We start from the raw sequence: 288,358 nt of genomic DNA on the forward strand, positions 1-288,358 counted from the left end.
TAACAAATGTTTGCATTCAGCCTGGCAGAAGCCCACAATGAAATACAAGGGCCGGATTTTTACTCCTGAGGGAATTTCCCAGCTCGCCAGATCCATCTCAGTAAAAAGTGCCCTGCTATGCACCATTTTCCCTCCACCAGTGGGCGGGGTGGGTGGGGGGAGGTGGTGGTGGGAGAGGGGGCGGGGAGAGTTGGTGGTGTGGGTTATGGAATAATCAAGCCCACCGACCCTGGATACCCAGGGTGTAGGTAGCCCACGGGGAGGGCGAGTGCCGGGGAGGGCGAGTGCCGGGGAGGGCGAGTGCCGGGGAGGGCTGGTTAGAAGGCCTGTCTCAGTTCTCTGAGGCTTTATGCCATTTTGCTGAGATGCTATTAGGCCATCCAACCCCCACCACTAACGCCCCCCTCACCACCCATCCACCTTGTGGATCCTCATAGCTCCCATACCAACTCAGTACCAGCTCATGCTCCACACCCACCCACATTCCAAGCTTGTTCCCACCTCCATTGCCACTCACACAATGGGCAGGCCTTAGGGGACATTTGGAAATGAAAAAAAATAAACTTCTAATAATCCACTTGATATTGAAAAAACCCTAATCATGAAATCCATTCAAAGCTTTTGAATCTCATGTGGCTAATCTCTTATAAAAACAAACTTCTATACAGACCCCATATCAAAGGCAGCTAACCCTTTCATAGCTTCCTGAGACTGTTAATCAAACTGTTAACTCAGAAACCCCTCCTGAGCTAATCCTAGCTTTTGAAACTCAGCCAAACAATGACATAATAATAGTTTATGGGGAAATGTCAACAAAGAACTCAATTGAAACTGCACAACCAGATGCTGATGCTTTTTACTAACCTACACCAGATGGTTTGTCAATCAAAACAGTGCTGCAGAGAGTTTTTTTTAAACTCTCAGTGACAGCATCAGCCTGTTTTTACTAATGCTTAAACAGGCAGGCATTTAAAAAAACTTCAGGTTATGACACTTAAACAGACCTCACCCACCCTTCAAGAGCATTTACATCTACTCCATCGATTCCCAAACTGCAGGTTAAGGCCCCTGCAACAGCCAAAATAGGGTCTGTTTGAACTCAGCAGTAAGTTCAAATGGCCCAGCTGAATTCAGGTTTCCCTCATGTATTCCCGCCTCCTTTCCCCTATCAGCAAAAATTAGATCTGTCAGAAATGACGACGGGGCTTCCACCATTTTAAAAGTTCTGGGGAATCTTCCTCAATCCCTGAAGATCCGGCCCCAAGCCTCAAGTTCTGATGAAGATGTTACAACTGAATTTTAAAATTCCCTTTCAGATTCTGTTTCATGCGTTGTTGATTTCCAGCACTGGTTTTAATTTAGGATTTCCAGCGTTCGTGGTTTTTCTTTATCGAGGTAGCAATAAAATTCTTGTTTGGATGCTTCTGATCTCCGTTCCCTGGAAACGTAACACAGCAACCAGTTCACTGGGGCATCAGGAATTTAATTACAAAGCCTTCACTTCATAGATTAGCCAATGTCAAAAATGGCCAGTTGAAGATCATCAAACTTTATTGCTACAAACAAGTCTACAGTATGGAAATTATCAGTCAAGATATTGCAGGAGCGTTTAACATGCCTGTGCCAAATTCCTCTCTTCACTATTTTAACAAATACATTAACCTTTTTCCTTTAAAATTGGTCACTGCTTCTTTTACAGCAATAGAGAAATTAATTCAATGTGTGTGTTAAAGGTTCAATGATAATATCATTGGTCTCACTTCAACTATTTGCTGACATTCGAAAAACTATTCCAAATAGTTACTCAGATTAACCAAATGTTTTCTTTTTGTCTAAAATCTTTTTGCTACGAAATAGAAAAGTGCTAAAGGGATGATACAGTTGCCGTGTTACAGATCACTCAGGGAGTCAGAGTTGCTGTGGAAACATGCACTTTTCCATGCATCTTGTAGTCAGGGGCTATGGATAGTGATGGTAGAGGTTCCAATGCTCGTTCCCTCACATAGCTGACCAGGAATCTCTCCAGCTCTTACCGCCTGTCATTGGCGTGAAATGGCAGGGCAAGATATGCTTATCGCTACAGGATTCTTACACAGCCAACATGAACCATTATTTAGGATGTGTCTGTTGAGGGGTATTGCATTCTGTGCAACAATTCTAGTACTATGACAACCAGCTAAAAGATATGGTTCAAGGCATTATAACTTCACAACATCATAATGCCAAAGCTATCTTCATTTTCTTTAAAGAAAAAGGGAGATTGGACATCTTAGTTGTGATGATTATAAGAATATAAGAGAGATGGAACAATTCAACCAATGACGTAGTCAACCTTTGGAGGCATACACCACAGGTGATGCAATAAACATCTTTTTAGCAGGCTTGTTCACACAGAAATTAATGACTTTACTACACCTCCCTGCCACCTTCAGTTCTTTTATTAAAGGGAAGCAATGATAATATCGTAATAATCCATTTTCCTTGTGACAGAATGGGACAAAATCTTATCATATAAGTGCACTTAATAAGGTACGCTTTTAAATAATAAGCTTACTGTTAAAATGTTGAAGAATAGTCAAAAAACGGAAACCCTGGGGACAATGTATATAACGTTAAAAGGTGAAACAAATTCCATATAGAAGTTTAAAATATTACAAGTTTTAAGCGTTTGACAAGTATTCTCCATAACTTGTTACGAGCTAACTGAAAAATGAAATATTGGAGCAATTGCACTCAGCCTGGTTTAAGGAGACCAGATGAGCCTATTGAACCTGCTGCGCCATTTTCGTGAATCATGGTGGTTCATGCTTTTAAATCCTAATTCCCTGCCTTTTCTCCAAATCACTAATGCCCATAGTTTCCAAATAAGTATTTATCTCAGTTTGAGGCATTGCTATTTGATGTTGTCTATGACCCTCTGGGAGAGTGCGTTGGACATTCTCACAGCTCTCTCTGTGAAGATCCTTCTTTCTGGATTCGATTTTAACCAGTTCAGTGTGAATTCTGAGATTATGGGCAAGACCGTGACAGGGGGAAGTTTGGGTTAAATCCCCTGCAGATGAGGAGTTTAGGAGTGATCTAGTTACAAGTGTTTAAACAATGAAAGAAGTTGTGAGGGTAAATAGAAATGGCTTTGCTCCAGTAGAAGTATCCCCAACAAGGAGCCAGCTTGATTTTTGAGTGAGTTAAAATCAAGCTGGCTTCTTACTGGGGATGCTTCTACCGGAAGAAAGTCATTTCTATTTACCCTCATAATTTCTTTCATTATTTAAACATTTGAGATGTGATCAATCCTAAATGCCTCATCTACAATCCAAACTTCCCCAGCCAGTTGCCGTAACTCAGCCTCTTCAGGTCAGGCACAATTCCAGTGAATCATGGTCGAGTTTTCTCCAAGGACTATACACGCTTCTTAAGGCATCTCTTGTCTCTCCAAGCCCAACCTACAAAATCCCTTCTAACTCAACTCTCTGGCCAGAATCTTCGGGTCGGTACGCGGGAATGGGCCCTGCTCGCAGACGCATAGAATGATGCACGGTGATATCGGGCGTGTGTCCCAACGTCACCACATGTTATTCAGATCTTCAGTTCGGCGGGCACGCAGCTGACTCCGGTGCACGGCTTGTTAAGGCCATTTAAAAGCTAATTAAAGTAATTAACTGAGCGGCCTGTCCAACCTTAGGGTTGGCGGGGCAGGCGAAGAGCCCAGGCGGCCTTTACATTTATCATGAAACCTCATCCACAGGCGGGATGAGGTTTCATGATGTGTTTATACATTGAATAAAACTTTTAATTACAGTTCATTGACATGTCCCAGCTCGTGTGACATTGTCACATGAGGGGACACGTGTTAAAAAAAATTTTTCCTCTTTATTAAAATTTTTGACAGTCAAACTAATCTCCCTGAGGCAGCTCTGTGCCGCAGGGAGATTTCTGCATTCGTTCAAGTGCACGCATGGAAGAGAGCAGGCCCCAACTCAGCCTATTAACCCCCACCCGCACAGGGAGCGCACAGCGCTTCCGGGTGCACGTCACGCTGGGCAGACTTTAATTGGCCCACCCACGTAAAATGACGGCGCACATCCGATCACGGGCGGCGATCAGCTATCCACCCTTCCACACCCGCTCCCGCTCAGCTTCCCCGATGGGAAGAAAATTCTCCCCTCTGTCTCTAATGTCCCAAACAGTTCCAAAGCTATGCCGCAAAACCATCTCCAATTCCAACTACAATTAGTTTAGGGAACAGAACTCAGGAATAATGGGATTAGGAATCATAGGCTGTTGAATCTAAAAGTGAGTTAACCACCTAACTCGAAATCCATTACAATCTCATACAATTTTGGTAAATTGTCATTCAGAATTTCACAAGAGAAAAGAGAATGAGAAAGAACCTATCTGCTCGAAAACTGGAGCTGAGAATATGGAACATAGGAACAGGAGGAGGTGACTCAGCCCCTCAAGCCCGTTCTACCATTTGATTGGATCAGACATCTGCAAAGTTGCATATTTGCTCTTAGAAGCTCAGTGTAAACTGTAGCTCTTTGATGAAAGGATGCAACTTACAACAAGTGGAGTGCCACTTGCTTAGAACAATTTATGCCATTCAGCACCTTGAGTGACAGAGTGTTCAAGATAGAGAATGCTCCATTTCCCTTGCAGTAACATCCTTCATCCTGAGTAGCCAAAATTTCACAAGAAATAAAACACTGCATTATTACTGAGAACGTACAGCACAAAATAGGCCATTGGGCCCAACCAGTTCACGCTTCGCATGAACCTCCTCCCGCCCTACATCACCTAACCCTGTCAGCATATGCTTTGATTCCTTTCTCCCTCATGTGTTTACCCAGCTGACTCTTAAATGCATCTATGCTGTTCACCACAACTACTAGTTTCGCTAGTAAGTTTTGCAGTCTAATTACTACCTGGATAAAGAGGGTTCTCACAAATTCCCTATTAGATTTAACAGTGACTAACTTACTTTTATGGTTAGCAGCAGCACCCTGATAGTTGGCTGAAGGGACATAATGGCTTATCTACTGGAAAATGAATTTCATACTGTACAGCAGGCAGATGTTTATATTGAATCTAAAGCATACTTGCTTCTCCAACTCTTGCAAACATACTGACTGAATTTCTATGCCATTGAATCATTTAGCAAGAAACCCATCGGTAGCAGGGAAATATTATGGTAATTGATGCACATTTTGTAACTGTTTCCATTATACGGTGATTTAAAAAATAATCTTCAAAAATGTAGAAGTTTGGATGGTAATGCAGCACATACAATAGTATTTTTGCGCAGCACCCTTTCATACAATGCAACTGATGCTGAAAATACAGTGACAAGCAAGTTAGAACAACACTCCTCTTGGGCCAAAATAAGAGAATCTGGACAGGAAAGCTTCTCAGGTTTTCCAAACTCTCGCCCACGGTACATGGAATATAGCGAACAAAGGAATGAGAACACCTGCTGACCAGATTTAATCATCTAACTGGATGTAACTGAATATTGAACAAATGTTGCACAAGTTTTAAAAGGTCCTGCACAAATCTTGCTTCACTATGACTAGGCTTCATTATTGAAATGAGAATGATGCCATGGATGCGTTTAGCACAAAAATAGTCACCTTCTCATTTACCCACCATTCTTGGCATTGCAAACGATGTTTGTGCCAAAAACAAAAACACCAACTATATGGTAAAGGGTTTTGAAGCATCAGAATTTCAGTTGCGAAAAGTTAAATGGGGAGAATGTGAGCTGCATAATGAAATAATGTTTGAAAGCAAAACTGGTTCAAGAAGTCAGATAATTTATATGTTAAAAATAAAATCTGTACTATTTTAATGTTGCAAATAACTACTAAACAATACTAACATTTAGAGGTGGAATTAGCTTCTAGACACCCACATATTTCTCTTTTGTTAAACTGGCTGGTTGGTATTCTAAGGATACTTTATGTATGGTTAGCATTGGTATGGACTGATTTCTGGTTCACACAGAATTTAATCTGCCTATACATATATATTATATATAAGACTTGCATTGGTTTAGCACCTTCCACAATCACAGGACATCCCAAAGTGCTTTACAGGCAATGAAATACTTTTGAAGTGTAGTCACTGTTGCAACATAGGAAGAATGACAGCCAATTTGCACTCAGCAAACTCCCACAAATGACAACCTGTCAATGACCAGATAATCTATTTCTGTGATGTTGATCGAGGGATAAATATTGACCAGGACACTGGGGGTAATTTCCCTACTCTTCTTCGAATTAGTGCCATGGGACCTTTTATGTTGCCCGGGTCTCAGTTTTAACATTTCATATGAAAGACAGCACCTGCAACAGTGCAGGATTCCCTCTGTACTGCACTGGAGCGTCATCCTAGATTTTTGCACTCAAGTCTTGGTTACAAAACCAGGCTGAACCTAACCACTGCAGGAAGGAGTCTAAACCTATTTTGGTTCGACATGGAGTACAAATTGAGTGCAGTGCAAAGTCAGGTTTGCAAACATGAACACAGTATAAACTACCTGATCTTTTTCAAATGTTTAGGGGATGAAGAATCTCCCATTCCCACATATAAAGCACTTCATTTTCTAACTTTTGGGATATAGCTCTGCACACTAGCTCTCTCCTAAGCAGGGCAGTTAAGTCAGACAAGGTTCTGTCTGACTGCTACCTGAACTGCAGCTCCAGCAGTGACAGTGAAAATGTACCCAAAAACACCTAAGGCAAAAGTAAAAGCTTGGTGGTGAGTTTATCAAAAAGTCATGGTTGTTGGTTAATGCTGCATTGTTCCGAAAAGCTAACACAGGCAAAATCTGTTATGGTTGACTGTCAGAATTCAGTGGACTTATCAGCCAAGAAGCTAGTTACGTAAAGATATGGCTCAACCCTGACATACAGATTGACTGGTTCACACTAATTTACTTCACACAGATTCCATTTATCTCCTGGAGGGTCCCCTGGCAGTAGCTTATAATGGTGTCTCCTAGGTTGCCTGCCTGTACGAGGGTTTTTTTTTCAAAAGCCGCAAGGCTTGATGAATCCAAGTCCAGAAAACAGTTCACAGATTGAACACTGGTGCAATCAGAAAACATCAGGCAGCACAGCTGGGACTTGCTTGACTGGCTGAACCAGCTGAGCATTAACTATGCTGGCTATCCTGCTGGCAGCTCCGTGTCATTGGGATAAACAGGGGCCCCCACACAGAAGGAACAAAAATACCCAAATGCGCAGAATTTGTTGAACCTTGGATCTAACCAACAACAGTACTATTAATAGAAGGAATGACAAACCATTTTAATACCATGTTCCATTTCACCAAAGTTTGCTAACATGAATAATTTAGATACACTATCAAAATACCATCCTTATTGTAAATATTGTCGACTAAATGTTATACCTGGAGAAAGGACTTCCATTGGTTCTCCACAATTCATTGCTCACAGACAATTCTATTGCAATGCAGGCTGTCAGCAATTAACTAACTCTATACCTTCTACACAAACAAAATATTCGCATACGCATTGAAATGTGTAATAAAACATATAATCCACAACAGAACTTCTGTCAGCTTGTAATTTTCTCTATATTATGATGGATTTATTAACTGATACATACATATGGTGTTCCAAAGGTTGGCTTAAGGATATCCTCTTTTAAAATATCAGCATTTTTAGTATCCATTACTAAGTACAATATTTTAAATTGGTATCGTATATATTACATTATTAATCATGGTGGTTTTAGTAACTATAAATGTATGTAGTTCTAATCGATGCATTATAATATAAATGTGGTCAATAATTCATTATTTCCATGTGTAACCCTGCATCTAACTTAAATCTCCTGTAATCTTTTCACCATATTAAAAAAAGACAACTTATCTCCAATACATTCATAAGAATATTCTGTGCTCTCTTCATGTTAGTTAGCTTCTGTTAAGAAGACAAATGTCCAAATCTAAAAGATGCACAAAACTGCACACAGTCCATAAAAAAAAGTAAAACGTGCTTCTGCTTGATTAAAATTGGGATTAAACTCAACATGATCATTTTGTCTGTCTGTCATTTTAAGCTTTGAGACAGCAGAGAATCATCTGCTTACGAGCACTAACAGAAGATATTTAAGCAGTTCCAAATCTAATTAAACAGGTAAATGCTATAGCAATGGCTGTGTTGATCCTCATCAAGTCATCCTTCATGAAAAAAAAAACTGCACAACCACAGGTTGTGCAACCTCTTAATCCTATATCTTTAAATTGAACAGGCTGTTGCCCGTCAATTGTGTTGGACCGGACGAAGATATATAATCCACCTTCAACATAGGCCCCATTTTCACACTTTCCTAGGTTACGTAACCTGAATCCTACAATGCTGTCATTGCATCTAAATAGCGACACAGACGATGGGCGGGATTTTCCTCACCCATCTGCCACTGGGATCTTCCGGTCCCGCTGCAAGTCAACGGACTTCTGGCTGGGGCGCCGCCTCGCCCACGGCGGGTCCCACCTGCAACGGGGATGCAGGCCTATGGCTGGGATTTTCCGGCCCCACTGTGGCGGGACCCTCTCCGGGGGATGCGGCGCCCCAGCCAAAAGTCCATTGACTTGCAGCGGGACTGGACATCCCAGCAGCGGGTGGGGCTGGAAAATCCCGGCCTATGTCTAGACACTTAAGAATTCAGATTTAATACCGTAACGCGAAAACTACTCAATCTGTACACTTTCCTTTTAAATCCAGTTTCTAGAACTTAATGAAGAGGCAAAAAAATAATCAGATGGTCAAAACTTTCCAATAATGGTTATTGATGGTTTACCTTTATAGCAAAAAATGAAATTACTTTTGCACTAAACGGGCAAAACAGTGAATGAATGTTATTGGTGCAAACATCTTAGAATGTATCTGTAAAGTGTACTTTGGTGAGCAGAATGGAGGAGGAATGGTGGCATTGTGGTAAACTTACTGAACTAGAATTAATCCAGAGGCCCAAGTTAATGCTCTGGAGACAAGTTCAAATCCTATCTCATGCTGGTGGAATTTAAATTCAATTAATTAATAAGTAAAGAACTGGCCTCAGTAATGGTGACCATGAAACCACTGGAGTTCATTTTTAAAAAAATCATCTGGTTCACTAATGACCTTTCCCAGTCTGGCCTACGTGAGACCATGACTCACAGCAATATGCTTGAATCTTTAATAAAAACAGGAAATACTGGAAGTACTCAGCATCTTTGGCAGCACCTTCCAAACCCACAACTGCTACCATCTAGAAGGAGAAGGTTAGCAGACACATGGTACCACCACCACCTGCAAGTTTCCCTCCAAGCCACTCACCATCCTGACTTGGAAATATATCGTCGTTCCTTCACTGTCGCTGGCTCAAAATCCTGGAACTCCCTCCCTAACAGCAGCACGGGTGTACCTACACCATATGGACTGCAGTGGTTCAAGGAGGTGGCACACCACCTTCTCAAGGGCAATTAAGGGTGGGCAATACATGCTGGCCTAGCCAGCGATGCCCACATCCCAATAATGAATTTTTAAAAAGAGTTAACACTTCGAGTCGAATATGACTCTTCTTCAGAACTCTTTACTCTTAACTGTCCTCGGAAATGGTCTAGCAAACCATTCAGTTATCAAACTGCAACAGAAAAGTCAAAATAGAACAAAGCTAGATGGACCACCACCCGCATAGACTTAGGTAGCAGAAATGACAAAGCACAGCCTGTCCAGTCGACCAGTCCTCCTCACTAACACCCGGGGGCTTGTGGCAAACTTGGGATAGCTGTGCCACAGGGCAGTAAAGGAACAGCCTTCGTCAGTTATAATCACTGAATCATATTCTACTGTCAATAATCCAGACTCTTCCATCACCATCCCTGGGTATGTCCTGTCCCACCAGCAGGATGGACCCACTAAAGGTGATGGCAGTGATAAACAGTTTGGGGGGAGTTGCCCTGGAAGTTCTTAATATTGACTCTGGATCCCATGAAGTCTCATGGCATTAGGTCAAACATGGACAAGGAAACTTCCTGCTTATTATGACCTACTGCTCTCCTTCTGCTGATAAATCAGTGCTCCTCCATTTTGAACATTTTTTGGAAGAAGCACTGAGGGTGGCAAGGGTAGACAATGTACTCTGGATAAGGGACTTCAATATCGATCAGCAAGAGTGGCTCAGTGCAACCATTACTGACCGAACTGGCCGAGTCTTGAATAACATACCTGCTAGACTGCGCCTGCGGCAGGTAGTGAGAGAACCAACAAGAGGGAATAACCTACTTGACCTTGACCTCACCAATCTACCTGCCACAAATGCATCTGTCCATGAGATTATTGGTATAGATATCCATTGTACATGCCTTGCGGAGTCCCGTTTTTACACTGAGGATGCCCTCCACATGTCGTATGGTACGACCACCAATATAAATGGGATGAGTTGCTGTGGACCATCAGGAGCAGCAGAAGTGTATTCAACTACAATCTGGATCCTTTTGGGCTATACATCCTCACTCTATCATTACCATCAAGCCAGGGGATTAACCCTGGTTCAATTAGGAGTGTAGGAGAGCATGCCAGGAGCAGCACCAAGCGTACCAAAAAATGAGTTGCCAACCTGGTGAAGCTACAACTCAGAACCACGTGTGTGCCAAACAGCAGAAGCAGCATGCAATATGCAGCAACGTAATCCCACAATCAATGGATCAGAGCTAAGCTCTGCAGTGCTGCCACATGGAGTCATTAATGGTGAAGGACAATTAAATAACTAACTGTCGGAAGTGGTTCCATAAACATCCCTATCTTCAATCTTGGGTGCCCAGCAAATCAGTGCAAAAGATAAGGCTGAAGCATTTGCAACCATCTCCTGCCAGAAGTGCCATGTGGATGATCCATCTCGACCTTCTTCTGAGGTCCCCAGCATCACAGATGCCAGTCTTCAGCCAATTTGATTCACTCCACATGATATCAAGAAACGGCTGAAGGCACTGGATACTGCAAAGGCTATGGGCTCTGACAATATTCCAGTAATAGTACTGAAGACTTGTGCTCCAGATCTAGCCACATCCCTAGCAAAACTGTTCCAGCACAACACTGGCAGCTACCTGGGAAATGTGGAAAATTGCCCAGGTATGTCCTCTCCACAAAAAATAGGACAAGTCAAACCCAGCCAATTATTGCCCCATCAGTTTACTCTCAATCATCAAAGTTATGAAAGGTGTCTTTGATAGTGCTATCAAATGACACCTAACCAGTGATAATCTGCTTACTGATGTTCAGTTTGGGTTCCACCAGGGCCAAGAGGTTTCAGACCTCTTTGCAGCCTTGGTCTAAACATGGACAAATGAGCTGAATTGCAGAGGGGATGTGTGAGTCCTTGCAATTAAGGTGGCATTTATCTAAGTGTGGCATCAAGGATCCCTTGCAAACTAAGGTTTAAGAGAATCAAGGGAAAAACTCTCCATTGGTTAGAGTTATAGCTAGTACAAAGGAAATGGACGTGGCTTTTGGAGGCCAATCATCTCAGCCCCAGGACATCGCTGCAAGATTTCCTCAGGGTAGCCCAGAGGCCAAACTATCTTCAGCTGCTTCATCAATGACCATCCATCCAGCCTAAGGTCAGAAATGGGGATATTCACTGATGATTGCACAATGTTCTAAATTCCTCAGATACAGAAGCAATCTGTGCCCATGTGCAACTTGACCTGGATAACATTCAGGCTTGGACTGATAAGTAGCAAGTAACATTCCTGCAAAACAAGTGCCAGGCAATGTTCATCTCCAACGAGAGGGAATCTAACCATCTACCCTTGACACTCCATTGTTTTGCCAATGCTGAATCCCACATAATTAACATCCCACATAATTAACATACTGTCTCATCGTTGAACAGAAACTGAACTGAACTGGACCAGCCATATTAATACTGTGGCTACAAGGGCCCATCAGAGGCTGGGAATTCTGCAGTAAGTAACTCACCTCTTGACACCCCAAAGCCTGTCCACCATCTACAAGGCACAAGTCAGGAGTGTGATGGAATACCCACCACTTGCCTGGAGGAGTGCAGTTCCAACAACACCCAAGAAGCTCAACGCCATCCAGGACAAAGCATTCCTTCCAACCCCTTAAACATTCACACCCTCCACCGCACAGAATGGCAGCAGTGCACACTATCTACAAGGTGCACTGCAGAAATTCACCTAGCCTCCTTAGACAAACCTGTGACCTCTACCACCTAGGAGGACAAGTACAGTAGACCCATGGGGAACACCATCACCTGCAAGTTTGCCTCCAAACCACATGCCATCTTGACTTAAAAGCATAAAGGTCATTCTTTCATTGTCATTGGGTCAAAATCCTGGAACTGTTTTCCTAAGAGCATTGTGGGTGTACTACAATACATGGACAGCAGTAGTTCAAGGCGATGCTTTGCCAACACCTTCTCAAGGAAAATTAGGGATGGACAACAAATGCTTGTCTGGCCAGTGACGCAGGTATCTCATATGAACAAATAAAAACATTTTAGCTGCTTCATTAGATTTTAGTATTGAAAAATTAGTTAATAATTGTTTACTGTATCACAGTATCACTATCTTTACAGTGCAGGAGACAGCCATTCAGCCCATTGGACCTCCACTGGCTCTCTGAAAGAGCATTCCACCTAGTCCCACTCCCTTGCCTTATTCCCCATAACTTTACACATTTTATCTTTTCAGGCAGTAATCCAATTCCCGTTTGAATACTTCGATCGAACCTGCCTCCATCACACTTTCAGAAAGTTTGTTCCAGACTCCAACCACCCTCTGGTGTAAAAATTTTTCCTCACATCACATTTACTCCTTTTGCCAATTATTTTGAATCTGTGCCCTCTAATTCTTGATGTTCACTTGAGTGGGAACAGTTTCTCACTATTTACCCTGTCCGTACCCCTCAGGATCTTGAATATCTCTATTAAGTCTCCTCTCAGCCTCCTTTTCTCCAGGAAAAAGAGTCCCAGCCTCTCCAATCTATCCTCATAGCTACTGTTCTTTATCCCTGGAATCATTCTTGTGAATCTTCTCTGTACTCTCTCAAATACCTTCACATCCTTCCTCAAGTATGGCAACCAGAACTGGATGCAGTACTCCAGATGAGCCCTTACTTGTGTCTTATACAAGTTCAACATGACCTCCTTACTCTTGTACTCAATGCCCTATTAATGAAGCCTAAGATACTATATGCTTTGTCAACTGCTCTCTCAACGTGCCCTGCCATCTTCAATGACCTATGTACATATACAATGAGGTCCCTCTGTTCCTGCACCTCCTTGAAAGGCTCTCCCTTTATTTTGTACTTTCTCACCATATTTTTCCTGCCAAAATGAATCACCTCACACTTCTCTGCATTGAGCTTCATCCGTGACTTGTCTGCCCAATCCACCAATATGTCTATGTCCTTTTGCAGTTCAAGGCTATCCCCATCTCAGCTGACAACATTTCCGATCTTTGTACCATCTGCAAATTTTGAAATCATGCCCTGCACACCACCGTCCAGGTCATTAATAATTTAAAATTAATAAAGAGCAAGGGTCCCAACACTGACCCCTGGAGAACTCTACTACAAACCTTCCACCAACCTGAAAAACAACCATTTATCACTCCTCTCTGTTTCCTGTCACTTGGACAATTTCCTATCCAAGTGCCTACTTTTCCTTTTATTCCATGACCTAGAATTTTGCTCACGAGTCTGTTGTGTGGCACTGTATCAAATGCCTTTTGAAGATCCATATACACCACATCAACAGCATTTCCCTTATCAACCTTCTCTGTTACCTCCTCAAAAAACTCCAGCAAGTTAGTTAAACATGATTTTCTCTTGATGAATCCATGCTGGCTTTCCTTAATTATCCTGCACTTGTTTAAGTGCTTATTGATTTTACCCCGTACTATAGTTTCCAGACATTTCCCTACCACTGAGGTCAAACTGACTGGCCTGTAGTTGTCAGCTTTATCCTTGCATCCCTTTTTGAACAAGGGTGTAACATTCGCAATTCTCCAGTCCTCTGGCACCTCCTCCGTATCTAAGGAAGACTGGAAGATTATCACTATGCCTCTGCAATTTCCACTCTCACTTTCCTCAGTACCCTTGGATGCATCTAATCTGTTTTTGGTATCTTATCCATTTTAAGTAGATAGCCTTTCCAACACCTCCTTCCTCTTAATTGTAAGTTCTTCTAGTGTACCAGTTACCTCCTCTCTCCCCTCTGCCTGGGTAACGTCTTCTTCCTTTGTAAAGACAAATGCAAAGTACTCGCACAATACCTGCAATATTTCTCCAGCCTCCACGTGCAAGTCCCCTTTTTTGTCCCTAATCGGCCCTACTCTTTCTTTTACCACTCTTTTATTATTTACATGCTTATAGAAGACCTTGGGATTCCCTTTTATGTTTGCTGCCAGCCTCTTTTCTTGCTCTCTCCTTGCTTTTCTTATTAGTCTCTTCACTTCCCCTATCGTCCTTCTATATTCAGCCTGATTCTCAATTGTATTTTCAACCTTACGTCTGTCGTATGCGCACATCTTCCTTTTCATCTTTACCTCTTTTGTCATCCAAGGTGCTCTGGATTTATTTGTCTTACCTTTCCCCTACAAGGGAATATATCTTGACATTGCCTGCAATACTTTTCCTTTGAAGCTGGTCCATTGTTCAGCCACTGTCTTTTCTGTTAACATTTGATTCCAACTCACTTGACTCAGATGCATTCTCATCCCATCAAAGTTAGCTTTCCCCCAGTTAGTCATCCATGCTCTGGATTGTTCCTTGTCCTTTTCCATGATTAACCTGAACCTTATGATACAATGGTCACTGTCCCTGAGAGGCCCTTCCACTGATATTTGATTCACTTGGGCTAAATCATTCCCCAGAACCAGGTCCAAAAGTGCATGTCCTCTCGTTGGACTAGAAACATACAGCTGAGGAAAATTATCCTGAACATATTCCAGGAACTCTCGCCCCTCTTGTCCCTTTGTACTATTCCTATCCCAGTCTATATTTGGATAATTGATGTCCCCCATTATGATTACTCTATACTTCTTGCACCTCTCCGTATAAAGATATGAAGCTGATTATTTTAAAAATCTTAATATTGTAATTTGGGTTTAAATGCTAAAAGTAACAAAACGTGAGAGTAAAACAAAACAGAGCAGTTCCTTAAGAAAGGAAAGAGTCCAACACCACACTGTATAGGCCAAGTACCTCCAGTGAAATAAGAAGACATATTAACAATCTGAGGAAAGATTAAGCCAAATGCAGCAATGTCTCAAAATTGGTATAAACCAAGATGAAAAAATGTGTTGAAAGGCTCAGGAACATCTTAGAAAGCTTCACATACAAATCATTACTTTAGTAGAGTAGCTGTTGGCACCTAGACAAACCCTTCACCTATTTTGCATGCAGCAACATCACATAACCAATACCAGTTGTTGTCCTGATAATGGTCTCAGCAAGGACTGAACAAAATCGTGCAATATTGGCCGGATGTTAGTTTGGGACCAAGGCACCATTTTCACTGATCTTCATCCGATTGAGAGAACTTGGGATTTACACGAGGAAAGATTCTCAGCATACTTTTAAAGGGTTTTCAAATATCAGTCAATGGAAGGGAATACAAGTGGAAATCATCTATATGAGAAGACATAAAACAAATTAAAACAGTAATATGAGGAGGGGAAGGCATATCACAGCTGAGGCACTTTTGGAGGCAGATCATTCTCTCTATTTTACTATGAGACAGAAGAAATAGGGAATACCCAAGAACCTCCACACCACCAAATGGTACAAAGTGTTAGAACTTTATTACCCAGCTTTCTGTCTCCCATGATCCCATGTCCTTGCTGCCCTCTGAAGTCAGGATACTCCGGACTCCATTCCTCTGACATATCTATGGATTCTGTCAGCATCCATAGTTGCTCAAGCTACTTAGCTGCAGAGCAAACACTTGCCTTGGCTCATCTTTAGCCTTCCCTCATCTTTGTCCTTCCCTCTCCTAGAATTCCAACTGAGCCAAGCAAACTCACATTTTGGGAAGACACTAGCAGCGATGACTAGGATTCAAACACAAATCTCCTAAGGGAGAGTCACAAGACATATCCAGCTGAGGTAAATGTTTTGGCTCATCCTTCCTTAAAGAATGTACAGTTCCCTCCACTCCCACCTCCCATATTACAGCAACTGATTTATTTCTTAAATGATTCTGGAGATTTTCCCTCCTAAGCACACCAGGGAATCTATTCCACCTGCTAATCACTCTTTGTGTGAAGAAAATCATTTTGACCAGGTAGCTAAGCCTGGCCACCACTTTCTATTTAAAATATGGTGCTGGAAATAGTTTTTTTTTCATTTATTTTCTATTATCCTTTCCCTGTGACAAGTTAAAAAATATTTTTTGTGAATGGTTATATTGTTATATTTATTGTTAATAAACTCATTAATTAATATAGGATTAGCTAAATATCCAAAAATAATGATTCCTCAAAATTGCTGAGAAAATACTTACAATATGTCCCTCTACTTGGTTTCCATCACTATCTTATCCGAAACATTATTAAAGGACCTTTATTAAATTATAATGCCTTACCTATTCATCATCTGGAGTGTCATGAAACACATGGTCACATCTCTTACAGATTGCTTGAAGGTTGAGACCTGAACTGACCTTTGGCTTTTTGCTTCTTCTCCAAGCTTGACTCACAGTGCATCAATACTAACCAACTGCGAGGATAATCAAAGCCATTCAGAATCTTCTGATAGTTATCTATGACTCTGCATTCCCCTCCAAATTCTATTTACAGGCTGCTAAAAAAAACTGTAATATTTAAAATCTAGCTCAATCCCGTTATCTGTTATAATGGCCATAGTTGCGAAAAAAAAAAAATCGGGTATTTTAAGCATCGCAGTGAAGGATGATTTGGGCTCCATTTTGGCTGTGTTAGTTTGATAACATTCATGTTACCAAGGAAAACAGATTTTTAAAAAATTAACTTGATGTATAGATGATTTCAGTAATTTATTTATAAATCAACTTAATAATAAAATAATTAAATGTAATTGCATCCAGAGTAATATTCATATAATTTAAGTTTGTCAAATCAAATGAAGTTTCCAATTAAACTAATCAGTTGTAATTCATTAAGAATTAACTTCCTAACCTATTCATAACATAAAACAGGCTCTACAGGAAAGAGAACTAAAAATTCACTTAATTATAAAAGCTAAACGTGTCCATATTAAATTACCCTGCAGCTCTGCAAATCATAACTGTAAACACAACTCTTTTTTTATCACGTTACAGAAAAAAAGAACGTACCTTTGACAATTATGTATCTATGGCCAAATATTGCCTTCAACTTTAAATCAAGCTCTCTGTCCCCAACTGATAAGTAATCTATATTGGACAGCTCTCCATCATGTTTGGAGAAAAATGGACTAGCTATGTCCATCTTTTCCCATTTGCTCCATTAATCCGGTCTATAGGGAATACTAGTGAGCTAGCCATTGCTGGAAGAACGATGCAACGCACAGATAAGATTTGAAAAAAAATGTTACTTTTAGCCATAGGCTGCTACTTCTCACAATATCACCAAAAAATCTGTTTTTATATTCTGTCAATAGGAAGTTTCCATAAGCCCAACATTAAAGTGAAACACATCCGAGCTATGAAAACGTGTAAATGTTATCGAAGAGCCTCGTTTGCCACTGTTCCTTAAAAGAGCGAATGTCAAAATAGATTGACCTATCTCACATAACAAACATTTGCAGTGAAGGGCAATAAGAGACAAAGCCTATTGGAGTCAGTTCAAAAATTCAACCAACAAGAATGCTGAATCTTCTGACCCAGCTGGAGAAAGGTCAGAGAGCAATTTTGAATAATAAATGAGAACTTCTGACCTTGCAACCTAAATCTGGCAGGGTCAGCAGCCGGCCTTTCACCAGATGCTGAAGGCAGATATTGAGGCAATAACATCCAAGCTAATGAGCTTCCCAATAAGTTACAGTTACAGTGATAATTTTATGCTGTTTCAAGAAATGCATCTCATGTAGAACAGAAAACATGATGTGTTCCAGGGCTTGCTTAATTGTGGGCATTTAAATCAACACTAAATATCCACCCTCCATTTAATACATTTTGAGTTGTGAATAGTTATACTGTTATTTAATTAATCGTATTTTATTTGGATCAGGCCACCATTCAATATTGTGCATTTATCGAAAATAAAGCTGAAGCTTCTTTCTTGTTTCGTGTTAGAATTCTTTGGTATCAAGGTGCAAAATGTCAGCACTAGAGCCAAAGTAATTCCATTTTTGATAGCGGTCATGTAGTCGCATGTCAGTTAAAACTGATTAATGCAGGGTTAAGCCTCCTGTACCCTAATCTAACAATGGGCAGGACTTTCCTGTGTGCTCTGGGTGTAACAAAATATAATGCCACAGAAGGCATTAAAACTCTATGCAAATGCAAAGGTGACAAACCCAACAGAACAATAGCAGAATCATTACAGGAGTAAATGAAGCAAAGGCAGGAATTAAATTCGACAATTAAATATTTGCATTTTAAGCTCACTGCAATAACAAAAATACACTTGGCTGGCAGGCGGAACCACGGGCCTTTCAACATAGAAGATCGCTTGTGCCTGTGTTATTTTTATGTTAAAGCTTTCTCATTCCGCCTACATGCTTTCTCCCTGTATCGTTTAATACTTCCTTTATGTTGTCTGTTATCTCGTAAAAATCACTGGGCCATAATTGGGCAGGATATCTAATGGCATATTTGTTTAGCTGGACTTGCACGTTCAGGTTTTTAAATTGTTTCACATGGCAGGTTTCTGAAAGTATGAACTGCTATCTGCACAGTGTGGTAAACCAGCAGCAGGGTTTTTAGCCCCTGTAGGGTCAAGAACTGAGGTTGATAAGTGCTAAAAAAAAAATAGCACCGCTGGCTGGCGTGCCAGTTTCCTGGCTCCATCTAGCCCATGGCCCATTTTCCCAGAGGCAGGATGTGGGTGGAGTAGGGGTGGGAGTAGCGGGGGCACTGTGGCTACACAGTGGCTTCAACAAGCCAACTGAAGGAATTAAAAGTCTATTGAGGTCTTTTAAAAATTTCTTTATGGGATGTGGGCATCGCTGGCTGGGCCAGCATTTATTGCTAATTGCCCTTGAGAAGATGGTGATGAGCTGCCTTCTTGAACTGCTGCAGTCCCTGTGGTGTAGGTACACCCACAGTGCTGTTAGGAAGGGAGATCCAGGATTTTGACCCAGTGACAGTGAAGGAACGGCGATATATTCCCAAGTCAGGATGGCAAGTGGCTTGGAGGGGAATGTCCATGTGGTGGTGTTCCCATGTCCCTCTAGATGGTAATGGTTGTGGGTATGGAAGTTGCTGTCTAAGGAGCCTTGGTGAGTTTCTGCAGTGCATCTTGTAGGTGGTACACACTGCTGCTACTGTGCGTCGGTGGTGCAGGAAGTGAATGTTTGTGGATGGGTTGTCAATCAAGCTTTGTCCTGGATGGTGTTAAGCTTCTTGAGTGTTGTTGGTGCTGTGCTCATCCAGGCAAGTGGGCAGTATTCCATCACACTCCTGACTTGCACCTTGTGGATGGTGGACAGGCTTTGGGGATTCAGGAAGTGAGTTACTCACTGCAGGATTCCTAGCCTCTGACCTCATGAAGGGGGTTGACTGGGATTTTCCAGTCTGCATCCAGGGGCTGGATTTTTGCCTTCGGTTCAGGAACTGTGCGGGACTGTTTCCTGACATCGCATTTCCGGCTCCTAAAAGGCAGGGCATTTCCATGAGATTTTGATCTCTGAGAGTTGGTTGTGGGCTGGAGTTGAGGCCACAGCTCCCGTGGTAAGCCCAGCACAGCAACAGAGGCAGGCAAATGGGTGAGGCTGGCAGGTTAGAAGGTCTGCCTCTGCTTAATGGGACATCAGCCCAGTTATATTCATGGCTGTTGGGCCCTCTAGCACTCACCCTTCCTTGCTCCCCATACACCTCCACGACCTCTCATTTCTCACATGCCCCCCCCACCCCCCATGCATCGTCAATTCCCGATCATCCAGTATCCAGTAGATAGAGAACTCATGGATCAAATAATAACACTGGAAAGTCTTTGAAATACTCATGAAATTTTTAAAAAACATCACCCGTTAATCAAACACAGCCAGTGAAAAAAAACCTTTAATCAACTTAACATCTCCTAACCTTGCCCAAATAAGCAAAAAGTCCTTGAAAAACCATTTCAAAGAAAGTTAAACTAACTACAAGCTCATAAAATTGTCAATCAAACAAAGCTAAGAATCCCCTTCCAGCTTTGTAAACAATCCCCTGAAGGGCTGAATCCATTAGTGAGTCTTGAAGCTCAGCCAAACATTCAAGACCATCTAGCAAATGTATCAACAAAACTAGGCTGAGCATCCATCTGTTTTGCCAGAAGGCCTCATTATGAATGCCTAGCTAAGCACTCACCTCAACAAAAATAGCTAGCTAAGCGAGAATTATATTAGGAGCAGGCATTTAAACAGCAAGCCCAACATGATTTTAAGTGCATATCAGGTTGCAGCCTGCCACATTTCCCAACCCGAAGAAAATAGCAGGTAGCGGAATGGCTTGGTAATTTTAAATTTGTGGCCCCACACACCTCCTATTTGGTCCTCCTGATGTGGGTTTGGTCAGCATCGGGTGGGGAAAATCTGGCCCCAGGTCTCCAAAGTTGGCTGGGGGAAGTGGGTGGGGGCGGGGGGGGCGCAACAGTTTAGCTGCCTAGAGGTAGCCTCCTGGTGACAGAATGGGAGGGGGCAGGCAGTGCTCCAGGCAGGCATAGAGACCCTCCCCATCTGCTTGGGCTCAGCAGTGGCCACAAAGACCTTTTTTTAAACTTCAAACTGAAAAACGTTGGTGAGAAGGCACCTTCATTTTGGGCTGCCCTCTCTCACACTTACCTACCACTGCAGCCTCCCATTAGCCCTCCAGTTTCAAGAGCCCACCTGACACTCTTGATTGGACAGCAAGACCACCCTCTAGATAAAAGCAAAAAACTGCGGATGCTGGAAATCCAAAACAAAAACAAAAATACCTGGAAAAACTCAGCAGGTCTGGCAGCATCTGCGGAGAGGGACACAGTTAATGTTTCGAGTCCAAATGACCCTTCAACAGAACTAAGTAAAAATAGAAGAGAGGTGAAATATAAGCTGGTTTAAGGGGAGGTGGGACAAGTAGAGCTGGATAGAGGGCCAGTGATAGGTGGAGATAACCAAAAGATGTCACAGACAAAAGGTCAAAAGATGTAGACCACCCTCTAATTATCCGCCTGGGCTGTTTTCCACACAGTGTGGGCTTCTGACCCCCATTTGAGCCTGAGGCCAAGATTTTCTGTGCCCGCTGGTTTCGGGCGTTCTTGGTGGCGTGAGTGGGCAACATGGCGAGAAGGCCAAAATCGGTTTCACAACGTCATGAAACCAGTTTGCTATTGTCTGCTCAGCCTGTCGATGGCGGGCCGCATTTCTCGTCTTCAGACGTTGGGAACCTCATTGTAATACATCTGTATATCATATAAGACCAGCCCGCCGGACTCGTTCCCCACTGCACCCCCCCACCCACCCACCCCGGATCGTCTGCCCATGTCGGCGGGAAAATACGCCGATGTGTTTCACAACAGCATATATAAGGCATGCACTTGGTGGGCTGCATTTCACTCAGGACTTCAGGGTTGTTTGTCTACCTTGCTCCAGGCAGCACTCACAGTCATCAGTGCCAGGCATCACAGGCAGCACCACATCACTTTAAGGGCAACTCACGGGCAGGTCTCTACCTACCAGATCAGCCATATGTGGGTGGCTTTTCAATGGCTGCAGGGCAAGGTCTTGCTTGGGGAAGGGGGAGAAGTGGCCTCAGGCAAGGGAAAAGGCTGCAGGACAAGGGCTGTACTGGAGAAGAAGGGTATCCCAGGCCCTTGTTGACCTGTGCAAGTGGCCTCAAGATGGGGAGGCTGAGGAGGCAATCTCCAGAAGAGATGAGGCCAGATGGACACGGGAGGGTATGTATGTGAGAATGGGTGGTGATGTCCCTTGAGCTGGCAGTGAGTGAGATGCCAGTGAATGTGTGATGGCCGTGTGAGTGTGTGAGTTTAGAGTGATGAGATGGTTACCTTACCCTGGCTGCACGGATTAAATCATTCATCCTCTATCTGCATTGGATGGCCAACCTCTTCTGTGCAGCATTGGCACTGGTCACCATTGCCATCCCCTACCAAACCAGAGTGGTAATGTAGCTGCCCCTCCTGCGGCCAGAGCGGGGGTAGAGGACATCACAGCAGGCCTCCACGGTGTCCAAAAGGCGTTCAAAAGATGGAGTTTTCTTGCCTTTTGGGGCCATGTCTTCTTTGCTGCCGTCCTGGGCTAGAAGCACTGAACGCGGCTGTGCTTTAAATATGGTGCCTGGCGTGATGAAGCAGCGAGGTGACGGCGTAGCAGGTGAATCGGAGCCTATCCACCATCAAAACGGTGTACATCCTGAGAAGGCATAATTAACGCGGCAGGCTTGGGACAATATGGTGTGAAATCCCGCCATTGTGGCCGGCAGGTAAAACGTCATTTTTCCCACCTACTACCACACTTAGTGCACATCTGGGACGACTCTGCCCCGAGAGTGGAGTTCAGAAGCCTGTAGGAATATCCTGCCCAAGGCATCCTGGATCTGACTGAACAGGATTGTGAACATAACAGCACAAGGGCCGAGAAAGATGTGTAAATTAGATTGGTTGACTTCAATGCCAAACCAAGTAGAGAAAGACAAACAGAGGGGGAAAGGAAGATTGGATTGAGAGAGAGAAATTAAAAAGAGACAGAAAGGAAAAGTAAATTAAACAAATTTTACATTATTAAAATCTCCAGCAACAATTAAAACCTGAAGGAATGAAAATCTACATTTGCTATAGTTATTTTTCAGTGCCAGAGGGGTGTTTGGCAGTGATTAACACATCACATCGTTGACAGGGTACTTAGTTTGAAATGCCCAAGATGTAACTTTCTGTGCCAAGTTTAGTTTGTATCTACTGCACAAACACAGCAACTTCAATCCATTCAATGCCTTTCAATGATGAGTCAGTCAGTGAGTTGCTTTTTTTACCACTTCAGGATTTGTGAGTTTAACTATACATCTTTTCCTCATCTAAGCCCCCTGTACCATTTGCGCACAAATAACTGCGAGCAATATTAGCTAATTATGGCCTATTATTTATTGAACTTCAAAATAACTTATGGTAAAATTGTACATTCTAATAATCACTTGTGTGAAAAAATACTTCTGGCATAAATTTGCTGATTCACTGTTCAGTGCATAAATAATCTTTCACTATTTGTCCTCCCAAAGTCTTTTAAAACTTTTACCATTTCTAATAGATTTTCCCTTAATCTCCTTTGCTCCGGTGAATACAAACTGGGTTTTACAAATCTCTCATTATCACACTAGCGAATCTACTTCACACCTTTGCCATAGCTCCAAAGTCCTTTTCAATATTTTCCAATCTGAGAAAAATCCATTTACACTTATTATCTACTTCCTAACATTCTGCCATTCCTCCGGCCAGGCTAGGCTGGTTACTCTTTTTGATGTGGCATTTCATTAAATGCTTTCTGAAAATGCAAACATACTGCATCCATTGCATTCCCCTCATGTACCTTCAGTGGGTTTCTCAAACAATTGTGTTAAATTAGTCAGGTATGACCAGCCCTTTACAAACCTGTTGATTACTCCCAATTAGCATACACTTCTCCAAGTGGTCATTAATGTTATGGTTTATGGTCTATACCAATTTTCCTACAACTAGGGCTAACTGGAGTATAAGGGAGGTAGGCTCACACCCCCACAAACCACCACCCCCACCCACCCACCCCAAACCCCCACCCCCCCCATCCCCCCAATCACCACCCCCACCCCAACCACCCCCCCCTCCCAAACCCCCCCACCCCACCCAAACCACGGCCCCAACCCCTCCCAAACCACCATGCCCCCCCCAACCCACCACCCCACCCACCCCAATGCCATTGACACAATGTGCCTTGTGTATCTAGGCAAGTTATGTAGGTGGGTAAGTGCTCGAATCAATATCACTTGTCTACAATGAGTTAGATGATCGAGGCCAGGGTTGTGTTCCTATTATCATTCTATTCTGGTGAAAAGGCAGAGGTGGCCAGGGCTTCCTGCTCCTGATAGCTATTGAATCACTCCTGCTGGAAAGTATGCTTATTATGAGAGCATTAATTGCATGTCCCTGATTGTACATTGGCCCAAAAGCACATGAATACTGGTCATTTATTTAAGATACTGCAAGGTGGTTGACACTTGTGGAGCTATCTATCAATGCTAGTTGATATCATCACCATGGAGGAATATTGGAAGAGAAAGACAAACAAAATTGGTTCCCACGATAGTTCAGTCAGTTAACATCGTAAATAGCTAAGCCATACAGAATAGGAAGGTCCCAGGCTGAAGCTGTAATGGTGAGTTAGTTCTCAGTATAGGTGGATGTTAAGAACACTGCAAATCACTTATGTGCCCTGGACTAGTTTAGTGATTCTTTTTCATTTTTAGTAAAAGAGCCCACTCCTGGAAGCCTATACGAATGAACTTCACTTCAGGACAGGAATGAGCTCAGGTGTAATGTTGCCCATGAAAGAATAGCCTTCCAATATTCAAAGGCCAAGAATGTGCCTGAGTGCCAAGCCACCAGTGCTGTATATGTATTACAGGCACCAGCACAGAAGTTAACTCACCTGGCCAGTGAAGAAATCAAGTGATAGGGGGGCATTCAGCAGGGGATGCAGAGTGCCAGGCTGACAGAGGCAAAGGACAGGGGTACTGGGATTTTTTATATAGCTGTAATGATAGCCTCCTCATCAGTGTCTATTTGAAGTGGGCTCTGTGCAGATGGAGTGCTGCCCATATATTCCAGCTACGTTATGTGATAACTGCCTTTTTTATATTGAAGTTGGAGGCCTAGTGAGGTACTGCATAGTTTGTGCGTAGTCTCCCAACTCCCCTTTGTGGTCACTGTCTGCACTGAGACTTGAAGAGCACCTTGGGCAGGCTGAAGGACCGTAGGCCTCAGGCCTACTTTTCTGGGGAAGGCCTGCCTTCATTTTACTTGTCCCTTACTGTCCGTATTCACAGATGAAGAATGGCCAGTGGGCAGAGGTATCAGGGCCAATAGAAGGAATGTAGGGTGCTGTATCTGATAGACAGTGGTTCCAATACTGCCTCTTTTACGCCCTGTTGAAGTTGAGAAAGCTACCCAGTGACTTCAGGAGGAGAGGCAGACCGGAAACTGGTGGAAAAAAGAAGGGAATGTAAACAAAATGGAAAAAGAATGTAATTGCAGAAGAAGTTAATTTGAATAGCAACTTTCGAACTGGAATAGTAAGACATAAAGCAAAGCTGTTTGGAATTTAACTGCTTGGAAAATTCAATCATATAGATTCCATGAGTTAACTGGCTACATCTCCAATCCACAAGGTTCTTATCCATTATGTATAATTGCATATGATCAAATGCATCTCCTGTTGTCAGGAACATGTTTTAATAAATACTCTTGTCATGCCTGCATACCACAACTGGAAGCCACAGACTCTTTGCAAAGTACCAGTCAATGCTCCATGGAACTATCTCTTTGTGGTCTCTGTTATTAGTTGTGTCCACATCCTATCACTTCATGGTCATTCAACACTAGCCAAACAGTAATAGGTCCAATGCCAGGCTTTAAAAAAATCTGTGGTTACATACACTGTGTGAATACTTATCAACTTGAATAAGATGAAATTCTTCTCAGTGTTAACTTGGTCAAATGCTCAGTTGTGTTTCTTTTAGGCATATTAGAATATTTCAGCCAATGAGTTTAATCAACATTTCAGAACAATTTCACCACATTTGTTCTAGGGTACACAGATATACATGATTTAATATACATATAGATTGGGCGAATCAGATTGGCAAAGGTAGACAGGAAGATGAGTTCATAGCTCTTGGGACAATTTCTTACAGCAGCACATGCTCGAGCCAAACAGAGGGCAGGCTATTCTAGATCTGGCAATGTGAAATGAGACAGGATTAATTGATGACCTCATAGTAAAGGCACCCCAAGGTAGCAGTGATCATAACATGATTGAGTTTTGCATTCAGTTCAAGGGAGAGGAGGGTGGGTCTAAGACTAATGTTTTGAACTTAAATGAGGGCAATTATGAGGGTATGAAGATAGAGCTGGCTAAAGTGAACTGGGAAATTGGTATCAAATTGAAAGTAAAAATGTAGAATTCTGCAAAGATGTGTGGAAGGTTAGAAGATTAGACAGAATATTAAAAAAACAGCAAGAATGGCTAAACAAAATAAGGGAGAAATTAAGAGTATGAGAGAAAGCCAGCTGGAAATATTAAAACAAATAGTAAGAGCTTCTGTAGGTATTTAAAAAGGAAAAGGGTAAGTAAAGTGAACATTGGTCCTCTTCAGAGTGAGTCTGGGGAATTAATAATGGAAAATAAGGAAATGGCAGGTGAACTGAACAGATATTTTACATCTATCTTCACTGCAGAGGATATAAATAACATCCCAGAAATAAGTGTGCACAAGAGGTGAAAGGGAGGGAGGAACTTAAAACAATCACAATCACAATCACTGGGGAAAGGGTAGTGAGAATTTTTTTTAGAGCTAAAAGCTGACAAGTCCCCAAGTCCTTTTGGACTTCATTCTAGGGTCTTCAAGGAAATAGCTGCTGAGATAGTTTGGTTTTAATCTTCTCAAAATTCACTAGATTCTGGAAAGGTTCCATCAGATTGGAAAATAGTAAATATAACTCCTCATCCCTTTAAGATAGGAGGGAGACAGAAAGCAGGAAATTACAGGCCAGTTAGCTTAACATATGTCACAGCGAAATTGCTGAAATATTATTATGGAGGTTAAAGCGATGCACTTAGAAAATCTCAATGCAATCAGGCAGAGTCAACATGGTTTTGTAAAAGGGGAATAGTGTTTAACTAATTTATCAGAGTTCTTTGAGGAAGTAACAAAAAAATGTGGATAAAGGGGAACCTGTGGATGTGATGTACTTAGATTTCCAGAAGACATTTGACAAGGTGACACATCAAAGGTTACTGCACAAAATAAAAGCTCATGGTGTAGAGGTTAACACATTGGCATGGATAGAGGTTTGGTTAGCTAACAGAAAATAGAGAATAGGGATAAATGGGTCTTTTTTCAGATTGGCAAGCTGTAACTAGTGGGATGCTACAGGGATCGGTGCTGGGGCCTCAACTATTTACAACCTATATTAATGACTTGATTGATGGGTTCGAATGTATGGTTGCTAAATTTGCTGATGACACAAAGATAGGTCGGAAAGTAAGTTGTGAAGAGAACATAAGGGGCAGGATCTTCCCGTCGGCAAGCGGGGGCGGGGCCCGCTAGTCGACACGTAAAATGACACGGGATGATATCAGGTGGAACTCCCGACGTCACCCCACGTCATTTCCATTTTCAGGCCAGCAGGGTCGCAGCTGGATCAGCTGTGCGCCCGCCGACCTGTTAACGGCCTATTGAGGCCATTGAAAAACTAAGTAAGGTAATTAATGGACCTGCCTGTCAAACCTTAAGGTTGGCGGGCAGGCCAGGAGCCCTGGCGGGCTTCGGAAAAAGCATGAAACCTCATCCATGGGCGAGATGAGGTATCATGAAGGTATTTAAATTTTTATCAAATCTTTCAATAAAAGGTATGGACATGTCCCAACTCATGTGACAGTGTCACACGAGGGGACATGTCAGGGAAATTTTTTTATCATTTCTATTAAAAATTTTAACTCTGAGCCGATCTCCCTGAGGCAGCACTTAGCCTCAGGGAGATCTGTGCACTCTTTAGTGTGCATGAGCGAAAGAGCGCACTCCCGGCTGAAGGAATCCCCAACCCCCACCGCCCGCTTCCTGGCTGACTTACTTGGCCCGCCTGCGTGAAATGGCGGAGCGCCCCCAATCGGGAGTGCTGATCGGAGGCATGCCTGCTCGCGCCTGCTCCCGCATGTCCCCCGGCAACAGGGGGAAAATTTTTCCCAAGGAGTCTCCAAAGGGATAGAGATAGGTTAAGTGAGCAGGCAAAAAGAATTGGCAGATGGAGTATAATATGGGAAAATGTGAAATTGTCCACTTTGTTAGGAAAATTAGAGAAACAGCATATTATATAAATGGGGAGAGATTGCAGAACTCTGAAGTACAGAGGGATCTGGGTGACCTGGTATATGCATCAGGAGAAGTTAGTATGCAGGTGCAGCAAGTGATTAGGAAGGCAAATGGAATATTGTCATTTATTGCAAGGGGAATGGAATATAAAATAAGGGATATTTTGCTACAGTTGTATAAGGTATTGGTGCGAACACACCTAGGGTACTGTGCACAGTTTTAGTCTCCTTATTTAAAAGGACATAATTGCATTAGAAGCAGTTCAGAGATGAGTCACTTGACAGATTACTGGAATGCGGGGGTTATCCTATGAGGAAAGGAATGGCAGAGCAAGCGCGAGGGGCTGAATGGCCTACTCCTGCTCTTAATTCAGGGGAACTATCTGTGCTCAGTGTATTTGTTAACACTCAACCCAAAACGTTTGATCAACATGGCCTTTAAATTCACATAAATTCAGACCTGTTGCCCAAAGACAGTCAGAAATTGATTCAATATAGCTTTCGAAGGCAACAAACAACAATCACCAAACATTTGACTTTTATTACAATTAGATCATTTGTTCTCAGCTTGCTGTAGTGGATTAAGAGTGCAATACTCTGTGGAAACATAGAATGCACTCATTTAGCCCACCTTGCCTGTGCTGACCCTTTGAAAGAGTTACCTATTAGGCCCACTTCTCTGCCCTTTCCCTATAGCCCTTCAAAATTTTCCCCTTCAAGTATTTAACCCATTCCCTTTTGAAAGTTATTATTGAATCTGCTTCTGCAAATCTATCAGGCAGTATATTCCAGAAATGCTTCAGTTTAACATTAGAGGATATAAAACAGCAGTAAAACTCTTCCAGAAATCGGCGCAAGGAAGTTCATAACCAGTATTGCATAAAAGTTTTAAGAATTTATGAACACATGACCAATGTTGTTGAAGGCTAATAGCATACATTAGTAAATCTATTACTGACAACTTTGAGATAAACATGGCAATATGACAGCAAGCAATTATCAACAGCAGGGAGCATTACAGATCCCAATTAGTGAATGGTTTCTGTGGCATACATTCAGATTTCTAGATCATGCCATTTTGATGATCAAAGTTAATTTGTTTTATGACACTAATGAACAAACAATAAATCTCTGCTGCCAGCTGACTAATTATTCTGGAAGTACATTCAGTTTTTGAAGGCTGGTTGTAATGACTGTCTGTACAAGTTAGTTGGATATAAAATATATAAAATCTATATGCTTGGTGCATATTTGGACCATTATGCTTTCAGCCTCATGTTTGTCCAGTCATTTTAATGGAAAATTGCCAAAAATGAAAAATTTCAGGGAGATCATTTTCAGGATAGTGAAACTAACTGGAGTTTTTAATATTAAACATCACAGACCAAGTGAGCTATGAGGTAATATTCCTGAAAAAGTAGGTTACTATCACCAAGTAGTTGTTTTATGAGCTTAGATGATACCTTAAACAATGCTAAATTTCAAAACATAATTAATGCATTTTGTAATGTATTCTAAAAGGTTGCTATAGCTATCCTTCTTTTATTTGTTTATTCCAAGAATTTGACAACAGCGATTATGAACAGAAGTAGCAACATCTGCAGGACTGGCTCATTATTCAACAACAATGAATATTTATATCGCATCTTTAATGTAATGAAGTTGCAAGGCACTTCACAGGAGCATTATAAAACAAAGTATAACACTGAGCCACATAAGGAGATATTGGATCAGATGCCTGAAAGCTTAATCAAAGAGGTAGGTTTTGAGGAGTGACTTAAAGGAGGAAAGTGAGGTAGAGAGACAGAGAGGTGTAGGGTGGGAATTCCAGGACTAGGGGCCTAGACAATGGAAGGCACAGCTACCAATGGTGGAGCAATTATAATTGGGAATGCACAAAAGGCCAGAATTAGAGAGACACAGATATCTCAGAGGGATGTGCGGCTGGAGACGATTACAGAGATATGGGGGTTGGGGAGGGGCTAGGCCCCTTTATGCCCGAAGGCAAGTCTATGATATGGCACTTTATCAAATGTCTTTTGGAAGTCCATGTTCACCATAACAATTGCATTACTCTCATGAAATGTCTCTATTGGCTCATCAAAAAAAAAACTCAATCAAGTTCGTTATACATAATTTGCCTTTAACAAATTCGTGCTGGCTTTCCTCAGTTAATCCAGATTTGACGAAGTGGCTGCTAATTTTGTCCCAGGCTATCATGTCTCAAAGCTTTCCCCACAGCCCAAGGTTAAACTGACTGGCTGGGCTCATCCTTATGCTCAGCCCAAAGAATGAAAAGGACAGTAACAGTGTGGACGCGAAGCTGTCTGAGCAGCAAAACAAAGAGAGGTGGTGAATGGTTGTTTATCGGATTGGAGGAAGGGTATGCAGTGGGACTCCCAAAGGGTCAGTACTAGGACCACAGCTTCTCCTGATGAATATTAATGACCTTGGGCATACAGGGCACAATTTCAAAAGTTGAAGGTGGCACAAAACTTGAAATTATTGTGAACTATGAGGATAAACTTCAAGAAGATATTGGCAAGTGGAATGGGGAGACACCTAGAAGATGAAATTTAATGTAGAAATGTGTTAAGTGATTCGTTTTGGTAGGAAGAATGAGTAGAGGCAATATAAAATAGAGGAGACAATTCTAAAAGGGTTGCAGGAACAGAGAGACCTGGGAGTATATGTGCACAAATCATTGAAACTGGCAGGCAGGTTGTGAAAGTGATGGTTAAAAAGGCATAGGGAGCCCTGGCATTTTAAGTAGAGGCGCAGGGTACAAAAGCAGGGAAATCATGATGAACCTTTAAAAAGCACTGGTTTGGCCCCAACTGGAACATTGTGTCAAATTCTGAACACTGCAACTTAGGAAGGATGTGACATCTTCAGACAGGCTGCAGTAAAGACTTATGAGAATGAGGGACTTCAGTTAGGTGGATAGATTGGAGAAGCAGAGCTTGTCCTTACAGAAGAGAAGGTTGAGAGCAGATGTGAAGGAAGTGTTCAAAATAATGAGGGGTCTAGATAGAATGGATAGAGAGAGGCTGTTCCTATTGGCAGAAGGGTCGAGAACCCAAGGACACAAATTTAATGTGATTGGCAAAAGAACCGTAGGCCACATGAGGCAGAACTTTTTTATGCAGTGATTGGTTGCAATCTAGAAAGCACTGAATGAGAGGGTGGGGATGGCGAGATTCAATTGTAGCTTTTAAAAGAGAATTGGATAAACACCTGAAGGGGAAAATTGTAGGGTTACAGGGAAAGGACAGGGAAGTGGGATTCTCTAAACTGCTCTTGCAGAGAGCTGGCCTGCACACGATGGGCCAAAAGGCCTCCTTCTGTTCTATAACTATTCCATGATCCTAACGTTGATTGCATGTGCGACAAAAGAAAGTCTTTACTTGGAAATTTTGATAGCTTAAATTACAAAGTATGTCAAAGGCATTCTAAATAGGTAGAACAGCAGCTCATATCTATTTGATTGCTTTCGAGAGAACAAAAGACTAACAGTAATAGAATGAAAAACTTGGGAAAGATTATTCAAATTTTTAGGCAGGTTCCAAATAAAAGGACTGATTTTTGAAAGCAAATGTTTACTCCAAGTAGGACATCTAGCAACAAACAGGTGCAATGCCTGATATATTTTCTGAAACAGGAAAGTGCAGCATAATTTTATCAGTTGCCATTTTGAAGGTGCCATCTTTTGAATAAGGCATTAAACCAAGGCCTCAATTTCTCTTTCAAATGGACCTAAAAGCACGCCTGCCGCTATTTAAAAGTGGAATAGAGAAGTTATCCTTGATGTCCTGGTCAATATTTATTCCTCACTCAACATCTCAAACGAACAGGTCATCTGGTCATCAAATCGGTGTTTGTGGGAGCTTGCTGTGTGCAAATTGGCTTCTGTGTTTCCTACAACGGTGACCACAAAGTATTTAATTGGCTGTAAAGCCCTTGGGGCATCCAGTGCTCATGAAAGACACTACATAATACTTTCTTCAGCAGTTTCACATGCCATGGGACATGAATTTTCCACTCCCTCACTCTGGCTGGATCTTCCGGTCCTGCCGATGTGATCGGAAATTCCAATGGCTCTCTGGCCCCAACGCAGGGGAACCCGCCATGGGGCTGTAAAATTCCAGCCATGGTTTTTGCTCCCTAAACATGCATTCTAAACACATAGGGCAATCTGCCTATTCATTATTGTCGATAAGGAATTTGAAAAAAATTCCATTATTTATTACTTTTCCTCAAAACTTTGTATTTTTGCCTTTAACCATGAAGGAAGCATAACATTAATTAAGGCAACATAAGGCTATGTTTGAAAATGCTGTTGGCTGAAATGGAATTGAAATTGTTGGATGAGCCATCCTGTTGGTTGGTTCCTCTTTCAGCTTTTCCCCAATGGGGCTATCACAATGCTGCTTCATCTCCTTCATATCAACTCTTATTTTATTTTGAATTTCGAGGGGGGTGGGGTGTGGGGGGGGGGGCGGGGGTGGGGGGGTTGTTTCCTTACAGTCAGGTGCCCTTTCTGCCACTAATCCTCCTCATTTATCCATGCTGGGGACCGGTACTGATGCACGTTGGCTTGCTCACTCAACATCTGGGTTCTTTCATAGCCAACAAGTCCTGGAGCAGGGCTTGAACCCAGGGCCTTCGGGTTCAGAGGTAGGAGAGCTATCCACTGAGCCACTTCAGCAGATGAACTGTTGTATACATAACACAATTCAGATAAATGTCCACTTTTGTACTGTACTTTTTGCCAATCCGATAATATAGCGGGGCAGATGTGGACTCTTCCTGATGAAATCACATTTGTAACTGAATAAAAGTAATTGTTTTAATCACGTCTGGCTGACTGCTGTGGCTCATTGTAAAGGAAGGATATAGGAATGTACCCGCAAAAGTGTGATCTCTGAGTCTATAATCTCTTTCTCTCCACATCTTACCCCGTGTTAAAAAGTCTTGGGTCTTGTCAACAACTGCCACATTCCAGATGCATTTTGTTACAGATGCAAAGCAATTAAACCAAAAGAAACAAAGACCTGGCCTACTGCCTGAAATCCAAAAACGTGTTCAATTTGCAATCAAACTCTTGTTGACCTTACCCTTCATTACTTAACAACAGTTAGGGATTTTGTGAACATCCCAAGACAGGACCTGCAGAAAATAGCAGACTTGTTAATCCTAAATCATGCTTACTCATTTGTGTTTAACTCATTATTATTCAACCTGCTGGTGGGCAAAAATCACTATCTGAGCTGATTGTAATGAAGTAAATTCTAATGACTTAAATAACAACTATTTTCATGGGTTATGAAAGGAAATTTATGCCTGTGTAGTAAGTCAATATTTGCAGCATGGTTTAACACAAGCCCCAGGATTATGTGTGCCTTGAAATAGGGTCAAATTAAATGACAGGGCTGTATTGCAATAGGACTTGGTCATAGAAGAGGCAAGGATGAAGTGGAGGAGAGAAGGGGATTGATGACACTCTATCTTGACCTTTGAAAAGTGATAACACTTCCAAATAAATGAACGGGATGTGTCAGAACAGTGACTCGGGAGACTTGGGCTCTGCAGCGGCCAAGACAAAGCTGTGTAGGTCTGCATGAAGGATGTCCAGCAACTCCACCAGCCTCAGTCTGGGACCTTTCAATTGACAACAACCATACATTCTGGAATGCTGGGGTCATTCCAGTCACCAAAGTGTGCTCTTGCTGGCATTTAACAGATCATCATATCTACCTGCATTCAGAAAGTGACCGGTCAGTCTGTTTTCCAGAAGATTGGCAAGTTAATCCATTCTTCCAGGAATCCTAAAAGATAGCTGTTCAGATAACAATAGTTTTAATTACCCATTGCTGGCTTTTCTAGAAATGTATACCTGGTGAACTATGACCGCTTTAGGGGACAAAAACTGTCGCTCCAATAATGTACGTCGGGTATAAGGGGTTCCTTTCTCTCAATGTTCAGAGCGTTTGCAATTCTGAGCAACTTTGAAGTTGCAAATTCTCAAAGTCAACCCAATAACCCCATTCATTCTGAACCAGCTGTAGCACAACAATCCATTGCAAGAATAGGCTCATCAAGGACAAAAATATCCCTTAAAACTTTGACTGATAATAAAATTACCCAATCCTCAATTTCAGCCAAGCACCGCCTAACAAGGTATAACATGCAGACATCTATCAACAGCACTGTGAAGCAAATGACTGCTTCACCAAAGAAAGTGCTCACGTCTATCACGGTGTGCTGCCTGCTGCACTGCAGAGCCAACATAGAAAGAAAGAAACAGGAGTAGGTCATTCAACCCCTCGAGCCCACCACCATTCAATTAGATTGTGGCTGATCTGTACCAACCCCACTTACCCGCAGGAAAATGGGAAAACTGTCCTTCTGGATATCATTGAAAGAACACACATCATGGCAGAACACGTCTATGTCCTGACAAGGGATGACAAGGAGTTCTAAGAGTCTGCTTTAGGGCAACGTCACTGAATAACCCTTCAGTTGACAGGATCTCTCCAGTCAATACAGTGTCTATCCACTGCTTTGGTGCATTCAGTAGCTCAACTAAAAACCGCAGGGGAGGGCCAATAATAGGAGATTTACATATTAGTTTAATTTCTTGCGAGGACACTGATAGATAACAAATAAAACAAATGTTATTTGCAGTCGGGTATTGTTTTAACTTGTACTACTTCCTTTGCATGTCATTCTTATCTTTCTGTGCAAGTGCAGTGCTCTTTGCATGCATATTTTTACCACATTTCCCACATTTAACTTAAGGCCCCACGCATTACCTTAATTTCTATTATTACAAGTTGATTTGGAAATGGAAACTGATTCTTTCTGTTGCATTTTCCCATTGATACATTTAACAACTGAGACTTAAATGTGTCAGGTACATATATCATTCTTTGAGGCAGGGTCATACCACTCCCTTACAATGGTGCTCTTGTTTAAAACTGTGTTACTTTTCCAAACCTCCTCCAAGGTATTCTTGGTGCTCAGGTCCGTAGTGACCTGGGGCCCCTTCCCAGTGAAAATGCTGGCAGCGAACCCGCTCTTGCGGGTTGCCCTGTAGCCATTCAGCACTCGAATGGGAGTTAACTAGGTCAGGAAGACTTTTGTCCCCATCTGGGAGTGAAGTCCCACCTTTGATCAAATGGCCAGCAGCTCTCTGGTCCCAGCAACACCATCGGCAGCAGTGGCCATTGCTGCAACTGCAGTCCGTTCCCAGTGTTGACCTTTGCTGGAGTCGGATGGGGAGGTAAGTTGCGGGGGGAGGGGAGGGTGGGTCTGTTTCGGTGGGGGCCAGGCTAGGAGGCCCTGGCCCTGACAGCGGGTGGGGGAGATGTGGTGAGCGGTGTGGGGACCAGTGTACACAGCCCAGGGAGGGGGTGGGGGGGGAGCCCCAGGGGTGAGGGGAAGACCTTGGAGGGGGCGTCCAATTGGGCTAGGGGGCCATAAAGGAGGTTCCCACCCTCCTTCTCATCAACAGCCCAAGGACTGAGGCCTGTCAAGCTTCAAACTTGGTGCTGGCCTCTATCTGCTGTGGGAAAAATTGCGGGTGGGGTAGGAAGAAGCCTTTAAGACTCGATTAATTGGCCACTTAATGGCCTCAATTGGCCAAGGGTGGGTGGGCTGCATGATGCCTCCCCACCGCATATAAAATTTGTGGTGGAGTGGGGGTGGCAGGTAGGCATTCAAACGGTGCTAATGGCATTATGCCCCCATCACCAGTCAGGCCGCTCCTGGTGTGTAACATATACCATGTTTTTATGTCTCTGTGGCAAACATGTATACTGTCTCTTTCCTTTGCTCCCAAAGGCTCATCAGGCATTTTGTACAGTACAAACTAACAGGGTCTTCATGTCTCAGTCAATGAGCCAGGCTTTGGTTATACTCTTTTGACTATTTCTGTATGGCTTGGTGCACTTTGTAGCAAGATGAATGAATTATTAAATATTTATACCTGTTAAGAGGCTTGTTGGAGGTCATTAGGATCAATGACAAGAATGCCGCAACCCTTTTTATAAGAGTGTAAGAGGAAAATCTGGCCCTAATGCCTGTTTGTTGTGATCACCAGCATTATTTTCACAGCATTTCCAGAGTCGGAGAGGCAGGTAACTGATGACTAATATCTCAGCATTTACACTAATACACTTAGCACCCCTTCTCCCACCACCTCTTAGTCACTCAGCTCCTTAGCCCCTAATGGCCTTTCAAAGCTGGTTTTATATACTTAAAAATCCATTAGAAGCATACTTTTTAAACAATACCAAAAATCAGTATTCCCTTTGTAACAATTCATACTTTACAACGTTGCTGTCTACATTCGAGCTTTTTAAGACAATATTAGAGTTGAAAGCATCTGACTGGATCAGATTGTACATTACAGTTTGGAAAGTGTGTAAAAATATTTTTAAATGCTCCGAAACATGTAAATATTTTTAAATTATAGAAAGAATTTCTCCCATAAGAGGAATGCTGTGAGTCGGTTCTGTTAAAGGTGCAACAGAGGGCCCGATTTTTAGCTCCGTGAAGTGGGTGGGTTTTTGAATGGGTTAAAATTGGGCCCATAGTGTCAGCTGCTGACTGCCTCAATCACTGACAGACGCTCCACAGTTCAATGGCCAAAAGAAGGGCAAGGATTTCATCAGATTCTGATGCATCACGTCTCAACGTTGCCTCGGCACACCCCAGCCTAACCCCAGCTGCCACCCCCACCTCCCAGTAGAACTTGAAAAGCAGACAGAAATGACAGTGCCAACCTGCACACAGACTATCAGAGAGTGCAATCTTAAATCAGATAAAATTGACTGCTTTTATTGTGGTAGCGACAATTCAAGGACATTTTGAGTGTGTGCTCACTTTTTGAGGCCTTCTATTAAAACCATACGCCTTCAGGGAAGTGCATTTGAACAACACATACCTGCACATTTCGTGAAGAATCACAGCAGCTCTCTCCCTAAAACCCTCCGACTTCCTATTTCTCTCCACAACTTTAACAAAACCTAAAATAAAAACAGAAAATGCTGGAAAAACTCAGCAGGTCTGGCAGCATCTGTGCAGAGAGGAACAGAGTTGACATTTCAAGTCCGCATGACCCTTCTTCAGAGCTAAAGAGAAGTAGAAAATGTGATGAAATTTATACTGTTTAAGGGGAGTGGAGTAGGTGAAGCTGGATAGGAGGCCAGCGATAGGTGGGGGCTGAGGAGAGATTGACAAAGATGTCATGAACAAAAAGACAAAGGGGGTGATAATGGTTGTGGTAAGAGCTAAAGAAGGTGCTGATAGTCTCATAAAAGTAAGAAAGCAGAATGTGCTAATAGCAGAACAAGGGTCAGCACTCTGGGAGAGCACAACATGGAACATGTAACAGATGGCCCTTTTGGGGGTGGGGCAGTGGGAGGGATGGTGGCTGGGAAAAAAGGATAGAAAAGGGATAAAAAGGGGGATAGAAAAGAGGGCTAAAACAATGAATAAATGAATTAAATTTTTTTTTAAAATAAATAAAAATAAGTAGATAAAAAATCAAAATACATTTTTTAAAAGTGCTTAATAAAGGGGTGAAGATAGAAGAGACAGTTGATGGTCTGAAGTTGTTGAATTCAATGTTAAGTCTGGAAGACTGTAAAATGCCTGATCGGAAGATGAGGTGCTGTTCCTCCATTTTGCGATGAGCTTCACTGGACATTGCTGCAGGCCAAGGACGGACATGTGGGCATGAGAGCAGGGTGGAGTGTTGAAATGGCAAGTGACAGGGAGGTCTCGGTCATGCTTGCGGACAGACCGAAGGTGTTCTGCAAAGCGGTCACCCAGTCTGCGTTTGGTCTCCCCAATGTAGAGGAGATCACATTAGGAGTAGTGAATGCAATAGACTAAATTGAAGGAGGTGCAAATGAAATGCTGCTTCACCTGAAGGGAGTGTTTTGGCCCTTGGACGGTGAGGAGAGGGGAAGTAAAGGAGCAGGTGTTGCACCTTCTGCGATTGCATGAGAAGGTGTCGTGGGAAGGGGATGAGGTGTTCGGGGTGATGGAGGAGTGGACCAGGGTGTCCCAGAGGGAATGGTCCCTACGAAATGCTGACAGGGTGGTTGAGGGGAAGATGTGTTTGGTGGTGGCAACGTGCTGAAGTTGGCGGAAATGGTGGAGGATGATCCCTTGATTGCGGAGGCTGGTGGGTGAAATGTAAGGACAAGGGGAACCCTATAATGGTTTGGAGAGGGAGGGGAAGGTGTGAGGGCAGAGGTGCGGGAGATGGGTCAGATGTGGTTGAGGGCCCTGTCAACCACAGTGGAGAGGAAACCTCTATTAAGGAGGAAGGAAGGCATGTCAGAAGTGCCATTTTTGAAAGTGGCATCATTGGAACAGATGCGACGGAGGCAAAGGAACTGAGAGAATGGGATGGAGTCCTTACAGGAAGCAGGGTGTGAGGAGCTGTAATCGAGGTAGCTGTGGGAGTTGGTGGGCTTGTAGTGAATATTACTGGACAGTCTATCACCGGAAATGGAGACAGAGAGGTTAAGGAGGGGAAGGAAAGTGTCAGAGATGGACCATGTGAAGGTGATAGAGGGTGGAATTTGGAAGCAAAATTGGTAAATTTTTCCAGGTCCAGATGAGAGCATGAAGCAGCACTGATACAGTCATCAATGTACTGGGGAAAGAATTGCGGGAGGGGTCATGAGTAGGACTGGAATAAGGAATGTTCCACATACCTCATAAAGAGACAGGCATAACTGGGGCCCATGCGGGTACCCATAGCCACACCTTTCATTTGGAGGAAATGAGACGAGTTTAAGGAGAAATTGTTCAGTGAGAGAACAAGTTCAGGCAGACGGAGGAGAGTAGTGGTGGATGGGGATTGTTTGGGCCCCTGTTCAAGGAAGAAGTAGAGAGCCCTCAGACCATCCTGGTGGGGGATGGAGGTGCAGAGGGATTGGACACCCTTGGTGAAAAGAAGGTGTTTAGGGCCAGGGAACTGGAAATTGTTGATATCACGTAGAGCATCAGAGGAATTGTGGATGTAGGTGGGGAGAGACTGGACAAGGGGAGAGAGAATGGAGTCAAGATAGGAAGAAATGGGGCAGGAACAGGCTGACATGATCGGTCTACTGGGACAGTCCTGTTTGTGGATTTTGGGAAGGAGCTAGAAGTGGGCTGTCCGGGGTTTGGAGACTATGAGGTTGGAAGCTGTGGAGGGAAGATCTCCAGAGGAAAGAAGGTCAGTGACAGTCCTGGAAACAATGGCTAGATGTTCAGTGGTGGGGTCATGGTCCAGCGGGAGGTAGGAAGAAGTGTCTGAGAGTTGGCACTCAGCCTCTGTGAGGGTGAGCACGGCTTATAATGAAATGTTAATGTATTGAAATTAGGTCCCAAAGTGCGGCAGTGGGAATCGCAGCCCTCCATTGATGGGTGGAGCAGATGATTGCTTTCACAATGGCATGAAACCAATTTTTGGCCTTCTCACAATATTGTCTCCCCCCCCCACCCGCCCGCCAAGATGCCCAACGCCAAAGGGGCTTGAAAAATCCAGCCTAAAAGTTTGTTGTTTGCACTATTCATGTGCAAACTATTGACATCCTTGTCTAACATTCCTCCGTCTAGACGCGATTTCATTGATCGTGGATGTTAATTGCATATTAATTATGTTTAAATGTATGCAGATTGTGGGCATTAACTGGTGATTCACTTGAATCCCTATAAAATAGACTCAGTCTGAAACCATGACTGTCAGGTTAGGAGGTGTATGCTTGTAATGTGTAACTCTGTAAATAAATATAAAAATGTGTAAAGATTGGCTCCAGTTCCAACCTTTACTAATTGGCTTTCTGGAGCATAAAAGCGTGAACCAATTAACAGAGGAATGCCAAAAGCATTCATATGCCATTGTGAGCAGTTAATTGCAGTGGGCAATTTTAGCTCTGTTCAAAGATAAAATGGTAGCTCAGTAATGTGGCTGCATTGCAGTTCCACAGACAAGTTATTGAGCTGTCCAAAAGAAAGAAAACAAACAACCAAACAGATTTCAGCAGGTAGAACGGTGGATGAAGGTTTTGATTGATGGGATTAGATGATGCAAAACTGTCTGATAGCCTTCCACAGAATATACTGAAGGAACTCAAGGTCTTTCATGATGATCTCTGACGACAGATGAACAGCTATTTTATTACAGTATAAATGGAGGTTGCGCCAAGTCTATATCCTATTTTCTTAGATGCAGCCTACCAGCTTTTTCCAGCCAGGGATCATTGTGACCTTCTGACATCTTTAACATCTCAAGGTTATTTTACGAACATCTAAAATATAGCAACTTAACAATATGTCACTCGACAAAATGTTTTTCAAGAACAAGTCAAAAAAGTAAATAATCTTTATACTCTTCGTATGGATAGATTGACACCTTTAATAACAATAATAACTTGCATTTCTATGGCACCTTTAACATAACAAAATGTCCCAAGGCAATTCAAAGGAACGTTATGAAACAAAAAACTGACACCAGGGTACATAAGGATATCTTAGGACAGATAATCTAAAGCTTGGTCAAAGATGTAGGTTTTAAGCAGCATCTTAAAGGAGGAGAGAGATGCGGAGAAGTAGAAAGGTTTAGGGGGGGATTTCCAGAGATTAGGGCCTATGCAAATGAAGGCGCAGATGCCAATGGTGAAATGATTAAAATCGTGGATATACGAAGATACGCATTAGGATTAGGATAGCCTGCTCCGCCATTCATTAAGACCATGGTTGATCTGATTGTGGCCTCAGCTTCACACTCCACCTGCCTCCACAAACCTTTAACTCCATTGTTAGTCAAGAATCCATCTACCTCTGCCATAAAAATATTAAATGAGTCTGCCTCCACCATGCTCTTGAGGAAAAGAGTTCCAAAGATTCACAACCCTCTGAGAGAATACATTTTGTCTCATCTCCGTCTTAAATGGGAGTCCTCTTATTTTTAAATTCTTTCCCCTGGTTCTAGTCTCTTCCACAAGGGGAAACAACCTTTCAGCATCCACCCTCAGGATCATATATGTTTTAATCAGATCACCTCTCAATCTTGTAAACTCCAATGGATACAGGCCCAGCCTGTCCAACCTTTCCTCGTAAGATAATCCCCTATCCCTGGTATCAGTCCAGTGAACCTTCTCTGAACTCCTTCTAATGCATTTATATCCTTTCTTAAATAAAGAGACCAAAACTGTACAGAGTGCTCTAAATGTGGTCTCACCAATACCCTATACAACTATAGAAAAACATCCCTACTTTTATTTTCCATCTCCCTTGCAATAAACAACAAGATTCCATTTGCCTTTCTAATCACTTGCTGTGCCTGCATACTAACTTTTCCTGAGGCATGTACCAGGGCACCCAGATCCCTCTGTACCTTAGAGTTCTGCAATCTTTCTCCATTTAAATAATAAGTTGCTTTTCTATTCTTCCTGCCAAAGCGGACAAGTTCACATTTCCCACATCATACACCATCTCCCAAATTTTTTGCCCACTCACTTAACCTATCTATCTATCTATCTCTCTATGCAGACTCCCTATGTCCTCTTCACAACTTATTTTTCTGCCTCACTTTGTGTCATCAGCAAATTTAGCAACCATACATTTGGTCCCTTCATCCAAGTCATTGATGTAGATTGTAAATAGCTGAGGCCCCAGCACTGATCCCTTTGGTACTCCACTCATCCCATCTTGCCAGCCCGAAAATGACCCATTTATGCCTACTCTCTGTTTCCTGTTAGCTAATCAATCCCCTATCCATGCTACTATGTGATCCCCTACACCATGGCTCTTATTTTGAATAATAACCTTTGATGTGGCACCTTGTCAAAAGCCTTCTGGGAATCTAAGTACAGTGCATCCATAGATTCCCCTTTATCTACGTTGCTTGTTACTTCCTCAAAGAACTCTAATAAATTAGTCAAACATGATTCCTCTCACACAAAACTATGTTGACTATGCTTAATTGCATTGAGGTTTTCCAAGTGCCCCACTATAACCTTCTTACTAATAGATTCTAGTAATATCCCTATGACAGATGTTAAGCTAACTGGCCTACAGTTTCTTATTATCTTTAACATCACCAATTAGTCACGATAGCTTATCTTTCCCTTACAGTCTTTCTTTCTCACTGAAATGCATCTTTTCTGAGTATCCTGAAATATTTTCTTAAATTTCTGCCACTGCATCTCTGCTGACCTTTCCCTTAGCCTAATTTCCCAGTTCAATTTAGGCAGCTCTGTCTTCATGACCTCATAATTTCCCTTATATAAGTTTAAAACACTAGTCTTAGATCCATTCCTCTCTCCCTCCAACTGAATGTGAAATTCAATCATATTCGGATCACTGATACCTAGGGGTGCCTTCACTATGAGGTCATTAATTAATCTTGTCTCATTGCACATTACCAGATCTAGTATAGCCTGCTCTCTGGTTGGTTCTAAAATGTGCTGCTCTATGAAACTGTCCCGAAAACAAAATATGATCTCATCATCCAGGCTACCTTTGCCAATCTGATCTGTCCAATCTATAGAGATTAAAATCACCCATGATTATCGCCGTACCTTTCTCACAAGCCCCCATTATTTCTTCCTGTATTACCCCTCTTGGTTACTGTTTGGGGGCCTAAACCACTCCAACACTTATTATTTCTCATTTCTACCCAAACTGATTATCCATCTTGATCTCCAGAACTAACTCTATTGTACCAATCTCATCCAGAATTAACAGAGCTACCCCTCCACCTTTTCCTAGCTTCCTGTTCTTCCTAAATGCCACGTACCCTTGAATATTCAGGTCCAAGTGTTTGTCATCCTGCAGCCATATCTCTGTAATGGCTATCAGATCGTACATATTTATTTCTATTTGTGCTGTCAATTCGTCTGTTTTGGTACAAATGCTACATGCATTCAGATACAGAGCCTTTAGTTCCATCTTTTTACTATTTTTGTAACCTTTAGCCTCATCTGGTGGTGCAATCTTAGGTTTGTGCACTCTGTCCTTGGTGCCATGCTCTGATCACAATTTCCCTTACTTCTGTTTAGCTCTCTTGCCTTGTCTTCTCTATTTAATTTATCACATCTTCCCAAACTTGATTCCTTGCCCCCACTATTTAGGTTAAAGCCCTCTACACCACCCGTTATATGACTCACCAGGACAACTCGTTCCACCATGGTTCAAGTGAAGATATGCAAGATGTCAGAATCTGAGGAGCATGGAGAGGTTGTAGGGCTGGAGGAGATTAAAGATTAAAGGGACTGGAAGAGAAAAAGACATGGAAAGATTTGAAAACAAGAATGAGAATTTTAAAATTGTGCTGTTGCTGGACTGGGATGCCAAAGCAGGTCAACGAGCACAGGGGTAGCAGGCCTTGATAAGAGATAGGAAGGATACAGGCAGCAGAATTTTGGACACACTCCAGTTTATGTAAGGTGGACTGCTAACAAGGAGAGCACTGGAATAGTCGAGTTTAGAGGTAACAAAGCCATAGATAGATATTTCAGCAGCAGGTGAGCATGGGGCAAAGTTGGGTCATGTTATGGAGGTAACATCACCTTGCAAGGCTCAAGACAGGAGTGTGATGGACCTGCCTGGATTTACAGCTCCAACAAAACTCAAGAGGCTCTACACCACCAAGGGCAAAGCAGCCCGTTTGATTGGCACCCCATTAACTACATGCACCCCCACCACCACTGCACCATGGCAGGAGTGTGTACCATCTATAAGATGCATGGCAATATCTCATCAAGGCTTCTTTGACAGAACCTTCCAAACCTGAGAAGGTGCATGGGAGCACCACCATCCAAAAGGTCCCCTCTAAGCAATATGCCATTCTGTCTTGAAAATATATTGCAGTTACTTCACCATCGCTTAGTCAAGATCCAGGAGTTCCAACCTAACTGCACTTTGCACATACCTTTACCACATGGACTGCAACAGTTCAAGAAGGCAGCTTTCCAGCACCCTCTGAAGGGCAAAAAATACCAGCTTTGTGTCTCCATGCCCCATTTTGTGAATGAATAAGTAAAACTAAATTTTTTAAAAATCTGGCAGTCTTGGTGATGGAGCAAATGTGTGGTCAAAAGTTCATTTCTGGGTCAAATGTGACACCAAGGTTGCGAACAGCCTGGTTCAGCCTCAGGTAGTTACCGGAGAGAGGGATGAAATATCAGATAGGGAGTGGGGTTTGTGGTGAGGACCAAAGACAATAGTTTCGATCTTACCAATATTTATTTGGAGGAAATTTCTACTCACCCAGTGCTGGATTCAAAGATATTCAGTTGCAAATAATTTCAAAAACTGTGCTGAAAGCAAACCAAACTATGTCTATACATATTAAATTGGCAACAACAAACTCAGAGAAGGAAGAGATCGATCTGTGTCCCATAATCATGGCTAGGTTCCCTGTATCAACATGATATCCATCTTTAGAGGTCGATCACTTCTACAAGCAAAGTTACTGCTAATTTTAGTTTTGAAGTAGATCCCATAATTTCTTTTCTATAAATGATACAACTTAGGACAATATTTACATGTTGGCCTTAAAAATCTAAACCATGTTGAATGGTTCACAACGATCCTGTTACATATACATATATAATATATAAACAAATTTCGACTGGCAGTTTAGGGATGAATTAAAGGTTATCCAAAAGTATATTCAGTGAGTACTTTTCTGATTCTACTGGATCTAATGGCTGAGAGTCAGTCCACTGAAGGGATGTTCATGAGTGATTCCGCGGATAAACTTATGATTTGATGTGATGCCGACAAATCAGAAAGTTTGCCATTCGATCCCTGGCCTGTGTTCAGATTTGTGTTAGACAGAGAGAGAGAAAAAACAAGAGAGAGAGAGAGAGAGATAGAGAAAGAGAAAGACAAAGACAAAGAGAGAGAGAGAGAGAAAGAACTAGCAACAGCGCATCTGGGCTAGAAAGAGGTTCATTCAGTACAAGTTCCACTTCTTAGGTTGGAGAACATGGAACTTGGTGAAGACAGGACTGAGCTCAGATCAACAGTCAACTCATCATCAAAAGTTATTGCCCCAGTTCATATGGAAAGAATGGATACTGGACTGTGATATAAGAGGACTGCCAGTACCAATGGAACCAAACTCTAGCAGAATAAAGAAAATAAGGTGGAAAAAAATAGGCAGACTAAATATTCTAAACAAATTTTGTATAATTAAGTAGTTAACTAATGCAGTTGATTTTATTTACATCGAAACGTAAGAGAGAATACATATTTGAAGGGAAAGGACCAAATGAGAAACAAAAAATTGAAAGAAAATTGCCGCATCTGTACAGCACTGCCTTATCACCAACCTGCATGGTGATGCTGCATAACTACTTGTTTTACTTTATGCCCACATGAGATGGTGTGACAGTGAGCATATAGGTTGGCCCATCGCACTGATTGCTTGATGCAGTAGTAAGCTACCTTAAGTGAATTGCGTCCTTTCCATTTTTCCAATCACTTAGGGCTGGGTATCAGTGGATGTCATCAATCATCCCGCATGCCTCAAACAAATGATGCATCAGCAATCTTATGCTTGGACTAAATGGTACTAAAAGCTGCTACACCGTGTGCTGCAAGAAATACATATGTTGAAATATAGATTTATTGTTGGGCAGCAAGCGTGGTGAATTAAAAGACAGATGGGATTAGATAGGATATACCAAGACATCCTTAAAGGATTCCAAAATACATTACCCACCAGACAGACCAGCCAGAAGAAACAATTTGATTGGCTAGTAGTCCCTGTTAAAATTCTGGAATTTTAGACCAAACATGGAAGTTCTTCAATCATCTGCACAGCAATCTATTTATGATTTTATTTAAAATACTTCTACAATCTATAACTGAATTGTTTTGCTTTCCTTTTAAAGCTGGATCAGGGACACCTAGCAATTGCAGTATCTGTTTCTTTAGTAAGCTCTCTATCCCCTAGAGGAGCATAACATTCATTAAAACACAACTAAAGAATTTCAGCTCAAATCTACATTTTGTGGAGCCCAACTCCCTGGAAGACACTGTGATAAAAGCCACGTTTATGGGAACTGTGCACTGAAAGAACTGGCCATGCACAACAGATAAATCTTAAACAGAACATTACCCATCACCAAATAAATAATGCTCACCATATACCAATGCATCCAAATCGCAATAAAATTAGTTCCAGTCACTGAAACAAGTTAGTGGGCATTTTATTTTAGTTATAAGGCCCTTATACAAAACTTAAACAACATTTATGTTCTGCTCATTGGTGATTTATTATGACCTCTGATATTTTAAGCTACATGACATCTCAATGGAACAGTTCATGTAAAATCTTATCAACTGAATTCTGTGAGTCGAAGCTCTACCATTATGAAATTGTATTCACCCATCAGGAGCATACATCAAGACAGCATTCAGTGAACCCTTTGACATATAGCACACAGAAGAAATGAATGGTACTTTCATTCAGAACATGATAAAATATACTGAGATTTTGAATATAGCAGTTCATGGATTGTTACTTTTAATACACTTTATGGCTGTTTTTGCTTGAACATAAAAGGTTATATGGGGATTCGATGGAGGTATTTCAAATTATAAAGGGATGAAAGAGTAACAGACCGATAAGTAGCAAGTAACATTCGCGCCACCAAGTGTCAGACAAATGACCATCTCCAACAAAATAGAATCTACCCATCTCCCCTTGATGTTCAATGGCATTACCATCACTGAATCCCCTACTATCAGCATCCTTGGGGTTACAATTGACCATGAACTGAACTCGACCAGCCATATAAATACTGAGGCTACAAGAGCAAGTCAGAGGCCGGCCAGTAACTCACCTCCTGACTTTCCAAAACCTGTCCACAAGGCACAAATGGAAAACTCTCCATTTGCCTGGATGTGTACAGTTCCAACAACACTCGAGAAGCTCAACACCATTCAGGACAAAACAGTTTTGAAGTTGGATGGCATTTTGGACCTCTGAAGTCACTCACAGCACCCAAAAAAGGGTGCTATACATGCAAATTCTGTGCCATCTACCTGTCTCTCCCTCTCTCTTTCTTTCTCTCTCTGTCTCTCTCTTTCTCCTCAGAGCCACTGGACAAAAATGACCAGACTTATTATAGATCTAAGGGGCTTAAGCTTATGAGGAAAGACTGAACTTATTTTTTCTGGAAAAAGATCGAAAGGAGGTAGCATACATAGCTTTAAAATAATGAATGGTGTTCTCCGCAGCAGAACTCATACATGACCTCCACAGAGAGCTGGTACCTGTGCTACACATGTCCCCTGTCCTGGCTCTAGGCCACTCATGCCCAATGTCTCAACTCATGCTAATTCTGCCTCTAAGCTACCATTTCATTTATGCACAGTGTCAGTATCTGAGCTGGTGGCTGCGAGAATGGGATCAAGTGACATTATTCTACATCATCAGTGTCTTGTTGCCCTTCCAGTTGCTGTTCTTCCACCACTGCTTGGCCAGATGGCAATTCTTGGGTATCTGAGAGGAAAAAGGCATGAGGGCAAGGCTGTCGTGAGGGGAAAGTAAGAGTTGTGTGTTTACACTATCTGCAGCTTGTAAATCAGCAGAGAAATGGGATGAGTGGGGTAGTGGAATCTGAGAAGGAGAATTAAATATGGTGGCAAGGTCATCTTATATCATTTCATCCCCACTGCTGGCCATGACTTCAGCAATGTTCACTCCGACGATAGCGAGTACAATCTCCTCCATGGGAGTAAGAACATGCAACCGTGCCTATGCCCTGTTGGTTAGCACTGGTTGCATGGAGTTGTGTACCACCTAGCAAAAGAGTGGAAAGTGTGTCAGTGAGTGCTGTTTTGTTGATGTAGCTGGCATAGTTAAGTAGCTGCACTGTTTGCGATGTGGGTGTGAGGTATACACCAATGCTGTGTGTGAGGGGGAAGTGACGAATGTTAGGAGTGAGTCCTGATTGATAGCGATTGTGGAGGTGAGTGATGAGGATATGGTGCATTGAACAGCATCTGATGCTAGTGCTGCAGCTGGTGGCACATGGCATTTGAAGAAGCATTCACTGATCTTGGCCACTCATGTGAGATCATTAAACATTTTGTAGCACTGCATCGAGGTCCTCGGGGATTGATTCTTGGCGTTGACCTCCACTGCCCTGCCTCTGAAACCTTGGAGGTCCACTGGGGCCCCTGTGGAGAGTGCACATCTCCTCCTCTTCACCTCCTTGACCAGTGCACCATCAGAAAATGTTGGAGACAGCTCTCTCCCATGTTTTGTCATTATTATGCCTTTCTCCACATCAGAATGATTTCCACAGTCTCTTCCAACACCTGTTCCAGTCACAATGCACCTCCCTTTAAAGCTGTACAGGCTGCCTCGGAGCAGTGCAGGCTGGATTTAAGTGCTGCCAGCCCCTCACAGTTTTGGGTCTCCTGCTGAGCTGTGCCACCAGCCAACAGCATGTTTGGTGTTAGCTGCATGCTGCAAGTATGTAAAAGTGAGAATGCTGCCTGTATCGGAAGCAACGGGTCTGGGTGAATCCTGCATTGCAACCCCCTTGCCCATTTTCAGGGGCTATCAAATTTAGCCTCAAGAGGGAGAGAAACAGAAAGAGAGAGATAGAAGGAGACAAAGAGAGAGAGAGAGAGAGAGAGAGAGAGAGGCAAAGGACAATATAAAACATGGAAGAGAAGTGCATGGAGGTTGATTTTCATGTTGCTCTCTCAAGACTCGGATTAAAGATAAAAGCAGCTATAAAGAGATAACAGCAAGGGAGATACCAGGCAGCACAACCTCTGGATGACTCCTTCAGATCAGGGGTCCAGGTATATCCCAGTAGCATCTGGTTGCTTGAGTGCCTGAAGCAAATGATTAGGCAGACTAAGCCCTCAGGCCACTGAATCCACAAAGCTTTGTTGTTTTTGCATTTGCTGAAGCAGGAATTTTCAAGTAATCTTGTGAACGTGTTGCGTAGAGTAATGATGTTGAAATTAGAAAATAATTCCTAGAAATCCAGCCCACATTAGAATTTAATTTCTTCTGTGAGGTATTTGCCTAATCAACCCCTGTCATTGATGTAGATGTGGATTGATGCAGAATGCAGCATTAACTAGGTAAGCAGAGGCTAAGCATCTATTGGAGTGCAATGTTTTGTGGTTGGCAACCCCACTTGCTAAACAGTGCTATTTATTTTGACTCACCATTATGAACAGATAACCTGCGCTACAATTCATAGCCTCTGTATCGTACTTGTCTTAATTCTACAGATAAAGGGTTTTTTTTAAACTAAAGGTAAGCATTGCATTTAAACAATCAAAGTTTACAAGTGCTCAATCTTCAAATAATGACAGGCTGCCTGGCTGTTTACACCTACAGGCACGGCCAAAATACTTTACACAACTGAACAAGTTGTCAGATTCAACAATAACTTCAATACGCTTAAGTCCAGTTTCTTTTCCCCTTGTCAAACTATTAACCATCCAGAGATAAAGTGAAATTCACCACCAAAGACCTTCAACAGATTTTACACTCCATTACACAGGATCCAGGGTCCTCACAGACAGTAAGCACCTTCTTCATACCTAAGATATCACCTCTTTTATTTTTAGCAGCTACACTGAATTTAAACTCTTATCCAAGCATTGAACATATACAAGTGATGGTCAACTCCATTCATACTTGGGTTGTAAATTTAAATCATAACCGTATCAACCGATTAAGCCTAAACGTTTGGAAATTGTAGGCCTGGTTAATTTTCTGTATGAGAAGTGGAGAGGTTCCTGCAGGTTGACATAATGGAGATCCGCTCAACATTGGAAATTCAGTGTAGGATTGCTCTGATAATGCAGCCTAATGTTTCTACACGCAATCTAATTCACTCGACCAATTCTAATGGGCTAAGCAGTTATTTCTCATTAATCTTAAACCGTTGGCCATTTTATAGTTGAAAGCAACTCAAATTATGCTGAACAGTCAGAAGTCGACTCAGTCACGAGCAGCGCACATGCCCCACATCCAACTGCAGAAGAACACCAGCAACTCTCCAGCATCAACTGAGAAGTAAGTGTTCATAACCCATCACTTAAAAAGCCAAAAGACCTAATACCATTTGAAAGGGAAATGCCTAATTTAATGCAATCATGGCAACAGTACAAAGACATGTTGCAGGTAATATTAGCAGATGAGCATTTGGATGCTTGACATTCCTCTGTTATATCTGAAATAAGCAAATTAATGTCTCCATTAAAATGTCAGAAGCATATCATATGAATAAGTTAAGTCTTTATCTGTCAACTTCACCTAGTGTAATTTCCAGCTATACATTTTTATTGCATACATACTATGCATGAGAGAAGGGGGCAACTATATTGTATCTAATTTTCCAATGTGAAACAGACTACCAGAGCCACTTGTGATGGATATCTAGTTCATGGTTCATGCTCATATTTTAAAGGTAATGTTTAATTCTGGGAAGATTGTTATTGTAAAGGTAAGATAACTAAAATACTGGACTTTAGAGATTGCCAGAACACCTAAACGAAAACGGCAGCTCAGAAGGTTACCCATGTTTGTTTAATAGAGTCAGACTAGAAGAGAGGGAGCCATAAAACTGCAGGTGGGCTTATTGAGCTGAGGATTGGTGACATGATGTCTACACTGCTTGCAATGATATTCAGTCCAGAGAGATGTTTTGTTTTGGGAGTTAGAGCTAAATTAGTTTAAAAATTAGTTTCAGTGAACCCTGAAAAGCTACACTGTCATGGAGATGGGTGGAGCTTAAAGAAGATTCTCTGGTTTCAATTTATCTGTGACCTTTTTGGGAGAGGAGGTTAATTGCAGTTTGGACCTTGTGTGGTGTGCAGCTCATAGATAAGATCGGGGAGCTGTTAGCAGATTCCAGGCAGTTGGCCTGGAATCTGGCTCAGGGCAACCAGAAGACTGGAGCTCGGAGAAACTCAGAGACAGTGCCAGCTTAGTGAAGTTAGCAGTCTGCAAAAGAGTTGGAAGTGTGCTGGTAGCTAGACCAAGGAGTGCAGTTTTGTGAATCCTGTACTACGCAGTCTCAGGAGAAGAGATTTAACCATCTGGAGGTGATCAGTCATTGAGGCAATGCGAGTCAGAGCAGATTTTTGGAGAAATCAGAAACTGGATCTTTGAATGTGAAGAGCTGAAATCCATCAAGAGGGAGACATAGTTTTAATGAGATTGTGTGACTCACAGTGGTCACTGATGTTTGAGTGGGTCGCTGAGAAATCCATGGGATCTGTCTAGGTTGCGTCTGCCATTTAATGCCTGTTCAACCACAGTTTGCCTGTTAATTCATAGTTACCTCATGTTAACTCTGAATGTTAGGGTATAAAATAGATATTGTAGATTGTACAGTAAAGTTTATGTTGTTTGTTTAAAATTGTGAAATCTTGAGGCTTTATTCTCCCAGTGAGTAACTGGGATTTCAAACGTTGTTTACTTGAAACAAATAGACCAGATCGTAACACGTTGCATATCTGACTTTTGTCTGAAATCAAATAGCTGCCTGTCTTGTGATATTAAAAGAATAGGGTCACAACCATATATCCCACCTTGATGTGTTTCAGAGTTATGCCAGAAAATATTTTCATGCACGTTTTCTCTGTGTTATGTATTTTACCAATGGTTTTTGTCTTTTCTCACCAGGGCCAGGCTGGTAGTCTCTATCGAGGGGGCTGGGAGGCCAGGATCATCAGGGTGGGGAGAGGGGAGAAAATTAACCTGAGGGGGCCTCATTAATTGACCACTAAAAGGGCCTTAATTGTAACAGGAGCAAACAGGCTGCCCAATCCCTCCCCCAGTGCTCATAAAATCGCAGCAGTGCAGATGAGGACGGGATTCTAACTCCCTCAAAACCCGCTCATTTGCACAGAGTTAAAATCAGGCCCAAAATGTTAACAGCATCTGAATTAACTTTTATACGAAGTCATCCAATGTTTCCTGAGCAGCATTTATGTTTTGTGTCTTTAACTGGGTACAGATTTACCTCACAAGCAGGGTAGTACATTTTGCATTGCATGGTACAACACATCTGTGCATATAAAAAATGATTTACAATAAGTAATGTCATGAGAGATCTGCAGGTAATATGTTGAACATTGTATTTTACTATGTTCAAAATGCATGCTGCGTTCTAGACCTTGCCCTTTGTTACAACAGGGTAACAAGGGATGGATAACAAATGCCAGCATTGCCAGTGATGTCCACTTCCCGAAAAAATTTTAAAAAGAGATTTAAAATGCCGGAGGCTTCTCAGCTATAACCTGAAAATGATAAACATATTTCCAACTACACTGTTTCTTGATCAAATTGTTAAGCTCCAAGTGATTATTGCAGTTTGTTCATTTAATTACAGTTAAGACTTTATTGAACATATAAGAAACAGCTGATTCAATCAACACAAAACGTTTGTTTTAAAAATACAAAACAATTACACGATTGTAGGCAGGCACCCCAGCAGCAGATTCATACATTATATATCGTATAACTGTCCTGTCTTTATAAAATGGTAAATTCTCTAACTCAATATGAGGCAGAAGCATATGAAATCTGAAAAGCCCATATGTATGCACTGTAGTAAGTTCTTTGTTCATACCTCACTGTTTGAACATTAGCCTTTGAAATGCCAATGATCAAAGAGACTTGCTCACTTCATCACATTTTGACTGGTATCTATAATTAATAAAGGTAGATTCTTCAATATGCAACAGCTACATGTCAAGGTGAACAAGCTTCAGCTGGACCTGCCCACTGGGGCAAGCAAGATCGAAGTAACAACAAACATGTCAGATCTCAATGAGCGCTGTTAAAAAGGATTCGCTTAAAACATCCATACATTTGTCTGTTGCCACTCCAATCTAATGGGTGCTAAAAACTAAATGCTTTTTAATCAAATAGTTAATAAGCATGGGGTTTGAAATCAATTGAAAGCAACATAATAATACTTCTGGAATGTTGCCACGTTTATTATGAACACAACAAACCACTGGCAGCAACATTTGTATAAAATACTATTCTGGTTATCAATTCTATCGTTTCAGAAATTGCACACTAAATGTCTATGTAATTAGACAGAAAAAGCCATTTTGTGTAAATCAAAATTAAAACACTAATGGTGCAAAAGGCAACTGATGCTCAACCAATAGTTAATTTTAAATCTGAGATTGCTAAAGATTAGTGAATCAAAACTATGAAGGGATGGGACAAAGGTAGAGATACAAAGGTAGGTTGTAGATCAGTCAGGATCTCATTGAATATTGGGGCAGGCTCCAGGGGCTAACGGCCTAATTCCTGTTCCTATGCAGCAAAGAAGACAGATTTCCAAAACAAGCATGTGCCAAAAAATACCAAAGTGCAACCCATATTTTCCAGGTACGGTACCTATATTTTAATTATGCTGACACCTCAGCAGTTTATTTTACATAACCCTCTCCCACATGTGAGAAACATAAGGAACAGGACTGACCATTCATCCCCTTAGGGCTGACTCTGCCATTCAATTAGATCATGGCTTGTCTTTATCGGAACACACTTGTTTATCCCTTGATACCCTCGCCTAACAAAAATCTACCATCCCATTGGTGAAAGCTCCACAGCATCCACAGCCTTTTGGGGAGAGAGTTCCAGATTTCTACCACCCTTTGTGTGGAAAAAAGTGCTTCCTAATTTCATGAATGAATGGCCTAGCTATAATTTCTAATAAAACATTCCCAGGTTTTGATTGCCCCCACCAGAGGGAATAGATTCTCTGTATCTATCCTATCAAATCCTGTTAACATTTTAAACTTCAATTAAATCAGCCCTCAGTCTTCTAAACTCAAGGAAACGCAAGCCAAATTTATCCAACCTGTCCTCATCATTTTACCCCATAAGCCCCAGTATCACTTTGGAACCAGTGCCAATGCAGATGGGACCTGGCCAATGCTCTTATACATTTGTAGCATAACATCCTCCCCTTTGTAACCCAACCCCTTTAGAGAAAGGCCAACATTTCATTAAACTACTTGATTGTTCTCATCATCATCTATAAGCTTTTCCCAAACCTCTTTGCTCCTGCACACTTCCTGATTTTACACCATTTAGAAAATACTCAAATATATTTTTCTTGGGTCCAAAGTGGATGATCTCACACTGGCCCACATTAAATTGCATCTGCCATAGTTGTGCCTATTCACTTAATCTGTCTATGTTCCTGTTACAAGGCCAGGCCCCTTTATTTTTGAAAATATGATTTTTCAACTTTCAACTGACTGGACATTTTGCAATTTGAACTGAGACAGAGCAAACTGCTTAAAAATGCAAGCCCACATTCCAAAATGGAGGTGAGAAACCAACAAATCACCCTCAGGAGAGAGTGAAGAGAGAGACTTCCTATAATCCAGACACCCATCGAAACTCGTAACTGTCTAAAGACGAGACATTACAAATGCAAAGTACGGGATATTGAAACAATGGCTGCCACACACACACACACACACACACACACAAAACCTCTAGGAAATACAAAATGGGTGAAGTATTTCAAGGCAAGGCTGCCAGCCACTAGACCGAGATTGCAAGTGAGACAAACGGTGCCAACAAATCTTCTGCAGAGGGAACAAGCTGACGGCTGCTCTCTCTCCCACTCTCTTCTTTTAGAATAAGAGTGTCGCCCGGTTCAAGAAGCCAACACAACCAGGGAACCGAAATCTCATTGAAATTGCAACATCTTCTCTATCAGACCACATTCACGAAACCAACTACCCTAAATCGGCCATAGCGTTTAAAATCTACGCCTCAAAGGACACTGAATTGTACATTCTTCTGTCTTATTTTAATTAGACTCCAACCCCCCTTATTTCTGATACTTGTGTGTGCACACTCGCAGTGCAGCAACTCACCAAGGCTCCTTTGACAGCACCTTCCAAACCCGTGGCCTCTACCACCTAGAAGGACAAGGGCAGCAGATGCATGGGAACACCACCACCTGCAAGTTCCCCTCCAAGCCACACAACATCCTGGCGTGGAATTATATCGCCGTTCCTTCACTGTCGCTGGGTCAAAATCCTGGATTTCCTTCCCTAACTGCACTGTGAGTGTACCTACACCACATGGACTGCAGTGTTGCAAGGAGGCAGCTCACCACCACTTTCTCAAGGGCAATTAGGGACGGGCAATAAAAATGCCCACGTCCCGTGAAAAGAATATTTTTAAAATTTCTAAAGTAAGATATTAGATGATCGGTTTTCTTCTCACACATTTTCATTGATACAGTTTTAATGACCAACCTCAACAGAAATTGCTGCCCAGGCAATTTTAAATGCACTGTTCAGCTTTGGGCACCACATCTTGCCCTGGGGGTGGTATAGCACTGGTTGACCAGAATGATATCAGGGTTTAAAGAGTTAAATTATGAGAACTGGTTACACAAACTTAGGTTGTACCCTCTTCAGTTTAGATGTTTGAGGGCTGTTCTAACTGAGGTTTAAGAATCAGATTATCATATTTGACAAATAAAGGTAAAATCTTACAAGCATGCTTAAAACAAAACACTGCAATGCCAAATTGGCAGAGTTCCACATCAATCAAGCCAACTACGCGTTAATGCCCTGATTAATCCTTGACATAAGGGTCCATTGCGTATACCTCCATTGCTCCCAACTGGATTTTTAAAAATGTTTTCGTGGGATGTGGGTGACACTGGCGAGGCCAGCATTTACTGCCCATCCCTAATTGCCCTTGAGAAGGTGGTGGTGAGCTGCCCTCTTGAACCACTGCAGTCCATGTGGCATAGGCACACCCACAGTGCTGTTAGGAAGGGAGTTTCAGGATTTTGACCGATTGTCATTGATGAATCAGCTGAAGATGGTTGGGCCTAGGACTCTACCCTGAGGAACTCCTGCTGTGATATCCTGGAACTGAGATGATTAACCTCTAACAACCACAGCCATCTTCCTTTGTGCTAGGTATGACTCTAACCAGCGGGGAGTTTTCCCCCTGATTCCCATTGGCTCCAGTTTTGCTAGGGCTCCTTGATGCTGCATTTGGTCAAATGCTGCCTTGATGTCAAGTGCAGTCACTCTCACCTCACCTCTGGGTGCAGAATTTTGTGGATACTATCAGCAAATGTGTACAGAGCTACTTTGTCTCTATATTCACTCAGCAGTATAACTCAGGTCTGCTGTTGACTGCAGTATAATTCCAGCTTGAACCTATCCCATTCTGGTTTTAGACACATCCCATGCACCTTAAGGATTGTTTCAAGCACAATGGTTGGCTGAAAACTTCCAGTCAAAAGCCATTATCAATATATATAGCCCCGACTAAAGGCAGGACGAGGCAACCATGGCTGACAAGGGAAGTCAGGGACAGCATAAAAGCTAAAGAGAAAGCATACAATGCGGCGAAGAGCAGTGGGAAACCAGGGGATTGGGAAGCCTACAAAGACCAACAGAGGACAACTAAAAAAGAAATAAGGAGGGAGAAGATTAAATATGAGGGTAAACTAGCCAGTAACATAAAAGAAGATTGCAAGAGTTTTTTAGATATATAAAGGGTAAGAGAGAGGCAAAAGTGGATATTAGGCCGCTGGAAAATGACGCTGGAGAAGTAGTAGTGGGGAACAAAGAAATGGCGGAGGAACTGAATAGGTACTTTGCGTCAGTCTTCACAGTGGAAGACACGAGTGACATCCCCAAAGTTCAAGAGAGTCAGGGGGCAGAGGTGAGTATGGTAGCCATTACCAAGGAGAAGGTGCTAGGAAAACTGAAAGGTCTGAAGGTGGATAAATCACCTGGGCCAGATGGATTACACCCCAGAGTTCTGAAGGAGATAGCTGAAGAGATAGTGGAGGTGTCAGTGGTGATCTTTCAGGAATCACTGGAGTCAGGGAGGGTCCCAGAGGACTGGAAAATCGCTAATGTAACCCCCCTGTTTAAGAAGGGAGTGAGGCAAAAGACGGGAAATTACAGGCCGATTAGCCTGACCTCGGCCGTTGGTAAGATTTTAGAGTCCATTACTAAGGATGAGATTTCAGAATACTTGGAAGTGCATGGTAAAATAGGGCAAAGTCAGCATGGTTTCATCAAGGGGAGGTCATGCCTGACAAATCTGTTAGAATTCTTTGAGGAGTTAACGAGTAGGTTAGACAAAGGAGAGCCAATGAATGTTATCTACTTGGACTTCCAGAAGGCCTTTGACAAGGTGCCGCACAGGAGGCTGCTCAGTAAGATAAGAGCCCATCGTGTTAGAGGCAAGGTACTAGCATGGATAGAAGATTGGCTGTCTGGCAGGAGGCAGAGAGTGGGGATAAGGGGGTCCTTCTCAGGATGGCGGCCAGTGACTAGTGGAGTTCCGCAGGGGTCAGTGTTGGGACCACAACTTTTCACTTTATACATTCATGATCTAGATGAAGGAACTGAGGGAATCCTGGCTAAGTTTGCAGATGATACAAAGATAGGTGGAGGGACAGGTAATATTGAGGAGGCGGGGAGGCTGCAGAAGGATTTGGACAGGTTAGGAGAATGGGCAAAGAAGTGGCAGATGGAATACAACGTGGGGAAGTGTGAGGTCATGCACTTTGGTAGGAAGAATAGAGGCATAGACTATTTTCTAAATGGGGAGAGAATTCAGAAATCTAGAGTGCAAAGGGACTTGGGAGTCCTAATCCAGGATTCTCTTAAGGTTAACTTGCAGGTTGAGTCGGTAGTTAGGAAGGCAAATGCAATGTTGGCATTTATTTTGAGAGGACTAGAATATAAAAGCAGAGATGTGCTGCAGAGGCTTTATAAGGCTCTGGTCAGACCACATTTAGAATATTGTGAGCAATTTTGGGCCCCATATCTCAGGAAGGATCTGCTGGCCCTGGAGAGGGTCCAGAGGAGGTTCACGAGAATGATCCCAGGAATGAAAGGCTTAACATATGAGGAACGTTTGAGGACTCTGGGTCTATACTCGATGGAGTTTAGAAGGATGAGGGGGGATCTGATTGAAACTTACAGAATACTGAAAGGCCTGGATAGAGTGGACGTGGGGAAGATGTTTCCATTAGTAGGAGAGACTAGGACCTGAGGGCACAGCCTCAGAGTAAAGGGAAGACCTTTTAGAACAGAGATGAGGAGAAACTTCTTTAGCCAGAGAGTGGTGAATCTATGGAATTCATTGCCACAGAAGGCTGTGGAGGCCAGGTCATTGAGTGTATTTAAGACCGAGATAGATAGGTTCTTGATTGGTAAGGGGATCAAAGGTTACAGGGAGAAGGCGGGAGAATGGGATTGATAAACTTATCAGCCATGATTGAATGGTGGAGCAGACTTGATGGGCCGATTGGCCTAATTTCTGCTTCTATGCCTTATGGTCTTATGGAATGATGTAGGTTTCAAGAAGAAACATAACTGAATTCACAGGCTGCCTGAACTTAATACTGAAGTGCTTTCCTGCACTCTTTGATGTTAGCTTGGGTGCAGCCTGTTGGAATTTTATCCTTTGCAAAGCAATGAAGAAAGGCTAAAGTGGCGCCTGCAAAATTTGATTTTCTTTTTAAAATACAGACAAAATCTGATTTCTGTTGCATTAGGGTTTCACTACCAAACATGTACACCAAAGATTTGAAATAACAAAGACTTTTGAAAAGTGTATTAGAAATGCTCTTCCCTTGCTTCAGAATAGTCGCTATTAAAGCACTCGACTGTAAAGAACATCTTTAATTGAAATATTAAATCTAAAAGCTGCATTCTATTACTGCACAATCCCTGAATAGACATTCTCCATGTCAAGCTTATACATACAACTTCTGCTTGTGGCATTATAATCTTTTTAGAGTAAATGTTAAATTAAAGCACAGGTATGCATAGCATTGAACCAACAGGTTTATTTTTTCTTTCACAGGATGTGGGCATCATTGGCAAGGCCAGCAATTGTTGCCCATCCCTAATTGCCCTTGAGAAGATAGTGATGCGCCACCTTCTTGAACCGCTGCAGTCCATCTGGTACAAGTACACTGAGGAACTGAGTACCTGAGAGTTTTGGTGAGTGGGGGAATTTAAAGTGTTAATCTTGTTCTTGTAAATCTAGTCTAGCCTGTAATTAGCGGTAACTGGGAGGTGCTACGTAAGTAGACTAAGGCCAGGATTTTCCTGCCACATTGGTGTTGAGTGTCAGACCGGGCCGGGAGGGGGTGTCGAGGGGATCAATATAGCAAGAAGGCCAAAATTCGGTTTTACACCATCATGAAACCAGTTTGCGATCGTCCACTCCTCCCATCAATGACGAGCTGTGTTTCCTGCCACTGCACATCAGGAATGTCATTTTAATACATTTGTATCTAATTATAAGCCCCGCTCACCAGAATCATCCCCCACACGTCAAATTTACCACCCACATCGGCATAATTTCAGAACACCGTGCTTCATGACCGCCTTTAAAAGGTGTGCACCTGGCAACCTGAACTTGGAGGGAAACTCGGAGGTGAGTGCACACAACCTTGTGCAACACTCGTGAGCATCACCCGTAGGACATCACGGAAGAGGCGCCGCGCATTCGCGGGGGGCACAGGCAAGTCGCTTTTTCCCGACTGGCTTTCAGTGCGGTGCCAGGGCAAGGGCTCTAGTGTAGGTCAGGATGGTGGGGGGCATGGGGGTTGTGGGGGGGGTGTGGGCAAGGAAGCACGGATGAAGGAAATGCTCGAGCACATGCCAAAGTTGGGGGGGGGATGGTGAGGGAAGCGGCTACGCACTTGGAAACACTTGTCAAAAGTGAGCATTCTTCCGTGGCTGAGACTGTTCAGCAGCAGCTCCATTGACAGGCTTGGAGTTGGGCCTCTGAAGCTTTTCTGCCCACTCGAGCAACGCAAAAGCATGAAAGCGCCACCAAATGCTTGAACTTTTCACCCCTTGGGTGCAGACTGCAAATTAATGTGTGTTTTGGGGGCAGCAAAGCGATTGGCCGACTGAGAAAGTTGTACAATCCCTTTGCGAAAGGTGGCCATGGCGCAGTCACTGGTGGAGATGCTCACAGCCCCCTTGCAATCTCTTTATTATGGTTTGGGCCAGTGTACATTATGGTTCAGGCTAACAGCGCAGCCTTGCAGTGCGGGTTAGGAGGATGCCTGCGCCTGAGCTGAGAGCACAGCATGCAGCCCAGTGGGCAAAGCTGCCGCCAATCGGTCAAGCAGTGTGGGGTGGAGGTGGGTGGAACTTCGCACAGCCAATGAGCGCACGACACACCAGCCATCGAAGCGGTGGCCAGCACTCTCCAGCATGCGTGAAGGGGCCTTCAGGCTTAACCAAGAGAAGTTCCTCGTACACCTATTGCTAACCCATGCACCTCTCTCTTTGATCCTGCAGGAGGATAACATCTGGATCATGGAGCCTAGTGATTTAATGGTATGCCTCACGGCTTTCAGGGAGCAGAGAAGAAGAAGAAAGCGACAAATGTGCCTGGCTCAATAAAGGGAAGAGCACCTCCCTCAAGTTGAAGGGGCGGCAGGGCCGGCTGCACATGCAGCTGAAGATCCACAGTGAGCCGTCACTCATCAGCTCCTCACTACAGACACTGCCTGTTATTCCTGCAGAAGACTGAGAACCAGTGCTGCTGAAAACTGCGCCTGTTTACGGAACTGGTCGGTCACTTATGCGGGATTTGGCACCACAGGGACATGGACAGCTCGTGGCTACTGCCAGTGGCTGTGAAAGTGACCGCGGCGCTCAATTTCATCACCAGTGGCTCCTTCAGGGCTCTACAGGTGACCCATGCGGGATCTCGAAGCCTCCACCCACAAGTGTATCCAGGAGCTCACGGTCGCCATCTTCGCGAAGACACAGAACTTTATGCATTTCGCCCAGGATCAGGAAAGCCTGGAAGCAAGAGCGCTGGGATTTGCGCAGATCTCAGGTTTTCCACGGGTGCAGGGTGCCATCGACTGTACTCACATGGCGCTTAGATCTCCATGGCAACAAGCAGTCAAGTGCATCAAACACAAGGGCTTCCACTCGCTGAATATTCAACTGGTCTGCGACCACCACAAATAAATCCTACAGGACTACACGTGATTCCCAGGAAGCGTCCACGACTCCTACATCCTAAGCAGGACTCAGATCCCTGACATCTTCCAGGGTCCACAGAGGCTGCAGGGGCAAAGGCTACCCACAGAGGACGTGGCTGATGATGCCCGTGCAGCGGCCTCAGACTGCAGCACAGCTACGGTTTAATGAGGCTCATGCCGCCTCCCGGACTTTCACGGATAAAACAATACACATTTAGAAAATGAGGTTCTGATGTCTCAACAGGTCCGGTGAAGCACTGCAATACTGTCCCCAGAGGGTGTCAGGCATCACTGTCGCTTGCTGTGCGCTCCATAACCTGGCGCTGCAGCAGGGGGAGGACTTGGCTCAGAAGGAGATCGAGGAGCTTCACGTATCCTCCGATGATGAGGTCCTCAAAGGCGAGGATGCCGGTGATGAGGCCATCACAATGGTCAGACGAGGCAGGCACGCTCAGGAGGCCCTCATCGTTGCAAGATTCTCGAAGGATGATGATGAGGTGCAGTGAGAACAGTCCTGAAATCCTCACCTTGCAACTGTGAATGTTTGACTCCTGTGTGGCTGATGGCAGCGCACATACCCTCAGTGCTCAGGCTCATGTCATGGAGACACAGTGGAGGCCCTAATAGTCAGTAGATTCCAGGAGGATGATGACGACATGCAGTGAGGACACTCCATAGATCTTCACATAGCCTTTGTGAATGTCTGACTCCTGTCTGGCTGAGGGCAGCTCGCTTGCGCTCTGTGATCAGGGTCATAACATGGAGACGCAGCCAGGAAACTTTAAATGCACTGATCCTTTGTCAGCCTTCAGCACCTGACCCCTTCAGGAGCATCACTGGTCACAGATGCTGATGAGATGGAGGGGGCCAGCCCCACCTCAAAGATGCTGAGAGCACAGAGAGAGAATGACGGAACTCTGTGACACCTGCCCACGACATTCTGGCAACAATGACCAGCACCATCGAGGTACAGGTATCACTAATGTGTCCAATGAGTGTGAAGCCAGACCAACACTTCAGTCTTAAGGTTACACACTGCACAGGGAAGAGGCCTTGGACTGAAACACCTGCCTTTATCTTGTGCCGGAATCAAGGTTTCACATCTGAGTGACAAACACTGCTCATCAGAACAAGGAGCCATAGGCAAGGAGACATTCTTGGGAGTTTATTTACAATAGTGAACATTATGTACAAGTGATTAACACCCATGCCCAGTCTGTGCAACTGCATCTTCTTAACCTTCCTAACCCTGCCACTACGTCTTGTTGCTCCCTGGACATCCACAGTGAAGGTGGAAGCAGTCTGCTGACTGCTACGCCCTGTCTGTGATGACTTGGCAGGCTTCCTCTGGAGGGCTGAGACCTGGCCTGCTTTCAGGGCCCTTCTGTGCGGCAGTGACTCCCTCGTTGGCCTTTGGAGCTGGAGCTGCTGGGGTCACAGGAAGAGGAGATTCGGATGGGCAGTGACTTATCCTGGCGGAATGGAGATCACTCATCCTCTTTCGGCACTGGGTGGCTGTCCTCTTTTGCAGGGCATTGGCGCTGACCACCGCTGCCACCGCTGCCATGTCGGACTGGTGACCTTGCTTGCTGGTCTTCACCCAGAGCAGGGGTACAGGACTTCATGGCAGGATTCCACTGTGTCCAGTAGGCACCCGAGGGAGGCATCACTAAATTTGGGGGCAGAATGTTTCCTCCCTTTGGTAGCCATGACTTTGCAACAGCTTCCGATCCCTTAGAGAAAGCTAACTCTGTGCAGGGGCACACTATAAATATGGCTACCGGATCACTGAAGGCCTGAGGTGATGGCAGGGCAGGCGAATCAGAGGCTGTCCCACTAGCGATCCAGCGTGTTTCCTGGGAATGCATTATCAATGAGGCGTGACATGCCGGGAATGGAATGATACAGCGTGAAAACCCACCACTGCTGCCAGCGAGTAAAATGTCCTTTTTCCTGCCTGTTACCGCACTTTGTGCAAATCTTGGATGATTTCGCCCAAAGTTTCTTTCTTTCTTCCAGCTCTTAGACAGGTAAACACACTCTGCTGAGAGAGCTGAGTAGTTAATTAGCTAACTAGTTGAATCTGGTTACTCTAGCCCCAGTTCAGTTTCCTATCAATTCAGGGTTGTTCAGTGCAGCTAAGGCAAAGGAGTGCAGCTGAGGAACTGAGTGCGTACCTGAGAGTTTGGTGAGTGGGGGAGTTCAGTGAGTGGGGGGTGGGTGGCGGGGGAAGATGGTGTTTGTTTCCTCTTGCTTTTTGTACCTTTCTCACCCTGTAGGAATTGATTCTTACTCTACTACAGGGAAAGGGGCTAGCTGTTTGGTGAGTGTCTGGTAAGTGGTTAAGGTCTGCTCCAATCCTAAGGTTTAGAATAGTATACACTCTGGTGGAAAGTTTCATAAGACATATAGAAAAAGGAACATAAATAAGTGAATAACATAATTAAGTAATTAATTAAAATACATTAAGTGCGACAGGACAGGTCAAGACTGCAGCCTGTGGGTGCTCCTGAATAACATTGTGATTCAGGGCAAACACGTCTGGAGCAAGTGTTAGCGGCTTGAGGAGCTTCCGCTCAGAGTCATTGAGCTGGAGACTGAGCTGCAGACACGGCGGCACATCAGGAAGGGGGAAAGTTACCTGGATACTTTGTACCAGGAGACAGTCACATCACTTAGGATAGGATCCTCTGATTTGGTCAGTCACAGGAGGATGTGACTGCGAGTGAGGCAGGTAAAGGGAGGCAGAGGGCAGGAGTGCAGCAATGTCAGCCTCTGCAATTATCCAATAGGTTTGAAGCTCTCTCGGCTTGTTTGGATGAGAGTGGTGGATGAGCAAACTGACCATGGCACCATGGTACAGGAAGCCATTCAAGTGTGGGGAGCAAAAAGGAATTGAATGGTAGTAAGGGACAGTATAGTGAGGGGGATTGACACTGTTCTCTGCAGCAAAGAGCAAGAGTCCAGGCAGTTGTGTTGCCTGCCCAGTGCCAGGGTTCAGAACATCTGCTCAGGGCTGGAGAGGAACGTGCAGTTGGAGGGGGAGGATCCAATTGTCTTTGTCCATGTAGGTGCCAACTTTGATGCCCCGTCCTACCATGTGATTGCTGTTAAGGGCCTGTACACCACTCCGACAAGCCACTTCTTGCCTTTATCATTCATCATCTCTACCCAAAACTGCTTCTATATCCTGGTTTTCTAAATTTAGGTCATCTCTCTCTATTATGCTATTGTCATCTTTAATTAATAGTACCACCCCTCCACCTTTTCCTAACCTCCTATCCTTCCTAAAAGTCGGATACTCTTCAATATCCAGGCCCCAATCTATGCCATCCTTTAGCCTGGCAATTGTAATGGCTATTAGGTCGTATTTGTTAATCCCTATTTGCACTATCAGTTCATTTGTTTTGTTTCAAATGCTATGTCTATTCAGATACAGAGCCTTAAGTTTTGTCCTTTTATTATTTTCGTAACCTCTAGCCATATCTGGTGATTTACTCTTAGACTTGTACTGTCTGTCCCTTCCTGTTTATCATTTTCCATATGCACACCTTCTTCTCTCCCTTTGTTCTACTCTTTGATATACCACGTCTGCCCACATTTGATCCCTTTCCCGCACTATTTAGTTTAAAGGCCCCTCTAATTCCCTGGTTATGCGGTTCACAAGAACACTGGTGCCAGTACAGTTCAGGTGTAGACCATCCTGCCCGTGTCCTGACCTGTCTTTCCTGTCTACCTTATCTAGGCTCCTCATAATTTTGTACACCTCAATTAGGTCACCTCTCAGCCTCCTCTGTTCTAAGGAAAACAACCCTAGCCTATTCAATCTTTCTTCATAGCTGCAATTTTCAAGCCCTGGCAACATTCTTGCAAATCTTCTCTGAATTCACCAAGACTCCTTAGACAGCACCTTCCAAACCTATGACCACTACCAGCTAGAAGGACAAGGGCAGCAGATAGATGGGAACATCTCCACCTGGAGGTTCCCCTCAAAGTCACTCACCATCCTGGCTTGGAAATATATCGCCGTTCCTTCACTGTCGCTGGGTCAAAATCCTGAAACTCCCTCCCTAATAGCACTGTGGGTATGCATACACCACATGGACTGCAGCAGTTCAAGAAGGCAGTTCACCACCACCTTCTCAAGGGCAACTAGGGATGGGCAATAAATGCTGGCCCAGCCAGCAAAGCCTACATCCTGTAAATGAATTGAAGAAAACTCTCTCCACGGCAATTATGTACTCCCTGCAATGTGGTGACCAGAACTGTACACAAAATTCCAGCTGTGGCCTGACCAGCCCTTTATACAATTCCATCATTACCCCCCTGCTTTTGTATTCAATACCTCAGCCAATAAGGGAAAGTATTCCACATGCTTTCTTTACCACCTTATCCACCTCTCCTGCCACCTTCAGGGACATGCACTCCAGGTCTCTCACTTCCTCTACCTCTCTCAATATACTCCCATTTATTGAGTATTCCCTTGCTTTGTTTGCCCTGTCAAAGGAGGTTTGCTGAGTTGCTGCAGTGCAGCTTGTGTATATAGTACACACTCCTGACTGTGCATCGGTACTGGAGGTGACATAGCAAAGCTTAAAGGAAGCTTGATTTCACAACTTCTGGAACACTTTAAAGTACATTGTCTTTTTACTAGCAATCACCAATTTCTGGTTCGAGTTCTGCAGGTTGAGAAGTCAACAATACAGATACAAGCAGAATGTAGAGTCATTAAGGCATAGGAGAAGGCCATTCAGCCAAGGGAGTCCATGCCAGCTCTTTGTAGAGCAATTAAATCAGTTTCATTCCTCCGCTCTATCACCGTGGTGTGGCCCTGCAAGTTTATTTCCCCCAAGTGCCCATCCGAATTTCCTTTTGAAATCATTGATTATCCCCAATGTCACCATCCCCATTGGCAGCTAGTTCCAAGTCATTACAACTCATTGCAAAAAAAAGTTCCTTCCCACATCCCCTCATGCCTCTTATATTTTGAGAAACAAAAGTCCTGTTAAAATAATTAAAAACCTGCAAGTGTCACCTGCTAGGAGTAGCTACAATTCATTTTATTTCAAAAATGATAGTTCAACTCAATAGCCTCCCTGGCCAAGTTATAATAGGTCCTTGGTACCAGCAGTCTCCCCTCAGTAACAGCTAACATATCACTCTGATAAATTAAGTGGTACTACTCTGTGCGTGTACAGTTACTCCAACAGAGTCACAGGAATAAAGCCTCTCCTTGCAATTCCTAGTAAAATTGACAGCTGCAATACAATTAAATTCATATAACATTTTTTTTAAAAATGTGAACGTAATTTGATGCATCGTTCTTAAAAATAACCAAAACTTCACATGTATTTGGGATTTGTACCACTCTTATGAATCATTAAACAAAAACTCTTCACGTTTCCCAATTTCAGGAAGTTTTTTTGTGATTTGACCACCCCTTCACTAGCTGCACAGTTAGCCACAGCATGTTTCAGCAGCAAGTACATTGATTTTTAAACTTATATGTACCTGGTGGTGAGAAAATATTATGGTCTGAAATGAAACAAGAATCCCGAAAGAGTTGGAAAGAAGCATTTCTTAATAAACAATTATCCTGGGGAAGGACCCTACTGTGACTAAAATATACACAACAAAACTTAATTCAACAACGCTACAGAGGAGAGGCTACAGATTAAAAACAATTCAGCGCAATAAATCATTAAACTTGCCCGCTACATAAAATATGTTGGACTTGTTCAGCTGGCAGGACCAGGAGCTTATGAGTTTGAACTCATAATCTAGGCCAACATTGCAATGCAATACTGAGAGAACGTTTCATTGCTGGGGGTGTGGTACTTTGAGGCATGGAAGTCAAACCTTGTGCAGTAGTTCAGATAGATGTCGATGATCTCATGGTTCAATTTGAAGAGGAGTAGAGAGTACAATGCACTAGCCATCTCTCCTCATACAATCAATAAAGTTAGCCTGTAGGTACAGCAAGTAATTAAGAAGGCACATGGAATATTTATTGCAAGGTGGACAGAGTATAAAGGCAGCAAAGTCTTTTTGCAACTGTATAGGGCATTGGTGAGACCACACCTAGAGTACTGTGTGCAGTTTTCATCCTCCTTGTTTAAGGAGGGAACTACTAGTATTGAAGTCAGTTCAAAGTAGGTTCACTAGGTTGATTCCTGGGATGAAAGGGTTATCTTATGAGGAAAGGCTGAGTAGGTTGGGACCTATACCCATTGGAATTTAGATGGATAAGTTATTGAAACATATTAGATTCTGAGTGAGCTTGACAGGGTGGATGCTGAGAGGATGTTTCCCCTTGTGGGGAAATTGGAACTAAGGGGCACAGTTTTCAAATAAGGGCTCTCCCACTTAAAACTGAGATGACGAGGAATTTCTTCTCTCAGTCGCTAATCTTTGGAATCTACTATCCCTGAGAGCAGTGGAGGCTGGGTCATTGAATATATTCAAGGCTGAGTTAGACAGATTTTTGATCCATAAGGGAGTCAAGGGTTATGGGGGCAGACAGGAAAGTGGAGTGATGGCCAAAATCAGATCTGCCATGATCTTATTGAATAGCAGGGCAGGCTCAAGGAGGCAAATGGCCTACTCCTGCTCCTATTTCTTATAGTCTTAGGTCACGCCACAAAAAAATCAATTGACTGGTTTCACCTATTTCCCTGGTTCTTATGGCTACCCATAAGGTAGGCTGCACACTTGCTGGCAAAACCTTCTTTAGTGGCAACTTGACTGGTAGAAGCCCCATACCAGCCCCTTTATTGTATGTTATTTGGCATGCTGCTGTTTTCCCAATATAAACAGCCAGATCACCAGTCCAACTGTCCAATTTATGCCTGTGCTCTTGTAGGAGAAGAAAGGAGGGCGAGGTCAGCCTTGAAGCAGGATCAGCCTTGGCGTTACCTGTCTCGGCTTTGGAAAAGTAAGCTTTCCAAATAAAGGGAAAGGGCCTTAAAGAGGAAATAACGGGGAAAATAAAAGGCTCAGAGTCGGTACGACACCCACATTTCCTTCTGTCTTCATTCTATTTAGCCACACAACTGCTGACATGCAGTAAGTATTTAACAGCAGGCGCATGCAATGTAATGGCTTGTTGCCATAAACACATCAACACTTAGCTGGAATTTAGCTAATGCTGCTGATCTTGTTGGCTTCTTCTCCTCAACCCACCACCTCACTTCCTCCCACTCCCCAGTCCCCACAATACCAAGAGGTAGAGGGAAAACCGTTGTAGTGGTCTTCACAACCACTGGCAATGTCACAGCTGGCCTGGAGTGAAGCTGGAAATCCTGAAACACATGAGGCACCTCCATCATCATGTGCCTCAGTTTTCAGATGCCTTGGCTAAGAGCTGATGATTACACTGTATCTGATCGAGACAGTTGCTAGGAAGAGAGGAAGGGTCGTCCTGAGGCATTGTGGTTCTGCATCTTTAGCCTCATTACATTTCTTCTCATCCTCTTCTTCCAAGTAACACGTTCATATTATGTGAAGCAGTAGAATGAAAGCTGAGTCACCACAAAGTGGTCCTGTGAGGCTGATTGACTGATAAAGTTCAGTAGAACTTGAAGAAATGCAGACAATCTCTTTTCGACACTTGATGAAACATGATACAATTACTACCTGCAGGTTACTGGCTGCCCCTTGAACCAACTGTTCAGGTAAAGGTGCAACTTCAGATCCTGAACAGCAACCATGTGTCAGTAAAAACCAATATGGCTGGAAAGCGATGGGGAAGGTACAATTAGGTTACGAAAGCTGCTGAACTGGACGCTTAGAATGGGCCTTTCCCAATGCTGGTTAAATCCTAGTGGCAGTGGGACAAGACCCTTAAGTGGCCATTAATTGGCCACCTAAGGGCCTCAGTTGGCCCACGGGTGAGCAGGTTGCCCAACACCACCCGTGCCACTGGTAAACCTGTGGTGGGGGTGGTGGGTCAACGGTGGCATGGCGCCCATGACATTTGACAAGCCCCTCCCCCCAAACCTGTTAACTCACTGCCAGGGGGTTAGGAAATTCCGCCATTGAGGTCCACAAGGGTAGGGTTTCCAGGAAACATCCTCGGTGTATTGCTCGAGCCCTAGAAATCATTGTAATTTAGTTGTGCCTCTTTATTTTTTTATCAAATTTTAAGCACGGTTCTTCTTATGGCATTAAGTTATGATATTAATTCTTTATTAAAAAACTAAGCGATTTTGTTTACTGATCATTTGTGTTCTCATTTTCACCAGTAAAAGCAATGCTGCCAGGTTACAGTCAATTGAGGGAAATGTGACGAGCCCAGTGTTACTGGGAATAAGTTTCATCTTCTTCACTGCTTGGTGAACTAATAGCGTGGATTGCTTGTTTATTGTAGAAACTACCTGATTTTCATTTCCAAATATCTCAAATGCCACTCAAAATGAGGCCAGTTACCTCAGCCTAGACTGAGATCAAACCCTACTGCTCTGTACAGCTTAGTTCTACTCTGGGAAATGCATTTGTGAGCTGAGAAAATTAAATAGCTTAACACATAATTTTTCCCCAAAATACATTTAACTTGATCTCATACTACATTTACTTTAATTTTTGAAGAAAGTTGAATAAAATTGAATGTTATTTTCTCTAGGAATGTTGACCTGGCAATTGACTTAGTCAGAAGGATGGTTACGAACAGCCAGTGAACCTGTGCAATTAGGGTTTGTAATCTGGTCTACTCACGAAACCCCATGTTGCTCAATTCAAAGTCAGGCCTGAATTTATTGTGCCAGTCAAGGGAACAAAAAGGGAGGATTAGTTGGCACAGTGGTTTAGCACACTGTTGCCTTACCTCCGGGAATTGGGCTCAAGTCCATCCCAGACTAATGGGATGAAAGCCTCATTTCTTTGTAGCCTGTAAGGGTCTCAGGAGAAGGGAGTTTGGACAGTTTCAGCCCAGTTGCTCACAGATGCAAGCCCACAGCACAAAACTGCCCATAATCCATCTCTAATTGGCAATCTCACTCTGAAAGGTCGTAAGGATGGCTGGTGTATGAAGTGAAAATGTCACAAGTAGTGCAGTAGGGGGGTGTTTTAATGAGGTTGAGGTTAAGGTATATTGTTGGGGCAGAGCATGGGGAGCTCTACTCTACAGCTGGTTCTGCTGTACCTGATCTGTGACTGCTGAATGCTGACATTGGATGCCAAAAGAAGCAAAGTATTCCATTCCCCTGAACTGACAGCCTTCACTTTGAAGAGCAAAGAAAAATCACCAAAAATCTCATTTTAAAAAAAATGAAAACGTACTTGGTTTCATTGTTTCTCCCACTTCAGGTCTAGGTTTGTTCAATAATAGATTTGTTTGTCATTTTACAAGAAATCAGAACTATGGTTAACACATGCTAACAGCCCAGTCCAATCTAAGTAGCCAAATTCCTTTGAGGTTGATGCTGTACTAGAGCTAACTGCTTCTGATAAAGTTTGAGTTCATTTCGGGTTTTGATCATTTTTACACACACACCTCTATGTGTACATATATCTGTATAGACAGGTGGATAAATTAATAAGAGACAGGGTGTGTACATCCTGTGGCTGTATATTTTGCTAATTGGCAAAGGAGAAAACTTTGCAGAAAATGAATCTGATCTCTGAAAATGAACACTGCATCATCCCGGCCAAAACTGTCACTCTCGTCAGTTCCACACATTCAAACTCAGCCGACCAGAGAGCTCTGTTCTTAGACTGATCTTTTTTAACAGGTCCATCAGAAAATACCTTGCTTGGTTGATTTTAAATGTTGTGGATTTGATGAGCAGGTCTGTTTGGAGAGGGATACAGCAGCATTAACACAGTCCCCAAACACCCAATCTGTGCTGAAGTGTTATGAACCTGAAATAGAAGCCTCTAAATATTTTATTTCTTTTAGTAGGATTAATCTTTAGATTCTCAGACATGCAAAGGATTATGAACAAAGAGTTCAAATTACTCCCAATGCTATTATTTTGATATAGATGCTATTGATGCACATATAACACTGTGTAATTACAGGCTCTTTTTGTGTGCATTTTGTTAACTCAATTACTAGATTTATTAGCTACAACTATGGCTTCTCTTGTAAACTTCACAATATAAATGTTCCCTCACTGGAATGTAAAACATTTATATTTAGTGCCAACGGAACTTGTCCAAACTGCTTATCCAATTGAGTTTCTTTAATATCCTAATATTGTAAAAGTTTAATCGAGCCCAGAACACCAATCCACACAAGCCATAAATCATTGTATTCATTTTTAAGGTGACATCTTTATGGTGCAGAACTTTAATTGCAGTCAGCTAGATAACACCAACCAGTGAGCAACTGAACTGATCAGTGAAAAGACACCTTCTACCTTTATCTATGGAGGATTCAGATTCCCAGAGCACAATCAGCACCAATGATATTAGCTGCTCCAAACCATCAGCAAAATTTCAACATGTTTCTTCGTTTTCGGTTTTAAACACACTAGGACAACATTCTAATTTTAAGAGGACAAAATTCTGAAATACAACATATTTCTGGCATTACTAATGATAATCTTCCAATTTCTACAATTTTTTTCCTCCAAATATTTAAGAACAGATTTACTTTACATCAAGCACAGGATAATCACAAGGGTACTCTTTCCTTTAAGACATTTGCTTTCAGAAGCCCCCAAAGTACTGCATGATCCTCCCTTGGGCCCACCCTGCACAAATGAGCCAATCACACGCCAGTCTCAATTCTATTTAATGGAGACTGTCAATAGTCTGAACTACGTTCACCCATTGAGGACTTATTTTCTAAAATTGTGGTAACCGGATGTGTAATATACCTTTAAGAAGAATGTTATAATGGAAGATCACATGATCTTAGTATCCAAAAGCAGAGTAGCGTGGGCTACCTGAGTAGAAAGTAAGAGTAGTCTGGAGTTAGAGTCTAATGTAGAGAAAGGGTTTGAGTTGTAAGCACACAAGTGTAGCTACTGAGTTCCTTTGTAAATAAATACAATGTGTTCTAGGTAAGAACTGTCTGCTGATCTACTCTGTCTATGGTACTAACTCAGTCATCCTAAAACAAGCGTGCAACCCGGATCCATTAGCCCGACTAAACTAGTGACCAGGATCCAACAAAAATGTTAAAGGTAGATCTAACTAAAGCTAGCCTCAGGAATGCTAATCATGAAACTATCATTGTTGTTGTAAAAACCCATCTGCTTCATTAATGTCCTTTAGGGAAGGAAATCTGCCATCCTTACCAGGTCTGGCCTACATGTCATTCCAGACCCACAGCAATGTCGTTGGCTCCTAATTGCCCTCTGCAATGGCTAGGCACTCAGCTCAAGGACAATTAGGGATGGGCAACAAATGCTGGCCTTGCCAGCGACGCCCACATCCCATGAAAGAATAAACATTTTCCCACATTATACTCCATTTGCCAAATCTTTGCCCACTCATTTAACCTATCTATGTCACTTTCTGGCCTCCTTACATCCTCTTCACAATTTACTTTCCTATCTTTGTCTCAATTATGGGCCTCAATTGGCTCATGGGTGGGTGAACTTTCAGATGCGTCTCCTGCCACTGCAGCAGGCAGGGGTGAGGGCAGGTGGGTAGGTGTCAGGAATGATACCCATGTCATGGCACCAAATTTTAACCACCCCACCCGACCTGATCTACCCAGCCTGCCCTGGGGAGGGGGGGTGGTGCACAAAATTCAGCCCTTTAACCTGAAATGAACTTTTGTAATCTTTTACTATCAATAATTTTTTTCAATTGTCTGGAGCTATTCAAGTACTTAGTATTAGGAGCAGAACATGCACAGATATAGACTTAGTAGAAAACTCAAGTTGCTTTCTGGACTGAGTTTTCTTAAGAATTCTGTCTTTTCCTTTAGATTTTTCAACTACTCACCCAAATTGTAATTATACTTAGTTCATACAATCCAATGGTTTTACTAAACTGATGATAACTATGAATAAATCGGGAAATCTTAACATCCCAATGTAGTAAAAAGACTATAAAGAGACCTGCTACTAAATTAGAATTTGAGTTTGGATATATTTTGAGAGTGTGGTCAAGTACACAGAATTATTTCCCTCCTTTTCTGTTTTATAACGTTAGGTGATGTTCTGTGTTGTATATTCATACAGGTCTTAAAGGTAGAACGAAAGGTTATTGAAAAGGTCACAATCACCCAGCCATTTATCTGCTACATGCAAATTAGATTTCTGTCATTCCAACCTTTTCCCCTTCATGAACCGTGGTAATCGTAGCGAGGCATATTTAAAACAGATGACCCACATAGTCACAGCTAATGAATCACTCTAACCCCATCTCGATAGAAAGCCACCCAAGAATCATAAGCTGGTCGAAGAATAAACTGTGCAAACGTCGTGTGATGTGGAGTGAATTCAATGTCTAAATGTTGAAATAAAGACATCTATAAATGTTATCTAAAAATTAAAATGTGAAAATATCAGATTTACAAGAGAGAATTACAAATATTGCTGAGAAAATTCAAACATTATGTGTTTCCACTTACTCAGCATGACTGTGCTTGTATTTTGTTGTACGTCTTGTAACTCTATTGGTTCCGTCTGTAGAACTGTCTGTGGTTCGCTGTTGCCATTCTGTGCCCTGATCACTGCTTGACGACTATTCGGTTTCTTTCTCAAAGCTCTGAAAACCCTCTGAACTTCTGATAGTAGCAGGGCTTGTATTGCTTCTAACAGCTGTCAAAAACATTTGGCCAGAAATGTGCATCAATACAAGCCTAAAAATAATCAGCAAATTTACATCCATCACTGACTGCAGCAGCTTACCTCCACTGATTGGACTTGCCAACTAGCGATCAAGTTTGTAAGGGTATCAAAGTTCTTTTCTTTGCTTAAACCCCAGGATAGAGAAGAGGTTCTGTCTGTAGGAGGGGAAAATTAAGTTTCAATATTTGGAAGTCATTTGAATTATTATACAGCAATAATATATATATATATACACACTTTCAACTATTTTGTATGGAACATTTTGTTAATTGTATATCAATTGTGTTTAATAATATGCAGGTGGAGGGCATTAATTGGGGTTTCGATTGAGCATATATAAAAAGATATTTATTGAGACTGCGGTGTGGTTGAGTTAGGAGGTATATGCTTGTAATGTTTCAGTCTGTAACTAAATGTACACTGAGTTATCCCTCAGCAACTGGCTTTCCAAAATATTATACCATTTTGGCAATATTCCTTACATAATACAGAAAGCAGCTTCTCAATGTCTCAGTTGAGTTTTGAGCAATACAGAGCAGGAGGACCAAGGTTCAACCCGGTTCAATGGTCTGTGCTTAATTTAGCCACCCTCATCCATGGTGGCAGTATGGGTACAACAACTGGCCTTCATGGTGCTCAATTAGAAAGATAAAATCAGCCATTTCTAACCATTATCCAGATACATTCTGTGCCTCTCTCACTCGATATCAAGTGCACTAAGAACCAAGCTTAGCATAATTGAATACTTCGCCAACACTCATAATCTAGGGTTCACTCACAAAGAATGGCCATTTGGCTAAAGTACCAGAGGCTATCCATCCCCTGTGAAGTCTCTCACCCTTCCTCCCCCAACCACCCCCACCCGATCAGGGATCATCACCTTCAGGAGAGGAGAAACAAATGTAACATTTTACTCCAAAGCGTTAGCTTCAGGATCATTCTCCTGGAAAGTTGGTTCCTGGACAGAATTTTCTGCCTTTACCAGGCGGGCGGGCCCGACCCAATCTCCGGCGGGCAGGGAGCCGATCCCCGCCGGAGAAGTGGGCCCCGCCGCCATTTTAAGTGGGCGGGCCAATTAAGGCCCGCCCAGCGTGACGCCCGACGGGAAGCGCTATGCGCTCCCTGTGCGGGCAGGGTGATTCCCCAAAAGCGAGAGTGCACTATTTCGCGCATGCTCACAAAAGAGAGCACATCTCCCTGAGGCTAAGTGCTGCCTCAGGGAGATCGCTGACAGCTGTTTAAACATTAAAAATAGAGAGAAAAAAATCCTTAACATGTCCCCCTCTTGTGACAATGTCACACAAGATGGGACATGTTCATAAATTTCATTAAAACTTTATTCAACTTTTAAAATCCCTACATGAAACCTCATCCCGCCGGTGGATGAGGTTTCATGTTTTCTCTAATTGTCGCCGGGGCTCCTGGCCGACCCGCTAACCTTAAGGTTGGACCTTTAATTGGTTAATTGATCCTGTCAATAGCCTCAATTGGCCATTGACAGGTCGGCGGGCACACAGCTGAATTTGCTGAGCCCCCGCCTTCCTGAAGATTTAAATGGGGCGGGATAACGTCGGGGGTTCTGCCCTACGTCATCCCGCGTCGTTTTGCGCGTCGGCGAGCGGGCCCCACCCCCTGCTCGCCGACGGTAAAATTCAGTCCCCTATATCTTTTCTGTCGATTAGCACTTACTTTGCATCATTTCTCCAGAAAATGCAGGGATTGACGGCTGGGATGCATCCCCTTTGCCTCGCAGGCAATCCGCTTTCTGCTGCCTGTGAAACAGGAACACATTGCTCGTTATCAAAGGAAGGGTGAGATCTACTTAAAACCATTTCACAGTTTGAGGGCCACGAACATCAAAAAGACAGTTTCTGAATTTAACCTAAATGAAACATTCACTTTTGCGTTTTGCGAACGTTTTAATCATCAGCACAAAACGCAAAGAAAACCCATCACCCGACGACTGCAAGTCCTTGAGCTTTTTTTTTTAAATACATAGCAGAAAATTGCAGAGGCCTGTTACAAAATGACCAACTTCACAGAACTCAGTTCAAACAGAAATTCTATGATTGTACTGGCTGTGTAGAATATTTTCAATCTTTCACAAGTGTTTTATATTCCGAGGTCTCCCCCCTGCCACTAAATAAAAATGATATGTATTCCACATTTCGGCATGAAATTGAACAAGTAGCTTTCTCTTTGACGTAAGTGTCAGGGTCTGACCTGTGGAAGTGCAGTTTATGTGGCTACTTTTTATTCAAAGGCCCACCACATTGAGAGTGGGCGGGGGAAATGCAGTGGAGATGTATTGGTATTAGGAGGCAGCACAGTCTATTTTCTGAATATGTCAGGTTAGGATTGAAACCCTTGCCCTTAAATAGAACTCTCCTCCCCCAACACACACGGTGCTATCAACAGGCAGTATGCAGGACCACATCTAACTTCAACTGCACAAATCATTCGGAATTGCTGCTCACATGCTCACTGTTTGCCAGCAGCAAGAACCTTAGGTACAAATATCACAGAGCAAAACGTTACAAGGAGATACTTGTTTCTCATGGCAGTACTGCATCTTAGTCTGCATCGGCACAGATTGTGGAATCAGTTTTTAAAGCACTCTTCACGCTAGATCAGCTTGAGAGTGAGAATATTTTAAAGCGGGTAAACACTGAATCATTATCACAATTAGAGAATCAGTTAATTGGACAGATTAATTGGGCAACTTGTTCAGGATGGTCAAGTTAAATAGGAGACAAATGGAACCTTTGTCAGCCAGCTCTGAACTGCTGAATGTGAAGCTGTTTCTAACGATAGCAAATTTAGATGGCAAATCTCCTCTGTGCAGTAGGTGTAGCGGAACAGTAAATAAATGATAGAGTTTATGATTTCACTGCAATTAGTGTATTTGGTGTTCTGTCATTATTTAATGTTGAGTCATTAATAAATCTCAAATCAACTGAATATATGCAAAACAAAATGATCATACAGCTTAAGACCTACTATAGATTTATATTATGTTAGTTAATGTTAGAACATACAAATACAATATTCATCAACAACTAATTTCATGCACTTAGGTGTTTTGAAACTCAGCAAAATTTATGCAGTTAAGAGACCTGAGAGTAATGAATGAGTTTTGAGAAAGGGCCACATCCAAAGAATTAACTTAAATGACCTGTTATACATTTCCAGAATTTGAAATTGCTGCTACAAACAGTAAATGCAACCAATTGTATTTATTTGCAATTTGGCATAATGGCAACACAGTTGTTGGAAATATACAGCAGATTCATCAACATCTGGGTGTACTGCATACCATTTATTCCCTAGGAAGTCTGAAATATTTACTCCACCCCTGCAAAACAATGTTAATTTTTGACATGAATGACAGGTAGAGGGCTTAAGGCTTTAACTTTCATGGTTAAAGAAATAACATCTGATATGAATGGATATTCATTTTTTAAAAACACCTAGCCGGTACAGAAATGGGTGTTTCCAATAATCCTGTAGATCCTTTGTAGCTTCAGGTACCAAATACAAAAAGGGTAAAGCAGAGGAACAAAAACACAGAAACTGATATTGTTTAATTGAATATTTGCCGACATGAATCACTGAATTTTTCCATGCCACTCAAAAATAGATTTGCCCCACCAACAGCTTTACACATTGCTATCAAATACAGAGGCACTGTTGATTTTCAGATTATCCTACACAGCCTTAGAGCTTTGCGTCCATCAGATAGTAAACACTGCAGAATCCTTAAGGTGGCCTTCAATAAGACAGCAGCCTGGTTTGTTAGTTTAGGCTCAGCCCTTTAAAAGCAGCTTTCCACTAAATATTAAATTCCTCTCTAATATTACGATTTAGGGTAATTTTGTTGGGAAGAAACCATTTATCTAAAAGTTAGAAATGTTTATTAAATTATCAGTCATTCTTAAAAGCTTCTGGCTTGCAGTTGCACATATAGATTTACTGCCATGGTTTGAATAAAGGTGATTATTTACTGTCCGGGGATCTGATTTAATGCAGAAGTTACTATTTTGCATAATTTGAGTGTAACCCATATCTGTAGCATGCACCAGTCTATTTAACATTATAAATTATTAGCCTTAAAATCACACTTTTGTTTTCAGATTAACCAATTACATGGTTAAATCTATGAGCATGTTGAGTTAGCTGTTCTCAACAGGACCTTGCTGTAAGAAAGCTAAAATTACCCTCAACAGCCCAACTGAGGGAGCTAACAATCAACCCAGGTTCTCTCTCCAGGTCATTACCCACTGACCCTGGTTGAAACGCACACCAGTGGACATCAAATAAGGTTGACACTGGCTATAATTGCCACCCCCATGTCTGTCTCCATGGGATAGGTCATCAGCCTGTCACCAAAGGCTAGAGCTTGAGGGACGCCACTCCACATCAAGCGTGGCTGACCAGGAGTCCCTCCCATGTGTACCACCTGACACAGGCATATCAGAATGATTTGCACATTGATAATCAACCTGTTTTGGGTGCATCATGACACACCTTCATTGGCCGTCCAGTCTTGGGGTGGGACTCGAACCCGGAGCTTCTGGCTCAGAGGCAGAGACGCTACCAGCTGCACCACAGGACCTCCCACTCCCCACCCCCATGACCTGATCACTTGCTGACATTTACTAACAAGCATCACATCTGAAAAAATGGCCACCTGAACGAGACCCGGTAGGGTGACTGGAGACTCCAGGAAAGAGTCATCACATTCAGAAGGGAAGAGTAGAGACCTGTGTCATGTACAATTATTCTGTGATTGATTATGGGAGTCTGTTTACTATTGACGCTCACTGTGCTTGATTGGTTAAAACTGGGTTGGTCTCAGGAAAGTAAATAAACTGCAGAAAGAGCAAGAAGCCTGAGTTAGAAGGATGGAGTGGACATTTTCAAGCACTGTAAATAAAACCTGTTACACACATAGGGCAGAATATTACGGTTGGCGTGCAGGAGCGCACCTGACACACCCCAGCGTGATATGACGCACGATGATGTCGAGCGTGCGTACCAACGTCACCGCGCACTCGTGCGATATTTTGTTCAGCAGACGCATGCCTGAGTCGGCTGCGTGCCCGCCGATTATTGAAAGGCCATGAACGAGCTCATTAAAATCAAATTTACGCTGCCCCATCCAACCTTACGGTTGGCGGGCAGGGAAAAGGCCAAGCGGCCTTTGCGTTTTTTAGGAAACCTCATCCACGAGCGGGATGAGGTTTCCTAAAGCTAATAAACATTAACCGAAAACTTTATTTTTCGATTAAGAACATGTCCCAGCTCGTGTGACAGGGTCACATGAGGGGAAACGATTTTTAAAGTTTTTACTGTCTTCATTAATTTTTTTTATAAAGCGCTTCAACTGCGCGCCAGGCCTGGCTCTCCCTCCTCCCCCTGCCCGCACAGGTAGCGCTGAGCACTCCCGCTCACGACCCATGCACAGCGGACCTTAATTGGGCCGCCCACGTGAAATTGCGGAGCGCAGCCAATCGCGGGCGGCCATAGGCTTCCCGAATGTCTCCATCCACTTGCGCTGAGCCCACCCAACAAGGGAAAAATTCTGGCCATAGTGTCATTGCTGCATGTAAATCGCCTGGAAGAGTAAGGGTGAAAATTAAGTGACAAATGATGACTGGATGCAATGTTTGTCCTGCATTTGATTATTTGTTAAACAAGATATATTAGTACACAAACTAAATAAAGTAATTCTGGATCTTGGTCATTATAGCGCTATAGATAGTTGCATGGCCAATATGTGGATTTAATGCTCAGGAATATATTTCACCAACAGAATGAGGGAAAGTGTACACAACAGATGATCGGAGATGTATACCATCTCAAATAAAGGCTTCCAATACATGGCGAGCAACAAAAAAAAAGCATTATCCTCTACCCCCCCAAACACCATCCCCATCAAAAACACAGGCTGCATAAAACTGAAACCAAAACCAAACAAGCAACACAAGCTCTGGAAAGATTTTTAAAGTGAATTTCACAGAATCACAGAATCTTAACAGCACAGAAAGAGGCCATTCAGCCTATCGAGGCTGCACGGCTCTGCAAATGAGCATTATGACCTAGTGCCATTGCCCTGCCTTTTCCCCGTACCCCTGCACATTGTTTCTATTCAAATAATCATCCAATGCCCTCTTGAATGCCTCGATTGAACCTGCCTCCGCCACACTTCCAGACAGTGCATTCCAGACCCGAACCACTCGTTGTGAGAAAAAGTTTGCTCTCACATCACATTTGCTTCTTTTGCAAATCACTTTAAATCTGTGCCCTCTGGTTCTTGATCCTTTTATAAGCGGGAACAGCTTCTCCCGATCTACTCTGACCAGCCCCCTCATTATTTTGAACATCTCTATCAAATATCCTCTTAGCCTTCTTCTCTCCATGGAGAACAGTCCCAACCTCTCCAATCTATCTTCATAACTGAAGTTTCTCATCCCTGAAACCATTTTTGTAAACCTCTTCTGCACCCGCTCCAATGTGTTCACATCCTTCCTATAATCTGGCGCCCAAACTGTACACAATACTCCAGCTGCAGTCTAACGAGTATCTTATTTAAGTTCAGCATAACCTCCTTGTTCTTGTACTTTAGACCCCCATTAATAAAACCCAGGATACTGTATGCTTTATTAACTGCTTTCTCCACCTGTCCTATCACCTTCAATGATCTATGCATCTATGCACATATACACCCAAGTCTTTCTGCTCCTGCACCCCCTGCAAAATTTCATTCCTTATTTTATATTGTCTGTCCATGTTCTTCCTATCAAAATGCATCACCTCACACTTCTCCACATTGAACTTCATCTTCCACCGATCTGCCCACTCCACCAACTTGTCTATGTCCTTTCAAAGTTCTACAATGTCCCCCTCACAGCTTACAACACTCCCAAACTTCATATCATCCACACACCAAGATCTAGATAATTAATATACAGCAGGAAAAGCAAGTGTCCCAATACCGACCCCTGGGGAACTCCGCTACAAACCTTCCTCCAGCCCAAAAAATATTCATTGACCATTACTCTCTGGTTCCTATTTTTCAGCCAATTTTGTATCCACATTGCTAGAAAGTAATAAACTCCTTCTTTACTGCAAATAATTGCTTTGGAGGAATGGTAGGGGTTTGTTTTATACACAGGAACATAGGAATATAGGACTTACGAGCCTCAATGACCCAGCCTTCACTGCTTTCTGGAGAAGAGAATTCCACAGACTAATGACTCTCTGAGAGAAAAAAAATACTCCCCATCTCCATCTTAAATGGCAGAACTTATTTTTAAACTGTCTGGTCTCTCCTACAAGTGGAAACATCCTCCTGGTATCTACCCTGTCAAGTCCCCTCAGCATCTTACATGTTTCAATAAGATCACCTCTCATTCTCCAATGGGTATAGGCCCAACCTGCTCAGGCTTTCTTCATACAATAAGCCCCTCACCCCAGGAACCTTCTCTGAACTGCTTCTTACACAATTAAATCTTTTATTCAAATAAGGAGACAAAAACTGTGCACAATATTCCAGATGTGGTCTCACCATGGCCCTGTACAGCTGCAGTAAAACTTCCCTATTTTTATATTTCATTTTCCTTTGCAATAAATGCCAACATGCCATTTGCCTTCCTAGTCTCTTGCTGTGTCCGCATATTAACTTTGTGTGATTCAGGACACCCAGATCCCTCTGTACCATTGAGTTCTGTAATCTCTCTCCATTTGAATAGTATACTGCTTTTCTATTCTTCCTGCCAAAGTGGACAAGTTCACATTATACTCCATCTGCCAAATTTTTACCCACTCACTTAACCTGCCTATATCCCTGTGTAGACTCTTTACCTCCTCTTGATGACTTACTTTCCTACCTATCTTGGTGTCATTGGTAAATTTAGCTACCATACATTTGGACCTTTCATCCAAATCATTAATGTAGATTCTCAAAGTTTGAGGCCCCAGCATTGATTCCTGTGGAACTTCACTTGATACAGTTTGCCAACCTGAAAAAGACCCATTTATCCCTACTCTCTGCTTCCTGTTAGCCAACCAATCCTTTATCCATGCTAATATGTTACCACCTACACAATGTAACCTTATCTTGTGTAGTAACCTTTGATGTGGCACCTTATCAAATGCCTTCTGGAAACCCAAGTACACCACACCTACAGCTTCCCCTTTACCTTGTTACTTCCACAAAAAACTCTAATAAATTAATTAAACATGATTTTCCTTTCACAAGCTCATATTGACTCTGTTTTAACCAAATTATGGTTTTCTAAGTATCCTGCTATAACCTCCTTAATAATGGATACTAACAATTTCCCTATGACAGATGTTAGGCTAACTGGCCTATAGTTTCCTGCTTCCTGTCTCCCTCCGTTCTTAAATAAAGGTGTTATATTAGCTATTTTGCATCTACTGGGACTCTTCCAGAATCTACAGAATTTTGGATGATTATCACCAATGCATCTATCTCTGCAGCCACTTCTTTTAAGACCTAGGATTTAGACCATCTGGTCCTTGTGACTTGTCAGCCTTTAGGTCTAATAGTTTTCCCAGCACCTTTTCCCTGGTGATGGTGATTGCTTTAAGTTTCTCTCTCCCATTCACCTCTTGGTTTTCAAGTACATTTGGGAGTCTTCCACACTGTAGACAGACACCGTACCTGTTCAACATTGTTGTCATTTCTTTGTTTCCATTAGTAATTTCCCGGACTCACATTCTAGAGAACCAAAGCCAGCTTTAGTTACTCATTTCCTATTTGAATACTTGTAGAAGCTTGCTGTCTGTTTTTATATTACCAGTTAGCCTTCTCTCATACTCTTCTTTCTCCCTCTTTTATAGTCATTCTTTGCTGGTTTTTAAAATTTGACCAATCTTCTGACCTAATCTTTACAGGTTTGTACAGTGTTTCTTTCAATTTGATACTATCCTTAACTTCCTTATTTAGCCATGGATGATGCATCCTTCTCAAAGAGCCTTTCTTTCTCACTGGGATAAATCTTTGCTGCAAGTTATTAACTATCTCCTTAAAAGTCTGCCATTGCATCTCTTCTGTCATACCGTTTAACCTAGTTGCCCAGTTCACTTTAGCTAGATCTGCTTTCATACCCTTACTTTAAACCTTTATTCAGGTTTAAAACACCAGCCTTAGACCCACACTTCTCCTCTCTAAACTGAACATGAAAATCTATCATGTTATGATCACTGTCGCCTAGAGGCTCCTTTACTACGAGGTTGATTGATTGATCCTATCTCATTACTCATTACAGGTCCAGAATAGCCTGCTTCCTGATTGGCTCTAGAACATACTACTATAAGAAACTGCTGCAGATATACCCTCTGAACTCATTTTCCAGGCTACCTTTGCCAATCTGTTCTGCTCAATCTACATGTAGATTAAAGTCACTCATGATTATTGTGGTACCTTTCTTACTCACCCAATTTCTGTCTTCCTGTACACTCTATGCTACCATGTAACTACTGTTAGGGGGCCTATAAACTACTCCCATATGTGACTTATTACCTTTACCATTTCTTATTTCTACCCAAACTGATTTTATATCTTGCTCTTTTGAGCCAAGGTCATCTCTCACTACTGTACTAATGACATCCTTCATTAACAAAGCTACCCCACCACCTTTTCCAAGTTTCCTATCATTTCAAAATGTCAAATACCCTTCAATATTCAGGTCCAAGCCTTGGTCACCTTACAACTATGTCTTTGTAATGGCTATCAAGTCATATATATTTATTTCTACCTGGACTAACAATTCATCCACTTTGTTACAAATGCTGCACACATTCAGACACAGAGCCTTTAGCTTTGCCTTTTTATCATTTTTGCAATCTGCAATCCATCGCTGTGGAGAGGTATATGCCTACTTCTGAATGAGAACCAACAAACCAACAACGTGAGGAGAAGGATGCCAAGTAACTAGCAGAAACAGGGCAGGCACTGCAGAAAGTAACAGATCCTGTGAGCTCTGAGTAGTTATTCCTGAGGTCTGCCACTGTGTATTCATTTTTTGTAACCAACCTGCCTGTTGTTTATCTTGTCACGAGGCCAAGCCCCTTTATTTTTGAAAATATGATTTTTCAACTTTCCACTGACTATAAATTTTGCAATTTGATCTGAGACAGAGCAAATTGCTTAAAAATGCAAGGCATATTCCAAAGTGAAGATGAAAAATAAACAAATCACTCTCGGGGGAGTGCGAAGAGAGATACATTTCCTATAATCCAGGCACCCATTGAAACTCGTAACTGTCTAAGGAAGAGACATTAGAAATACAAAGTACTGGATATTGAACCAACGGTTATCACAGGCAGGCACACACAAAACCTTTTGGAAATACACAATGTGTGAAGTATTTAAAGGCACGGTTGCCCAGCCACTTGAGAGAGATTGCAAATGACCCAGGGGGTGTCAAGAAAGTCTTCTGCAGAGGAAACAGGCTTAAGGCTGCTCTCTCTCCATCTCTCTCTTTTGGAATAAATGTGTCACCTCATTCAAGAAGCCAATTCTTCCAGAAACCTACCAAATAACTGAGATCTCATAATAATTGTGACATCTTCTACATCGGACTGCACCCAGGAAATCGGCTAACTCAAATCAGCCGCAGCATTTTAAAATCTATGCCGCAAGGAAAATCAAAGGACACTTAACTGCATATTCTTTTACCTTTTTTTAATTGGACTCTAGCTCATCTTATTTCTGGTGTGTGTGTGTGTGTGTGTGTGTGTGTGTGTGTGTGTGTGTGAACGCCTGCATGCAATGCTTGATGTCACCTTTTGATTACTTTTCTTGGGATTAGTGGGTAATAGATTTGCTCATTCTTTCAAGAAAACCTTGTTTGATTGGCTCCTTATTGCTCACAGTTTAAATAGTTAAATACATTCTGATTTGGAAAAGGCATATCCTCATATAAAAGAAACGTAAACCTTTGTTGTGACCAAGGTGGTTGAGTAGAGGGGAACCAGTTCACCCCTTCTCACCTGCTTGTAACAATCTGCTAAACAAATTACATCAAAGCTTAAAAAAGGTGTGTTCCATGTTTATGGAAAATAATGGCAAAGGTGTGGCATTGTGCCTGCTCCTTGTCATATTGCACTCATGATTTTACGATGTTCTATTCCTACCTGATATACTCCAAAAAGAAATGGTATGAAAGGTTTCAAGAAGTTACAGGACGTGCTTGTGATTGAGCCGGGCGCTTGCCTCTATGAGCTGGGCATCCTGGTAGTTCTACATTTACATCAATAGCCTGTCCTACTTTATCCGGGGTGAGATGGTTTGGAAAGGATGTGGAGAGCGGCGGGGACTTCAGTTTTAAAAGGACGCAGAGAGCGGCAGAGGCTTCAGTTTAAAAAAGGCACGGAGAGCAGGAGAGACTTCAGGTTGGAAAGGGTGCAGAGAGCGGCGGGGACTTCAGTTTGGGTACCTTGGTGGGAGTCGAAGCAGAGCAGAGCAGAAAGTCGGGAGCTGTGGAGCACCTATAAATACAGATCAAGGATTCGAGGAGCGGAGATGAAGAGCGCCTATAAATGCAGACTGGGGATTTGAATGAGGAGCGGAGCTGAAATGTGCCTATAAATACAGACCAGTGATTCGAGTGAGGAGCGGAGCTGAAGAGTATCTATAAATACAAACCGGGGATTCGAGTGAGAAGCAGAGCTGAAGAGTGCCTATAAATACAGGCTGGGGATTGGAATGAGGAGCAGAACTGAAGAGCGCACTGTTTCACTGTTGCAGCTGCTGTGAAGCTGCAGTCCAGGAAAAAGCACCTGACATCACAGGAAGCTAGTAAGCTGCCTGGCTGGTAAGTGCTCAGTCTAAGGGACAGTGTGTGAGAAACCAGTTTAGAACAGGCGAGTTAAGGTAGACCTATAAATAAAAAGAACTAAAATTTTTAAATAATAAACCAAAATTTGATAACTTTAAAATTAAAATCAAACAATAAAGATTAAAAAAGCAATAAAAATAAAGTAATTTAAACAAACATTTAAAACGCATACCTTGTAGTTAAGCATATAACCTTTAGTTGTCAGTGGTAATAGCATTCAATAAACACAATAAGTTGTAGCATACGTAGAAAGAAAGTAATTAAAGTAAATGAACTAAATAACATAAGTTGGAATGGCGGGACAGGTGTTATGTTGCAGCTGTGAGATGTGGGAGTTTTTGGATGCCAAGGTGATCCATGACAAACACGTCTGTAGGAAGTGTAAGCAGCCTGAGGAATTCCGGATCAGGATTATTGATCTGGAAGCTGAAATGCAGACACTGCACAACATAAGGGAGGAGGAGAAATACATGGATACTTTTTTCCAAAAGACAGCCACACCTCTTAGAAGAGGGTCATCTGTTTTAGTCAGCAGTGAGGGACAGGAGGATGTGGCTGTCAGTGAGGCAGGTAATGGGACCGAGCAGACAGTAGGGGAGGAGCCTCAGACTTTGCAAATGTCAAACAGTGTGGATAAAAGCAAAGTCTGCAAGGTGGATGAGCTGGCTGGCCATGGCACAGTGGTACAGGAAGCTATTCAAGTTGGGGAAGCAAAAAGGAATGTAGTGGTAGCAGGGGATAGTATAGTGAGGGGGATTGACACTGTTCTCTGCAGCAAAGAGCGAGAATCCAGATGGCTATGTTGCCTGCCCAGTGTCAGGGTTTGGGGCATCTGCTCAGGGCTGGAGAGGAACTTGCAGTGGGAGGGAGAGGAACTTGCAGTGGGAGGGAGAGGAACTTGCAGTGGGAGGGAGAGGATCCAGTTGTCATGGTTCATGTAGATACCAATGACATAGGTAGAACTGGGAAAGAGGTTCTGCAAAGTCAGTATGAGGTGCTAGGTACCAAATTAAGAAGCAGAACCTCAAAGGTAATAATCTCTGGATTATTACCTGAACCGTGTGCAAATCGGCATAGGGAAAATAAGATTGGAGAGGCGAATGCGTGGCTTAAAGACTGGTGTGGGAGAAGCAGGTTCTGGTTTGTGGGCACTGGCATCAGTGCTGGGGAAAGTGGGGGCTGTACTGTTGGGACGGTTTACACCTGAACCGTGCTGGGACGAGTGTCCTCGCAAATCGCATAACTAGGGAAGTGGAGAGGGCTTTAAACTAAACAAGAGGGGTGAGGGATCAAGTTTGGGTAGAGTTAGCAATTCAAGGTGTAGAGTCAAGACAGGAGAGCAAAATAATAATATGAGAAATGAGGGTCAGAGGATGGCAGGAAGCGACAGAGAGAACAAACCTAAGAATACATCAACAGTCAAGACTAAATGTTACAAAGGTAACAAAAAGACAAAACTGAAGGCTCTCTATCAGAATGCACGTAGCATCCATAACAAAGTAAATGAATTGATGGCGCACATTGAATTAAATAAATATGATCTGATAGCAATCACGGAAATGTGGCTGCAGGATGACAAAGATTGGGTCCTTAATACTGAAGGGCACGTAACATTCAAGAAGAATAGGAAGCTAGGTAAATGTGGAGGGGTAGCACTGTTAATCAAACAGGGCATTGGTGCTTCAGTTAGAGATGAACTTGGTTTAGGAGATCAGGACGTAGAATCGGTTTGGGTGGAGATGAGGAATAGTAGGGGAAAAAAGTCATTAGTGATAGTGGTCTACAGGCCCCCTAACAGTAGCCACAGTGTAGGACAAAGTATTCAAGAGAAAATATTGTGTACTTGTGATAAAGGGATGGCAATAATCATGGGTGATTTTAATCTACACGTAAACTGGAAAAATCAGATTGGCAGTAGTAGCCTGGATGAGGAGTTCTTAGAATGCTTTCGAAATAGTTTCTTAGAGCAGCATATTCTGGAACCAACCAGAGAGCAAGTTATGTTAGATTTGTTATTGTGTAACGTGACAAGATTAATTAATGACCTCAGAGTAAAGGCACCCCTAGGTAGCAGCGACCACAATATGATTGAATTTTACATCCAGTTTGAAAGGGAGAAGAGTGGGTCTAGGACTAGTATCTTAAACTTGAATACAGGCAACTGGGTGGGGATGAAAGCTGAGCTAGCTGAAGTGAACTGGGAAACTAGGCTAGAGGACAAATCAATACAGAAGCAGTGGCAGATATTTAAGGGGACATTTCAGAGTATTCAGAATAAGTACATTCCTACTATAAAGAAAAAGTATCAGGGGAGGACCCACCATCTGTGGTTAACTAAAGATGTTAAAGAAAACATCGAACTTATGGAAAAAGCATACACCTCCACAAAGATGAGTGGCAGGACAGATGATTGGGCAGAATATAAAGAATGGCAGAGAATGAATAAAAGGTTAATTAGGAGAAATAAATTAGAGTACGAGAGGAAGCTAGCTAGAAATGTAAAAATGGATAGCAAGAGTTTCTACAGGCATTTAAAAAGGAAAAGTGTAAGTAAAGTGAGTATTGGTCCTCTAGAGAGTGACAGTGGGGAGTTAATAGTAGATAATAAGGAAAAGGCGGAAGAAATGAACAAATATTTTGCTTCTGTGTTCACTACAGAGGATACAAAAACATTCCAGTAATAACTGCAAAGCAGGAGGTGAACGGGAGAAAGGAACTTGGTGAAATTGAGATCACTAGGGAAAAGGTACTGGGCAAATTGATGGAGCTGCAGGCTGGCAAATCTCCGGGTCCTGATGGACTACATCCTAGGGTCTTAAAAGAGGTGGCTATTGAGGTAGTCGATGTGCTGGTGTTAATTTTCCAAAACTCCCTAGATTCTGGAAGGGTTCCATCAGATTGGAAAGTAGCATATATAACCCTTCTATTCAAGAAGGGAGGGAGGCAGAAAACAGGAAACTATAGGCCAGTTAGCTTGACATCTGTCATGGGGAAGTTATTAGAATCAATAATTAAGGAGGTTATAGCTGGACACTTAGAAGAGCTCAAGGCAACAGGTAAGAGTCAGCATGGTTTTGTGAAAGGAAAATCATGTTTAAGCAATTTATTGGCGTTTTTTGAAGGAGTAACATACACAGTGGATAAAGGGGAGCCTGTAGACATACTGTACTTGGATTTCCAGAAGGCATTTGATAAGGTGCCACATCAAAGATTATTACGGAAAATAAAAGCGCATGGTGTAGTGGGTAATATATTAGCATGGATAGAAGATTGGCTGGCTGGCAGAAAGCAGAGAGTATGCATAAATGGGTCTTTTTCTGATTGGCAGGATGTGACGAGTGGAGTCCCACAGGGGTCTGTGCTGGGGCCTCAACTTTTTTTACATCAATGACTTAGATGAGGGGAGTAAAGACATGGTAGGTAAAATTTGCAAATGACACAAAGATAGGTAGGAAAGTATGTTGTGAAGAGGACATGAGGAGGTTGCAGATGGATTTTGATAGGTTGAGTAAGTGGACAAAGATCTGGCAAATGGAGTTTAATGTGGGAAAATGTGAAGTTGTTCCCTTTGGCAGGAAGAACAAAAAAGCAGAATATTACTTAAATGGAGAACAGCTGCATAATGCTGAGTTGCAGAGGGATCTAGGTGTTCCAGTACATGACTCACATAAAATTAGTATGCAGGTGCAGCAAATAATTAAGAAGGCTAATGGAATGCTATGCTTCAGCTATACAGGGCATTAGTGAGACCAAACCTCAAATACTGTGTGCAGTTTTAGCCTCTTTATTTCAGGAAGGATGTGAATACATTGGAGGCAGTTCAAAAGAGGTTTACTAGATTGATACCTGGAATGAGTGGGTTGTCTTATGAGGAAAGGTTGGACAGACTGGGATTGGAGTTTAGAAGATTGAAGGATGATTTGATTGAGGTATTCAAGATCCTGAACGGCCTTGCCAAGGTGAACGGTCGAAAGGATGTTTCCTCTTGTGGGTGAGTCCACAACTAGGGGGCACTGTTTTAAAATTAGGGGTCGCCCTTTTAGGACAGAGATGAGGAGAAATTTTTTCTCTCAGAGGGTTGTGCGACTTTGGAACTCTCTGCCTCAGAAGGTGGTGGAGGTGGGGTCATTGAATATTTTTAAGGCAGAAGTAGATAGATTTTTGTTAGGCAAGGGAGTCAAAGGTTATCGGGGTTAGATGGGAATGTGGAAATCGAAACACAAGAAGATCAGCCATGATCTTATTGAATGGCGGAGCAGGCTCGAGGGGCCGAATGGTCTACTCCTGTCCCTATTACTCATGTTCTTATATTTTTATCTGTGGGGACTTCCTTGCAATTACCAGCTCCAACTGTGCAGACAAGGGACAGCCAGCAAGCTGACAGCCATCCACTTATTCCTGTGCATGCGCCTACATGCTGCAGCTGGAGGCTGAGACCTCATGTCTCTGCTCAATCACGGACTGAAGCACTGCTGTGAGGTCTCTGAACCCCTTACTCCCGGTTCCCTGAATTCTGAGCTCCACCATGTTGAATCCAGCAATGGTCACATTATGGAGTGTGGGCCATCAGCCGGATAATTGCTGCCTGTAAGGTTTCCCCGGAAGATGCCAGTGATCCTAGTCAGGGGCAGTCTGCAGTCAGAAAACCCTTTTTGCAAGGCATCACCAACTGTTTGCATCATGCTCTGCATGAAGCTAATTTACTGGTGCACTTGGTTGTGATTTTGAAGGAGCCTCCATTACTTTGACAGCCTGGGAAATCTGAAGATGGAGGAACTTGGACAGGAAAGCAATGATTCTAAACTTCCAATGGGAAGCAGCTAGCAATTCTGCAGTAGCTTGTGTGCAGTGATGCATCCTCTGATTCTTCCTCTGTATTATATCTGATTTAAGGTGCTTGGTCGAAGGATTAGCGGGGACATGAGGAAAAACTTCTTCACCCAGAGGGCAGTGGGTGTTTGGAATTTGCTGCCTGGTTTTGTGGTGGAGGCATTAACCCTCAACTCATTTAAATCTGGATGCGCACCTAAAGTGCTGTGAACTGCAAGGCTACGGACCAAGTGCTGGAAGTTGGGATTAAAACTGTCAGCTAGTTTTTTTTATTTTTTCTTTATCGGCTGGTGCAGACACGATGGGCTGAATGGCCTCTTTCTGTGCTCTAACTTTTCTAGGGTTCCATGGTTCTATATGCTGGCTTCTGAAGTAGGTTCCTGGGCTGGTGTCTGCTTTAGGTGGATGCACTGTTGTAAAGCAGCTCCTTCTCAAGTGGTTTGTCCTATAGTTCTGCTGTCTCTGTACCAAGGAAAAGAGTGAGTGGTTGCACAGAAAGTAACCTTCCTTCCTTCACACAAGCTGGAAAACAATTGATTGCATAGGTAAGGCAGGGGATTTTGATTGCATACTCCAATGTATGTTCTTCTCATACAGTTTGTGTCTCTTCCCCAGCTGCAAGTCACGCTTGCACATACTGTTTTGCATCCACATGATTTTAAAGAGGTAAGGAATTTGGTCTGTCAGCATCTTCTACAGGGCTGTACTCAAGATCATACTGCTGCAAACGTTCAAAATCGACCCAGACATGTCCCTAACAATAGCCGACATTACATATAAAAGGCAAATCTTGCATTCATATTGCGCTTTTCTTAATTATCAGATATGTTAAAGTGCTTTACAGCCAATTGCGTACTCTTTTTTTAGTGTTGTAATGTTGTCACTGCAGCTAATTGTACACAGCAAGCTCCCCATTAACAGCAATGTGATAACAGCCAGATAACCTGTTTTTGTGATGTTGACAGAGGGGTAAATATTGGCCAGGGCACCAGGGATAACTCCCCTGCTCTTCTTCAAATTGGTGTCATGGGATCTTTAACTTCCACTTGAGCAGACAGACGGGGCCTCAGTTTAGTGTACCACCAACAGTGCAGCACTCCCTCAGTACTGCACTGGATTACCAGAGCAACATTTATGCTCAAGCCCCATGGGACTTGAACTCAGGGCCTTGTGATTCAGAAGCAAGAGTGCTCCCAACATGAGTCTGGGCTGATAGACAAATCAGATGTAGAGGAGGTGTCTCCTACTCACCATGGTCTCTCGGAACATTTTTGATTGTTTTCAGTGGTTGGAGTGAATTTTTCCAGAGCTGCATCCCTATCCTTTGTTAAATGGAGGCTGGGCTTTTCCTCTCTTTCATTGCTTTTCCCAGAAGATTGAAAATTGCATGGCTGGCTGGTGGGAGGGGGGTTAGAGGCAATACTGTATACAATCAGCCTGTGCCTAACTTGCACCATGACAATATGATTCAGGCTTGATTAACCACGGGACTTTTCGTATCTGTTATTTCTGTGTGTTCTTTTCACAGTATCACAGTATCTTTACAGTGCAGAAGGAAGCCATTCGGCCCATCAAGTCTGCACTGGCTCTCTAGAAGAGTATTCCACCTAGTCCTACTCCCCTGCCTTATTCCCGTAACCTTGCACATTCTCTCTTTTCAGGTAATAATCCACTTCCCTTTTGAATACCTTGATCGAACCTGCCTTCATCACCCTTTCAGGGAGTTTGTCCAAGACTCCAACCACCCTCTGGTGAAAAAATATTTCCTCACATCACATTTACCCCTTTTGCCAATTATTTTGAATCTGTGCCCTCTAGTTCTTGATATTCTCTTGAGTGAGAACACTTTCTCACTATTTACCCTGTCCCTATCCCTCTGAATCTTGAATACCCCTACCAAGGCTCCTCTCAGCTTTCTTTCCTCCAAGGAAAACAGCCCAAGCTCGCCAATCTCTCCTTATAGGTACAGTTCTTCATCCCTGGAATCTTTCTTGTGAATCTCCTCTGTACTCCCGCCAATGCCTTCATATCCTTCCTCAAGTATGGCGCCCAGAACTGGATGCAGTACTCCAGATGAGGCCTAACTAGTGTCTTACCCTTTAGAAGCTCTCCCTTTATTTTGTACTTTCTCGCCATATCTTTCCTGTCAAAATGAATCACCTCACACTTCTCTGCATTGAACTTCATCTGCCACTTGTCTGCCAAATCCACTAACCTGTTTATGTCTTTTTGAAGTTCAAGACTATCTCCATCACAGTTAACAACATTTCCAATCATCTGCAAATTTTGAAATCATGCCCTGCACACCACAGTCCAGGTCATTAATAAATATCAGGACGAGCAAGGGTCCCAACACTGATGCCCGAGAAACTCCACTACAAACCTTCCTCCAATCTGAAAAACAACCATTTATCACTAGTCTCTGTTTCCTGTCACTCAGCCAATTCCTTATCCAAGTGCCTACATTCCCTTTTATTCCATGACCTAGAATTTTGCTCACAAGTCTGTTGTGTGGCACTGTATCAAATGCCTTTTGAAAATCCATATACACCACATCAACAGCGTTTCCTTTATCAACCTTCTCTGTTTTCTCTGTTACCTCCTCAAAAAACTCCAGCAAGTTAGTTAAACATGATTTTCCCTTGATGAATACATGCTGGCTTTCCTTAATTATCCTACACATGTCTAAGTGACTATTGATTTCATTCCGTACTGTAGTTTCCAAAAGTTTCCCTACCACTGAGGTTAAACTGACTGGCCTGTAGTTGCTAGTTTTACCCTTGCATCCCTTTTTGAACAAGGGTGTAACATTCACAATTCTCCAGTCTTCCAGCACCTCCCCTGTGTCTAAAGAAGACTGGAAGATTGTCACTAATGCTCTGGAATTTTCACTCCCACTTCCCTCAGTACCCTTGGATGCATCTCATCCAGTCCTGGTACCTTGTCTATTCTAAGTAATGATAGCCTTTCCAACACCTCTTTCCTTTCAATTATAAGTTCTTCTAGTGTACCGGTCTCTCACCTTGGTCTGGGTAGCAAGTTCCTATGTTTTCCATGTTAGAAGTAAATGTAATAATTTTGTGTAATGCATTTTAGGATCCAGCACAGTTTCATGGATCTACATATTATCTAGTCATACCATAACATGAGGTGAGGTTGTAACAATGAAAATGCCTTGATATATGAACTGGACACTGTAATCTTGTATGTGCTCCCACATGTGCTTCACCTTTCTTCCAGAAAATTCCTTATCAGTTCATCTTGTTGCCACCTCATGACTATGATCTGCAGGTCATCTTTGGTAAATCATGGTTTCCGTTTTCTGCCTTTTCTTCAATTTCTTCCTAGCGTTGTCCACCCCACATGCAGCACAACTTATAGCAGTTAAGTAGCCATTTAGCCAGCTAAATAACATCACTGCTGGTGCTTTTCAGATTCGATAACTAGTTGTGCACCTTAATGCTTCTGAACTTCCAAAAGTTCACCGGGTACACTTGTGTGTTCTTGTGTGGGAAAAAAATGGACAAAAAATGTTTTCTCCAAAAGTTTCTTCCCCATGGTAATTCATGAACCTTTGATGATAGCCACCATATGCAACACCAGCAGCCCCAGGATGCAGATGTGCGGAGAATTGCGGCCTGCTGTGCTGGGGAGAGGATGGGGTTGGTGGGGGGGTGGAGGATGTGGGGGGTGGGGGGGAAGATGAAAACCTTCTGATTGGCTGCCAAAAGTTTGGCCAATGCACTGTGGCATCATTCAAAATGCCCAGCTAGTACTCCCACCTGAAACAGGCAGGAAGCTTGTTAAAATATTTAAATCAAGGTCTTTTTGGAGCCAGTGAGCAGGTAATCCCCACCCATTGTGCACTTGTGTTCCAGTAAAAAACAAATCACCAAGTTGCTTCCTAGCATGTTGTAAACGTACCACTACCTTCCCCAATTATCTTGGCAAATAGCTACCTTATGAAGTATAGTGCTATCATGACATATATCCATATCTGTCAAAACAGAAGGCAAATTTCATAACTATTAAACTATCAACAAGATTCTTATTTACTGTCAGGTCGCCAACTCATTATCCTGATCATAAACATTTTCTATGATAATAAGTACTTCTCAAGATTTTGTCCTTAGAAGGGGAGGCAGTGGTGTAGTGTTAATGGGTGGAATTCTCCCATCCCGCCCGTGGCAAGTTTCGTGGCGGGCAGGAGCGGAGAATCCTGTGTGAGGCAAAACGTCGGAAACCCACCATCGTAAAAACAGGCCGCAGTCCTCACGACAGTGTTTTCATGGCAGGTCGGTTATCCCGCCAACTAGTGGCGCAAACGCAATTTGCATTCATTAGCACGTCACGAACGCTCATTAAAACAGCTGCCTGCCAGAATCTTGCCACACCTTCCAACCTTCCGACACACCAGCGGGAAACTACCTCAACGTTAAACCTGTCTGAAAAGGGGTGGCATGCACAAGTTGGACCTCAGTTCGTGGGTAACTTCGAGGTGAGTGGAACATACCTGCCATAGCACTGCGTCAGTCTTGTTGCTGGGACTGTAGGGTTGCTCTGCTCCTTCTCTTTGCCTTCATTGTTCCAAGGGCCTGTGGTACTCATGCAGTCCTCCACTTTCAGAAACTAGCACTCCAACCATGGGTGAGCTGTGAGGCAAGGGTCAGGCTGATGAGTACAAGGGGGGGCAATGTGGAGGGAAGGTTGTGGAATGCCAGTCAGGGGGGAGGGTGAACATAAGGGGGGCCTTTCTGCTCTCGCCCTCTAACCTCTTGTTGCTGCCGGAGTCAGCAGGAGTCTGCTTAGAAAGAAAGGAGGAAGACCTCTTTGCAATGAAAGCCACTTAAAACCAATGACTTCATTAGCACTGTTAAAGGGCTACTCAGAACTCAGTGGCTTCACATCACACTCACTGCATCTCAAGTGTAACACATAGGAATGGAGAATTTGGGAATGCAAGCAATAGTGAGGGAGACATAGTTGCATCATATGTGGCATTCCATCAATGAAGGCCTGTCACATGTTTACTAGATGTAACACTCCTAATGGGCCATAGGGCATCCACTCGTTGACCAAGAGCATCTGATTGGTCAGTAATATGCCACATCAGAGATTGGAGCACAGAGCTAGGTTGAGTCACATATGATGTTACATATCTGCGATGGTCACCTCGATGTGTGCGTGAGTGTCTCAGGGACAAGGCGGCATCAGCCATCATGTAAGTAGGGCAGGAAAAACTATGGATCCTTACAGTCTCCAAATGTGTCAACCTCTGAGCTTCATGTTCTTGCCCCTTGAATCATTAATGTCTTCAATGTTTCCTTTCAGAGAGAAGGCAAAAGCAGAAATGGATCCAGGGCTCATTCTGCCTTTGTCAGAGACCTAATGTAATGGAGGAGGCGAAGGAGGGAGAGGCATCTCCATGTGCAGCTCCAGAAGGAGGGACATGGTCAAGCGGAGTCAGAGCATGAACAGGAGGGTCAGGAGGAGAGACCCAGACAATGGGGGCGACTCGCCAGACCTAAGGTTTATCATCCAAGAGTCTCTTATTTACAAATGAGTGAGAGGCAATGCCATGCACATCTGCGCTTGTCCCGAGCTCTGGTACATCACATGTGCCACATTCTTCATGAAGACCTGACACCTTGTGGAGTTGGAGAGTGTCCCATGTCAGTGGCTTTGTAGTGACCGCAGCACTCCATTTCTTGGCCTCTGGTTCTTTCCAAGGATCAACAGGGGATCTGTGTGGCATCTCTCAGTCCTCAACACATTGATGCATAAAGGAGGTCACAGATGCCCTTTACAGAAAGGCCACTCAATATGTCAGGTTTATTCTGGATGAAGATAGCCAGGCTGCGAGATTCACCGGCTTCGCCGCCATCTCAGGCTTCCCAAGAGTGCAGGGTGCAATAGACGGCACCCATGTGGCTATACGGGCTCCATGGCAGCAGGCCCTAATGTTTATAAACCGCAAGGGCTATCATTCCATCAATGTACAACTGGTGTGTGATCACCGGAAGCACATACTGCACGTTTGTGCACGGTACCTAGGAGTTGCCAATGACTCCTACATCCTGAGTCACTCCCAGGTGCCTGAGATTTTCGAGGGGCCATTACATCTGCAGGGATGGCTGCTTGGGGACAAGGGGTACCCACTGAAACGTTCGCTGATGACATCGGTGAGCCGCCCGCAGAGTCGTTCCAAGGAAAGGTACAACGCTGCTCACAGCTCCACATGCGCCCTTATAGAGCAGACCATAGGGCTTCTGAAGATGTGTTTCAGATGTTTGGACCGCTCGGGTGGCTCACTCCAATACACTCTCAACAGGGTTTCCCGCATCATCGCAGTGTGCTGTGCCCTCCGCTACCTGGAAATGCAAAGAGGTGACCCCATGCCAGAGGATAAGCTGGATGAGGATGAGAGCTCATTAGGGGATGAAGATCGGGAAGCCCAGGAACCTCAGGAGGCTGAAGGTCAGTTTAAGCGTGATCACGCCATGGAGGAAGGAAGACGTCACAGATCTGCCTGTGATACGTTAATCGCTGACAGGTTCCAGGAAGAGTCAAGTCAAGTGAGGGAGTGTGGCCACATCTCTTCAAGCCTGGACCTTCGAACCCGCCAGCTGGCGGTGGGCGGATGAATCAGCTCCCGACCCGCCTGGTGATTCAGAGTGAAACGCGCCTCCACATCATTAATGAGGCTCCAAGTGCAGAATTGGGCGCGAGTTGCCGCCATTACAGACAGCGGGCTGGGCACGGCCAAAACCGCCCCCCACCACACTTAGTTCCATTGTGGGAGAATTCCGGCCAGTGTCACTGGGCTAGTAAACCAGAGGCCCAGGCTAATGTTCTGGGGACACCGGTTCGAATCTCACCAGGGCAGCTGGCGGAATTTAAATTCAAACAATAAATCTGGAATATAAAGACGCTAGTCTCAGAAATGGTGACCATGAAACCATCGTCCAGAGTAAAAACCTATACGTTCCACTAACATCCTTCAGGGAAGGAAATCTGCTGTCCTTACCTGGTCTGTGACTCCAGACCCCTACAGCAATGTGGTTGATTCTTAACTGCCCCCTGCAATGGCCTAGCAAGGCACTCAGTTCCAGGCAATTAGGGACGGGCAACAATTGCTACCAGCGACACCCATTTCCCATTAAAGAAAAATGTTGTCCTTTTATGCCAAATATGAATAAAATATAATTAGACAGGGTGTATTTGGGCTACCAGTTCTTTCATATGCTGCCCCCACTCACTACAGGTTTTGCATGATTAGGGGAGAAAGCTCATCGGCAGATCGCCAAACAGAAAATTCCCTCGGCTGTTGCTATTGCTTTTATAAATCCTGCATAATCTGAATAACCAGCTCGCTGTTAAGACCACAGAGAAGATACTTGTATTTGATAAAACAACGTTGTGTATTCAAATTTTAGTGTCACATTAATAAACTGTAGATCAGAGCTCCTCAAATGTGCGGAAGTGAGATATTATTCAACAATCCTTCAGGGGGAATGTTCGAAACGACTGTGTGGAATATCCTGTTGTGCCAACCGTGACTTACTGCAGAAAACAAAGGCCAGGCTGGGCGATCACCGCCCACGATTGGCTCCACGCCGTCATTTTGCGTGGCCGAGCCAATTGAGGCTCGCCCAACGTAGTACGCGGCCAGCAGCGCTCAGCGCGACCTGTGGGGGTAGGGGGGAGGAAGGAGAGTCAGGGCCAGCGCTCTTTCGTACATGTGCATGAAAGAGCGCAGCAATTTCCCTGAGGCACGGAGCTGCCTTAGGGAGATTGAATGGATATTAAAAGGATTGAATAAATGATTTAAAAATGTATTTAAACATGTCCCCTCATGTGTCTGTGCCACATGAATTGGGACATGTTTTTATATTTATGAACATCTATTTATTTATTTAATAAAAGCTTCAGGAAACCTCATCCCGCTTGTGGATGAGGTTTCCTGAAAAACGCGAAGGCCGCTCGGGCTTTTCACCTGCCCCCCGCCAACCTTAAGGTTGGACGGGCAGCGTTCAAAAGTGCTTCAATTCATTTCTTAATGGCCTTAATAGGTCGTTTACATTTCGGCGGGTGCGCAGCTGACTCTGGCGCACCCTCTGCCAAACGAAATATCGCGATGGCGCGCAATGACGTCAGGAGGCACGCCCGACATCATTGCGCGTCATTTTACGCGTCATTGTGTTAGGCCCGCCCCTGCACGCTGACCAGGAAATTTTGCCCGAAATGTCTGACTGATGAAAGTTGATCTGAGCTGTCAGTTAGATTTTGTGACGGACATGATATCCAGATAGAATATTAAAAATAACTTAAGCCTGCCTGTACTTTTCCATTATAAATTCCTATCCCCACATTTATAATGGAATCTGCCTAAATAAACTCACCACACAGGCTCCCACAAAGGTGATGCTTCACTGCAGCGTGACACCTTTACATGGGCCATTCTTGTTATCAGTATGGGCACAGGGGTTTATAATGGAAATATAAATATTGTACATCAGCATGCTCTGATGCCCTGCCCTTCACCTTTAGGTTACACTTGTTCTTGACTCCCCATAAGCATCACCCTGGGAGACTGAGTAGTACTCGAAAAATATATACACGCAACAATGATTTCCAGCCATTATCATCTCAAGATTTAAATGGTGTCCTCTGAAATTACAAAGCTGTATATTCATTCCCAATCTATAGGACTTGTTCCACGATCCCATGACCCCCTTTGGGGATATACACTTGAAGGGAGCATAGGATGGAGTTAGGGCTATAACACAGTCATGCACCTTCACCAATCTGTGCTCTCATTGAGTGTGGTTCCCTGCTGGAAATACGGGATAGGGGAAACCACAAGGCATATTTTATGGCATTTATTAAGTACTTATAAAATTGTGTTTTAGAAAAGCCAATTGGGTTTCCAAAGTAATTTAAATTTTAGTGAACCTGTAGGAACATTCCAATTTTAACTGGTTATCACATTTACTAAGAGCAAATTTCATGCATTAAGCTATGCAGCCCATTGTCAGAAATGCTATTCACGTCTTGTTAACATTTGAAAGAAAAATGGATGAAGGCTCTCTGGTCCTTTGTGCTTTTCGAATATTAGGAAGATTTGCAGTCATTTTCCTGATGAAGAACTGCAGATTAACCCTAAAGACATGAGAATTAAATAGAAAACGACATTCTTTTATTCTAAGGAAGTAGTAAAAAAAAATATGAACGCTCAGTGCATTCTATTCACTGGGGAAAATACCTTCTAGGGGAATCTCCCAATCACTTAATTAAAGCACTATCGATATTCATAACAAGAATGATCAAATACCGAAATGAATAAGCTTGGGGTAATTCATGGCATTTTCCAATCAAGGTCTCTTCTATTAGCAGCACTACAGTTGCAAATATTCCACATCAAAAATGCTTTACTATAGGCAAGGGCTAAGATTTAATCACATTTCTGTTGTATTAGAGTAGTGAACTCTACTGTTCTTACCTTATTGTATAATGCGTTTCATTCCCCTTGGACAGAAAAGGCATTCTCATCTGTATGTTGACTAACAAGATGACAGATAGCAAATAGGATGTCATTTCTGACTGAAAGTTTCCATCTGCTTCATCATTCAGGGTCTCCTCCACAGAGACAGTGTAAGCTTGGGTAATATTTGAGACTTGTTTTGCAAGTTCCACAACTTTATTTGATATCTTGCTGCAGAATACATAGTCCTTTGTCATCTCCCGATTGACTTGATACCATCCCGGCAAAAGGAGAGACAAGTAATCATCCTGTGACAAAAGGCCAAAGGATACTGGACAGCAAGGCTCAAACATACCCAGATGCTTCATGCAGAGCTCATCCAGATCTCTATCCACACCCCAGGGAAAGAGGCAGGAAATTAGTAACTTAGCTGTGTCTCTGGCCATATTAACATCCATTTTTTTCACTGCTGATGTTGTAACCCTTTTAGTACGCTTGGGTTTAGTTTTTTGCTTGCTAATTCCAGCACCTTCCCTCGCAAGTCCACTTGTACTATTCTCACTATAAAATAAATGTTCACGGACTAAATCTTTTACTGAACCATTTGCCTGGCACGGAGATGCTGTTGTCTTGTTTCTTTTTAAAGACATTGGTTGTTTTTTGCCATCAATATTAGTTAGTCTCTTTAACGTCTCATGGCTTTGAACAGTATTCTGTAATTTGGGTTCTTTCTCTTGATATGAGAGCAGCTGTTCACAAATGGTACTGATGTCAAACAGTAAAACGTGGATGATGCTATCACTCCATTTCGTCTTCACAGGCAGCACGGTGAATGGCTGCAGAGTAGGTTCTGGAAATGCAAACTGCAATGTAAAAGGAAAAATAAGGTTTATTGAGATGAATTACGAGTAAATACAAAGGCTCAAAGAGGGAAAAATGGAGGAAAATAATGGCAGTCACAAAACATGCAGTGTCTGTGAAAGGAATTAAAAACAAATGAACTGGGCTCTCTTGATGACCAGGAGTGTTCTGTGAACAAAAACAAAAATACCTGGAAAAACTCAGCAGGTCTGACAGCATCTGCAGAGAGGGGTTACAGTTGACGTTTCAAGTCCGTATGACCCTTCATCAGAACTAAGACGTATAGAAATGAGATGAAATATAAGCTGGTAGAAGGGGGTGGGACAGGAGAGCTCGATAGGGGGCCAGTGATAGGTGATCTGCGCTGAATTAACTCATTTCAGCCACAGGTGTTGCAGCTGACTGTAACCCTCCTCGGTGAGCGAGGGTTAAAAATATTAAACAATCAGCCAATGCTCCTGCTCCCAATCGCTACCCAGCCACCACTGCTGATAATGTACGCTTGTGGATGTGGTGTGAGGACAAGATCAGTTTAAGCTCAGATGTTCCTCGCAGTTGAGTGACGTGCAAACACTCAGTGTCAAGGGTTAATAATGGCCACTTGGGCGAGATACCCCATAGAATTGCACTCTGGCAAGAAGTCAGGGCCTGCAAGGGGTGTACAAAAGTAGGGAAGAGAATAAAGCCTGCAAAGGAAGGTGGGTGGAAATGACTGCTAGCGAATGTTACAAAGGAACACTTAGCAAATTCATCAGCTATTATCTGTCTGCTATATAGTTAAAATAATGGGTTAATGCGGCAGACATAGGAATGTCATATAAACACATTAAGAATTGTGTGTTTTTTATGCCCAAAGTTATTTGCACTCTACAGCATGTGTTCTAATTTTTTTTTTCATTAAATTGATTTGAACTTTTTAAGTCAGGCTTATCCTCTTTGTGATCACACACTGGAAGCTAACAATCAGCACAGATGCTGTCCTGCAGTAAGTTCTGCCATCAGCTTTTCAACATATGCACTCACCTTCCCTCCAGCTATGCTGAAACAATGGCTAACAGCTTCCTCCACTACTGAGCTTGTATGAGCCATCACTTGTAAAAACATTACCATTGAGCTCAGATTTTAATTAACTGCAGCCTTTTTTGACCAAAGACGTCACTAATGAACCTGAGCGGTGAAAAACTTGTTGGAAAGCCCAAATCAACAGGGCATACATAATAATTGCATAAACATTTACAGTTCAAAGCTTAATTTGCGCAGTGCTCATTAGAAAGAAAAGCGCACCTTGATTATATGCAATTTGGCAGCTCATTATCACTGCTAAATATTGATGCTCATGGCTTGCCTCTGGCAAAATGCCAGATTCCTTAAACTCAGTTTCAGAAATTTACATTAAACTTCATTGTTCAAAACATTTTGCAACAAATCTCATAGCTTGAATGGTTAATAATGACAACAGATTTTATCTATTTTCTCCTGGATCTAATATTTAAATAAATGTTGTGCCGTTCACTGATGCAGTAGTCAGGTCCATGAATAACAGAACAATACTGGCTTTTCATTAATCAAAAAGGCGGCATTGTACACCTTTGTAAAGCGCAATAATAGAACATTGAAACTATATGCTTGGTGTTTGAAATGATCAGGAGAATGTTCAATTATATTTGAATATAATGCAAGTAAGGAAAAATATATCTATTGACCTCTGGTGGCTCATCAGCTCAATTTCCAATTTAAAGGTCATGAGGTCAAGCTCCAAGGCTATTTGTCACTCTAAAGTTGCTCACTTCGTCCGATGGGGTTTGTCAGATCACAGCCAGCCAATGCTGGTATAGAAGTGCCCTACAGTAGCAAAACATACCATGTGAGAAGTGAGGGGGCGGGAGGGGTGGAAGGGGAAAGGGAAAGGAATTGGTAGAGCACCATTTGATTTATGCGTCCTACCCACCAGCGCAGAGCGATATTGGTAATAACTGTGGAGGAGCTGCTGGAACCTGTCACTTCACTTCCCCCTCTCCAATATTTCCAGACTAAGGGAATGGCTAGATGAGCAAAATCAAAATGGTGGGAAGAAATGGGATAGCTTTTTTTTTCCCCTCGGAAATAAAAAGGAATTTTGCAGCGTAAATGTGGAATTTCCTTGTTCAGAAGATTGAACACTTACTATAATTCGGAAAGAAGCTTCCAAAGCCTAAATTAGCAAGCTTTTGTTCATTTTTGGTGTTGAAACCAATGAAAGTATTGGTGATATTTTAGGAACACCTTCATTCCTTTCCTTCCCCAAAATGATTTCTGTTGCTTAGAGCTGGACAGAACAGAAGTAAACCACACTTCTCCTTCACCCGAGCTCCTAAATTTCCTGAGATTAATGTGGTGTGTTTGATATAAAACGTGGAAAAGGGTTAAATTACTAATGCACCTTGAACCTCATGAGCTTAACTGTTTTCTCTCTTCACATCCATCTAAATCTTTTCCACCACTACAATGGTAAGCAGTGTAAAAATACATTGAATAGCAGATTATTGAATTAAGCAATTTTGAATCATGATGTGGATTATGAACCTACATATTACAGTTTGTGTTCTGTCACACCTAGAACAGCAATATAAAGTTCACTGATGCTACGTGAGAAAGGCAGCAATAAACCATTTCACCCCATTTGTCCATAACCAATGGTTCTCCGTTTCCTCAGCTTTGGAGAAAAAAAACTGGAGTGCCCCTTTGGGTGCCTTGCACTCAAATCACAAAGAAACCAAAACACCATGGGACAGCAGCATTATCAATATTGAAATCAATTTATTCAGTAAACTGTGTACACTTGATTTGTCCATTTTGGAGAGGAAAGATGAGGACTGATAATGATGGAGAAACATGTTACTGATGCAAGTATGGTGCAGGGTGCTAACAAGATTCTTTAAAAGGGCAGCTCAGGTGCTTAGCTAAATGCATCTTGCATGAGGATCGACTATATTAGTGTTATAGCCTTAACTGGAACCTTTACATTGTCAATTTCAGCATCCTTACTCTGGCCTTGATTCGCAGTTGTCCTTTTGTTCCACTCAGTCAATGCTTAGGCCCCTTTGTAGAGTAACTCTGCAAGATGCGGTCCACAATAATGATAATCTTGGTAGCAGTGGGTGTGTAGTGTAAGGTGCCTCCAACTTATTCGAGCACCTGTAGCGCTGCTTCAAGATCCCAACAGCACGCTCGATAATGTTCAATGGGCCTTATTGGACCTGTGTTCTACCTCAGTCTGTGGCTGTTGAATAAGTGTTAAGGGCTGAAAATAGAATTCCTTGCTGTTCATGGAGAATCCATCATTATGAACAGAAGTACGAATACTACATGAGTACAATCATCCACTGCACATGTGCAAAGCCAGCAATGGAACGGAACACCCACTCTTGCTTTGGCCAGTGACAAAGTGAAGGAATCATTAGCTCTCCTGAATAAAGCAGCAGTCTCCTCCTTAATACATCTGCAGGCAGCACATAACACTGCAGACATCTCCATTTGTAGCCTGGAATGAATCCAAATAAAAAGCAAGTACCATATATGCTGTAAGTGACCTTAACTGTAACTGAGTGTAACTGTAACTGTCCTTCCTCCCCCCTGAGACACTGCTGCTCAATCAATCCCAGGTAGCTGGGCACAATGTATAGGATTGTGGAAGATCCAGATAATATGCTGCTGATGCCATCAGCCTTCTCTGCTAGCACACCCTTGCTTTTATTCTAGTTTGCCCACCACGTCAAGTTTTAGGGCCATTGAGTACAATGCTAACCGTCTACAATTTTCTGTCACCAAGAAATGAGTGTACAGGTCTCTCTGTGAGATCAGTAACAGGAGATTTCAGAGACTCCCAGCTACTGTCATTGATTTGTCACCTTTGAAACTCATTTCATGTGAGTGTAAAGAATGCATCATGTGTGCAATGCACAAAGCTGGGAATAGGTTTCGCTCTACTACAGTGATGCCACTATTAATTAGACCACTTGCGCTGAAGCATTCATAGAGTTTTCCACATGCTGAATTGGGCTCCCGCTAACTTTGGTGCAGTCCTCCTCAAATTGCCAAATATGCTGAAAGCTGTTCTGACATCATTTTGGGGCACTGAAATACCCACATCGGAGTAATCCAAGATCATTGTGCTTTATAGTATCAGCAGTGGCTCGCACTCTTGCATCTAAGTCAGAAGGTTGTGGCTTCAACTCCCACTCTGAGGACTTGAGCATAAAAATCGAGGCTAACACACCAGAGCAGTACTGAGGAAGTGTTGCATTGTCTGAGGTTCATTAAACTATGACCCTGGTTGTCCTCTCAGGTGGATGTCACCAGCCCTTAACCATGATGTCCTGACCAGTATTTATCCCTCAATTAACATCACAAAAACAGATTATCTGATCATTATCAAAGTGTGCATGTTGGAATTTGCAGTGCACATATTGGCTCCTGTATTTCCTACATTACAACAGGGACTACAGTTCAAAAGTTGTTCATTGCTTTGTGAGGTCCAATGGTCACGGAAGGCACTATATAAATACAAATCTTTCTTTCTGGTTGGTAGAATACTTTCCAATAAAAGCTGGAAGGTTACTGACGTAACAAATCAGTTCATAACACCTATCCATGTCAAACCCAAAAGAAGTCTACCTCCGGATACAGGACCTGAATTTCTTCTTCTCCCACTTCATCAGGGCAGGGCACTTGGAACTTCTACCCACCCTTGACTTACTGGGAGTAGAATGGAATCCTGATTGTATCTGGAGCATTTTGCTCACTGTTTCATGGTGTAACTGTGGAAAGTAGTACAAATTGGCTTCCAAAAAGTATTTGACAAAATTCTGCATGAGCAGATATAATTTAATCTTAAAGTGGAGTGGGTTCCCTCTAATCCCTGGGGGTGGATAAGTAGATCACTGAAGGATAAGAAGCAAAGGGCAATTGTTCGAGTTATGTCAGTGTGTGGAAAGCATTGAATGGGATGCTGCAGCGATCGCTGGGACTCCTACTATTTCCAATTTACGAAACAACTTGATTCAGCAGCTTGAAGCAAACTGGTCCACTGAGATACAAGGAAGATTTTCAAGCTGGGGGCTGTTTCTGAGACAAGAATAATTCCTAGAATCAGAGAACTTGATGGAAACTGTGGAGAAACTTCAGCCTTAAAGAAGGCAACTGAAAAGTGATACAAGAAATACAATGGTCTAGGAAGGGTAGCTGCATAACATTAGGAACAAAACCATGATAGCAGGACAAGGACCCAGATTCAAGTTAGTCAAAAGGCAACTTTAGCATCAATGTTAGGAGGTTCTTCAAGCGAACAGTGATCAACATATGGAATGAGTTCCTGGGCAGAGTAGTAAAGACAAAGACCTCGATCACTGGGTGCAGTGATGGGGAAACTGTATGTTTCTTCTGGATGGATAACCTCAGATGAGTCAAATGGCCTTGCTCATCTGTACCAATTTTGGAGATCAAATAAGGGATAGCTGAAGAAGTACAAGTTTAAATATTTTACATCTTATGAAGCATTAGGAATAACGTTTCAGAGTTAATCCATAATCTATGCTTCTCACAAAAAATAAATGAGGAAACAGAAAGGGCTTTGGTTAATATTTTAGGAGCACTGCAAATGCAGAGCTATACCTGAGGTCTAGAGGATAATGAATGCTAACTCAATATTCATTAAGGAATGAAGCGTGGACCAAAAATAAAAAGATCAGTCACTCTAATTCCAGGACTACACAGTAGCTTAAGCGCATCAACGTTTATTTGAAGAACTCAGTAATTGTTTATCTCTCACAAATCTGAAGCTCTTTGGGGAGATAATTCAGTTAAAAATTTAGTGCTATCCAGAGGACATAATTCATTTAAATACTTAAGCAACAGGTATAAAATTTGTCACGAGGCCCCTTTATTTTTTGAAAATATGAATTTTCAACTTTCAACTGACTGTAAATTTTGCAATTTGAACTGAGATAGAGCAAACTGCTTCAAAATGTAAGGCCACTTTCCAAGGTGAAGGTGAAAAACATACAAATCACCCTCAGGGTAGTGTGAAGAGAGAGATATAAGAGATAGTTCCTATAATCCAGACACCCATCGAAACTCATAACTGTCTAAGGAAGAGACATTAAAAATACAAAATACTGGATATTGAAACAATGGCTGCCACAGACAGACACACCCAAAACCTCTTAGAAATACACATGGGTGAAGTATTCAAGCCAAGGCTGCCCAGCCACTAGAGAGAAAGATTGCAAGTGACACAGGCGGTGTCAAGAAAGTCTTCAGCAGGGGAAACAGGCTGAAGGCTGCTCTCTCTCCATCTCTCTCTTTTGGACTAACCACATCACCCAGTTTGAGAATCAAACTCTACTAGTAACCTACCAGTGAAGCAAGTCTCATAATAATTGCAACATCTTCTATATCTGACCACATCCACGAAACCAGCCAACCTAAATCAGCTGCAGCGTTTGAAATCTACACCTCAAGGATAGTAAAAGGACACCTAACCTATCTCCTTTTACATTTTTTTATTGGACTCCAACTCCCCTTATTTCATGTCTGTCTGTGTCTCTCTCTGCCTGTGTCTCTCTCTGTCTGTGTCTGTATGATTGCCTGTGCGTGTATGTCTGTGTCTGTGTGCTTGTGCGTACATGAGTCCAAACGATTGCATAAGGACCGTAAGCCTGACGTTGCGTTTTTATTATTTTTCCTGTGTTCAATAGTTAATAAGTTTGCTTTTTCTTTGACTCAAGAAGACCTTGTTTGATTGTCTCCTTATTGGTCACAGCTTAAATAGTTAAATACATTCTGATTTGGAAAAGGTATATCCTCATGTGAAAGAAACGTAAACCTTTTTTGTGACCAATATAGGAGGTTGAATAGAGGGGAGCCCATTCACCCATCCTCACCTGGTCGTACCAAGTTCCATAAGTGAGGCTCATGGAATTAATGGCAATTTAGCTAGTAGGCTTAGCTTGCCAATATAATGCATTAGGTGACAATAAATGGAAAAGGCTACTTTGTGGGCCTTTGACCAGCAGAGTCGTGGATGGGTCTGATTATTATCACATTAGTTGTGAGCAATATGAGGAAGAGCACTTTTGGGAATGAAGTAACATCTCTGTTGACACACAGAAGAGTGGTATTTGTTGGGCTCTGCATAATTTCAGTGAGTGTGGATTGATGATTTTAATGTGGGCAAAAATGAAAGTAATACACACCAGAGTAGTAAGTATAAGCATGAGTGTATTTACTGACCATCCACTTGGTATCCAGTTATCAGCCACTTTCGAATTGACAAGAAGCAGACCAATACACAAATGGCAGTACAATATCATCCCTGGGTATCAACATAACCACAGACCCCAGAGATGTGATACAGAATTGAATAAAACTACAGTCTAGTTTTAAGACAGAAATAAAAACAGCTCAGGTGATTAGTTGGACATTCCAGGCACTTAATAAACTGAATGCATAGCCTTTTTTAATGATTTAAGATTATGGACATTCTTGACTGCACGCTCAGATTTATAATTTACTCGCCAGAAGCAGAGAGCTCTCTCCTCCTGAGCAGAGTATGTTTCTAATCCAGGCAATGTAACAAGGCTCTTGTGAGATATGCTTTACATTCTACACCCCTGTTCACTTATGGTAATGTAGTACAGGCACAGCCTTAAAAAAGTATGCAGTCAATGCAAAACTATTGTCAAAAGGCTAATTATGCATTCAGCTGCTTCTCAAGGGCATATGATTATGAATAAAAATAGGTTATTTTAACCCTAAATATGCAATTGGTATGAAATATAACGTGTGTTTTCTGCCAGTGTTGTGCTGTACAGGGTTCAAAACAAATCGACAAAGACAACTTTAGACCTGGGGCTCAGAGTTAACAGAAACTCTCAGAACAAGCAGTTGTTTCCACTGCAGAAAAAAAGGATTCAGAGAGAATCCCAATTTCTGCCCCACAGAAGCTGCAGTTATTTATCTTTGCAAACTCAAAAGACACCTGCAGAACTGCTTTGCAGAATGTCATTATCAACATTACACCAAACCTGTGCTGTAAAGATGCAGAATGTCAACCACATACATGGACCAGCAGGCTTTGCTGAGTAGCAGAATGACTGGTTCAAATGGACATGCAAGTTGAGTAAGCTGTTGCACTTCAACATCCAAAGACTAAGCATGGTGCCAAACATCACCCAGCAATATTGCACCGATCACTCAAGTTTGAAAATGTTACAACAGGCACTTGGGAGGGAAACATTTTTAGGAGCTTCTGCTGCTTGTTAGCGATTCCCAAATTCACACCGCAGATAAAATCAGGCTAATTTATTCACAAGTGGCATTGACTTCTGTTTGTCTCAGCGAATGCATGCTGGGCTAATTGTGCAAGTAATAAATGTACATCCCAGAAAAGTAGCCAACATTTCAAAAGAGCCTAAGCTGTGATGGTGATGGAGGAGCCAATGTTCACTTGTCTAGTACCGCAGGTAGATGCAGTGGCGCTATGAATTGATTGCATTTTCTGGATAAATGATGCAAGTCTCCAAATAGCATATGGCTCCTGTACACAAGAAGCTGCACAATTTACATCGCATAGAACAGTGAACTGGCCTGTAGTTAGCAGATGAGTCTAGCTTTTTGTTAATGAAAACAGTATGAATCAGTAAATGGTAAATTCACTGAGTTGTATTCGTACTTTGAGTTGCATGCAAGTTGTTTGTTGTTTATTAAGTTGCATTTATTAAAGATAAATATCACCCACCAGAATATCACCCCCACCTGAAGCTTCTTCTCCGTATAAAAGCTGGCAATTATTCTCCACCTACTGATAAATGTCAAAGGTGGGGGAGGGGTTGATATTTGAGTGTCAACCCTCAGATGGGTTGTCAAACCTTAAAGTCTCAAAGGGTAGGTGCGATGAGCCACACAAATGTGTTGTCTTTGACTAGATTCCTTACAACCTGACTTTTCATCCCCCCCGCTTGATGTCCACAACAAGTATGCAGGCATTAGAGAGGTCATCCTCAATCTCAGGAAAGGGCAAGCTTCCCTTGGGGTTTTTTCCCCCAAGCCATATGGACACCCAAAGTATTGGTTTAATCAATACATAAGGATGGACCTCTATTGAGCTCAAGGGGATCTGGAGTCCAGCACTGCCAGATGTCATGCTTGGCCTGCCCTTCCACTCCTTTCTTAGCAGATGGTTCTCTCGTGGCCTGTTGCCTCAAGCTGCCAAGTATAAAGAAACTAAAATATGGATGCAGAAAAAAAAAGCTCATCCACATTGTAAAGGTTGAGAGTTCTTTGTCAAACTCACTAAGAAACAATAATACTCAAAAGTTCAGAAAAGCAAGTGCATTATGTAGAAATCCCAGCAGATCAGGCATCTTACATTATTGCACTCCCCACAATATCATGTTTCAGCTTGCTTGTCAAGCTGCATCTTTTCTGTTACAAACTTTAGTCATTTAGAAGCTTTGCAGCATTTAGAAGTTCTTATAAAGCAATTTGTGTTGCTGGGGACTTTTGCAGCAAATAAGATTGACTGGCAGCCCTAAAACTGATACACCAAGCCAGGTTATATCCTCACGTGTTTATAAGCTGCACTGAATACAGAATAATTCAAGTATGTAGTAAATGCACTTTGTTAAAGTTTCACTTGTAGGTAGATTTCTATGATATCATTTCTGGTATGCTAAATTGTTAAAAATAACTTTTCTTCCTCAAACGTAAATAAGCAAACTTTGTAACTCACAGTTATAAAAGAAATGAAGTAGCCAGTTGATGTTGTAAATTTATTACAGGTTATTGCGTTGGTGATGAGCAGCTTTTGAACCCTTTCACGTTATATTATAACAATTATGTTTTTCAATCGAATTAACAAAATCTGTTTGTTACAGCCTGTTTGACCCTCTGTCAGTGCCATCTTCCGACTCTCAACTGGTAACCCTGGGATCAAGATGAAACCAAAAGTGAGAATAAGGGAAACTGAAAAGCTCTTTCTGGTTTACACCACGAACTGGACTCGCAAAGGAGCCTCGGGACCTTTTATCTGCCAACAAGCATCTGGAACAGATTCACTGCTCCGCTGCAGCTCTCCTGTTAATTAGATGCAAGTTGGGTTACAAAAGGCTCCGTCCATGTTTCAGTGACAAAAAACAAAACCTCCTCCTTCATGACAAGTGCGGCGTTAGGAATGAAAACACTGGCCTCCTTTGCAAATGCCCTTTCTTCCTAGGTGTGGGCAGTGCTGAGAATGTTTTGAACGGCAAGGACTGAATCCACCCGATGGACAGCAGCTCAATGATTGGCAGCACAAATAGAAGAGAAACGTGAAAGCCCTCAATTTGCAGCTGATGCACAGGAAGAACATGGGAGTTCAGTTTACAATAGAGAAAACATTACCAAGCTAATGGCACAGGCAATCATCTGAACACCATGCATCTCTGATAGCAGCAGGGCTTCCATTTTCAGTTAAGTGTTAGAGTGCCTTTTTGCTTTCTTTGACCACGGCAGGGGTAAACAACCTATTGCGCAAAACCCACTGACTGGTAATAAATTACTATATTTGATACCTTTGTTGTCTCTCACCAATGATTTCACTTCGTATTCCTACTATCGTTACTAATTAAAGCAGTGTCAGCTTTAGCAATTTTTATCCTGCTGAAGATCACGCCTTCATGTTCCAACTGCTTCAGTAGGACCCAAAGGGTCAAGAGGCCCTTTTGACCCCTGTCAGTTAATATCCATTGACCACTTGCTATTTAGTGCAATCTCAAATGAACAGATGGACATCTTACTGCCAGCTACTATAAAGCCCAGAAAATAAAGATAAATGATATTGCACTTGGGTTTCCAACTGGTTTATGAGGGTAAAATTGGGTGGGAGCTACTTAATATAATCCCATTCCCTTCAAAATGTGTGATCAGTCAAACTTATATCAATACTCTTAGTTAGGGTATAGAAGGATTTTATCATATGAGCCACATATGCGGCTTTTACCCATTTTACATTTTATATGAATAGGAGAACGAAAGAAATAGCTTATCTGAAATACTGTACAAATCTGAACAGTGTTAGGAACATGGTTCACATTTGGCATTTGTTTCGTACTGCCGCCCACTCAGCCAAATCTGCATCATTTCATACTGACATGTGCTGCAGGAGAGAGAGAGAGAGAGAGAGAGAGGAAGACATAATTCACCCAGCAAAATTAAATTTCAATTCAGCTTCTCGAGCACTCAGGCACCAACGCTGCTCCTTTCCGTCAAGCATTGAAAAAGAACAGCCTCTAACAACATCAGAGAGTTTATTTGGCAGTCTCCACCCATTTGCAGAAAATAAATAAAGTTGAAAAGGACATTGCAGGGTAAGAATTTGGTCTCTTTGGGGACAAAGGGCACTTCGCATTGTCCATTTAAGTACTGAAAGCAAAACAAGTTGCTTGTGTTAATACTGGATTTGGACAATGGAAAGCAGGCTGTAAGTAAATTAGCACAACAGCACTTAGCACTCGTTTTAAATAGTATCTTCTATTTCACTCAAATGCCAACAGGCCCAGGCAGAAGGCAATTGTGCTGTAATAGCTGAAAAATAGATTGCATTGAAATATTTCAGCTATAAATTGTCTCTCATGACAAGAAGCATGAGTTTATATTTTGAAAACCATGCATGGGTTACTGTGAATAACAAATGGTTGGGTGTCTGGAGAAGATGGTTAGACGTACATTTTGGGGCCACATTTTGTCCAATTGAGAGGCCGCCATTCAATTAAGGCCTGCCCCCTAAAAGCTGCCAGCTGACCCAGAGGACCGGAGCTCAGCAGCGCCACCACTAGTGATGGCCATTACTCAGGCTGCAGTTCCAGTGAGAAGGCACCTCATGGCTGGGGGCTCTTAAAGGCAGGGAAGTGGTGTTGGGGGGCACCAGGGCCAAGCAGTCAGGAGGAAGTCACTGAGTACCAGCCGTGCTGCAAAGGTGGCCATTGCCACCAGGAAGCCCCTATGTGGGCCAAGGAGTGTCCATAAAGAAGCCCTCTTTCCCCATCCCCCAGAACTGCTGGCAGGCTGCTAGATTTCACCTGGTGGTCTCCCAATGTAGCAGTGGGCCCTCCTGATGTGGGTAAAATGCCCACAGAGGTGGGAAAGGGCCCTTAATTGGCCACTCGAGTGGCTCAATTGACCTTCCGCCAGGCACCTGAGCCTCCAACTCCCCCCCCCCAGCTAGCAAAATAGCACAGCAGCGGGAAGGCTGGGGCACCCTCCCCTCCCGAAGCCTCCCCGCTCCATTTTGCCGGCCTTCTCGACTCCCAGCCTGTCCAAAAGGGGCCTGGAAAATTCTGTCCAAATTATATTTTACAGCGGCTGGAAACCTACATCTGGAAGCTTTTTGGGTTTCTCATGACCAGGAGCGTGAGTTTATCACTGAGGGTCCTGTGCAGATAGAAAATATGTGCGTGAACACTGTAATGATGACATGGGATGGTACAATATGAACCCTTAAACCATTGGTCTGACATTCCTCTCTCAGGTGCATCAGCCACTTTCAGTCGCTTGCTCAGAGAAATAAACCATTAGCTTATCCCACATGTCATTTCAAGCCGAGGTGCACAGCAATAATAATTCACATTCCTATGCCGCCTTCAACCGAGTAATTGTCCCAAAGCATTTGTAAAAGCAGAAACGGATAGGGGAGAATTTTCACCTTGGCGCGTGGGGGCGGGCCCTGCACGTGTGAAATGACGCGCGGTGATGTCTGGCACGTGTCCCGACGTCTCCGCGTTTCATTCCGATCTTCCGTTAGGCGGGCGCACACCGGAGTCGACTGCGCACCCGCCGACCTGTCAAAGGCCCGTTAAGGCCATTAGGAGAGTAATTTAAATAATTGACAGGGCTGCCCGTCCAACCTTAAGAGATAAACATGACACAATCAGGTGTAAAAAAGGATGCTAAAAAAAATGTCAGTGTATTTTTAGTAAGCGTTAGATCAGATTTCGTTAAGGCCGCCTGGACTATTCGCTCGCTCGCTCGCCCGCCCGCCAACCGAACGGTTGAGCGGGCAGCGAAAAACGCAACTTAATTAATTACTTAAGGGCCTTAATAGGCTTCTTCATTGTCAGTGGGCCCGCTTGCTGCCTCTTGCACATGTCCGCCAACCAAAAGAGCATGAGTGCGCGCGATGACGTCGGTACATTTGCCCAATGTCATCGCGCGCTATTTCACTCCCGTTTCGGGACAGGCACACGCCCGCCCATCGGATGAAAAATACTCACTGGGTGAAAATCATTTTTAAAATATTGGGCAGCTATGAGATAGTGTCAGGTTGCTCACCATAGATATGGTCACTGCCCCACTGTACAGATATAGAACCGTGCAGCACAGGAGGAGGACATTCAGTGCATTGTGTCTGTGCCAACTCTTTTAAAGAGCTTTTTTCCCTTCATTCATGGGATGTGGACATCGCTGGCGAGGCCAGCATTTGTTGCCCATCCCTAATTGCCCTTGAGCTGAGTGGTTTGCTAGGCCATTTCAGAGGGCAGTTAAGAGTCAACCACATCGCTGTGGATGTGGAGTCACATCTAGGCCAGACTGGGTAAGGGTGTTAGATTTCCCTCCATAAAGGGAAGGCAATGGACTAGTAATCCAAAGGCCCAGGGTAACGCTCCGGGGATCTGGAAGATGGTGAAATTTGAATTCAGTGAAAAAAAAAATCTGGAATTAAAAGCCTAGTGATGACAACGAAGCAAATGTTGTAAAAACCCATCCGTCGTTTAGAGAAGGAAATCTGCCGTCCTTACCCAGTCTGGCCTACATGGGATTCCAGGCCCACAGCAACCTGGTTGACTCTTAAACGCCCTCTGAAATGGCCTAGTAAGCCACCCAGTTTCTCAAGGGCAATTAGAGTTGGGCAATAAATGCTGGCCTAGCCAGTGATGCCCCATCCCAAGATCAAATTAAAAAAAAGACAGAAGGTGAGCCAGATAGTTTCACGACAATCGACGATAGTTTCATGGTCACCATTAGTCAGACTGGGGCCTGAATTTTCGCTCGTCAGGAGCACACAATCGGTGGGCCCAGGAATGGACGGGAAGCGGACCCCTGACCACGATTGGCCCCTGACCGCGATTGGCCCCTGACTGCGATTGAAACGCACACTGAGAAAGGCTCAGCACTGCCGACGGGGGCAGGAAGTGGGTGGGGCACTGACGTCACTGTGGGTGCTGGCGAGCGCTTCCAGTGAGCTCCCTGAAGGCAGACAGCCGCCTCTGGGAGCTGCAGACCCCCCACAGAACAAACAAAACACAAATGCAGCAAAATATGTCCATGCAGCACAATGAAGCATCTGAAAGCAAACCTCACGATAAAAACCAGTCCCCAGATATCTTTTTTTAGTTTATTTCCCCACGGAGATTTCACCCCGTCCTGGGTCGAGGTTTGAGCGAAGATGTCCAGGCTGCCTGGCCGGCTGACCCGTCCGCCAACCGTAAAAGTGGGCAGGCCGTGAAAAATCACCTTCAATCGCCTCCAGCGTCATCTCGCACAATGTCATCTCTGTTTGGGTCGGACACAGACTCGCCCGCGGGGTGTAAAACTCTGCCCTAGCTTTCAATTCCAAGTTTTATTAACTGAACTTAAATTCTACCAGCTCCCATGGGCCAAGGCTTTTCGCACTCCACCTCCGTCCCCCCCACCCCCTACCCCCCACCCCACCACCGACAGATTTTTATCCAAGGTGGTGGGGAGCGTGAAATTGAAGGAATGGATTCCCTCCGGGTTTTCCCGCCCGCCCTGGCCACACAGCGACTTTACGCTGGGGCGGGCAAGGCCTTAGACGGGAAGCCCGCCCTGGCCCCATTTGAGGCCTTTAAGTGGTCAATTATTGGCTACTTAAGGGCCATTTCCTGCCCAGCCTTAATCTTTAGGAGGGGTTTGGTGGGCACCCTGGGGGTGGGGGGATGGGGAGTTTGGTGGGCACCCTGGGGGTGGGGGGCTGGTGGGAACCCCGGGGCTGGGGGGATGGGGGTTTTGCTGGGCACCCCGGTGGGGGGTTGTGGGGGGGTTTGGTGGGCACCCTGAGGATGGGGGGATGGTGGGCACCCCGGGGGTGGGGGGATGGGGGAGTGGTGGGCACCCCCATCAGAAATCCCCTTCTGAAGTCAGACACCACCCCTCCTTTAAGGTCCGGTGGCCTCCGGACTCCCACCCGCCCTCCCCCACACTGGCTTCTCCCCCGAGACCCTGATCGCTACCCTCCCACCCTGGGATCCCTTCAACTTACCTGGGCCTCCACCCCTGAACTTAGGCTCCGATGTCCTCCTGCACCTCCTCTTCTGTCCACTGCAGCACTGTCACTGCAGGGGCTGGAGCGCTGCCGGCCAATCAGCTCTCTCCAGGGAGGACTTCATTCCACGTGAGCAGCAGAAGTCCTGCCTGCTGCCATTTCATGAACTGACTGTGGGGGACTTGGGGCAGCATTTTCCCACCATCGGTGGGGGGATGTACGGGAGCGGGCGCGGGTGGGTTCCCAATCGGAGCCCCCGATTGGGGGTGCACCGCCACTTTATGTGAGCGGGCCAATTAAGGCCTGCCCAGCGTGACGTCTGCCAGGAAGCGCTATGCGCTCCCTGTGTGGGTGGCAGGGGGTTCACTGAGCCGGGAGTGCGCTCTTCCGCTCATGCGTGTGAGAGAGCGTACTCATCACCCTGAGGCTAAGTGCTGCCTCAGGTAGATTGGCTCAGGTTTGAAACTTCAAATAAACATGAGAAAAAAACTTCGCTGCCATGTCCCCTCATGGGACACGTCCATAACTTTGATTTTGAAATATTCCGAGATTTTTAAATCACTCAGGAAACCTCATCCCGCCCGTGGGTGAGGTTTCGTGCTATTTCAGAAGCCCACCAGGGCTCCAGGCCTGCCCATCAACCTTAATGTTGGATGGGCAGGTCCACTAATGATTTCAATTAGTTTTTTTAATGGCCTTCGTTGGCCGTTGACAGGTCGGCGGGCACGCAGTTGAGTTGGCTGCGCGCCCGCCGACCTGAAAATCTAAATGACGCGGGGTGATGTCAGGACACACGCCCCCGCTCGCCAAACATAAGGTTCTGCCCTTGAAGTTGGCCGGGGTGTGTTCCCTGCCGACTCTTCGGATGGTGGGAAGCGAGACCCCGTCATTTGAAACATTTAGGATATGGTGGTATTTGAACCCATGTCCCCAGAGCATTAGCCTGGGCCTGCTGGGCTACTCGTCCAATGACTTTACCATGACGCCACCATCTCCCTATAACCTTGTCACATTTTCCCCTTCATGTATCCATCCAGTTCTCTTTTGAAAGTTACTATTGAATCTGCTTCCACCATCCTTTGAGGCAGTGCCTTGCAGATCATAACAACCGCTACATCACTCTAATTCTTTCAAAAGGAACTCAATTTCCATTTTCCAGTTGACAGGCGGGCCCCCTGCAGTGGCCATAACATGGCCTATGCGAGGAGGTGGCCTCCCAGCAGCACACTGAGGAGGGGAGGCAGCCAGCACTCCAGCTTTATTAATCCCGGCCCCACCCCACAACAGCCATACCTCGATGATCACAGCTGCGACCACAGGTTTCCCCTCCACAAGCACAGGCCAGCAGCTGTGAGCTCTTTCTATTTTTATATTTTCAAAAAGTATTCAACAGGCGCCTCAAGATGGAGGTGCCCTCTCTCTCTCCCCTACATACACTGGCAGCCCCCACCTTGGAAAGTGGGGCTGCCAATGTGTCATTGCTGGAGAACCTCCGATTGGCCCTCCAGCCTCAGAAACCAGCCCGCTTGACTTGAATTGGACAGCGAGCTCTGGCCATTCAATAGCCTGGCACTGAAAAATCGCATTGAGGGGTCTAATTCCAATGCAGCGTGAGGTCGGGAGTTGGAAGTTCTCATGACATCCAGTTCCTGACCCCAAGAAGGAAAATCCAGCCCAAGGAGCAGGACGAGAGGGTCTTTCCTATGTGGAGGTGACTTCAGCCAAAGAACAACAACATGTCTACCATAAATGATCTAAGTGTGCGTTTACACTAGAACTACAGTGTTGGGGTTCAGCTGTTGTGCTTTTTTGCCAGTGCTGCAGTTATAAGGGTGAATATTCGTATAAAGTCGCTGAGTATTGGCAATGGTGGCTGCTGTCTCCAATTTTCAGTTGACTTCAGCATGGGCTCAATAGTCCAAAAAGCCTCCTTTTTGTGCCGTTAATGACTCTATGGACGGAATCTTGTTGAGGTGTTGGGGGTCTCACCTGTCGGCCAAAGAGCCAGCGAAAGACCTGCGCTGTCTGTTTTCGGGCAGGTCCTCTGAGCCACATGCCAATCAGGCAGTGGCAAGGCTTTCCCCTGGAATCAAGACCCCAGGGGCAGAAGTTCCAGCTAGTGAAAACTGTCAGCCAATCAGAGACCAGCAGCTCTTGTGCTCAGCAGCGCCACTGGGAAGGCAGTGGCTGCTGTATGAAAAACACCTACTGGATTCCCAGAATGCAGAGCGCCCCAGGCCACAGGTAAGTAATGTTGGGGGAAGGGGGGGTGTGGGGTTATTACCAGCGGCAGTGGGATGAAGCCTTAAGTGGTCATTAATTGGCCATGTAAGGGCCTCAGTTGGCGACAGGGCAGGAATGCTAACCATGGGCCTTCCTGCCCAGCATTTAATTTGGATGGTGGTAGGTACACTACTATCCAGACTAAGTAAATGCCTTTCCTACCTCCAAGCTCACCAGCAGCGAGAGTACAAGATTCTGGCCCCTGACTAACTTCATTTGATGGAATTGCAGCATACAAGACCTTGCCAGTAGCGCAGGGCGTTGGGTAATTTACCTCATACTGTAGATGCAGCCATAATCCTGAACACTGAGGAGGGTGACACCCTGTAGGAGTATGTGAAGGAACAAATTGTACTACTCCCATAGCAGCAACATGGAATTGGAAATCAACTTGGAGAGATCCCTGATCAAACAGCATTTGACAAGCATTGTAAGCACTCAAGCTCAAAGCTCTCCCATAAATCAGCTAAGTTGACATGGCACACTGTTAAAAAAAACTCTAGTTCCTCTGACAGTCTCTCAAGAGTGGTTGGAAGTGCTGAGAGAGCATTGTGCCTGTTCTGACCATTCCAAGTCACCTCAAGTAATGTCGGCTTCCTTAAGCTAAGGAAGGATATACTTCTCATAGAGGGGTTGCAACGAAGGTTCACTAAATTGAATCCTGGGCTGAGAGAGCTGATCTCTGAGCAGAGATTGAGTGGTATGGGTCTTTATTCTCTGGAGTTTAGAAGAATAAGAGGTGATCTCATTGAAAGGTATAAAACTCTTTGAGGGCTTGACAGGGTATATGCTGAGAGGCTGTCTTTCCCTGGTTACAGAGTTTGGAACCATGGGTCTAAGTCTCAGGATATGGGGGTCAGCTACTTAGGACTGAGGTGAGAAATTTCTTCACTCAGAGAGCTGTGAATCCTTGGAATTCTCTAACCCAGAGGGCTGTGGATGCTTGATTACTGAGTGTATTTATACTGCGAGCAATAGATATTGGGCACTAAATGACTCACTGGAGGGTGGCACGGTGGTGCAGTGGTTAGCGCTGCCGCTCCTGGAGCCTGAGTTCGATTCTGACCTCGGATGTCTGTACGTGCGGAGTTTGCACCTTCTCCCCGTGTCCGCCAGCTGCTCTGGTTTCCTCCCACCAGCCAAAGACGTGCTGGTTAGGTGGATTGGCTATGGTTAAATTGCCCCTTAGTGTGTGTGTGCCCTGTGATTGACTGGCGTCCTGTCCTGGGTGTACTCTGCCTAGCTCCCACTGCCTGTCAGGAGAGGGTCCAACTCCCCGTGGACCTGAATTAGATAAAACGGTTCTGGAAAAGTGAGTGGGAGACTCACTGGACATGGGGGTATGTGGGATGGTGATATAGAAGATCACTCATGATCTTATTGAATGGAGGAGGCGGCCAGGGGTTTTTTAATGTTATCTTTCAGCCTCTCAATAAATTATTAAATGAAAAGGGCTAGTGAGTGATATCCTCCTCAACCATTGAAGGCCACAGAAGTGTCCATAATTCTCTATTGAAATGTTTGAAGGAATCCGTGTTACAGAAAGATATTGGGAAAAGACTTCAGAAATCTCCCCCACATGGGTACAATGGGCCACTGCAGGCTAGTGGATACAGCAGCACAAAAAACGGCCTTTGCCGCTATACAGATGCAGGTAATCTTAGAGACTACCTTAATTACACAGCAAGAAGGGGCTAATCTCATTGTCTGAAATGAGCTCCTGACTCTATGTTCACTGCCGTTAGAATTTCTCTTGACTGATAACAAATTCCAGTCGCTTCTGCAGCAGTAAGAACTCCTGAATAGGTTCTTGTGCCTCTCACCAGCTGGTGACCCAGATATGGATTTAAATGTAGCCTCAGACAGGCTGCTGAAACCAATGGCCACCTTGTAAAGACCTTGGGAGCCGACACCAAGCGAAACAGCGGCAGCTTGTGCTGCCCGTGCATTTAGTGATTGCAAAACCTGAAGTATTTTCTCTGATCTTCCTTGATCCAAATGGGGAGGTATATACCTTACAATGTGACTGCTGTTAGCTCGTGTCTCAACTCTCCCTGTTGTATGAGTTCAAACTTCTGGTTCCAGCCAAAATCATTCATAGCCATGATCAGCTGAAATCCACCAGTACTTGTGCCTAACCAGAACCTGATTTTTCTTATATATATATTGACTCATCATCTTCATCTCGTCATCATCATTTGAGCAAGTTTCTATGCTTTGCAGTTTAAAAGTTTCCTTCCCCGACACTGAGTATCACTCTCCCCTGAATCTTCAGGGAGCACCTCAAAAGGAGAGAGAGTGTAGATATTCAAGTTCTATTTACAGGCAGGCAGGAGGGGACAGAGAGGCTGGAATGGCCGAAGAGCCTGACAAGGCCAGGCTGGGGGTGGTGAGGGCCTGTTCCTGTCAAACTGAACGGCAGACCCTCTATGGCTGGGCTGGTGGACAAACTGATCACCTGGCCTGACTGCTAGATGGGAAAGCCTGTGGCAGGAGGAACCCTTTGGGATGGTCTTCGCCAATCCAGCAAGGGTGGGGGCTGGGTGGGTTGATGGGTGGGGTGATTCATAGGTTTGTTTGAGACTTGGGATGGGATGAGAGGCTGGCATTGGGAGGTTGTTAATTGGGGTTTTGGAGGTGGCGGGGGTTGGGGTTTGGGGTCATCAGTGATTGGCAGAGGAGAGGCCAGAAGCTTTCTCAAGGGACTGGGAAGTGGGAGGTGGGCTCAAGAGTTGCCTTGAACTAAAAAATGGACACAAAATGATGATAAGCAAGCTTACATTTGTCATTGGATGAAGGAATGAGGAAAATATATTACACAGGGTTTTAACCCACTCAAAACCCAGAGTTAAAATCGGGCCCATTTATTTCTGCAAGTGCTCAATGCGACAGGATCTTGAATATTTACTTCAAGGTTATGTTACAAGGATTAGAGAAACACACGTGAACCAAATTCAATAATTATAGAACATAAATGCAGAAAGATCATTTTCCCAAAACTTATGAATCCTAAACTTACCTCACTGGAGAAGGCGAAGTTTGGGAGCTTCAACTCCCGATGGGCCTCGGAGTTTTGGCACACCTGCAGGCAGCGAGCGGGCTGCACGTGTACAAATCGGCAGGTTGACATTTTTTGGGCCCAGGAAGAAGGGTGCGAAAACGCAGATTAGTTGACCGGGAGCAGAGCGCTATAGCCAGCAAATGTCTCAGGCAGGGGACAGGGTCCCAAAAGAACAGTCGCAGAGAGGGGACAGAGACAGGAAAAGGTCAACGTTAAAAAGGGAGGAGCAGAGAAAAAAGGCTCCAAAAAAAAGGGCAGCAAGAATGCAATTTTAAATGAAGAGAGCCCGAGGAAAGCCCTGGTAATCGAAGAGGGCTCAGAAGAAGCCCTGAAGATCCAGGAAGGCAGCCAAAGGTTGGTGACTCCTCCGTGCTGAGGGCCACTAGGGCAAGGGCAGCCCTTTGGGGCAGTAGCATTCTGCTTGGCACGGCCAAGAAGCTGAAACTGTCTTTGTGGGTTGGTGCTTGAGTGGATACTTGGGGATCCAGGGGAACGGAATCTCGGGAGGCAAAATCGTTGAAGCCGTCCCAGTTGGAGCAACGTTTGGAGAGAATTCCAAAGCAAGATCTTTGAAGGTAAATACTGGAAATCCTCATGAGAGAGACGGAGATTTAGTGAGATTGGTTTCTCACAGTGTTACGGACGTCTGGGTGGGATTTTGAGTGATCTGTGGAATCTGTTTGATCGCATTTGGCATTACATGTTTGACCGAAGATTGCTTGTTAATTCACATGTGCCTCATATTTACCCTGCATGTTAGAGTATAAGATAAATACTGTAAACTGTTTTATCTTTCTAATCTTGTATAGTAAAGTTTATTTTTGTCTGTTCAAAACCCATAGAATCTTGGTGCTTTATTCACTTAGTAAGTGTCTTAAATCTCAAACTTTGTCTACTTCAAACAAAAGTTATTGGTTCCTAACCGGATAGCACCAATAACCTGGGGGTCTTGCCAAGCATCATAACGCAGGTCATTACAAAAGGAATCTTATATTATTCTCCCTTTCAGTCATATTGCATGATAAGCCTTGAGTTTGTTGTAAAATCTGCTGTATCATGCTTTCACCTGCCATCACTCTCATAGTGAGTGTCAATGTTAAATGCAGAGTTTGGATTCAGAGTATTGGTGAGACAATGCACCCAAATGTATCACAGAGTGGCCAGTCTCAGAACTGCCCCACTCAAGTCCCACCCACCTCCCAGTCACCAGAGGATCAAGTCTGCGCGTGAACAATTTTGGGAATCTCAAATACTTCCAGTGATCAGCAAGGGCACAGACCAGGAAACCCAGCATTTGTCTACTTTCTTGCCTGACTAAGGAATGAAGCAGACCCTGAGGAGATTTAAATTGAAGAACAGACTGGATAAAAACAAATGCGGTGGAGATAAAAGAATTACATTGAGGTTAAATAATAATAATCTGTACATTTTAAACGTTGTAAAATATTCACTTCATCAGTTTCCTTCTGTAGACAATGACTGACTCACATGCACTTCATCATAGTCTCCAGTACAAAAATGTTCGAGCTGATCCATATTATGTTAAATGACACATAAAAGGCTGTGAGTCATGGACTGCAGTATAAACTGAGGGTTCCGCAGACCACAAGAACTGTCCAGTCTTCATTCCCCTGGTTTATGGCATCGGTGTAGACTCTCAGTTGTTACAATCTAGCAAGACATTCCACCCCAACTGTTCAGCTGTGTGTGGTATGATGCCCACAGGGAACAAACTTGCAACTTCAGGAACTTCTCCGATACATGAAAAACTGAACTAAATTGAGTCAACATAACACAGTGGTAGCAGTGCCTGTAGGCAAAATGTATTTTTTCACGGTCCGGCAGATTTTCACATTTTAGGCACGGTTTTATATTAGCCCAGTCTAGTTCTTAGAATGGAAAGCAACAATTTGAGATAGCACATTTATTCCCAATTGTCTTCTGACAGTATTCACTCACTAAATTAACAATATTAACCATCTCTCATTGAACAGCCAGTGCAGATCAGACTTAAAATCCACATTCTTATTTTAACTTCACAAAGTCCTAAAACAACTACTAATGATAATATGTTCGAGGGTTTGAAAAATTATTGCTAGAATGAAAGGTGTTATTTTTGTTCAAACAGGAATTAAGGGGTGGAAATTCCACTGCTTCATTCCTTACAGGAATACATATTATAAAACTGGGACTTCCCACCCATTAGAGATAGATGGAAAATGACAGGCTACAAGTGTATAATTTTACAATGTGTTCTCAGCAGGCACTGTAGAGTGACTCAGTAGAGTCCTTATCCTTGAAAAAAATTCCTAATGGGAAGAATTGACATCCAAATATGTTCTATCAAATTATGAGCTATTAAGAGTAATCCAGTTCACATCAATGCCTAAGACTGACTGCAACATTAACATACAAACACTCAACATCTTCAAATGACATTGCTGTGTATGTAATTTTAATGGGGGCACTAATCTCATTCATTAAGTGTCCCCACACTATTGTTGCAAACTGTAAATTCTATATTAAGAGGGATGTAGTGAGCTTGTCTGAAGATGCCTGAATCAAAGCCAAGGCCCGAATTTACACTCTGATTGTTAAAAGTCAGCTTCCTTCACTGTGTGAGTTTTAATATTCTAAGCGAGGGCACTACATAAAATGATGGAAGGTGGGGGAGGGGAGCAGGAAAAATTACCCTGAGACCAGGAGCCTTGCATTCTACAAAGTGCCTGTTCTATTGCCTAATTATGGAGCATCACTAGCTCAGGTCATCTTGACCCGGGAACATGACGTGTTGGGAGCAGGAATGGGACCGTTAATAAATAAAAACAAAATTTAACACTGAACCCCTTTTGATAGATTTTTTTTTGTGCCAATGCCTTAAATTTAAGTATTTTGTGGAAGAATAATTTGAAACCTGAGTTTTTGTCCGACATTTCTTTTGCTCTCAGAGAACAAGTTTTGTCATTCCCATTGCAGCCAATGATGTTAAACAATTGTGACAACTATTTACACTGTAAATTGAACAGAAGCCTGCCTTAATACATGTCCAGTGCAAAAAAGTTTCGTGTTGCTAATCCAAATACTAACATTTCGATGGCATGTCCATCATGTCCACTATATTAAAGAGTGCATCATTTACCACTGTACAAAATGAAAAGCTGAAAAAGTACCATAACTGGAAAAAGATCGGTCGTCCTTACGCTTTACTACAGCTCTTTCCCATGGATGAGATCTACACTTCATACTTGCCTTTATAATAATTTACAATAAAGTCAGTAATATGGGAGTGATGGCTAACTAAATGGAAATACTTAATGCATTCTGACCAATGTTGGCTGAACACTGTCCGAATTACAGGTGGAATAAAACAGGATAAAAGTGGGAGATGGGGTATAGCATCGATCCCAGTGCTTTTTAAAAAAATTCAACATGCTTGAGCAAGTCAGCGTTGATGTGTCGTTATACTGAGTTAATGATGTTGCTTTTTAAAGCCTACAATGATCACCTATTTATCTGTTAAAAGTCCTGCTGTCCTGTCACGTTTTGTGTCATAGTCGTATGTGTCACCTGGAGGGAGGGTGTGGAGGTGAATGATCAAGGGCTGGGTTTTACAGTTCCACTGCTTCTCTCCCCCCCACCCCGCAACGCCAGCCGTGTTTTCAGCAGGAGATGGCATGTAAAGTCTGTCGGCTGACTCACCTGCCACCTCCCTGCCCAGCCCCGGGCTGACCATAATATGCTGGGTGGGTGAGTGCCAACTCGGCAGCCCACATGCCATATTTCAATGGCTAAGTAAAGGTCAATTAGACTTGTTAGCAAGCCTGCTGACTGGGATAATACACTCCCCCATGCTATAATATAGTTGGTGCGGTCAGGCAGTTTTTTGTGGCCAAGATGAAAAACGGCGGGAACGACGTGGGGCAACTCATTCAGGGAGTGCCCTGTGTGCATCGGGGTACCACCCCTTCCTTCCCCGCCAACTGTCCACTGCCGCCCTCCGACTCTTGGATGCCTCCTGTCCTAAAAGCCCAGGACCTACCTTTCCGCTGCAGCCATTCCCTCTCCTTCATGTTCCTTCCTGCTGGTGAGCAGCACTCACTACTTATCTCTGGCATTGCCGGGTTGGCCAGAGCTGCTGGCCTATCTGAAATTCTCAGCTAGTTTAGCACCACTCGCCAACAACGACACCCCTTTTACCACTCTTATAACTCGTTCTTAAAGAGCTTTTAATAACTCATAACTAAGTATGTTACCGCTACAGCTCTTATCCGCAAATATTTCCATCCACCAGCTACTTGCTACTTCCCCCAAACCATTAACTTACCCAGCAAGTTACTCACATGGTCACTGTTCTGTCCTGATAACCACTTCCCAAACACATCTACTTTCCAAACACTACATTCTATAACTTACCTACACCACAGTATCTCTGTTTCTTTATAAAGCACAATATCCTTTGACTTTCACTCAATAATATGTTAAACATAGTTACAAAATTTATATCACAAATTATGAAAGAAGGCTTAGATTTATATTGCACTTCATCATTTTCAGAAATGTCTCAAACTACTTCACATATAATTAATTCCTTAGGCATCGCTGACAGTCACCGTGTAGACAAACATACCTTCCAATTTGCACACAGTAAGATCACACACAAAGAGAAAGGCTGTGTTAATCTGTTTTTAATGGCATTGATTGAAGGAGGACTATTGGCTAGGATTCCCTCCTTTTATTCAAATAGCGATATGGGGTCTTCAACACTTGTCTGTCTATTCCAGTGCTCAGGCAAGTCCTCAGTACAACATCTTACCTGAAAGCCAGCACTTTTGATAAAATAACACTCCCTCAGTTCCAAACTGGAGTGTCAGCCCACACTACACATTCGAGTCATGCGGTGGGCCATGTACACCTTCCACACTAGTAAAATGTTCATTTGTCGTACAAATATTCTGATTGTATCACTTCGTAATTACTTCAAGCAGAAATAAACAGTGGGTCACAGCAGAGCTTTAAACAATCACAATGTAGGTCGTCACTCTGTAATTCAATGTAAGCTATTTCTACAATTTGAAATTCAGCTACAGTTAGTGTTTGCTTTTCATCCATCTGTTAGGCTACAATTTTTGAGCATTTTGCATTTCCAGTCAAGTCACAGTGATGCTAACGATCATTGCAACAGGGTCTACTTTGGATTGAGGCAGACCTGTAAATCTAAATCTCTGCTTCACCATGTGAGATTTTGAAGGTCATGGCCGAGGCTGGAAGTAATGCCAATTGCTGGCCTAACGTTATGGGAGACCTGCTGCTGTGATGGTGGGCGCGGTTCCCCAGGAAATTTAGGCTGAAGGTTGTTTCAAAATCATGAAATCAAAAAAAAAATCAATACATAAACTGTACAATATAAAAGGCATTGCGCTTACATTCCCCAAATTTTTTTATTTTATTTAGTTACTGCAAAAGAAATCTTATGCTCTTGGTGCAAGAAAAACGCAATGAATCCCCAAAAGTCCAACCCTTCTGCAATGGAATGGTACCCCTATGCTGCCTGCAGGAGAACCAGTCCAAACCTCCCAGTGCCTCGGTGAAGCAGCCTCTGCTATTTCGCCACCTGTCTTCCAGTTGCCTTCACAACACGTTTTATTTAGAGTCTCATCTTTAATTTGTAGCTTTAACATGTTGTGAGGCGATCCAAACCAGCGGTTACTGCACACTGGAGATTTTCATGTAACAAATGAAGCTCTTTAGTGCTTGAAACTAAAATGTAATCCTCCATCTTCATTTACATTACATGACTGTCTTATAAGGGCTGTGGGCTATCTTCATGGGCAGATCAATACAATAAGAGCTGCACACAAAACCAGAGCCTGGAATGTGAAAATTGAACAGCATTCACGGCGTGAATGGTTAGCAGCAGCTTCATTCAACAGCTAATTGCACATTTGGGGAAATTAAACCAGCCCCTGCAGTTTGTGCTGTGCAGCTTGTAAAACTGTTTAAATGGTCTCCGTTTTAATTATGATACCACGTACCTGATCACAACTAATACAGCAGGACTCAGCACATGTTCGATAAAGAACCATCAATCACCTGTGGCAACCCAGTGCCCTATACTGTACAGACCTGCAAATGCTTCTCATCAGTGAACAAGTAATTAGAACATGGCAATTAGCCAATCCGATCACTGTTCCTGAGCAAGAGTCAACCATTAATGTAAAGACTGTAAGGCACATATTACTGTAATGCCAAATGCCATCTTGTGGTAACACAACCACATAACAAACACGAGTTAGACAAAAGTCTGGCCGTGTATTAACATGCAGAGGAGGGGGAGGCTCACAGCAGCAAAGTTTTGATTATTAGATCAAGGCTGTCGATCCTTTACCTCCAGGTCTGTGTCTATGGCTGTATCTCCATTACCATGACTTAACCCTTTTAAGGCCAGAAAGTCTAATGGCTGCAAATAGGCACATTTGAAGGCCAATTAAATGTAGCAAGGGAAGTTTGCAGCTTGGCAAGGGGGAGTCAACAGAAACCATCAGTTTGAAGCATTAATTCCTACCTTGCTCTCTCTGCAGATGTAGCCAGGCCTGCTGAGTGTTTCCTGCATTTTCTGTTTTTATTTTGGATTTCCAGCACCTGCAGTATTTTGCTATGTTTTTAATGAAATAATTTTTAAAGTATATTTTTGGCAATTGAATCAAACTGTGATGTGTTTTGCCATGGTTATACACAGTTTATTTCAGCGGGTTCTAAAACTTACAGTAACTTGTTGGTGATGGGGACGCTGAAGAAATCAAATTTCAAAAGAGATGTGGGGGAGGTAAATAAACCCGCGTGGAGTTGCAGCTTGTTAGCAATCCAATTTGTCACGCCACAAAACGTGGGGCACTGTGTTGTGCCCAAGGCTCCTTAAAAACAAAAGCCGATTGCTCATCTCAGCCACAGGGCCGAGAAACCAAGTGGAAGCCTGAGCTGCCTCAGAGGGGAAGAGACAAGGGAAAGGGAGGGGGAAAATCCGCAGGGAAACCGGTCCCCGACGTCTGAGCGATGATAATGTGGGCACGTTGGAGCAGCAGCAGGAATTGAGGATGATCGAGGAAAGAGAGGACAGGCATTGGTTGGGGCGAGGGGGGGGGAGGTGTGAGGGGGGTGGAGGGACGGTAGATGTGGAAAGGTGAAGAAATGGGGAACAATGACAAATAAACAAAGAAGGGTGTGGAAAAGGGAAGCTGATAACCATCTTGCTGCTGGGTGCTGCTGCTGAAGAACTTCAGTTTAACGAGTGGAACTCCGAAGCAATTGTGCAGCAAGTTGAAGAATCAACGTCATAAGCAATGATGTAGGATTTCTACGCAGCATCACCATGGAACCCCAGGGAATGAAAAGTTGCGGTAACACACAGATTGAAATACTGTTGACTAAGTATGCCATTGTCTTCAGCTGACACGCAATCCTCAAACCAAAATCATCATTGTTCTCTTTAGATGCACTCTGCTGCCAATTTTATATTAGCACAATTTGCTTTCCCATTGCCTTGCTGTGAACGGACAAATACCCTTTAAATTTTGCCAGTGTCTAAGGCTGCTTCCTCTGAACCCCAGTTAGACTTCCAGTGTTGCCGGTGAAAGCACTTCAAACATGAGGCACACGAGAAAAAAAACGTCCATCTACTTTGTAGCGCTAACCTGGAGTAATCGCATTTCTTTTTAGCGCAATTTAATAGGACTTTCAGTGGCAATAAGAGCACACGCAGCTGAACCGAAATTCTTTCTGGATGAGGGGAGGCTTGCTCATTGTTTATAATTTCAGTACAAATAGCAAAAGAGAACTTACATCAGAATTTCTGTAGATTGCCCTGATGATTAGAGTATTGATATGAGCAGTTATATAATACGAACAGAATGCAGCTCCCAGATCACCACTTCAGTCAGCTTGATAAAGGATATATGTAAAAAAGAAAGGACATAAAATACTGACTAGAATTTTGCTACTCCGGGTCTGTTAAATAGCTCTCTGTGATGTACCGTTTCCGATGTCAAGATTAATTTCTCATATCATCATAAAGTATAACTGCCTTCTGTGATTCCACATAATTAAATGTAGATTATGAATGAGAATGAAGTGATAACAAAGCACCCTTTAACATGCAAGACTATAGTCAATCTTTGTCTGCTTTCTTGCAGAGTTCCAACTGCATGCTTTGAATACTGAAAGAGTAATTTAAATACTTCATCAATTTGCTTACTCCTCCCTTTAAGATGATTACAGCTGCAGCGCTCAGAGTTTCAGCGCAGGAAAATAACTGCTCAGCCTGAGGCCTTCTTGCTTCACCACGATACTTAGCTGGGAGAGGGAGGGAAGGATGGATCTTCTGATCATATGGCAGCTATTTGACAGAGAGAGAGTCTGAGGGCTGTAAGAGCTGTAAACCAACCAAGATTCGTAATAATAACAAACGACCAACCCTGAATATCTGAGTTCATGACCAAGTGTTGCACATTGGTATGTTCCATAGGACTATGTGCTAAGGAAAGCACTAAAGCTTGGGGCAACCACAGCAAAGGCGCAATGGGGAAAGGCCACTGTCTAAGACCTTTTAGCCATTGTGCACTGAGGGACTGGAAGCCCATCAGGCTAATTGGACGTGTAATGAATCGTGTAAACATTAACTGTAATTGTAAATGCAGTAGGTTACATACAGTATTGGAAGAAACAGATTTGGTTGACACCTTATGTAATATAACTATGAACAGTCACGTAATGTACTTTTATAAATTTTATAAAAGTACAAGTTTATTTTTGGAAAAAAAAATTGAATATCTGAAACCAATGTTATTTCTGCTTTTGAGCATTGTCTTGCTGCAATACTATAAGAGCCTTTTGGCAGGTATATGACACTTCCTTTTGACATTAATATTACAATCTAATCATTTTCCGAAAACAACAAGAAGTCTGCCAAACACTTTTCATCAAACTCTATTCATGGACCTACATTGTTATATGTGGTATGCACTGAATATTAAATGAGTAAAATTATAGATTGAATTTTTGTGATGAGTGACGATGACTCTTATATCCTACTCTTGATGACATTAACTAGAGAAGATCTAACCTCTAGGCAAAGCACCAATTACTGCACACAAGACTGCTGCCAAGTGCACATCCTTATAGCTACTGCTAAAACACATTTCTATGTTTCAGCTCAAGTAACTTAATAAAGGATCTAAGAGAAATCAAATTTCAGAACTGATATCCTTCAACTTGCGAATCTCCACGAATCAGTGTATTTCATTGCTAGCAAGGACTGCCCAGTGGTTTCTGTTTCAATAAGACCTTGTGTTTTTCATTACATTCAGTCCGGGACAATGCTGTACAATGCATTGCTGGTGTCCACAGCTTAAAAGGGAAATTCCAATTCAAACAGGATATTGCATTTTGTAACTGAAGGAGGAATGAACTGATTCAGTTGTGCAAGGCGCTGTTCTGGAGATCACAGAATTAATCAAAGAGTGGTTATAGCACAGGAGGTGGCCATTCGGCCCATTGTGTCTGTGCTGGCTCTCCAAATGATCAATTCACCCAGTGTCATTCCCTGCCTTCTCCCTGTAACCCTGTACATTCTTCCTTTTCAGATAATAACCCAAATTCCTTCTTGAATGCTTCGATTCAACCTGCCACCTCTAAGGCATTGCACTCCAGATCCTAACCACTCGCTGCATGAAGAAGTTTCTCCTCATGTCTCCAATGCTTCTTTTGCCAGTTCCCTTAAATTGGTGCTCTCGCATCCCATCTAAATCCCCATCCTAACATTTTTTCTGAAAGATTTGTTCATGGGATCTGGGTATCACCAGGTATTTATTGGCCATTTCTAATTGCCCTTGAGAAGGTGCTGGTGAGCTGCTTAATGAACCGCAGTAATCATGTGGTGTAGGTCCAACCACAGGGCTTGTTAGGTAGGGAGCTCCAGGGTTTTGACCCAAGTGATGTTGACGTCACTATCTTCGCACTTCTTGATGTTGATCATGAAAGTAAAATTTAGCCCATGGTAAGATTTTGGCCAGGATTTTCCGGCCCTGTTGTGGGTGGGACCCGCCGCGGGAAATTCGGCAGCCCAGCCAAAAGTCCATTGACTTTCAGCGGGACCGGACAATCCTGGCAGCGGGTGGGATTGGAAAATCCCACCCTTAGACTTTCAATCACTAAAACATCCAAGTACGTGTTACATGACTTTTAACTTCACTGCACAAGCAGATCAACTTCAGCAAAAAGCTAAAGCAATTCAAATGCACGCTCTTTAGAGTTTAAATTATATAATTAATTAAATATATGCTGCTGGTTTGCTAAAGAGACCCTGTCAGTTGTGCTTCATAACATTCTGGGGAACAGCCAGGATGCAGACTGCTAAATTCATGTGCTCGGTTTACAATGGTCATTTATATTCTTATAAAAAGATGCTTGCCTGAAATACAGATGTCATTTATTTTTTGAAGCCCTTTGAGAAATGATAAGGTGCTATGTAAATGCAATTCAGTCTGTTTTTTTTTATTTGGGTTCTCCTCTGAAGCAAGACCTACTCCAATTCCCATGCATGGGATTCTTGAGCCATTTACTATAGAAGAGAAGCTGAACTGCTTTCCTATTGCCTTCCTCATGGTTCTATTCTTCCCAGTGCCTTCACCTGTGTGAGCTGCAACTGGGGCTAAAGAACTCCACATTTGCCTTTTAATACGACCACTGAGCTATTAGTCATGAGTACCCATTGGATGTTCACTGACTGGGCCTGTCTGAAAAGGAGTTCAAACCCTTCTCGTCTGACAGGGGCCTAGAATTCCAACCACTTAGTTGAAGGCTCACACCATGAGCACAAGTATTACTATCCAATATCAGAATTAATGAATATTAATTTAATTATCATGTGGAGCATTGTGCTCAGGTCTGGGAACCACACTTTAGGAAAGATGTGAAGGCAATAAACAGAGTGCAGAAAAGATTTACAATAATGGTTCCAAAGATGACGACTTCAGTTGTGTGGGCAGATTGGAGAAGCTGGGGCTGTTCTCCTTAGAGAAGGGTTGACAGGAGATTTGATAGAGGGGTCTGGACAGGGTAGATAGAGAGAAATTGCATTGGGGGGAGGGTCGAGAACCAGAGGGCACCGATTCAAGGTGAATAGCAAAAGAACCAAAGGCGACATGAGGAAACACTTTTTTATGTAATGAGTGGTTAGGATCTGGAATGCACTACCTGAGAGTGTGGTGGAGGCAAGTTCCATTGTGGCTTTCAAAAGGAAATTGGATAATCAGCTGAAGAGTAAAAATTTGCAGCACTATGGGAAAGAGGCAGGGGAGTGGGACTAGCTGATTTGCACTTGCAGAGAGCCAGCACAGCCACGATGGGCCAAATGGCCTCCTTCTGTGCTGTAACTATTCTATGATTTGACGTAGTTTTAATAAATTAAAACGTGCACACTCTTTTTGAGTGCCAAAAGGCAAAGAAAGTTTAACACTTAGCAGATTCAATTCTACCTTTTTAAACTAATCTCATCAATTGGAGGTGAAATCTGACAAGTAATTGTCATCTACTTCCTGCCATGAATCTATCTGAAAAGGATCCAGATGATTAAACCATGACACAAAAGGTTAACATTTAAAACAGGAATGTTAAAAATCCTATTTATGTGCAGATCGGTGCAGAAATGACAATTTGCAGGGTATTCTTTTACAAACACTTTCCAGAGGCAAGCAAAGGAAGTGCTCAGCTCCCCGACTGAAATCACTACGGTTTTTCAAAAGGTCTAGTTTCTGTTAGGTCTGTGGGCAGCTTTGTAGGATTAATGCTGCAGGTTAAGCAGGAAATGCCCCTTCAGCTTCATCTCCCCAACATATGATAAACTTTACTCCTAAACATAGTTGCAAGGCACTGCATCATCCACAGGTCCACAGGGGGAAATGGCTGAGGCAACCACCATACTAGCGCTCAGACTCCGAACATCTGGTGAGAGCAGCAAAAAGGACCCAGCAAGGAGTTTAATTTGATGATAAAATTAGAGCGCGAGTACAAAACGATACAATTACAACTCATTTCAAGGGAACCTAAAGATTTTCTTATATAAATCATCACAACAAAAAGCATGTTGCCAAGTACAAGAACCAAATATTGATTTTTTTTTTGTGGTGCAGTAAAGCATTTTCTTGCTATTTGGTTGCTGTCAAAGACACTGTTTAACAGCTGGAGTCAAATTGCACTATTTACAACAAGAGCTCCTGTCAAGTGGACCATAAGTGTTCTCTCAACATGCTATTCAAATGGTGCTTCACCACAAAAAACATTGACTTCACCGAAGTTGAAGCACAGCCTATGTAAGACACTTTTCATAGCCTACCAAAGTAGTAAAATGAACATACATTTAATGAATGAACAGAATAACTGTCCTAAATGTTTTCTTTCAGATCTGGCAAAAAAAAAAATCATTCAAACTAAGTCACAAAAGTCCTACAGAAGTACCGTACGCCTTCATTTAACTGAATTTGTCACACTGCATTAAAAAGAGAGCTTCTGTCAACCCCGCTGTCTTTCGAGAGGTCTGTGGCACGTGCACAGACAAAGGCAGAGTTGAAAAAGTCAAAGCAGCGTGAAATCAAAGTTTTCTTCCATTGTACCTCCAGCCAATTGTGAGGAAAACAGTTTCAGACAAAGGCAGAAACAAGCGCTGAATGAGGATTTATAGTGCTGGCCGTTCAGCTTTTGTCGGGTGAAAGCAGCTCTTTGATATTCCGTTACTATGGTGTGTATAAATAATCAGGCGTTTGTCTGTCATTGGCAACATCCTTAGTATTTCAGAGCATGGTGCCTTCTAAGGTTAATCCTTTCACTGATTATCACATTTTTTGACACTTTTATTATGTCTCCCAGTTTGTTGCTCCTGCGCTGTTTAAAATTCATTGAAATTTTTAAATTTAGAGGTTTTAAAATAATCGGAATGAAAAAATCCTTTGGAATCTGTATAAGCAGGGCAGCTGCAGCACAAGTGTACACAGGTGTATTGTGTGAAGGGAGCAATAGTTAATTGCTGGTGTATTAGCTGTAAAATTGCTATGAAACGGTCGAAACATTCATACTTAAGACACAGAAACCAAGCTTTCACACAAGAATTCGGCCATTTGAACCTTTTGTCCCTAGAACTTTGGCAGAATGAGACACCTAGTCTTCCTCATCACCGAGCACACTGATAATAAACACCTTTCCAATCAACATCAAAAGGTAACGTCATATTAGACACAAGCAGCCATTTTGAAGTCTCAGGTATCCAAAATTTCATGGAATACATAATATAACAAGGTCTCTTTAAAACATTGTTTTAATGCTAGTTTCAAATTGGGCAAACTGAGATCTCTCTCAGCCGTAGAGATGTTCTTGATTGTAAAACCTATTTATGCTTTCATGTTTAGATTTATGCGTTTGAAATTTTGCATTGATGGGAGGAAATTTAGCATGCTGAAGTGTTCCAATGTTTCATGCAGGATAATACACAGCCACATTTCTCACACAATTATTTGATTAACATTTCTGTGGCACTGCACAAAAAAAGGCATGTCAGGGTGATCAGCAGGCAGCATGAGCCACCATACCCACCAGGATACTCTCAACGATACCTGCAGGCATTGTCATATCTACCTTGCAATGTCCACGAGGAACCAATGCAGAGGTTGTGGGGGCAGCAGAGGCAGAATGTGTTACGAGCACACCAACAGCAAACAGAAAAAATATACAGTGTCAGTAAAAGAGCAACTGTAACCTCCAACTCCTTCCAAGCATGGTGCAATGCTGAGGCATGAGTAGGTGCTCTGTCAAGTCAACCAGGTCTACCCTCCTTATGGATGCTGCATCATGTGCCACTACCACTTCAGCAGCCACCAGACAGGGGTTTAAGTGCAGTGTATTGATATGTGTGTGTGGACCCATCCAGACGTGTGCATCCACATGTGTGGAAGTTGGGGTGTATTTTATTATTTAACCCGGATCAGTGTAAGTACAATAAAACTAACCTCTTTCTTTCTCAAACTCAAGAAAACCTGTCCGATTGGTTCTTTTATGATCACAGCACATGAACAGTTAAACACTTATAGGGCAGGATTTTACCGTCGGTGAGCAGGGGGCGGGGCCCGCTCGCCGACACGTAAAATGACGCGCGATGACATCGAGCGGAACTCCCAACGTCACCCCGCCCCATTTAAATTTTCAGGAAGGCGGGGGCGCAGCAAAATCAGCTGTGGGCCCGCCGACCTGTCAATGGCCAATTGAGGCCATTGACAGAGCAATTAAAGTAATTAGTGGACCTGCCCGTCCAACTTAAGGTTAGCGGGCAGGCCGGGAGCCCCAGCGGGAAGTAGAAAAAACATGAAACCTCATCCACAGGCGGGATGAGATTTCATGTAGGGTTTTAAAAATTTCAACAAAGTTTTTTTTAGAAATTATGAACATGTGCCAATTCATGTGACATTGTCACATGAGGGGACATGAAAGGGAATTGTTTTTTTCTATTTTTAATATTTTTAAAAGTAGAGGCGATCTCCCTGAGGCTGCACTTAGCCTCAGGGAGATGAGTGTACTCTTTCGTGTGCATGCGTGAAAGAGCGCACTCTCGATTTTAGGCATTCCCCCCTGCCCGCACAGGGAGCGCATAGAGCTTCCCTGTGGATGTCACGCTGGGCGGGCCTTAATTGGTCCGCCCACGTAAAATGGCGCCACGCCTCCAATCGGGGGAGCCAATCGGAAGCGCATCTGTACACGCCTGCCCTTCAACTTCCCCCCCAACGGGGGGAAAATTCAGCCCGTAGCGTTGGTAAGTACATCTTTTAAATTAAAATAAACCCAGTTATGATCAAACGAGGAGTGGGAAAAGAAGGGAAACGTTTAACCCCCGCCTCACCTGGTCATAGCAGAAATTTGGGGGTTGCATCCATGATCGAACCCACATACTAATGAAAGAATTGGAATTGGGAAAATCAAATTGATCCCTAGGCATATTTTTTAAAACTTCAACACAGGTTTTGTTTGGTTTTCAGCACTTAAAACGTCCACGTTCAAAATCAATATCTTCTTAGAAGAGGATGAAGTGACTTGGGACAGTTTAAAAAGCCTATCCCTTAAAGAATTAAAGAGTATAGTGAAGGATTTAGAGTTAGAGGTCTGTCCAAAGGCTAGGAAAACTGACATCCTAAAATGTGTGGCCAACCATTTGGACATTGAACTTGAAGAAACTGAAACAGGCAGACTGGCCTTAGCAAAGGTACAATTAAAGCAGCAGAGACTAGAGTTAGAATTCAAGGAAAGAGAATTCCAGGACAGGCAGTTAGAAAGAATGTTTCAGAGAGAGGCATAAGAATGGTAGTTGAGGCTACTCAAAATGACGAAATAGGAACTGAGAAAGGTGCCCTATGCCCACTGAAAGCACCTGTAGTGAGAGAACCACCTCGAGCTCAGGACTGAATGCTGAGCTCTTCAAGTTTGCCCACTTAATACCAAAGTTCAAACAGTTAAACACCTACAGAATTGGCAAGTGTATCCTTTTAAATTTAAAACAAAAACTGTTACAATCAAATGGGGAGTGAGAAAAGAGGGAAGCTATTTGATCTCTCCTCACCTGGTTGTAGCACAGCTTATCTGGTCATTATCACATTGTTGTTTGTGGGAGTTTGCTGCACGCTAATTGGCTGCTGTGTTTCCTATGTCACAACAGAGATTACACTTCAAAGATACTTAATTGACTGTAAAGAGTGTCATGAAATGTAATAATTTTCATAATATTATTGTGGTTTATTGTAAAGGTGGGTTAATAGTGGGGTTTGGATTAGTTTCTCTGTGTGAGGTTGTGTGTATGGGGGGCGTGGTTTAATTGTTTAATTCAATTGCAGACAGCTAGTCTGGAGCTTTTGAGGTATCAAAAGAGGAGCTAGGTTTGAAATGCTAAATACATAAACATGGCTGAAGTTTTAGAATGTGAGGTGTGAACATTTGCATGTTTAGATAAACCAGAGTTATGAATTTCAAAGAGATGGTAAGGTGTTACACCTAGACAACAGAGGCTAAGCCAAACAGTGAGTTTATTTTTCCTAAAGATTACTGATAATATGAGTACTATGGAAGACTTATATTATGGAAAATAATATAAGAGACATACTGGGACAATGGGATTTACACTAAAAAGGGAGAATATGTATAAAGGAGATGAGGTTATGTGTAAGGAAAGAGGGCATTCTAAGATCTAACAAGTGTGAAAAACCTCCAGCCTCAGGGTATCAAGTTGCTGTCTACAGGAACTGAAGCTAAGAGAATTCACTGTGAATATCACTGCCCAGGTTATTGTGTACTTTGCCTGGGTCTGTTGAAATTTGTTTGTTTGTTACTGTTGCCTTAACGGGGGTGTAACTGGCAGTCAGATTAATTAGGGGAGCTAGGAATTATTATAGGAGTAATTTGTAGACCTATGTATGTGCTTAAAATCTTGTCTTCTAATAATAAATGTGTAAATTTAATTTTGTAAAAAAACCTCTAAGTCTTAGTGGGCTCATTACTACTGAATTCAAGGCACGCATCTCAAAATAAAGTACAAATTGCAAACAGTTGTGGCAGCTGTTTCAGGATTCCCTCTGGGATTTGAGCAGCTCACGATTTACCATCCGCTGTGCCATAACAAGAGCTTTAGGCAGTCTTCTAGTTGTGAGAGGTACGATATAAAGGCAAGTCCTTAACTTTTCTTTTAATTCCGGGGAATACAACCCTAGTTTGCTTTAACTCTCTGCAATTTAATCCTCAGGGCTCAATTTTTAACTAAGTGAACGGATAATGACTAAGTTAAAATCAGGCCCTTAGGCTCCAAGGCCTTAAGTTTTGCTTCCGGGTCAGGGGTGCAGAGTCGGGACTTATCCAGGCTCTGCAAACCCGACCCAGGAGAAAGTGCCCCAGAAGTTGGAGTTTTCATTTTGGGGTGGCGGGGCTCTCTGGGGGGCAGGCCAGGCCACCCCGAAATGCATGCAAGGGCTGGCGGGTGCAGAGGCAGGTTGGACAGAGGCTGCCTTGGTGCATCAGCACTTTGTCAAAGATTTTTCAAAAAGCATTAAAACAAACACAAAAAAGCCTACCAGGCCTCACCACTCAGCCCCCACACACCCCCATTCCCTATCCATGCCAACCCATGCAACCTCATGCCCTCTACCCATCCCCCTTGGCCCCTCATACTGTCCATGCCAACCTATACCCCTCCACCCAACACTCCATAACCCCTTAAATCCAATCAAGCCAACTTATGCCCCTCCAACCACCCCCCCATGGCCCTTTATAACCCCTATGCCAACTTAGTGACAACCCATGCTCCCCACCTCCCACCCTTTGCCCTTACACCTTCCATGCAGAGCCACTCAGTATCCACCATGGGCAGACCTCAGGTGCCACCCTGGGTTTAAATTTAATAAAATTCTAAATGTCTATTGCAGACTTTATTTTTCAAAAACACAATAATTCATAAAAATGCACCATACACTACATTTACATTCCTTCAACTACATAATCCCTTAGAAGAAAAACATTTTGTTCAAGTGCTTAATCCCTTATAAAACCAAGCATTGGAATTCATAGTCCCACTTCAAAGAGTCTATAACTACTTGGAGATGTCAATCAAACTGTGAAATTGCAGTCACACTACTATGATAATGTAAGGTTGTGAAACAATCATGCAGCACAAATCCAGTAATAATAACCTTCAGGCTTACGTCAACAGACAGAGTGAAATAGCAAGCAATTACTTTTTCAAAAGATACCAGACATTTTTTTTCCAAGGAGCTAAAGGGCAGGAGTTTTAACTGCCTCGGCAAAAGCTTTTGACAGTTCATTTTGACCGTTCTGAAAAGTCAAATGAGCTTGACAGTTAATGAGCTTATACACTTTTAATGCACATTCATGCCTACTTTTAACAATACCAAGGGGCATCTTACCTCTCCCAAGAGGCACCTTACCTCTTCCAAGGGGCACCTGACCTCCCCCAAAGGTGTTCCAGGACCATACCCAAAGGAGTACACTGCCTTCCCAAAAGGGTATCTTGCCTTTCTAAAGGGTACCCCACCTCTCCAAAGGACTCCACAAAGTTTAGACCTGCTCCTACCAGGTCTAATCTGCATACATTGTGTTTCACTCACCTCGGTCACCAACATTGGACATAGGTGGAGGCAGCTGCTGATTTATAAGGGCAGCCTTCTCCACATGCGCAAAATGCAACCTGCCCCCATTACCGCCCCCGTAAAAATAGTAGGTGCCATGTTTGGGTGTGGGACTTCTGATTTTTGGCCTCTTCCACCATTTTTTCAAAATCCAGGCCCAAGTGTCTAGAGTAGTCAATCTGTCCTGCATTCCCTCCAAGGACAATATATCCTTCCCATGGTGCGGAGGCCAAAAGGGAACATGATACCCCGGGTGTGACCTAACCACGGCATTAGAATGGCTTCTGACCCCTTGAATTCTACTCCCTTAGATATAAATTCCAACATTCCATTAAGCTTTAATTATTTTTTGTACCTGGACATTTTAATGATTTATGTGACTGGGCCCTTATGTCTCTTTGTTCCTCCACTGCTGCGAGCTTTTCACCATTTAGAATTTACTCTGATTGATCCTTTTTGGTCCAAAGTGGATGACTCCACACATGCCTATATTGAAATCCATTTGCCATTGTTTTGTCCATTCACTTAATCTATTAATACCTCTTTGCAATTTTCTGCTCCCGTCTATATTGCTTACAACGCCACCTATCTTGGTATCATCAGCAAACGTGAATACGTGGCTCTCTATCCCATCATCCAAGTTGTTAATTAATTCAGCAAACAGATGACGCCCCAACACAGATCCCCGTGCAATGCCATTAGTTACATCCTGTCAATTAAAGTACCTACCATAAGTACCCTCTGTCTCCTGCTGCTCCGCCAATCTCATCCAGGTCAATAGTTTGCCTTTTATTCCACAAGCTTCAATCATAGCCATTGGTCTTTTATGGGATACTTTACTGGATGCCTTCATGCAAATAACATCCTAAAATATTCCCCTGTCCACCACTTTAGAAACCTCTTCAAAAAAGTCAGGCATAACCTACCCTTCAAGAATCCTTGCTGGCTGTCTCTGATTAGGTGAAAAGTTTCCAGGTGTTCAGTCACTCATCCTTAATTACGGACTGTAGTAATCCCCCGACAACAAATGTTAGGATAACTGGTCCATAATTCCCTGGTCTCCCTCTCTTGCCTTTCCTAAACAGTGGAGTAACATGTGCATTTTTCAATCTCCTAGAATTCTTCAGCTTGAAAGATTTTTGGTCTGCAAGTTGCTGGAAGTCCGAGCTGATAATGGTGCAGCGAGGGGAACAGGGCATCTGGGACCTTCGTGAACAAGGGAACTAACAGTCTATTTCCATAGAATGAGAGTTAAGCATTGAGAAACAAGCAAATGAATCAGTGGGAAGGAATTCAGGCATATTAGAGTAAAAAGTGGTATAGAAAGAGAAATAAAAGGAGACAAAGAAAAATTGGATTAACGGCAAGAAAAAAAATGTTGAATATCTCTAGCAACAATTTACAACCTGTAGGAATGAGATGCCACAATTTAAATTATTCCCTTTCTGGGCCAGAGGGGTTAAATGGCTTTGCATGATCATAAATCTCCCCATTGAAAACTTATGTATGCTGTTAAGTCTCAGTTCTAACTTTCTATGGCATGTTTAATGAGCAATTAATGTGCAAATTCAGCAATTTCACAAAACTTACAAGACAGTTGAGGGTGAGCTGCCACTTCCACAAGGCTAAGGGCGGAGCAGCGCAGACCATTCAGCAACCTAGGGTGATTCATAATTCTCAGGATATCTCCATCCTGCCACAAGTTGTTGGCTGATTTATACATTAATAATGACAAGCGCCATTAAAGCTCTGTATATTGGCAGCAAAATCTGGACCCATGTGGATGTCAGGTCATACGATAGTTCATACAAAGCAAAGGTCTGATTACAGGAATGGTCTATCTTGTGGAACACAAGCATTATCTAGTGAGTATCTGAACATTATGATAACTGTAAATGTTGTTTTTCCCCTCTTTACTATCCTATTTTGAATCAAAGCCTCACCTATACTTCAACACTGCACAATGGTTTCCAATAATAGAATTTCGGCTAATTTTAAGTAATCTACTTTTTATAAAGCTGCGACATTTCAGCTTTGTTAAATATAGCACAACATTCTAGTATACAACTATAAACATATAAAAGTCATGTCATTTGTAATATGCACAAAAATATAATTTGAATCTGAAAAGATCAGGAATAATCCCATAATACTTTATAATTAATTTTTTTTTCAATCAATGTGACCCTGATGATATGAAACACTAAGAAACATAAAACAGCACATCCTTCAACTCTTAATATAAAATAAAAACAGAAAATGTTGGAAAAACTCAGCTGGTCTGGCAGCATCTGTGGAGAAAAAAAAGTGTGTTCAACACGACTCTTCTTCGAAACTCACTGCCTTCAGCTCACTGCCAGGGAGATATTGGAGAAACCTTTCATTCTATTATGTAAACTTCTCAGCCATCGCGATGTCTGTCGCAAACTTCTGCTCCATTCAACAAGACATTAGCAGGGACACAAATAGCGTGAAAGTGGGAGTTCATACCAATTCAAGTGATCTCGAAATATTTCCATCTGGAGGGACTTCAATATCGCACCCCGAGGAGGGGCAGGGAGTCGCTGACACCAGCTTTTGGATTTCTGTGCTTCATTGCCCACGTGCGGCTGCCAGAAGATGCTGTCAGTGGCTGGGGTTTTCCAGCTCCCCACGGCAAACTAGCCAAAAGTCCATTGACTTTGGCCGCGCCGGTAAATCCCACCAGCCGGTGGCACCAATAGATCCTGGCGAATTTCACAGTTGTAATGTTGGCAAATATTGACACTTTTGCCATCCTTCCAACCACAAAACTCAAACCAACAGGAACGGCACGTCCCACATCCTTTCAGCCTGTGTCTGTTGTGCTGTTTTGCAGCTGTGATGCCGACCTAATTATCCAATTACAGCGGGTAACAAAAGGGTTCATTCTAATCTAGGGACCAAAAAATATTTGCTTCGTTGTTGACAAATCTCTTTCCAAACTGTTTCAGCGGAGATGTGTACCCCTTCCCCCAAACTCCAGAGGTGCTGCACCTCTTCTCAGAACACCATGGACAGAATCGTCCCAGATTTTGCACAAAATGCGGTAGCGGGCAGGAAAATGGATGTTTAACCCACCGCCAGGATGGCCACTTTCTGCGCAGGATCGTCCCATTCCTGGCGCGTTAATAACGAATTCCCGGGAAACATGCCAGATCGCTGGCAGGGCAGCCTCTGATTCGTCCACCTCGCTGTCACCTCAGGCCTTTAGTAATCTGGGCACCATATTTAAAGGCTGCTCCTGCACAGATTTAGCTCTCTCTAAGGCATAGGAAGCTGCTGCAAAGTCATGCCTACCAAAGGGAGCAAACATGCTGCCCCAGAATTTAGAGAGGCCTCCCTCAAGCGCCTGCTGGACACAGTGGAGGCCCACCATGAAGTCCTCTACCCAGCTCTGGGTTAAGACCAGCAAGCAAGGTCACCAATCCAGCATGGCAAGTGGTGGCAGCGGTGGTCAGTGTCAACGCCCTGCAAAAGAGGACAGCCACCCAGTGCTGAAAGTGGATGAATGATCTCTTCCACTCAGCCAGGGTAAGTCACTCTTCTCATCACTCTCACCTCTCACACTCACACGCCCATTACACATCCACAGGCATCTCACTCACTGCCAGTTCAAGCGACTTCACCATTCACTCTCTCACACACACCTTCATCTGCCCTGCGGATCGGGTCCTCATCCCATCCTTGACACCACTCACCACCCACACATGCCAGGCATCTTGAACATCTGGCCTGGCAGGCATCCTGCTTACATTCTCTTTATCTGTATTCATGTAGGACAAGCTGACTCACAACAAATGGGAGAGGTTGCAGGCTGGTGGAGGAATGCCTGACATCAAGGTCCTCACGGACTTGGAAAATAGAGTGATCAGCTGGCCGGCAGTGATCTGGAGTGTTCCTGTGCTGACCGTGAGGTCGGTAGTTGTAGTAATTGCAAATTAAACCATTTCTTACTATTATGGGGATCACGTGATGAATCAGCCCTAAGCGCAGGGAATCTTAGGGGCGGAGCTTTTAGCCTTGTCTTGGAACAAGCACATAGCCTCACCAGGAGTCTGTAAAGTTTACTGTTTCTTACAAGAAACCACCTCTGCACTTCAAGTTTATTATAATTGGCGACGAGGATAAATAGCACCAACGCAGAATCTCGCCTTGCGACTGTGAGTATTCTGATTTTGAGGGAAGAAAAGAAGTATACTCACCAGAAATACCACTCTTTAGTAGAATTGACCCATACAACTCATCCGTCAAGGGCTGGAGTCAATATATAGAACAATTAGGTTTCTACTTTGTAGCTAACGAAATAACGGTGGAGGAGAAACAGAAGGCAATTCTCCTAAGTGTCTGTGGGAGCCAAACGTATAACCTGATCCATAGATTGGCAGCTCCGAACATGCCAAATTCCAGATCCTTCACCAAGCTAGTTGACATCGTCAAGGCACATTTTCAGCCTAACCCCTCGGTGGTCAAGCAAAGATTCAAGTTTATCTCTCGAGTAACGGCCCCTGGTGAGTCGATTACAACGTACATCGCGAAGTTAAAACAGGTAATGGAGCGCTGTGACTGCGGTGATACTTTAAATGACATGTTGTGGGATCGTTTAGTTTGCAGCATAAACGATGATGCCATTCAGCGCCGTTTGCTTGCAGAAGTTGAGATAGACCTGAAGCGCGCCACGGAGATAGCGCTAGCAATGGAGAGCGCTGAGAGGGACTCACAGGCTCTGCAGAGTGTGCAACATGGTGCCATTTTGCAGCTAGGGTGGGAACCCCATGGAGGTGGACACAGGAGCATCAGCCACAGTGGTGGGAGTACGCATCTTTAAATACCACAGAGAAGGTACCCACCCAATGAGCTTGGAGAAAACTGCTGCTCAGTTAAAAACCTATACAGGAGAAGCAATACCGGTGAAAGGTATCACCTCTGTACCTGTTTCATACAGACAATGGACAACTCAGCTGCCAATAATGGTTGTAACTGGAGAAGGGCCTAGCCTTCTGGGCCGTGATTGGTTGAAAGAAATCAAACTAAACTGGTCAGAAATTTTTCAGGTCAGGAATTCCAGAGTTGCCGCAAAAATATGACAGAGTATTCCGAGATGAGTTGGGGAAAATCAAAGGTCTGCAAGATAAAAACGTGGACCCTGAAGCAACACCCCGGTTTTTTTAAGGCAAGACTTGTGCCTTACGCTCTGAGAGAAAAGGTAGATCCGGAATTATGTTGTTTGGAGAAGTTAGGAAAAGTACAGCCGGTCCAATTTTCAGAATGGGCAACACCCTTTGTCTCTGTGCTAAAACCAGACCAAACCATTCGCATCCGCAGGGATTATAAATTAAGAGTGAACAAGGCTGCGAAACTGGACAAATGCCCAATCCCAAAGATTGAAGATCTGTACGCTAAACTTGCAGGAGGAAGGTCCTACACTAAACTGGATGTGAGTCATGCGTATCAGCAGCTTGAGCTGGACAACACATCAAGAAGTTATGTCACTATAAACACGCACAAGGGCCTGTACCAATATACACACACACCCTTTGGTGTGTCATCTGCCGGTGTGATTTTCCAAAGAAACATGGAAAGTTTACTACAAGAACTCCTGCCAGTTATAGTGTACCTGGATGACATCCTAACCACAGCATCCACAGAAACAGAATATGTGGCAAACCTGGGAGAGGTTCTGATGAGACTAATAGAGGCTGGCATTCGTTTAAAAGAAAAGTGCACCTTCCAAGCAGAGGAAGTTGTGTATCTGGGTCATCGAGTGGAAGCCCAAGGGTTGCATCCATCAGAGGAGAAAGTCAGGGCAATCAAGGAAGCGCCCTCTCCTACCAACGTCACGGAGTTCAAGTCTTTTTTGACAGTTAACTATTCTTGCCTAATCTTTCTACAGTGTTAGCCCCTTTACACATATTATTGAAGAACAACCACAGATAGTCCTGGAAGGCACAGCAAGAGGAAGTTTTCACTTGGGTCAAGAAGCTTTTACACTTGTCGCGTCTGCTAGTGCACTATGACCAGTCTAAGGAATTGATACTCACTTGTGATGCATCTCCCTATGGAGTGGGAGTGGTATTGTCACACAAGATGGAGGATGGATCTGAAAGACCGATAGGATATGTATCCAGAACCCTTCTTGCAGCCGAGAAAGGTTATCACAGATTGAAAAAGAGGGCTTATCTATCGTATTTGGAGTAAAGAAGTTCCATCAATATTTGCACGGTCGACACTTCCCAATAATGTCAGATCACTAACCACTGTTTGGATTGTTCAGTGAAGATAAAGCAATCCCACCGATGGCTTCTGCTAGAATTCAAAGATGGGCTTTAATTTTGTCAGCATACGAGTATGCTTTTATGCACCGTCCAGGTGTGCATAGCAAATGCAGATGCCCTCAGTCATCTCCCTTTGCCAGATGGTGTTCCACATATTCTAGTACCTCAAGTGGTAGCACGTGCATTGAATTTCCTGGACTCCTCACCATTCTGCGTGAGACAGATAAAGAATTGGACAAATCGGGATCCAATTTTAGCAAGAGCCTGTGAACAGGTATTGCAAGTATGGTCAAATGCACAAGCCTCTGATGAATTGAAACCTTTCTTTGCCCTTAGATCTGAACTGAGTTATCAAGACGGTATCTTGTTATGGGGAGCAAGAGTTGTTATCCCTGTGTGAGGGAGAGAACCATTATTGGAAGATTTCATAGTGCGCATCCTGGTATTTTGAAAATGAAGATGCTCGCATGAAGTTATACCTGGTGGTCAGGTATAGACAGTGATATAGAAAAACTGGTGAAGCACTGTTTCCAGCGCCAGCAACAGCAGAGATTGCCCATTTCAGCTCCGCTGCATCTGTGGGTGCGGCCTTGTTGACCCTGTGTTAGATGACATACAGAGTATGTAGGTCCATTTCTAGGTACTATTTTTCTGGTGATTATCGATGCACATTCCAAATGGATGGACATGTTTGAAATGAGATCATCTACTTTATCTGCAACCATTGAAAAACTGTGCCAGAGTTTCAGTGTTCATGGTTTACCTGAAGTTATTGTGTCAGATAATGTTACTGCTTTCACTAGCATTGAATTCCAAAGACTCGTGAACCTAAATGGGATTAAACATATCAGAACAGCACCGTATCATCCCTCGTCCAATAGCAGAAAGAGCAGTAAAAGTCTTTAAAACAGGCATGGAGAAACTATTAGGGGGAACACTGCAAACATAAATTTCAAGATTTTGGTTCAGCTATCGCACAACTCCTCATTCCACCACTGGTTTAACACCTTTAAAATTGTTAATAAAGCGCCAGCTTCATATAAGATTGAGCTGAGTGTTCACTAATTTAGAGGGGAAAGTGGAGAGAAACCAGGGGAGTCAGAAAGTGAATCATGATGTTCATAGTAATGGTCAAAGGTTTACTGCGGGAGAGAGGTTTTGTATGAAATTTTGCAACCGGACAGAGATGGGTCCCTGGTACAAGCGTCTCTTATACAAGGACCTTTATCTTATCAAGCACAAGTGGACAACAGGATTGCTAGGAAACACGTGGACCATCTCAGAAGTCGAGAAACCCTCCAACAACCAGTTAATCCACCTGAAATCGAAGTCGAGACTTCGACCCCTGAGGTGCCAGATCGACGTAGAACAGACATACCTGATGTCTCTGCTGACGTAAATAATTCTGAACTGCCATTGCCTAGGGATGTCCCTGCTGCTAGAGTTCCTGCTCAAGTCAATTTAATGGAAGAACCTCCAAATTTATAAAGGCATGAACTGTATATAATTGTATATAATATGGGTTAAGACGGTTTTGTAAATAAGAGGGTAAAACAAAATTAAAGGCGGAGGAATGTAGTAATTGTAAGTTAAGCCATTTCTTACTGTTATGGGGATCATAGGGCTGTTTCATCTGTACAGTCACAAGTGTCGGGAATCTTAGGGGTGAAGCTTTTTAGCCTTGGTCTTGGAACAAGCATATAGCCTCACCAGGAGTCTGTAAATAAAGTTTACTGTTTCTTATAAGAAAGCAGCTCTGCATTCCAAGTTTATTACAGGATTCTCAACCAAGTGAGGATCCAGCAGTGCAACATCTCAGACAACCATGCTGTGAGTGAGTTCCCCTGTTCCACAGTCCCCTGCCATGCACTAATTATCTCTCCTTGCATTCGCAGGCACATCTGGGCAGTAGCCGAGGTGGGTCCTTGACCCAGGTCCTCGACTCAAGCCCCGAAGGTGCCTCGGAAGAAGAATCTGATGACACCCTAATTGAAGACTCATCACAGCGCTCACCCACACCCTCCACCAGCGCGGAGACACACACCTCTGTGGGACCTAGTTCCAGAGTAGCCTCGAGGTCACAATCTGGTGAGCACATCACATTGTCTGATCCACAGCAGGCAGAGGCAGGGACTGCCCAGGTTTCTGGCGCTTGGAGGACTGCTGGAGGCCAGAAATCTGCTGAATCTGAGTCAGTTGACGAGCCTCTGGACTCGGTCATACCTCAGTTGCTGGAGCGGCAAAGGCAAGCTCAGGAACATCAGGAAGGGATGTCCGCTGCACTCCTCAGATTGCAAGGCATGATTGGAGAGTCCTTCTGCCTTCAGTCTGAGGTGATAGTGCCAGCATGCCAACACACCGAGCTCAACACTAGTAGGATAGCAGCCGCCATGGAGACATTGGTCCTGCACGGCTGTGTGGGCTCAACTCCATCGCTGATGCTACAGTTGACCTCCAACAGTGTGTGAGAGGGGTGCGGGGCAGCTTGGTCTCACCCCAGCTTCCCCTTTTTCTCAAGGAGTCAGTCAGAGGTCCTCGGGCACCCATAGGGAGGAGGATCAGCAGGTGCACACCCCAGGGCGATCCACCCAGGTGACTCCAGGAGAGTCCAGTCCATCCGAACCCCCCCACCCCTCCTGTGACCCCAGCAGCTCCAGCTCCACAGGCTGAGGAGGGTGACACTGCCACACAGCAGGACCCCGAAAGCAGGCCGGGGCCCTCCAGGTCTCAGCCCTCCAGAGGATGCCTATCAATATCATGACAGCAGCTACCTACCTCCACCACCACTGTGTATGTCCGGGGAGCACCAAGACATAGTGGCAGGGTTAGGAAGGTTAAGAAGATGTAGTTGCACAGCCTGGGCATGGTTATTAATCACTTGTACATATTGTTCACTATTATCAATAAACTCCCAAGAATGTCTCCCTGCCTATGGCTCCTTGTTCTGATGAGCAATGTTTGTCACTCAGATGTGAAACCTTGATTCCTGCACAAGATAAAGGCAGGTGTCTCAGTCCAGGGCCTCTTCCCTGTGCAGTGTGTAACCTTCAGACCAAAGTGATGGTCCAGCTTCACACTCACTGGACACATTACTGATACCTGTACCTCGATGGTGCTGGTCATTGTTGCCAGAATGTTGTGGGCAGGTGTCAGAGTTCCGTCATTTTGTATGCACTCAGCACCTTTAAGGTGGGGCTGGCCCCCCATCGCTTCAGCAACTGTGACTGGTGACGCTGTGCTCCTGAAGGGAACGGGGTGTTGAAGACTAACAAAGGATCAGGTACATTTAGTTTCCTGGCTGCGTCTCCATGACATGACCCTGATCACAGAGCGCAAGCGAGCTGCCCTCAGTCAGACAGGAGTCAGACATTCATAGAGGCAAGTGAGGATCTATGGAGTGTCCTCACTGCATGTCATCATCATCCTCCTGGAATCTAGTGACTGTTAGGGCCTCCGCTGCGTCTCTGTGACATGAGCCTGAGCACTGAGGGTATGTGCGCTGCCAATAGCTACACAGGAGTCAAACATTCACAGATGTAAGGTGAGGATATCAGGACTGTCCTCACTGCATCTTGTCATCATCCTCCATGAAGTTTGTGGCTATGAGGGCCTCCCAAGCACGTCTGCCTCGTCTGGTCAGTGCGATGGCCTCATCAACGGTATCCCCTTTGACGTCCTCCTCATTGGAGGATATGTGAGGCTCCTTCATCTCCTCCTGAGCCATGACCTCCCCCCGGTGCAGTGCCAGGCCGTGGAGTACACAGCAATCGACGATGGTGCACGACACCCTCTGGGGGCTGGATTGCAGTGCTCCAACAGACTTGTTGAGGCACCGGAACCTTATTTTCAAAATGCCTAATGTTTGCTCCACCAAAGTATGGGACGTGGCATGAGCCTCGTTATACCATCACTCTGCTGCAGTCTGAGGCCAGCACATGGGTGTCATCAGCCACGTCCTCTGTAGGTAGCCCTTGTCCCCGAGGAGCCAACCCCGCAGCCTCCCTGGAACCTGGAAGATGTCAGGGATCTGAGACCTGCTAAGGATGTTGGAGTCATGGACATTCCCTGGGAATCATGTGCAGACCTGCAGGATGTGTTTGTGGCGGGCACACACCAGCTGGACATTCAGTGAGTGGAAGCCCTCACAGCTGGCGTAGTTGACTGCTTGTTGCCACAGAGATCTAAGCGCCACGCGAGGGCAGTCGATGGCACCCTGCACCTATGGAAAGCCTGAGATCTGGGCAAATCCCAGTGCTCTTGCATCCTGGCTTTCCTGAGCCCAGTGAAATGCGCAAAGTTCTGTGCCTTCACGAAGATGGCATCCGTGACACCCTGGTTACATTTGTGCGTGGAGGCTTGTGAGATCCTGCACAGATCACCTGTGGAGCCCTGGAAGGAGCCACTGGCATAAAAATTGACAGCCCTGGTCGCTTTCAAGGCCACTGGCAGTGGATGCCCTCAATGTCCCTGTGGCGCCAAATCCTGCAGCAGGTGGCACATGTGACTGACCGGTTCCTGAGACGTGTGCAGTCTTCGATGACACTGGTGCCCAGTCATCAGCAGGAATGACGAGCGCCGTCTATAGACCCTGGGTCTAGCGAGGCACCTACGAGCAATGGCTCTCTGTGGATCTTCAACTGCGTGCACAGCAGGCCCTGCTGCCCCTTCATCTTGAGGGAGGTGCTCTTCCCTTTGCCAAACCAGGTGCCTCTGCCACTCTCTCTTTCTCTTGGTTAAGCCTGAAGGCACCTTCATGCATGCAGGAGAGTCCTGGCCACCACTTGCACGGCTAGTGTATAGTGCACTCATTGGCTGTCTGAAACCCCTCCCACCTCTGCCCCACTCCTCTTGACCGATAGCTTTGCCCACTGGACTACATGCTGTGTTCTCAGCTCAGGCGCAGACATTCTCCTGACCCGCACTGCAAGGCTGCGCTGTTAGCTTGAACTCTAATGGACACTGGCCCAAACCATAATAAAGACGTTGCAAGGGGGCTGTGAGCATCTCCACCAGTGACTGCGTCATGACCACCTTTCGCAAGGGGATTCTACAACTTGCCCAGTTGGCCAATTGCTCTGCTGCCCCCAAAACACACATTAATTTGCAGTCTGTACCCGAGGGGTGAAAGGTTCTGGAGCATTTGGTGGCGCTTTCATGCTTTTACATTGCTCGAGTGGGCAGAAAAGCTTCAGAGGCCCAACTCCAAGTCTGTCAATGGAGCTGCTGCTGAACAGTCTCAGCCACGGAAGAATGTTCACTTTTGACAAGTGTTTCCAAGTGCGTGGCCGCTTCCCTCACCCCCCGCCCACCCCCCCAACCACCCCCACACCCCCAGCATATGCTCGAGTATTTCCTTCAGTCTGTCTGTGCTGCCCTGAATCCCACCAGCCCCATCCCCACCCCGGGTCTGACCTGCACCGGAGCCCTTGCCCTGACACCGCACTGAAAGCCAGCCGGGAAAAAGCCACTTGCCTGTGCCCCCCGCGAACCCGCGGCGCCTCTTCCATGATGTCCTACGGGTGATGCTCACAGGCGCTGTACAAGGTTGTGTGCCCTCACCTCCGAGTTTCCCTCCAAGTTCAGGTTGCCAGTTGCACATCCTATAAAGGCAGTCGTGAAGCACGGTGTTCTGAAGACACGCCAACATGGGTGGTGAATCTGACAGGGAGGGGGGGGGGATGATTCCGGTGAACAGGGCTTTTAATTAGATGCAAATGTATTAAAATGACGTTCCTGATATGCAGTGGCAGGAAACACGGCTTGCCAAGGATGGGTGGAGTGGACCATCGCAAACTGGTTTCACGACAGCGTGAAACCGAATTTTGGACCTCGCCATATTGTCACCCCTCCCACCAACCCCACCCAACACCCACGATGATGCCCGACGTCAATGGGGTGGAAAAATTCTGGCCTATGACTTCACACTTAATCGTGAGCTATGAGGAAATCTACTGGCAATATATGAAAAATATATCCAGTTAATTTAGTCACCATTCTTTTGATCTCACACTATGTTTTCCTTTATTCATCTACAGGATGTGGGCGTTGTTGGCCAGGCCAGCATTTATTGCCCATCCCTAGTTGCCCTCGAGAAGGTGGTGGGGAGCTGCCGTCTTGAACCGCTGTAGTCCCTGTGGTGTAGGGACATCCACAGTGCTGTTAGGGTGGGAGTTCTGGGATTTTGACCCAGCGACAGTGAAGGAACGGCGAAATATTTCCAAGTCAGGATGGCGAGAAGCTTGGAGGGGAGCTTCTACGTGGTGTTGTTCCCATGTACACTGCAACCTCACCTGACAAGCACGGTCCAATGTGCAAAATTCTCTAATCAAATGACAATGAAGCTCTGATTGATCTGACGCTCTCATTTACTTAAGTATTACTCTTTGTAGTCTTGAGCTGGCATGGCTAACAAAATAATTTGTGTTTTTCAATGACATAAAGCTCCTATTTTCCTCAAAGTGCATCATCTGACATACCACGAGCAATACCCTAGGTGATCCGTTTGTAACATGATAAAAAACCATTTGCAATAGATGTCCTAAAATCTCTGGTGCTTCTGAGCTGAAAGTGGAAATTGATTAATTTATAACTCCAATCGGGAATTCTGTAGAAGCTTCTTTACCTCGACGGTGGTTATAAAGTGCAACTTGCTGGCACAAGGAATAGTTGAGGCAAGCAGCAGTAGTCACACAGAGGAAAAAAGAAGAATAGAAGAATTTGCTGACGGGTTTAGACGATGGAGGCCGGGGTTTTGTTGGGCCAACAGGTCGGAGAACCAGCAGGGAGCCCTGGTCAGTTCTGTGGGGAGGCCAGCAGAAGCAAGTGCCCTTCAGGCACTTTATCAGCCACCATCGGGCCGTCCCCAAGATTGATGGCCCTGGTGGTGGAAGTCCCGCCTGCCAAGAGCTGCTGGCCAATCAGAGGCTGGCAACTCCTCACACCGCCAGCGGGAGTGGTGGCTGCTGGCAGCACTGCATCCACCAGAGGTCAAGGGTTATGGAGAGACAAGGGCGCCAGGTGTGTGAAGACAGAGTGGGGTTTGTTGGGTGGGGGGAGGGGGGGGTCTCAGAAGAGCCAGGCATTGGGGTCAGAGGAAAGGGCAGGAGAGTGACTTTCAGTGGCCATACTCCTGCCCGATGTCGTGTCCCTTGATTGGGCACTGAGCGTTCGATAGCAAGGGACCCTCACCCAGGAGACTAGTGGCAAACCAGACTGTGCAGCCTTCCGAGGGTGCCGGAAACCCGTGTGGCCTCTGTTTAATCCTGGACCACCGCTAAATTGTGGTGGGCTCAGGGATAATGGGTGTCAATTCGCTCAATAATGAGCCTAATTTACATTGTGCCGGCAGTGGCCAAGAATCCCATGTCAGTCCCTTCCACCCCCTGACTTAATCAGAGGAGTTTTCCTCACCGCTGGGAGACTGATGCAGGGCTTCCTAGCATGATGGGCTATATAAAATACAGTCCGAAGTGTGGGAGGATGCACATGTGGAGCATAAACACAGGCATGGATCTGTTGGGCCAAATGGCCTATTTCTGTTCTACAAATGTTTTTTAACAATGAGATTTTCAATTTACAAAATTTCCTAACCACATGCCAATTAAACTCTGATTGACCTCAGCGATCATGCTTAAAGATGATCAGGATTGTCTAAACTGTAACTGCTGCAAAGATTATTTCAACTATTCAGAACAATTAACCTCTGCAGCTCTACATGTGCACACACTTATACTTCTGCAGTGTTTAATGGTATAATGCTCCTGTCCACATGTCCACTGACCTACAACGTGCAGTACCGTGGAATATAAACTCATTTAAGATATAAAAATGAAACTGCCATGAGTCACGTTTTGCTATCTATAAATTTTGAGGCAAATTTTAAAGAAAAGTATTTAAAAAGAAAGAGAAGGGAAATTAACGGTTATGTATAATGGTACAGATTTTGCGGTCAGTGGCAAACTTATGGTGTTCAGCATTCATTACATTTACATTCCCCCCGCACCACCCACACCCCCCCCCCAGACCTTCTGTAGGCTCTTCCATTGTGGCTTGTGGTTATTGGAGAGCGAAACCAGTGCCGCACGCTCCACAGGGGAACAGAGGCCTGTGTGAAAAGGTAAGCAACAGTGTTCCCCCGAAGCCAATCAGATTGAAGAACCCTTACTGAGGTATGCAGAACCTAAACAGCAAGTGAGAGTTGAAATATTTGATTCAATGTCAAGTCAGTTACAGAAAGAAAAATAAAGAATCCAAAAAATGGGATTGAGAGAGAGAGAGACAGACAGAGAGAGAGAGAGAGAGAGAGAGAGCGGAAAAAGAGACAGAAAGTTAAAATAAATTATTCTCCTTATTTTTGAAAATCTCCAACAATAACTAAAATACTAAGGAATGAGAATCCACACTTGTAAAGGTTAATTTTCAGTGCTACAGTCCATAATTAAGGCTGGAATTTGGCTGGCGTTGGCACACCGTTGATGTCGGACATCATGGCAAGCCAGTGGGGGTGGGGGGTGGGGGAGGAACAATATGACGAGAAGGCCAAAAATCAATTCCATGCCACCGTGAAACCCATTTGCGATCGTCCGCTCCACCCATCAATGGCGGATTGCGTTTCCCACCGCCAGACATCAGGAACCTAATTTCAATACTTTAGCATTTCATTATAAGCCCTGCTCACCAGAATCATCCCCCCCTCCCCCTCCACGTTGGATCATCCGGGCAGCGCGCTGACATGTTTCACAACTGTACATACGCGATGTGCGCCTGGCGAGCTGCACTTGGCTCAGGACTTTGAAGTTTGTTTGCTCACCCTAGTTCAGGCAGCACTCATGGCCATCAGCATCAGGCTTCGCAGGCAGCATCACATCACTTTTAGAGGGGCTAACAGATAGGTCTCTATCTACCAGACCAGCCATAAGGCAGGAGAGGCTTTTCAACCGCCGCAGGGCTAGGGCTTGCTTGGGGAAGGAGGGGAATGGCCTCAGGCAAGGGAAGAGGCTGCAGAGTGAGGGGAAGGGGGGCTATCCCGGGGTGTGGGTGGGGGCACATGTTGATCTGTGCAAGTGGCCTAAAGATCATGAGGGCTGAGGAAGCAAATCTCCAGAGGAGATGAGGCCAGATGGTGATGTGAGGATGTGCGTGAGAGAGTGAGTGGTGATGTCCCTTGAGCTGGCAGTGAGTGAGATGCCAGTGAATGTGTGATGGGCTTGTGAGTGTGTGAGTTTAGAGTGATCAGTGATCAGATGGTTGCCTTACCCTGGTGGTACGGATGAGATTCATCTATTTTCTGCACTGGATGGCCGAACTCTTGTGTGCAGCATTGGCACTGACCACCATTGCAACTGCTTCCCAAGCCGGAGTGGTGAGACTGATGGGCCTCCTGTGGCTAGAACAGGGGTAGAGGACATTGCCGCGGGCTCCTTGGCGTCCAGGAGGTGTTTCAGCGCTGTGTCATTGAGGGGGGGTGGGTGTGGTGGAGGCTGCGCTCTCTTTGGGGGCCATGTCTTCACCGGAGCAGTACTGGGCCGCAAGCACGGAGAAGTGTGCACGCCGCAATAGTTTAAATATGGTGCCCTGTGTGAGGAAGTGGTGAGGTAATGGTGTGGTGGGCAAATTGGAGGCCGTGTGTCAGCAAGACAGCTCGTCCCCCGTGGCTGCATAATTAATGAGGAATGGGATGATACGGCGTGAAAACCCGTCATTGAGGCCAGTGGGTAAAACGGCTTTTTGCCTGTCCGCTACCACACTTCTGTGCAAATCTGGAATGATCCCACCCTAAGACTTATCACATGTTTTAAAAAGAATCATTTACACTTATATAGGCAAGCCCTAACGATTTGGGCACATCTAGTGGGTACCTAGTGGGTAAGCGCTGCAATTTCACACCCTTCACATATTTGAATGTCCAGTCTCCCAGAGAGAAACTGTTAGGGTGAAGCTTCTGGAGAAACCAGGCGATACAGACAGCAACTTTCTGAATTCTGTGTTTAACGGCACATGTACAGATTCCAGAAGTTGCTGTCTGATTTACTCCTTAATAACAGTGAGTGCTGTTAGCCTCATCATTATTCTTACTGCAGGTTTCAGGTCAATGAAACATTCCCAGCAACAGAATTCAGAACATTTGTAGTCTCAAACTGAGCTTATTACCCTTATTATAAACAAAGCAGGACCTCTAATAGGTCTGAACATCTACCAACGAGAACCATAGGAATTCAATAACTCAGGCACATTGCTCCTTATAACCTTAAAAGGGGTCGTACTTATAAACTAGCATATTCTCTAATTCACAACGAGCGGTGCCTTGGGACATGTAAACTTGATAATGTTGCATCTCAGGCATGTCTGTCACACACCAAGTGATGCATTTTACCTTTAATAGTTTTGTATCTGTAAAGAAGTCCCATTGTTGCATACAGTCTGAAATTTCCAAGCAGTTACAACCGGCCTCTGATTAATCTCCACGCTTTATATGTATCTACAATTGCCTATTAGCAAGAAGGTACAGTAACAAGAAGGAACATGCCAGGTTAGCAGGTGAGCACCATACGCTGCTGAGCCCAATCTACCTCTATGAGCTACAGGTGAGATAAGCTAGTTATATTCAATTAACTTAGCATGTCTTTACCTCTAAGTAATACGCCAGTCAAATGAAGCACATATTATTGGTGGGGGTGGGGGAGGGGCAAGTAAAATATTAATATTTTGCTTTGCTTGAAGGTGATATAAACCTGACGTCAGGTCTTTATCGGCAAAGGAACATTCAACTTCCCGGCATCAGCACTAGGCATTAGCCTTTTAATGCAAACTCAATAAAAACCTTTGTTATAGAAACATAAAAGAATAAGTTACCTCGATTAAAATGATTTCAGTTACCTTCTCTGAAGACTTGGTGTTTTCTGTAGTTTGGAAAGTGGGCGGAGAGGTGCTGAATTTGAAAGAGCCAGATTGTTTGTAGATAGTGTTCTTCTTCTTGATTAGATCAAAAGGTCTAACTCCCAGAGATACAGAATCCATTACATTCATGAATGTAGATGATGCATCGTCACATGAACCAATGATTGCCTTTGCTACATCACCAGTCTCATGTCGATCAAGAGTACCTGCCAGAGTGAAGAACATAATATAAAAACGAGGCATTTTCACACAGACAGCTCTTGCTCACTTTCTTTCTACTGTAAATTGATGTAGGAGCATTTTTTGGGGGCTAACAGGCAGACAACGTCTATAAGCTATGAACACTCAATAACAAAAATGCCTATAATATTTTAAAAATCACCAATAAGCGAACAATCCTCTTCTCACATTATGCCAGAAGCTTATGCCATTGTGCATGTTAAGTGGGAGATTTTGAGACATTTCCTAGCAGCCAGTACAGTTCAGGAATATGGGCTATAATGTCGCAGCTCTATCTCTGCTACAGTGTGCACTACTGTGAGGATCTGCACTGGGAAATTTCCCATTAATCGAAACCTAATTTCAAGTAGAATGTAATAGCTGTTACATTGTTGTCTGGCTAAATAAGATTCTAATTCCTTTTCTTTTCTCATCTATCCACAGAAGACGCACCAGACCCCATTTCTGACTAACAGAATAGATTTATAAGCTGCCCCTATTCTTCAGGCTACAGCACACTTTCTGGACAGCAACTTCTGGATGTCATGTTATTCCATGCATGTGTGGGCTCCTGAAGCTACAGTCAGCATTCAGTGGAGTAATGACACTGAAGACTGACAGTTTCGCTGCCATTACCACTGCAAAATCCAGGTCATAATCTTCTCTTTTGTTAAGTCCAGTAACCATTGATTTGTCCTGGAGCAAAGTAGAAATGCATTAATTTGATTGCAATGGTACATGATTTCCTCATTAAAGTCCTTCACAAGGTTTGTGGAAACCCAAAAAATAGGACCACTACTTCCTTGCTGGAATTGATCATGGCAGGAATTTTGAGTTCCTTGTTGAGGCAAATTATAAGGAGCTCTGTCCCCGCAAGCTTCAATGTTGTCTGTGTCCTGGTAAATATCACCATTTCCCAACATCAACATCCTTCACCTTGATGAGTACAAACATAAAAAGGGAATTATTGGTGCACCAAAGGGATGTTATCACCAACTTCTTAATGGTCAGCCTAAGAATGCTAGTACTGGAACCCTGGGAACAATCAGATGATGAGACAATAATGGACATCATTGTTGGACACAATGTGTAGCTTTGTTGGATGTGCATCATTGGTGGATTTAAGGAGATAACTTACATGAGGTAGAGTTGGAAAGAAAATGCTGGCAGCGTTATTGCTCAATAAACATCTCCTAAGACACACTCCTAAATCTAATAAAATTTTAATGCTCCAATTTATAGTGATGCTCCACTTCAGCGTTATATTCTTCTGCCACCCCACCAGAAAGGAAAAACTCGTGTTATTTATGGTACAGTGGCCCCATAAACACTGCACCATCCAGGCTCAAATAATTGGGTTGTAATGTCATATACACTGTCTCTGATCTCCAGTGAAAGATTGTCAAGAGATAAAATGTTAGCATTATTGTTCAATAATTTATGACCTTAAATGCACTTAGCAGCTACTCCCACTTTGCAATTTACATATTTCTCTTCTGTTGGCTAATTTTATCTTTGCATTCCTCACAACTTAGAAGTATGTATGCAGTTCATCTTACATTGACGGCATGTGGCGGTGGCAAAAAGCAATCTAATTGGAGAACAGCATAAACTAGAAACAAGAGCGATTCTGCCCGCTGGTAGATTACAAATAGTGAATGTCATACTAATATTGTACAGTAAGCTGGTCAGGCCACAGCTCAAGCACAGTGTCCAGTTCTGGTCGCTGAGCCACAAGGGAAACATTCAAGATTTTAAAGGTGGCATGGAGAAGAATCCCTAGATTAAGAGGACTGAATTATGAGCCAATATTGCAGCCTTAACAGCCATCAATATGTTTATCAAGTTCACTAGACTGATTTCTGGAATGAGCGGATTGACACATGAGGAGAGATGGAGTAAACTAGGCCTCTACTGTCAATGTGTCAGTAATTACATTACGTAGCAATAACCTTGTCAAAGACAGTTGCCAATTAAAACAGGTGATGGGCATTGGCTCTCCCATTAAAACAGTATAAATAGATCCAGCAGGGACACTCATGTGGGGGAATGGACTAGAGTAAGCCTGTAGCACTGTCTTAAGAATAAACCATCTTGAAGTCAAAGATTAGCTTTGGACTCATTCTTCCATGACCAGCACTTATTGTGAGTAACAGATATTCCCTAGAATTTAGAAGGGTGAGAGGTGATCTCAATGAAACATCTGGAATTCTTAAAGGGCTTGGTGGGTAGATGCTGGGAGGATGTTTCCCCTGGCTGCAGGATTTAGAACAAGTGGTCACCGTCTCAGAATAAGGAGGTGGACCCTTGGGACTAAAATGAGGAGAAATGTCTTCACTCAAAGGTTACGGATCTTTGGAAATTCTGTACTCCAGAGGATAGTCATTGAATGGAGTCAAGACAGAGGTTGGTAGGTTTTTGAATATTAAGGAAATTAAGGGATATGGAAAAGTGTGGGGTAGCAGAGTTGAGGTAGAAAATCAGCCATGATTGGACCGAATGGCAGAGCAAGGCCTAATGGCCTACTCCTACTTCTATTTCTTGCATTCTTAGATTAAGATAAAAATAACTCCAATGCAAGCTGGAAGCAATAGAATAGAATCTACTGTACCACACTGAAAACAATTTGATGTCCAATCAACACCCATTAAAAAGCCCTTATTTGTCATTCTTAGTCAGAGTTAAGATAACAGCAGGAAGTTGATGCTAATAGCTACCTTTTCACAAGCTGGAAAGCTCAAAGCAATATTAAAAGCACCTGCTGAAAAGACTAGTTCCTTTCCCCCACCCCCATTCTAATACTTCTTCATTTCAACCTCCCTTGGCACTAACAGCAGAAGTAAATTCCTATAAGATATTCTTGGCCCAACTTCCAAAATGATTTATTTAATGAAAACCTGCAGTGCTAAATGTGACATAGAAACATCAAAATTTAACTAACTTTGTAAACAAGGCATATTAGGATAAAAAAAAACTTAGGCATTTCAGCTCTTTCTCACCATCACCTTAAAACATTTAATCACGGAAACCAATAAGGATAATCAAATTCTGGCAAATATTTCAAATCATTAGCCTGTCTGTTCATTTATCAGATGCTATTGCCAAAATAAAAAAGCCTTGGATTCATTGGTGCTAAAAGAATTGGCAGGAAAACCTTAGCAAGTGTAAACCATGATCTTATTGAAAGGTGGAGCAGGCTTAAAGGGCCAAATGACCTACCCCTTCTATATTCCCATGTTCCTATGCAAACAACTGAAAGTTGTAACTCCTGTGATTCAGTTGTAGTGCTTTGTAAAATATGCAATTTTCAAATCATTTGTTTATAAATATACATTTTAATCCTAGCAATGAATACAAAGGTACAAAGCAATTAATCACAATCCCCATACTGCAAAAACAGTCCTTATAATTTTCTCCTTACAATAAGGAAATTTAACTTTTCCAGTTTCTTAAAGTGTTCGACAGATTCAGTTAAGCTGTCAACGCTATTAAATAGAAGAGTTGATGAATGATCGAATGTGATCAAGCTCACTTAAGGAGGGTCCATACCACAAAGATGAAACAGTGATTCAGTTACAAACTGAGATCAGTACTTAACAAACAATGGCTTGGATTTTACGATCATCAGCAAATGAGCAGTGATGCCTGTCATTGCAGATTTCCCAGCTTCTGAAATCTCTGTGGGCCTTTTACATTGTGATTTGCAGTTAGCAATCAAAGCAGCACAGCACCCTCTACAGGGGCACTGTACCTGTGTGAATAAGGCAGATAATGGTGTACCTCTTCAACCATGTTAAAAAATCCTTACAGCGCCAGGAAGGCTCCATTCTTCTCTGGGGTGGGATTTCCAACCTGGAGGTTGGAATTCTTCTCTGGGTTTCCTGAAACGCTGTGATCATTGGGAGCAGGGGTGGTGGGGGGTGGTGGTGCAGTTATATCTTTGCTGAGATCCAATCAGAGGGAGGGAAGCATTCCTGCTCTTGGCCCACGAGCATTGCTGGAAAAGTACTTACTACTTACATGCTGCATCCCTTGTTTGCCTTTAGCTGCCGGAGTTCCCACAGTCCAGGACAAAGTTAAACCTTGGCTTGGGCAGGTTTAACGCAAGTCGAGTTCAGGTTTGAGATTTTTAAAGTTTTTACATTCTGCCAGACCCAGACCCACCAGTTTTTGGGGTCACCTTCAGTCAAAACCAGGAAATGCAAGTTAAAATATGGGCTTCCTGAGGCCCAGGAAACCGGACTAGGTAGGGTTAAGCTTGAATCATGTACGGAGAGGGAAATAAAATGTGGGAAAGAAAGGTGGGATTAAATGAGAGATAAAAGAGACAAAGAAAAAGTTGAAAAGTTAAATTTTTTTTAAAACTCCAATAATTAAAAGCTGAATGAGACTTCACTCTTGTAGAAGCAAATTCTCAATGCCAGACAGCTGTCTGGCAGGAATTTAAACTTATCATGCTGTTAAAAACTCACTTACAATTGAATGGACAAACTCTAATTTTCCCCAGTGTTTTTAGTGGGTATCGAGTGGGTAAGTACCATAACTTCACATTTTTGCATGTGATTGCTGAGGCTGTGTGTGTGTGTGTGTGTGTGAGAAGCTTGTGGAGGGGCAAGGCAACTTGGACAGCAACTTCCTGATCTCTGTATTTAACAGCACATGTGCAGACGCTGGAAGTTACTGTCTGATTTATTCCTTAACAACAATGAGCGCTGATAGCCTTCCTGTTAATCCTAACACAAAATCTTGCCGATTCCTTTCGAACGTCTCTGGTGACAACGTATCTTCTTGAGCATCAGCGTTGTGAAAACATCAACCCAATTGCAATACACAGGAAAGCTTTGAACCCTTTATTATGCAATTAGTGGTGTGCTGATTGGGGTGGTGTGAGTGTGTATAGTGTGTGTGCATATGTTTGGGGTCTGAGAGTGTGGGAGGGGTGTATATGTATGTCTGGGGGAGTTTGTGCAGCGTGGGTATATATTGGACATGGTGTGTGTGTGAGTGTGAGAGAGAGAGAGAGAGAGAGTGTGTGAGAGAGAGAGAGAGAGAGAAAGTGAGAGAGAGAGAGATAATATGGTAAGCTTTCTGCAGGAATTGGTGCTTTCAAACTTTCAACCTGGATGAAAGACTTTGACTCCTTTTCCATTCAGAAACTCCAATGCTGTTCATTACTCTACAACACTAAGTAGTTATTGAATGATGCCAGAGTCAAATTTACACAGCCAGGAAACCATAGACATCATTCAATGAAAGCAAGGGTCTGGGCCTGCCTAAGCTTTGTGTGTAAAACCTTAGAAAAGTGTACAAATTGGCAAGCTTTGGCTGAAGTGGAGGAGGTTGGTTTTGATGCTTTCTGTTCATATTCAGCCTTAGGCATCAAATCAGCGAGCATCTGTTGGACCCCTTCGAAGATTTTACTACTTACAAGTCAGCGATTGAAAGGACCCATGTGAAAGGCATTCATTGCTGACATTTTCTATGTTAACCCATCAAAACAAACAGGATGATATTGCGACAACAGTTTAATGCAATCAGTTCTTATTTAACAATGGGTCACACTAGCTCATTCAGGGGGTGCTGGATGAGACATTAAACCGAGGGTCCATCTGCCCTCTCAGTTTGTCGGTGCTGGAGCCGATATCCACCCCTCAAGCGACACCGCTAACACAGATCATCCGGTCAGTATCTCATGCTATTGGTGGGATCTTGCTGTGTACAAATTGGCTGCTGCTTTTCCAACCTTGGTCGCACTTCAAAAAGATTGAATTGGCTCTTAAGCTCTGAAACATCCTGAGGGTGCTGCATAAGTCAAAGTCTTCAAGTCTTTTCTTTCTCTTAATGTAATTTTAAATGTACATATTTTCTAACTTCTCTGTTTTGTTCCTTATGTTCAATATTTACAGTACCAATCCCGGCCAAGTCAACGCAGCAAGCCTTAAACAGGACTTGTGACAAAGCAGCAACATTTCGACTGTAATTAATTTTTACCCTGTAACTAATGTTAATGTATTCCTGTGCTGTGTCAGGGAGAGACACGTCCATAAGTCTCCAGAAGATGACATCCACAATGCAGCCAAGTCATTGGGGATGCACTGCAGCAACTCACCAAGGTCCTTCGACAGCACCCTCCAAACCTCTACCACTTTGAAGAACAAAGGCAGCAGATATATGGGAACACCATCACCTTCAAGTTCCCCTCCAAGCCACCTACCATCCTAACTTGGAACTATATTGCCGTTCCTTCATTGTCGTTGGGTTAAAATCCTGGAACTCCCTTCCTAATAGCATTGTGGGTGAACCATACCACATGGACTGCAGTGGTTCAAGAAGATGGCTCACCACCACCTTCAAGGGCAATTGGGGATGGACAATAAATGCTGGACTAGACAGTGGCACCCACACCCTGTGAAACAATAAAAAGTAAAATAACATTGTGTGCACATCATAAATTGGATATGGGCTCTTTAAATTAACCCTTCATCGAGCAAAGAAAAATCTAGCCACATTGTGTCTCCCTCCCATTATGTGGAAATGTACCAAAATAAATGAACACAATAGTTACTATACCTTTGACCCTTTACAATACACATGGTCTCGGGCATTTGGAAAATTATTTCTTATAAATTTTAAAAGCTGGAGTGCTACAAAAAAGGGGAGAAATCCATGCACATTTAACCTTTTTTTAAAAAAACAAGATTATGTTCATCCTGATTAGATTAGTCACTGCAATAATTTTGACAATTTCTCTCTCACAATCATACAATATTCAGAGGCTTGAGTATCCCATGTTTTATAGTCCATATATTTTGTTCTCTTGGTGAGAACTCAGAAAACTTGTGTTTGATGATGAGAAAAAATAAGAGACAATAATAAAGTTTGTATAATAATAATAATACTTCCCTTGTCCAGCTTGATAAATCCATGTTGTTCTACTGAAGTCACTAGCATCACACCCTTGTATCATAATCATCAAACCTAAGAGAAAATGTATGTTTCTAGCACTTGTTTAAAATGCCGGACACAATTTTTCATGTGCTGCTTTCAACAAAGGCAATAATCCCAAGGTCTCGCAATCAATCCTATCGCCTAAGAATCTTTCAGAAAAATTAAAAAATGCAAGAAAAAGACGACAGTTTGCAATAGCCAGCAGTCAATCATGATACCTGGTCACTCAGTGCAATTGAACAGATATCATTTATCATCAGTTACAGATGAAGTTCATTGTCTGGGCAGCAAAAACTCAACACACATCGACCTATGGTGCCCCTTCCTAACAAAACCATTTCACAGTTACTGCACCTTCCTTCTGCAAATATATAGGAAGGCTGGAAATCTGACCAGGCCACCAGGCCCCTAAGGTAATAGAGAGTTAGTTAACTCAGACTTCTGAACACAAAACATGAAAACAATCAAGCTCATAAAAGCAAAAGGAAGCATTCCAAGAAAATTATTATTTTTTTTTTTACACACAATTATACTGCCTTTCTCCCAGAGTCTCAAAATTTTGCAACGACTCCTAGCATTCCAGTTTACACGCTTCTGGCACTGGGTTAAACATAGTTTCAGGAGGTGAGTTATTAAATATGTACCCAATCTTCACATTCAGAAAACCCGAGGCTACAGAGAATGCATTTAGAGAGATCAGTGACCACTACGACCTTGACCTGAGCTACACCATAGCCTCCAGCACATGAAAGGCAACTGCAGGATTTATCAGCAGGGCCACATTTGCCCACTCAGATCTAATTCTGACCAATGACCTGGAGAAAAATAGAGGGAGAGACAATGATAGCAACTGTAAATCACTAATATTTGCAAGGACAAAAGGGTCAAAATGAAGGAATTATGATGGTGTACAACAAATACGTCATGGACGACACTGGCTTTTCTTTTTAAACAAAAAAGAAAATCTTTAAACCCTTTGCTTGTTTGGTCTCTTAAACGTTCGGCATTTGAACTTCATTAGCACTTTTTAAGATAGCAGGCCTCGAGATTTCAACCTGCTTAATTTGCTTTAGGATCCGCTACTTTCAATCATTCCCAACTCGAATTTAGGATATGGTTAAGAGTCACTTGTTTGTTGAGGGCTTCATGAGCATATCAACCTTGGTGGGGCAGTATAACTCTGAGCCGTCCTCTCATTACACTAAAATCAATTACCGCAGGAACCCCTACCCCCCACCCCCCCACCCCCAACCCCCCAACTCTCCAGAGCACCACCTCACACTGTATTACACTTGTGCTAGGCGCATTACAACTCAAACCTGTTACAACATCACACATTTGGAGTGATCGGGCAGCTCTTTAGGTACCTGATCTGATCTTTCGATGATTTCAGTGCTAGTTGAAGGCAGACATGTCTGCACGCATCACCCTAACATTAAAAGCAGCCACTGGGAGCACTATGCATGCATGCAAGTACCTATGCACAGAACTCCATGCAATCTTCAGTTGGCAGGTACAACTCCAACCTGTTGACAACATGTTGCACTCCATGGCGACCAGCTCGCATATTGGAGCTGCAGTCTAACTGCAGTCTTTGTTAATTCTATTTAAATTAGTTTGCTACATGATTGAGGATCCGTGAATTAAACTGGGGAGTCTGATAAATGAAGCACCCCAGTCTTAAGTATTTAGGGTAGCTTTTTTCAAAGTTTATTTCACGTGTTAGTGCTGGGGAATGGAGTACTTCAGGCAGCCGGAGCCAGAATCTAACATTCCTATCTCTGGTTCAGTGCAGCTCGATTCAAATAATGCTTCCATTGCTCTGGCCCCCAACAAAGTACCACAGAAAATCACCCCCTACTGCACCAGTGTGATGTTATTTTCCCCATGTCCCATCCTTCAGAGTCCTCTGCAAAAGCTGTTGTATTAGATTATTTATTTGTGCCAAATTAAGGAAAGTTTTGCCATGCTTTTTTTCCATTTATTCATGGGATGTGGGCGTCGCTGGCTAGGCCAGCATTTATTGCCCATCCCTAATTGCCCTTGAAAGTGGTGGTGAGCTGTCTTCTTGAACCGCTGCAGTCCACGTGGTGTAGGTACACCCACAGCGCTGATAGGGAGGGAGTTCCAGGATTTTGACCCAGTGGCTATCAGGACTGCCCAAACTCATTTCAAGTGGGATTCTTACAACCAGTGCCCATTGCTCCACAAAGTTCATTCCTATCCTACACTGTTCAGCAGTTGCTCTTCTCTTAGTGGCAGAAAATCAGTAATACTAACAGAAGGTGTAACTCAAATTCTCTACCTCAGAGGGCCGTGGATGCTCCTTCACTGAGTAAATTCAAGACTGAGACTGATAGACTTTTTCTCACTAAGAGAATGCAGGATTTGGGTACTGGACAGGATAAGTGGAGTTGAGCTGGAGGATCAGCCATGATCTTATTGACTGTTGGAGCTCGAGGGGCTGGAGCAGGAGTGGCCCTATTTCTTTTGTTCCTATGCCCTTACACCATCTGCTGCCTCTTTGACTCGTCACAGGTTGTAGAAGGAAGTATGAGATATTTTGCTCATCTAGTCTACTAAATCGCAAACTAGCTGCGGACAGGGAAGGTGGGCTAGCTGATTTTAGCTTCTGCAAATGGAGGAAACCTATGGTTCTGTGCCCACCCCTCCCCCAGCCCATATCTCATTCTGCATCCAACTGATTCAGAGATAAATCCCTGGATTTTTACTTTCGATTCCTCACACAAAATGCTGATCTGTCTGAGTGGAAAAAGAGCATCCTGGCGTCTGCCCCTGCATTTAATCAGTTGGAACTTTGTGCTCCTTACCTTACTGTCATAGTTTGATTTGAACTGATATCCAGAATCTCTATTGTCTACTGTCAGAGATTCTACTGAGAGCTATATGTTATGTCTCACTCTGAGGCTGAACAGCCCAGGTTTCTCCAATCTTTCCTCATAATTCAGTCCTCTGACAGAGATTGATTTTAGCCTACCAGCCTGACAAAAACTGGACACTTGGACAGTTAAAAACAGGCAGCTACTTACTCATTGAGATCTTGACCCTTTGCCTCCATCTCTAATATTATCTTGCAGTTGGATGAGGTGTACACCTAAACCATGCAGGAGCCTCATGAATTTATGCCAGCCGGCTTTGTGCGAGGTCAAGAGGATCCCGGTAGTATTTTGACCAGGGCTTGAGCTGGCTGCGTCTCTCTGGTCAGGCTGAAGCAGGCCGGAAGCTTGTGGGAAGGACAAAAAGATCTTTAGCTAACTGAAAGAATGAGCTGTGTGGGGCCAGGAGGTACAGGAATGCTCCTCTGAGCACCACGAGGGAGGTCACAGCCTCCCATGCCCGATGCAGATACCTCCTTTCATGCAGCAAGACCCTCCCTCAACCCTCTCCTCATCGCTTACATCGAATCTCCCCTTGGACAGGCAGCATTTTTAATGAGGCCTGGTGGTTAAAATTGCCATGGCCTCCTGCTGCCTCTGGCATGCAGGGAAATCAACTCGCTGGAATAGTTTTCGGGCAGAAATCCACTAAAATCCACCCCTCAGAATCATCTTTGAGGGTCTTCCCAGCCTATCTTCAAGGTTAGCTTATCTCTTGTATCTTGAGCACACAAAATTGGACTCAGGACACCAACTACAGTCTGATCGGATCTCAATGATGATATTGAGGCACCTAATCATGGTGGGGGGGGCATCACTAACAGGCCAGGCTGGGGTGGGAGGGAAAAATGTGCATTCTACGTTCTACAACCCCATCTCCAGTCAGCTGACCTCAAACCAGCAAAAATTTTTACAAGTGTAAATTCTCAGCCACACGTCAAGTTGTAATCATATTTGATTGGGAACTTCGGGGCTACTGAAGCTCCACAGTAGCTTTGGATTATCACAAGCACTAAGTTTTTCTTTTCTATTTAATAGAAAGCGTATTAAACAAAGCTAAGACGTGTGAATGAGTTAAAAGGTCTGGGTGAAGAGTTATGACAATCATGCAAAAGGCAGTGCTGCTCTGCCAATTCTGCTCAGTGATTGAAATAAAAATAAATGAAGAAAATATTTTACAAAGTTACTACACAATAAATATTATTAACAAGGTGTCAGGCTTGGCACAGTGGTCACTCTCTTACCTCAAAGTCAGAAGGTTGTGGGTACAAGTCCCACTCCAAAGCCTTGAGCACATATTCTAGTCCCAGTACAGAGGGAGTGCAGCACTGTCAGGTTGCTGTTTTCAGATGAGACATTAAACAATCTGCTCTCTCGAGTGGATGTAAAGAATTCAATGGTAATATTCAAACAGCAGGGGAATTCTCCCTGTGTCCTGGCCAATATTTATCCCTCAACCAACATCAGTAAAAATAAATTATCTGGTTATCATCTCAATGCTGTTTGTGGGACCTTGCTGTGTACAAGTCAAAAATTGGATTCAAATCTGTGCCCTTTTAGCTGTTAAAGCTACTTGTTGTCCCAGATGGAATCCTATTCAATAAAGAACCTTTCTATACTTCATTATTCTTGTACCACAATATGGTATACGAGAAGTTATGGAAAGTGTAAATTGCTTATATTGGTGCATCACATGATTAGCCATTAATATTTTGAGGTGTTGATTATTGACGCAATGGATAAGGTATGACTGACAGGCATAACCGGCTTCTCTCAGCATTTCCACCACTTAAATATGGCCAAACAGCTGGAGCAAAATGCTGCAAGTCGAATTTGTCAATCTTAAATCAAGAAGCTAAAAAGTAAACCATCTCCGAAATGGTTCTCTCTGTATACCTGGCATTTAGCAGGTTAGCGTTAAACAGGCACTTGTGGGATGGTTTATTTTTATTCATTCATGGGATGTGGGCATCGCTGGCCAGGCCAGCATTTATTGCCCATCCCTAATTGCCCTTGTTCAGAGGGCATTTTAAGAGTACATCTCATTGCTGTGGGTCTGAAGTCATACGTAAGCCAGACCAGGTGAGGACAGCAGATTTCGTTCTCTACAGGACATTTCCTTCCCTAAGGGACATTAGTGAACCAGTTGGGTTTTTACAACAATTGGCAATGGCTTCATGGGCCAGGATTTTCCCGTTGGCGAACGGGGGGTGGGGCCCACTCGCCGACGCATAAAATGACACGTGGTGATGTCGGGCGGAACTCCCGATGTCACTGCGCCCCATTTAAATTTTTAGTAAGGCGGGGGCTCAGCAAATCAGCTGCGGGCCCGCCGACCTGTCAATGGCCAATTGAGGCCGTTGACAGATTCATTAAAGTAATTAATGGACCTGACTGTCCAACCTTAAGGTTGGCGGGCAGGCCAGGAGCCCTGGCGGGCATTAGAAAAAGCATGAAACCCTCATCCACGGGCAGGATGAGGTTTCATGTAGGTTTTAAAAAATTTAATTGAAGTGTTTTTAAAAGTCAGGGAATTTTTTTTTCTATTTTTAAAATTTTTTTAATGTACAGCTGATCTCCCTGAGGCAGCACTTAGCCTCAGGGAGATGAGTGCGCTCTTTTGCGCGGAGCGCACTCCCAGCTCAGGGAATACCCCTCCCCCGCCCGCATAGGGAGCGCATAGCGTTTCGTGCAGACGTCACGCAAAATGGCAGCGTGCCCCCGGATAGGGGGCGCCAATCGGAGGCACATGCCCACTCTTCAACTTCCTCCCCGACAGGCGGGGGGGGAATTCTGCCCATGGTCATCATCAGATTTTTAACTCCAGGTTTTTATTGAATTCAAATTCCGTGGTGGGATTCGAACCTGGGTCCACAGAGCATTGCCCTGGGTCTCTGGAATACTAGCCCACTGACAATACCACTATACCACCACATTTAAAGTAACATTGAGAGTAACCTCAGTATACATGGTAAAACTGGTTCACATCAACACAGCATCAGGAGCATCAGTCAGCAAATCAAGATAGCAACCTGACTGGGAATTGTAATGAAGGGAAGGGTTGTGAAACATTTCAATGGGTGACTCCCATTCCACGTGTATTTACATCCACTGCAGGTTCATTGAGATATGGGGCAATTTAAGACCAAGTTCTAATTAAAAATATTTTAAATTATGTTTTAAAATAATGTCAGCAGGTTCAACAATTCCTTTGGCATTCTCCTAAAATCAAAAAATATGACTAGCATTCGGACACGTGTGTGAAGAGCACAGTTACTGGGCAAAAGCAATGCAGTTTGTAAAATACAGGCCTTTTGGCCCACACCCTTAACCCTGCTCGAGTTTAATAGTGTTTATACATAATCAAAGCTCAGCTATTGAAAATAGAATTTATCACACAACATAAGGGACAACAAGTTGTATACGCACTTTAATTTTATGGAAATTTCTATTTTAATACAATTTTACTTTTCATGATCACAATATGAATTCCCCATTTTGTTTCTGAGGATTCTAATGGCACAGTGCTATTTCAAGGTTTTTTACTTTATGTTAGCTTTATACACAGAGGACAATATACTCCTTTTATATTTATCAAAACAAAAGGTTATATAGAATTCACAGCACAGAACCAGGCCATTCAGCCCAAGCAGTCTATGTCAGTGTTTATGCTCCACAAGAGGCCCCTCCCCACTCTCTTTACTGTATCTCAACAATCAATATATCCTTCTATTCCTTTTTGTGCCGTGTACTTATCTAAACCCCCTTTAAGTGCATCTACGTTATTCAACTCAATCACTCTGTGTGGCAGCAAGTTCCACATTCCTCACCAGTGGTTCAAAAAAGTTGGGGAAAACAAACTCCACGGGCAACTTCAGCTAATTTTCTTGAAGTTAAACGCATGTTTTTTTCACCGAAAGCCGAGTGTTCTAAACATAAGATGTCACAGTTGCTGTGACATCTGATAAATGTCTCTACTCTTGAGGAGACCATTACTCACTTGTGACTGTCACTCATGAGTTATCTGGGTTGGCATCACTCGTGGAACATTTGTCATGTGCATTATGACAAACCCTGACATATCCTTAGATTTTTAATTTAAAAAAAACCTCTTGGAAGGCACATAAAATGCAACACTGCCACAAAAGTAATTAAATGTTAAACAACTAATATGACGTGCACCGGTTTCAGGAACATAAATGCACCACAAATAACGTCAATGTTAAAATCATTCCGTAATTTCCGCTGCTCAGTGCATATGGGAGTAGCCAATAAATCAAGCACCAGTATTGACTAATGTAACTAGTTACATTACAAGATGTCACACTTCCTAATTGGATGGGGATAGAAAATCATCAAGCAGAATTTGCACAAATGACTTTCCATACTCAATCCTGATAAACACTTCAAAATGCTTTCAGGACAGAAACCGGATACGCTGTGTGGAAAGGTAAATCTTTCTGTACTAAGGACCTTGGGTTGAATCATCATCCATTTTGAGGATATGTACAATGTCTGGAGTGAGACAGGCTGTCTCCTGCATTGTGTTGGCCTCAACTGAACAGCAAGCCTGTGCTTTATGTAAACTAATGTGATTATAATGGCATTCAAATTAACACCACCACAGGTATGTTTACATTACTGCAGGCCATAAATATTAGAAAACAAAGAAATAAAAGCTTGAAGTCTTGTAGCATCTCGTCACATCATTCAGAGGTGTCACGAGGTGCTTCATATACCATTAATTACTTTGAAGTGCAATTATCGCTTTGTCGTCAAATACAGCACCATTTTATGGACAGCAAAGTCCCACAAACAGCGATGAGAGGAATGAACCGTTCATCTGTTTTTGGTGGTGTTGGAGGAGGGACAGGATACCCGACATGTCCGTCCTTGGCCTGCTGCATTGTTCCAGTGAAGCCCAACACAAACTGGAGGAACAGCAACCTCATCTTCTGACTAGGCACTTTGCAGCCTTCCGGACTTAACATTGAGTTCAACAACTTTAGGCTATGAACTCTCTCCTCCATCTTCAACCTTTCTTTAATCCCTTTTTCAAAATTCATTTTTTTATCCACTTATTTTCAGTTTTATTTTTATTCATTTATTGTTTTATCCCCCTTTTTACCCTATTTTTTATCCTTTTTTTTCCCCACCCCACCCCCATAAGGGCCATCTGTCACTCGTTCATGTTGTTCTTTTCAGAGTGCTTACCCTGTTCTGCTATTATCACATTCTGCTTTTTACCTTTATGCCACTATCAGCACCTTTTTTAACCCTTACCACTACCATTAGCACTCTCTTTGTCCTTTTGTTCATGACATCATTGTCAATCTCTCTTTTGCCCCCATCTATCGCTGGCCTTCTATCCAGCTTCACCTGCTCCACCCCCCCCCCGCCCCCCTTAAATAGCATTTCATCGCATTTTGACTTCTCTGTAGCTCTGAAGAAGAGTCATACAGACTTGAAACATCAACTCTGTTTTTCTCTCCACAGATGCTGTCAGATCTGAGTTTTTCCAGCATTTTCTGTTCTTCCTTCAGAATACCCGACCTGCTTGGAAACATCTACTGAGCCAAGCAAGATAGGTTTAACGACTTAACATTTCACTTGAAGCATAGCACCCCTAACAGTTCAGCATCCCGTCAACTTACGTGATCAAGATCTAGAGTACACTCGAATGCACCAACCTCCTGACCCAGAGGCAACAACATTCCCAACTGAGCCAAGGTGACATCTTATATATGATTGATGAGGTGATGCTGGTCACTGCTGTCCTCACAGAAAGCTGCACTCAAGGGAATGAGTGCTCACTCTAGCGAGGACGTTACCTTTCTCAACATGCAGCTGATGTTGTAGCGTTGTTTAATGGGTATTGCCAGCAGGGCACTGCAGTGATGTCATCAAGATGTCTAAGCAGCCAATCACATTAAAATATTCTCACAGATAGCCAAGCAGGTAATACAAAGTACTGATAATCAATACCCATTTTATCCTTGAGCAAAATAAGGCAAAATAACACATGGAGCGAATGTAGAAGCTGAAATATCATGAACTAACTTTAGAATATTTTAGAAATAGAATTTAAAAATATCTAGTCGTTAATTATAATAGAGATTTAACAACATTCTATTCTTTTTTCAGGGCCAGATCCATTGTTCAGCAATAGTTATCACTCAGCTCACTGTTAAAAACCCAGTTCCAACTCATTGAACAAGCCTCAATTTTTATGGGGTTTGTGAGGGTGGAAAAGGGACTCTTCTTGCCACATCAATTGATTTTGCTGATTGCTGGCTCGGGGATGAGGGGGGTGGGGGGCTGGGAGTTGAGGGTACACACAAGTGCAGCCTGTGACAGAGCAGTGACTGCAACAGCAGGATGTGCGCGTTAACCAGTGCTCGTGCTAACTCCTGAAGTCGCGGCCAGATTTAGGGAGGGAATGAAAGTGAACGCCAAAATGTGAGAGTACATCCCCAGCGGGGAGCGTGGGGTTAGCGAGCTGCCCCTTGTCAGCTCTCCTGATGGCTTGCTGGGGGGGAAAAGGGCAAAACCGCCACCCAGTGAGAGCGTACACACCAGAAGTTGAGTTTTCATCACAGAAGTGAGTCCTGCCTCTGGTGAGAAACTTAAAGTGATGATTTTCATGTGGATGAGCCCTTAAATAGCACAGAAACAGGTTCCCTCTCCAATTAAGAGCAGCAGATAGGCTCTCAAATCAGAGGCCTTCCAGTTGCAGAGAAGCACCTCCACAAGTATCTTCTCGAAAAGAAGCCACTTTTTTTTTTTAAAAAACAAATTTAATTTAAAAAAAACACAGAAAAAGTAGCCAGGCTCCCGCCAAGGTGGGGAGGTGGGGAAGGAGGAGTGGAAGCCCCTTTGGCAGTAGGCCTAACCAGGCAGGCTGGGAAGGCCTGTCAGGAACACTGCCCCCCACCTCCCCGCTCCGGCCTGCCACTGAGTGCCTGCTTCTCGGCAGTTGATCTGCCCGTTGCCATGTCAAGAAACTGGAGACTTATGGGAAAATCCCATTAGGCCTCCTAAACTCACCTTTAACAAGGCTTTAAACTTGCCGAATTGCCTGCCCGCCTCATTGGGGTGGGGGGGCTTTTCCGAATTCAGCCCTCTCCAACACCCGCCAGAATATGACCGCACTGGGAATGGTGCCCCAAAACTGCCATGCCAGCTGGGTCAGTATTTTTGGTCCCCTCTGCCTCTGTTCCTGACCCAGGAATTTGACCCCTGGTCGGTAGATCTTATTCAAAGGGCAACGATTGGCCTCAGTACCCCCAGGGTAGAGGGAGGCAAAAGAGGATTTTCATTCTGGGCCACTATTTACTGAGCTGACTGTAAAATGGGTGTGCTTCTGGATGTTAGGTGAGCCAGCCTCAGGCATGGCATTTAGCACTGTTGAATAATCAGCGACTAATCGCTAAGACATAGGGAAGAATTTTTCGGGTTGACGAGCGGGGGCAATGACGCGCGGTGACGTTGGGCGGGTGTCCCGAAGTCACCGCACGTCATTTAGATTTTCAGTTCGGCGGGCGCACAGCTGACTGTCAAAGGCCTAGTAAGGCCATTAAAATAGTCACTGAAACAATTAACAGGGCTGCCCGTCAAGCTTAAGGTTGGCGGTGGGCAGTTGAAGAGCCCAGGCGGTCTTTGCATTTTTCATGGACCCTCATCCACGGGCGGGGTGAGGTTTCATGAAGCTTCCATTAATTGAATAAAATTTTTAATCAAAATTCATGAACGTGTCCCAGCTCATGTGACACTGCCACATGAGGGGACGCGTCTTAAAATATTTCCATTTCTTTATTTAAATTTTTAAACCTTAAACTAACCTCCCTGGGGCACCTCTGTCCCTCAGGGAGATTTCTGCACTCTACCGCACACCTGCGTGAAAGAGCACAGGCCCTGGCTCAGGGAATCCCGGCCCCCGCCCGCACAGGGAGCCCTCAGCGCGTCCAGGCGCGCGTCACGCAGGGTGGGCCTTAATTGGCCTGTCCACGTAAAATGGCAGCGTGGCCCCGATCGGGGGTATCGATCCGCTTCGCGCTCGCCCCCACACAACACCCCCCCCCGCACGACGGTGGGAAATTTCTGCCCATAGAGAAGGCTCACTTTGAATTATAGAATCATACTTCATAGCAGGAAGCCTATTGGGCCCAACAGGCCGGAGCCTGTGCTGGGTCTTCGAAAGAGCCATTGAATTGATCCCACTACCCTGCCCTTTCTTTGTAACCCAGTAAACGTTCCCTTCTTAAGTAGGTACCTACTTCAGATTTGAAAATTATTATTGAATCTGCTTTCACCATATTCTTTCAGGCAATGCATTCCAGATTATAACAATTTGCTGCATAAGAAAAAATTATCCTCATCTCCGCCCCAAGTACTTGCATAGTGTACTGCCGGAGTCCCAAAACCCACAATGAACAATGCATGAAGCATGAATTCAGGAGCAGAGGGAAAAAAGTAGGGAAAAACAGGATATGTTCTGAGGAATGTTTGTAATAGGGTGGATAGATTGAGTGCAGCAGTTTGTGGAATAATGCAGGGAACTTATCCATAGTTTCTTGCCTTCTTTAATCAGGTAGCTTTTACTTAAAAACAAAACCTTGAAAGAGTAAAGCTATCAACTAAATAAGCTGGAGTTCTCAGACACTGCCAGTCTACTGAACATATTTAGGTCCCTGATTTTTAACAATGCTGCAAATTTGCGATCATGCTCTGGAAGCAAAATTGAGCAATCAGCAAAAAAGGTCACTGAAAATCAATTAGTAGCTCTGCTTTTAAATTTTGATAGAATTTGTGTGATTGCTTGTCCTTTCTTTTCCAGAAATAAAAGTTTTGGGGTTACAGTCTCAGAAATCTGCCACCATGAATCGTTCAACCGCATCGCAATTGGATAGTTCTTCACAGAGCCAGAACATGCACGATGGGCCAAATGGCCTCCTTCCTATTATACAGGAAAGCTGGTGTGGGAGGTACATGGGAGCAGTTTTGCTCCTGTGCTAAGGTTGGGGCTATGGCACATTGGTGAGATGGATAGAATAGATAATGCACCTAATGCAGGTAACTGCAAAACCTGATCTGAGAATGTTTAATGCTGACTGCCTGGGTTGCAAGCTGTACCTTTCTTTGCAGCACTAATATCCGCTACTTTGGTAGATGCAAAACTATCACATACATGCAAAAAGTAATAAAAGAGCCATTAAGTGGAGGTAGAGGCGTGATATGGAATGCAAAGATATATATCCTATTACAGCTTGTGCTGCACTGGCTGGTCCTCTTTGCCCTAAAACAGCACTTTGTGATTGGGATGAGGTATTGGTATGATCGCCCAAACCCTGTTTCAAATCCCAAAGAAATGAAAGTTAGAGAAGTCCAAAATGCATTGACATATGCACTAAATTATAACAGCGTTTTGCAGTGTGCTGACCTCGAATGCTTGTCATATGGCTAAACTAATGATCAGAAGAGAGGGCAAATTCATTCTTTCATAGACCTCACTTAGGCTTAGTGTGACCTTGTGTAACATTTAGGCTTGACATTTTTATTGATTAGATCTAGCAGCTAATGTACTGTGTGCTGTGGCTGTACCTGGCCCCTTCCTAAGGCATTTTTTCTCAACACCTTAATTTAAACTGCTTTCTAAAGCAGCAACTGAGGACAGGAAAAATGGGCCTATCAAATATGGCTAGTGTGACTAACAAAGAGTATATAATCATTCACTATGATAATTTCCACTCTTTTAATGCCTTTCATATATCATAAGGACTGATAAACATTATTTCACACATGCACACAAGACACATGACAATTGCACACACACGCGCACAGACGCACAAAACACACGCACAAGACATGCCTAACCCACTTCATATTAATCCAGTTTGGGACTGACAGTATAAATAAGGCTGCTGAACTGAGATCAAGGGTGACTACTGCAGAGCCTTATTTAGTAAGTAGAAACATCGGCACATTTATTTTATAAGTTCTGTCCTGTAAAGCAAAGAGGCAAACCTCCTAACATCTAATTAGTCTTAGTCATACCAGAACTGGTGCTTAACTAGTTGAGTGTACAGACCTGTGAAATAGTTGCACTGTGGACATTGATACTTGAATTTTGATGTCTACTTTGTTTTTGTGATTAAATTTCAAGTACACCAGCGGGCAATATAAACACTCCAAGATCACTCTGGCAATATAAACAGTCCAAGATCACTCCAGCAGAATCAAATATGGGGGGAAAAAAAGACTTGCATTGATATAGCAGTTTTCACATCCTTAAGATGTCCTAAAGCAATTTGCAGCCAATTAATTATTTTTTTAAAATAAAAATACAATCATTTTATAGGCAACTACTGAACAAACAACGATACAGTCACCAATAGAGTAACATCTTGCAGGCTATATCAAAACATATTCGAACTTGTTCAATTGACAAAAACATTGATTGGTGAGTTAGGGCTTACAAAACAGGAAGGACAATCCCAGTCTGGTGAAATCATAAAATCACAGAGCGGTTACAGCACAGGAGGTCGTCATTGGGTCCATCGTGTCCATGCTGGTTCTCTGCCAAGCAACAACTCAGCTAGTCCCACGCTCCCATCTTTTCCCCTTAGCCCTGTGAATCCTCCCTTTTCAGAGAATTATCCAACATTTTACTAAAATCCATGATTGAATCTGCTATCACCCTCAGACAGTGCATTCCAGATCCTAACCACTCACTGCATAAGACAACTTTTCTTCATGTCGTCTTTGGTTCTTTTGCCATTCACTTTTAAATGGGTATCCTCTGATTCTTGACCCTTCGATCATTGGAAACTGCGTCTCCCTTATCCAGATCCCACGTGATTTTGAACAACTATCAAGCCTCCTCTCAACCTTCTCTTCTCTAAGAACTAGCCCAGCTTCTCTGATCTATATATCCTTGTAGCTGAAGTCCCTCAACCCCAAATCATCTTGCAAGTCTGTCTACACCCTCTCTAGTATCTTCACATCTTTCTTAAAGTGTTCCTAAAGCCCAGAATTGAACACAAAACTCCAATTGAGGCCAAACCAGTGTTTAATGAAGGTTCACCACAAGTACTTTGCTCTTGCACCTTATGCCTCTGTTCATAAAGTCCAGGACCCCGTATGTCTTATTCGAGACACTTCGGGACACTTTCTCAACCTGTCATGCCACCATCAATGACTTGTGCACATATACCCCCAGGTTTCTCTGCTCCTGAACCCTCTTTAGAATTGTATTCTTTATTTGAAATTACATCTCCTTGTTCTCCCTAACAAAATTATTTACTTCACTAGATTAAATTACATCTGCCATGTGTCCACCCATTTTACTGTCTGTCCTCACAGTTCACAGTACCTCCCAAGTTTTGTGTCATCTGTAAATGCAAGATGCCTAAATAGGTGTCGGCTCCCTGGGCTAGGGAGAAAACAAATTCCCTGAGGATCCTTTCCTGAAGATGCAGAGATTCCCACTGGACACCGTACAGATATCAAGGTTGAGCTTGCGGTAGGTATGACTCTTATTGCCACCCCATGAGGTCAATTAACTTGGCATGACCCAGAAATCAAATCTGAGATCTAGTATATGGGCCAGTGTCCCACCAGTAGCTAGGGGGGGAGATGGTGGCGTAGTGGTAATATCACTAGACTAGTAGCCCAGAGGCCCAACCTAATACTCTGGGGACATGGTTTCAAATCCCACCATGGCAGCTGGTGGAATTTGAATTTAATTCATAAATCTGGAATATAAAGCAGTAATGGGGACCATGGAGCTATCATCAATTTTTGTAAAAAAATAAAGAACCCATCTGGTTCACTAATGTCCTTTAGGGAAGGAAATCTGCCATCCTTACCTGGTCTGGCCTACATGTGACTCCAGACCCACAGCAATGTGGTTGACTCTTGTCTGCCCCCTGAAATAGCCTAGCAAGACACTCAGTTCAAGGGCAATTAATGATGGGCAACAAACGCTAGCCTTGCAAGCAACGCCCACATCCCATGAAAGAAAAAAGAAACATACAGTACATATCCCTCCTTGCAACAAGTGTCCATTTCAGCATGAATCTGGAGCTCTTTTTTAGAATAATATTAAGCTGCTCTGAATAACTTCAGCAGCACTTTCTTCACTTAGAAGTAGCTGATATTGCAGCAGCTCAGTGTAATAATTACTGGAGTGAATCAAATGCACCCACATAATTAACTTGTCTTTACAGGCAGTAAACATACAACAGCAGCAGAACCTTCATTATTTAGAATAATAGAGGGAACAAATACATGAATTAGGAGGGGTAGGCCATTCGGCCCCTCGAGCCAGCTCCACCATTCAATAAGATCATGGCTGATATGAATGTGGCCTCAATTCTGCATTCTGCCTACCCCGGGTAATCATTGACGCCCTTGTCAGTCAGAAATCTATCTACCTCTGCCTTAAAAGATAGTCAATGAAGCTGCCCTTCCAACTCTCTGCGCAAGTGTGTTCCAGGTAGAAGGGTTTAATAGAATATTTATTTTAATTTAATAGAGTAACTCACTGTATGTGGAGAGTGAAAGACACCTCTAACTGGTAAATTACAGGAGCCACTTGACAATGAAGGGTTATCTAAATACTAAAGCGAATTTTAACTATTAAAAGGTTTACATGCACATCTCAAATTCCCACTTACTGCCCAGTGTTCAGCCAGTAAATAGATACCTTCTGTGGAAAACGTGTTCAAGTTTTTAGCACCAACTTAATGTTCAGTTCCTTATCGGAGACAGAATTAAACCCCTCGTTTCTGTGATAGGTTAACACCAGCGCTAAATGGAACTAAGGCCCTTTCAGTGACTGCATGTTTGTCTGCGCATTTAATTCAAGCAGTAAATTAAAAAGAAATACTGGCGGAGGCAGAAGCCGACAGAGGAAGGAAGGCATGGGGAGATGGAGGGGGCAGGGAGGAAGGGAAAGAAGTGAAGGGGAGGAAGGGAGAGGGAGGGAGGGGAAAAGAGGAGGGAGGAGGAAGGCAGGGGAAGGTGGGGGGGTAGGTGATGGTTGGAGAGGAAGAGATGGAGAGGGAGGGAGGGAGGGAGGAAAGAGAGGGGTGAAGAACAGGGAGGAGGCAGAAGGAAAAGTTGAGGGAGAGATACAAATGGGAGAGAGGGTAAAGAGGGGCATAAGAAGGGGCATTGCAGGGGATGTACCTCTGCCTGGAAAATCCACAGTTTGAGGGGTGGGTGGAGGTGTTAATGGCAACAAAATGTGGATAACCAAGGTGTGGGGGTGGGTGCAGAGGAAGGAGAACTGAGATCAGGAGTAGGAAAATTGAGGCATGAGACATCGAACCACCTGGGGAAGAGAATACGAGTGAGTGCACGGAGAATGCCATGTTTGGAAAATTGAGGCGGGTAGGGTTACTGTAAATGGAGTGAAGGAGGGTAGGGGAAGGCCAGGAGGAAGGAAAGAATTGTCAGCCAGTTGGTTGATTCTGAAAGTGAGGGGCACTGGGAGAAGTGGGGGGGTTGAGAGGGGCAGTGATAGGGGAGATCCAGCCCATGTCAGAAGAATAGGAATTTGAATTAGTGGGGTGCAATTATAATTTATTGCTCAGGGAAGGCATCATGCCTGCTCAGCTGAGAGATGTGGGTATCTTTGCTGCTCATTCCCATCAAATGCTGGCCAAGAACTAGTTAAACTGGAAGGTGGAGGGGGTGCTGTGGGGGGTACATGAAGGCGAATGAACTTGGTCCTTGGCTTAGTTTAAGGGTTCACCTCGGACACCCTTTGATAGGGTTCGGTGGTGAACCATTGTCCCCAAATCGTTATAGAACTTTATATTAACAGTGCCCCACATACCGACCCACTCATCTGGAACTCCTGAACTATTCACCATGCACGGTTATCATCCTGGTTTCAGCTTGTAAGGTTCAAAGGTGATCATTTCTGAAAACGCAGGATCAAAATCGCAGGAGGTTAGAAGGCTATTTGGCCGTGGGGGCATTACAGGTAAATTAGATCCTGGCCTATCTGACTCTGTTATATTTTTGGGCTTTAAGCGAGGTACATTCCCTTAAACTTCAACACTTCAGAAGGCCTCTGAACACCAGCTCTGTGTACCAGTATATGCCTTTACAACTGAAAGCTGACAAACTATATAAAACATTAGTTAGGCCACAACCTGAGTGCTATGTGCTGTTTCAGTTACCTCATTGCAGAAAAAAATGTAATTGCAGTAGAGCGCATATTGAGGGGACTTACAGGGATGTTACCAGAACTGGAAAATTACAGCTATGAGGGAGGATTGGATAGGGCGGGGATGTTCTCCTTGGAACAGAGAAGGATGAGCGGAGATCTGATTAAGATGTAGAAAAGTGTCCGGGGGCTGGATAGAGTGAATGGGAAGGGCCTACTTATCTTAGCGGAGAGGTCAGTGACTTGGGGGGGTGTAGATTTAAAGTCATTGGTAGAAGGATTACAGGGGAGACGAGGATACATTTTTTCACCCAGAGGGTTGTAGGGGTCTGGAACTCACAGCCTGAAAAAGAGTAGTAAAGGCAGAAACCCTCAGCTCATTTAAAAGGTGTCTGGATATGCACCTCAAGTACCATAACCTGCAGGGCTATGGACTAAATGCTGGAAAGTGAGAGCAGGCTAGTTGGCTTGTTTTTCTACCGGCACAAACATGATGGGCCGAGTAGCCTTTTTCTGTGCCGTAAACTTTCTATGATTCTACAATTCGAGTTAAACACTTCACTATTGGTTATAGTTTTGACTATAAACTGCCAAGTAGCTTCTCAATATTTACAGACTTAACTATTTCTTCTTGGAAGTAGTCAGTCTGCTGTAATAAAATGTGATGTCACCTGACTTGCACAGGGTCCCCATGTATAATATTTTTATGTGGTGAATATATACTGAAGTTCTCCACGGAGAACCTTTAGCCTATCAATTGTTCTCTAATGGCTTCGAACTGATGACGAAAAGCTGAGAAATACTTTTCAAAAAAGCTCATGCTCTCAGTCAAATTAAATGTGTTTCAAACTCAAAAAGAATTATCAAACGTAGAAACTAAATCTGCAAATGTTCCTATTTGAATTGAATAAATTGCCATGTCTGATGCAAACATAACATCTTAATTTTGGGGCTTTCTGTATTAAAACAACATTCTCTGAGTGAACCTTAAGCCCATGTGGACTGTCCCAGAAAAAAAGTAACAGCATAATACATAATAAACAAAAATGTTACATTTTTGTCACCTTTCGAAATGCCTGCAACTGAGAATGGTCACCTGCAGAATCCACAGCTACTATTTCTCATTTTTAGCTCAACAACACTGAAATCAATTGCAGCTCCCACTTGTCTAGCGGGGGATTATCTAATACATGAATGCCCTGAAATTTCTCTGACCCAGAGAGGAGACAGAGAGAGAGAGAGAAAGACAAGTGGAGAAGGATCAGAGAGGTATGAAGCAATACAAGGACCACCACAATGATCCATTACTACCAAAGGCAAGATGCTTATCATTGACAGGAGAGATACCATGACCTCAATAAGGAACAATGTGTCAGGAGGCAATGATCCATGTTATCTCCTGGAACAAGATCTGAAACAAAAGTCAAGCTTCTACACTGGACTACTGATACCAATAAAGGTGATGGCCACATTTGATCTTTGCTTTTGCTACAGGCACCTCCCAGTCAACATCAGGAAACGCAGTAAGAATCAAAAAAAAACGTGCTTGGCTTTTAAAGCCCCTTATTAAGTTATCATAAGGTGAATTGCCTTTTGGAGTGCAGTGACCATTGTTAGGTGCACAGCCACAGCAACCACCCTTCACCAACAATATCCCATAGCCAGTTAATCTGTTTTCAGTCCTACTGATTGAAGGAGGTGTTGGCTTAGATACTGGAAAATCTCAAAGTGGTAATATGGATCTAACGCCCTGGAAAATTTAACCATCAAAACAGATGCAAAAGGGCATTATGATCCTGGACTAGGCCCCCAAATATTTGGTACAATCTGGTTGGGGACCAGTAACTTTTTGTTTGAAATAGACAAAGTTTGAGATCCCAGATACTTAGTAAGAGAATAAAGACACAAGATTTCAGAGTTTTGAACCAACAAAATAAACTTTACTATACAAAGTCAGAAAAGTAAAACAATTTACAATATCTACCTTATACTCCAACATTAAGGCCAGAATTTCACACTTGGTGTGAGCGCCAAGTCGGTGGGGCCGGGAAGCAGATGCGAAATGGGCTTCCGCCCATGATTGGCTCCCAAATGCAATTTTACGCTGGCTGGCCAATTAACGGCCAGCCAGTGTGAAACCCGCGCTGGGGAAGCCTTAGCGCTACCGAGGGGGGGCAGGAAGAGGGTGAGTGCTGACAAAAGTGAGAGTGTGGGTGCGCAGTTTGACAGAGCTCCCTGAAGACAGACAGTTGCTGCGGAGTTGCAGACCTGGGCAGGATAAATGACCAGAAAAAAAAATGCACCAAACTGTGTCTGTGCAACACACTCAAGCACCTGACAGCGCAACTCAAAAAACATCCGTCCTCATATTTTTTTAAAATTATATTTCACCCTAGGCAATTCATCCTGCCCTTGGATGAGGTTTTGTTAAAAACAGGCTGCCCGCCTTCCTGTTTTGCCCAAGCGACCAGTGCAAAATCACACGGGCAATGTTAAGTGGTGGACAGTAGGGTTTTTAATGGCCTTACTTGGCCCTTTAATTATTGGCAGGTGCAGCTCTGACTCCCACGGCGCTCACCAACCTCAATATTGGATACACACCTGATGTCATTTTGCGCAATTTCACGTGTGTTCTGGTCGGGCGCATGTCCGTGCAACATAAAATTATGGCCAAAGAATTAACATGAGCTAAATATGAAATAACAGGAAAACTGTGGTCGACACAGTGCACAATAAATGGCAGATGCGACCAAGACAGATCCCGCAGGTCTTTCAGCAACTCACCCAGGTCTCAGCACTCACTGTCAGTTGCACATCTCATTACAATTCTGTCACCTTTATGAAGGATTGCAAGTCTTCACTCTTCCTTTTCGAAGATCTAGCTTTGGTGATCCCTTTAAAAGTCACTTCGACTCGGACAGCCTCAACAACTGCTACCCTCCCAAGGTTTCAATCTCGTCTCCCAAGACTCCATTCCCCTGCAAGTCTGCACCCCAGCACCAACTCACAGGCACAACTTCATCTCTTCAGCCACGCCAAGCAGAACACCCCTGCTCCAAAGGGTTATCTTTGCCCCAGTGACCCACATCACGGAGTCAATGACCTTCCACTACCTTTTTAGCTCACCAGGGATTCTCTTGAATCCTCACTACTTGGAGCCTGTCAACTGCAGCGCTTTTAATGCTTGGAGCTGTTTTGTTTGCTCCTTTGCCCAGTGGCTTTTACTCCCTGGTGGTCTCCACCCAGCAACTCCTTCACTCGACCTCTCTCTCGGGGACCTCTCCTTGTCCCCTCTCCCGGGGGTCATTCTCTGGGTTCCCTCTACCTCTCGGGGACCTCTCCTTGCCCTCTCTCGGGACTTCTCTCATCATGGCGCCCAACTCCTGGGTCCTGTGATCAAGTTTTTGCATTTTCTCCCCCTCCACCCCCCCCGGACACACTGGGCACTTGTCCCCAGCCTGAGGATCTCACAATGCTGAGCTGTGCACACACAGCCCACTCCCGATTCACACGTGTGCAGAAACTCAGCCTGCCAGGAAACGGAGTCCTCGGCCTCCATCTGGACCAAGATAAGTTCCTATTTCTTGACAATGGCCATAATTAACACATAGTAAGACAAAATGTGCAAATTTAAGCACGCAGGAAGCTAAAAAGAAGATTGTGAAACAAATGGCCTCACTGATACGGCCCTGTAAATGATTGGAAATGTCAGAGTTTTGCAATTTTCTCTTCAGGCAGAAGGGAAAGCCTGAAATAAGCAGCAATATCGGTAAAGAGGGCAGACAACCACATGGCGGGATGGTGGTGAGGGGAATGTTTCCCCACTTGCTGCACTTAGAGGGATGTGCGCAAGGAGTTTGATTTGAAAGGTGCAACATTTGGCAACGAGGATGGCTGTCAATCAACTCGCACTGTATGGAGGGGCAAACAGTGAAAGGAGGCAGTCAGAAGCATAGTCAGGTACGCATTCACCTGAATAGCTTCACCTGCCTGGCGGAGGTGGAGAGTGTTTCATGCTACCAAGCTCACCGATCCAGCATGAATAAGCAAAGCAGTCACTTCCAGGCTACAGTACCAGCTAATCTGGGCAGTAAATTCTAACAACAAATTCTACATTATCATGAAGCAACGACTGTCTACAATTCAGGGAATTTAATACACTGTGAATGAAGTTATTCCGAAGTAAAAACGCACTGTGTGTTCATTAAAAAGAATTTAACAGTCTTAAAGCTGCCTGTGCATTACCATGGACTATTATCAACGCAAACAACGTCAAGAGAAGGGACAACAGTGAACAGTAATTTTGTGAGCTTGTGCAGCTGACTAGCTCATCATGCTCATTTACTTCACTTCTAACACAGAGAGAGATATATATATGGCCAGCATCTGTAACCTTGTGTTGGTGCCCTCCAATTCTTACTGTCCAAGAGACAAAAAATGAATGTGCAAGGCAGAGATAGAGTGTTAATATTTATGAACTAGACTGAAAGATAGATCAACTGCGTGTGATTGACCAGAAAAGAGTGAGCATTTAAGTAAGGGGAGGGGGATAGGGAGAGACACTGAAAAGAGAGATGACAGGCTAGGCTGATTGGAGTCTGCTGGTCTTTTCCAGATAAGCAGAACAGAAAGACCAACAATGGCCCCAGTGAGGTAGCAACAGTGACAAACACGTAGCAAGTAATCAACCCACATTACAAAAAAGTGCGAGTTGACACGGCTTTTCATTTTTAACCCATACAAAAACTCGCTTTTGGAAGACTAAACAAAAGTGAGGCATGAGGCGTGACATATTCTGGACATGCGCCAGCACGAGGCAGCTGCACACTTCCACTGACCTGCAGCCTGAGTTAGTTTCCATGACATTCGGTGTCACAAGGGCAATGCAATTTTCTGACCCTGCATTTGAACCTGTCAGAGACCTGCAAGAACTGGCCAAATTCAGACTGCGGTATTCTTTCAAAGCAAAATAAGATTGATTTTTGAAGAGAGAGAGAAATCTTTGGGAGAACTGAGAAAGAGAGCAAAATTATATTGTACAAAAAATGGAAATTCACTTCATTATCCCTGGCAACAGATTTGGCACCAGACATTTGACTCATTAATTCCCTAACTTGAAACAGCTCCTGAAAAAGAAACCTAATCACATACAAATGGGCTAATATTTTATTAAAACCAGAAGACCTCCCATGGTGCTGCTTGAGAACATATATTCAAATATATGTTAAACTGAAGCCTCTGTCTGCCCTCTCAGGTGGTTGTAAAAGATCCCATGACACTATTTCAAAGAGAAACAGGGGGCGTCATCTCTAACAGCCCTGGTGTCCTGACGAATATTTATCCTTCAATCAACATCACAAAAACAGATTATCTAGCCATTGTCACATTGATGTTTGTGGGAGCTTGCTGTGTACAAATTGCCCGTCACGTTTCCTGCATTACAATACTGACTACACTTCAATTGTACTTCATTGGCTGCAAAGCACTTCTGAGACATCCTGTGGTCACGACAGGTGCATTTTACATGGAATTACAAAGAACACAGAAACAAATAATTCAATCCAAATAATCCAGGTTGAAAGACAGAATTGTACGAATTATATAGAAATTATAACATGGAAAGAGTCTGATAAATTGTGCCGAATCTTGTGCTGTATGCTTTATTAGATGCTTTCCAAATCTGCCCTGCCACCTTCATTGATTTGCCAGGTCCTTCTGCTCCTGCACCTCCTTTAGAATTGTACCCTTTATTTTACATTCTCATTCCATGTTCTTTCTACCAAAATGGATCACTTCACACTTCTCTGCATTAATTTTAATTTGCCATTTGTCCGCCCATTCCACCAACCTCTCCAGGTTCTTTTAACGTTCCACATTATTCTCCTCACGTTCACAAGACTTTCAAGTTTTGTATCATTTGCAAATTTTGAAATTGTGTACATTAAGGTCTAGGTCATTTGTACGTGTCAGGGAGACCAGGGGTCCTAACACTGACACCTTGGGACACTACACAGGGTAAAAAATACCTTTCTCCAGTCTGAAAAGCATCCATTAACCACCACACTGTTTGGTCATGTCCCTAAGACATAAAAATGGTCATAAACTGTTAAATCAAACCTTACCTTTTTGCTTATTTAAAAGATGGTTGCTACAGGTCACATGATTCACAAGTTGGCTACAGTTTCTGGTAATTTTCAACAGCAGCTACTGGACAAAAGCTCAATGCTCATCCTTGTGGAATCTCACATCTGTCATTATGAGGACGCATTGCAATCAACAAAACCAGGGACCAGCTGATAATCCATCTCCCCAGCCTGGTTCTATAACAAAGGGGAAGCCATCAAAACTAGTTATAACTTCAGAGGCATTAAAAGTCACCATTTATCTACTAAGGTGAACAATGGATTTTGACCAGAGGCATAGAAACTGCTTGTCAGCCTGCAACTGACTTATTAATGGGTAACATCACATAACCTAAGTTTCTGGCTTTTGAAAAGTTTTAACATTACTTGTTCAGACTTGCAATTCAGTCTCCTGTTTAAACTCTAGCCAGCCAACATCAAAGCAGGACTCCAGGCTGACCAACAGTCTGCATCAAGTGTACGCCTCTTCAAACCATGTTTCACTGAAGATTCCTGCCATTGCCTGCCGAGCAGACCAAGTCTCTGGATACCATCCTCATCTCACTGCGTCATCAGCAACTTTTAAAGGAATTCTGCAAAATCCTGCTTCAGCAAGCTGAACTGTAGCTCCTCTGTGAAGGAACCCTCATTGGATTCTGACTTTCTGAAATCTGGCAATCACATGAACTGATACCCATATCTGTGGTTATTTTTCTTTTCCTAGTGTACGCGCATGTGTGTGTGTGTGTGTGTGTGTGTCTGGGTCTGTGCACGCATCTGTGTCTGTGTATATATATATATATGTATATATGTGCGTGCATGTATATAATATATATGTGTGTGTACGCATGTTCGTGCCCGCGTGTCTGTGTCTGTGCACATGTCTGTGTCTGTCTGTGTCTGTATATACGTGTGTGTGTGTGTGTATATGCGTGTGTGTGTGTGTATGTGTGTGTGTGTGTGTCTGTCTGAGTTTAAGTTGCAACCATTCCCCGGGTTTCAATGTGTAAATGAACTTTACTTCTGAATTAACCCTAAAGAGAGTTTGCTTTCAAAATTAACCTCAAACAGAGGGTTTGGGGAAATGCTACAGCCTATTTAATAAATTAAAACACCTCTGCTTATATACAGATGCTGAGAAATTAAAGGGGTTCAGTTTTGCCTCCCTCCACCATCCGCAACAGTTTTCTGTCACTTTAATACTTTCCCCTTCCTCCGAACCCACCTAATAACTTTCCTACTCTAGAGCTATCTATCTCTCCCAGTGTTTTGTGCACCTTCCTCTCTAATATTACCATGAGTGTGGGAACCAGGAAGTTAGTTAGTTCAAAGCCTCCCATAAGCACTAGCAAATTGTCCTGCAAGGAAATTGGTCCCAGGCCTGATTAGGTGCAACTCATCCAGCCCGTACGGATCTCACTTCCCCGAGAGCTGGTCCCGATGTTACAGGAATCTAAAGCCTTCCCTCCTGCGCCATCTTTCCAGCCACACATTCAGCTGCTTTATCTTCTTATTTCTATACTCACTTGCACGTGGTATCGGGAGTAATCTGGAGATTACTACCATTTGGTCCTGTTCGCAATTTCCGACCTAGTTCCCTAAATTCAGATTGCATGACCATATCTGTCTTTTCACCTATGTCATTAATACCTATGTGGACCATGACTGCTCACCCTCCCCCTTCAACATGCTCTGCAGCCATTCAGCAACATCCTTGAGCCTGGCACCAGGGAGGCAACAGAACATCCTGAATTCATGTCTGCAGCTTCAGAAAGGCCTGTCTGTTCCCCTAACTATTGAATCTCCTAAAACACTTGCTCTTCCAGTCTTCCTCATGCCCCCCCCCCAACCGCCAACCGCACCCCGCACCCCCAAACCCCTGTACAGTTGAGCTGTGCTCCCCCGATGAACCATCACTTTCGTATTCAGAATTGAAGGCTGGTTGGAGAGTGAGATGCACTCAGGGGATTCCTGCACTACCTGCCTATTTCTTCTTGGTGGCCTACATACTCATAAGCTGTGGGGTGACCACATCCAAAATCATGCTATCTATGAAGCCCTCAACCTCTTGGGTGGGCTGCAGTGACACCAGTTGCTGCTCACTCTCCGAAATCTGGAGCTTCAGCTACTACAACTGACGATACTTCCTGCACATATAACTATTCAGGACACAGGAGGCATCCTGGAGTTCCCACATAGCACGGGATGTTCACTCGAGAGGTCCAAGCTGCTCTGCCATTCCTCCATCTATTAGATAGTAGCAAGTAAACCTTGCTACTATGAATAAATTTTACTCCTTAAAAAAGAGAAAAATCGCCAGCTACTCACTTCCCTTCTGTTGACGTTAATTAAACATAGGAAAACTGAATGCTTTGCTTAACCCTTATTTTTAAACATATTTTTTTTAAATTTCCCAACTGTTTAGGCTAACTCCCAACTTTGGAAAGAGTAAACAGCTACAATACCCATAAGCCAATCACCCCAGTTTTCTTGTGACATCACAATTTGATTTTCTTTTCCACTATTTCCAACTCTGGTGTGACCTGATCTGCTCCCCTAGGTGCTAAAATTCCTTTCTTTTCATTAATTTGTCAGAAATTTTCCATTATTTGGAAAAGAGATGGGGAAGGTGAGAAGTGGGGCTTTTTAGCAAAAAAAGTCCCGGCGCACACTACAAATCTTCATCAGACTCAAAGGGAGATTCCTTCACTGTACAATGGGGTGGAACTTAATGGAGCCCATGGCAATGGGCATGACGATGGGGGCGGGTGTGGAGGGAGCAGCACAGCAGAATCGGGTATGAGTGCCTCCATCTGATTCCCAGTGTGGGAAAACTGCCCCAAATTTAGTGGAGGAGTGGGAAGGGCCCCATGCTGGATTCCTGCCTGCTGGTGGCGCGGTGGCATGTCAGTTAGACCCATTAATCAGCCACTTAATGCCAATTATCCCTGAGCCCACTGAGATTTAATGGTGCCTCGGGGATTTAATGGGACTTGCAAGGGTTTCCTCTGCCTAAATGCCTAACAAACCTTGTTGGGATTGCCGGCAGCCTACCGGGGGTTGGTGGCGGGGTTTGGGGTGGGGTAGTGCTCCCTCATTCACAGGCACTCAGTGCCTGATCAAGGGACCCTGAATTAGGAAGGAGAGTGGGGGTTGCAGAGTCAGGGGGTGAATTACTCACTGCCAAATTCCCATACTCTGATCTGCTCATGTAGCCACATTCTTTATGTGGCTACAGTCCAGTTAAGTTTCCAATCAACGGTAACTCCCCGGATGTTGATGATGGGGGATTCAGCAATGCTCATGCCATTGAATGTCAAGGAGACACTTGTAATGCAACTTCATTTGAAATCATTTGGTAAAACAAATGAGCAGAACGGCAAAATGAATCCTTGCACTTGGACTAAAAGAATCACAGCATTTGTTTGGAATATTCTTAATACTGCACACGCTCAGAGATGGCATTCTGACAATTACAGACAAAGAATCATAGAATCTTTACAGTGCAGAAGGAGGCCATTCAGCCCATCGAGTCTGCAATGACTCTCTGAAAGAGCATTCTACCTAGTCCCAATCCCCTGCCTTATCCCTATAACCTTGCACATTATTTCTTTTCAGACAGCAATCTAATTCCCTTTTGAGTACCTTGATCAAACCTCCTCCACCACCCTCTCAGGAAGTTCATTCCAGACCCCTACCACCCTCTGGGTGAAAAAAAGTTTCCTCACATCACTTTTACTCCTTTTGCCAATTACTTTGAAGCTGTGCCCTCTAGTACTTGATGCTCTCTTGAGTGGGAACAGTTTCTCACTATTTACCCTGTCCATACCCCTCAGGATCTTGAATACCTTTATCAAGCCTCCTCTCAGCCTTCTTTTCTCCAAGGAAAACAGTCCCAACCTCTCCAGTCTATCCTCATAGTTACAGTTCTTCATCCCTGGAATCATTATTGCGAATCCCCTCTGTACTCTCTCCAATGCTTTCACATCCTTCCTCAATATGGTGCCCAAAACTGCACAAAGTACTCCAGATGAGGCCTAACTAGTGTCTTATACAAGTTCAAAATGACCTCCTTACTCTTGTACTCAATGATCCCATTAATAAAGCCTAAAACACTATATGCTTTATTAACTGCTCTCTCAACATGCCCTGCCATCTTCTATGACTTATGTACATATACACCGAGGTTCCTCTGTTCCTGCACTTCTTTTATCAAGTAACTCATCTCCCGACTCCACAGAGCCTGTCCATTATCTACAAAGCACAAGCCAGGAGTCGAATGGAGTAGTCTTCACTTGCCTGGATGAGTGCAGCTCCAACACTCAAGAAGCTCAAAGCCATCCAGGACAAAGCAGCCCACTTGATTGGCACCCCATCCGCCACCTTCAGCATTCACTCGCTCCACCACTGACGCAGCCAGGGCCTGGAAGAGGGGGTGCAGATGGTGCCAATTACCAGGGCCTGGCGCTAGGGAGGCCCGGGCTCTGTGATTTATAGAGTTTGTTGTCATCCAGACTGAGCAGCCAGAGCCGCAGACTAGCTTAAAAAATCGGAACTGAAGAGTTTCAATCTTTATAAAGCCGGTCTGTCAATGTCAGCGTCAGTTTCACCGAGTTGTTGGGTTGCTGCTTCCAACCTTCGGGCAGCTTTGAGGGTTGGAGTTTTCTTTTTGAAAAGCCCTCCAACTCCTGCTCATAATACCTATGTCCGGATGTCATTCTGGGATGGATGAGATGGACTGGGCCAGATGGCCTTTGTCATCAATATTTATCTTGCGAATAGAGGATGGAATCATGGCTGGAGTTCTGTTTATTTTGCTGCTAATGTAATTTTTTTGAGAGTAGGCTTCGTGGGGTGAGATTGCCAGGACAGAAGTGTGGAATGGGCTCATAATGAATCAATGGACTGTTTTACACTGCACACGATTCTCAAGAGACTTTTCCATTGACGTCAATCTTGTCCTTCTGTCTACTTACCTATTATCCCACTCTACCTTGGTGCTTTTTAGGAGTTTTTGAGGTATTGAAATATTGTGATAAAGTTGTGTTGCATAATAGATATTGAAAATATATTGTAGTGAGAAGCAGCAATCAGCAGAGTCTTCAGACTGGCTGATCAAGAAAACAAGATACAATTGTGAACCATTCAGCCTTTGTCCTCTGGCCTCTTATAAGTTGTGATACACAGAGACACCTGAGGGCTCCAATGTTTCTCACTGACAGTGAAGACCTATGCTGTTCAATCATTCCACTTTGTTGCTCAGGAGTCATTTGATGTATCTTCCCTGTGAGATTACTGATAAAATAGAATCCAATTATACCCCTATGAAATAATTATATTGCATAATATCATACACCCAGACAGAAGGAAGTCATCTTCTACAGAATGGAAAAGATCTTCTGCAGTTTATCTGGGTTGCAAATATTGAATTTTTCACTCAAATATGAATTTACTGTCACCATGCCCATATGGTGCAATATACAGAACCTGTTAATGAGGGCTAAAGCAGTCACTGAAATCAGTATTATCATCTGCACAAAATTATAAATAGCTAATGGGGTATTTCCCTGTCAAATGATCAATATTGCAAGATGCTGTTAAAGTAAAATTGTACTCTCTGGTTTGTTTAATAGTCATGGTGAGATCACCTGTAGGGTGCACACAAACCAACATTGCATTATATCATTATTGATCTTAATATTAATGACCCATGCTGCATATGTGTCAGAGGATATTTGTAACCAGGTGCCAGCAATGGGCATTGTCATCTTGCTGGGGCCTTTCTGTGATTGTTCAGTGAATTGATTGGTGAATCCTGAAAGGGGAAAAAATATCATGCGTCATTGAGGGGGTTACAGTGGGGTGGAGGGAGGAATAAGGGGCCTGGAGACAAGAGAAGCACTAGGACTCATGATTTCTCTCCCTGGCCTCTGCTTGTCAACTCTCCTTCAACAGTACCTTCCAAACCTGCAACCTCTAGCAGCTAGAAGGACAAGGTCAGCAGATGCATGGGGCCCTAGCACCTGCAAGTTCTCCTCGAAGCCACACACCATCCTGACTTGGAACTACATCATTGTTTCTTCACTATTGCTGGGTCAAAATCCTAGAACTCCCTTCCTAACAGCATTGCACCTGCACCACATGGCCTATAGTGGTTCAAGGCAGTGACTCACCATCATCATCAAAGACAATGAAGAATGGTAAATATATGCTGGCCTAGCCAGCAACCCACATTACGTGAAAGAATACATAAATAAAAATGACAAGTCTTACTTTGTACTCTTGAAAGTCACTGCACCCTTTGTGCCAAAAGAAGTTTAGAAAATGAGGAATAACTTTCACAGAGATCAAAACCTGGAATTGTTTGCAGGTCACCCACTATCCTTAAACACTATTAATAATCAACTGCTGCATGAGAGTCAGTAGGTGATACTTTCATTCAAATGATATTGCTGTTCTTAAAATACGTGTACCTGTGTAGCACATTACTTTCTAAATGGTGAAAATCTTGAAATAGTGGAGATCCAAAAGAGACTTGGGGCAGAACTTTTCATCCTGTGGGCAGGGGCATGCCTGACCCGATTGGGGGTAAAATAGTGCGCGATGACTTCGGCCGAGCGTCCCAACCTTATCGCGCACTTGCACAATATTTCAGTCGGTGGGTGCACGCGAGAGTCGGCAGCACGCCCACCGACAATTAAAGGGCCTATTAAGGCCCTTAAGCAAGTAATTGTAAGCTATTTTTCGTTCCCGTCCAATCTTACGGTTGGCGGGCGGGCAAATCGGCCAGGCGGCCTTTGTATTTTTTACGAAACCTCATCCACGGGCGGGATGAGGTTTCCAACAGTAAATAAAAAGACAATAAAAAAATTCTTAACATCATTTTAAACATGTCCCTCTTCATGTGACTGAGGTCACATGTGGGGACATGTTTATATCATTTGTAAACTCTGTATTTCTGATTTTAAAATTCTTCAGCTCCCTGAGGCAGCTCTGTGCCTTCAGGGAGCTTTCAGTGCGTGCTCCCCCCTCAAAAAGGCCAAACGGAATGGTCTTCATATCTAGAGGACTAGACCACAAGTGGGCAGAAGTCATGCTGCAGCTATACAAAGCCCAGTTTGGATTACACCTGGTGTACTATGAACAGTTCTGGATATTACATCTTTGTAAGGTTATCGTGACCTTGGAGGGAGTGCAGCATAGATTTACCAGAATTATACCTGGATTGTAAGGGTTAATCTACGAGGAGAGGTTACGCAAACCCAGTTAAAAGCAAAATACTACGGATGCTGGGAATCTGAAATAAAAACAGGAAGTGCTGGAAAATCTCAGCAGGTCTGGCAGCATCTGTAGAGAGTTAAACATTTCGAGTCCAAAATGACTCTTCTTCAGGACTCCTCCCTGTATATCCCTGAAATTTAAAAGTTTGAGGACTGATTTGATCTAAGTTTTCAAGATATTAGGTGGAGGAGGTTTCAGATTCATAACGCCAGCATTCAGACGCCACTCAGCTCCACATCAATCTGCATGCCTGCCGCTATTTGCCATGACTTGCACCTGTATCATGTGCAGTGATCATATGAAAAATGGGCCGCCAAATATGAAGCAGACTCCAGAAAGAACACAGGTGATCACGCCATAGATTGCAAATAGCAGTAAATTCAGAACACCTCAATTTTAAAATCCTCACCCATGTCTTATTAAATCTCTCCATGGCCATGACACTCCCTACTTCTGTAACCTCCTCCAACCCTCTGGAGATCTTTGCACTCTTCCAATTCTGGTTCTCTTCTACATCTCTGATTTTCATCACTGCGCCACTGGTAGCTGCTTAGACCCTAAGCTCTGGAACTCCCTCTCTAAACCTCTCCAACTCGCTACCTCGCTCCACAATATTAAAATGTTTCTTAAAACCATCTCTTTGGCCAAACATTTAGTCACCTTTTCTTATATCTCCTTATGTGGCTCTGTGCTCAATTTTGTTTAATAATGTTCCGGTGAAGGGTCTTGGGATGTTTTACTAGGTTAAAGGCACTACATAAATTCAAATTGGTGTTGATGAATTAAGTCTCTGCCTCGGCATTGGAACACTAACATGCCTAAAAGTAGCTGGTATTGGTTTTCTAATTATCTTCTGCTGTACAATCATCACCAGTGACCATTGCCAGCTCTAAAGATTAAATTTCAAATATCCCCATGCATTTTAGTTTGCAGAATGCTGCATAAGAAACTGATCATCTATGCTAAAGTGACATTCATTGGAAAGTTTGCAATAAACCTCAATAAGATCTGGGAAATTTTTGCATACCGGTCTCAACGTCCCAGACGTAAACTGCTCCATCATCGCATCCGACTACAAGGAGGTCTTCTGCTGGCCGCCATTTTATTATCTTCACAGGGGAGAGATGTTTTCTTGCGTGCATCAAGCATGTTCGGTATTGAAGACTCAACAGTGCTACAGAATTATCATTCGCTAAACAGCAAACGCTCTGCTGTATCTCTGGCTAATATAAGAAAATGGGTGACATGTTTAGTTCTTCACTAAGTGAAAGTTAAAAATAATCAACTTTTCTTATCTTGATCTTGGGGAGTGCAAAGGAGCATTCCGTTGTACATCGCTTGAAAACGGGGCATTAGAATTGTTGCCTTTTGACAAGTGTAAGTCTGAACAAACAGGAGCGTAGAACAGGGATCCTAGTTTTAGTTCAAATATTACCTTCATCAACAATTAAAATCCACAGAAACTCTCAATAAGCATCTCCGCCCTCCCTTTCCCAAGACGTTGTCCCCTTGGTTAGGCATGGTTCCAAGGACAGCAGTCAGCCTTCAATCCCTCACTCCCAAGTGACCGAATCTCTGTGTGGGCCCGGGCTGTGCACACGGTTGGCTTTCCGCCATCACGATGGACTCCAATTCTGTCCTCTCGCAACAACAGATGCATCCAGCAAGGACAGCTGGATAACAATTAGAAGCCAGGGCCCTGCAGCTTTTGCTTCCCCGATCCAGATGTGCCGCTGCCAATTATAGCTCCTACACTGTGCCGTGACTGAAATCCTGTACAGAAAATGAAACAGCTACCTCCTTATGCCATAATAGGATGACTTTGTAATTGGCACAGCTTGGCACTGTAGAGAGGAAAAAAAACTAGGGTAATGGTTATGGCTATCGCAACCATGAAGGTGAGCCCTGTGCAGAATACTGCTCTGGGACAGAGCTCTAGTTATGTTAGGCACTGTGCCAGCAAATATATTGATGTGCTGTCTAACAAGTATATCTAGTGAAGAAATGATTGTATACACACCATTACTACACACATTACATCCATTTAAAACCTATTAAAATGTTAAATACAGTAATAAAAATGTTTAATACATAACATTTTTATATCAACATCAATATCATGATTTTATCATCACTAAATCAATGGTTTATTATTGTTCCAATATGTCATAATGCAGGCAAGTCCACAGACTTGGAACATTTATTTACTTCTGTTTTTATCAGTACTTACACTGCAGTCTTCTGGACATATTGACAGGTTCAGAACCGGGCCAGCATGCAATACAAACTTGTGCAGCACCTCTCCTTTGAACATATTCCACCAGATCACATTTGAATCCTCGTCTCCAGAGACCAACCAGCTGGTATCAAAGGTTGCAGATTTATTGAATGGGTGGAGGAGACAGGTGACTTTAGCACAGTGGCCCACCAGAATCCTGTGGGGTAACCAGGCTGAAAGAACAAACTCTTTTTAATCTTGTAATTGGATTTTCAACATTTGAAACAAAGTTCTGCCCGCCAAAGCGGACAAACACATCTCACCTGACAGCTACAGGTCAACATCCTAAAAATGTAGGGGAGGGAAAAAAAAAATCGCCTTGTTTTCCAAAACAAGGTGACTTCTAAGTGGCATTATGTTCACAATTTCTGAGGGATCTTTTTCAGTAATGTTACTATACATTGCAAGCTACAAATAACATAAAAGTACCCACTTTATAGCTCCCTTTAGCAACAAACATGTGCAGCCTGCAAACATCAATCCTTTCATTCTTGACAACATGAAGAAAATTCATTTAACAGATCCCACGGTACACACAAGTGTGAAGAAAGCATTGTTAGCATTGTTATATTAGGTTAACACCTTGTGCCCCCAACTGTTGTTTTTAATTCATTCTCGGGACATAGACATTGCTGGTCCTTTTTTTTAAGTCCTTGTTGTCCTTGAGAAAGGTGGATGTTCTTGACCCATTGCAATCAATATGGTGAATGTGCTGCCATAATGTTGTTAGATAGGCAGTTGCAGGATTCTGATCCAGCAACGATGAAGGAACTGTGATTCACACTGTGTGATTCGCAGGGAAGCCTGCAGATGATGATGTTCCCATGTACCTACTGCCTTTGTCTTTTTAGATGGTGCAGGTTGTGGGTTTTGGGGAGAGCACTGCTGAAGACTTGGTGTCTTGCTGCAGTGCATGCTATAGTTAGTATTCAGTGCAACTACAGTAGCCAGTGGTGCAACAGTGGATATTTAAGCTGGTGCTTGGGGTGCCTAATAAGCAGACTGCTTCATCCTGGGTGGTGTTGAGCTTCTTAAGCGTTGTTGCAGCAATCCCCATCCAGGAAAGTGGAGAATATTCCATCACACTCCTAATGCGAAGAGTCAGGAGGTCAGTCACTTGTGGCAGAATATCAAGCCTCTGACCAGATCTCGTACCCATCACAAGGTATGTGGCTGGTCCAGTTGAGTTTCAGCTCAATATTAACCCCTTTGGATATTATGGTGTGGGACTTGGTAATAGAAATGCCAGTGAATGTCAGGAGATGAAATCTGGGCTTGATCTTACCATTTATCGCCCCAAGCCTGGATGTTGTTCAGGTCTTGTTGCATGTGGGCGCAGAATGCTTCATTACCTGAGGAATGATGAATGGAGCTGAACACTGTGTCATCATCAGCAAATAACCCCACTTCTGGCCTTATAATATAGAGGGAAGGCATCGATGTAACAGCTGAAGATAGTTGGATTGAAGATACTGCCTTTGGGAGCGCCTGTGGAGATGTTCTGGAGCTAGGGTGGCCTCTAACAACTACAACCATGCCAGGCATCACTTCAGTCACTGGAAAAATCTTTCCTCTGATCTCTTTTATTCAGTTTTACTCGTCCTCCTTGGTCCCTGACTCTGTGGATATCTCCTTGATTTTAAGGACAGTCACTTTCCCTCAACTCTGGAAAACAATCTTAAAAGAAAATTAAAATTGGGCACTTCATCCTAGGGCCTGAAGTTTAAAACAAAATTGACCCCCCAACTCTACAATCTCGTCCAGCCGCACAAGATATCTGTGCTCCTCTAACTCTGGCCTCATGAGCATCCCCAATTTTAATCACTCCACTATTGGGCGTACCTTCAGCTTTTTTTTAATATTCATTCAGTGGATGTGGGCATCACTGACTAGGCCAGCATTTATTGCCCATCCCTAATTGCCCTTGAGAAGGTGGTGGTGAGCTGCCTTCTTGAACCACTGCAGGCCATGTCTTCTAGGTACACCCACAGTGCTGTTAAGGAAGGGAGTTCCAGGATTTTGATCCAGTGACAGTGAAGGAACGGCGATATATTTCCAAGTCAGGATGGTGTGTGGCTTGGAGGGGAATTTTCAGGTGGTGATGTTCCCATCTATCTGCTGCCCTTGTCCTCCTAGATGGTAGAGGTCACAGGTTTAGAAGGTGCTGTCTAAGGAGCCTTGATGAGTTCCTGCTGTGCATCTTGTAGATGGTACACACTGCTGCTACTGTGTGTCGATGGTGAAGGGAGCAAATGTTTAGGGCAGTGGATGGGATGGCAACCAAGTGTGTTGCTTTGTCCTGGACGGTGTCTTGAGTGTTGTTGGAGCTGCACTCACCCAAGCAAGTGGAGAGCATTCCTGCACACTCCTGACTTGTGCCTTGTAGATGGTGGATAGGCTTTGGGGAGTCAGAAGATGAGTTACTCTCCACAGAATTCCCAGCCTCTGACCTCATCTTGTAGCCACAGTATTTATATGGCAAGTCCAGTTCAGTTTCTGGTCAACGGTAACCCCCAGGATGTTGATAGTGGGGATTCAGTGATAACAAAGCTATTGAATGTCAAGGGGAGATGGTTAAATTCTTGCTTGTTGAAGATGGTCATTGCCTGGTACTTGTGTGGCATGAATATGACTTGCCACTTATCAGCCCAAGCCTGAATTTTGTCCAGGTCTTGCTGCACACAGACACCAGCTGCTTCAGTATCTGGGGAGTCACAAAGTGGCCAAAACCGTAAGCTCGAGAACTCATTTCATAAACTTCTCTCCACTTCTCTTTCCTCCTTCAAAATGCATCTTAAACCTACTTCATTAACCAAGCTATTGTTCATCTGCCCTAATGTTTCCTTAAATCGTTCTGTGTCACACTTTGTTTTATAACGCTCATGAAGTGCCTTGAAATATTTTACTAGGCACTATATAAATACAGGTTGTTGCTACTGTTGTTGTTGAGAAGTTTCTGAACTACAATATCTTGGAGGAGCAATTGAGCAGCAGTCTTGAAGGACCAGACCAGGTGAGCATAAAATATCACAACTTTGCTCCAAATCCCAGACAATCCATGTACAATACCACAGGATATCCACTGGTTAGGTAAAATACATGCATTTACACTTGGACTAAATAGCACATACTGGAGATTAACACAAGTATGTTAAGCACCTTTAAAAATCAAATCACAAAATAAGGCGATTCCATCTGTAAGGGCTTAACTCCTGACCAGCATACAGATTTGCAATGAGGAGCTGGATTATACGTAATAAACTACATTAGGTTGAGCTGGTGCAGATAAATGGAACTGTTTGGTAAACTGAAAGGTTTACATCAGGTTGAAGTAAATCAGGCCATTAATGTCCACACCTTCACTCAGAATAGTTGTTCTTCAAATCCTCGCTTATTAGTATTAAACTTCTAAAGCCGTTTGGTGGCGGCGGAGACCAGAAGTCAAGCTTTACTAAGCTTAGATTTATTCACAAGGTGAAACATTACAAGTGTAAAACTCCTCACCCTACTCACCACCTGAGTGGCATTAAGTCTCTCTTTATATGTGCTCAAATACTGAATGCCCTCCACCTGTTTACCCTACCCTTAATTTATACAATTAACAATTAATTTTATCAAATGAAATTTTCTACGTTACATTACTCAATATTAAGTAATCTACTTAAGGACAAGGAGGTCTTGTGACACAACGGGTAGGACCCTGTCTGAGCCAGAAGCTCTGGGTTCAAGTCCCACTTCAGGATTTCATGGCCACAGAAGGTGCATTCATAAAGCAGCTCAGCAGGTCAATTATCACAACCATGTGATGGAAAGAAAGTTGGAGCCTCTACCATCACTATCCATAGCTCCAGACAGCAACATGCATGTATAAGTGCATGTGAAAGCAGAAACCACTGGAAAAACTCAGCAGGTCTGGCAGCATCTGTGGAGGGATAAACAGAGTTGACATTTCAAGTCCAATATGACTCTTTGTAAAAGTGCACATTGCTTAAGTAACTTGGACTCCCTGAGTGATCTGTAACAGACCACCCACTTAAGAACAATTTGCGGGGGCAAAGTGTATTTTAGATTTGGTTACATTTTCCAATGCAATTGATGCAATTATCTGCATCTTGAAGTAAGAAATTTGTTATGCTCGCTCAGGGACTTGGGAGAAGCGTCTGTTTGATCCATAAAACTTATGGCTTGTTAAAGTGTGTGATAAATCTTGAGAATGAGTTACAAATTTACACAGACCAAATTTAGAAAGCACATTTTAAAATTTTTCACCATTAACCCGAGAATGAATGGGAGAATCGGATTCACCAATTGCATGTCACGTTTCCCCTTCATTACTTATTAAAAGCAAAAATTACTTAATCAGAAAAATACATATCCAAAAGTAAATCAGGTCAGTTATCTTAACAGTAATAAAACTGACAATTACAGTCAAGCATCAATTGTAATCTACAGAGAGGCATTGAAATTTCTTTGTCATAATTTAAAAGCTGGCTAATGCATACAGATGCAATTCATGTTTGTGGTGTTCTAATCATCTTAAGCCCTGAGCTAACAATGAATACAGGAAGTTTGACTTGAATATGTTAACCATCATAATAAAAATAGCACAAGGAGGATTTTCACCTCCTGAGTATATGAAGTTTTGCACTCATAAGATTTTCTTCTCAATGTCCAAGTAACCCTAATGATGATTTTTTAAACTTTGCGTTTGTAGCTATAATAGAAAATAAAACTGGACATATCTGTTTATGTGCATCTGAACACTTGATTTTTCACAGCAAATAAACACCTTGATTTTAAAATTGTCAACCTTGTTTTCAAATCCCTTCATAGCCTCACACCACCCATCCCCCCACCCACCACCCCCGCCCATTTCTGTAACCTCCTCCAGCCCCACATCCCTCAGAAAAATCTGTGCTCACCTCATTCAGGCCTTTTGAGCATCCCCAGTTTAGATGGCTCCACATTGGTGGCCAAGTTACCAAGGCACTAGAAGCTCTGGAATTCCCTCCCTAAACCTTTATGTCTCGTAACCTCACTTTCCTCCTTTAAGATGGTCCTTAAAACCCACCTCTTCAACCAAACTTTTGGCCAGCTATCCTTTATTACCCTTCTGTGAAGCACCTTGGGTTGTTTTGTTTCATTAAAGGCACTACATAAATAAAACCTGCTGTTGTAATGTTTAGGGCCAGAAATCCTGCAACAAATCCACAACATTTTATTCTTATTAGGAATTTACTGCTCAAGAACCATCATTTTGTTCTAGAAGCTCCCGGAGACATAAAATGCCAATTTTTGAGTAGATCTGAGCAAAAACTAACGACTCGCTCTCTAGTGACAATTGCTCATTACAAAATGAGGTTTACATTTTTAATATTTTTACATCTGCTGACAAAACTCTATTCTGTAAATCCCCCAGGATATCCTCCATTTTCTTGTTTCAGTTATTGATCTTTAAATTAATGTCTATTTTGTATCAATTTCCTCGCAAAACAAGCAATGCAAGGGTTAACAAGTGTAGTAGAAGGATCCAGAACATTAAAGGTTAACCTGGGACTGAGTAAAGTACTGCCCACCAGTGAGGTAAGAAGGCACCTGACCTAGAGATTAGGTCAGCAGTGTAGAGCTAGGTAGCAACATGTATGAACATGCCATGGAGTCCTCTCCTTACCTGTACCCTCTACTGTAAATATGTGAAGGTGGCAGGGAATAGTCAGGGTTCTGAGCTATTAAATGCGAAGCTACAAAAGGATCTTAAAACCAAGGTGCTAATCAAATGCAGTAGACTTTCAGTCAAAACAAGAGGCAAGATAAATGAATACATCACCAGGGAAGTTTGGATTCTTGGACAGCCCAAAAATATTTTTGAAAAGCTGTAAGATATGTAACAAAATCAGTACCTTTTAGCAAAGAATGTTCCACTAGGAGTTGAGCCCGAGCTGCGTGCAAACCAAGGGTAATTATAATCCTCCCATTTTCACATCCACAAACCAGATTATCGAGATTGGGAATATAGACACTAGCTGTAATCAAGCCAGTCTGGATTCCATTTGGGAGGACACCAAGTTGGTCCGTTATTTCTTCCGTCATGGTCTTATGCTGTTCAAATGCTCCTTGAAGACTCAGCGTAGCAGCTATCTGAATCTCTGAAAGATTTCATATACAAGATAAGTGCAGGTGAAGAAGGGCCTTCAGCCCACTTGATCTTCAGAATATCAACTCCCTGTCTTCTCATTATAGATTCTAGTTGTCTCTTAAATAAATCCAACAAGTGCAAATCGCAACTTCAAATAATGAATAGAGTTAGCGGCTTTCAGTGAAGACAAATTTCTTCATTATACTGAATTATTTATCAGCATGCATAACCACAGAGATCCTCCCCCATCAGGTACCATGCCCTAACAGGGCATTGGCAAGCATGGACTCCCATTGGATTGGTCCATGATTATGCTTGGCATAGTACTGCAGTGGTTTACCATTGCCTTCTGCAGTATGGCTGACCAGGAAACTCCCCCACTCACACCGCCAGCCAGCAGGTGTACTGGAAGGATTTACAGGCTGATAATTAACCTGTTTGGCCACGTTATGAACATCTTCCATGGCCATCAAGTCCTGAAATGGAACTTGAACCCAGAGCTTCTGACCCAGAGGCTGGGACATTACCACTGCGCCACAAGACCGCCCAACCACAGAGATAAAACACTCAATTACCAGAAAATGTAAGTATATTTTTACAGTCCCTGTCCAAAGGGTGGTATTACAATTGTTATTGGATCTGGCATGTCTGTAATCAGATTTTTTCCCCCCCTAAGTAGGTGAAAGAAAACCAATTAGGAAATCAGGATCTGGTAAAATTCACCTTGAGGGGAACCATCGCGCTTGGCTGTTGGAACATCAGGAATGTGCCACATGGAAATTGTTCCTGATGCTTCACCACAGAAGAGAATCTTATGAAATGGTTCCTTACGCTCATTGATGAAAATCAGGATTGCCTGAAGGAACTGAAGAAAATAGCATGTTGGAAAAATATTCTTTTTAATTCCATTACACAATACTGAATTTGCCTTCTTCAAGTCTTAACCTAAAAGCTGATCTTTACTGTCTAATTTGGAAACGCATCAACCATTTCAACCTCGTCTGCAATTTCATATCGAGATGGAGTTTTGCAATAAAGTGATCCTAGTAAATCTCATTGTTCTGCCTGTTTGGCACCTCAGGTACTTACTGAATCAATACTGGAGCAAAGCTCATTTCGTAGGTTTCAGAAATAAAGCAATGAACAGAAATTCCACTTGAAAACATTTCAATTCACCTTGCTCCTTCATTTCTTTTTATTATTTTAACTCACCTAGTCTGCTAATTTTAGATTTCTTTTGTTCAAAGAGGAGTTTTAAATATTTTGCTTCACCTGTTTGTTCCTCATCTCCGCTCATTTTGGAGTTGGGAGCCATGTGCCAAAACAAAAACCTTCTTTGATTCGTTGAAAACTAGCACAATATGGTTGCTTTGTTAACAATTTTAGCTCAATGGTCTAAAGACTGATTTTCATGCCCTGACCATGTAACATGTCAGAAATACCACAAGGATTGTTTTTTTTTAGTCTCAGTATTCTATTACTTTATTACAAATTGGCTCTAGACTACTGATATCATGGGTGGAATTTATAATGCCCCTCCCGCCAGGAGTGGATTGGCAGGCAGGAGGGGTTTATAAAAATCAGGCACCAATTCCATCACCTACTTGCTGCCGCTGGCATCTTAGCTCCAGCGAGGGAAGCCTCAGGTGCAGCTCGCTCATCGTCGGCCAATTGAGGCCCTTCAATGGCCAATCAATGGCAGGGAGATGGTGGCGTAGGGGTAATGTCACTGGATTAGCAATCCAGAAGCCCAGGCGAATTCTCTGGAGGTATGGGTTCAAATCCCAACCATGGCAGCTGGTGGAAGTTAAATTTCATTAATAAATCTGGAATTGAAAAGCTAGTCTCAGTGACCATGAAAGCCACCTGATTCACAAATGCCCTTTAGGGGAGGAAATCTGTCACCCTGACCTCGTCTGGCCCTACATGTGACTCCATATCCACAGCAACAGCAATGTGGTTGACTCTTAACTGCCTTCTGAAATGGCCTAGCAAGCCACTCAGTTCAAGGGCAATTCACGATGGGCAACAAATGCTGGCCAGTGACACCCACATCCCGTGAAAGAATAAAAAAAACTTAAAGGTGTCTTCCCACTGTCGCTGGTATTTTAACAGCAGTGGAGGGTGCCTGGTCCTACATGGTGAGGCCACTGTTGCCAGCTTGGGAAGAGGGGGATGCCTCCTGTTCAGGCACCCAATGGAGGCCCCCCACCAAGGTACTCTCCTTCCACACCACCCATCTCCCCCGTCCCATGCCCTTCTGAACCAGGTCCCCTGCCCCCTCACGAAGGCCTACCAGCCTGCCCCCAGTGAAACCTTGGATTTATGCGGGGGTCCACTCCATGGCTTCCTTTCATTAGGGACTACCTGCAGTCTCAGCAGTGACCACTGCTCCCGATGGCGCTGCTGTGGCTAGAGAGTTGCCAACCATTTGATGAGGGCGGGACTCCTCTTCTGGGCTAATTAATGGCCTGACAGCTGTAAAATTGGCTCACAGTGACCCAGCCAACCAGAGGCGGGCTTGCTCCTGACTTTTAAGCCTGAGGCACTGCACCGCCTCCACATAAAACTCCCCCCATAATATGAGGAGAAGCCACTTCAGTAAAATGTTTGCATCATTAGAGCATCGTAACAGGGAAAAGCATGTAAAGAATGCACATTTATATTGATTGAATACAACAAAGGTAAAACATTACTGCTTCCTTTGAGCTTCTATTAGTTAAATTTATGAGCTAGTTGAGCCAACAATACTGAACGTCATATACCGATAAGCAGACATACTGTATTACAACCCAACATGGCAGTCATTAAAAGTCACTTACGCTAGAAGATTTACAGCTGGAAGGCAGCCCAGTTTAAACAGGGTGTTAATGCGACATGAGGTGGCAAGGACACAGTTTTATGTTTGATATTCTCCCATCTGGTGAGTTTTTAATCTTTACCAGGTGCCTCAAGGCAACAGTGCCCTGAGGGAGGGAGATAAAGTCAAAAGTGAAGTCCAGTCAAGCTACTCTCATGTACCTCCTAATGACTGGTTACAGAGTTAGCATTCCCAATAGCTTGAAATTCAAAGCTCAGTGTGTTCCGGACTTTTTAATTGCATCCGAATGCCAAAATCAGTATTCTAGATGGGAAAGGTGCCAAATTCTACTCAAAATAATGAAAGGAGGGCAAAGAACTGTCACGTATGCTTGAATGGGTCTTTTTTAGCCAGGAGGCCTGACATCGTACTCCTTCTTATCTGAAAAGTTGGAATTACTGCCTCTTTTATTAAAAAAAAAGGGATGGGGCAAAATCATGGCGAAAATGTTATTGTACAAGCATGGGAGCACCTTCTCCATGAAAAATTCCCTGGCTGGTATTTTATAAAAGCATTAAACACAAGACAGAAAGAGAACTCGATATAACTACGTTCCAATATTGCAGCAACGGTCATGGGATGAATACACAACATCGAAAGCAAAACCTCTCATCCTTTTTATGAAAACATTACAGCATTTGATGTTTCTGATTAATGCCACACTGAAATGTATTTAAACTCATGTAATGTAACATGGGAAAGCAATTATATCAATGTTCAGATGATGTTTTAATTGACTGAGCTGCGCACTTAAGGTTTACGTCATCTGAACCTCCAATTAGTGTGTTGCCTTTGTTACGTTTGCTCTCCAGCGTCATATACATTACAATTGTTATTACATTTGGCTACAGTCCATTCCCATCGAATCATAAAAATGTCTTTATAAAATGCTTGCTCATACAATTAAACCCATGCAGAATTTTGTAAAAAGACTTGTAAATAAAAAAGGGAGCATATTTTCTGTCTGTAAAGTAGTAGCTCATCATCATTCAAAATGTTTCTGACTAGAATTATATGCTTCAGGTATTCTTATTTCTAACCTGTAAAAAGAAATTGAGAACACATGCGTATTTAATGTGACCGGTTAACTCTTTCATGGACCAATTGCAATGTCGTTACTCGTTGGAAATCCACACTCTTCATTTTGAGGCCCCACCAGGACTGAGAATAGAGGCAGACAGGCACTAAAACTAGTGCCGCCATCCAGTGCATCAGTTCCCGGGCTCCGTCCCACCCCCGGGTCAGCTTCTCAGAGGCAGGTTCGCGGAGGTTGGCAGGGCTACCCACCCATCCACAGCAAGTAGCCAATTTAACTAATTAACACCCACTTAAGGCCAATTGAAGGAAGCTGACTGAAATTCTCCACAGATAACAGCTGTTGTAAGGTGTTGGGTGTAGTTTAGTAGGTCTTTGTTGCCTTAGGTAGTTCAACAACAAGTATTTATTAACGACTAGAAACTATATACATAAGTACAGTAAAGGTCCAAACTAGGAGCTGTCTCCATGCTTGCTTCTACACACGGCTCTGACCAACACTACATTGACCCTAGGTGTGGGTAATGTGTTCCCTTACATCACAGAGTGATACTGTGCTCACATTAACCCTTTATGTGCCGGGTCCTTAAACTACACCTCCCCCACCAAGGTCTTTATCCAATGCATTTACAAGTTATCCCAGTTTACCCCATGTATTACATCATTATTACTACCCCATCTCCCTGCCTCAAGTCTCTGCATTCATAGGGCAGAATCGTCCCGGACTTGCACTAAGTTTGGTAGCGGGCGGGAAAATACATTTTACCCACCAGCTGCAATGGCAGTTTCTCACACCGTATCATCCCAATCCCGCTACGTTAATTATGCATTCCTGGGAAACATGCTGTTTCGATGCCAGGTGCGCTCTCATTCTCCTGCCACGCTATCACCTCGCCGCTTCATCGCGCCTGGCACCATATTGAAATTGCAGACACACGCACACCTCTCAGCGCTTCCAGCCCAGGACTGCTGCACAGAAGGCAGGATGGCCCCAAAAGGCAAAAAGACCGCAGCCCCCCGGTTTAGTGACGCAACCCTCCAGCGCCTTTTGGATGCCTTGGAGGCTCGCTGTGATGTCCTCTACCCCTGCTCTGGCCACAGAATGGGCAGCAGCATCACCGATCCAGCATGGGAGGCGGTGGCAGTGGTAGTCAACACCAATACTCTGCAAAAGAGAACAGCCACTCAGTGCCTCAAGAAAATGAATGGTCTCGTCCGTTCTGCCAGGGTAAGTCACTCTTCTCATCGCTCTCAACTCACATACTCGCAAACCCATCACACATCCACAGGGATCTCACAGCTCAAGGGACAACATCACTAACTCTCTCACAAACCCTCACACCTCCATTAGGCTCATATCGTCTCGAGCTTGTGTCCTCACCCCATCCAGGTCTCCGCTCACCATACAAACATTCCATGCAGTACGATGTGTTCTGCTCACACTCCCTCCATTTGTTATCATGTAGGAGAAACTGGCTCACATGATCAAATTTGCTGATGATTCGTTGATTCTTTGTCCAGTTATGCCATCTGCTATTGAACCTACCGAATAAAGTAGTGTGTTAACCTATTCAGCTTCTGTCTTTTTATCAAGACCTGAAGCAATCATTTATCTAAGGAATCTCTTTCACCAGAGTCATCAATTTTGTAATTGATCTGGGCCTTGGATAAGTCCAAATTGATCTGGGAGAGTGGATTTCTGATCCACGGTTAAATCTTTTAAATTGCAGGTTCAGCTTTAAGAGGTTTCTGAAACTCCAAGATGGTGCTGCCGTATGCATCTACACCAAGGGTTTTCCTGCACTTGCTGGTTTTGGCAGGCTCCACAATAATAGAATTCACAATTTCAGCATTTGAATTTTTTTCAACAATGGCTGCCTGGATCAACTGGTTAGAGTCTTCCCTGCTTTTGCACGTTGCTCTTGGACCTTGGAAACATCAAACACCGGCTTTTGCTGGGTTTTTTAAGCTTCAGTTGTGATTAACTTTTAATTTATTTCTTTTCTTTGTTCAAAGTGAGCTCAGCCACCATGTGCTTGGGTGTCAACTCGGGGATTGGGTTTCCTCAGACTGCGGTTCAAAAGGCAATTTTTAACCATTACAGTATTTAACTTTTTACAGGGCTTGTGTTGTCCAGGAATTTTAAGTTTTTAGCTCACCCCTGCTAGGTCTGATGACTCTGGATATTGAAGATGGGCTTGCACAGGATTCAATGGAGTCTTCTGCTGCAGTGAGGAATTTAATTTCTGCCTTCAGCTTACAAGCCTTTCTTTGGAGCTTTACTCCGACAATTTCCTTCTGAGTATTTGCTTCATGAGCTTTTCTTCAGGTCAAGAATGCTTCTTTGGTTTTTCCTTCAGTTTTCCAGGACTTTAATTTTCTTCTGCAGTCTCTGCAAGGTTTTGACTTGTTCCATGCGCTGCCACCATGTTGTATGGTGTTTGGTGTAGTTTGAGGAGTCTTGTAAGGTATTCTTAGTCTTAGGTAGTTCAACCGCAAGTACAGTAAACTCCCACTGTTCACGCACCCCCCCCCAGTCGCGATTTTGTTTACCCGCGTGAATCTGTTTGTGTATGAAATCACAGTCCGCACTCCCAAAACCTCACTCATCTGTGGTTAAAAATGTAACAATCCCGATTTAAACAGCACACATGCACAAGGTTAATAAAGAACATACCATACCTTATAAAATTCCATAAAAAAGTTTGTTCTCTTGTTCTCGAAGAACGCGCACACTCCAAAAGTCCCTTCACTGCACATGTGCAGTCTCCATGTGCACATGGGTTGCTGTGATTTACAGAATTCTACAGCAGTGCAGTATTTTGCAGTCCAGTTACAAGACAGGAAAGCACTTTACTAAAAATGTGAGAGTCACAGCCAAGCAGAAAACGTCCCAGGAAGGTGATGGCGCTTGAACAAAAAAAAAATCACAATCCTAGATAGACTGCAAAATGGTGCAAGTGCTTCTATGTTGGCCAGGAAATATTCTGTGAATGAATCCACAATCAGGTACATTAGGCAGTCTGAAGAAAAATTAAGGGCCAGTGTTAGTCTTTCTGCTAGTCGTACTGCCAAGTTAACTTTGGTAAGCAGGAGAGATCCACACTTAGAGGAAATGGAGAAGTTACCCGACCATAAGACCTTAAGAGATAGGAGTAGAAATTAGGCCATTCGGCCCTTCGAGTCTGCTCCGCCATTCAATCATGGCTGATAAGTTTCTCAACCCTATTCTCCCGCCTTCTCCCCGTAACCTTTGATCCCCTTACCAATCAAGAACCTATCTAACCAACGTGTGGATAGAGCACCAGTGTCAAAGGAGGACCCCAGTTAATGGTCCAGCCATTCGAAACAAAGCCCTTGAATTGTACCAGAGCATAAAGGGCAGTGAAGAGGGTGGTGCTGGTGACGATGAAGGTGGTGCAAAAGGTGCCTCTCCTACTTCCAAAGAATTCTCAGCCAGCACAGGATGGTTAGATCGCTTAAAAAGCGTTTTGGGCTGCATAATGCCCAGTTGGTGGGGGAGGCTGCTTCTGCTGACCAGGCAGCCACAGGAGAGTTTCGCAAGGTGCTGCTTGAAATACATTGAGGAGAGAGGCTACCAGACAGAGCCGGTCGTCAACGTAGACAAAACTGGCTTGTTCTGGAGGAAGATGCCAAGTAAAAGACCTACATTTCAAAAGAGGAAAAGACAGCTCCTGAGTTTAAAAACAGCAAAGGACAGGCTGACACTCCTGCTATGTGCTGATGGGGCTGGCTTTAAAATGTAAACCAATGCTGGTTTATAGGTCAGAAAACCCTCGAGCGTTCAAAAGGGAAAAATAAAACTCATCGGCCAGTCTTTTGGAAGGCCAGCAACAATGCCTGGGTGACGGCAGCCGTATTTGAAGACCGGTTTGCCAATTGCTTTCTGCCAAAGGTCCACACTTATCTGAGGGAAAAGAACCTGTCTTTCAAAGTCCTACTAATTCTCGACAATGCACCTGGGCATCCACACTCTCTCGCCGAGAACCATCCAGATGTTGAAATTTTGTTTTTATCCTCAAATACGACCTCACTTATCCAACCAATGGACCGGCGGGTCATTGCCTTATTCAAGGCTTACTACACCCGACGCAGTTTCGGCCGCACCCTTCATCTTCTGGGAGCAGACCCTTCAACCACTGTCCGTGAGTGCTGGGAGGAATTCGACATCCTCATAGCAGTAGGCACAATTAAGGACTCATGGAATTAAGTTAGAGCTTCAACTATAAATGCCTGCTGGAAAATAGTCTGGTCCGAGGCTGTGAATGATTTCACAGGGTTCCCCAACGTGGACGCTGAAGTGGCTAGGATTGTTAACTTGACACAATAAGTTGTAGGGGAGGGATTTGAAGACATCACCACAGCTGAAGTGGATGAGTTGCTTCAATCTCATCAAGAGGAACTCGCTACGGAAGGTTGGACTGATGAGATTAAATGAGCCTAAACAGGAACAGGAGCTGGAAGAAGAGCCTAAAAAGGCTCAGTTCATAACCAAGATGATGGCAGATCTCATAAGGTCAGCCGAAGATTTGAAAAAATAGGCAACCAACCATGATACAAGCAAGGAAAGAAGCATCACCTTTTGTAGAGCGATTGACACAGCTATTGCTCCCCACAAAAGGCGAAGCAGTCAACAATAACATTGTTCTTCTCATTCACATCAACACATGCATCAGCCACGTCACCCCCTCCATCTACATCCACTCTCAAGTAGAGTATGGTACCTGTACTGTAATGTACAGTACCTGTACCAATGTTTTGTAATTTAAACTACAGGTATGTACTGTATTCTGTAACTGATAAGTTTTAAATTGTTCCTGTTTTCTTCTGTTGAAAAAAAATTTCTTCAATAAAATTGTCTTCAACGTACCTGTGCTATAAAGTCATGTACTTGGATTTGTAAACTGTACCACAGGGTACTGTATTCCATAATTGAAAAGTTTGACATTGTTTTTGTTTTCTTGTATTGACAAGCAATTTCTTCAGTAAAATTGTCTTTAATTGGCTCAAAAAAATAGTTTTTATTGACTCAATTAAGGTAAAAATGTGAAATTTGGAGATGGTTGGAACGTATCTAATTCAGTCCCATTACAAACTGTGTTCATCGTTTGCAATTTCGCACTTTGCGAGATCTCGCTGGAACAGAACCCCCACGAATGGCGAGAGTTTACTGTATTTATTAACTACCAGAGACTCTATACATAGGTACACTAAAAGGTCTAGGCTAGGAGCTGTCTCAATACTTACTTCATGGCTCTGTCCAACACTACGCTGACAAGGTGTACATCACTGCATGGGCGGTGCTGTACTCAGCCCCGTGTTAACCCTTTACGTGCCAGACCCTTATACCACAACAGCTGCCAATGACCTCCTGGCAGCAGACCAAGGGTGGAGAGCTCCAGGAAGGTTTAGAGGCCTTCCCTGCCTGCTCAGTTGCAGCAGCAGTCACAGGTAACCCCGTAGAGGTGCTCTCCCAGCTACCATCCCCCAACCCCTTCCACCCACAACCACAGTGGTAGCCGGGCAGCAAAGACCATTTTATATTTCAAACTTTAAAATGTTGGAGGGGGCAGCAACATTTTGAATCACCCCATCCCTCACTTTCCTGCCATGATATCCAGCTGCTGTTTTCAAGCTGGGAGGCCTCTGTTTGGACTTCCAGCTTTGTTGGGGAGGTGGTGGCGCAGTGGTATTGTCTATTGGGCGAGTATTCCAGAGACCCAGGATAATGGTCCGGGTGCCCCAGTTCAAATCCCACCACAGCAGATGGTGAAATTTGACTTCAATAAAAACCTGGAATTAAAAAGTCTGGTGATGGCTGCAAAGCCATTATCATTAAAACCCACCTGGTTCACTAATGCCCCTTTAGGGAAGAAAATCTGCCATCCTTACCTGGTCTGGCCTGGCCTACATGTGACTCCAGACCCACAGCTATGCGGTTGACTCTTAAATGCTCTCTCAACAAGGGCAGTTAGGGATGGGCAATAAACACTGGCCAAGCCAGCAATGCCCACATCCCATGAACAAATTTTTAAAAAAAGACCACACCTGCCATTGTTAATTGGAAGGCAAACTAGGCCTCAGACCATTAATTGCTTGCATTGGGGGGAAAAAAGATCACAATGAGTGGCTTTGGAGCCCCATTTGTACCCAATGGCAGGGTGCAGAAGCCTGCAAGGAAAGCCCAGGCCCATATCTGCTCAGTCAGCTGGAGCTGGGAGATCAGAATTATACTGCTGATTCTGCATTGATGCAGCAAAGTGGTGTTCCTCACATGCCAACTTCCAATCAGCAGAGCATGCCCTAGGAATAGAAAACATTAACAAAGAGCCAATTTAACAGTTAAACTGTTAGATAAGAGTTAATAATGGTTGCATGATTCTATCTAGGGGGAGTCCAAAACTAGGAGACATAAATCTAATATAGTCAATATCAAATGCAATAGGGAATTCAGGAAAAAAAACTTCTACCTAGAGAGTGGTTAGAATGTGGAACTAGCCAACACATGGAAGGATAGCGGCAAATAGCATAGATGCATTTAAGAGCTGGCTAGAAAAGTATATGAGGGAGAAAGAAGTGGAAGGGTATGCTAATAGGGTTAGGTAAAGTAGGATGAGAGGAGGCTTATGCTAGCACTAGCTAGTTGGGCCTAATGGCCTGTTTCTGAGCTGTAAATATTATGTTATTCTATGTAAATTATGCTGTGTAATATTAATAATCAATAGTTGGCAATTGTTTTAAACTGAGTTAATACCTTTGACTAGTACACTGGAATTTTAAATAAATGCATGCTGATTCTGTACATAGTAATTTTAAGGCAGAATTTAAGAAGTATTTATATGCAATTCCACCCATTGCCTTTACAAAAAGTATCTTGAGGAATTCTTTCTCCAGGTAGCTCAAGACCAAAAAGCCTATCTAACTACGTAGGTATAAAAATAACTGCAACTTGGCAACAGTCTTAATTAGCTTCAGTCTTTAAACTCTTTAGAATTGCAGTACATTTAACATTAAATTTTATCTGCAAAAATGCTCATTACCTTCCCGTTAGCATCGTTTGATGTATAGCAGAGCAGACGAGGTGAAACAGTTTCACTTAATGAATGTCCATGGGAAGTAAAAATGCCAGCTTTGAATAGACTGCTGTAAAGACATTGGAGAATTTACTGGTCAACAACTGAGAACTGGATTTGCTGCTGAACATTAAGTAAAACCAAAAAGATGTGCAGTTTTTATGTGGGAAAGGCCAGCAAGTTGAAATCACACACAATATCTGTAATATTAACAAATCTGTTTCAAATCCATTTCTCCACAATTTAAACATGATTGGGCTACCACCAAAATTGCAAACAATGGGGGTTCAGAAATATATGTCAACACATTTGTCACCAACATGACACAGCATGCTTCCAACCCCACATATCTACCTATACCACAAAACGAATTTTCAGGGACTCCAAAACGATGCACTTTTTAAAATGACCCGTTTTGCCCTCCTGAATGTCTATTATTTTTCATGCAGCATCAGAAGGGTTATTTCTCATGTTAATAAAATTAATTGTCTTTACTTATTAAGTCCCTCTTCACAACTGCCGCAGCAAGTTCTGCCCGATTACTCTTGTTCTTTAGACTCCCACTGTGTCAGACAACGTGCACAGCTGCCAAGTTCCCGACAAATGTCCCACTCTGAGGCGCCTTTGTCTGCACTGGTCTCTTTTCACATTGGTGACCCGCTGGGATTTTTGTTGTGAAGTGAATGGAACATCCAACGCTTGTGCCATACCTGAACTTTTCACGTGGTTTCCCGATCTGACCCCACCTGTCAGGCAGCTGGTAAATGTAGCTGTGCCCATTCTCAGTCCAGATGATTATTTTGTTTGCAGCCAACACTTCCCCTCCGGCCCAGTGGTGGCCATTACTGCTGTTCACAAAGCACAGCAATGAAAAGTCACAATAATCAAATACCTGCAGGAGAACAATGAAAAAATAAGACGCTTACAAGAAAAAAACAAATAAAAACAGCATCTATATAGCACTTATGATATAGTAAAACATCCCAAGACACTTCACACCAGTGTAACCAGGCAAACACGGCCAGCGAGCTAAAAAGCAGCAAATATTAGGACAGGTGGCTAAAACCTTGGTCGAAGAGGTAGATTTTAAGAAGCATCTGAACGGAGGAGAACGAGAGATTTGAGGGAAGTTCTGGAGTTTGGGCCTAGGCAGCTGAAGGCACATCTGACATAGCAGGACAGAGGACATGGGAAAGCACAATAGGCCAAGAGTTGTCTCAATGTAAAGTTCTTTGGGGATGCAAGAAGCAGTGTGGATAAAGTGAAGCCACCGGACGTAGGGCAGAATCATCAGCTGCATTGGCGGCTTTTCACGCTGTCCCGTCCCAGTCCCACATCATTAATTATACACTCCCAGGTTGCCTCCAATTCACCCGCCATGCTATCACTCTGCCGCTTCCTCATGCCAGGCACCATATTTAAAGTGCAGCCGCGCGCCCATCTCTCAGTTCTTCCAGCCCAGGACTGCTGCATAGAAGAGGTGGTCCCGAAAGGCAAGACTGCGGCCCCCCCGATTCAGTGACGTGTCCTTCTGCACAATGTTGGAGCCCGCCATTATATACCCTATGCCCGCTCTGGCCACAAGAGGGCCATCTGCATCACGACTCCGGCTTGGGATGCAGTGGCAGTGGTGGTCAGTGCCAATGCTGCACAGATGAGGTTGGCCATCCAGTGCAGAGAGAGGATGAATGATCGCTACCATGCCACCAGGGTAAGGGGACCCTCTCATCACTCCAAATACACACATTCACATGCCCATCACACATTCGCTGGCATCTCACTCACTGCCAGCTCAAGAGACATCACCACTTACTCTCTCACACACACCCTCACATCTCCATCTGGCCTCATCTGCTATGGAGACTGCCTCCTCAGCCCTCACCTCTTGAGGCCACCTGTACATATCAATATTCCCACACACACCCTGGAATAACCCTCCTTCCCCAGTACAGCCCTCGCCCTGAAGCCTCTTCCCTTGCCCGAGGCCACTTCTTCCCCCTTCCCCAAGCAAGCCCTAGCCTTGCAGCCATTAAAAAGCCATCCCCATCTTCGGCTGGCCTGGTAGGCAGAGACCTGCCCATGAGCCCCCTAAAAGTGATGTGGTGCAGCCTGGCGCTGATGACCGCGAGTGCTGCCTGAAGCCTGGTGGGAAAGCAAACCTCAAAGTCCTGAGCAAAGTGCAGCTCACCAGGTGCATGTTGCTTACGTTCAGTTGTGGAACACGTTGGCTTGCAACCATGTCGAGATGCCTGGGTGATCCAGCGTGGGGGGATGATCCTGGCGAGCTGGGTTTATAATGAAATGCAGATGTATTACAATGAAGTTCCCAACGTGCAGAGGTGGGAAACGCTGCCCGCCATTGACAGGCAGTGCGGACGATTGCAAACGGGTTTCACAGCGTCGTGAAACCAATTTTTGACCTTCCTGCCATATTGTCCGCTCATGCCACCATGATGCCCGATGCCAGCGGCACAGAAAATTCCGCTCGTAGTGCATTTGGATCTCCAAAAGGTAATCAATAAGGTGGTGCCAGGTAAACGGTTATTACATGGTTTTGAGGGTAACATATTAGCACAGATAGGAAATTACCTCACCGGAAACACAGAGCCAGGATAAATGGGTCATTTTGAGGTTGGCAAACTATAATTAGTGGGGTGCCTCAGGAGTCAGTGCTGGGGCCTCAACTATTTACAATCTATATTAATGACTTGGGTGAAGGGACAGACTGTATTTTACCCAAATTGGCCGACGATACAAAGTAAGTTGTTAGAAGGATACAAAGAAACTTAGATATATTGGCCAGACTCTTCTGTTCTGGAGCCTAAGTTCAGTGGCAGGCATGAAGGTGAGAGTGATTCCCATTGGGCCGCAAGATCTTGCTCTTTTCAGCTCATTACCTATGCATCGGTGAGGAGTTTGTTGATTCTCACCGTGGGGACAGGCAGGAAGCCACTGTCCCCACCATTACCTTATAGGGTTGAAGGTCCAGGCACTCTATTTAAATGGCACCTGGACAGCCATTCACTCACTGCAAGCCAGGAGCTCTGGATTGTGCATCAACCAGAATATCAGAGCAGGACAATGTGTGACCCTGCAGTTCAGTGAAGCCGCCCTGCAGGTTCTCCTCCAGGCCAGCCCAGGACATGCTGTGTCCAGGGATGACAGCAGGGTGTCCTCCTGTCTGACCATGGCAACTGGGCGGAGGTTGGCACCCATGGGGTCCACAAAAGCACCAGCAAGCAGCGCAGGAAAGGGATGAATGATCTGCTGTGCTCCGCCAGGGTAAGCGATATAGCCTACTCACTGCAAAGTGACACTCATAAAGAGATCAGGGAGTGTAAGTGTGTGAGTGCACAGGGGTGTCACACAGGAGTTTGGGTTAGAGGACTCAGCAGCAGAAGGGACGTGTGCACTGAATGTGTATCAGACACTTCATGCTCTCAAAGCACTAACAGTTGCAGGACATTGTGCTGGTTAATCACTTACTGGGGAGACCTCAGCAGCTGCCATTGGCATGCATGCTCCTAAACTGCTCATACACCCACTGAGATGACAATCCATCCTTCTGCCTTTCTGCAGGACAAGAACATGCACAACAGGAAGGAGTGGGCTAAGGCCGGAGGTGGCATTCTGAACATAAGAAATAGGAGCAAGAGTAGGCCATTGAGCCCTCCGAGCCCACTCTGCAATTCAATAAATTCATGGCTAATCTTCTTCATTAACACCATTTTCCTGCACTATCCCCGTATCCCTTAATGTTTTTAACATGCAGAAATCTAGCCATCTCAACATGCTCAACAACTGAACCAACACAGCCCTCAAGGATAGAGAATTCCAAAGATTCACCATCCTCTGAATGAAGAAATTCCTCCTCACCTCAGTCCTGAATGGTTTTTCCCTTATTCTGAGGCTGTGTCCCCTCCAGACCCCACCCCGCTATCAGCCAAGGAAAACATCTTTCCTGCATCCACCCTGTCGAGCCCTGTAAGAATTTTCTGTTTGAGTGAGATCACCTCTCACCTCTCAGGGTAGATGCTGAGAGGATGCTTCCCCTCATGGGGGAATTTAGAACTAGGGGACACAGTTTCAAAATAAGTGGTCTCCCATTTAAGATGGGTCTCTCGAAGGGTCATTAATCTGTGCAATTCACTAACCCAGAGGGCAGTGGAGACCGAGTCATTGAATATATTCAAGGCTGAATTAGAAAGTGTAGTCGAAGGCTCTGGGACATATTGGGTTAATGTGGGGCTGGGTGCAGTTCCGCCCATATGGTGATGTAAGAAGGCAAATGACCTAGTCAGTGTGGTGTAGGCCAGAGATCCAGGATGGAGATGGCACCATGCCTGTACCCTTTGCTGGATAGTTGTATATGGTTACAAATAGTTAATAAAGACTTGCTGTTAGCACACAGAAGACTATGAAGACTTCTTTAACGGACACGTTCTGCAACCAACACCATCCCAACAAAAAGATTTTTGATCTAGAAGGAAGTCAAGGGTTATGGGAGCAGCAAGCAGGAAAGTGGAGCTGAGGCCAAGATCAGATCAGCCATGATCTTAATTGGATGGCGAGCAGGCTCAAAGGTCCAAATCCTCCTCCTTTTTCTTATATTGTTGGAGGCTTGCAGGGCCGGAGTAGGTTACAAAGATGTGGAGAAGTGAGGTCATAGAGGGATTTCAACCTGAATATAAATTTAAAACCAAGGCATTAATGTACACAATTTAATTTGGATGGATACAATTGCTTTCCATATCCACCAGATTTACCAATTTGGTTAAATAGCAAGTTGACAGATAAAGTTCACAATTAAAGGAAGAAATCCTATTTTAAACAGAACAAATGTAGAAATGAATTAAATTGTCAGGCAAATTAAGTATTTATCCCAGTATCAATTTTTCAGTGCTGCTTAAAATCTAAGGAGAAAGAACTTACATTCGTGCCACGCCTTATCAAGTCTCAGAACATTCCACAGTATGTCACAAAAAGCAAGTTAAAGCACAATCACTCATTATATAAGAAAATGTAGCAGCCATTTTGTGTACAGCACAGGTACAAACAGCAAGATACAAATGGCAGGTAATCTGATTTTGGCACTGCTGATCAAAAAGGACTTGAACAAGTCATTCAAAGTACAGTTACTTTGTTAATACATCACTCTGAGTACTGCGACGAAATGTCAGCCTAGATAATGGGCTCAAATTCTGGCATGGGGCTTGAGCCCATATCCTTCTGACTAAAGGGCCAAAGTGTTACCAGCGAAGCCAAATTAATGTCCCTGTTCATTACAGTTTTTGGGTGGAATCGTCCCAGATTTGCACCAAGTGCAGCAGCTGGTAGGTAAAACAGCATTTTAGCCGGAGACCCCAATGGCAGCTTGTCACACCGTATCATCCCAAACCCGCCACATTCATTATGTATCTCTGGGAAACACGCCATTTCCATGGCAGGCAGGCTCTCACTCGCCCATCACACCATCACCTCGCCACTTCATCACGCAAGGCGCCATATTTAAAGTGCAGCCACGCCCACTCCTCTCAGCGCTTCCAGCCCAGGACTGCTGCACAGAAGACATGGCCCCGAAAGGCAAAAAGACCCCAGGTTCAATGACGCATCCCTCGAGTGCCTTTTGGATGCAATGGAGGCTCGCCGGGATGTCCTCAACCACCACCACCCCCACACCCGCTCAGGATGCAGGATGGGCAGCAACGTCACCAATCCGGCTTGGGAGGTGGTGGCAGTGGTGGTCAGCGCCAACGCCCTGCAAAAGAGGACAGCCACCCAGAGTCACAAGAGGATGAATGATCTCCCCCGTTCCACCAGGGTAAGTCACTCTTCTCATCACTCCCAACTCACAGATTCACAAACCCATCACACATCCACAGGGCCCTCACTCACTGCCAGTTCAAGGGACATCACCATTCACTCTCTCACACACACCTTCATTGTTCTCATCCTGTCCATGGGACTACTTACCACCCACACACGTCAGGCACACTTATCATCTGGCCTGTCAGGCATCCTGCTTACACCCTCTCCATCTCAATTCATGCAGGACAAGCTGGCACACAACAAGAGGGAGAGGTCACCAACCGGTGGAGGAAGGCCTGGAATATAGGTCCTCACAGACTTTGAAAACAGAGCCATCTAGCTGGCCGGCGATGACCGGCACCGGTCCTGTGCTGATGGTGAGGTCAGCGGTGCTCTATCAAGTGAGGATCCAGCAGTGCAACATCCATCAGACAACGATGCTGTGAGTGTTGTGTCCTGTTTCACAGGCCACTGCTGTGCACTAATTATCTCTCCTTGCTTTTGCAGACACATCTGCCAAACAGCCAATGGAGTCCACAACCCAGGGCCTCCAATCAAGCCCTGAAGAAACCTTTGACAAGGAATCTGAAAGCATCCTCCTTGAAGTCCCATCACAGTGCTCACCCACACCCACCACCAGCTCAGAGACACACACCTCGGTGGGACCTAGCTTTAGAATAGCCTCGGGATCACAATCTGGTGAGCACATCGCACTGTTTGATCCACAGCAGGCGGAGGCAGGGACTTCCCAGGTCCGGCACTCGGAGGATGGCTGGAGGCCAGAAATTTGCTGAGTCCGAGTCAGATGATGAGCCTCTGGAATTGGTCATGTCTCAGTTGCTGGAGCTGCAAAGGCAAGCCCGGGAACATCAGGAAGGGATGTCCGCTGCACTCCTCAGATTGCAAGGCACGATGGAGTCATCGTCCGCCTTCAGCCTGAGGTGATATTGTTGGCATGCCAATGCACCGAGGTCAACACTGGTAGAATGGCGGCCACCATGGAGATCTTGGTCCAGGACATCGCTCCTGCACTGCTGCGCAGACTGAACTCCATCGGCAGCACCATAATTGGCCTCCAACAGTGTGTACGCAACAAGGGTGCAGGACAGCCGATCTCACTCCAACTACCCCTTCTCCTCCAGGAGTCAGCCATGGGCCACCGGGCACCCATAGGGAGGAGGGTCAGCAGGTGTACCCCCCAACCCCACCGGGCCATCCATCCAGGTGATACAGGGAATGTCCAGCCCATTCAAATCCCCTCTTCCTGTCACCCCAGCAACTCCAGCTCCACAGGCCGAGGAGGGTGCCACTGCCACGTAGGAGGACCCCAAATGCAGGCTGGGGCCATCCAGGTCTTGGCCCTGCAGAGGACATTCAATGAGCTGTGCTAGGTATAACTTTAGCTGTTTTTGTGTGTGCAGAGCAGAGGCAATGGAAGATCAAAGCCTGTAAGCCTGCAAGGAAGCAAAGTGAACGGGATCTCATTTTGAATTTGTAAGGTGAAAATGCTTTGCCTGGTGTCTGGTTCAGTCTATGGGTTGCTGTTGCCTTAATGGAGATTAGTTTGGGAATTTGTTAAAAGTTATGATCATAGTAATTTGTAGCCATGTTCATATATTTAACTTGTGTAAATTAATAAAATGTTTCATTTAGCTTAATATAAAACCTCTTGAGAACTGGTGGTCTGATTCCTGAATTTAGAGTTCCATCTCAAACATACAAAAATAAAATTTAGGTTATGACAGTTGTTTAAAGTTTCCCTCAGGGATTTTTAAATAATTCAGCCTTTACCAAACTGCTGGGTCATAACAGTGATACCCTCTGTGTACTATATTTCAGGTCTTCACCAGACCACTCCAGGCACTGGAACCACAGTTTCTGCATCCCGATGGTTTGCTCCACCAAGGTGCAAGTTGCAGCAGTAGTCTCATTGTACCTTCTCTCTGCTGCAGTCTGAGGCCGCTGCACGGGTGTCATCAGCCCCGTCCTCTGCGGGTAGCCCTTGTCCCCGAGGAGCCAACCCTGCAGCCTCTGTGGACCCTGGAAGATGTCAGGGATCTGAGACCTGCTTAAGGATGTAGGAGTCGTGGACGGTCTCTGGGCACCATGCGCAAACCTGCAGGATGTGTTTGTGGTGGTCGCACACCAGCTGCACATTCAGAAAATGGATGCCCTTGCGGTCCAAATAGTTGACCCCTTGTTGCGACAGAGTTCTGAGCACCACATCACTGCAGTTAATCGCACCCTGCACCTGTGGGATGCCCGAGATCTGGGCAAATCCAATCGCTCTTGCATCCCGGCTCTCCTGGTCCAAGGTGAAATGCATGAAGTTGTGTGCCCTCGTGGAGATGGCATCCATGACTTCATGGATGCATTTGTGGGTGGAGGCTTGTGATATCCCACAGGGGTCACCTGTGGAGCCCTGAAAGGAGCCACTGGTGTAAAAATCGAGCACAGTGGTCACTTTCACAGCCACTGGCAGTGGATGCCCTCCATGTCCCCTTGGTGCCAAATCCTGCAGCAAGTGACAGATGTGACTGACCAGTTCCCTAGACATGTGCACTTTTCAGTGACACTGGTTCTCGGTCATCTGCAGGAACAAAAGGCGGCGTCAATAGGCCCTGGGTCCAGCTAGGCACCAACCAAAGATTGCTCATTGTGGCTCTTCGGTGGGTGTGCGGAAGCTACAGCTGCCCCTTCTTCCTGAGGGTGCTGCTCCCCCCTCTGCACAGCCAGGAGCCTCAGTGGCTCTCTTCTCTAACATCTGCACTCGAGCCATACAGGTAGGTCACCAGACTCCATGCTCCTGATGTACTCCTCCTACAGGAAGATAGAGAGGGACATGTGGATTAGGTGTACTAAGAACCTCTCTCTTAAGGCCCCTTAACGTATCCCAGAGAGTGCTGGCCACCACTTGGATGGTCAGAGTTTAGCGCGCTGCGTGGCTGCCCGAAACGCCAACACATCTGCAACACTCCACCTGACTGATTGGCGGCAGCTTTGCCCATTGGACTGCATGTTGTGCTCTCAGCTCAGGCATTCTCCTAACCCGCTCTGCAAAGCTGCATTGTTAGCCTGAACCCCGGGGACACTGGTCCAAACCGGGATGATGACATTGCGAGGAGCTGTGAGCACCTCCACCAGTGACTGCTTCATGGCCAGCTTTTAAAAGGAGACTGTACAACTTGCCCAGTCGTCCAACTGTTCTCCAGTCCACTAAAATGCTCTTTACTTTGCAGTCTGGGCCCGTGGGGTGAAAAGCTCTGGAGCACTTGGTGGCTCTTTGATGCTTCTGTGTTGCTGGAGTGGGCAGATAAGATAGAGGCCCAACTCCATCTGAACTGTTTCAGCTGCAGAGGAATGGTCACTTTATGCAAGGTTTCCCTAATGCGTGGCTGCTTTCCTCCCCCCCCACCCCGCATATGCTTGTGCATTACCTTTAACCGCAGGGCATCCCTTGCCCCCACCCCCAAATTGCCTCAAGCGCAGGGCAGCCTTTGCCCCCCTAACCCCCAGTTTGCCTCAACCACAGGTCATGCCCTTGCCACCCACACCATCCCCCTCCCCCAATCACGCCTCAATCTTGAAGTCCAACAGGCAACCAGGGCAAGCACTGCGCAAAGTTACTGTGCACCCACCTCCGAGTTCCCCTCTAAGTGCAGACCACCAAGCGCACCCCTCACATATGCTGTTGTGAAATACGTCGGCGTGGGTGACGGACGATCCACCATGGAGGGGGTGATTTGGGCGGGCTGGCCTTATAATGATATGCAAACGTATTACAGTGAGGTTCCCGACGCCTGACAGCGGGAAACACGGTCCCGCCATCGATGGGCTGAGCGGACGATCGCAAACTGGTTTCACAACGTCGTGTAATCGATTTTTGGCCTACTCGCCGTATTGTCTGCTCACGCCACCAAACACGCCCAACACCAGCGGGCACGGAAAATTCCACCCTTTGGCTTTTTTAGCTCAATGTCCCCAAATTATTTTATCACGACACAAAACGTACCTTCCAGCAATCTGAGCAAACTACTAACAGTAAGCGTTCAGTGTAAGTACAAAAGCAGACTGCTTGGCAATTAAAGCACTGGAGAGACTTGGATTCTGCTTCAAAAACATTCTCCCTCGCCTGCAAGATATCAAAGGAACATTAGAACAGACAATGAAGGGTCTGTCTCGCAATAGAAAGCTGAATTTTTACAATTTGGTGGCATTTCTTATGATAAGCTGACCTGTACACCATTAACTGATGAAGACAGATCCCACACCTTGAGGTCTCCTGTCACTGATATGCCCACCAATGAATCCTCTGTAAAATACATTCACAACAGAGAAATATTTAATGCATTATATCGACCATTAGCACTTAAAAAAAGATGTAGGTCTAAAAGTGGCCTTAAGTATAAAATATCATAAAGTTTGTTTCTGGTCTTCAAATGAAAACACATCGAACCAGACCCACAATTAATCTATCCTTTTAAAATGTAGGTTCAGAAAATTGCTTATGGTTAAAATGATCATTTTCTGTCCAATTTCATTTTGCTCTTGAATGCTCAGTGACCGTTTTTTAAAGAATTAACATAAAGTTTAGACAGTTACAAACCACTGCTATTTCATTGTGTCATCAATCCATTGTACACATCCAAAATACAATAGGTAGAATAACAGAATCATACATCACAGAAGGAGGCCATTCAGTCCATTGTGTCAGTGCCAGCTCTTTGAAAGAGCTATCCAATTAATTCCATTCCCCTTCTCTTTCTCCATAACTCTGCAAATCTTTTCTTTTCAAGTATAACTCCAATTGCCTTTGGAAGGTAACTATTGAATCTGCTCCCACCACCCTTCCAGGCAATGAACTCCAGAGCACACCAAATCACTTTTGAAAAGGAATTCTCCTCATCTCCTCTCTGGCTCTTCTTCTAGTTTAGACCTACAGTTACTGACCTTCCGGCAGCAGAAAGAACTTAGCGGGTGCAGAAGAGCCCAGGGTTACAGAGACGGAGAATTGGGGTCATGAAGGGGTCTCCTTAGTTACTCTTTCAAAAACCCCTCCTAACTTTGAATTCCTTGTTACCTTGAATCCTTTGGGAATGGACAATGCACATGGAGCTGATCCAGTCTGGTGTAGTAGATGAAACAAGAGCATGAAGAAGCTCCAGGCTACGTGCGTCAATGACCAAGACATCCTGATACTGTCCACAGCAAAGCAACCAGCCATCACCTGACATCCGAAAGGAACGGTAATAGTACTACACAAGGATAAAATCAAAATGGTTCTATTAATAAGCCATATCAGGCACAAGTATTAAAGATCATTTACCTGTATACTATGAAGTTAACTATATTAGTTTACTTGAGATTTTAAGTGGATTATTGATATTCCGTTCACATATTTTACAATGGGGCCACATAACAGCACTATCAAAATGTCCAAAAGAACTAAAACTGGTGAGAAGACCCCCTGGTCTCACACTGCATGACTTCAGAATACTCAGATGTTCAATCAAGATTCAGTTAGAGAATCATAAAACAGCACAAAAGTGACCATTCGGCCCATCGAGTCTTTACAGCTATTATGAAGAGCAATCCACTATATCGCACCCCCGGCCCTTGCCCCTTATTCTTAAAAAATTTCTCCTTCAAATAATTTATCCAATTCCCTTTCGAAGTTACTACTGAATCTGTTTTTACCGCCCCATCAGGCAGTACATTCCAAATCCTAAACAATCCTGTTAAAGAAAATTCCCACATGCCACCTCTGGGTCTTTGCCAATTGCCTTAAATCTGTGCACTCCAGTTAGCAACCTTCAGCTATGAGGAAACAGTGACTCTTCATTTTCTCTATCTAAACCCTTCATGATTTTAAACACCTCTATCAAACACCTTCTTAGCCTTTTGTGCTTTAAGGAGAACAATCCTGGTTTCTTCAATCTAACGATGTGAATGCAATCCTGCCCCATCTTAGTGAACCTCTTATATAAGCTCTCCAAAGCCGAAATGTGCAGTGCCAAGAATTGGACACAAATCTCCAGCTGGGACCAAATAAGTTTTTAATACAAGCTTAGCATAACTTGTTGTTTTTTCTACTCAATGTCTCGATTTATAAAACCTAGCATTCCAAATACTTTGCTAACCAGGCCTGCCACCTCCAAAGGCCTGTGTGCAAACATCCCCAGGTCTCTCTGTTCTTGTACCCCTAATGCAATTGGGGGTATTTAGCTTGTGTTGCCACTCCACATTCTTCCAACAAAAAAAATAGCATCAGGCCTTTCTGCGCTGGATTTCATTGGCAATGTGTATGCCTGTCCCACTAGCCTGTCTATGGCCTCTAGAAGCCTGTCACTATCATCCTCACTGTCCACTACCCTTTCACGTTTTATGTCATCTGCACATTTCAAAACTGTGCTTGGAATCTCCAAATCAGTAACGTATATCAAAAGCAGCAGTCGCCCTAGTGCTTAATGCTGGGGAACACCACTGTACATCGCCCTCCAGTCTGTAAAATAGCTATTCACCATAACTCTGTTTACCACAGCTTAGGTCAGTTTTGTGCCTATGCTGCTACAGCTCCTTTCATCCCATGGGCTTCAATTTTGCTAACAAGCCTATTATGCCCGTTACTTTTACATTGTTGGCTGTTTTCCTCCCGTACTTACTGTCGCAATGTAAGGTTGCTAATAACTTCTGTGTGATCCAGGACTGGGTGGTTTTAAACAAGTTTTCGTATATATATAGACTATTAACAGTACTGCTCCTAGACAACTATTTCACACGATTACCTTAAATGACAAGCAATTAGTGCAACCAGGGGCTTGATTTTTAGCCCCCGCTGGGGCTGGGAGCGGAGGTGGAGGGGGGCTAAAATCAGTCAGCGTGCTAGTCCTCCTGCTCCATTCCACCCCCACCCTGGGCCATTTAAATAGAGGTGAAAGTAGGGGGATGTGGGGTGGCAGGGCTACCTGCCTGTTTGTGATGGGTAGACTATCCATGCTCATTATAGGCCACAAGGCCAATTAAAGGCAGCCAATTGGGATTTTCCAGTCGGCCTCCAATGTCCCGCAGGAGGCAGGGGACAGTTTAGCGCCTGGAGGTAACCTCCCAGCGGCAGGTTTGAGGGGACCAAAGCTCCAGACAGGCCTCGAGGCCCTCCCTGCCTTCCCGCAAGCTGCCCCGTTGACACGTTCCTGTCCCCTCAGCAGTGGCCCGGCTGCAAAAGCCGTCATTATGTAAACTTTAAAAAGGTTCGCAAGAGGTCACCTCCGTTTTGAAGGCCCCTCTCCCTCATTTGCCCTCCACCACATCCTGCTGCTGCTTTCCTGCTTTAATTGGATAACGAGGCCTCCCTCTGTCCATTAATTGACTGCTCCAGGGAAAAAAATCACACCGAGTGACTGTTTCCTGCAGGTTTCTAACCTGCATTTCAGTCTGACTGTGAGGCTCAGAAGTTGACAGGGAAAATTCAGCCCCAGCGTCCCCTGTAGATTTCAAGATGATCGTGCTCAACCTCCCTTCAACGCTATGGCCTTGCGACTGCCTCAAGAGCTCTAACTTTTGGAAGAGCAATGCTCTATCTTTTAGCTAGCTCCGCTGAGTATGTTTGCATCTCCGTCCTTATCTTCTAGTTATTAATTATCCAACCAACATCATTCCACCCTGGCAACCAAAGATGAGCTGTTTGTGCAGCCCCCTAATCTCCTCGACCTCCATCTCTGTCTTACAGGCTGGTCGTAGGAATGTGCAGGCTCTCCTCTTATCAGGAAGTGTCTGGTTCTTGCAATTTGCTCACAAACAAAACCTGTTAACAGTAACGCCCAGCCAGTGGGTCACAAGGGCACTTTAACCTGCTATACTCAGGCAGGGGTCTGATGGGAAAATGGTCAGATAGAATGGGTCAATATTCTGACATGCATCGATACACATCCCAAGTCATTTAGTCCTGACGAGAAAGGGGCAGTATAACTGCAGCCAAAGGCTTCACAGCCAATAGGTTTCATAAGAGCTAATCCCTCTCCCAGTCTGCTACACCACCCTGGGCAAGGTTCTCCACATGGCACACTCAGCCTGTTTCAAGCATTAATATCAGGTATAGCATTCGCAAATTAAAGTGTTTCAGTTTTCCAGTCATTAATGTTTCACATTCAGGTGCTCCAGCTGTATCCTGGGGGCATTTTCTTTACTGGGATGGCGCTGTACAATTGTACCTGTTACACACACCTTCAGACACCAATGACTTCTGAGTTTGACAGTGACATTTTCAAGCCATCTGAATGTTAGTTGTGGTTAACCGATGGCACCAGGAACTACTTTAAACCCTGATCTTAGGCCATGTCTCATAAATTAACAGTCACTTGTTGTTTTTTTTGACGTGCAGACTCTTGTAGCTTTGCACAAAAATTCTCGAGCTAAACCGGGCATTAATGTCAATTTCAGACCTTTAAAAGGAACCTAGTGTTCTTTATGAGTTCAGAATAATGGTTTGCTTTTGTAGAACACTGAAGTAAATGCCTTTGAAATCAATGTAACAGCAATCAGTAACAGCAATTTTTCAAAAACTCTAAGATCACAGTCTCATATGCTTTCAAATTTCAGTGCACAGCAGTGCACACGACCAAATGTATCAAATGTAGAAGCATTGCATGAAAAGTCAGAGTACTTACATAGATTGCAGTGTGGGTGAAGGGCAGTTTTGTATGTTCTATGCACTGGCCACTGGTGACATTCCAAAGACACATCTCCCTGAAAAAGGTACCTCAAATGTTATTCCTTCAACATTTCTAGTCAATTGACTGAAATCACTTTATAGCACCAGGATTTTCGTTAGTGCCTCAGTTAAATATGACCCAAACCATAAAGTTGGTTTTATTTTGTTGTTGTTGCAGATTCCTGAGCAAGACACTGCTGCTGTGTCCATTGCTTAAAAAGGGATGACATATCTGCTCCTCTGTGGGGTGTAATTACACCCCACAGCTCAGCTTGAAGCCTCAGTATGAAACTAACCACCAACCTCCATACAGTCTGCAAGAAACTGTAGGTAAACTGGCATTATGGCTTCAATGTGGCAAATTGACCACCATGAGAATGAGTCACATCCAATTTACAGATGGTGCCTTTCATCCAACTTAAACTTGGACTTCTCACAATGACCACGCATTCTAAAGACTTTCACAGGTTTTTTTTTCCACAGTCCAATTACCAGGATCGTAGTTCTCTTTACTATGAAGACACAGTGCCACCCAATGGCAACATTTTGCAAAGCAGTTATTTCCAAAATTAGTAAAAAAAGCTGCACCGCTTATTAAACCTTGCGGAAGTAACACGATGTCGCCACAGACTGAGATGTGATTTGCATTCTATGGTGCGCCACGATGCTTCAGTTTACCTCTCTGCATGGAAATCGGGTAATATTTGAATGGACAAGCTGCACTGATGATGTTTGGAGTTTCACTTGTCTACACCGTTCGTTCAACCAAATAGAGTCCTATTGCAAAACTCAAAGTGAGCAATTAGTTGCATACCACAGGCAAACGAATGCTGTTGGTGAGCATCTGGAGTAGCACTTGGCCAGCAGGTGGGCTTCTTCCTCATGCCTCCAGCTAATATACCCTTCCTGCTTGTGCCATCCACTTAAATATCACAGCTGTGAGAGAGTGTGCCTCAAGGATTGTTACTGATAAACAGATTATTCCCGTCACCTTCAAGCTCTGAAACTGGGTATATTAAATATCGAGGTCCATTACACGAGAGGGGCCACGTCCACTTAGAATGAAACAGAACGGATATCAGGTGTACGTGCCAAGGAATCACAGCCGGGGTAAAGTAGGGGGGGGAAAGGGGAAAACAGGAATAAGTTGATACGATCGCCTCTTGACTAGATTCACTTACAAGATTCAAGCACTTGTTCTCCTACCTTGGGATCCACAGATTTCACCAGGGATTGTAAGAGATTACGTTTCAATCCAGGGATTGGAATAATTGAGGCCAATCATTCTTGTCATTTACATTTATTACATATATCTTGTCATATTTACATTTTTCACAGGGTTCAAACTTATGCTGGAAGCCAAAGGTCCAAAAAGTGTAAGAAAGTGAACCATTGCAAACCTAACAAAACAAATGTTATGTCGCTTGCAGTGGACACTGGTCATCGACCGAATCTTGGATCTTGCAGCTATGTGCTCCAGGGACACTTGGAGCTGACTATGACTCGAAAGACGGGCAGCCTGTCAAAATAATACCAAAAGGCCCTCTTTTGCTTCTATAGTCCTGAAGAAGGGTCACACTCGAGGCGAAATACGAACGCTAATTTGCTCTCCACAGATGCTGCCGGACGGGCTGAGTATTTCCAGCACTTGCTGTTTTCATCTCAAAAAGAGGAAAGGATGGGTTCAGATGATTCACCCAGATGATTGCAGGCTTTGGGAGATAATACTATGAAGAATTTTTAAGTGACAACAAATATTAGCTGGGGGAAAAGACCAGAGCGAAAGGCGATACTGATCTTTAAAATGACGAAAGGTTACAGATACGGTTCACGTAAGCTACTTAAGTTACACAGAAATCTAGGGCACAAGCACAATATTCACAAGCCTTGAGCAAGGTCGGAGATTAGTGAAAAAAAATATCTGCTACTCCACCCCATGGAAACCAGCTCCCAGAGAGGATATTTGACATGGTCAGCGGACATCATTAAGGGAGTTGGGCCAATTATTGTTAACGAGGGAGTTTGGAAGGATACAGAGATATTAACAGGGGCCGTATCTTTTGTGGAGCGGCAATCACAGTTGGATTGCCACTCCGCTCCTAGTTATGCTAAGATGCAGCCACACCTTTCTCAACCGACCTTCCAACTCGGGCCGGGTGAGAATGGCGCAGCGCAGTGGGCTCCCAAGGCCATGTGTCGAGAGCGGGAGAGTCGGGAGAAATGAAGACGTGCCCCCTCTTTTAGGGCACTAGTTAGTCAGGGTGAGGTGGGTGGGGAGGGTGGTCGGAAGGTCCAGTAGGAGGGATGGGTCAGTACCATGGTTACCCAGGAGTCAGAAGTGGTTTGAATTCTTCTACCATGTCCTGGATAGCTCTTCATGTACAACAGTCCGAACCATCCGAAGGTTGCGATTTAAATCGGAATACTAGTTGGTTCCCAGTGAAGGGTAATTGCTCAATGGAAGTTTGAACTTCCCGGGCGATTGCCATGCAATCCATACATGGGGGCTTCTGGTAGGGGTCCCCCCCAGTGCATCTTTGGAGTAACCCCCTCACCCCCACCTGCCCACAACAGGCAACAACCTGGGGAACAGAAGGTATGGGTCCATATCTCTTTATCTTAATAATAAAACGTTCTGGTCTTTAAAATGCTGAAACGTGGTGTCGATGAAAGCATCAAATAAACCAAAAAAAACACAGAAGGAAACATTGATTTCCCTCAACAGGTTAGTGGATACATGAAATAGATTCCTAAGAAAAGCAAATCATATTGCGTTATTTCCTTCAGAGATAAAAGAGCTGAGTGAATATCTGGCTGGGAAAGAGGTTGAAAATCTCAGAGCTAAGGACAGAGGGAGTCGGACAAGTATCCCAAGGAGCACAATGGTTTCCATCCTTCTGTAATAAGCTGTGGAAAGTAACAGGCCAGGCTTGAGTAAAACATAACATGCTGGAAGTGCTCAGCAGGCCAGGCATTATCTGGGGAGCAAGAAACAGTGAAAAATTGGAAAAGGCCTGTTTTTGGTTTTCAGTTACCACGTGCCCAGTCTCGTTAAGGCAGGGAGCACGAAAACTTCACTGTGACTCCTCATCTAAATGATTTCAGCAGGCAGCCCAGCGCAGAACACATTGCTGGCTGCACATTCAACAGGGGGCCCGATGTCTACATCAACCACAATGCACAGCCTTAACCTTTCCATGGCAGCCTGCCCTTGTTAAAGGGGAGCTGTGTTGTGTATCCCACAATAAAATGTAAAACGGTACATGTACATCAGTTCTCAGAATACAATATGGCTAAACCAACATCAACAATACATGAAATTTAACAGGTTGCATAACTGTTTTTACTGCAATCACAACCAAAATCTATATGACCAAAATACTAGAGTAATTTAACGTAAAAAAAAATTGATTTTCTTTAACATCAGTATGTGTTTATAACAAAAATATCACCTGACACGAAATAATGAAAAGAATGAGTTTTTTTTCTACCTTCCTACAAACTTTGAATTAACCCATCTGGCTTCTTTCTCTTTCTGTCTAGATATCTTCTTCTATTCCCATTAGCTGGACTCTGCTCTCTCAATACTGTCGACTGTGTCAAATCTGAACTTTAACTACCAACTCCACTTAATGCTTGGGGCTCTGGCATTGATCGATTTGTCTTAGTCAAAGACGCTGACTCTCATTGCTCTACTGGTGGATTCTGTGATACTGGCAAACTTTCAATTTCCTTTTGACTTTCACTTTCTTTCTGACTTTCATTTGGGAGGAGGAGGAATTTGAACTATAGAAGGTTCTCATGCTCTCCCTTTGTCAGATTTCCTCTTTCAAGCAAATGACATTAATGACTCTGACAGAGTCTCTCTCCAATCTTCACTAGACACGTGAATTCCAACAACTCCAATCACTTCTCCTTATCAGCTCAGTGGTTTCTCACCATGACCTTCTGACCAGCACTGAACTCTCGAAGTTCCATGCCTGGTATATCACGACTCATCCATACTTTCTCTTACTTTTCTCTTACTTTACTATTGGCGTCAGGCTTAAGCAAACTAAATATTGCCCTAGTAGCGTGTTCAAACTCTAACTCGTAAAGTGAGCTACCTGTTGTAGACTGTGGGACTATTCTGTAAGAAATCAGAAAATTGTCTAGCCTGCATCAAAGAGAAACATGGAAATTACTGCCCAACTTATCACCTAGGAAATACTTTCCAAAGACCTCTTCGCAATCTGTACACTACCTTCTGCGGCACCATTCAATGCTGGGTGATATGGTGGTATTAGAGGGTGTTTGACTCCATTCTTACCCAGAAATATCTCAAACTCTTCTGACATAAACTTTGGACTATTATCTGATGCCAACGCCTTTGGTAATCCATAAATTGCAAACCGACTTCGCAAAACCTCAATAGTTTTGGCACTTGTGGTATTAGGTATGGACTCAATATTCATCTGCTTGCTACAGCTATCAACTGAAACAAGCTACTGTTTCCATTCAAACAAAATCGATATGTATTCGTTCCCACAGTTTCCTTGTGCTTGTCCACGGAATGAAAAGAACCTCGGTTGGATCACTTCTCATTCTTCACAACTTTTCATCAGCTCTTCAATATCTCGATCTAATTTTGGATACCAAAAATAGTTTTTTGCTACTGCTTTCACACAGGCTATCCCTGTTGCTCTTGATGAAGTTCCTCTAACAATCTTTCCCTAAACCTTGAGGGAATAATGACTCTTGAACCTCATAGAAGACAGCCTTGATCAACATTCAGCTCATTTGTGTGTGTGAAATATTCCTGTAATTTCTCATCCCACGCTTTAGGCCAACCGTTCATGACATAACTGAACTGAGCATCACCTCCCTGCGAGTTTCTTTACTAATTTCTCTGCCAGACACTGGCAAAAAGTAATTTACAAGTAACTCAGTGGCTAGAAATGTAACTCAGTGGCTAGAAATGTATCGGTATTTATCAGAAATCTTGAAAGAACATCTGCATTTGCACAATCTGCTGATTAAATTACTTATCATACCGATGGCGAATTTTATCATTTGGTCCTCCTTGCTCAAGGACCACATTATGCCCTCTTCACACTTCCTCAATACAGACGAACTCTGACTCATCCTTACATTAAATAGCTCATCTCAGTTTAACCATAGTTTCTTAAGCCAATTCTTTCCCATCAGGGAGACTTTGTCCCCTTCTACAACCACCAATGGCAGGTAATAGGAGGTATCATTGTATTCCACTCTTCATATTAACTTCACCTAACACTGGTGTACAATTTATGGAATAACTAGTCAGTTTCACACTGTTTTGTGTAAGGGTATGTGACTTAGGGACTTCTGCTACTCTCCTTCCGAGATTACAAATACGGCTGTGGCTGTATCAATGATGAAAGTAAGTAGTGAATCTCTGACTTTCATTCCTACTGTGGGTGCTGAAATTTTATCTTCAGCCCTATTACTCTCATCTTTGTTGTGCTGTTTTTCTTGCTCTTTGATGGAGTACAACTCTTGATTTTCCTGCTTGATAGTATCAACTTCTGTTTCCATATCGATCATGTGCGCATTCGAGGATTTGCAGACTCCTGAACAAGCTTTAGATCTACCATGGCCTCGACCTGGTGCATAGCTGTGAACTGGAACATTACTGTTTCCTCTACTCCTACACGCTGTCTGGGTATGACAGACTTTCCCACTGGCATAGCACACTAACTAGAAATGGGGGCATTTAAATGGTTGTGGCTACCATGGCAATGGTGATACCTAAATTTCTGACTGAGTCTGTGAGCTTGGCTGCCGTGACCTGGATCTCGCTGAAATCCAGTGGACCTCCCTCCTCCCTGCCGACTCAGGAAAAGAACTTTCTTGTAATTTGCAACTCTCTCTTTCTGCTGTGTGCCAGGCTGTGGGTCCAACGCAGGCCTCCTTCCACATCAGCTTATAGCCTTTGCTCAAAAAAGTAGGCCTGAACTTCACTGCTCTTTAAACCTTCTACGAATAAGTCTCTAAGGGCCATCTCTGAGTTCGCACTATACCAACTATGATGAGAGAGTTCCTTTAATTCGAGAACGTAATCTGTAACAGTCTTAATTGGCAACTGCTTCCTTTCACAGAATACAACTCTCAGTGCAATCTCATCCTTGGTCGTACCATAATACAAGTGCAGAATCTCAAATTTCAACAACCTCACAGGGGTGGTCACGGCCCATGAATGCATCTTTACAGGACATCATCTACCTACTGTTCCACCAACACTTCATGCAACACACCACTATCACACACTCATCAGCAAATGGGACTGGCGAGATCATGGACAAATTATACTGCAGAGGACTTTGTTGGGACGGTGTGTGCTGGTGGGAATGCACACTGTGACGCTTGGTGCATTGGCAGACACTACAAGAAGCATGGAAGAGACAGGCTCCACCTTGGCACAGGGCTTCACACTGAGGTGTAACCTGTGCTTTCCAGCATGGAGATTGGCTGATGACATCAAATTCAGGCATATGGAAAAAATGGCCACAAAGCTGTGAACGACTGCAAGAGGGGCACAGGTAAGCTGGCAGGGTGGATAGAGAATTGACAGATACAGTTTAAGGTAAAGAAACATGAAGTAATATATTTTGGAATTATAATAAAGGAGAAGAAGTGGACCTCAAAAAGACAAGGACCTGGAATTTGCCTTCGTGGGAATATTGGTGACAAATGCCACAAGTTAGACTGTTATGCTCCTTGATTCTCCAGTGGTGAATTTACACCACAGTTTGCTGGAGAACTGAACAGGATATACCACAGCCGCACACATCAAATCTAAAAGGAAGCAGCAGTTTCAATGCAGGAATTACTGTCATTCTCACCTGTAAATGTTTTACATGACACATGGTGGACTACCACACTGTAAATTATTTGAATTGTTAAGACTATATCCTTTGGGCATCCTTTTGCTGCTACAACGTAACATTCTGATGCCATAAAATCCACTTGCTTAATGAGGCTTAAACTTTAAGGAGAAACTTCTGGAGTGATCAGCAGTGAGAGCAGTGCCGGCGAAACCTGGCCAGTTCTTGTAGTTATCGACATTCCTACTTGTGAACAAAGCTCTTTTGTAATTCTCCATATTTTTCACCAAAATTGAGAAAGCCAAAAGCTCTCCCAGGAATGATGGTGAGGTGGGAGCTGCACTCACCGGCCAGGATGTGTGTCAGGAGTGTGATGGAATACTCTCCACTTGCCTGGATGAGTGCAGCTCCCACAACACTCAACAAGCTTGACACCATCCAGAACAAAGCAGCCTGCTTGATTGGCGCCACATCCACAAACATTCACTACCTCCGCCATCAACACACAGTAGCAGCAGTGTGTCCCATCTACAAGATGCACTGCAGGAATTCACCAAGGCTCCTTCGACAGCACCTTCCAAACCCATGTCCACTACCATATAAAAGGACAAGGGCAGCAGATAGATGGGAACACCACCAGCTGAAAGATCCCCTCCAAGTCACTCAGCAGCCTGACTTAGAAATATATCGCCGTTCCTTCACTGTCGCTGGATCAAAATCCTGGAACTCACTTCCTAGCAGCACTGTGGATATACCTACACATGGACTGCAGCGGTTCACCACCACCTTCTCAAGGGCAATTAGAGATGTGTAATAAATGCTGGCCTAGCCAGCGAAGCCCACATCCCATGAATGAATAATTTTTTAAAATGTGCACGTAACAGCGTTAAGTCAATCAGATCATAATTTCCTGGTGTGCTCTTACCCAGTAAATTCACTTTCATATATTCGGCTCCCAAAAGAACGAATTACAAACTATCCAGTCATATAATTGACACCTTCTGGTTCAATCTGATCATTACTATCCTTCACCTCTATGCAGAGGGTCAACACCAATAAGTAACACAGACTCAAACTATCACTAAGAGGCTATCAATATGGAAGTGTACTTATTTGATATAAAATATGCTAATAATTACAGGGTTGTGACTGGATCTTGGAGCCCAGGGTCATAAAAACTTCCAATTGAATTGCTGCCTTCTCCCCCTCTGCTAGGTATTTATAATCCTATATGCACCTGGCTTTTGTAACATGCATGGGGCTTTGAAAGTCAGAGTATGACCTGTTGCTCCTTGGAGCGATGAGATATGGTTCAATGCCCAAACTGTGCTAAGTTCTCAAGAGGAGGCCAGGTCCTTACTCTCAGGCTGGGAAGCAGGGTCAGAGAGAAGGAAGGCCACTTGTGTGTCCGTTAGGAGAGATTTTGGATGAAGCTTGAGAATGGCTCACCCACTCGCTTGGTCACATTTGGCGCAAAGCTTGAATTCGGCATTGATACTTTGACCCATTTAGTCAGGAAGACTTACCCATTTTCAGCTGCACTGACGATATATGGTTGCTTCTCACTTGCTTTTCCAAGGGAAGTAATGGAAGAAGTGTGACCAAACAGGAAGATTCTTGGTAGAGTCTAGGAGAATACAAAACAAGGCTAGTACACATGCATTAAACAAACCTAAGAAAACACTAGGTGGTATTTAATGGCGGCAACGAGGGTCTCACACACCGGCTAGAGAGCCAGCGTCAGCCCCATGCCTCCTCCATTTAGGACCCCAGGGTGGAAATCCAGCCCCTTGAGAACTGCTGGCCAATCAGAGGCCAGCAGCTGTGCTTTGTTTGGCAGCGCCACTGAGGCCCAGGGTTGGCGAGACACCCCATGCGGGATGGGGGTCGTGAGGTGGGGGATGGGTGGGGGGTGGTCAGCAGCATGGGCAGGGGGCTGGTTCTCAGGCGAGCCCTTTCACCCACCTGATGCCGGGTCCTTCGATCAAGCACCGAGTGCCTTGGAAGGAGGGTCCCCTCTCCGCATGCCCCACACCCCCACCCCCCACCTCACCACCCCAAAAGACCGAAAGCAAGTTTGGCAGGGTTTGCTTTTCGGGCTTCCCCTCACATGGAGAGTCCCATGCCCACTGCTGGGTGAATGAATATCATCAGCAGCAGGATGAGGCCCTTAAGTGGGCATTAATTGCGTGATGGGGCAGAAAGGCCATCCATGAGCCTGCACTGGATTCAGTCGAGGCCGAGATGGGGAGATGGCAGCACCCCCATGTTCCACCCTCCTCCCCCCACCCCCATCAAACTCACCTCGGGGGGGAGAGTATTAAATTCAGCCCATCGTTTCTACAACTGTACTTTTTAACTCCTCAAGTAAGGAGACAGAAATAAAAACAGAAAATGCTGGAAAAACTCAGCAGGTCTGGCAGCATCTGTGGAGAGAAAGACAGAGTTAACGTTTCAAGTCCATATGACCCTTCTTCAAAGCTGAGGACAGGCAGAAATGTGCTGGATTTTATACTGTTTAAGAGCGGGTGGAGGAAATTAGAAGGTCAGGGATAGATGGGAGCTCAGGAGAGATTTGACAAAAATTTCATGGACAAAGGGAGTGTTAATGATAGTGTAAGAGACTAAAGGAGGTGCTGATAGTGGCATAAAGGTAAGATAACAGTATGTATCAATAGCAGAACAAGGGTCAGTGCTCTGTGAAAGCACAAGTGACTGATGGCCCTGTTGGATGTGGGGGGTTGGGTGGTGGGGGGGCAGCGGAGATTTGGGTTGGGTGGGGGTTGGGGAAAAAAAATGTTGTATCAGAAAGGGGTCAAGATGGAGGAAAGAGTTGATGGACTCAAGTTGCTGAATTCAATGTTAAGTCCAGAAGGCTGTAAAGTGCCTAGTCGGAAGATGAAGTGCTGTTCCTCCAGTTTGCATTGAGCTTCACTGGAACAATGCAGCAGGCCAAGGACGGACATGTGGGCATGAGAGCAGGATGGTGTGTTGAAAAGGCAAGCGACAGGGAGCTCTGGGTCATGCTTGTGGACAGACCGAAGGTGTTCCGCAAAGTGGCCACCCAGTCTGCGTTTGTCTCCACAACATACAGGAGACCGCATGGGGAGCAGCGAATGCAGTAGACCAAATTGAAGGAGGTGCAAATAAATCACTGCTTCACCTGAAAGGAGTGTCTGGGGCCTTGGACAGTGAGGGGAGGGGGGAGTTAAAGGGGCAGATGTTACACCTTCTGTGATTGCATGGGAAGGTGCCATGGGAAGGGGATGAGGAGTTGGGGGTAATGGAGGACTGGACCAGGGTGTCCCAGAGGGAACGGTCCTGACAGTGGGGGGGGTGAGGGGAAGATGTGTTTGGTGGTGGCATCATGCTGGAGTTGGCAGAAATGACAGAGGATGATCCTTTGAATGTGGAGGCTGGTGGGGTGGGAAAGTGAGGACAAAGGGGACCCGATCATGATTCTGGGAGGGAGGGGATGGAGCAAGGGCAGAGGTGCGGGAGATGGGTGGGACATGAGGGGGGAAACACTTGTTTCAGGAGAAAGGAAAACATGTCAAAAGCGCCGTTTTGGAAGGTAACATCATCGGAACAGATGTGATGAAAGCAGAGAAACTTGGAGAATAGGATGGAGTCTTTAGAGGAAGCGGGGTGTGAGGAGCTGTAGTCGAGGTAGCTGTGGGAGTCAGTGGGCTTGTAATGAATATTAGTGGACAGTCTATCACCAGAAATGGAGTCAGAGGAAGGGAAGGGAAGTGTCAGAGATGGACCATGTGAAAGTGATGGAGGGGTGGAAATTGGAAGAAAAATCAATACATTTTTCCAGGTCCTGATGAGAACATGAAGCGGCACCGAAACAATGTACTGGAGAAAGAATTGTGGGAGGGGGCCGGAGTAGGACTGGAACAAGGAATGTTCCACATACCCCATAAAGAGACAGGCATAACTGGGGCCCATGCGGGTACCCATAGCCACACCTTTTATTTGGAGGAAATGAGGCAAGTTAAAGGAGGAATTGTTCAGTGTGAGAACAAGTTCAGCCAGACGGAGGAGAGTAGTGGTGGATGGGGATTGTTCGGGCCTCTGTTCGAGGAAGAAGCGGAGAGCCCTCAGACCATCCTGGTGGGGGATGGAGGTGTAGAGGGATTGGATGTCCATGGTGAAAAGGAGGCGGTTGGGGCCAGGGAACTGGAAATTGTTGATATGATGTAGGGCATCAAAGGAATCGTGGATGTAGATGGGAAAAGACTGGACAAGGGAAGAGAGAACGGAGTCAAGATAGGAAGAAATGAGTTCTGTGGGGCAGGAACAGGCTGACAGGATCCACCTACCGGGACAGTCCTGTTTGTGAATTTTGGAGAGGAGGTAGAAGTGGGCTGTCTGAGGTTGGGAGACTATGAGGTTGGAAGCTGTGGAGGGAAGATCTCCAGAGGAGATGAGGTCAGTGACACTCCCGGAAACAATGGCTTGATGTTTGGTGGTGGGGTCATGGTCCAGGGAGAGGTAGGAAGGAGCTTGTGTCCCTTAACAACTGAAAGGATGAGAAAATGTTTCTTGTTAAGGCTTCAGATGAGACAAAGAATGAATTGGAACTGGGAACCAGGGCACGTTGAGATAGGGTGAATCAGTGCTGCCGGAGAGAGAGGTCCAATGTGTAGATATGGCGGTGCATGGCACTGAGCGTGGATCTCAGGATGCGGCGAGGACAGCAATCCGAGGAACGTTGTTTGTCCCCGAGATACCTGTAATCCTGGGTGGATTTGGAACAGTATGGAGACTGTTTTAGATTCCAAAGTAAAAATTATGCTGGGGGAGATTTTTAAGATATAATTTTCAACAGCAAAGTTGTTGTAACATTTTCAGTCTAGTGAACAAATCTCCCTTTCATTAGCATCAATAGCAGGGTTAGAGAAAGGCCTACTGGAGAAGAAATGGAAGTTAGCTGCAGAATGAACAGAGTAATGTTTGAGGCGTCTGTCATGAACACACGTATTTGCTGACTCTCTTGCCCAGAGGTAGATGATAACATTGAAGTGGACAGTATGCGATCTCAAAGTGATTTAGGTGACTAACCTTGATCATCCCTGCAAGAGCAGGGTGGCTGTGATATCAGGCCCATTACTATAGGGGTACTGTGGCTATTAATGACTTGTGCCAGGCTGGGATATCATCACAGTGCATTTGCTGCCATCGACCATTTTTAATCAATAAAAATACCAGGCCATATTGCTTTAAACAAAAAAAACAATTCACTTAATTGCCACAGGATATTCCAAAGCAAACTCTTAAAGGGCCAGGCACATATCATCTCCCTTTGAAGTAAGGATTCGTGAGGTGATATTGCTCTGAATGATCTTTGTAATGAAGATGTTTATACAAATTCCATTTTAACACACTTAGTAAACGATTTATATGACATTCATTATAAATAGCACAGTGCAGTTTCACCCTCTTTTATGGTCCCATCCGGTGATAAGTGACCTCAAAATGAAGGTTTCTTTTTCCAACAAAGAGCATGTTACCACACTTCATGAATCAATTTCCCACATTGATTCCTGGCCAGCCACAAGATTTTAATGACAGTTCAGTCAGGCCTGGAGATGATGCCCCTCTCCAGGCCATGAAAAATGATTCCAGTGTGTAGAGTATGTATAGAGATAGATGCATAACTTTATAAAACACTTCAGTGTAAAGATAAAGTTCTGTTACCATAAACGCAGGTTGAACAGAGGTCCATTTATGCTCAACAGATCTAATTTTCCTAAAATCAAAGTATAAAATGCAAAGCCATACATTTCCCTCTCTCTCCCTGGCACTTATATGTGTCAGACCACTGTACAACCTCAAGAAAATTGTATTTTAGTCAACAGAAATGAGCAAAGATTTTTTTTATTGCAATTTATTATTCAACATACTAACCTTGAAATCAGGTGACAGATTCCAGAGGCAAATCTGTCCCTCCCGACTTCCTGTCACTATAGTTCGCTGGTCATCAGTTAACATGAGGGCACAGATTGAATGAGAAGGTGCTTTCCTCTCCCACACTGCTATTGGCTGGACAATACTCTTCATGACGATCAAAACCCCTGAAAGTGATATTCGTGTGTCAACATGTGCTCAGGATTTAAATTCTGGTGATACAATTTCACATCAGGCAAATGTCAGCATTCTAAGCAGTATTGAAATTTCCTGTTCACAGTTTATACTTTCCTTACATAACAGACTATGAAGATGTTTTGGGGAATCCTAGTGGACACAATGAGAAGGACATCATCATTTTTAATCTGGTAAAGAAATCTTAGCTTTTATGAATTGCATTATCAGAATATGATTTCATCCCTTTGTGCAGTGCTGATCTGTAAGCAGAGACACGCAAAAACCTTGTTAATGAATTATTAATCTCATGAATACCAGTGCCTGTGGAACTTTTTTATTGTTGGTGCTTTCCATTATAGTTTGACAGCTTTCAAACTGACATGCAACTATCCAGCTTTCCTCTGCACGTAAAGATACCCAATGTTTTCTTACTATTTAAACTTCACTATAAACCAACGAGAGTAGTTGAACATGTTTTCTTAAATTCTACGCACTCAGAAAAATGCATCTCCAAAACTTAGAAGGTCACACTATCTGGCCAATGTTGTAATGGTACAAATGCTTCCAACACGCAAGCCCCACCTGACAATAGGGGGTTGCATCTTTACATGTAATATTGGTGTATTATATTTCAGGACAAAACAAACCTAGATGCGTACCTGTGACAAACGCACTATGGAGCACTAAGTCACTCCCTCGGTCACAGGAAAAAGTCCTTGCCTTCTACAATATATTGTACAAAGACACTGGGCGGAATCATCCCAGATTTGCACTAAGAGCTATAGCGGGTCAGAAAAACGATGTTTTACCCGCTGGCCGCAATGGCGGCTTCTCACGCTGTATCGTCCCAAATTCTTCACATTAATTATGCATACTGGGGAAATGTGCCATTTCCATGGCGGGTGGGCTCTCATTCACCCGCCACACCATCACCTCGCCGCTTCATCACGCCAGGCACCATGTTTAAAGTGCAGCCATGCACATTCCTCTCAATGCTTACAGCCCAGGACTGCCGCAAGGAAGGCAGGGTGGCCCTGAAAGGCAAAAAGACCCCAGTTTCAATTATGTGACCCCCCTGAGCGCCTTTTGGACGCTGCGGAGACCCAATGTCATGTCCTCTACCCCCGCTCTGGCCGCAGGAGGGGCAGCTACATTACCACTCTGGCTTGTTAGGTGATGGCAGTGGTGGTCAGTGCCAATGCTGCACAGAAGAGGTTGGCCATCCAATGCAGATAGAGAATGAATGATCTCATCCGTGCAGCCAGGGTAAGGCAACCATCTCAGCACTCTAAACTCTCACACTCACAAGCCCATCACACATTCACTGGCATCTCACTCACTGCCAACTCAAGGGACGACACCACTCACTCTCTCACACACAACATCACATCTCCATCTGGCCTCATCTCCTCTGGAGACTGCCTCCTCAGCCCTCACCCTCTTGAGGCCACTCACACAGATCAATTTGTGCCCCCACACATGCCCTGGGATACCCTCCTCCCCTAGTACAGCCCTCGCCTTGCAGCCTCTTCCCTCACCCGAGGCCATTCTCCCCCTTCCCCAAGCAGGCCCTAGTCCTGCAGCCGTACAAAGCTACCGCCTCCTTAAGGCTGGTCTGGTAAGTAGAGACCTGCCCGTGAGCCGCCCAAAAGGTGATGTGGTACTGTCAGCAAAGCCTGGCGCTGATGACTGCGAGTGCTGACCGAAGCAAGGTAGGCAAACAAACTTCAAAGCCCTGAGCAAAGTGCGGCCCGCCAGGTGCACATCGCTTATGTGGTGTTGTGAAATTGTTTGGCTCTGTTGAGCTCTGCTTGGCTCTGTTTGGCTCTGTTTGGCTCTGTATTGCTCTGTTTGACTCTGTTTGGCTCTGTTTGGATCTGTTTGGCTCTGTTGTGCTCTGTTCGGCTCTGTTGGGCTCTGTTTGGCTATGTTTTGCTCTGTTTGGCTCTGTTGTATTCTGTTTGGGCTGGCCTTATAATGATATGCAGATGTATTACAATGAGGTTCCTGACGTCCAATGACAGGAAACACAGCCCACCATCGACGGGCTGAGCGGACGATCACAAACTGGTTTCACGACATTGTGAAACCGATTCTTGGCCTTCTCACCGTATTGTCCGCTCACGCCACCGAACACGCCCGACAACAGCGGGCACGGAAAATTCCGCCCACTAACTTGCACAGTCAAACACCATTAAAAGTAACATCACACAACTTAACCGTTCACCATGATTGAACGATGTACTCATCCTGCACCCGAGCACTTCTGTTTAAATAGTAATTCGGCTGCAACCAGATATGCACTAAGATGTTCGTTATCTGAGAAATGCAACTTTGCGAAGGAAAGCAAGAGCACCCGAACTAAGAAAGAGCAAACAGGGACCCACTCACTCAAATCTAAAACCTAAAAAGCACAAAGAATCTAGGCTAACACTCCAGTGCAGTACTGACTGCTTGTCAGAGGTGCCATCTTTTGGATGAGACATTAAACTGAGGCCCCATCTGCCCTCTCAGGTGGGGGTAAAATATCCCATGGCACTATTGCAAAGAAGAGGAGGGCTTTAGCTTGGTGTCCAGGCCAATTCTTATCCTTCAATCAACGTCAGGCAAACAGATTACCTGGTCATTCTTGCATTGCTGTTTGTGGGAGCTTTCTGTGTGCAAATTGGCTGTCACGTTTCCTACATTACAACAGTGATGACACTTCAAAGGTATTTCATGGGCTGGAACGCTCTTTGGGATATCCTGAGGTCATAAAAGCCACAATATAAATGCAAGTCTTTATTTATTTCGAATGTGGGCGGATATTAGTTTCACTTCAGAGTCCATGATCAGTCTCTCTTTCAGCTGCACAGTCATATTGGGAAAATGGAGCAGTCCAATTGTAAGAAATAGTAGAAGTTGAACATTTTTTGAGTCACCTCCAGCCATTGTCATTTCCATTTCACAAGCCTCAAGCAGCAGAACGGGTACAGGATCAATTGGGAACATTATGACATTTTGGAAAAGCAACTGGCAGAGTGCGGAGAACATAACAGCTTTAAGATGGTGTCTACTAGTTATTCCAGCTCAGTAGTTTGAGCTCCAGGCAAACTAGATCCGTGGCACTCCCGAAGAAGCAGAAACTGATAAGACTTGGGTCGAGTAAATCAGGTGATGGAAGTTGTACACTTGGTGTAGGGAGAACTGCAGCAGACCGTTATATTTTTTTATTTAGTTCACAGTAAAACAAAGGTTTCTGATCATGGCTTTAGTTTGTGGGGTGGGGTTGCGGGGTGCGGGTGCAGAGGGAGGTGTAGAGGTGTCATTGTTGGCTTTGTTCAGAGAGTCTATTGCTTTTTAATGCCTTCAGTCAGATTGCTGAGCTGGGGCAGGTTCACCCCATAAAGGCTCCATTGAAGTTCAACCAAGTACAAAGGAAATCAAACGTGGGGCTTCTCGCGATTACATCAGGCTGACGACCATTCACAGGAGGTCGAGGCTAAATAGTGCTGAGGTGCCCAGAAATTGTCTCCGAGCTAACACCTTGTTGGGAAGTTGCCCAATTTTAGTACCTGCATGTGGGCAGCATGGGAAACGCATGCAGACGCACCTGCTCAAAAAGCCAAGATGGGGCAGCACCTACATAATGGCTGCTGGAAAAACCCATTCGTCATAGGATTGTGAAAGTTCTTCTCAATCATTGAGTGTAAAAAGGTGAACAAGGATGCAAAGAAATCAAAGGCTTTGTTAAAAATGAGACATGAGTCCTCTGCAGGCTAATCTGGTTCAAAGCAAATAAATCCCCAGGGATAGGTGGTATCTATCACAGAGTTTTGCAAGAGACTAAGCAAGAAGCTTGAGAAACAGGTCTGACAGCATCTGCGGAGAGGAACACAGTTGACGTTTAGAGTCCATATGACTCTTCATCAGAACAAGTTCTGTTGAAGAGTCATACGGACTCAAAACGTCAACTGTGTTCCTCTCTGCAGATGCTGTCAGACCTGCTGAGTTTGTCCAGCTATTTTTGTTTTCATTTCAGATTTCCAGCATCCGCAATATTTTGCTTTTAGCTTGAGAAACACCCACCTCGTTAAGAAGGAGTCTTTGGACGCAAGGTGGGGGGTTGCAGGGGGAGGTTGGTGATGGTGGGGAGTGCATGTACCAGACGACCACAAATGAGCTAATGCGGTACCTCTATTCAAAAAAAGATGACAAAACAGATGTAAGCAACCATAGACCTTATGCACACTATGTAAAGTAATGAAGTTAAATATCAGTGGTAAACTTGACGATTAATTGTGTAACAATAATGGAGTTAACAGGAGTCAGCATAGATTCGGAAGGGTGCCTGGCCAACTTCTTAATGTCTTTGAAGATGCAGCGCCACAAGTGGACTGCTGTAAAATCAATGACCTGATCTATTCTGACTGTCAAAAATCAAAGTCCCACACGAAAAGACGATCAAGTTAAACCTAGATTCAGGATGAATCCTGGGAATGGGTGAGAAACTGGTTATAAAGAGAATGAAACAATGTGAATTCATTAGAGGAATGATTAAACATGGTGGGGAGTACCGAGTGGAGCGACCAGGAACACCGAGGTTTTTCATTTACATAAATGGCCTGAATGCAAGATCTCAAATGTGAATTAGTCAAATCTGCAGATGATGGCAAATGAGTAGAATCTGCACAAAATGATCTGGACAATACACGTAAATGGACAAACAAATGCTGGGGGAATTCAAACAAATGGATACTCCTAGGATGAAAAAACCCCCGATATGTATACTTTATGAATGGTATTGAAATAACTTAAGGATGAAGCTGACAGACCTGGGAGCCTTAGTTAGCTCAATTTTAAACAAATCCAACCAATGCAGAGAGGCAATGACAAAGCTAACAAAATGTTGAGCTATGCAGCCAAAGAGTATATCGTCCATCAGAACAGATAATGAACAAATGTCATTGTGTTCCAATCAGGCCACACCTTGAAAGCTCTGTCCAGTACTCCTTAAATGGAGAACGACTGTGGAATTCTGAGGTGCAGAGGGATCTAGGTGTTCTAGTGCATGAGTCACAATGCAGGTACAGCAAGTAATCAAGAAGGCTAATGGAATGCTATCCTTTATTACGAGAGGAATTGAACATAAAAGTAAGGATAAAAGCAAAAAACTGCAGATGCTGGAAATCCAAAACAAAAACAAAAACACCTGGAAAAACTCAGCAGGTCTGGCAGCATCTGTGGAGAGGAGCACAGTTAACGTTTCGAGTCCGTATGACTCTTCACCAGAACTAAGGAAAAATAGAAAAGAGGTGAAATATAAGCTGGTTTAAAGGGGGGGGGGGTGGGACAGGTAGAGCTGGATAGAGGGCCAGTGATAGGTGGAGATTGCCAAAAGATGTCATAGACAAAAGGACAAAGAGGTGTTGACGGTGGTGATATTAGCTAAGAAATGTGCTAATAGGTGACATTAAGGGTAGAAAGCAGGATGAGCAAGGTACAGATAACCCTAGTGGGGGTGGGAGGAAGGGATCAAAACAGGATAAAAGGTAGAGATAAAACAATAGATGGAAATACATTTAAAAATAATGGAAATAGGTGGGAAAATACCTATTCTTTACATTATTGGAAAAAGGGGGATCGGAAAGAGGGTGGGGATGGAGTAGAGAGTTCATGATCTAAAGTTGTTGAACTCAATATTCAGTCCGGAAGGCTGTAAAGTACCTAGTCGGAAGATGAGGTGCTGTTCCTCCAGTTTGCGTTGAGCTTCACTGGATGTAAAGTAAGGATGTTATGCTTCAGTTATACAGGGCATGGTGAGACTACATCTTGAATACTGTGTGCAGTTTTGGTCTCCTTATTTAAGGAAGGATGTTAAGTGTGTTGGAGGTGGTTCAGAGAAGGTTTACTAGATTGATACCTGGGATGAGCAGGCTGTCTTAAGGGGAAAGTTTGGACAGACTGGGCTTGTTTCCACTGCAGTTTAGAAGAGTGAGGGGTGATTTGATTGAAGTATGTAAGATCATGAACAGTACTGACAAGGTGGATGTGGAAAGGATGCTTCCTCTTATGGGTGAGTCCAGAACTCGGGGGAACTGTTTTAGAATTAGGGGTCGTTCTTTTAGGACAGAGATGAGAATTTTTTCTCTCAGAGGATCATGTGACCTTGGAACTCTCTGCCTCAGAAGGTGGTGGAGGCGGAGTCATTGAATATTTTTAAAGTGGAGGTAGATAGATTCTTGTTAGGCAAGGGAATCACAGGTTATCGGGGGTAGATGGAAATGTGGAATTCAAAACTCAAACAGATCAGCCACGATCTTATTGAATGGCGGAGTAGGCTCGAGGGGCTGAATGGCCTACTTCCACTCCTATTTCATATGTTTGTATGTTGATTTGAAGATGCAGTACAGAATGGCTCAGCAGACAGTTCTACTTTATGGATTCAGCAACTACTATTCACATGGACAGCACAGCTGCGATACCTACATACGCACACACACACTACTCGCTGCTTGTCACATGCGGCCCTACATCCTGGCTACTTGCTCATTTGTATATTCCCTTAAAGTGATATCACAACACCCTTATGAACTTAATGGGCAGGATCTTCCAGTCAGCGAGCAGGGGCGGGTCCTGCTCGCCGACGCGTAAAATGACGCGGGATGACTCCGGGTGGAACTCCCAACGTCACCCCACGTCATTTCCATTTTCAGGTCAGCGGGGGACACAGCCGAGTCAGCTCCCCACCCGCCAACCTGTCAATGGCCTATTAAGGCCATTGTAAAAGTAATTAAGGTCGGACGGGCAGGCCCATTACAGGTTGGCGGGCAGGCCAGGAGCCCTGGCGGGCTTCGGAAAAAGCATGAAACCTCATTCACGAGCGGGACAAGGTTTCATGAGGGTATTTAAATTTTCAAGTAAGGTTTCAATAAAACTTAAGGACATGTCCCAACTCATGTGACAGTGTCACATGGGAGAACATGACAGGGAAAATTTTTAAACATGTTTAATAAAAGTTTTAAATCGGAGTTGATCTCCCTGAGGCAGCACTTAGCCTCAGGGAGATCTGTGCGCTCTTTCACGCGCACGTGCGAAAGAGCGCACTCCCGGCTGAGGGAATCCCCTGCCCACACAGGGAGCACATAGCCCTTCCTAGCGCATGTCAAGCTCGGCGGGCCAACGTAAAATGGCAGCACACCCCCAATCGGGGGTGCCAATCAGAGGCACGCCAGCCCGTGCCCGCTCCCGCACTTCCCCCCCCTCCCCAACAGGGGGAAAGTTTTTCCCAATGTTATTATCTCCCTGAAAATTACAAGAATCTTTTGATCTTTTTCCCGGACTGTTGTGTTTTAAAATCGGAAACAACATCTTCTCATTAATTAATGGATTGTTCAGTAAAATGGAGCAAATTCTTTTGCTGCTAACCCTTATCACTGAATCAAAATTATAAATTTTTGGGCTCAATCTGTTCAAATATTATCCGATAAATCCACATTTACACCCTGCAAAGAAAGGTTCAACATTTGGTTCTTTCATATAAGAGTTAAACAAGATTCACTGGAATTGGCACTGGTTAACTTTATTCTAGGTGGGACAATACCAATGTGGCCATACATTACTGGAAAGATTATTTCCAATGATGGTATTAGGTTACAATGTCACATGTTGTTAGAGACACAGTTTTTTGTGAACATAATTAAGCAAAGGGAAGCCTGAACCAACTTGATCTTTGCTAGCCAACCTGTGGTTGCTTTTGTTGAGGGAGCGCGGACAAAGGAGCATCAGCCAAGATGTATCCAGAATAGATCATTATGATGGTAGAATTTGAATTCATAGAAACATAGAAACATAGAAACTAGGAGCAGGAGTAGGCCATTCGGCCCTTCGAGCCTGCTCCGCCATTCATTATGATCATGGCTGATCATCCAACTCAATAGCCTGCTCCCGCTTTCTCCCCACACCCTTTGATCCCTTTCGCCCCAAGAGCTACATCTAACTCGTTCTTGAAAACATACAATGTTTTGGTCTCAACTACTTTATGTGGTAACAAATTCCACAGGCTCATCACTCTCTGGGTGAAGAAATTTCTCCTCATCTCAGTCCTAAATGGTCTACCCCATATCCTCAGACTGTGACCCAATGATTCAATAAAAATCTGGAATTAAAAGTCTAATGATGACCATGAAACCATTGTTGATGGTCTTAAAAACCCATCTGGTTCACTAATGTCCTTTAGGGAAGGAAATCTGCCATCCTTACCTGGTCTGACTTACATATGACTCCAGGCCCACAGCAATGTGGTTGACTGTTAACTGCCCTCTGAAATGACCTAGCAAGCCACTTAGTTGTATCAAACCACTAAAAAATCTAAATGGATTGAAACTGGACAGACCACCCGGCATCGACCTAGGCACTGGAAACGACAATGGCAAACTCAGCCCTGTCGACCCTGCAAAGTCCTCCTTACTAACATCTGGGGGCTAATGCCAAAATTGGGAAAGCTGTCTCACAGGCTAGTCAAGCAACAGCCTGACATAGTCATACTCCTTAGACAGCACCTTCCAAGCCCACGAGCACTACCATCTAGAAGGACAAGAGCAGCAGAGACATGGGAACACCACCTGGAGGTTCCCCTCCAAGCAACTCACCATCCTGACTTGGAAATATATTGCCGTTCCTTCATTGTTGCTGGGTCAAAATCCTGGAACTCTCTCCCTAACAGCACTGTGGGTGTACCTACACCACAGAGACTTCAGTGGTTCAAGAAGGCGGCTCATCACCACCTTCTCAAGGGCAATTAGGGATGGGCAATAAATGCTGACCCAGCCAGCGATACCCACATCCCATTTAAAAAAAAATTAGCCATAGCCCACAAGGCACCACTCCACATGAAGGATCAGGCAAGGTGATGAGCAGGCCTTCATGACCTACCACAGACAGTGTGGGGATTGAACCCACACCATTGGCATCATTCAGCACCACACTCTAACCATCTTGCCAACTGAGCAAGCTGACCCTCTCATAGCCAGAATAACAATTAAAAAACAATAATTATGTTCTTTTACAAAACCCATTTTCACATAATTTGGTTAGCTCCTCGAGTACAACAAACATTACTGTAACAAAAAGAAAAATAGCTGGAAAAACTCAGCCTGACATCATCTGCAGAGAGGAACACAGTTAATGTTTCGAGTCCAGATGACTCTTCATCAGAGCTGAGGAAATATAGAAATGAGGTGAAATATAAGCTTGTTGAGGGGGGGGGGATCATTACTGTAAATTATTTTAACAAGTCTCCACACTATACTTGACAAAAATCAAAAGTGTTTGTTCAACAGCAGCAGGAAACAACAGTTAATTCCAACGGAAAGACACAGTTTGAGTGCCGATTTATATAATGTAAAGGCACAAGATATAGTCAGCAACATCAAGTCACCACAAAAGTCCTCTGGGATGATTTGCTGATAAAGTAGTTTCATTCCAACTGTGAACCATGGGTTGGCCTCCCACTGTGAGAAGATTGTACCTAAATAACGTGGCAATGGTGGAAGCACTCATCAACAGAAGACAAAATATCAGACAAAGCAGACCGAAAAAGGTGCAAAGGAAAGAGACAAAGTTACAGATGGACAAGGAGGACAGGGGAAAGGGAGGGAGAGAGGGAGAACAATAAAAGGAAGCAAATTGTATAAACAAAGCTAAGAGAAGGCCTCCTACTCTTACTGGTGGTTTGCAAACAGTGTAGTGCACGTTGCATTCAACCCACTCTGCTTTTAATATCATTGTGAGTCACCATTTCACTGGAATTATGTTCCAGTTTGTTTTTCTTATCAGACTCTCCAAAACCCCAAACATGGACATCGTGCCGGCTCCTGTAACAATTCCACATGTGACCCATCCCTGATAGTCTAGTTACCAGCACAAGTCTGGCCAACAACCCCATCCCCCTCCATCTTCACCTGAGGCAGGATTTCTTAATGTCACCTCATTCTTGTGGAAGCAGTGCTGCTATTCTGCTCCCAGCAGTGTAACAGCAGCCTCAGCATCATAGTGAAACAACTGGCTGTATTAGAGAGCAGTGACAAACAGTTCCACACCTCAGATTGCTCCAAAAGCACAAGTATTCTGGTAAATCAAAGATATACTGCCGATGGGTAAAGTCAACGCAAACTACTTTCACACGATTACCTGTCCTTAAAACTAGCAGCTGGGGATACCACTTCAGATAGCAATATCTCTACTGCAGTAATAGAGTTTTTTTTATTCATTGGATATGGGTGTCCACTGGCTAAGCCAGCATCCTTGCTCAGAGGGCATTTAAGAGTCAACCACATTGCTGTGGGTCTGGAGTCACATGTAGGCCAGACCGGGTAAGGATGGCAGATTTCCCTGACTAAAGGACATTAGTGAACTAGACAGGTTTTTACAACAATCAACAACGGTTTCATGGGGCTGCATCTTCCGGTTGGTGAGCGGGGGATGGGGCCCGCTCACCGACACGTAAAATGACGCAGGGTGACGTCAGGCGGGCGTTCCGACGTCCCCCGCGTCATTTACATTTGCGGGTCGGCCCACGGAGAGCCAAGTCGGCTGTGCGTCCGCCAATCTGTCAACGGCCACTTAACACCATTAATAAAGTAACTGAGGTAATCAACGGACCCACCCGTCCAAGCTTAAGATTGGCGGACAGGCCGGGAGCCCAGGCGGGCTTCTGAAAAAACATGAAACCTCATCCACGGGCGGGATGAAGTTTCATGAGGGATTTAAAATGTTTACAAAATGTTTAAAATAAAAGAAATTGACGTGTCACATGAGGGGGCGTCAGGAAAAATTTTTTATACCTCTAAAAATTTCTGAAACTTCCAGTGACCTCCCTGAGGCGGCGCTTTGCCTCAGGGAGATCTGTGCGCTCACACACACAGGCGAAAGAGCGCACTCCCGGCTCAGGGAATCCCCTCCCGCCCACACAGGGAGCGCACAGCGCTTCCGAGCGGACGGCACGCAAAATGGCAGCGCGCCGCTGACCGGGGGCACTGATCGGGAACCCGCCGCCTGCACCCGCATATCTCTCCCCAACAGGGGGTGTGAGGGGAGAAATGTTGCCCATGATCACCATTAGACTTTTTTCTTACATTGAATTAAAATTCCACCATCTGCTGCGGAGGGATTCAGACCCGGGTCCCCCGGACATTACCCTGGGTTCTGAGTCCAGCAACAATACCACTACACCATTGCCTCCCCTAAGAGTAGAATTCACATTAGCAAAACCGTGGTAGGAACATTTAACACAATTAGATGAGTTAACACCACCAATAAAAGGGCAGAGGAAGGATCATCCCACTCAGTACTGGCTCAACTAAAATCAGCTAACACGGCACACAAAGGCTTTGGGGTTTTTTTAATTCATTTTTATGAGATGTGGGCATCGCTGGCTAAGCCAGCATTTATTGTCCACCCCTCATTGCCCTTGAGAAGGTGGTGGTGAGCTGCCTTCCTGAACCGCTGCAGTCCATGTGGTGTAGGTACACCCACAGTGCTGTTAGGGGTGGGGGGGGGATTCCAGGATTTTGACCCAGCTACAGTGAAGGAATGGTGATATATTTCCAAATCAGGATGGTGAGTGGCTTGGGAGGCAACCTGCAGGTGATGGTGTCCCCATCTATCAGTTGCCCTTGTCCTTCTAGGTGGTAGCGGTTGTGGGTTTGGAAGGTGCTGTCAAAGGAGCCTTGGTGAGTTTTTACAGTGCATCTTGTAGATGATACACACTGCTGTGACTGTGCGTTGGTGGAGGAGGGTGTGAATGTTGGTGGAAGGGGTGCCAATCAATTGGGCTGCTTGGTGGACCTGCCTTATACTGGATGGTATCAAGCTTCTTGACTGTTATTGGAGCTGCACTCATCCAGGCAAGTGGAGAGTATTCCATCACACTCCTGACTTGTACCTTGTACATGGCAGACAGGCTTAGGAGAGTCAGGAGGTGAGCTACTCACCACAGGATTCCTAGCCTCTGACCTGCTCATGTAGCCACAGTACTTAAATGGCTAGTCCAGTTCAGTTTCTGGTCAATGGTAACTCCCAGGATGTTGATAGTGGGGGATTCAGTGATGGTAGCGCCATTGAATGTCAAGTGGCGATGGTTAGATTCTCTCTTGTTGGAGATGGTCATTGCCTGGCACTTTTGTGGCACAAATGTTACTTGTCACTTGTCAGCCCAAGCCTGGATATTGTCCAGGTCTTGCTGCATTTGGACATGGACGGCTTCAGTACCTAAGGAGTCGCAAGTTGTGCTAAACATTGTGCAATCATCAGAGAACATCCTCACTTCTGACCTTGTGATGGAAGTAAGGTCATTAATGAAGCAGCTGAAGATGGTTGGGCCTAGGACACTACCCTGAGGAACTCCTGTAGTGATGTCCTGGAAATGAGGTGATTGACCTTCAACAACCACAACCACCATTCTTTATGCTAGGTATGACTCCAGCCAGTGGACAGTTTTCCCCTGATTCCCATTGGCTCCAGTTTTGCTAGGGCTCCTTAATGCCCCACTCGGACAAATAATACCTTGATATCAGGGCAGTCACTCTCACCTCAACTCTTCAGCTCTTTTGTCCATGTTTGAGCCAAGGCTGTGATGAGGTCAGAGCTGAGTGGCCCTGGCAGAACCCAAACTGAGCATCAGTGAGCAGGTTATTCCTTAGCAAGTGCCACTTGATAGCACTGTTGATGACCCCTTCCATCACTTTACTGATGATCGAGAGTAGACTGATGGGGCAGTAATTGGCTGGGTGGGATTTGTTCTGCTTTGTGTACAAGGCTTACCTGGGCAATTTTCCACTTTGCCAGGTAGGTGCCAGTGTTGCAGCTGTATTAGAACAGCTTGGCTAGGGGTGCAGCAAACTCTGGGGCACAAGTCTACAGTATTATTGCCAGAATATTGTCAGGGCCCATAGCCTTTGCAGTATCCAATGCCCTCAGCTGTTTCTTGATATCAGGTGGAGAGAATTAAATTGGCTGAAGACTGGCATTTGTGATGCTGGGAACTTCCAGAGGAGGCTGAGTTGGATCACCCACTTGGCACTTCTGGCTGAAGATTGTTGCAAATGCTTCAGCCTTATCCTTTGCACTTATGTGCTGGGCTCCCCTCCATCATTGAGGATGGGGATATTTATGGAGCCTCCTCCCCCAGTGAGTTGTTTAATTATTCGCGACCATTCATGTCTGGATGTGGCTGGACTGCAGAGCTTAGATCTGATCTGTTGGCTGTGGAATCGCTTAGCCCTGTCTATCACTTGCTGCTATTGCTGTTTGGCATGCAAGTCGTCCTGTGTTATAGCTTCACCAGGTTGACCTCACTTTTAGGTATGCCTGGTGCTTCTCCTGACATGCCCTCCTGCACTCTTCATTGAACCAGGGTTGCTCCCCTGGTTTGGTTGTAGTGGTATGGTGGGGGATATGCTGGATCATGAGGTTACGGACTGTGGTTGTATACTATTCTGCTCCTGCTGTTGGCTCACAGTGCCTCATGGATGTCTAGTCTCGAGTTGCTAGATCAAAATCTATCCCATTTATCACGGTGGTTGTGCCACACAACATGATGGAGGATATCCTCAATGTGAAGACAGGACTGTGCAGTGGTCACTTCTGCTGTCATGGGTAGGTGCTTTTACGGCAGGCAGGTTGGTGAGGATGAAGTCAAGTATTGTTTTTCCCTCTTGTTGGTTCCCTCACACCCGCTGCAGACCCAGTCTGGCAATTATGTTCTTTTGGCTTCAGACAGCTCAGTCTGTAGCGGTGCTACCGAGCCACTCTTGATGATGGACATTGAAATCCCCCACCCAGAGTACATTCTGCACCCTTTCCACCCTCAGTGCTTCCTTCAAGTGGTGTTCAACATGGAGGAGCACTGATTCCTCAGCTGAGGCAAGGGGCGGGACTTGGCAATCAGCAGGAGGTTTCCTTGCCCATATTTGGCCTGATGCCATGTTTGGAGTTGATGTTGGGTCTCCCATGGCAACTCCCTCCTGACTGTATACCACTGTGCCGCCACCTCTGATGGACCTGTCCTGCTGGTGGGACAGGACATACCCAGGGAAGGTAATGGTGGTGTCTGGGACATGGTCTGTAAGGTATGATTCCGAGAGTATGACTATGTCAGGCTGTTGCTTGACAACTCTCCCACTTTTGGCACAAGCCCCCAGCTGTTAGTAAGGGGGACTTTGCAGGGCCAACAGGGCTGAGTTTGCTGTTGTCATTTCCAGTGCCTAGGTCAATGCTGGGAGGTCCGTCTGGTTTCAGACCTTTGTGTTGACTTTTTAGCAGCTTGATTCAACTGAGTGGCTTTCTAGGCCATTTCGGAGGGCATTTAAGAGTCAACCACGTTACTGTGGACCTGGAGTCATATGTAAGAACAGCAGATTTCCTTCCCTAAAGGGCAATGGTTTCACTTCTAATTCCAGATTTTTATTAAATTCAAATTCCACCATCTGCTGATTTGGGATTTGAGCCCAGGTCCCCAGAGCATTACCCTGGGTCTCTGGATTACCAGTGCCAATACCACTGTGCCACCACCTCCCCCACTACTCCACTGCCTCCCCCACTGTGTCTGACTAAACTACCCTCTTAACTAGTTGGGCCATCAGGAGGTTTACTTACTTCTTACATTGCAACAGTGACTATACTTCAGAAATACTTCATTGGGTGTAAAGCACCTTGGGATGCACAGAAAAATGCTATATAAATGTGTCTTTTTTTCTTTAGTGTAAATAAAACAGCAAAGCTCATCCAGTGACTAAACAAAATATTTGTTTCTTGATCCATTCTGAATTGGAGGATCTCAGTCACACAGCTATGCTATTACTGTCCTCAGTGTCTTAGGCTAGAATATGAAAAAATATATAATCAGACAGCACTTCCATTCCCAACTGCTACCCAATGGCACCCACAACAAAGCACATGTAAGAGAATGGAGTGGTTGTCAGTGATGGCTGTAACTGGATCATCTGCAGAATCTCACTCTCTTGGTTTACACATTTGATCTAGTATGGGAGGGCTGGTGGTACCTGCGAAACCTCATACTGTTCAAAACCCACCTCCTTCAAGGGAGGAGGGGAGATGGGTAATGCATTTAAGGATAGTTTTCCCTTTATGAGTACAAGTTAAGGAACAATTCATTTACTAAGCTGCCCATTGTTTATGACCATTTAGTGAAACTGATTTTCTTTTAACTCAAAATGTAGGAGACATTTTTGGAGATTCTGCTCATAATACAAAATCTTGATCAACCATAATATAGATTGGAGAACCGGCACAGAGTTCAACTTTAATTTTACTGACCAGAAAAATCGGGAATACCACAAACCAGGTACACCCAATTCTCCGAAATCCGTACCCACCCAGGGAGTACCACAAATAGTCTCCATCTAGACAGATCGGACCTCTCAGTTAAAGACTGGCACCTAGCACAAAGTGCAATAAAATAACAAACCCTTGTTGCTGCAGTGGCCAGTCTTTCAGGAATTTTTTTTTGGAACTATTATTAAATGGACAAGAGAAAAAAAAGAACTCCCAATTTACATGCCAAGACTCAGCTCCCCAGCACAATAGATAGAGGTGCAGTTTTATCATTTGACAATAGCTGAACTTGGTTGCATCAAATCAAAGTTATAAGTAAAAGCAAAGTTTCTGAAATTAGCAGCGAGATTTGTTTTCTGAACAGCACAAAACATAAAGACGCAGCATTTGTTTGTTTGCAGTTGAACACACCCAACAATCCATCTGAAAAGCTTTACATTTGACTACTTCATAGTGAAATGCTTCATTTATCATCTATGCTGAATAACAACACACCATTCCAAAAGGAACTTGAGCTCAACTGAAAAAACAATTTTTACTTTTAGTTGCATTGTTCTTTGTAAGACTAACTTTGCAGAAGGAATATGCATTTAAATACATAACCCAAGCTATCATTCAGTCCTCAGCACTACAGCACTATGGAAGATCAAGAGTTTAGGAGTTGAAATTGCGCTGGGCAATATTAGGAACAAATGCATGTCCCACATTCTGTGAAATCACCCTGACAGCTACTTCAGTTGGGGTGTTAACCTCGGTTGATGTCTTTGTTATAATAACGTACAAAGGGAATTTCATCCTCATTATTGATATCTCAGAAGAACAAACATCAGTTTAATCTGAAAACTGCTACAATGAACTAGGGAATTACATAGAATATACAGCACAAACAAGGTGTTCAACTCAACTAGTCTGTGCTGGTGTCTATACTCCACACAATTAAAAGTTATCGGCTCAACCCCCAACTTCCCATGTCAGATTTAAAATATCAACCACTATAACGCTCTTGAATACCACAGTCTATAACCTCGAATATCATGTCCATCATTTGGGGTCTTGTTTAATTCAGAAACCATAATTTCAATGAGAAATACATGGCTTGCTTCCATGCCACAGTCACTGCCTTCTGAAACAAGTTGGAATGAAATGTCCAAGAGCTACCCTGAGCAGTTCATTTTGCAATTTCCCATTCCCTCCCCTTCCTGGCAGATAAGCTTCCACTTGATGTCTCCATCAGTGATCAAGATCGAGATCAAGAATTTCCTATTCTAAGAATCGCTGTTATGAATTGTACACTCCATTGTCCTATGTGGCATGTTACACTGGTACATTTGTATGTAACATTACTGTACTGTAAAACACGGGTCTTCTTAAAAAGATGCCTCTCACTATAATATGCATTTCATGCAGCCCATAAAAACAGACTAATAGGAAGGGTGTGGGTGGTTGGCATTTTAAATAACATAGCTCTTTCACGACACTACCTGAACTGAGCAGAAAAACACCGAGGCCTGAATTTTGCGCTTGTCAAGCGCGTGCGATCGGCAGACCCAGGAGCGGACGTGAAATACGCTTCTGCCCACAATCCGCCCCTGACCGTGATCTTACGCTGGTTGGCCAGTTAATGGCCAGCCAGTGTGAAACGCGCCGGGAGAAAGGCTCAGCACTGCCGTTGTGGGCGGGAAGAGGCTGGATACCGACATCACTGGGTGCGGGTGAGCGTTTTGAGAGAGCTCCCTGCCTTAGGGAGCTGCAGACCTGCAAATAAGAAAATAAAGCCCAAAAATGCTGCAAAAAATATCCATGCAGCACAATCAAGCACTGAAAGCAAACCTCAAAAAAAAACAGCCCCCAGGTATTTCTTTTTATTTTAAATCCTAACGGAGATTTTATCTCGCCCTTGGATGAGGTTTCATAAAAAAATGTAAAGCCTGCCTGGCCGATTGGCCCATCCACCACTGGGCCACAGAACTGGTGACAATTGGGGCATTAATGGGCTTAATTGCCCACTCAATTGCCAGTACGCACTCTTCCGATTTTTGCGCGCGCCCGCCAAGCGAAATAGCGTGCAAGTGCGCGATGATATTGGGGCGCTCGCCAGACGTCATCTCACGCGATTTCACACCTGTTCGGGTGGGGCACGCGCCTGCCCGATGTAAAATTCTGGCCCTAGCATGAAAAATAGTCATTGGTTAGAGAGCATTTTGCCCAAGAGCATGGATACAACAACCACTGCTGGGAATATTACAGTCAAGTTGGAAAGGGCAGCTCAGGCTTGTGGGTGGCTAAAGAGACATCAGAGTAATTTATTTAGGCATGGAAGGTGAAAACTAGTAAGAGTCATAATTTCACTAAGGCTGCTTTCTCTGAGATTGTACAACAGATTTTTTTAATAAATTTTTTAACAACTACTACTTCTCCTCATATTCCTACATGGCATGTGCTGCTGTTTACAGTAATATTTATATCTTATATTTGTGCGTTGAAGTTATGCAACTTCCTCTAGACCTTTAAATCAGTGACAACACATTCATTCTTTCCATGACACACTACAATAGCAGATGATGAAATTCGGGCACAAACATTAAGCACAGTTAAGCTGGTATCCCACAACACCTCTTCATAACCATAACAGCTAGAAGACATCTCTTTCTTGCCTGCCCGTCCCCTCATTTCATGGTTGACTCAGTTCTCCAACGATATAGTGGTAACCTTGATAGAAGTATAGAGCTTGACCAAGTTTTCATGGAGTGGGAACACCAACTCTTCCCTGTGATCTATCAGATCATGTGTTTATATCTGCATTCCTAACACACTGCAATTTGTTTTGTAAGTAGCCAGGAGCTGTTAACAAATACACAATCTGCATCCGAACCAGAAGCGCCCAGCTCTTTCCAGTGAAGGGGCGATTTAGCACTGCTGACGGTTAAATATCATTGCGGAGGGTATATGGCAAGTATCCCCCAACACTGCCAGGAGCGCGACAGAAGTTTGTAACTGTAATAAAGTGTGTGCAGCAACAGGTGGTCAGAAACTCAAGCAAATCTCATGTGGAATTCAAACAAATCCCTTGCCTGGTGGCTGCAGGGTTCCCTCCCAAAAATGTATTTTCCAGTTGAAAATCAGCCAAACCAGGCACTGCACTGGTCTGAAAATCACCCATGCTGAAGTCACTGGAGAAGAGATCACAAGCAGATATTTCTTTTTCCCTTCCCAGCCTAGAAACAAATGAAATGCGATCAAACCAGTGATCATGAGCCTAAGATTTTTCTAGCCTATGTGGCGCTTTTCGCACTGAACCATCTTAAGCCCTTTTATTTTATTGGAACTGTTTCCAATGGAGGTAATTCCGCTCGTTTTCACTGCTTGCCAATAACTCAGCTTATACAGGTAACTATTTGGCAACTGTAGCGTACACACATTTACCACAACATCGAGTTTGTGGCTTTGGCATTCATCCCCCATCTCATGTTGAGGGGGTGGTTCATATAGAACAATGAGAGGTCAGCCAGCCCACACCTCTATATAACTCTCATAGGAAGCAGCCATTCAGCTTGACTGTCACTAACACTTTGCCAAGGGAGATGCATAACAGAATCCCTACAAAAATGACACAGCTGCTGCGGACTGAGGATTGAAAAATGGGGCAGCAACCTTTCCATGCTGGCACTGAAAAAAATCAAACTATCTGGAACAATTCTTGATGGTCACCATTTGAACTTGGATGAAAAGGGGGCAGCCCTGCCAAGATAAAACTAACAATGGTAGAATTGTTAAAAGGTGAAGAGGGTAAATTAAAACAAATAGGCTGTTTTCTGTTAAAAAAAAAAATCACAATTGATCGTAACATTAAAAAGAGAAAGTGCTGGAAAAACTCAGCATATCCGGCAGCATCTGTGGAGAGAGAAACAGAGTCGATGGTGCGAGTCCAAACTCTTCTCTGGTTCCGATGGAGAGTCATATTGGGCTCGAGACATTAGCTGCTTCTCTCTTCACAGGGGTTGCCAAACCTGCTGAGATTTTCCAGCACTTTCTGTTTTTATTTCCGATTTCTAGTATCCACAGTATTTTGCTTTTGTAACATTAAAAAAAAGGCTTCAGATGCTCTGGTGTCGCTGTAAGCTCATTTGGAAATTAGGTACAAGGTGTAGCTTATGCAGCTGACATGCAGGTTACACCCGAATGCGCTGGTCCCATAGTTAATCAACCCAACAACACTGCACCAGGCCAACCATTGTGGTAGCAGCACAGATGTCTTCAGAGATCCAAAGACAATCCAAATGGGTGGTTTATACTGGCAGTCTAAAGGCAGCAGTGCCTTAGCTTCAATGTAAGTCATTGCCTCCGGTGGCACGAGCTGCCATTTTACTGATCACAGGGTCTGAGCCTGGAAGAGAGGCTGGTACAGGGATTTCCAAATCACTGGAACAACCCAGTGCCAGTGAATTATGTTGCCAACTGTAAACACACCTAAATAAAAGCAAAATACTGCGGATGCTGGTACTCTGAAATAAAAACAAAAGTAGTGGAAAAAAATCGGCAGGTCTGACAGCATCCGAACAGAAGTCATTAGAACATAAGAAATAGGAGAAGGCCATTCGGCCTCTCAAACCTGCCCCCGCCATTCAATAAGATCATGGCTGATCTGCCCCAGGCCTCAACTCCTCTTTCATGCCAGCTCCTCATAGCCCTCAACTCCCCGATATTTCATACGGGACTCGAAACGTTAACTGTTTTTCTCTCTCCAAAAGAGCTGGCAGGCCTGCTGGGTTTTTCTATCATTTTCTGCTTTTATTGCAAACATGTCTAGTTGCTTTCACAGAGTCATAGGGCAGAATTTCTAGGTTGGCAGGTGGGCGCTATCGGCGGGTCCAGGATTGGCCAGGGAACGGACCACCGAACGCGATCGGCCCCTGACCGCGATTTCACACTGGGGCTGGCCAATTAACAACCAGCTAGCGTGAGGCACACACTGAAAAGCTCAGCACTGCCGGGGTGGGGGGCGAGAGGAGGGGGGGGGGGGGTACTGATGTGTGCGCGGGCGTGGACGTGGGCGAGCGCTGAATGGAAACTCCCTGAAGGCAGAGAGTTGCCTCAGGGGGCTGAAGGCTTCAAAAACAATTAAATAAAGATCTTAAAATCACAAAAAGAAAAATGTCCAAGCATCACAGTCAGTTCCCTGAACATATACATGATGACAGAACAAAAATCTGCCCATAGATTTTTATTTTCCTTTCATTTAATAACGGAAACCTCATCCCACCCAAGGATGAGGTTTCATCAAAAATGCAAAGTCCGCCTGGCAGATTCGCCCGTCCGCCAACCGTTAGGCTGGAAGGGCCATGAAAAATCAGGGACAATTGGAACTTTAATAACCTTAATGGTCGGTGGGTGCACTTCCGCCACTCGCACTGTCAACACTCCAACACTAACCGAAATATTGCACAAGCGCAGGATGACCCCGAGCGCTCGCCCGATGTCATCTCGCACGGTTTCGTGTCCAACCTAGTCAGGCCCATGCCCCCACACCGAGTCCTTCTAGATGGTAGTGGTCATGGGTTTGGAAGGTGTTGTCTAAGGAGCCTTGGTGAATTCCTGCAATGCATCTTGTAGATGGTACACACTGCTGCTACTGTGCGTCGGTGGATAAGGGAGTGAATATTTGTGGATGTGGTGCCAATCAAGCGGGCTGCTTTGTCTTGGATGGTGTCAAGCTTCTTGAGTGTTGTGGGAGCTGCACTCACCCAGGCAAGTGGAGAGTATTCCATCACACTCCTGACTTGTGCCTTGTAGATGGTGGACAGGTTTTGGGGAGTCAGGGCGTGAGTTAGACCGAAATATTGCACAAGTACAGGATGACCCCGAGCGCTCGCCTGATGTCATCTCGCACGGTTTTGTGTCCGATCTAGTCAGGCGCATGCCTACACACCGACCTAAAGATGCTGCCGAAGAGTCACCTGCAGCACAGAAGGAGGCCATTCGGCTCATCACGTTCAAGCCAACCCACGGCAGAGCAGCCCAGGCCCCCACTTGATGCCCACAGCCCTGCAATTCTGCTTTGGCACCTCAGAAACACACTAGAAATGTGGCTGTCTACAATTTCACTAGAACTAGCAAAGGGGAAATCTCATCACACACAGAGGCCGGAGGAATACTGAACTCGCTATCAAGACCGTGGAGTCAATCTGATTTTGTTTTTGAACATTTTTTTTTTCATTATTGGTGGCGTGTGTCAGAATTGATATTAATGATAAGGACAATTCACGCAGTTTAACGAATGATGTTCTCCTTGCCAAAGGGTTACATTTCAGGTGTAGCCAATGTAAAGCTGATTACCAGAAAATAATATTTAGAAAAAAAACTGGAAATGGCAGAAGCCAAACCAGGAAACCAGAGGACAATGTAAAGGGAGAGATCAAGTCAGGTCGTTTGTTAATCTTCTGAATTTCAAAACGTAACTCAGTAGGCGGGATTGAATACCTCCCCCCCCCCCACCCCCAACCCCACCAGAAGCAAATTCAGCGGCAGGCAGGCGTTAGATAAGGCAGGCGGGTGTGGGGTGGAGTCCTGCACTGACCCAGCTCCTCCAAATCAGGCCCTGGGAATGAAGCATGGAGGACAGACTCCCTGGCCCGGAGGCCAATTGATTCAAGCAACCACTTAATGGCCTCATCCTATTACGACTGGAGTTCAACCAGCAGCCAATGGAGAACTCGCCATGCGCTACAACTGCAAAATGCCTACCGGGGGTTTGGGGCAGGGGGCGGTGGTCCCTCAGGCTCTCTGCCCGCAATCAAGGGACCCGGCGTCGGAGAGAGGGGAACCACTTGGCAAGCCACCCCCCTGCACTTTGCAACAATCATCCTCCACCCCCCACACCTCACTGGAGTCCCCCTTCCATTAATCCCAATGTACCCCACTTAACTCTCTTCAGGATTTCATAGGCGATTAATGGTAAAGGCCTCAGTGCAGTACTGGCAGTGGTCACTACGCCCAAAGGCACTGACCATACTGGGGGCTGGCATCTCTCAGGGAAGGGATTTCTGCCCTGCACTGGGTTTAATTCAATGAGAGGCCTGACGCTGCCCAGGAAAGTGTCTCCTTGTTATACAATTTGGCCAGGCCTCCCGAAAATGATCGACACGGGGGTCCCACCAGTTTTCCAGCTGGTGGACAAGACCCCACTGCGAACGTTAAATCCCAGCCACTGTTTACAATGACCTGTCATTCAGTGCTTGTTTGGCCAATTGCCTCCCCACCCTTCCTGAGGCTGGGGTATGCTCTAGTGCCTTAGGCAAGTGGTGAATTTTCATAGGCGAACTCAGTGGTGAGGGGCCAGAGGCTGCTTGTTAGGATCATCACATCTGTCTAAACGCCTGTCATCATACACAGTCCCCCTTACTAACTCCTGGAGGCTTGTGCTAAAACTTGGAAAGCTGTCTCACAGACCAATCAAGCAACAGCCTGACATAGTCACTGTCACGGAATCAAATCTTACAGATAATGTCCCAGACATCACCATCACCATCCCTGGGTATGTCCTGTCCCACCAGCAGGACAACCCCAGCAGAGGTGGTGGCATACATTCAGGAGGGAGTTGCTCTGGGAGTCCTCAACATCGACCCTGGACCCCATGAAGTCTCATGGCATCAGGTCAACATGCAGGAAACCTCCTGCAGCTTACCACATGCCATCCCCCTCAGCTGATGAATCAGTGCTCCTCCATGTTGAACACCACTTGGAGGAAGCACTGAGGTGGCAAGGGTGCAGAATGTGCTCAATGTCCATCACCAAGAGTGGCTCAGTAGCTCCACTACTGACTGAGCCCTAAACTACATAGCTGCTAGGCTGGGTCTGCAGCAGATGGTGACAGAAACCAACAAGAGGGAAAAACATACTTGACCTCATCCTCACCAACCTGCCTGCTACAGCTGCATCTGTCCATGACAGTATCGATAGGAGTGACCACTGCACAGTCCTTGTGGGGATGAAGGACTTTCTTTATATTGAGGATACCATCCATCGTGTTGTGTGGCACTACCACCATGCTAAATGGGGTAGCTTTTGAACAGATCTAGCAACTTAAGACTGGGGATCCATGGGGCACTGTGGGCCATCAGCAGCAGCAAAATGGTACTTGAACACAATCTGTAGCCTCATGGCCCAGCATATCCCCCACTCTACCACTCTACCACTACCATGGAGATCAACCCTAGTTCAATGAAGAGTGCAGGAAGGCATACCAGTAGCAGCACCAGGCATACCTAAAAATGAGGTGTCAACCTGGTGAAGCTACAACACAGGACTACTTGCATGCCAAACAGCATAAGAAGGAAGTGATAGATGAAGCTAAGTGATTCCACAACCAACAGACCAGACCAAAACTCTGTGGCCCTGCCACATGCAGTTGTGAATGGTGGTGGACAATTAAACAACTCACTGGAGGAGGAGGCTGCACAAATACACCCATCCTCAATATTGGAGGAGCCCAGCACATCAGTGTAGAAGATAAGGCTGAAGCATTCACAACAATCTTGAGATAGGAGTGTTGAGTGAATGATCCATCTTGGCCTCCTCAAGAGGTCCCCAGCATCACAAATGCCAGTCTTCAGCCAATTCGATTCACTCCACATGGTATCAAGAAATGGCTGAAGGCATTGGATACTGCAAAGGCTATATAGTCTGTCAATATTCTGGCAATAGTACTGAAGATTTGTGCGCCAGAACTTGCTGTGCCTCTGGAAAGCTGTTCCATCTACCTGGCAATATGGAAAATTGCCCAGGCATGTCCTGTACACAAAAAGCAAAACAAATCCAACCCAGCCAATTACCACCCCATCAGCCTACTCTTGATAATCAGTAAAGTAATGGAAGGGGTCATCAACCATGCCATCAAGTGACACTTGCTTAGCAATAACCTGCTCACCGACACTCAGTTTGGGTTCTGCCAGGGTCAGCTCCTGACCTCATTATAGCCTTGGGTCAAACATGGATAAAAGAGCTGAACTCCCAAGGTGAGGTGAGAGTGACTGCCCTTGACATCAAGGCAGCATTTGACCGAGTGGGGCATCAAGGAGCCCTAGCAAAACTGGAGTCAATGGGAATCAGGGGGAAAAGTCTTCGCTGGTTGGAGTCATACCTAGCACAAAGGAAGATGGTTGTGGTTGTCAATCAGTTCAGCTCCAGGACATCACTACACGAGTTCCTCGGGGTTGTGTCCTAGGCCCAACCATCTTCAGCTGCTTCATCAATGACTTTTCTTCTATCATAAGGTCAGAAGTGGGGATGTTCGCTGATGATTGCGCAATGTTCAGCACCATTCGCAACTCCTCAGATACTGAAGCTGTCCATGTCCAAATACAACAAAACCTGGACAATATCCAGGCTTGGGCTGACAAATGACAAGTAAGATTCCTGCCATACAAGTGCCAGGCAATGACCATCTCCAATAAGAGAGAATCTAACATTCCACCCTTGACATTCAATGGCATTACCATTGCTGAATCCCCCACTATCAACATTCTGGGGGTTACCATCAACCAGGAACTGAACTGGACTAGCTATATAAATACTGTGGTTACAAGAGCAGGTCAGAGGCTAGGAATCCTGCAGCAAGTAACTTACCTCCTGACTCCCCAAAACCTGTCCACAAGGTACAACTCAGGAGTGTGATGGAATGCTCTCCACTTGCCTGGATGAGCGCAGCTCCAAAAACAGTGAAGAAACTTGACACCATCCAGGACAAAGCAGTCAGCTTGATTGGCATCCCTTCCACAACCATTCACTCCCTCCACCGCCAACGCACAGTAGCAGCAGTGTGTACCATCTACAAGATGCACTGCAGGAATTCACCAAGGCTCTTTAGGCAGTACCTTCCAAACCCACGACCACTACCATCTAGAAGGACAAGGGCAGCAGATACATGGGAACACCACCACCTGGAAGGTTCCTTCCAAGCCACACACCACCTTGACTTGGAAATATATCGCCGTTCCTTCACTGTCACTGGGTCGAACTCCTGGAACTCCCACACTAACAGCGCTGTGGGTGTACCTACACCACATGGACTGCAGCGGTTCAAGAAGGCAGCTCACCACCACCTTCTCCAGGGCAATTAGTGATGGGCAATAAATGCTGGCCCAGCCAGCAAGGGCCACATTCCATAAATGAATTTTTAAAAAAGACCAGCTAGGGTCACATGACAGCCATAACGAGAAAAGACATTAGAAATAATGAAAGATTTGCATTTATTTAGTGCCTTTCACGACCTCAGGAAGTCCCAAAGTGCTTTATAACCAATTAAGTATTTTTGACCTGTCCTCACAGTTGTAAAATCAAAAACGTAAAACTTTGCACACAGCAAACTCCCCCCAACAGCAATGTGATAATGACCAGATTACCTGTTTTTGAGATGCGCCGATTGAGGACAGGACACTAGAGAATTCCCCTGCTCTTCTTCAGAACAGTGCCCTGGGACCTCTAATGTGGTTTAATGACTCATTTAAAAAGATAGATTCGCCTCTTGATTCCTCCCTAATAAGGATGGGGGGGTCAATAGCACCGTCTTTAACGCTGATCCAGTTTGGAAGGTCACAGGATCTGGGTGGCTAATTTGCTTGCAGCCTGTTTATCAAACTGTCAGGGGAGCGCATTCTTTTTAATGTATTAATTTATGGCTCCTTCTCCTTGCGTGAGATGTAAAATCACAAAGCAATTCACGAAATAGCAAGTCAGGGATATATATCCCTCAAGGCTTCATCAAGAAACTTTTAGATAAGCTTTTACCAGTGTGCAGCATTTCAAGCCTGTAAATAACAGGCACTGCTTAACAGAATCAATAATGTACAGTTTTTAATCGTTTATTATTTCGCTACAAGTTTAGACCCGACTCAAGTAACTCCCAGAAGGAACTTTTTTCTCCCCCAGCTTCCAAATTAAAGAAAGACTCTTGTTTTCCTGAATGACCATTAATAAACTCACCGTTCTTTTCTCACTGGAGTTGGCACTCCGACTGCACCATCAATGCGGTTAAGCTGTTCTCAGATCAGAGGCGGAACCAGGGGGTGTGGGTCCCGAGTTCGCCCTTTCAGGCAGACCCGAACTCCAGAGAGTGAGCCGGAGCCACCCCAGCCTGTTTGAACCGTGTTCGAGCAGACGGCTGTGTTGAACGTAGTTCTGGTATGTTTATCCCTAAGCAATCTGAATGGGCAGCGGCTTAACCCCAGCACTGGAGATTGCTTCCTTGTCAACTTTGCACCATCCACCCTCCTCAAAACACCAGGCTTCCTCTCTCTTGGGGGGGGGGTCACACGTCTGGGGGTGACACGAATTGCCAATGTCATGGAGACCAACCATCAGAAATCCTCTGCCCACCTTCACTGTTCCATGTTTAATTCCCTTTCCAGTCTCTTATAAAAACAGCCGGTAAAAACCTTTAGGAAGTCAGAAGATTGACTGTGGTGAGGTAAAGCAAAGGGTCATTACCTAAACCGAGGCTGATCATTGTCTGAAAATGGATATTTTAGACAAATATTGACAACACTTGTGAAGATAGCCAAGTATATGAATACATGAGGGGTAAACTATTGATGCAAGAGCTTTATCAGAGGCCAGGAATGTGTTAGCATATTGAAGGCCATTATTACACACTTGGCTTCACATCTGTAACACCAGGGGCAATGTTCCACTTTGCAATCTCATAACTTACTGCAAAAAAATGCATTAATGCATTCAACAGCTGACTTCAAAATATCAGAGATGTAGAATTAGAAGAATGCACATAGGGCAGGTCCTGAGTCTGCAGTGGTCATGATTGTTGGGGATTTTTCCAAACCGACAATATAATTAGTTATGTAACTATTTATTGAATGCAAAGAAATTGTTGAAACCAGTTTTAATGTGAATATATGATACGTCCTTAGATGGGTGGGAAGACAAGATCATTTTTTAACAAAATATTTGAAGTGTATTGGAAGACTGCAACAAATTTTCACCAAACTGCTAGTTTCTGGCCTTGACACATTTTCACATATGAGCTCCGGGGTATCTGTTCATGGGTGTACCTTATGATAAGTAATCCGATGTTTACCCAAAATAATTTGTTGGTGTATACATTATACACGGGGACCGGTTAGCTTAGATGGCTAACATGTGGTTCTGAATAAACGTCAACAGCGCAGGCTCAATTCCTGTTCTGGCTGAGGTAGACTTGGGACCTGCGCCCTCGCTCTGCCCCTGAGAGTGGAAGGCAATGGCAAACCACCACTGGCAAAAGCTGCCAAGAAAACAGCTCAGGTTTAGGCATCAGCAGACAATGATCCAAGGACCTGCATTTGGGCAGAGCACACATGGGATAGAATGGAATACATTATGTATGGAATGGAAAATATAATCTACATTATGCACTCAAGAAGCTTGACACCGTCCATGAAAAAGCAGCCTGCTAGATTGGCACCCCTTCCACAAATATTCACTCCCTCCACCACTGATGCACAGCAGTGTGCATCATCTGCAAGATGCACTGCAGGAATTAACCAACGCTCATTAAGCAGCACCTTCCAAACCCACGACCACTACCATCTAGAAGAACAAGGACAGCAGATAGGTGGGAACACCACCACCTGGAAGTTCCCCTCCGAGTCACTCACCATCCTGATTTGGAAATATATCACCATTCCTTCCCTGTCGCTGGGTCAAAATCCTGGAACTCCTTCCCTAACAGCACTGTGGGTATTCCTACACCACATGGACTGCAGTGGTTCAAGAAGGCAGCTCGCCACCACCTTCTCAAGGGCAGCCAGGGATGGGCAATAAATGCTGGCCCAGCCAGCGAAGCCCACATTCCATGAATGAATAAAAAATAGCGTGTAGAAGCTATTGCATTTGTTATTAGTGCAGGCTGCAAAACTGGATCATGAATTTGAAAACTTCAATATCTACTATACACCGAAACAGACTAAAAAAATATTCTAGAACTTGTTTTCTCAAGTTTAAAATTAAACCTTTTCAAAACAATTCTGATGGTCAACATATCCTTCTGCGCTGTAAGACTCTATGATTCTATATCACATTGACTGACACAGAACCACACAGAAGGTTTAACATCTGGCTTATACTGAGTGAACTAATCTCAGTGGAAGGTTACAATGGGCTTCAATATCTCTGGCCACATAGGGCAACAATAAGTGACCAAGGCAACTAGATACATTTCTGAGGAAAGAGGGTATGTAGGAGATGTGGGAAGGAAAGGAGGTGTGGCGGGGGTGGGGGTGGGGCGTGGAGATGGTGGGAAACTGGCATTGAGACCACTTCAAAAGGGCCTATATTTCCTAAGATTTTTCTGACTCTCGCTACAAGTGCACATGATGAATGTTGAGGGCAAAGACAGGATCAAGCTTAGCATTGACAGGTCCCAATGCATGATCAGCCCAATGCAGAGTTGGACAACCAGAGCTTGCAACTTGAAACATTCCAATCCATGAACATGGTCCATTTCACCTGTAGGATCATAACGCCTAAGCAATGGGCAACTTCAGGAACGGAAAGGTTAAGTGAAGGAAACTGGATTGGAATAGATACTTAGAGGATCGAATTTTGTCAAGAAAACTTGGCATTAGTTTCAGTTAAAGTTAAAACCCAACAATGCAATTAGCTTAACTTTGCTTTTTGCAGAGAACGAGCACTAACACGACAGGGTGAATGGACTCCATTTATGCTGTAAGCATTCTGTGATTCTATGAAGTTTCTGTTGCCAAGTAATAAGATTGGCATCGGAATGCAACAGTTGGTAAAAGTCTCTTTGCTAGGCTGTGAATTCAAGGCCCAAATGCACATCCTAGTGTTTGAACACATTGTTAATTTTGGCACTCGAGTACAGTATTCAGTGAGTGCTGCATTGTCATTAGAGCTGTTCAACAGATGAGGCTTTACATTGAAGTCTCATCTTACTTTCCTGGAGATTCATGCCATGATATGAAGAACAACAGATTAATTGGTTATTCATCTAATTGCTCTTTATCAAATGTTTACTAGCATAGAATGGGTTGTCCCAATTGCATTGCATAAACAGCTCATTGTATGAATTGTTTGAAACATTGTGACAGCTATGTAATTGCTGGTATATATCTTATTTTATTCTTTCAGTCTGTAGATGTGTATTTCTGTTGTGAAGCACAAAAAAAAATTGCTTACAACAAAAGCAAAGATAGACTCTGGAAGTAAAAATAGAAGGAAAATGAGGTAAATTAACTGCACAAGAAACTGATCTAAAGGTACATGACCAGCAATAATGACACCCTGTGTCTTCCCTCTAAGTATAATGAGAAGGGGTTAAAGCCATTAGACAAAGAAGGAAAGAATATAACAGATAAGCCACATTCTCAGATCAGTTGTGTTTCTTTTTGATCAATATTGCAATATTTTTCATTTGCAGACTTCCAACTATAGATTCACAATTTTGGGCTTATGGCTCTCTGAGCAGCAGGGTTTCTGATAATAATTCTGAATCAATAAAGGTACATGTACTAGAGGGAAGAACAAAGAATAAAAAACTACTAATAGGGGGAACATCAATTTTTACTGAGGCAGATTTCAGTCTCATAGGTTTTCTGTTTGCCTCTGTCAATAGTTTTCAGGTTTTGAACTCAATATTCTCTCAGGCCCAGTGTTACCAGTTTCTCCCACAACTGCACCTCACATTCCTTCTGTTCTAGAAGGCACTTTTGATTGCCCAGTATCTAGATTGACAGTATTGTGGCCCAGGGAATCACAACATAGTACTTTTGTTCCAAATATCAGCTATTGAAATGTTGTGTGGGTACCATGTTTATTCTTCTCCCTTTACTACCTAAATGAAGTTTGACATCAAATCAACAAACTAGTTAAATTACATAAAGTCCATGAATAAACAGGATTTCTGACATTTCTTGTTTGGTGAAAGGTGCAATCTTATGCCTTGGTTGTATGTATTCTTCCAAACTTGCTCTTCCAAAGCTAACTGGCTCCCATTCTGTTATATGCAATTGCCATTCACTCATCCATCCTAACATGCAGCAAGAGGGATAGAGTGAGAGTTCTCTGTCCCTTAAATCTGTGATGAAATGGGTGTTTGTTCACTGAGCTATCAGCCCAGGGCATCAAATCGAATCCACCCTGAAAACTACAGGAAACAACATATCTTGTTGAACTTAGCCTGAACGACCACCGGTCCGCACCGAAATTTAAACAATGACCCAGATTGTTAAGTGGTAATGAAAATGAAACTGTATTCATCGTCACTACTCCAGCACAGAAGGAGGCCATTTAGCCTGTCATGTCCAAGCTGGGTCTCTTCAAGGGCAACTCGGCCAGTCCCATTCCCCTTCTCTGCAGAGCCCTACAAATTCTCTGTTCAGGTGCATATCCAGTTCCCTTTTGAACATTATGATTGAATCCACCTCCGCCACACTCTCAGGCAGTGGATTCCAGATCTTAATCATTCACTGCATAAAAAAAGCTGTTGGCTCTTTTGCAAGCTGCCTTAAATCAGGGTCCTCTGGTTCTTGACCCTTCTGCCAAAGGCAACAGTTTTTCCCTATGTACTCAGTCCAGGCTCCCCATGATTTTGAACGCCTCTATCAAATCTCCTCTCAGCCTTCTCTATTCTAAGGAGAACAATCCCTGCATCTCCAATTTATCCAAATAACCCAATCCCTCATCCCTGTAATCATTCTTGTAAATCCTTTCTGTACCCTCTCAAAAGCCTTCAAACCCTTCATAAAGTGTGATTAAAAAATAAAAGGTTCACATCAAATTGTTATAACCCATATGATGTTCTGATTCTTATTGGGATCTCTGTTGGGCAAATTCTACTTCCTGGCTTTTTAAATAAAATCTAAAAAATCTTCTTTAAATTGGCTTGATTGTTGGCTTCATGTGACTTTGTACTGTAGAACAATGGAACATTTGAAATGTGGATATTATCACAGAATCCTTGGCATAAGCTGGGTACAGTTCACCACAAATATTAAGTGCTTAACTGAACAGGATGAATGAAGACCAAGCCCAAAGACTATTAGATACTGTGGACATATCATTCAAGAATCACAGGGAGAGATAGCTTGTGATAACTGGAAGGAAATGGAGCAAGACGAAGCCCAAGATGATTAGGGTCTGACAGCAACAGGTTCAAAGTCAAAATGGTCGACTGGATTATGAAGCAGGTTCAAATCGAGGGATACTAGTCATCAAGGCCAAATAACTTCCAGGTAAGAGAGAGTACCAGTGGACTCAATCCATAAGGAACCAGCAAGAAAAAAGATTCCAGCAGGGACTGGAGATTAAATGCTGCTTCAATATTTTTAAATAGTCTTTCATGGGATGTGAGCATCATTAGCAAGGTCAGCATTTGTTGTCCATCCCTAATTGCCCTTGAGGAGGTGGCGGTGAGCAACATTCTTGAACTGCTACAGCCCACGTGTCATAAGTACATACACAGTGCTGTTCGGGAGGGAGTTCCAAGATTTTGATGCAGCGACAGTAAAGGACAGCAATATAATTCCAAGTCAGAATGGTGTCTGTCTTGGAGGCTGAGCTGGTACAAGAGTATTAGGCACCCTCGGCAAACCTTCAGCCCTCCAATCCCCACAATTAACTTTCAAAAATGAATATTGTGCATTGGTATGAATACAAATTCTGCATTTATAATTCCATGTTTATTTTACATGAAAAAGGAGAATTTTATGATACTGATTGTGCATTCTCATTGTTCTACACTTTTCACAGGATACATACGAGAAGAAATGTACATTATAATGCGTAATATGGTTCACATGATGTAATACTGTGTTTCTACAACAGTTCCTAGGTTTTATGCGCAATTTACATAATCGTCGTGGACATAATGTATTGCTCCCTTACTGCTCACAAACCATACGTTTTGTATGGAAAATGTGTGTCTTTTCTTACCCTTGGAGTATGTATTCCAATTAATTAACTTAGTAGCAAGTTTTTGTGCATTTAAAATAAAGAAGGTCATTTATTCTCACATACTTACCCCAAATACATCACACATTGTCTCACACACACACACACATAGACACACACACACTGGATACAGATAAAGATAGCGCGCTGTTAGAGATTATAGTTAATTTAGTCTCTGATTTACGATTTCCAGTCTCCCACATGGCAGATCTGTGGTTTCTTGAATGAATTCAAAGATTTAAAGTTGAAGTGAGCGCCTTGTAAAGCGAAGGATTCACAGCAGGTTGCGAGGTTTATTGCAGTCGAATATCTAGGAGGTTGGTTCTCAGGTGAACTTTGAAACTGGTTGAGGTTAAGTACTTTGGCTGCTTGATGACTTACAGCTAGTTTCAGAGTCTGGTTCTCAGACCTGCTGAAGACTGATGGTTGCAGCTCTTCCTCTGCAGCTGGTGTCTACTTGCTGTTCTGCAGTCTGCCCTGGTTTCTTCTGGGTCTTGGGGTAATTAAAGATCTCAGTATCAGAAGCTAGTTTTGATCACATGGCGAACAGCCTTTGTCCACCCAGAATGGCTTAAAGCTAAAAGACCATTGGTTTACAATAGGAGATAGATGGTGGTCTTTCACACTTAATTTGTGGATAACTGGTATCTTCAGCTTTCCTTTGTTGAATTGCAAACCTGGAGACATAGAGTCTAGGAGTCCATTGACTCTGTGTTTTGAGTAAGCTTTGAACAATGGTAGGTGTGAGTTCCACAGATTACATTTGTATTGTTATGTCCATTCTAGAGGGAGGTCCCCACCCATGGTCATTCAATTCAGGACTTTCCAGAAGCTTGATAGTCTGTGTTGAATAAGCAAAGGTCACCTGACCCCTTGGCAGCCATCTTAACAGTTCATCAGAGTCCATTTTAAAATAAATAAAAGACAATTCCAGAATCTTCCATACAAGCTCAGTCCCTGTGTAAAGCTATGAATATGACATTGTTACTGGCCAAGGAAGGTGTGTTCATAATGTGGCCAAACAGGTTACTATCGACCTGTAAACCCTTCCAACACACACCAATGGCAGGCCGTAAGAGCGGGAGGGAATCCTGGTCAGCCATGTCGTAGAAAGAATATTGGAGACTTTACCATCAATATCCATAGCTCCAGCCTACAACACGCATATAAAAGTTCATGTTGCCACAGCAACTCGGACTTCCCGAGTGAACTGTAACACAACATGAAGAAGTGTTTTCTGCAGTAAGATCATCCACCTTCAACTGTGAAGAAACAACACTTTTCCACATTCGGAACCTGATATTGCACCTTGTAGCATGAAACAAGTTCTGCGAATAGAATTTCTGCAGGGTTCCTCCCAAACTGTCACAGTAGCTTTGGCAGAATATTAGCAGGAACCCAGGAGAAAGGATGGCAAACATTCATTTTGTTTTGTGTGTGTTGGGGTGGGGTGCGGGGTCTGGGGCTTTGGGGGTTCTGCCAAACTCCTGCCAAAGTTACAAAGGAGGAACTCCTTGGAAATTCTACCCCCTAGTTTTAAGCCACAGGACTTGGCAACGTTCAGCATTGATGTGCAAAATAAAAGTGACATTTGAAGTCCTGTGTTTCATTTAGTGGTCAACTAGCTGTGACCTTCCAGGTAGAGTCAATATGGAAGAGTTGAATAGGAAGGCAATAAACCAGGCCCTTTCCCTGCCCTATCAATAATCCGAGCATTTCAGCTTCATCATAAAACCAGCTCTCCACCTCTCAATCCCTGCCTTTCTGGGGCCTTGTAGACAATTTCACTGCCATTTACGTCTGGCCTTTATTTTGAAAACCTATATTTGGTCTATGGATGGCATTTATCTCACTTCAGCTGCTGCCACTCCAATTCAAGTTTGTCCTCAACTTTCTTAACCCGCACACACCGGCATCCATGAGCAAGCCTGCGTCTGTCATGGACTGAAGCTTAGTTTAATGCACGTAGTGAACGTTGTGTGCTTTAGGTTAACAATCTATGCTTTTACTGCTGGGTCACACCGAGTACAATGGGGATTGCCCACTCCATATTTCTGATCTCTCAAATAGGCAGAAAAATACCACACTGACAGAGTGCGCCATAAATTCTTTAATACAAGAAAGAAATACGAGGGTTATTTCCCCCGGCAGGTGCTCCAGGTGAGGAATAGCGCTTTACTGGAGCCCTGGCCGGGAAATCGCAGGCCTAAATAACTAAATGTGCAATAAAGAACAGGCATCAGTGAAAGTGATCTTGAAGCTATTGGATTGTTGTAAAACCCCAACTGCTTTGTTAAGGTCCTTTAGGAAAGGAAACCTCCTGCCTTTACCCAGTCTGGCCTCTGCTCGACTCCAGTCCCACTCCAACATGGTTGGCCCATAGCTGTTCTCTAAGGTGGCCTCGCAAGTAACTTAATTACACCGAACCATTAACTTAAACGGGTGGGACATAAGGGCCTGTACATAGGCCCCCCCAATTTCCAACCTAGTCCACCCTTCCAAGTGCCCAGACTAATACGCCAAGGCAGAGAAAAAAACAACACATTATTTAACTTTCTCTGGCGCATTCAACTGTTTTCCAAGTCCAACAAAACTAAACGTTTCAGGATGCCGAGTGCTTTTTTTGATCAAGTGATTTCAGTTGAAAGCAGACACAGACCCTACAGTCCTTCTCACCAGAACGACCGGGATATCGGGTTTCAAGTGAACTAAGGGATGAGCAGCAAACTCCACACTTTTATGTCATTTTCGTACAATTCTGTTTTTTTACCCCACCTGGGATACAGTGTGACAGGAGAGCTGTTACAATAACAACTTGCATTTATATAACACCTTTACCATTATAAAACATTCCCAAGTGCTTTACAGGAATGTTATGGAACAAGATTTGACACCGAGCCACGAGGAGATATTAGGTCAGCTGACTAAAAGCTTGGCCAAAGAGGTCGTTTTGAGGAACGTGTTGACAGAGGGAGGAAGGAGAGGGGGAGACACTAAGGAAGGGAATTCCAGAGCTTAGGGCCTAGGCAGCTGCAGGCGTGGCCTCCAATGGCAGGCCGATTAAAATCGGGAAGGCGCAAACAGCCAAAATTGATGAGCACAGAGATCTCAAAGGAACGGAGGGATGTAGGAAATTACAGGGAAAGAAATGGCAAGGCCACGTGCAGAGATTTGAAAACAGTGATGAGAATTTTAAAATTGCGGTGTTGATCCCCAGGAGCCAATGTCGCTCAGCGAGCAAAGGAGAGATTAGTGAATAGGGCTTGGTGCGTATTAGGACTTGGGCAGCAGAGTTTTGAATTACCTCAAGCTTGCAGGGTGTAGAACGTGAGATGCCAGCCAGGAGTGCATTGGAACAGTCAAGTCCAGAGGTAACAAAGGCATGGTTAAGAGTTTCGGCAGCAGATGAGTTGAGACAAGGACAGGGTCAGGGAGTGTTACAGAGTGTTACGACCCCAATTTGTTATGACCCTGGACGAGGTACCCCAGATTGTTATACTTCCGGGTGAGGAGGGATGAACTGGCTGCCCTTCTTCATTCAACCCCCTTGGTTGGTCGCAACAAGGTTAACTTAAAATGGATCCCTTCCCTCGTGGATACCTTTTCCAATGTATTTATTCCCCTTTTCAAATGTATTTATATTTTAACAGGAGTCAATTTAACTAGGCTTTCTTGAGTTAAAGAAAGAGTGAGTTTATTAGTTACTAAATGTGAGGAAAACCAATAAAAATGCAACACAAATACATACAGATTAGAAATGAGAATTTGAGTCCAAAAATAAAAGTTGAAAAGATGTACAAATCAGTCCTTTGGCTTGTCCATGAGGAGCAGATGGTGAAACGTTGTGGTTGTTATGTTGGGGCGATTCTGGTGGCGCTGGCTTTGGCAGTTGAGCAGCTGGGTTGGAGATTCTTGGTTCTGCAGGTTAGCTGAAAGGAGTTGTCCTGTTTCCTTTTCGACTGTGGCTTTTCTGACTTGTGACTTGTCTCCAGCAATCAGAGGTAAAGAGTTTTTTTTTACCTGCAAGCACAGGGATGCCCAGTTGGTGTTCTTCAGCTGTGACCTTCACAGTGCACACACACCAGGACAGAACACCAGACTAGCACACAGAACTAGGGTTTCAGTTGGCTTTTTTAAAACCCCTTTCCTTCTGTATTCCTGGAAGGGAAAATAAAACGTCTTTCACCCAGATCTGCTTTCTTTTCAACTCAGTTCATGTTCACAGTCTGAGATATAACTGAACAGGAGGTAGTTTCAGCTGAGGTAGTAATCATTTTCCATTATCCCCACAACCACAGGGGATTAAAGTTCAGTTTGCATTGTATCTTTTCCGATGAAGTGCCTCTGTCTAAAGTAGGCTGTGTCACACCTTTTAGGTGCAACAATCCCGTTCTCTCTGAACTAGTTGGTCAGGTAATCCACATAGGAATTTTCCAGCAAGTGGTTACCTTACAGTCTCAGCCAGCTTTTGTTTGTATGTCTTTTTTTTAAAAACACATCTTACTTAAGAGTTCAATATGCCCATAAGTAATTCAGGGATAGGATCGGTGGTCATGACAAGAGATGGAAATAGGTGGGCTAAGTAATGATGAGGAAGTGTGGGCAGAAGCTCATCTTGGAGTCAAGTGTAACGCCAAGGTGGTAAAGAGTCTAGTTCAGCCTCAGACAATTGCCAAGGAGACAAATTGAGTCAGTGACAAGGCATCATAATTTGGGGTGGGGATGAAAGACAACGGCTCTGTCTTCCCAATGTTTAGTTGGAGGATATTTCTGCTCATCGAGTACTGGATTTCGGACATTTTAGACACAACAGAGAAGTGGAGGTGAAGTATATGACAATACGATAATTGTACATACAATGGATGAACTTGGGGCAAATGTGCAAACATTGTCTGAGAATTAATCAAGTCAGTTTTATTCTATTAATCATCCGTCCTCAAACAGAGGCTGGCACTTGTACTGCAGAAAATGTATGGCTCAGAACTTCTGATCTAGGTCAGAATCCCTACACAGATCAGACTAAAAGTTACCTACTTACCTTCCTATGATTCTTCGGGCCAGTCTACCTATGGAAGGTACTTTCGAGCTCACGCAGTGCAGCAATCCTCTCAAAGAGCAGTGGAGAGAGTCATCCAAGAAGCAATGCCCCCTTTTTACAGCACTAGAAGCCATATTCTGATAACCAGAGAGTTTAAATGTCCCAAAGCCACTTTGGAGAAACTACGGAGAGAAGGGAAGTGTGTAAGTTAAGGGGTTGAGGGGGTAGGGTGGCAGCTGGGTTGGTGAGGGGGTAGGGTGGCAGCTGGGTTGATGAGGGGGTAGGGTGGCAGGTGGGTTGGTGAGGGGGTAGGGTGGCAGGTGGGTTGGTGAGGGGGTAGGGTGGCAGCTGGGTTGGTGAGGGGGGTAGGGTGGCAGCTGGGTTGGTGAGGGGGGTAGGGTGGCAGCTGGGTTGGTGAGGGGGTAGGGTGGCAGCTGGGTTGGTGAGGGGGTAGGGTGGCAGCTGGGTTGATGAGGGGGTAGGGTGGCAGGTGGGTTGGTAAGGGGGTAGGGTGGCAGGTGGGTTGGTGAGGGGGTAGGGTGGCAGGTGGGTTGGTGAGGGGGTAGGGTGGCAGCTGGGTTGGTGAGGGGGTAGGGTGGCAGCTGGGTTGGTGAGGGGGTAGGGTGGCAGGTGGGTTGGTGAGGGGGTAGGGTGGCAGCTGGGTGGGTGAGGGGGTAGGGTGGCAGGTGGGTTGGTGAGGGGGGTAGGGTGGCAGCTGGGTTGGTGAGGGGGGTAGGGTGGCAGCTGGGTGGGTGAGGGGGTAGGGTGGCAGGTGGGTTGGTGAGGGGGTAGGGTGGCAGGTGGGTTGATGAGGGGTTGGCTGGCAGCTGGGTTGGTGAGGGGGGTAGGGTGGCAGCTGGGTTGGTGAGGGGGTAGGGTGGCAGCTGGGTTGGTGAGGGGGTAGGGTGGCAGGTGGGTTGGTGAGGGGGTAGGGTGGCAGCTGGGTGGGTGAGGGGGTAGGGTGGCAGGTGGGTTGGTGAGGGGGTAGGGTGGCAGCTGGGTTGGTGAGGGGGTAGGGTGGCAGCTGGGTGGGTGAGGGGGTCGGGTGGCAGGTGGGTTGGTGAGGGGGTAGGGTGGCAGGTGGGTTGATGAGGGGTTGGCTGGCAGCTGGGTTGGTGAGGGGGTAGGGTGGCAGCTGGGTGGGTGAGGGGGTAGGGTGGCAGGTGGGTTGGTGAGGAGGTAGGGTGGCAGGTGGGTTGGTGAGGGGGTCGGGTGGCAGGTGGGTTGGTGAGGGGGTAGGGTGGCAGCTGGGTTGGTGAGGGGGTAGGGTGGCAGCTGGGTTGGTGAGGGAGTAGGGTGGTAGGTGGGTTGGTGAGGGGGTAGGGTGGTAAGTGGGTTGGTGAGGGGGTAGGCTGAGTCGGGCAATCCAATGGGTGTCAGTAATATAAACATCCAGGAGTTAGAACTTTTTTTTCTAACTTTTCTTGGGTAACTCTTCAAGTAAACGAGTCAGAACCCTCCAAAGTCTCTAACTCAGAGTTGGAGACATTTTTGGAGAGTTCCAAAGGCAGGGGTGTTGCCCATTGGAAGTCCAAACATCCTGGGCATAGTCAGTTTGTCAGGACTTCCGAGGGGTCCCGTAGCACATCTGGGGGGGGCCACGTCCAGGGTATGACCATCCGGAGATCGGAAGTTCTGGGCCTATATCTAGAATCACAGAATGGTTACAGCAAAGAAGAAAGCTATTTGGCCCTTTGCGATTCTGTTGGCTCTCTGAAAGAGGAACTCAGCTAATTCCACTGTCTGCCCTTTCCCCGTAACCCTGCAAATTTTTGCCTTTAGATAAATTATCCAATTCCCTTTTGAAAGCCACGATTGAATCTGCCTCCGCCAAATTCTCAGGCAACGCGTTCCAGATTTCAGATCGTAAAAAAGTTCCTCCACATGACGCCATTGGTGCTTTAGCCATTTGCCGTGCCGTCTGGTTCTTGATCCGTCTGCCAATGGGAACAGTCTCTCTCTGTCGACTCAGTCCAGAACTCCTCATGATTTTGAACATCTGTCAAATCAACACTCAACCTTCCCCTTCTCTCAGGAGAACAGCCTCAGCCTCTCCAACTCTGTCACTCAGAAGCCACACACTTCCAGACAGCAGCTACCAGCACCTAGTTAAAATTTGTCATTAATACATAACACTTTCAGGCAGGATTTGGTCAAAATACATCCCCCTTCACACAGGGGTAAAATAAGCCAGACAACAGTTAACAGAAACTGGTTTTAATTTGTCAACATTGGCATGTTTGAATGAAAAGAAATAACAGAAAGATTATAATTTGGAAAAGCACCACATGCCAGTTCTATGCATTCAAGCTTGACAGACACTGAACCAGCTTTTCAACAAAACACTTTCACTTGTTTCAAATATTACCTAATAGGCTACAAAGTTAGATATCAATCACCTCAGTTCCAGGACATCACAGCAGGAGTTCCTCAAGGTACTGCCTGAGGCCCAACCATCTTCAGCTGCTCCATCAATGACCTTCACTCTATCCCGTAGGTGTTGGGCATGTTCGACAGCATGAGCGGACAATATGGCGAGAAGGCCAAAAATCGATTTTACGATGTCGTGAAACCAGTTTCCGATTGTCTGCTCTGCCCTTCAATGGCGGGCAGCATTTCCCACCATTGGACATCGGAAACCTCCTTGTATTACATCCGCATATCATTATAAGGCCAGCCTGCTGGAATCATCCCCCCCCCCTTCCCCCCGCTGGATTGTCTGCCCACGTTGGCGGGAAAACATGTCCGTGTAGGACACGTCTTGACAAGTGTGACGTGCAGAAGTCGGGAATTACTCGCCAGGGCTTTGCTCACATTACGGACATCGGAGCAGCAGAAGATACTGGAGCCCAACAGCAACAGCAAACTGGAGGAATGTCCATGGCGTGCTGGGTGGATTCTCACGGACATGGCTCTGCTGCGAAGCAGCGCGTGGGAGTGGGATAGTCACGGTAGATGCTCACAACGGATGATGGTTGACGGGGTGGAGTGGAAGGTCCAGTTGTGTTTGGGAGCGGAAAATGTACCGGGGGCTGGGAGAGGACAATCCAGGACTGACAGGGAGAGGAAGAGGTGTGGGGGGTGGGGTGAGGTTGGGAAGGAGGGAACGAAGGTGTCGGGGGGTGAGGTTGGGGGAGGGGAAACACTGAGAGTTGTGCATGTGGCTGCTCTTTAAATATGGCGCCCAGCGTGATGAAAGGGCGAGGTGATGGCGTGCCGGGTGAATGAGAGCCCACTGACAGGACTCCTATTTAAATTTTGCAGATTTCCCAACAGCTCAAGTGTAGTCATCTACTGCAGCCACTTCTTGGGTGGATACATTAAGTTTATTTACAATATTCTCAGCAGCAACTACACGAGAGCTTTCAACTCCAACTCTATCTCTACACTAAGATAAAAGCAAAAAACTGCAGATGCTGGAAATTCGAAACAAAAACAAAAATACCTGGAAAAACTCAGCAGGTCTGACTGCATCTGTGGAGAGGAACACAGTTAACGTTTTGAGTCCGTATGAGTTCTGTTGAAGAGTCATATGGACTTGAAACGTTAACTGTGTTCCTCTCCGCAGATGCTGTCAGACCTGCTGAGTTTTTCCAGGTATTTTTGTTTTTCTATCTCTACACTGACTGCTGAGGTAGCCCAAGCTACTCTCCTATTGGTTACTACAGATCATGTGATCTTCCTTAACACGTGTTACTCTTAAAGGTACATCACACACTAAACAAAACCATAATTACTTCAGTGGAAGAAGCCACAAAGCCAACAAGGAAACTAGGTCTGGAGAGTTGTACAATGGGCAGGGTGCGTAGACAAACAGCCAGTCCCCAGCCTCACGATTGCTGCAGCTTCCACACGCAGAGTACCCGTCGATGAAAAATTGCCACTGACAGGACTCCTATTTAAATTTTGCAGATTTCCCAACAGCTCAAGTGTAACCATCTACTGGCTGCTCAATGATTTGAATTTGCACAAGACTATAGGAAAATACCACAACCTCCCGGGCCTCCTCCTCATGGAGGTACAGACATTTCTGTAAAATATTTGTTGTAAACAAAACATGGAAAGGCAAAGCTATGAAAACAATGGGTAAGTTTTAACTAGATTTACTGCAACACATTATGTATTGTAAATACTGGATCTGTGAGGAGATTTTGGCCTTCAGCGATGGATGAAACTAGTGATCACATGCTCGTTCTAGTGACAGGCAAGGGTGAAGCATGAATGTCAACATTTTACTTTGATCATTGAAAATGCAATCTCACCAAAAGCAATTTTCACATGTATAGATACTTCATATGTATAACTTTTAGAAGATTATAGAGGGGAACAATTTGGATTTAAACATTCTTCCTCATGGAGATGTTGTTCCTCTCCAATGTAGAGCTGTGGTCACTCAGCAGGGAGGCAGCATTGGGAGTCAGTGGATCAATATCCTTTTCCAGTTCTGGATGACAGTTGTGCTGTAGGCAGGAGTGTTCAGGCACTGCTGATCAGTGTAGAAATCTCTCAGTGCAGACACCTCCAGTACTCAAGGCCAGAAAAGATGTTAATTGTCATGCCCCGGCACATTGTTACTGACTGAGGGACGAGGATCCCTTCATAATGCGGTTTAGTGAAGAGGGAGAGACAAGATACAGTTTGTGTCACACAAACCAACAGTGTCATAGTGGGAAGAATTTCCTGTGTGTCATACAACAACAATAACTTGCATTTATATAGCCCCTTTAATGTAGTAAAACAAAACCACTGACACATGGTGGCAGCAGTGTATACCATCTACAAGATGCACTGCAGGGACTTGCCTAGGCTCCTTCGACAGCACCTTCCAGACCTGTGACCTCTGCCACTTAGAAGGACAAGGGCAGAAGATGCATGGGAATATCACCACCTACAAGTTCCCCTCCATGCCACACACCATCCTGACTTGGACCTATATCGCCATTGCTTCACTGCCGCTGGGTCAAAACCATGGCTCTCCCTCTCTAACAGCACTTTGGGTGTGGGACCTACACCGTACAGGCTACAACAGTTCGAGAAGGTGGCTCACTATCACCTTCTGTAGGGCAGTTAGGGATGGGCAATAATGTCCATATTCCATGAATAAACAAATAAAAAATAAAAAAATGCTATCAAGTGACCCACTTGGCCATAAGCTTCTCACCGGCACTCAGTTCGGGCTCCACCAGGACCAATCAGTTCCTGCCCAGTATGATTCCAGGAGAGGGTGACTGCCTTTGAAATCAAGTCTGTATTCAATCAAGCCTGGAACCAAACCAATGTTCACAGGGGTCAAAAGGGAAAATTTTCAAGTGGCTGGAACCATAACTACCACACAGGGAGATGGCCAGGCTTCTCAGAGGTCCAACACTGCAGCCCTCGAATGTTGTTGCTTTGCCAAACTAACTTCAGTTGCTTCAGCAATGACCTTCCCTTTGTCATCAGGGTACAATCGGAGCTGTTTGCTGATAACTCTACAGTGTTCATCTCCTGCTTCCTATATTTATAAGTCATGTCATTGTCCAGGTTCAGCTTACACAGGACCTGGACAACATCCAAGCTTAGGATGACAATTATTCATTAACATTGATACCACGTAGGTACCAGGCAATTTATATCTCCAATAAAAAAAATCCAAACCACCTCCCCATGGCACCAGCATTGCCAAATCCCATACAATCAACATCTTGGAGATTACCACTGACCAGAAGCCTAACCATCCAAGCCAACACAGCGGTTACAAGAGCACAGCAGTGCAATGAGAAGTTCAGTTTACCTCCTGACACCTCTGTGCCACTCAATCATCCAAACTGTTCCCCTCCTGCTAAAAGCAGGAGTATGAGAAGATACTCATTAATTTTCTAGGTTGGTACAACTTCAAAAATATTCTAGAAGTTTGACACCATCCAGGAACAAGCAGCCACAGAATTCATTCCTCTGCGCTGTATTCTCTGTTTACAGGGTACACTACAGTAAATTCTCACCCTGACTTCAACAGTGCCTCGTCTCTCTCAGGACCTCCACTGGTGAAGGCAAGTGGCTCTCCAACTTACCTATATTGCTGCTATTTCTTCACCATCACTGGGTCAAAATCTTGGAACTCCCTACTTATGCCATCATGTGCCACCAGAGTTGTGGTGATTCAAGGAGAAGGCCACTGTTAGGGGCAGAATGTATTTGCTCTTTTATTTCCCCCAATTAGCATGTTTTTAATGAAAAGAGATGTGTCATTTCTTATTCTTGGATTGTTATTCCAATTAAATAATTCAACAGCAAGATTTTGTGAGTTTAAAAAATATAAAAGGTTATTTAATCTCACATACTTACCCCAAATTAACACAATGTCACACATTCGGTCTCACGTGCACACGCACACTCACCCACACACACTCATACATACACAGATGGGATACAGGTAAAAATACCGCACTTTTACAGATTACAGATAATTCAGTCTCTGATTTGTGATTTCCAGGCCTGTGGTTTCTTGAATGGTTTTGATGGGTTAAAGCTGAAGTCAGGGTCTTGTAAAGTGAAGGGTTCACAAGGTCTGTGAGGTTTCTTGTAGTCAAACATCTAGGAGCTTAGTTCTCAGGTGAACTTTGAAACCGGTTGAGGTTAAGCGCTTTGGCTGCTTGATGACTTGCAGCTAGTTTCAGAGTCTGGTCCTCAGACTGGCTGATGATTGATGGTTCTGATGGATCTTCTCGATCCTGGGGTGATAAGAGTGCAGTCCCTGAAACCAGCTTTGATCACATGACCACTGGTTTAACACTTTTGAGGACCACCCAATCTAGTTTGGATGGGGGAGGCCATCATGATACAATGGGAAGTTGATAGTGGCCATTGAGTTTCAAGCTTCCTCTTTGTGCAGTATGAACAGGCAGTCTGGAAAATCCATAGTCTTCAGATGTTTGCCCATCCTTAAACAATGAGATATGTGAATTCCACAAATGGCTGTGAGGTATCTTCACCTATGTCCATATTTAATTAGTTAGTTGCTGGAGACTTGATGCTGTCTGCAGTCTAAATGTCAAAAGTCACATGATTTGCGGTAGCCATCTTGACAGCTTGTTGACTGAAAGTTCATCATATGAAGTGTCCGGGCACGACACCTACCACCATCTTCTCAAGGCAACAGGGGCAGACAATAGGTGCAGCCTTGTGGTCCACTTTTTTTTTTTAAAGAACAGGCTACTTTCCTGCTCTGCTGCCTTGCCCCAAAATTCCTGGTTCAAGTCTGGGGTTTTTATTATAGCCTTTCTAATGTTTGATAATATTTTCATTAAACAGGTTAAGATTCTGATAAACCATAGATAATGTGTGCCTCTGTTCTCTGCCATCAATGGGGGTTAGCAAAGCCCAGGTCAAGCAAGCAGCTTGAAACATTTGGCGGTAGATATTTAGCGTGGGAACTCATTCAAGCTGCCAGGTTTATTTGTAATAAAAATTCTTATCAGTTTTAAGAAAATCACATACAAAAAAATGACCATTAATTAAAACTCTAGGGTTAGAATTTTTCAGTTGGCGGGTGGGCTTGGCGGGAGTGGTCGCGGAGCCAAATTGCCGCCCGTGATTGGCTCCGAGCCACCATTTTACACAGGCGGGCCAATTAAGGCCCGCCCAGCTAAGACACAAGCTGTAGTGCTCAGCACTACTTGTGCAGGCAGGGGGGAGGAGGGAGAATCGGGGCCAGCGCGAAATAACACTTTTATCTTCCTGAGGCACAGAGCTGCCTCAGGGAGATTGGATCGATATTGAAATAATTAAATAAATGGAGAAAAAAAATGAATTAAACATGTCCCCTCGTGTGACTGTGTCACGTGAGATGGGACATGTTTTTATATTTTGGAATTTTTTATTTATTTATTTAATAAAGGCTTTAGGAAACCTCATCCCGCTCGTGGATTAAGGTTGGACAGGCAGCATGAACAATTACATTAATCACTTCCTTATGGCCTTAATAGGCCGTTTACATATCGGCGCCGGAGTCGGCTGTCTGCCCGCCGAATGAAACATCGCGAGACAGTGCAATGACATCGGGACGCATGTCCAACGTCACTGTCCCCACCCCATCCCCCACGCTGACCGGAACACCCTGCCCTGGCTTTCCTGTCACTTTAAAAAAAGCTTGAAAAAGGCAAAATATCTAAATAATACCACTGTATACCTTTTGGTTTTTAACAATGATCCGACACTGGGTGAGGGGGGAATCACTGAAACTAACCACGCACTGTTCAAAGTCACACACGTGTAATGGAGCTTTATTAATGTGAACTTTGATTACGAGAGAAGTTGTGGAATAAATGTGGGAAATTCTTGTCAACTTCAGTAAGTTAATGATCTATTAATGCATGTCTTGATAATGTAGCAGTTTCTGATGAAATGGTGATCTCACAGACAACAGTTTCTCTTTCACAACACCTTGAAGAACTTTTCCTATTTAATTTACTACTAAAAGTGCTTTTTAATACTTTCACAATGCTATTTTTTCTAGAATCAAGCCTACAAAATCTGTAATCATTAACGTTCTCTGTTTGAACTACACTTAGTGTTAAAATCAAGGCTCATCACATAGTGTTCAAGTCTCATTCCTTCTCTCCTCATGCCTCAGAAGTGTGGAGCACCTTTGTTTCCTTGGCTGTTCCTTGTCCAACAATCTGGGAGCTTTTAAGGCCCGAGCTTTATGTCAAATGTCCACCATTCGATTCCTGATTTTCTCACCTACTCTTTTCAAAGTTGGGTTTCTCAATCTAAAAAATCTTCCTAATTTGAAGGTGACACATACCAGGCAATCTCATCCTTCTCTCACCATGTTTCCCTCACCCAGCCCAACTGCACATTAGTCAAGGACCATCTTGACTATGAACATTGCTAAGTGGAGATATTACTTGTAGCTGTATCAACGCTCACACAACAGGCTTTCAACCTGGTGCTCCTCATAAAGATCCATAAAAATCACACCTCCAGATTCCTACCTACCCTGCTCACAGGTTCAGGGAAAACTCTGGGGGTGGGGAGGGAAATTTTAACCTAAATAGCCATCAGGAAATTGTGGGGATGGGGTGCAATGCTGCTTTCACATCCACCAGATTTTACCCTCCCCTGGAGTCCATAACAAAAGGGGTATAAATGCAGCATTCCACCATATCCTATGGGATTCCCATCAGTGGGTTCCCATCTGTCCCCAGTCTATTCCCTCAACAATGATCTTCTAAAGGTAGATGTAAGAGATTCTCTCTCTCTCTCTCTCTCAATGTTTTGGCTGTTTCTCTTCAGGTCTGCCACGTTTTTCTCTCTCTCACACAATCTCTCTCATCCCACCACCTGTCCTTTTGTTCTTTTCTTTCTAACATTCTGCCTCTCCACGTT

General features: G+C 44.0%; 1 protein-coding gene across 1 annotated transcript; it reads right to left on the reverse strand.

The window, feature by feature from the left end:
- Positions 1 to 73,424: 73,424 nt before the first annotated feature.
- On the reverse strand, positions 73,425 to 241,635 carry LOC144668154 (WD repeat-containing protein 72-like). The gene is made up of 18 exons (XM_078529908.1): positions 241,483 to 241,635; positions 237,093 to 237,193; positions 228,678 to 228,756; positions 225,095 to 225,269; positions 224,250 to 224,326; positions 224,027 to 224,146; positions 214,917 to 215,098; positions 214,174 to 214,276; positions 203,941 to 204,082; positions 202,982 to 203,227; positions 197,034 to 197,254; positions 195,831 to 196,026; positions 157,137 to 157,363; positions 100,272 to 101,116; positions 75,759 to 75,841; positions 74,130 to 74,224; positions 73,850 to 74,039; positions 73,425 to 73,459 (listed from the first exon to the last, which is right to left on the reverse strand). The coding sequence occupies exons 1-18, from the start codon at positions 241,633 to 241,635 to the stop codon at positions 73,425 to 73,427; spliced, it is 3,270 nt and encodes a 1,089-aa protein (XP_078386034.1).
- Between the last annotated feature and the right edge of the window lie 46,723 nt (positions 241,636 to 288,358).

This window comes from Cetorhinus maximus, chromosome 26 (genome assembly GCF_964194155.1).
Source record: "Cetorhinus maximus chromosome 26, sCetMax3.hap1.1, whole genome shotgun sequence".
In the NCBI taxonomy this organism is placed as follows: Eukaryota; Metazoa; Chordata; class Chondrichthyes; order Lamniformes; family Cetorhinidae; genus Cetorhinus; species Cetorhinus maximus.

What these genes read in the sequence shown, in the direction of transcription:
- LOC144668154 (XM_078529908.1), bottom strand. Translation starts at nt 241,635, where the DNA reads ATGAAGAGTATTGTCCAGCCAATAGCAGTGTGGGAGAGGAAAGCACCT. An exon ending in CATCAGTTAATGGTGTACAG is followed by an intron (nt 224,147 to 224,249) that starts GTCAGCTTATCA and finishes GATATCTTGCAG; the next exon opens with GCGAGGGAGAATGTTTTTGA. An exon ending in CGTCTGGGACGTTGAGACCG is followed by an intron (nt 157,364 to 195,830) that starts GTATGCAAAAAT and finishes TCACTCTGGCAG; the next exon opens with GTACTCTTGATCGACATGAG.